Genomic DNA, 246,771 nt, shown 5'->3' on the forward strand with positions numbered 1-246,771 from the left:
CATACAAAAGTTCTTTCCTCACATTTTTCTTATATACAATGTGGAGGATATGTTAGGGAAATGAAAATCACAGGGATGGTGTCTTTTCTGTGTGGAAACAGTGGGAGAACAGCTTCAAAACTGAAGGAATAGCTGCAGGGTTAATAAACTGAGCTGTATCTTTGTGGCTTTACTCCAGCACATAATCAATACTCTTCAACTGATTTGGGGCTGGCTATTTCATCCATGGAAAAATCCTGTTATGGTCCCACCAGCCATGGGCATGGCTCCCTTGGCTTAAACTTCCAGACAAAGCTGGGTCAGAGATTTAAGCCGGAATCTTCTATGGAGAAGAATGACACTTATCCAACAGTGGAACTGAATTTATCCCTTTGCTTTCTTAATGTCAGTGACTCTATGCTGACTCACATTGCTTTTGGATATGGCTGTGTAATTTTTGAGAGGACATTGCTACAGGGATTCTTAGGCTCAGAGTAGACAAAGGTGGTGTTTATCAACTTATCCCAGAGTACTGCAACATTCAAGGGGCGCGTTTACCACGATTTCATGGACAGAGGTAAGGGCTGCGAGTGCTGGGACAGCTCAGATCCCCGAGGAGAAATGCTGTGATCCTTGTCAGTCAATGGCCACTGGTTAAAGATTACCTGTGCTGGTCACTCCGACTGCTGGGTAGAGAAAGATTAACTCAGAGCAGCAGAAAGTTGAGCAAAGGTCTTTAACCTGGAAGCCATGATCTCTTCTGATTTATGCTGGGGCTCAGTAAACGAAATTGATTTGAGTTTCCCAATCATCAAACTCATTACATCAGTTCTGGATTGCCCTGGCATTTCCTGTAACCATTCTCAGTGACAGAGAGAATCTGGGTTGGGGATTATCTTCAGATTAGGAGAGTAAAGTCTGGCTGACAATCCTCCATGACATTGCTGTTTCCCCAGCAAAATAGTTGTGGGCAGAATTTAAGCAATTTTGCTGTAAGTGGAAGGCTAGCACATAAAACTTTTATTTACCAGTCCCTCAGGGCAACTCCCCCCAGGAGACCTGCTGGCTCTGCAGACAGGTGTGCTGGGCACACCAGAATGTGAGGGATGCCCTGGGGTGGGTTTGAGGGAGCACTTCCAGCTCTGTTAGTGTCCCTTGAGCCACACCTGGACCATCAGACAGGGCACAGTGTGGGGCTCGGATGCACATGAGGATAAGCAACTGTATTGATTTTTTGGCTCTGTAAGTAAAAACCCTGCTTAAATCCACTTCTTGGAACTTGAAGAGACTTTGGAGACCTGAACTCTGTCAGTCCCTAGTGCAGTCTGTGCTCGGGGCTGAGGGTGGCTCTGCTGAGGGGCCCTGTGCCCTGTCCCTGTCCCTCCGTAAGCCCAGCCCCAGCACCAAGGCCTGCGGGAGGTCTGAGGCAGTTTGGGCGGGGTGGACAGGGTACTTGGTGCCCTTGGCCTGCTGCAGCCAGCTGTAATTAACAGTTACTTTTTTTAATTGCAGCGCTGCAGTGCAGCAGGGAGCAGTCCCAGCATGGCTCCCGTGCCTTGGGAGATGCCTGCCAGCATCTCACACAGGTGCTAGTTTTGCTCATTTGAGAAAAGAAAAAAATCAGTTTGGCCCCTTGAAAAATCGTGAAGACAAAGTTTTTATAGTGTTTTTATAACTGCATGCTGGTGTTCTACGTGCCCCGGCCCAGTGGTGACTGGAGGAGCTCCCCACAGCTAGCCTGGCCACCAGAAGGGCTTAAAGTCAGGGCCCAGAAGTAGCCAAGATAAGGCCAGTTAAACCCAGATTGGCACAGGCTGGACTTGGCTTTCCTCTTCTATATTCATCTGCTCCTAATTCCCCAATTACACAGAAAAACAGTGCAGCTGTGATGGCAATGTTCTGGAGACAGTGGTGACAAAGTAACAAAGAATGAGCCATCGAGTGTTTTATGTGACATTGCAGGCACTTTCCTTGCTAAACAGAAACTTCACACAGATTTCATATGTAGTCTAATCTGTTTTACCAACTTGTTTACCACCCTATGTAGCATGAAATTGCATTTCCCATGGCTATTCCAGTCTTGTTTGCCGTGGCTCTGCTGAACCAAAGCATTTTTCACGAAATCCTGATTTCAAGACCTCAGAGACAAAGAAGCTGATATTTTTTCCCAGTCTGTCATTGTGGGTAATGCAAACCAGGAGTTTTGGATGGGGCAGGCTGCGGCTTCTCAGGTGCAGCTGCTCTGTAATTACTTAGGTTGCTGCAGGTGCTGAGCATCAGGCATCGTTAGGCATTCAAAGATAGTTCTGAGTGAAAAGAAGGACTAAAGAGGGGAGGAAAGTGAGGCAGCAGCTTTTGTGAGAGTTGAAGTGCTCTCTTTCCACAAGGAAAGTTTATTTATAACATTGGTAACTAGAGAATGCTCCAGAAAGGATTTGCTTCCAGTGGGCAGAGGCTGGTTGTCAGTGGCAGCCTGAGCACTTGTTAACTGGCCAGGGATAACTGGGAAGTTTCTGTGTCAAAACTAGGGAATCCCAGAATGGTTTGGGTTGGAGGGGACCTTAAAGACCCTCTCATGCCACCCTCATGGGCAGGGATGCCTTCCACTCTCACAGGTTGCTCCAAGCTCTGTCCAACCTGGCCTTGGACACTACTAGGGATCCAGGGGCAGCCACAGCTTCTCTTGGCACCCAGTGCCAGGGCCTGCCCACCCTCACAGCTGAGAATTTCTTCTCAATATCCCATCTAAACCTGCCCTCTGGAATTGGAAGCTGTTTGCCTGTGTCCTGTGAGTCCAGGCCCTTGTCCCAAGTCCCTCCCTAGCCCTCCTGTGAGCCCCTTATGTGCTGCAAGGCTGCTGTGTTGCAGGGACCCTGCAAGCAGAAGCAGCAGGGGGCTGAAATATGGATCTTGAGCTCGAAATAAAGTGAGCATTGGCAATTCCTGACCTAGCGCTGGGAATTGCAACATTACATATCAAAAACATGGAAAAAAGAATTATTAATCAACTGTACAGGTTGTAGAAACAGGTGTGAGAGCTACACAGATGTTCAGGCATGCTGGAAGTTAATTAGTCTTAATTAAGATCAGGTGTGAGGGTGGCGCAGGGACCTTGTAACGGTTTTTTAGTCTAAAGTGATTCTCAGTGTGGTGAGGGGTTTGGAATTGGTTTTGTCAAGCTGGAGAAGCTTACCCGTTGCACTGGATATTAAATTTACTGGGTAACAATAGCTCTGGAGTTCCCGAGACTGCTCTTCTAAACTGACTCAGCTGGAGAAACTTAAAACTGACAAGTAAGTGGATTTCTAATTTGTGGTTGGAATAGGATGACTCTGAGGTTCCTGTACTTGGCAATTAAAATAGGTGGTGGTGTTCCTTGGCATGTATTAGATTTGGTGAACTTTATAGAATGATTATCTGTGGGAAATGTGCTTGATCAGAAAGAAATTGCCAGAAAACTTTTCCCTTGCCTGCCAGCATCTTTTTGCTCTCTGAGGATAGCTTAGAAACAGAAAAACAGAAATGAAAAAGGGAGTGGTTAGTGAATCAGAGATGGCCTCATGTTTCAGCCTCTGGATGATCAAGGGTGATGTTGTCTGGATCCCGGACACTTCTGCCTGTTTTGTGCTCCAGGGCTTTTTCAAGATCAGCTCTTGGAAATCAGTGGGTTTGCCCTGTACTCACTCAGCAGCGTGGCACAGAGCCCCCAAAAGTATTTAGCTGAAGTGTAATCCCAAGTACTGTGTTATGGACTAGGTTAAGGTATTCATGTCCCCACACTTCAGAACCCTCATGTGATGTTTGTACCAGCATCTACAGCTTCAGTGTATGAGAAACAGGACCAGTGTGGACACTGGAGTCCCAGTAACTGGGACAAGAGATCGCCTTCTCCCCGCTTCGGGAGTCCTTGGCAGGAGCTTTGTAACTGCAGGTTTGAAGGATGGCTGCAGAGTGCCAGGTGTCACCAGGCACCCACTCAGGGTGTGCTGTGAAGCTGAGGGAGGGCTGGGAGCCCTTGCAGGCCATGCTGTGTTTCCAGGTGGTTTCAGGGTGCTCAGGGGGCTGAGGCAGAGCAGCACGAGGGCAGGGCCCGTGTGGAACATTGTGCTGCCCTGGGGATTGTGGCACTTGCCTGGTTAATGGGGCCAGGGTGACCTCGCAGGCTGCTGGCTCTGTCCCCTGGGCAGTGAATGCTCCTGTGGGTAAAGGGCTGTCCATAAAGCTTCAGAGCATGCATTTGCTGGCTTTAGAGAATAAAGAACAGCCTCTCCTCTCCCTCGCTGTGAAAACAGACACAGTCACTAACCTGGTGTTCCGTGTCCGCCTTTGTCCCGCACACCGTGGAGATGTCACTGGGCAAACGGGGCTGGCCAGGGCTGAGCTGGGCTTAAAACGACACAGGTTCTTGTTGGGTGGGAGGGGAGGAGTGCCCAGCTCTGTAAGGAAACATCTGGCTGTCTTTAACCACTAGGAACTGCATGCACAACCTGCCTGTGTAATCACATACTAGTTCAGCTCACCAGAGCTTGAAATCTATTGCCATAACCTCATAAAGGTTTCCCAGTTACACAATGTTGTCCTCAGAATACAGTTAAAAGAAAAATTATTTTCAGAATTCCTTTTTTGTGTTTCATTTCTTACTGTCTCACAGTGTTAGTAGTATTAGTGTTTGAGAGAGGAGCTAGTTTGCTGGTTAAATGAATTTTCTTCTTTTTTCTTTTTTTTTTTAATGGAGAAATGAGACTCAACAGTGAAAAGTAACCTTTTTCTTTTTTTAATGAAACACAAAATGAGGGAGAAGGGAGGAAAATTCTGTTTGATATCCAACAAATGGCCACTTTAAATATCTATATATTGATATTCTTATTTGGAGATGAGATGTTTCTGTCTTTTTTTTTTTTTTGGACCAAAGATACCTGCTCTATCAGTCTATGTTAGTCCCTCCAGGGGTTGTATCTCACAGCCACTGTAGAGCCCTTCAATGCTGCATGGGACCTCCCTTTTGCTGAATCATTGGTATCAGCTTGCTGTATTTGGGAGTGTTTTATTTTAAAAGCTAAAACTTTCTACAGGCTCTAAAACAAAACACTTTCCAGCCTCTTGGAATTTTTCTGTTATATTGGAAAACAATTCAACATATGCAATTCTTGTTTTAGTGATCTCGGTGAATTAATTTTTATTTTTATTAAATAGGAGATAGGCTTGTGTCCATTTAAAGATGAAGAAACAGTTACTTAATCTCATGTCCAAATGAAGACCCTTAAACAATGCAATTTGCAGTCATTTCAACCTATTTGCTTCCAAGGCTTATTCAGGGATTCAGAGATTATTCTCTCTGCTTACCAAGAAAAAACCCCAACTTTTAATTAATGTTTGCAGGATTAATTCTGTATGAACTGAAGTTTAGAACTCACCTGCTGTTCCTAGAATACTCCTGAAAACTTGGTTTTCTTCCTCAGAAGTTTATTCTGACTGGGAAAAACAAAACACCACATACACAAATCTGAATCTTTATCCCCAGTGGAAAGTGAGTTATTTCCTCCAGATATCAGCTGGTGTTTCTCCAACTTACGTGAGAGCTTGCTCCCACTGCCCAGACCATGGAGCTGCCTTTGGTGTGGGATGGGGTGGCCCTGGTCCCTGGTGGAGCCTCCAGCTGCACATGTGGCTGCAGGGCTGAATGGACTGTTCCTGGAGCTGGGCTCTGGGAATGATCCCAGGAGACTGCCCCAGCTCTGGCCGTGCCGTGGGTGGTGTTCCCAGGGATGGCACCTGGGCTGTTCTGTGCCCTGGGATGGGCTGTCCCAGGTGGCACCGGGCAAGGCAGTGCCCTGGGATGGACCACCTGTGGCGGGTGCAGCGCCTGGCACAGGAGCATCCCGGAGCTGTTTGGGACACACGGATGAAGATCTTTGGGGCCTGGCTGAGAGGGGCTGTGACTGTGGGGTCTGACCACGGGCCAAGCCAGGCTGTGCTCGCTCCAGGGTGGCAGGGACACAGATGTGGGCAGGGCCATGTGTGGGTGTGGTGAAACATGCCTGCTGGTGGCACAGCTGGTGTGTTCCCAGTGTGTGTGGTGAATTAAGGTACCATCTGCCCATGGCTGGCATGTCGGAGGTATTTCACATTGGTGAGCTGTAGCATGTTAGACATTAATCATTCCTCTCAGGCCTCTATGGGTGTGGGCCAGGGCTCTGTTTTACCCAGGTCAATGAACAACACTCTGGGGCCACATTTGAAGTTAAGTGGTCAGTGTGGCAAGACTCCCCATGTTTCACAATTCTTAAGTGCTAGTAGAACATTCCTGAGTGCTAGTGGAACGTAAAGTCCAGTTTTAATTTAGGATCAGGAAGTAACTTAACCAGACATGAGTGGCATACTGCTGTGACAAGCAGTCTCAGAAATTCCTGAAGTTTGTTGAGGATAATTTCTCATCACAAGTGCTCAGCGAGCCAGCTAAGAAAGGTGCTCTGCCACGGATATAGAGGAATAGAGGACTCATGGCAGGAGTGATGGTCCTGCTCGGAGTGGTCATGAAATGGTTGGGTTTAAATTTTTTGGTGTTGTTACAAAAAGCAGAGTTGTCACCCTGGATTTCAAGAGAGCAAACTTTCAGCTTGCCAGGGAGCAGTTGGCCGTGTCCCCTGAGGAGCTGCCTCAGGGGGCCCCGAGTGCTGGTCAGGTTTTAATGATGCATGTGCAGGAGAGGCAATGCCATTCAGGCCGAAGCCAGGCAGGTGGGGTAGATTGCCACCTTGGCTGAACAGGGCACACTGCTGTTGGCTCTCTGGAAGCCAGGCCAGCTGTCACAGGAAGAGGAGAGCTGTGGTTTGCCAGCAGGGTGCTTGGGGCTCAATCCAAAGGCTCGTGCTGTTCAACACTGTTTTCCAGGATCTGGGTGCAGGAGTGGAATGCACCAGGAGTGAGTTTGATGAGAATGCTGAAGTGGGAGGTGCTGTGGGCTCAAGGGACGAGAGGCCTTGCAGAGGGATCTAGATAGGTAGAACATGGGGCAATCATCAGTGGCAGGAAATCTAACAGGAACAGCAGCACTGCTGGCAGGATAATTCCTGGTGGTTTCTACAGGGCCTGAATTTCACCCAGTATGTACTAATGCAGCAGTTATTTTATGAATTAAAGGATTTTACTGAAAAGCATTAAGATTAATGACTGTACCTGCTGGGAGCATGGGATGGAGTTCTCTTGAAGTCAGGCAGTGGCAGCCACAGGTTTGTGAAAACTGGCTGACTCACCTTTACCCCAAATAGGGAATTTTTCATCAAATGAAATTTTCCTGAAATGCATAATTTGACAAAATGTTTCAACTCAGCTGAAAATTTTGCGCCTAAAAAAGCTTCTCTTTATTTTGTAACCGCATTTTTATTTAACTCCTGAAGGCTGGCATGCGTATTGCAGTTTGAATTAACGTTGCTTTTTAAGTGTCATTTAAAGTTATGGTTTTATTTGCATGAAGTCTTGGGGGTTTTGTGGTTGGGGTTTTTTTTAAAGTCAGCTTTAGATAGTATGGTTCAAGCACAAGAACAGGAGGAAACTGAGTGAGGGTTACTATGTATTGCTCATGTGAGTTTGCTGATCCAGCACCTAGTAAAGTAATGGGTGCTGGATTAAGTCCTTCTTTTTTTTCCAGCACTTTCTGAAGGCACTGTTTTCTTTTCAGTACCAGATTAATCATTATTTTGGTGCTGTGCTATGTCTGAAACTATACTTTATTGACAGAAAAGTTTCCTCAGCCGTGCTAGTAAATTGAGAACATGTCCTGGCTTCTTTGGGGTAGCCCCCTCTGTGTATGAGGAGGTGTAGAAGGCCTCGCGTTGCCTTGTGCCTCTCCTATGCCGTTTCCCCAGCAGTCCCTTTCCCTGCTGATATGAGCAGACTCCATACTGCTGAGCTGAAATCAGTTCAGGAGTGGATGTGGCACTTTCTCAGTGCCTTTCTTTCTCTCGTGGTGCCAGGTGAAAGCTCTGAAAGGCAATATTAAGCAGACTTGGAAGGAATGTTTTGTCTGTATTGTCAGAGGCAGGCCTGGCTGCGCACTGCTCCAAGTGGCTGCCTGTGGAGGAAATAGGAGTTTATCATCAGAAAGAAAAATTCCAAACTGGGCACTTGTGCTGATGCTGATAGAAGACTCTGTTTGCCACGTGACAAATGATGACTTGGTAGTAAGAATAAGGTGAATTGAGATGATTTGTGTACTCCACAAATCTATATTTATTTACAATAAATTTCTCACTATATAGTGGGTATGTGTTACCCAAACCATGCTTCAGGTGAAAGCATCAGAGGCCAGCGATTCAGGAACTGGCTCTGAGCTGAGTTTCCTGGCTCCTGCATTCAAGCCCTGAAAGACACTAGACAGAAAAGCACAAAATCCTTAGGAAACGTGGTCTCCTAGGGAAGCAGGGGCAGTTTGGGTGTTTTTTTTTTTAATCTAAGTGAGAGATGAAGTAAAAACTTGCTTCCAGGAATGCACGTTGGTGGAGATTCAAATTGTAGTCCAAACTTGTGCTTAGAAGCAGCAATTCTGCCTCTGTCTAGTGTTTGTCTCTGCACTGAAGTCCTGATTAACTTCTCTGGGTTCTAAAAGCTGCTGAAGGAATGACAGTGCTGCTGACAGCTCACCATCAGAGGTGTCCTTGCCAAACAGGACATCAGCAGCTCTGTTGCTCTGTGAATTCAGAATCCAAAGCAATCTCAAGGTAGCTGCATTTTCTTACTGGACTGCTGTTCTTGCCAGTGCTTTCCTGTGCCAGGAGGCTGCCAAGCTGGAGCTGTTACCAGGACCCTTGCACTGCACACAAACTGCTGCGCTCTGGGTGCTCCTGGCACTGAGCTGCTGCCCACGTGTAGGGCAGGAGCATCTGTCACATCTGGGTTGTTCCTGAGGAACACTGATTTGTCTTGGGCTGCTTCCCTGGCATGTAACACCACCTCCCTTTGTCCTGGGGATTCGTACTCCCGGAATATTGGCTGATGTGCAAACTCTTGCGTTGGGCTCAGCGCTGTTGTTACAAACCGAAGGCAGAAAGGAGCAACAGGAAGATGTTTCCTGTCTCACTATCAAATAGCAAAGTCCTTTATAAAATGGGAAAAAAATTGAATTGTGTGCTCCTATTTTTTTTTTTTTTTTTTAGCCTATAGGTACAATCAGGAAATGCTGAGTCCAAAATGTCTGTGTCATGCCCAGCCATTGATATTACATGGAAGCACAATTTGTACTTACATTATTATTAGATAATTGGAGACTGTGAACCAGCAGCGTGCTTGGTGAGGAAGAGGAACTGTTTCAAACTTGACAATTTTCTTAAAAGCTGCTGTTCACAGAAGTAAAGCACTGGGGCAAAGGGAGTTACTGGGATGGTAGGGAAAATGCTGTCACTTGTGCGAAGGGATGGCCCTCAGTTCCCTGAACTCTAGGTGGGCTGCCGAGGAAGGAAATTACTAGACTTTTACACTATGTTACCCCACTTTGAAGCAGCTAGGGGTTTAATGGTTGTGTTCTGTAAAGAACCCCTTAAAACTACAGATCTGTGCTGCACCAGCACACTAAAACATGTAGAGGTACAGCAGAGAGATACCTGCCCATGGCATATGACTAATATTTGCCAAGTATTGATCTAGTGTGCATCTCTGTTATCTTTTAGACTTAGTTCAAGGTTCAAAGTTTACCTTTTGTTTAAAAACTGATTTCACAGAGAGGTCATGTCCTTTAACTAATCCAGCAGCAATAGAGGTCTGTAAAATGAAAACTGAGTTTACCACTACTTGGAGGAAAGCCTTGAAGCCCATACAGAAAGCCCCTATGGCATAGAGGTATATCCACATACATGGCAGTATGCAGAGAGCCTGGACAAGTGACAAAGTGGAGGAAGTAATTAGTCTGCTTTGGAATGTTGTAGTGTTGCCAGACGTAGCCTCAAACCAGGAGAAGATAAGCCCTATCCATTTGCTCCCAACCCAGGCACACCCACAGCCCTTCCCAGGATACTGGTCACTCATCCCCACCTTCATATTTTCATTGCAAAGAGTCGTCTGAAATGATTCCCAAATATCTGAAACCCCAAAGCACACTGAGAAAAGCAGGTTTACCACAAAATAAATGGCCACAGGAAAAAAATACTCAAATGTAACAGAGGGTGTTGGTTTTTACCTCCTGTTTTCTTAATAAAGTTATGTGTGTGTGCATATAACAATCTGTAAATAGGGGTGAAGAAAATCCCTCTCCCTAGAGGCAGAATTAAGTGATTATGCATCAAAAATTCACTCACAATTTTAAAACTTAAGCACAGAGTAGTTCCTGCCCACAGCAAATTTGGCACATTTCATTTCCATTTAAGTGACACTGGCCACTTTGGCCAGGGCTCTCTCTGTGTCTCAGGCGCTGGGGACTGTAGTGACCAGGGCACAGACAGCCTGAAACCAGAGCAGATCCCTCTAGATCAGCAACATGCTGGGGACAACTGGGGACAGGAATGAGCAGAAACCATCAGCCTCTGGGGCTGGGACTTCATTTTAATCACACAGATCGTGCCAAATGTAGGGATGCAGCTCCTCAGACCCTCTTACCACAAAAACCTGTTCTGATCTCACATCCTCCACAAAACCCACAGGAATTCGAATTTTGGGCTACTTTTACTAACTTCATCTCAGCTTTGCAAAAGCCAATCCCTGCAGGTCCCGTCTTTCCAGAGCACCAGTCCTTATTGATCTCCAGTTCCCTGGAAAACCTGCCTCAGCCCTAGTCTGTGCCAGCGACTGCTGCAGCCTTGCTGAGCACAGGTCTGGAGAGGTCAGAACCCTCACCTGGCCTGCTGCACTTGGAGATCCAGCTCTGGAAGCTCTGGAGCTCTGGAAACAGCCTCCAAAATGTTCTAGGATCATACCTTTAAAATGTTTTCCTGACAGCTCCAAAGGGCAACAGCTACAGCATGAGTCCTTGTCCCAGCCCTGGCTCACTGACACGCACACACACACAGGAAGCCAATGGTCACACAGGCCCTGCTTGCAGAATTCCTAATCCAAACCCTTGCCTTTCCTGCCCAGCACTGAGGGAAATCTGACAGAGGATTCATAAAGAGCCCTCGCTGAGAGCAGTCATCACCCAGGCCTTCAGGCTAGGCAAGATTCTGTAGTGAACGGACCCAAATTCAATTCCTAAATCTGAATCTCTGACAAGTCCTGTTAGAAAGATAGAGGACAGTCAATTAGAACATGGAATTAAAAGGCTGCACAAGGAATAACAGAAGCTTTTCCAGGAATAGCACAAGTTCTTTCTCTCCCTCACCGGTCCGGGACCATGAGACCGAACCTTTGGCCCCAGGAGACAGGAGAGCTGTTATCAACACCCGAACCTCCCAAGCGTTGTTATTGCTCAGAGAGCTGCGCCGGCACTGAGCTACTCCCATGCGCCTGCAGGGCTCTGGGGAGGGGCAAGACGACGTCCCACTCCTGCCTGGAGAAATTTCAACCCCGTAAAAAGTCATTTCCCTTCTCTCTCTCTGACCCATAGTGCCACAGGAAATCTTGCTGAAAACGAGGGGTTGGGGTCGGGATTGGGGTTGGGGTCAGGCAGCCGAATAGGTGCCTTTCTGAGGAGCAGGGCCTTCTGCCACTCCCTTTTTCATCCCAACCCAAAACACATGCCACCATCTTTGGAAGGACATGCTAATCTGGGTGCCGGAGCCGCCGTCTTTGGTGTGGAGTCTGGAACTTTTGCCTTTCTTGCCATCTTGGATTCTGACAGAAGCCACTTCTGGTCAAGCCACCATCTTTGGTGGGGTACTGCAAAGCCTCTTGGTGCATTCCCAGCTCTCCCCCAGGGGTGGGAGCTGGTGCAGGGCTGGGTGACAGCCTCTGGTCGGGCTCGGGGCAGGCCCTGGCCCCGGCACAGACACGCTGGGGTGCTTTGGGGACGCCTGGGGAGCCGTGGGAGGAGAATGAGGGATGGTGCTGGGCGGAGCGATCGGCCTGCGCTCGTGTCAGCGCAGCCGTGCAGGGCACTGGGATCTGGGTAAAACACCGGCTCTCCTGGTGTTCAGGGATGCAAGGTCTGAGGGACTGGATTTACCTGGGCCTTTCCAGGACAGCAGGAACAAGAGGAAATGTGGTGCCTGTGTCCCATCAGGTTGTGTTTCCCTCTGAGGACAGAGAGTCCATTCTTCTCTGGAGAAGAGAATGAAAAATGGGGAAAATGAGGCCATGAGTAGTGGACAAGTAGGGAAAATTGTGGGGATAAATCTTGAGAAAAGTTCCATGTTATTAAATAAATATTTTGAAGTAAAAATGAGGGAATTGGTGGTGGAAAAGTAGGGGAATTTTGGGGGATAAAACTTGAAAAAAATCTAAGAACTGAGAATAAGTAGTTTTGGGTAAAAATAAGGTAATAAATTGTGGACAGTAAGGAAAATTTGGGGTGTAAAACTGGAGATAATCTCAGAGTAGAGTATTGATATTGTCTTGTAAAAATGAGGAAATCAGAAGTGGACAGACAGGGAAAATTTGAGAGGGGGAAGTGAAATAATCCCCAGAGATTCAGGAATGAACATCCTGAGGTGAAGTCATCAGCTGGGGACATGGAGTGAAAATTTTGGGGGTAAAAATGGATGTTTTCTTCAGGATGGAGAATGAATATTTTGAGGGGAAGAATGGGATCACTGGTAGTGGACAGGTAGGGAAATTTTGGAGGTAAAGACTTAATCTACATGGAATAATAGGGAATGTTTTTGACGGAAACTGGGGCCAGAGGTGAAGGTCAATCCAAAGCCAACCCTGCTTCACCTCTAAATCCCAGGATAAATTCTACAAGCTGCCAGTTGAGGGACTAAAAATCAATAAAAATGGAGACAAGAGCATTAAGAAGGTTCCTAGGAATCCCATCCCAGTGTCGTCATGGAATTTTTAACAGATCTGACAATAGCAGTGCATTTCTCTGTTGGGATTATGGCCATGGACCAAGTGAACCCTCAGGACTTGTTTTGCTTATTTCTCCCTGGAAAACGACATTGCACCTTCCAAGCCATTGGGGAAATCCTGGAAAAGGCAGGAATTCAGGGTTATTGGAGGAGTTCTGTGCTGTCATATCAGGTGCCAGACAGTTCTGCCCTAGAACCATTCCAGAGGCTGGTGTGTTAAGCAGCATTAGCAAAAAAGGAGCAGCCGTTCCCATCCCAGCCCTTTCCCGTGATCCCAAAATTGGCTCAGGTGATGAGAATGCCAAGATTTTGAGTTCAGTCCCCAGATGGACCAATCACTTCTCATTATTTGATTTGATGATCCTCGGGGGTCTTTCGAACTCAGAATATCCTGTGCTCTGGAAATAAAGAGGAAACAGTTTTCCCTGGCGTTTTAAACTCAGAGGTTTTTCCGATGGAGAGCGCGAGCCGCAGAGAAAGGGAGGCAGAGGAAGGAGAGCGTCAGCCCTCATCCGGCAGGTGTCGGATGAGCGGCCCGAACAAGGCCCCGGTCCCAGCCCGGGCGCGTTCGGAGCAGGAGTGGCAGAGACGGAGCAGCTCCTCCCGCCCGCGCCGATGAACCCCCGCTCGTTCCGCAGCGTTCCCCAGGGGTGCGGCCACGGGCGCTGCTCTGCCGGGGGCTGCGGTGGCCTCGGAGGTGCCGAGGTTGGGGGTGCTCCGCATCCCCGCGGGCGGGGCCGGCACGGGGCAGCGCAGCGGGGGCTGCCGGGCCCGCCGCACGCTCGCGCCGCCCGTCCGTGTCCGCCAGGGGGCGCGCACCGGGGAGGGCGGCGCTGAGGGAGCGGCGGCGCCGGGGGTCCCGGGGCTGCCACGGGCGCTCCCCACGCCTCGCCCGCTTCCAGCCGCGATCCAGCGCCTGCTGCGGGGAACCTCCGGCTGCGACGGTCCCGCCGCATCCCGAGATAAGCATCCACCGCACAAAGCGGAGCGAGCGCGGATCCGGCGGGATTTCTGGGCTGGGCGGGGCGGGGCGGGGCCGGCACAGGTGTGACGGGCGGGACCTGCACAGGTGCGCGGGGCCCCAGAGCGGCTGCGCGGGGCGGGGCCGAGGGGATTTAAGCCCCGGGAATTGGCCCCCGGCGCCATTTGCCTCAGGGCGCTCGGTGGGGGCGGCTGCGGCAGGGCCGGGCCGGGCTTGAGATCTCTCTTCCTCGATATCCCTTTTCTTCTATACTTCTCTTCTTCTGTACGTCTTTTCTTCTGTACTTCTCTTCCGCTGTACCTCTCCTTTCTCCCCTTCCTTCCTCCTCTTCCGCACCCTCCTCCTGCAACCCCCCCCTCCCTTGCCCTCCTTCCCCCCCCGGCCTGGTGCCCCCTTGCCCCCTCTCCCTTCTCCCCTTCTCCCCCCGCCTATTTCCCCGCACCTGCCTTCAATCCTCCCCCTCCTCCTTCCACCCTTCCTTCCCCCCCACCCAACCTCTCCTTGCTTCCATTCTCACCCTGACCTTCTGCTCCATTTGCCCTTAATTCTCCCTCTCCACCTTTCCTGCCCCCTCTCCCTGCTCCCCTTCCCCGCCACCTTCCCCCTTTCCCCCCCCGTTCCCCCCCACTTGCCTTCAATCCTCCCCCTCCTTCCTTCACCCTTCCTTCCTCCCCCGCAACACTTCCACCTGCCCCCTCTCCCCTGCACACTCCGACCCGCCCCTCTGCCCCGCTATTCCCGTCCTCCATCCCCACTCTCCTTCTTTCCCCCGCAGCCGCGGGGCTTCGGGGCGCCGGAGAATAAAGCCCAGAGGGCCGGAGCGCGGCGCCCCCTCCCTGGATGCGTCCCCACGGGGCCGGACCCGCTCGGCGGGTCCCCCCATGCAGTTCACAAGCACCGCCCGACACCGCCGGGGCTCCGGCTTTCCCCACATCACACTGGGGGGTTCCCGGGGGAGGTCGGGGCTGGGCTGGAGGGGTTGGGGGTGGGTGGGTTAGGGAGGGCCCCCTCCGGAGGAGGGGGTCCCTGGGGGGGGGTCCGGGGCGGACCCTCTCCGGAGGAGGGGGTCCGGGGGAGGGGAGGGGTGGAGGGGGGACCTCCCCCCTCCAGTCCCCGCCCCCTCCTCCGGACCCCCTCCTCCGGAGAGGGTCCGCCCCGGCCCCCTCCCCGGGACCCCCTCCTCCGGACCGGGGCCCCCGGGGGGGGGGGGGGGGGGGGGGGGGGGGGGGGCGGGTGGGGTGGGAAGCAGAGGGGGTCACGTCACTCAGCAGCGCGAACACAGAAATGACCAAACGCACGTCCCCTCCCCCCCCCTCCCCCCCCCCGCGGGGGGCCCCGGTCCGGAGGAGGGGGTCCCGGGGAGGGGGCCGGGGGCGGACCCCGTCCGGAGGAGGGGGTCCGGAGGAGGGGGCAGGGACTGGAGGGGGGAGGTCCCCCCCCTCCACCCCTCCCCTCCCCCGGACCCCCCCCTCCGGAGAGGGTCCGCCCTGACCCCCCCCCCCCCAGGGACCCCCTCCTCCGGAGGGGGCCCTCCCTAACCCACCCCCCCCCCAACCCCCCCAGCCCAGCCCCGACCTCCCCCGGGAACCCCCCAGTGTGATGTGGGGAAAGCCGGAGCCCCGGCGGTGTCGGGCGGTGCTTGTGAACTGCATGGGGGGACCCGCCGAGCGGGTCCGGCCCCGTGGGGGCGCATCCAGGGAGGGGGCGCCGCGCTCCGGCCCTCTGGGCTTTATTCTCCGGCGCCCCGAAGCCCCGCGGCTGCGGGAGAAAGAAGGGGAGGGGAAGACGGGGAGAGAGAAGAGTTGGGGGGGGAAGGGGGGGAATGAGAAGGGGTAGGGAGGGGGGGTCGGAGTGCGGAGGGAAGCGGGAGGGGAAGGGAAGGCCGGGGGGGGGGTAGAGGGAGGGTGGACAGAGGAGGGGGAGAGGGGGAATAGAACGGGGTAGCGGGGTAGGGACAGGAGAGGAAGGAGTGTGGGGCGGTCGGGTTTGGGACAGGAGAGGAGAGGGGAAAGGGGGAGAAAGAAGGGGAATACGGGGCGGAGGAGGAAGGGGGGGGGGGGACGGGACAGGAGGGGAGGCCGAAGCCCCCGCGTCTCACCTGCGGAGCTCGCACAGCGAGCTCCTGCCCTCACCGTGCCCGGAGTGAGCAAATGGCCGGTGAGGCGCTTACCGGGGATTAAATCACCTCGGCCCCGCCCCGCGCAGCCGCCCTGGGGCCCCGCGCACCTGAGCCGGGCCCGCCCCGCGCACCTGAAGCCGGTCCCGGGCCCCGCCCCTGAAGCCGCGCCCCCGGCCCCTCCGGGCCGTCCCCGGTATCGGCCGGCCCCGCCCCCGGTATCGGCCGGGACCTGCCTCCTGGGACTCTCCGGGACCCGCCCCGGTACCGCTCAGGACCCGCCCCGGTACCAGCCGGGACCCCGCCCCGTGTAGCCCCGGGACCCGCCCCCGGGACCCTCCGGGACCCCGCCCCAGAGTCCCGGCCCCACCCCGACCCCCGCCCCGGGCGCGCAGAACCGAGGAGGGATGGGGACGGGGATGGGCCGAGCCCGGCGCTACCCCTCCTGCTCCGGCTGCGACGGTCCAGCCGCATCCCGAGATAAGCATCCACCGCACAAAGCGGAGCGAGCGCGGATCCGGCGGGATTTCTGGGCGGGGCGGGGCCGGCACAGGTGTGACGGGCGGGACCTGCACAGGTGCGCGGGGCCCCAGAGCGGCTGCGCGGGGCGGGGCCGAGGGGATTTAAGCCCCGGGAATTGGCCCCCGGTGCCATTTGCCCCAGGGCGCCCGGTGGGGGCGGCTGCGGCCGGGCCGGGCCGGGCCGGGCCGGGCCGGGCTTGAGATCTCTCTTCCTCGATATCCCTTTTCTTCTATACTTCTCTTCTTCTGTACGTCTTTTCTTCTGTACTTCTCTTCCGCTGTACCTCTCCTTTCTCCCCTTCCTTCCTCCTTTTCCGCACCCTCCTCCTGCAATCCCCCCTCCCTTGCCCTCCTTCCCCCCCCGGCCTGGTGCCCCCTTGCCCCCTCTCCCTTCTCCCCTTCTCCCCCCGCCTATTTCCCCGCACCTGCCTTCAATCCTCCCCCTCCTCCTTCCACCCTTCCTTCCCCCCCACCCAACCTCTCCCTGCTTCCATTCGCACCCTGACCTTCTGCTCCATTTGCCCTTAATTCTCCCTCTCCACCTTTCCTGCCCCCTCTCCCTGCTCCCCTTCCCCGCCACCTTCCCCCTTTTCCCCCCCGTTCCCCCCCACTTGCCTTCAATCCTCCCCCTCCTTCCTTCACCCTTCCTTCCTCCCCCGCAACACCTCCACCTGCCCCCTCTCCCCTGCACACTCCGACCCGCCCCTCTGCCCCGCTATTCCCGTCCTCCATCCCCACTCTCCTTCTTTCCCCCGCAGCCGCGGGGCTTCGGGGCGCCGGAGAATAAAGCCCAGAGGGCCGGAGCGCGGCGCCCCCTCCCTGGATGCGTCCCCACGGGGCCGGACCCGCTCGGCGGGTCCCCCCATGCAGTTCACAAGCACCGCCCGACACCGCCGGGGCTCCGGCTTTCCCCACATCACACTGGGGGGTTCCCGGGGGAGGTCGGGGCTGGGCTGGGGCGGTTCTCAGCCAGAACAGGCCCAGCAGTCCCTATGTTCTGATGAGTGGCATCAGACTTCACCAAAAATCCTCCCGGAGAAGATAAAACAAATTTTGGAGTATGACACTTCTCTCAAGGCATTCCATGTTAGAATCAGCTGTGCTTAGTGTACAGGTCAGTGGGAATACCTGGATTTATCTATTCTCTCCCCAGAGCCAAGCAGTCAGTCCAGCATTCCCTGTCTACTCTGATGCCAGCCACTGTCTTGCGTTGCAGCTTTCTCTTCAGATGGAAAAGGTCAGGCAGGAATGTCAGGAAACATATCTAATAGAAAAGGAATCTTGAACTGCATTGAAGTACTATCCTAATCTTCCTCAGACACCTGGGACCATAACTGCTGAATGTTACTGGCAGTAAGGCTTCTTCCCAGCTGGGTGTTCCTGTACCCAAGACTCTGCAGTATGGCTGGACACGGGCTGGACGCAAAGGTAAGGGCAGGGCTCAAAAACTGTTGGCAGTGAGATGCAAGTTTGTTTTGGCAAGTGCTGTCACTTTGTGTGGATGCTGGGGAACAGGCCAGGGCAGAGCTGCGGGTCAGTGGAACCAGCCCTGCTCCAGCAGTGCTGTCACCATGTCACTGCACTGGGGCAAGCACAAATCTGTCACCTTTAATCCGCCACAAAACAGACGCAACTCAGACATTATAGTTTAGGCATGCAACATGTCATAGGTAACAAAATGGATTAGATAGCAGTGTATTTTAAATAAATCTTTGTGAGCTAGTAAAAAAGAAATCACAGAAATAAATTGCTGAGGAACATGTCTGCAGGCTCAGGTCTAGAGCTGGTTGGGTTTTCTTTTACACAGCAGAAGCCAAATTCACCAGGGGACAGATCTTGCACCAGAAGGACATGTGCAGTGGGAAGGAGTAAAATCCCATTAATGTTTATGCTCAAACCAGGTCTACCTTCCTGGTGGTACAGAAAGCGCCTTTAGAGTTGGTGCAGTTAGAAATGAACAACCCCAGTGTTAATTAGGTTCATTAGCAAGTGCACACAAACAGGAGCCAGAACAGAGCTGTGTTCCAGAGTGCCAGATTTCATTCAGAACGCCTCCATTGCAAACAGGAATGAGGAAAGGATGGAAAACAAATCACTGTACAGAGAGAATGACAGGGTTCAGCATGTTCTCCTAAAAGGCTTAATGCCAGCCCCAGCCCAGATGCTTTGTAGCACATGTACAGCTTGGCAGTAATGAGGCAGTTTCGGTAGAACAGAGATCTGGACATGCTGTGTCAGGGCTCTCCTGTGCCTTGACATTCTTCTAGTACTTATACAAAAATGCAACATCCAGCCCATATTTCTGGATACAGAACAATAGTGATGTGCTTAATGAAGAGAGTTGCTTTTGAGAGACAGCTTGTGGAGAGAAAGCTTCCAACAGAGCTTTTTCCTACTCTCCTAATGGCTTAGGAAAACAAGGCTCAACGTGCTTTGAAAAAAAAGTCTGGTATTAAATTCAGAAAAATGCTCATTTTTCCAAGTATATGATATTTAATTGTAATGAAATAAAATCTGAAAATGTCTAAATCAATTAAGAAGTAAACATGAGTTGTAATACTACACCTGTAAAATGATTAATTCCATTCATTGTCATTAGAAATTGTGTAAAATATTTATTAAGGGTTTTGCCTAGAGGCACAACATAAATAGAGTAAGTCCTGCTGAAATGTGATCAGTTCTCAGCTGCTGTGGGAACATCAGCAAGGCCACCCCAGGTGACAGTCCTGGCCTCGGGGCTCCGCCTCTGCGCTGCCAGGGTCTGCTCCAGAGCCCAGCGCCGGGCAACTGCTCTGCCACAGTCCCTTGGAGTCCCTCAGGCAGGTGCCAAAGCCAGCAGAATGTGCTTGGAGAGGGAACGGGTGCCGCAAAGTTAATCCACCCCTTCAAACCCCTGGGCATTCTCCACGGCCATGAGGAGCTTCTCCCGCAGATCCTCGAAAGATTCATACAGAGGTAAGTCTAGGCGGTTAAAGCTAGAAAGGACAAGGAAAGAGTCACTTAATAATCCATGGAAAAACAGAGTTTTAAAGGACTAGAAAAGGTTAAATAATTGGGGTCTTGATTAAGAATGCAGCTTGTGGTCCACAGTGTTCCCCGCACACCTCACACCTGCCCAAGGTGAGCTCTCCAGTAACTGTGTTGCCTTCCTTTGCAAAGGTGGAAGCAGGAATTTGGTAAAAATCACTTAGGACAGGAAAAAAGCCAACAGAAAGCCCCTCACTGTGTTAGATGATGGAAAACAATCTTTGTCAAAAGACTGATTTCTTGAGGCTCAGCAAAGATATTCTGGATTTAGTGAACAGACGCTTTGCTCTCTGCGGGGAAAGAAGATTAAACATCCAAGAGAAAGTCTTCCAAAGGTAAAAGCTAGCAGAGAATTGGAACCCAAAGAGGATGGGTTGATTCTGGAGTGTGTTCAGGGTAGTGTTGTTGTGTTTGTGTTTGGTGGGGGGCTTTGTGCTTTTGTTTTCAGGTTTGGTTTTTTTATTAAAGCTCATTACTCTATAGAATGATTAGTTTCACAGAGAAAGATCACCAGTCTGTACTGATAGTCAACAAAATAGTTTTCCAACTCAGCACAGTTTTTCTTTAAAAAGCCACATTCCTGAAATGTAACAGAGCAAGACAGATTTGTACTGAATGCTTTCAATGTTTGCAAAAATCTATAATCCAGGGTTAAATTATCTTATAACCTTACATTTGATTTGAATTCTCCAATGATTTATGGGCTTTCTATGGCTGTTTGATGATGTCTGACTTGCTGTAGTTCATTACATCCACTTACTAGGATGTGGGGAATAAAACAATATCCTTCAGTTTCTCAGTTTGTGAAGGCACTGGGGACCTACAGGATCAAATGCTGTTTGATGCAGAGCTGAGCATGGTCAGCAGCATGGCCCTTCTGGCAGGAGTAGCTCTGGAATTTATGCCTTGGTGACTTACCAGGTGTGAGCTCGGGGCAGCTTATCAGGACTTCCCCACTGCTCTATTGTAAACAGCTGAGGACCATTTGAACCTGTGTGAAAATGAAAAGCGTATGAAACAGAAATTGCTGGACACTGCCTAAACATTATTTTTAACATGAAATGTTGGCATCAATTGTGGCTGGATTTTTCACCTGTTACAGATACATTAAAGCAACAGGAACATGGTTCTTTCTTTCCAAGCCCAGTGAGTTGGTTTCAGAGCTTGTGTAATGCCAAGGAAGTGAGCTCAGACATCAGCATTTAAAACTCAGTGCTACGTGGGGGTCAGAGGTTGGCTGGATTTCCCATTGTGCCACAGGCAGCTCACCATAAAGTTCAGCAAATCCGTTCATAGGCACACGTGACGTCCCGGTCACAAACTGCAGGAGCCGGATCCGTTTCTCAGCATCCATCAGCAGAACAGCCTGTTGGAAAACGGACACCATCAGCCTCATCCTCCTGCCCTGGCCTGGATGGGCAGGACTAAAGAGCAGCCCAAAGCCAACATGAATCACCTTTTGTATGAGCCAACCCTCAGGACACAATGGATTCTCTCTGCTCCAGGTCCCATTTGTGGGCTGCTCTGGCAGGAGCTACACCTGCCCTTGCCTGAGTGAGGTGGGAACAAGTCCTGCCCCCCAGCACAACCCCCCCCCATTCTTAGAAGTTTTCATGAAAAAAAATTATTGCAAAACAGGGCAACACCTCAGTCAGAGGTGGTGCCCAGTCTTACCTTCCAGAACCACTGGATAACAGGATGATTTGGGCAGTAACCATTTTTATAGATGGTGTGTTGTCTCCAATCATTGACATCGACGTCACCAAGGCCACACATCAGTAACTGCAGGGAAACAGAACAGCGAGATGTTAATGAGGGTGTGATTCCCTGCACTCTCAGGGTAACAAGGTGTCACTGCTCCTTAGGGCTCTGACCTTCAGTCATTTATGCACACACAGTGGAGAGTCGGAGCTTTCACAGGTACACCCCCAACCACCTCCCTGAGTAAGTGCAGTTCTTTGCATGTCATGAATAGATTTATTAATTAGGAAGAAACATCTAATTTCCAACTCTGAGCAAGGCAGCTCTGTCTGCACATTCTCTCAGGGAGAGGGATGGATGATTGAAGACCCCAGAACATGGCACATCTGTCAGGGAATTGTCAGCTTGGGGCACCAAATTGACTCACCTCCAGTTCATTTTCATCAAAAATTTTAATCAGATCAATAGGAAGCAGTTCTGTGAATCCCTGCAAAGAAGAACAGCAAGTTAAAACTCTCATCCCACATAAATCCTAATTAAAAACATCCATGACCAAATTACTTCAAGCTCAAATAATTAAACATGAAAGAGAATGACCTTATTCTCATAAGGGAAAGATGATACATTCTTACACAAGATAAAACTGTAAAATCATAAAACGTAAGTATTCCATTTGCATTCCCTGCCAAGCTCCCTGCTCCCTTCACACAGACATCAGTGGGTAAGAAACCTGTAGTAGAAAAAAAATCCCTATTTTTGTGAAAGAAAGAAGCTAAAGAGTCTCACCTCCAGAAAGGCATTCATTTGCTTCTGCACTCTGTTTACAAACCGCCACTGGATGACCAGGCTGCAAAGAGAAACAAAACCCCATCAGAAACACAAACTCATTAGCAGGTCTCAGCCAAGTGTTCTGAGGTTTCAGCAATCCCAGTGCTTTCAGTTTGTCATTTGCAACTTCAGCAAGTTCAGGAAACTGAGCAGCTTTTGCCAGTGTTCCAATTTATTGGCTGGTGACTGATGGAAATTTGAAGAAATAACCAAAAACCCCAGTGACTATGACCGAATCACAGTGGGAATATTTTCACTCCTGTAGGTACCTAAGTGACCAGACATTTTATTCTTCCCAGAACACTGAGTAATTAACAATTCCCAGAAAAGTCTACAAGCTCTGAGCAGAGCTGTCAGGACACAGCACCTCGTATCTAAATAAAGAAATAAACTGCAGCATCAAAGGGACACCTTGCTTTCAGTACCAGCCACCCACAGCACAAACACCTCACAGGTGCAGGCATAAAAAATCGAATTGGTCCAGGTCCAGGCATTGGAAATGAATTCTCAATTTACACGAATGTAGCAATTTTAATGCCTTTCATCTTGGAAAAGGCTCTGATGAAAAACGCCAGCAGGTATAATTGAATTATGCATTTTACATCCTGGTAGGCAGAAAAACTGAGAAAGCTGAAAATTAAGCCTAATTTCAGATTTGGCCAATTTTTGGTAGGAACACTGGCACTGGAATCCTGGCTCTGGTCTGTGACTGGCAGAGGAGGACAATGGGATGAAGGCCAGGCTGGAGAGCACCTTCTGGCTCATCTGAGCTTGAGCCATTTGTTGGAGAAGCACATTTCCATGGGGGGAATTTCAGGAAAATCAAGCATGTAATTTAATTTACTCTTTGTTCTTGTATCTGACTGGATATAAACAATGTTAACAGTAAGATTTTTTTTTCCAACGATCCCTGATGCTCTTGTGCAGTACACACTACAGGAATTGCAGCAGGGTCAATTGTAAGTACAACTGCTCTTCCTTACTCCCATGCATATTTCACAATGATACTTACTCAATGTATTCCCGCTTGTTTTCATTCGTTACCATGATTTCAGACCCATTGGGCTTCAGGTCCACTTGATATGTCTGTATTTTGGAAGACCAAAAAACCTGTTATTTGAGGACATCTTTCTCCCAGAACCCACTCTCCCTGAGCAGCGTTTTGCAAGCAGTATCAGAAAATCATTAGTAAATTGATTTACCCTTTTGAACAAAGTGGCACTGACAGAAGGGAAAACTGGCAGAGAGGCTGGCTATTTACTAATAATTTTATTATAATTATTATTTTTATATATGTTATATATTTATAAAAATATGTACATTATATATACAAAATTATAATAGTTATTATTTATAATAAGTTAAATCACATATTGAAATTGCCCAAAACCCAACCAGTGTATTACAAAACCTCTCCATCCTGTGGCTTCAATACTCTCCCTAGTTCTCCATGTAATCCATAAACCTTATGTTGCTTCAGGAAAAAGGCAGTAAGCACTGGAAAGTGGATCAGAATGTTTTTGACAGGACATTGAGTGCATGGTTTGAAACGTTTGAGTCAGTTTTTATGAAAGGCCCTGTAATCCCCAGGTCCAGTTGTACCTGGAGCCAGGATCTAGTAAACAAATCTCAGAAGTAAACAAAGGGAAAATGCTAAAAAAGACCATAAAAGCCTCTAAGCAAGTTAATTTAATTTAATGTCTACAACATTTTCAGTTGTAATGGAGAAAGATACCCATAGACTGTGACCCTTTTAAACCTGACCGCTTCCCCCTGTCGTACCAGCTGCCTCTGCGACAGGCACTGCAGAGAGCACCTCCCTGCAACCTCAGAAACCCAAACAGTCCCTGGGCTCTGACCATCTTCCAGCTGGACTGTGGGACACCTTTATTCCTCCTCATTGCAAGTATTTTACTCAGCTGCACATCCAGCTTGTCCCAGAGATGTCACAGCTCCCTGACAGCAATGTGACACCCCCAGTCCCAGCTGAAAACACAGAGAGGTGAAGGCTGATCAGTGACATTCACCACCACGAGACTGCTCAGTACTGAGGTATTTGTTGGCAACAAGCAGTCCTAAGATGTAAATAACCTTTACATACCTGTCCAAAGTTTTCCTCATCTATGCAAAACATGAGATCCAGCTCCGTAGGGTCGTTTTCCAGGATCCACTTCAAAGAGTTGTAGTATTCGCTATCCTAGGGTAGAGCACAATTAGGCAGTTTGAAAAGGGGCAATTAGTGCAGAGTTCTAGAAACCCAAGGGCCTGCAAGCACTGGCATGGGTTAAATGGGGTCTTACCACTGACTCCATGTCTTTGAGAGTTATGGGCTTCCCCAGCATCATCTTGTAGAAAGGTCTGATGAAGAAGCCTGTGAGGGAGAGGAAAACATTACCTGCCTTGCCCTGCACCTGCACAACTGCTCGAGGGCACCACCCCTGGCATTTCCTGTTAACTCCTGACTGTAACAGCCCTGCAACTGCAACAGCATCACAGCAGCTCAGGTTTATTTAGCTACAGAAAGTCCCATTTTTCACTTTCAACAGTTATCCACTAACTACCACATTCCACTGACCACCCTAACAATGGCAGAGAGAGCCAAAAGATGGGGAACTGAGCTCAGGACACTATCCCATTTCAAGAATCACCATTCAATTCCCAACAGGTCCAGTCCCAGACTGTCCCCAGAACCTGGGGCTCTAAAGCAGGTGCATTTCCCTCCCCAAAGCCCAGTGGCAGCAGCAGGGCAGGAGCAGGACTCACCGTCCAGCAGCTTCCCGTGGTACACAGCCAGGCCGGCCACCCGGCCAATGAACGTGAAGTACGACAGATGGTCTTCGTTACAGAGACCTGAATTAGGATTAATCTGAAGTGTATAGTTGTCCCTTTTTTGGGGAAAGAAAAAAAATAGCTAAAGAACCAAGTCTTTAAATAAGCAGATACTCAGATATGTTAGTAAGTAACTTGAGCTTTGGGGCATTTCCCTTCAATAGTGTCATGGGGCTGTGTCCAAGTTCTTTCCAGTCTGTCCCACACCCCCCAGAGGGGCCTAAGCCTGGTGCTCCCACCACAGAGCCACTGAGGGCTGACGCAGCAGGAAACCAAACCCACTGTGAGCAAGAGACACCCTCTTTCCCTTGCACTAACGGATTGCTCCAAGATTTTAAAGGTGGGCAGCCCCCAGTTTAAAGTTCTGGGAGGCCACTGCTAGGGAACTCCTGCAGTGTGAACAAGCAGCTGCATTCGAGCTTGCTCTACAGCAGCGCTGGAACTCTGGGCAGCAGAGGAAAGAGGCTTTTCTATGACACTGGTCCCTTCACCATTACTGACCTCAAAAACTGCAGTTTTGCTGCCCTGGATATTGTCTGAGCAATGGAAATGTTTTCTAGGCTCTCAAGGACCATTCCAAAGGCTCTCTGAAGGGCAGAAGGAACAGGGCAGTGGTGCTGCCCAGGGCACCCTGGGAAGGAGGAGCTACCTCTGCCCAGAGCAACTTTGCCTCTCATGCGAAATGTAATGTATATCCCTTGAGAATAGAAATATTTAATGGACACTTACGTTGCTGAGTATTCAAAGAGACCATAGTAAGGGTTAAACATCTCCTTGGACAAGAGAAAAAACCACTCTCTGGCCACACCTCCATAGTCAAGTCCTTTTTCTGACTCAAATTCAATCCAGAGCCTGGCTTTTAGTACATCAGGTCTCTTCACAGACATGATTCTTCTGTAGGACTCCTCAAAAATGTTATTTCTGTGTAATTTCATCTCAAATCTGTTGGGTATGTCAGCCTGTGTCAAAGAAGATTAGATTATCCTTGTTAGTCTCAAGAAATAAGTCTTTGGGCGAACTGCTGACTGGTAACAGCTCAATGACAGATCAGACACCTGGTGTTCCCGTTCCCCATGTTTTTATTTCCCAGAGCTCTCTCAGTCCACAGGTTGAGAGCATGGGGGGAACTGGGCCACTTCCAGAACAGTGCTGCAGACTTCCATGGTAAATATTTGATGAAAACAACAAGAAAAGTAACAAACAAACAAACAAAAAAAAAGGGATAAAGATTGAGTGTGCTCTGCTTTAAGGGCATTTGCATTCATCTAGAAAAATGTGAGTCTTAAAGACTTAGAAAAGCTTTTTGTTGAGAAATCCATCAAATTCAAACTTTGCTTTGTGTTTTTGGCTCCTTCTTGAGCCCTTCAGGAGCAGCACAATGGAGTAACCTGACAGGTGTGTCCTGCAGCCCCCCCGTGCTGGTTCTACTCACAGGTTTCTTTAACTTCTTGCGGAAATAGTCGTATTTCTGCTTGAACTCCCTGGAGTACGGCACTGCCTGTTGGGAGCAGCAGGAGAACACATCATTCCAGCTACTCAGCAGTTTGACACCCCACAGTATTTAAAAGGAACGTACAGCCCTGCTACCCACACGTTGTGCCATGGGCTCCCTTAAACCCACCCATGATGGAGAGCAGCCAGGAGAGATTTAAAAATCCCACAAAATGACATCATTTTACTCTGATGATAATATAACTTTACTACAGCCATTAAATAATCTTTTTACATGTTTCCTTTATTTAAACACAACATGAAATGCTATTTAAGTAATTCTGTTTGTCATGGCACCAGAAATATTATTATTGAAAGCATTCAGATGAATCCTTAGTGCTTCTGTGAAATGGATTAGCTCCTGCTTTCCCTTAAAAACCAACAAACAAACCACTGTCAGTCACTCAAGGGGACCATGACCATCTCATTTCCTTCAAACAAACTTTCTCAAATAGTCTCTCCCATTTATGCTCAGCATTTCTGGGGAGAGACCTATTAACACTTTGCACAGTGCCGTTTGTGAGGATCTCCAGTTTTAAATGCCTGACAAATGGGTAAATCCCTCCAAAAGCAACCATGGTCAAACAAGTGACTATTACTGATATTATTAATAAGCAATTGGAATTACACCGCGCAGCAGGCTCATCTGCTGTGTCCTGAAACTCTTAAAGGTCCCGAGGATTTACCCAGAATAAAAATATCCTCTTGGCACCAGGAAACATCTTGGGATTGGAAGTCTAATCAGTCAGAATACCATAAAATGGCATAAACGGGCATAACTCAGCACAAAACCAGCATTAGAATGTCAGAGTCACTCTTTGATGTTTTTAAAATCTGATACTGAAGTAAAATGGTGTGTATTTTTTTCTAAGGCTGATATTCTGAAATCTCTGTTTACCTGCAAGAAGTTTTACGTCTCTTAAACTGACAGATCCACTTTTTGTCTTTTTTTTTTTCACACTTTGAATCCACATAGGCCCACCTCTCTCCTCCCAAGTGGCAACAGCTTTTTATTGCCCAGAGATCCCAAAATGAATAGAACGATGTGTCAGCTCAGTAAAATCCTACTGTTAGTAATGACCCAGGTAGTGGGTAAATAGGAGCACTTCTCCATAGGCATCCCCAAACCCTTAACAATCTGGGAGGCTCCCCAGAACGTGGTGCAACATTCCCAACTTCTTCTGACTTAGGATGTGGACCAGCAGAGCTTCTGCTTCCCAGGCTGCCCATCCCTGATCCGGGGAGCAGGCAGGGCCTGCTGTGGTTCCAGCTGTACCCGAGTCAGGGCATTTAATGGAAAATGCCACAGCAGTACTTACTGGGCCCGTGATGGCTGGGTTCTGCAGCCTGGGGTCTTCCCACTGGGTAATTTTATTATCTGCAAATAACAAAAGAAATGATCCCATGGCTTGTCTGGTACCACACTATGAATTTCTGTTGGTTTTTTCTCCCTAGCACTGCACAGCTCTGTCAGGGTTAGCAAAGGCTTGTGTCCCCTCATCCTCCCCAGCCCCAACACACTGTTTAGTTGAAAACATTCACTCAAAAACACAGAACTATCCCAGAACCCAGGGAATTTGCACTGCTTTGATGGCAATGTCTGCAGGAGTGAGTGAACATGTTCATTTGAACATGGGCTGGGATTGGAGATACATGGCCTGGCAGGTAAAGGAACCCAAAACTTTGGCAATGACACTGTAAGTTACTGTTCGGAAATTTTGCACAGACTGCTAAAGTATCATACTTTTAAATTTGGAGGGAATAACATTTTTCCTATACTCTGATTTAATGAGAAGGTAAAGGGAGGCAGAACTGTCCTGTTTTAGCGCAAGAGATCACCCAGTTATGACCAACGGAGATGCTGGCAGTGGCGCAACACAGCCCAGTTCTTTCCATCTACAGCTTTGAAGAGCACCAGGAGGATGACAGGAAAGGTTCTACAGGACCATGGTGGGACTCCCCTTCCCTGCCTCCAGACAGCTGCTCCTCCCAAGATTCTGAACACGACGGAATCACAACAAAACAATGGTGTTGCAACAATAAGACAATGCTCCAAACCCCATCCCAGGTGCCACCTGCAATGGTGAGGTGCCATGGCCTGCCCTCTCTCTGTTTGTTACTGTTCTGGGTTAGGAACTGGGTATCAGGAGTCAAGATTGCATTTTTCCATGTTGCTAGAACTGGAAAAGCCCTGTAAGTTTTGAGCATCCCAACCTGGTTTAAGAGAGACTGGGATCTGAAAAGGGTCATTCAGCAAATGTTAACTGGAGAAAATTCTAAAGGATTGCAAGCACATTTCAAGACATTTGATCTATCAGTTAATTTAATAGTAAAATACTATTTTATTTATCTCCACACTTTAAGGCTATTTATCACTTACGGGAATGCTGGAGGGCTGCCAGCCTGAGCTCCAGAGACCCCAGAGATGCACAGAGCAGAGCTGCCGTCAAGGCAGGACACCCAGCCCAGCCCTTTCCATCTTCAACCCCTTCACTGGAATTCCCTTCTACAAAGTTCTCTGTTCACCTTTTTGACACCAACAGCCACACATCACAGTGCCAGTTTTCTGTGAAATCGGAGGTCAACTGGAAATGACTGACAGTGTGTCAGCTCTTTGCTCTCTGTACTTCAGAGTGTGCAATGCCACCAACGAATCTCAGTCTTTATTTTCAGAATCTTACAGGGACTTCATATTAAAAATGGTCCTCCAGGGCTACAAGGGTCTGGCATGAACCACTCCACCTGGAACGGTAGCTCAGGATTCTCTGTCTTATCCCGAGTGGACATGGATAACAAACTCAATCCTTCTGCAGAACATTTTCCAAAGTCTCTACATTTTCAAAAATTTCAAAAATTTGAGTCTTCCCATTAATACAATTCTCTGTCATAAATCAGGCTCTCAGGCCTTTGATGATTTCCTCTTTTCCCTTCCTTTCCAAGGGGCCCACTATTTCCCTGAAGTTTGGGACCCCCTGCCAGATATAGAACCCTCACAGCCAGACATTCCCAGTGCTGATGGCATCAGGAGGGTTACACCAGGTTGGACTTAGGCACTCCTGTCAATACATGACAGGGTGAGATAACTCATGACCAGGTGATGGTGTTTTTCATGCCCCTTTCAACCAAAATTCCACTAATTATTCCCATTCTGAGAAACACTTTGCAATTCTCGTCTTCCTGCAGCCTCTTCCTGCACACTGCAGTGGCCATTTGTTAGACTCACTCTGACTTCCCATCCCATTCCAATGAGCCCCTCCCCTCTCCTGCCCTGCTGCTTCCTGCTGAACTAAGGAGTGGGTCTCCTGAATTCCTTGTGTAAATCACTGATGCATATTGTGAGTATCACCATGTACTGGTGGATGTGGACAGACTTTGAGGGGAACCCATTCAGTGTATCCTTGTCCACGAATCACTGGTAACTGTTCAGAAAATGGTTGCAGAATGGTTGTTTTCCCTCCTGATCCCTTCCAACAGGTAGATAGTACGTGTCTGGGAGGCTCCCAGGGATGGCAGCAGTGTGTGCGTGCTGCAGGGAACAGGGAACACCAGTGTCTCCATGGAAGGTAAGGTGACTGGGGCAGCTGAGGGCCCAGAGAGCCAGGGAAAGGGGTTCACTGTCACACACAGCCTCTAGTACCAATAATCCCTGTGTGCTGCACCAGTACTCAGTGTTTCTGGTGCCAGTGTAACAGCAGAGGGGCTGTGCTGGCTGCAGGAGACTCTTGCAGTCTCTCCCAAGGATGAGAAAAACATTTCAAAAATAGGACAAACAGCATTGGAGAATTATGCAGCAGAGTTACAAAACGTAGCAGGGAAGCAGGACATGACCAGCAGCTGACTCTGTCAGACTTGTCCTGCTGGTTTTGTGTCCTGGCAGTGGCACTGTTCAGGAGCCCCCTGCCCTCCAGACCCCCCAGCCCACCCACCACAGCAGTGCTCGGGCACCAGGCTGGGACCAAAGGGACATTTGCTGGAAACAGGCAGCATTACCAAAAGCTTCCCTAAACTTTTGTGAAAACTGCTATATAAGAAGCTAAATCCACTCAGATCAAAAGACTAGAGGGAAAATTCAGATGCAAATAAATTTTGCTTCCTTACAGTTACAAATTCTTTGAGGAATTCTAATTAATGTATGACTTTAACATTCCATTTTAGGGACTAACACATGCTCAAATAGCTTTAGGAGACTGAAAAATTAAAGCTTTTTAAGAGAGGTTGGGAGGCTCAGCAGTTACACAGTTGTTTTAAATGGGACAGTTTTATCCTGTGACTCCTTAGTGGCAGCAGTTTAGAATCATTGACCATAGTTACATTTCCAGATCTCTGTTGGGAAAAACAACTACAGAAGGGATAAAGGATAGTAACTCTGTAGTGAAGTTTGGAAGAGGTTCATTGGGTGCTAGCTGAGTATTATTTCTAATGTTTAGTTAAAAGTATTTATACCATTTTAAAACTGGAATTACTTTAGAGGCAGTCTTTTAATAATGACTTAATACTGTCACCTCTGTGGACAAGCATGGGAGCCAGTGATACTGAGGGACAAACCTAATTCTGTCAAACATGGGTAAGTTAAAACCTAAACTCTGTGCACCCTCCTCTGATGGTTATGAGAGTTAGCTATGGCTGTGAAGAAATGTCTCATTATAAGTCTTAAAATCTTGAAAAAAAAAAACAACCAAAAAAAAGTAAGAAGACTCAGCCCAGCCTTTGTGGGCTGCTTTGTTTCCAAACACCAACAAAACTCACACAGCAGTTCTGAGATGCTCTAGGAAGACAAATCTACAATGAAACATCACTTACACTAGAACTCCACTAACAGAACTGGAGAATATTAATGGGCTGGTGCAGTTTCACATGCTCTAAATAGGAAATAAGATCAGAATCAGCACTGCCACAGACCTGAAAGCAAAGGAGAGTACTTCTCAGTGCTAACTGCTCCACTGCCTATATGTGGAGCTGTGGCTACACGATCTTTTCTCATCTTATTTTCTATTCCTAGTGTATATTTTAATTTATTAAGTGCAAGTAAGCCATGGGATCATCAACAACAACAACAACAAATCCAAAATATCAACAAGAACAAAAGAAACCACAGAGAGGAAATGTTAATGCTTCACAAGTCAGAGAGGGACAAAGCTTGATGAGCCAATTAAAGCAAGCTTCCAGTGAATGTACAGTACCGTAGGAGGGCACTAAGTCTCTGGTATCAATGTCTCCACATATCAACACCTGGCTTCCTAAATGAAGAGTAAAATCACAAAGCTTTCACTTCAATACTTAGTACCTCCCTTTGTCTATTTGCTCTAGTACCTGAGTGCTTACTTACTATGGTCTATATAAAACGTTCTTCCATCCAGATGTATTCTTTCCTCCCAGCCAGGCTGGAAATGGGAAATAAAAACAAACAAAAGAGAGAGTAAGTGAAATAGTACCAGTCTCACACAGCCTGAAGCAGTGCATTGCCCACACCTACTGGACTTGTCTCAAAAATGCTTACGAGGTAGGAAACCCCAAGCGACCAGATGCATAATGGCAACGTCAGAAATCCAGGCAAACTCAGACCTAGATCTTATATAGGTGACTGCATCCCGTGCAGGGAGTATTTTTAAAGCTTGGAAGTGGAAATCTCTTCCCTCAGGATTCCCACCCATTTCCTGCTGTGAGCAAATAATCACAGAGAACAGATGGTCCATCATGGCTTAGTTTTAAAGTTTCTGCTCCTACTTCTGAAAGCTATGTGGGTTATTTACTGTAAATGTGTAACCCAGGCTCCCTGTACAGTGGGACAAGAATGTTCTAACCTAGTCCTCAGTGCTTCCTTTCTCATCCATTCCTTTTTCTCATGTCCCAAGCGCCTGCAGTGCAGAAAGGAGAGAGGACGGCAGGCTGTAGGGACAGGCAATGCTGGCCAGCCTAGACTGCCAGAAGATACAGAGCAGAAATCATTTCACTTTAATCTTGTTGGAGAAACTTGTGTTAAATTCTGTAGTCAGCCCAACCTCACTCCAAACCAGGGGCTTTAACTGAGGTGAAATCTGTTACTAATGATCTGTTGCCAGTGACAAGTCAGGCTACCCTGGTTTCACTGCATGTCTCACCCCTCGCAGTTAAAAGAACAAATTCAGTGCCCCCAAGGTTAACACACGCCCCACGTACCTGGACAACTGCAAAAGCACAGCTGCTTCCTAAAGCAAAAGAGCATTCCTGCTGCTGTGACCAGGAATGTGTCAGCTTTCACACATTACTTTCTGCCTTTAAGGTCTGGGAGTATTTTAAAAACAAAGCAATGTTCTGCATTTGACATGTCTGTAAATCCCCATTATTCTTTGGTTACAAGTATGACAAAAACTTCTGACACGAAATTGATTATTTGCTCTGCAAAACATGGAGGTTTCATTGAAAAAATCAAAATTTATTCAGATTTCTAAATGCTAAAATATGCTGGTGTACTGATAAGAGCTTGCTTGCCACAATCTGCTCTGCTTTTCTTAAGCAGTAAATGATTATTTAAAAGCACAGTCAGAGACACAGCCCAGGTAAGTGTGTGCAAAGCTCAACACTTCATTAGCACAGACAAAGGCCAAGAGTTAGAGCCCGAGCAAGCCCCAGCTCACAGCAGGGCTCCAGAGCCTCTGGAGAAGGGCTGCAGCAGCCTGTGCCCAGGAACAGAGCAGAGCCCTGCGACAGCAAGTGTAGGTTAGAACACAGGCACAGCATCACTTACAGGAAGAGGGCCCAAGTCATTGGGGTTCAGTGATGCTTTGGATCTCAAATGCACTGGAAACTTCAGCCGTGGATCCTCCTGAAACACAGGTATGCAACTGTAAATCCAACAGATCAAGGTAGATCTACAAACTAAGTCAAGCACAGACTTATCTGGAAATCTTCCTATGTTACAGTTACTCTTTTATTTTCAGAAAATAAAACAAAACATGCCTTATTAGGATTCCTACAGGGCAATGAATTTTCCAGTGCTGAGTGAGTTAGGATGATGTAAGACCTGACTCCACTAAGTGTGCTATGTCCAGGGATATTCTTCAAAAACCACAGCCCTGTTCTTAGGATGCCTGCACTCCACAAGGGCTTTCAGAACCACATGCACATTTTTGGCTCTTAAGAACACAAAGTGCCATGCCAAAATGGGGGCATGCAGGCAGGAAGACAGAGATGGGACCATGGCCCCCGGTGCCTTGGCTAGAGTGCCCTTACCCAGGTGGTGGTCTTGGTGTTGTGGTCGATGAAGAAGGGGCGGCCGTTCGGGGCGATGCGCATCTCCCAGCCCGGGGGCAGGAAGCTCTGGGCCCCCTTGTGCTGGGGCTTGGGGGAGTTGTAGGGGGACGGCTGTGGGGACTGAGGGTTGGAGAGGGTGTCCTTCACCGCCCTGCGCACCGGAGAGTCCTTCATGCCCTGCGGAGCAGGAAACAGCACCATTGCTCACATGGTACTTGGGGCTGCAAAACCAATCCAACTCAGCTTCACAGCAAATAGCTTTTCATTCCAGATGTAATTAATACTAGAATTAAGTGCTGGGACTGATTTACTAGAACTTAATTAGCTCTATCTGTGCCTTCTAACACACCCAGTCTTTTGCTGTGAAGGACAAGGTGTTCTGTGCCTTCCTCTGCAATGACAGTGTCCCCAGTATTTACACCTGATTGTACCTTCCCCTGCACCTACCCTGGATGTGTCCATATTTCATTTTATAAGGAAAAGACAAAAGCAGTGTTTTGTGCTTCAGGGGCAATGTATCTCATTTACAAGAAAGCCTTTTAGTGCAAGGCTGTGTGAGCCACAGCTCTTCAAACTCTTAGGTGTAAAGAGGAAATCTGAAGAATTGGCTCTCTTCAGCACAGCCAGGAGTAGCTGAAGCAAGAGTTTGAATCACACCGTCAGAAGTCAAACACACAGAGGCTTTGATTATGTAAGGAGCCACTTCAGCTATTCTGTAGCCATGTCACAGTGAACATCAGTCCACAGCACTTGGAATTACTTAGAGAGAGACTTAAAAGAAATGCAGCCCCCATTTGAAGGACAAGGATTGAGGAGAGGCTGTCGGGAACAGTCGGGAACAGTCGGGAGGGGCTCACCTCGAGCGGTGCTGACAGGGTGACAGTGGGGGAGCTGAGGCTGCGGGGCCGCCGGATCTGCGGCTCGCTCAGGTGGTTGCTGCTGGTCGCGCCCGGCCCCACCATCCCGTCCTCGGCGAGCTGCGCCAGAGCAAAGCCAGGTCACAAACACCGCCCACACGTAGGACATGTTAAAACTGATGTCATTGTTATCATCACTACTATTCTTCTTAAACTTATTTCCCTAAAGGCCAAGTAATTAATGTAATTCCATTGGAAGGACCAAGAACATATGGTTCTATTAATGACTTGAGCCAACTTTCAAATTCAAGCCTAAGAACACATTTGCCTCCTTTTAAGAGTTCTTCTGAACCTCTGGAAATTCCTTCCCTTGCAGCAATCAGCTTAACCTGTGCCTTGACAGTTAAAATAAGTAACCAAAACTATCCCAAATTGTTGCAGCTTTTTATGATTCATCTGTATTGCTTAGGATTTTTCCTTTAAATTTCAGATTTCTGGAAGCTGCTTCAACTGAAATGACCCTCAGCCAAGCTAAGTGTTCGCTCCCTGGATGCAGCAGGGTACCTGCATGATGGGCCGTGTCCACGTTGTGGTCCGGTTGTTGTGGTTGACGTAGTAGGTCCGACCCTTGGCGTCCTTGCGCTCCTCCCAGCCCGAAGGTAAGCCAGGCGTGGTGTGCACATAGGCCACAGAAGGCTGCTCAGGCAAGAAATCACTGAATTCTTATTTTATAATAGCTAAAAAACATTTCAAACTGTTGTTTGTAAAAAAAAGCAACTTGTTAACTTACACTCTTCTTAATCACAAAAACCATACGGAAAAATCCAGTTTCTGATTTAATTTAATTCAAGCTCTTTGTCATGTGCCTTTGAATCAAATAACTTTTTTCTCCCAAGAAATCTTTTGGGTCAGTTTAACACAGATCCAGCAAACAAGCTTATACGCCCTCAAACATTCTATTTCGTTACACATAATGATAAAAATGAAGTCTATGTTTTAATGAGTTTTCCTTAGAAAGCTGGGGTTTGTTCCTTTCATCAGAATGGATAAGTAAGAGTTAAATAACCATGCAGTTCAGATCTCCCAAGTCCTGTTTTCTTCTTTACCCAAGGGTGTCTTGAATCAGTTGCCAGAAACTACTGTGGGTTTAGAAAGTTAATTTTAACCATTTTGCTCTGTCACAAATGCTGCACTCAGGGCTCCATGTCCCGACGACACGAGATAACCCCAAACTAGAGCCTTGACTTCAGCATGACAAGAACTTCTACTAAAAGCTCCACAAGTCAGACCCTGTTCTAAGAGAAGCATACAGGTAGCAGAGGAGTCACGTCCTATTGCCCACAGGAACTATGTTCCTGTGTGTGGCTGATGTTCTTTTGTGCCCTTCCTGTCCGCAAAATACCCAAGCACAAGTTCATACACACAAGCCAGGAACTGGAACCGAGTGGGATGAAGGACCTGCATAATTCAGAGGCTGATGCACTACAAGCTCTGGGGTTTTGCCATGAAACAGTAAAGGCCTCTGAAGGCTCCCACTGAAATCCAGAACACTCTCTTCCTATCCTCTATATTCCTTGCTCCAGCAAGATAATGAACTTAATTCTTGTTCTTGCTTCATCTCTGTGAAACCTTTCCCAAAGCTCCTGCCGAAGGCAGTGCAGGTGCTGTTTAAGAGCAGAACACAGTTGACACAAAGAACTGGAGAACTGCAGGGATAATCAAGAAAGGAAAGGAGAAAAGATAATGGATGGGTCAGAAAACTGACATACTCCAGCAGGGAATAGAAAACAGAGGGAAACAGATGAAGAATCCAAGTACAGACTATCAGACTCATTTCTTTCTCTCCTGAAAAGCCAAGGGCTATTTTCCCTATGGTTTTCACAGAGCTGGCAGGCAGTGAGGAGAGCACCTTGCCCAGGCTGTGCCAGCGGCTGCCAATCCATCAGTCAGGGGTCAGGAAGGCCACAGTAAGAGCTGCAATCACTCCACAGTGTCTCAGTTACAACTCAGATACTGGGAGAAGGATACTGCTTCTGGGCCTGAGCCTGTGGGTCCCATTCCAAGGAGGGGGTCTGTAGGGATTCTGAAAGCAAAACCAAGGTGACCAGAGACTTTTACTGCTGACAGGTTGTTCGTCTGCAAGCCTCAGGCGCCCAAAGACCCAAGAGTATGGAACCTCTGAAGACAAAGGATTTAGACCATGAATCCTGTGTAAGTCCCAATTCCTCCACAGATCTGGGATCTGGGTGTAAATGCTGAACAAAGACAAGAGGGGATTAGTGACTGCAGCATGGTGAGGTAAAACATCTTGGTACAGCTGCACTAATGATGAGTCACCGATATTTGAACTCAGCTTTTTGCAGGAAAATATTAATATTTTGCTCTAAAAAGTCTAACCAAGACAAGATGCTCTGCCAAGAGAGTACCACTGCACTGCAGGTTCATCTAGCACAATTAACTAACCACTAATGAGTCAGGTATTTTATTTAGACTTTGCTATTTGCAAGTGTGCTCCTCTGGTTCTAAAACTAAAAAAAACCAGTGAATATAGACAGTATTACAGAACAATGCATCAACACCCAAAGTAAGATTTATTTATTTCCCAGATGTAAACAGCAAACCTACCAAGTATAAATTAAATTTCTTTCTCTGAAACAAATTCTCTAGGAGGGCATAAATTAATAAAAGCCCTTTATGATAGGTTACTGTAAATGACTTCCATGAAATAACTCACTTCAGACTAACAGTTAATTAGGTTAAAGAATGGGATTTTTTGGACAAAGTTCAATATAGATTAAACCCCCTTTCCTTGCATTACACTTTCAGCAAAGCACGTCAAGAATTTTATTGTATGATCAAACTACAGTCTTGGACTGCTGAGGAACTGCTGGAAAATGAAACTGGCATTCAGTAAGACCATTAAGAGCTCTGTGGTATATCACTGTACCCCCACGGCTCTCAAATTAAGACCAACTTTAAGAATTAAAATTAATTAGTCTAATGGAGAGGAAGGAAAGACAGATGCAAGATGCAAACACAGCTACACGTACAATGATTTGATGTCTCTAATCCCTGCTGCTTCCAGTATTCCTTTTTAAAGAATTAGCTGTTGTAGCTTTCATTTTTCAGGAGCCCATAGCATCTCCCTAGTGCACAGCTTCGTCATAACTCAATGTTGCATCCATGTCCCTAAACCATGCCAGTATGTGAGTGCAAGCAGTGTTTTGAGAAATTTTGAGAAAATCTGGGACAAAAAAATGTAACATTCAATGGCTGTATTTCATTCAATACATGAATGCTTGCTTTGTGGAAAAAAAAAAACCCAAAACTTCCTCATTGTACAAGACCTAAATGTCCCCCCATTTTGTTTAGAGATAGTGCTTGATAAAGGGTTTTATTACCGTTGGCTCCTCTCCACCTGTGACAGTTGAAGAACGAGCTCTCCTAGAGGGACCACTCTGCTGTTGAATGATAATTAATGTTACACATATTTACTGAAGAACGTCACAAGTTACTGTCACATCTTTAGGAGCAAGGCATCAGACATATTTACTGAGAGAGCAGTTAGATGGATAATAGCAAATCTGAAAGTCATCAATCACTAGTAACCAAGCCAGAATCCCAGAGGAGCGCTGGATTAAGGAAGAACATGTACTTAGCTGCCAGAAGAGAAATGATCATTAGCTCAGGAAGGATGAAATGTGGTTAAGATCAGGTAAGATGATGTTTTAGAGCAATGCTCTCAGTGCTACTTATTTGAACATGTGCTCAGGAAATGAGTGTCCCTCAAGAAGCAGGAGAAAGGCCTCTCCCCAGCCCCACCTGCCAGCCCATGTACAGCCCCCGGCTCCAGCAGTGCTAAACACAGCAATAAAGCAGCACAGCAGCCCTTGTTCCCCCTACAGTCAGGCACAGAGAGCAATAGCTGAGGCACGACTGCACTGGGACCCATCCCACTGCTCACCCCCAGAGCCAGGGACATGCTTCAGCTACACTAAATAACTGCTACAGCACAGGAAAAATCCAGCCAAGAGAAAACCTCCATGGTTTCTGGAAGTGTTTGCCCAAGAGCAGCAGCAGAGAGAACAAGCAATGCACAGACAAGCAGCTTCAGTAACAAACTTCTTGGTATGCACAGGTTTTCTATTTGCAGATTCACATGGGACACATTCATAATAAAAAAAATGAAGACAAAACTCTTGATGAAGAAAAATATAATTTTTTAAAATATTCTTTTGCAATCTGACTAGTTTTACTCAAAAGCACACCTTGCACGCTCCTATTTTAAGTGGTCTCTGTACCTACTGCTGAGAGGTGGCAGAGAGAACAAACCTGCCACCTCTGCAACTCTTGCATGTGGGCTGTAGGACAGGCACCACTTTCTGTCAGCTGGAGCAGAGGTGTGCATGGTTCTGAAGGGAGAGAAGAGCTTTGTTGACAAAACATCTTTGTATTTTCTCCTGTTTGAACAATCTCCTTAAATAAACCTGCAGAAGTTGCTTCCCTAAGACCCTCAGATTAAAGAACTGCAATTCTACCCAGGTATGTCATACCAGACTATCACCAAAAGCCTCATTTTCACTACAACCAGGCAAAACACCAATCCTTTGGGATTTTAGACAGATTTATATATTGCAAGTAAAATCAACTTATGGGTCACAGGAATACACCTGCTGTGAGAGTCCTGCGGCTGCTCCAGTTCCAGGTAGAGCTGGTTCTCTTGCCCTCTCCTCCCCCAGCTGGGAACACCCCTTGGAGGAGTTTCTCTCTCCACTGACTGCACATAGGAGTGCGGTAACCTAAATTTCCATGTTCAACAACTGAGGAGAGTGGGACTTGCTCAGTCTCCAAATGTTTACTTCTCTCAGGAATGTCCTCCTTTTTTAGCTCACATGAATTTGGTCTCTGTTGCTGTTTGGGACAATCAGATGCCCACCCTGGTCACTGATCCGTGTCTGATTAGAGCTGACCCAAGGCAAGGTGTTATTCAGAATCAGAGAATGTCCACCCAAAAAGGAAGAAATAGAAGGGACCTCTGGCTTACCAGGGATAACTGGGACTGTTCAGCGACGGTGTCTGTTACACTGCAGGACCTCAGCCGTGAAGAAGGGTCTCTTTGCTGAAAAAAAAAAAAAAAAAAAAAAAAAAAAGTATCCAAGTTAGGGTGTCTTAAAACATGAAAACATGATGGTTATTCAGAAAATTCAGTAACTACAGGTACTAACCTCTTTGTAGCAAATCTCCTGTAAACAATTATCTACTTCTGCTTTACCACAGAGTGGTATATCCCATTTCTCTGCTTCCTATACACTACAAAAAAAAGGGCCCATTCATTTTTCTAAAGGAGAAATGTCAACATGAATAAACTCATGAATTATTGAAAAAATAAGGCATTAAGAAATAAATCCAAAATCAAATATTATGGATGAGAGCTCAAAGTCTTTTTTAAAAATTCATTTACTTAAAAATTCATGGTATTTAAAAAAAAAAAAAAATCAGTTTTGATTTTCCTCTTTGCCTTCTAACTTCTGAATTAGTTGTGTCTTTTCCCAAGACACATCCTTCATGACTGTGAACTAGAAATAACACCTCCCTCAAAAAGCAGATACGCATCATGTCTGATTGACACTACAATGTAGCTCCTCCCTGCCAGTCCAGCTGGGCACTCCAGGGCTGAGCAGTGTTCAGGAAAATACAGCACTGACTGCTGCAGTAAAACCAGTGGAGGGCTACTAAAATTGCAGTTCTCAACACAAGCCCAAGCGCCTCTGCATGCAGATCCAGCAGAGCATCAGAGCTGTCACTTGCTGACCAACCTCTAGGTGACATTCCCATCAGTCAGAGACCAACTGCACTGGCTCTTTGGGAAAAATGCACCTAATCGAGATTCTGTTTGATGAGAACAAGAGTAAATATGATTTCTTATCTCTTGAACTGCAGAGGTACCTTGATAGCATCATACTAAGAATATAAAATAAATAAATCAGAGCACGATGTTCTGTTTAATATTTACAATTATTTTTGTAATCAAAGAGACAGAAAACATTCCCCCACTTGTACATACATTATCCTGATTTTTTATGGTATCCCCATTCTGACTAATGGATAGTGCAGAGACCATTTTTCTGTTTTTCCCTTTCCTTTGAAAATTCCTAGGTCTACTCTCATATAGTTTGTTTCACTAAAGGTCTAAGAGTAGCAGAATCTGAAGTGAAACTCACACAGAGGAACACTTAAAATCTGAACTGAGGAATTCTGTTGTCCGAGGCAGTTTGCTCGATGGTGAAACTGTGATGCATTTCTTGGAAGGGAATTTTAACTGCATGCTCAGGTTTTCCTGAGACCAGCAATCGCTCCCCATGCATGAAGTGATTCAGGTTATGCCAAATAAGAGCACATTTCTGCACTAGAGGTTTACAGATTACACATTACGTACAATCAAAGAGCTGAGTTGTTCCCCATTGGAATCAGGAGTGACCTGGAGTCTTCTGCTCAGCTCCTCAGATAGCTCCTGAGGACTGGTCCGGGATACTGGAGATGCTGGAGGAGGTGGCAGTGACAAGCTTAAGGAATCCCCACTGGCACTTGCCTCCTCTGAAATGGTTTCCCAAGGCTAATGAAAGAGAAGAAACTAAGTTCAGGTTTTATACAGACTGAATCTTCTTTCCCTTTGCCTTCTGTGTGATCATCTCACTGTGCCCAACACAAACAACAGCTTCTCTTCCCCCTAAATCAAGGCACTACAGAAAACTGAAGCACAGGGCAGTTACAGCCAGTCCACTTCCCTTCTTTTTGTAAGTTACTACATTGTTGTTCAGAGCAGAATATGAAAGTGTTTCTATCAATGTACATATGACAAGCAATTTGGAATGATAAATGTTTCTCCCAGCATTTACTTAGGACTCAGCTTTGTCCACGGGCCGCCAGGCAGCTGCAGCTGCACAGGACCTTGGCAGAGTGGCTCTGGCTGTGCTGTCATTGTGCTGCTGGCATTTTCCCAATGTAATTTCCACAAATGCTGTGTAAAACCACGACTCTCTGTGTTGCACAGTAATTGGCTCACGTGTGAGAAACATGGCAGCTCGAAGTTTAGTCAGCTCCTTAGGCCCAAGGCTTGGGCATACCTCAGGAATGTCTCCGCTCTCCACAGGCTCTGGTTCCAAATCCTCACTGATGTGGCGCCGAGAGCGGAACCGCCTGTGAGCTGCCTCTTGGTTTATCTGTCTGATATTGTTATCTGACTCGGATCCCACGTCGCTGCAGAGGGGGGAACACAGCATGGGAAGGAGAAAAGAACAAGAAAATAACCCAAGTTAAGCTAAGCCCCCACTTTGTCCATTGCCTTCAAAACCTTGGTAATGCTTTTGATTATAAAAATCATTATTCATGCATATATCCAGCTTCATAATTAGGAGATTGTTTAATCCCTCAGTCGAAAGAAAGTAAAACTGGAAGCACTTCACAAATGTCACAGAACACCAGGTTGGGAAGGACCTCAGGGATCATCTGGTTCAACCTCTCATGGCAGGGAAACCATGGCCTAGACAAGATGGCCCAGCACTCTGTGGAGCCCAACCTTGAACGGGTCCAGTGCTGGGGAATCCAGCACTTCCTTGGACATGGTTTAGTGGTGGCCTTGGCAGTGCTGGGTTAAATACGTGATTTTAGTGTAACTCTTGACACTGTCAGTTATTCACACTCTGTAAAATGTAAGCTTGCCACAGCTTTCTAAATCTAATCTGGAGAATATATTCCCACGGCTTGCAGACTTCTCTGATAGCACATCCAGGGAATGAAGCCTATTCACAGAATAATAACCAGGATCTCCTCAAAGCTAATCTGTTCAACTTCATTAAAGCTTAATAGAATTGACTTTTTTCCTTACCTCTTCAACAGTCTCTATAAGCAAAGTAATTTATTCCTGTTAAATTACTTACTGAAAAATTCCTTATCTGTCTCCTAATATTCTAAGGTGCATTGTTAACGTACTGCCTTCCCTCCCATCTCAGACTTCCTGGAATTTCTCAGAGTACTCTGTGTCTCTGTGATTTGCTGGGGGCGAGGAAGTCTCTTTCAGGCATAAAGCGTGGTTTCCTTTCTGACTCGAGCTCCAGCCTGGTTCTCCATCCCACACAGCCCCCAGCCCACGGCCGCTTACACGAGGCTGGGTCGGTGCCACTGGGTGGTCCTGTTGTTGTGATTCACGTAGTAAGTCCGCCCCAGGTTGTCCACCTTCTCTTCCCACCCAGGAGGCAGCGGAGGAGGTGGCAACTCCTCCTGACGTTGAGATGCGGCATCGCTGGAATCCACCACATCCCAGCCATGCTTAGGAATGAAGGAGAAAGACCTCTGTGGTTACAGTGTGCACCTCATTGCAATGAGAAAAGAGCTAAATCCCCAGCAATCTGTTAAAGAGGGATTCCCAAAGGTGGCTGGGTATTCTCCTGGTGGCTGAGTGCCAAAGAGAACCAACTGCTAACTCTGTTTTCAGGGCTTTATCCTTCAAATACAGCTGACTCTACAATTTTTCTTGAATCCTTCCCTGAGGACCCAGCCTTACCTCAGAGTCATCCCTCTGATCGCTGTTTTCTTCCTCTTGGCCACCATTTTTAGGCATATACGCCATTTTCAGTCTCAAAAAACCCTTCACGCGAGATTTGTGGCTACAAGACAAGGAGGTACATTGCATTTAATAACTCATTTTTAAATAATTGCAAATCAAAAAATCATGAAGTAAGAAATGTTTGAAAGTCCTCAAATGTTTTAAAGGTCCTTCCCCTCACCTTCTTGGTCTGAGGAGGAAATCCTTAAATGTATACGGCCTCTCCATGGTTGGGTCTTCAGTCTGTAAGCAGTGGAGAAAATGGCAAATTAAAGGGCTTCCCCACAAGTCCAGCCACATAAAAAACATTCACACATCAGGCTGACAGATTATATCTCTGATGTCCACTGAATCCTAAGTTACCTAAAGCCTGGAACCTTGGAAACTTCCTATTCCATGAGAATTTCAGCTTTCTTACCAAGTAAGTCATATCCTTCACATGTGTGAACACACAGCTGCTGTAGGTACAGAAGTAGGAATTTCAGATGCCAAGGGAAAAAGATGATGAATCCATATGCACACTTCTGTTGATTGTCTGGGGAACTTTATTCTAAACTGGAAGCATGAACTATGTTATACGTGGCAGCCAAATCCCACACAGCCTCTCCTTTCCCGGCCTGAACTCTGCCCCTGCCAGTGTCCACTTTCTCTGGGAGAGACACGCTGCCCATTTTGCTCAGAGATGGCAGATTTTAACCAGCTCACCAGCACCAAGGCATGCATGATTCAGCACTGCTGTTTAGTGCCCAGCTGGAAGGGACGTGTTCCCAGTGAGGAGCTGTATGTTTTACCCAAATTCTGTCAATAGTAATTAGCTGGTATTGGAAAAAAAGGACTTTGACAAAACAAATCAGCAGAATTAGAAAGCTGATTATGAATTTGTTAATAAATACACCCCAATGGCTCCTATTAAGGTCCTGGAAGGATGACTGAAGATGTACAGCGTGCTTCCCTGAGCCGGTGTGCACACACATCTTCCCAACAGGTAACTCTCTCCCTGGAGCAGGGCAGGAGCAGGTGGAGAAGCACGTGGGAGGTCCCACAAGGCCACAGCTACTGAAGAAAGGACTGCTCCGAGACACAGCAGCTTCGGCAGGGAAAATATCTGAGGGGAAAATGACTCTTTCCACTGTTCCTATTATTTACTATCAGGGCTATTTAGGTCATGTCTGTGCATAAGGATACCAAATGGAGATATCCACACAAGCACAGACCAAGCAATCCTGCACAACACAGCTGGGATGACACAAGCTCCCATGAGAAGGGAACGATGCATTTGTAACCACAAGGTGCTCGTGATCCTTCCCTTGTAGCTTTCCACTGTTACAAGTTTATAACCCCACACACCATGTGCTGACTGGAGATCAACCATAAAAGATACTTCTAAACAAGCATCACTGTGCAAGTCATTACAAAGCCATTTTCCTCCCACAATAGCATACATCAATAGCAACAAGTCAAAACCAGACACAAAAAGCCAGTTATGCTTAACTGACACCTTATTTTGATGTAAACACTGCAATAACTTCACCCGTTCACACATAAAAAGCCCTGCAAGGTCACAGATGTTAAGATTAACGTGCACAACATTTAAAAAATATTAACTACATTCAGTCAATGTTAGTCATCCAAAACAGTATATAATAACAGAAATGTTTGTACCAAGGCTAAAGCAATCACTGCATATATGTACACGTTTGTTGATTCCTAGTTATAAATCTATAAATAGGAATTGCACTCAATTTAGCCTCTAATTTTGCAGTCCATGCAGAATCCTGGCTGCTGGGGGGAAACCAGACAACTGGAGCTTTACAGAGTTACAGAACCAGCTTTACGCTGAATTCCTCCATTAATTAAGAAACAGAAACAAACATTACCACCCTCAAACCAAACACCTCAACAGACAATAAAATGATTCAAACCCTGTGTTAATTACTTTCAATTGATTGCTATTGAACTCTTACTGCTGGCAAAGAATTCGATTTCAGCTAAAATAATGAACAGATGACATAGTTCTGGCAGCCTTTTGGTTCTCCATGCATTTGCTGAAGCAAATTTGCTATCCCAAAGCTTTTTTTGCACAGAAAGTGCATCCCTTCCATGCACAGCTGATGCATCTCCCTGTCCCTGTGCAGGTGAGGCTTGGTTGTCCATAACAGTTTCCTTTAAGCTCCGCTGGGAGCACTTGCTTTAGGAGAATGTAAGTGGAGTGTGCAATCAACTGTACATAGCCCCAGGGGTTTTCAGAGATCTGGTGCTTACCGGGAGGTGACTGAGTGGCACATCCACCTGGCCCAGGAAGTCGTCTCTGGTCTGTCATACAGAAAGTAAACTTACATCAGAAAAGCAAAAAATTATAAACATCAACCTAGTCACAATGGTTGAGTACCATTATTTTAGGAATCACCGGTTTCTACCCTCTTATTGTTGCCCATGACTTGTTGCTCTAATTCATTTATCTCAGCACATGATTTCCTGTGACACTCCAAACAGGCTCCTGAGCCCAAGGCACGTGTGGTGGTGCTGACACAATTCTGCCTGGGGGGAAATCACCCCAACCAACCCAGAACCCCTCCAAAGCACTGAGGAGCCCCAGGTGGTTTCCTGTTGAAGGGGGACAGATCCAAGCCACCCTTCATGGACTGACAGTCCTACACTTACCTGTTGTGGGAGCAGCTCACCCAAACAGGATGAATTCCAGCATTTGGGTCTAGCGAATGTTACTCACAACAGGCAAAGCATGGAAATGTTGGCAGCAGCTGAGGCCAAAGGACGCCAGTGGCAGATGGGTGTTTGCTGTGGGACCCGGGCCCTGTGCTTGAGGGACACTTGGGATTCACTCAGACAGGAATTTTCAAGATCAAGCAGTTGCACTCTTCCAAACCCAACCGTCTACCAGGGAACACAGTTTCTCCCAGATACTGTTTGCGACACCAGATACCAGCCCCAGTGATTCCCAAATAACCTGCTGCCTATTTATAACCATGCTATGCACGGAATTCCAGGAAGTACATGCTGCTGCTGCAGAGCCAAGTTTACATATTTCTCATAGCAGAGCATTAAGTTTAATATTAAAATTCACCTTTTATATGATAACATCATAAGAATTCTGTTTCTACTACAAAGATAGGATGACATTTCATGATCCCCACAGAATGGACACATTCTGCTGTGCTGGATGCTATGGAACAACACAGAAAGCACATCTGCACCAAGGAGACCGTAGTTCTTCCAATTTTAAGTAAAAACAGTGAGTAGATTTTTCATTACAGAACTTTGACTATTAATCTTCTTCCTAGCAAATACTACAAAAACCTGGTAGCATGCCCCGTTTTTAGGGAATTAACATATTTTCCCCTTAATACTGGCACCTGTACTTGCCAAGTATCACCCAAGTACCTGCCACCCCTGCTTCAATACAGTCACTCCAATAACTACTCTGAAGAAAATATACCTATTGCTACATCTCTTCTTGCAGCATTTAGCTCAAGAAAAACACAACTCATGGATACAGGAAATGTTCAGGTAGGTTAGAAACAGCCAAAGACGCTGAACCAACAAAATATGTTTGTAGCTTACAGTGGAACTGGAAACCCCTCAGTCCCAGCCATCTCTGTAAGTGGAATTACTTCCTCATCTACTTCTGCATCGATATGGTCACCCTTACCAGAACTAGGGCTCTTATAAAACTCACTCTTTATGTAACACTTGACTGTACATATACATCTGTAAGAAACGGGGGGGAGGCTAGTATATTAATATTAGTATTCAGTATTTTTGTTCTGTGAAAAGAATTTTCTCTTGCAAGCCTCCACTGCCCTAATATTTAGGCATTCTCATTTTGGGGCTTCCTGCTTCCAGCAAAGGCATCTCATGAGCCACAGGAACTTTTTCCATTGCCTTCTTTTTCCAATTTCTCATTATAACAATGTGTGTTTCGAGAACCTCTCTGTCACTAAAATCCAGAGAGCCACCCAAGGCACCAGCCTGCTCCGCTGTGTTTCACAGTATCACACCGCTAACTCCTGCTCCAGTCTGATCCCCCCTAGACAGTGAGTAATCCATTCTCCACAACAAAGGCACAGGATGCAGATGCTCACTGAGCTATAGCTTGAATTGGACTTTCCCAACCAGAATGAGTGACCCCTCAAATGCTATTGCTCCCTAAGTTTTGCTCCTGTGCCACCTGGAACGTGGCCTCTGTGTGGGTAGCAGGACAAGCACACGCAGGCAGGGGTAGGGCAGGGCTCGGATGCTTTGTTATAGTCTTGCTGCAAAGCCCAAGTATAATAAAAGCCATCCCAAAATTTCCTAATTAGCCTTTAACACTCCAGAGCAATTTTACAAAGTTTCAGCATCCCCTGTTGCACCTGTTGGGTTGGTTTCGTACATTTACTGTAGAAGAGGAGAAAGTCAGACACTGTCCTATTTCCCAAGGAGCTCTCTTGAAATGGAAGGTCATCACTTCAGTGTTTTTGCAGAGACATAAATACCCCCTGTCAGTTCAGGAAACCCAAATCTGTCCAACCACCTCGCTCATTCATGCACTGATCCTGTGGGAAAGCAGCATCAGGCTCACACACACCAGGCACGGCGGGTGTTCAGTGTGCTGAATTTTCCCGAGTGTGTGAGGGACCCCTCACACCTGCAGAGACACTGCAATGAAACATGGTCATCACTGAATCCCAAGAACAGCCGAGCACCTCAGCTGTCCAGTGAAAGACAATGGAAAAAAGGTGAGGTCCAGGGGACACATCCAACACAATACATGTATTTTATGCCATGTCCAACGTAAAGAAAAATAAAGTGAGACAGTCCAACTTGAATACTCAAATAAGTCAATCTTACATTAAAATATAATCTGATGTTTAAATGTTCCAGATCAATCTGTGAATGAAGCAGGTATCAGGATTAGGGACCATTCCTGGGAGCAGCAGGAGTGGCAGGGTTCAGGCACCTGACTTTCTTTCTAGATACACAGATAATACCGAAAAGCATCTGTGTGCCATGGAGGGAGATAAGGACAAGTAGCATAAGTAATAACTGCTGGAAGAAAAAAGATACTAGCTTAAAATAGATTTTGGACCAAGTAATACATGTTTAATATCCCTTTGTAGTAGAGTTTGTATGTATTTTACTGATGATCTCATTAAAGATCAAGATTAGAAGACAGCCATCACTAAGGGCAATGGGACAAGGAAACACTTCATTAAGTGTAATCAGTAGACAGCGACTGAAAAAGCTTTAAAATCCAACAGAACTACTTGGAAATTCTAACTTGTGCCAAACACCTCAGAATGTGAAATAACTGCTCAGCATAGGAGATTTAGGTGACAAGGTGACACTCCCAAGCCAAATCCATGTAAAAATTAGGCTGCAATTTGGCACCTATCCAAGCTGCAAGCCAGGAAGAAAAGTCTGGGATAAAGTTGCAGCACCCTAAAAGCCCTTAGTCTCCAAAACAGCAGAGAAAGGAAAAACATCCCTTGACACTTCGGTACAAAGCAGTACACTTAGCTGAGCCTCAGGATTGTATACATGCACCTCAGCTTTACTTGGGATGACACAAAATGGGAGTCACATTTAGAAGAAAAGTACGAATAAACTGTTGTATTGATGTTCATTTCAAACACTGAAGCTTGTTGTTTTCCAGAAGGGAAAGTGCCAATAGTTAACAGCTCATCTGTTAGTGGCTTGCTCATTTCAGCTCTGGAATAAAAGGTAAATATTACCTCAGATGCGCACCCTTTATTTAACCTGACCTCTAAGAGTGGTGAAATGTACTATTCACCATAAGGTAAAACAGACATTACAGTTAGGCAATAGCTGAGCACACGAGCAATTACAACAGGCAACTGAAGTCCACTTAGCTTTATTCCAGCCTGAATAGAAATCAGAAGTTAGAAAACAGCAGAGCTACAACAGGTCGGTCAGGACTTTGACTAAAAGGTCACACAAACAACGTGAAGGATCTGCAGGAGTGGGCAGGTCTCACCGAGATTAAAACATTTAGCTACGTGTAAAATACTATTAAGCCCCCCCAAACGTGTACACAAGCTGACACCTCCAACATATGCAGTTCTCCCAAGGAAAGGCTCTACTGCTGCCATGCAGTACCAGGCTAAGCTGCAATCCTGTGCTTGTCTGGTGGTTCCTAAGACCAACATCAGGACAGCTCTCCCAGCAGCCCTGGTCCTGGACTCTTCCTGCCTGTTTCCAAACCTGGACCAACACACCATGTTGTTACAACTGATCACCAACAGTGCAGAACAAACTCCTGAAAGTGCCTGAAAATTTCATAATGTCCAAACAGCAGTAAAAAAAAAAAGAATTTTCGCTGCAGCAACACTTGATAAATATACACTTAATTCTGCCAGCCGCACAACGGACTCTTGCGAATCTGAAGGCTGTTCTTCCATGCCAGTGGATTCACATCAGTGACACAGACTGGTAGAGGCACCAGCCAGGGTACTGTGAGTGCTTTAGGAGCTCTCCCCTGGCGTGCAGTACCTCCAGCACCAAGGGGCTGTTATGGGACTGGTGCAGGCAGGTGACTGTAGAACTGTGTGACTCAGGTGTTCACAAGAAACTGCAAATAGTGTATAAACAGCTGCATCCAGTCATTTACTGAGTAAACACAAGAAAATCATTTAGATACAGGCCTGACTGAGATGCCAGTTCCAGTCCATGCAAGGAAATCCCCATTTATATCACTGCAGTTAGCATGCAGTGACAGAAGCAGGATCATCCCTGATTCCTGATCCCAGGCCTTCTGCCGGTGTCCTCCCTGGCACCGCAGCACCTTGCACCTTCCCTCGCTCTTGCGTCACCTACACCAAGAAATGCAGCTGGGTTTGAATCCAGAACATTAACTGCCTGCTGTCCTCCAGACTGACTCCATGAACAGTGCCACTGGCATAACTGAGAAGGATGGTGGCACAGCACAGCAGCAGGAGCCAAAGCAGGAGTGGGAGGTTGGGAATGATCCCAAAGGGGCTCCCATGGAACGTCCCTGTGTGAAAACGTCATCACCTCGGCCTGGGAACCAGCAACACCTGCAAACCACAGAGCCATGGCCCATCCAAACTGAAGCACTGGACAGAGACAGGGACAAGAACTGAAAAGAAGAACAGGCTAAAAGGTCCCCCAGAACCTGTGTTGCTGCCAGCTGACACCCCAGGGATGTGGAGCTGAGTCCGGAGCACTGTGGGTACAGCGCTCTCAGAGGTGCTTTGATCCCCTGTCCAGATACCAGGCTGGTAATAACACTCCACCCACCTACAGTTCCCTTGGCATTTTGAGATGATCAGGATGTTCCCAGCTTCCTGACCTGAAAATTGTTGCGTACTATTTCTGGGCACTGTTTAAACAGATGTCGCATTCCAACCCAGATATTGCTTAATTTCAGAGCAGGCAGACATGATCCCTACAGTAAATCTAACTGGTTTTTTAATGCCTTAAAGTAAACCAGAGTTTGCACCTTTCTCAGACCACAACCACCCTGTGCCATGCTTCAGTACACAACTATGTGCCTAAATTATTATCCAGGTGGAAACAGCCTGCTGAGGTTCAGAGTCCATCTTCTCTTCACATTTATTCTAAATATATTACAGCCATGTTATTCCCAAACTTTTCAAATCACTGCAGTCCTGGTGGGTAACACTGAATGTGATGAGAGCAGCTGTGAAGGATGCTCATGGGTACACCACGTGGTATGTGTGCCAGCAGTGGTTTGGTGGGAGACAGGAGAGGGGGACAGGGAACCCAGCCAGCCCTTGGGGACATGGCAGCTGCCTTTAACCTGCTGATCCTGACAGCCAAAGGCCAACGGCACTGTGCAAAGTGGGATAAACCCACCTGGCAAAGCCAAATCCCAGGCTGTCAAGAGGGCATCCCCACCTCCACTGAGCACTCAGCAGCCACCCTGGTAGAATGAAAGTGAAAAATTAAGCACAAATTAAGCCAATTTTCCTGATATAGTACTTAAACCCTGCACTTGAGATGTGATGTGCCATCACTGCCAAGTCCTGGAAAACTGCTCCAGGAGCAGTCCAGACTGTCTGGCTCAGACAGCACCACGTTTCCCAGCACAAATACAACAGAGCTGCACACATCAACAGGAAAAATATAAGAGCAGAAAACACTGCTGCCTTCCCAGAGAGCTACAGGAAATCACACATCTCACCTGGAGAGAAAACTCTTCTGAACTGTACCTTTACCAAAGGCTTTAAAAGTGAAAAGGACCCCAAAAAACCAAAGAGGATTTCTGTTCACATAAGTATTGTTAATTATTTAAAAAAACCCCAAAAAACTAGCAGCAAAACACAGCTTTGTTAATTGAAACAAAGCAAATTTAACTGCTGTTGACTAAAATGTTAAAGTATTAATTAGCCATCACAGATATCTCTCTACATTTAAGGCTTATCAACTCCCAGATCTCATTCTCATGAATAAAGCTACAACAATACTTTTATGATATTCCTCTATCATTTGATGAAATGAATACTAAAATTTTTAGCTGGCAAGTTTCAGTAATTTTTCTTCTTACTAACTGAACTGCAATAAAACTCTTTTCATTTATATAAACTTTCAGAAATTCTGCCACTTGCCACTATCACTGCTTCCTTCTTAAGCAAAATATTTTCAGCAGCATTTCCCAAGCATAACTAAAATTCCATTTTTCATTTGCTAATAATGGCAACTTACTATACTTTTGCAGTGGATCTCTGCAACGCGGCTATGATATTTTTACTGATATTTTCTTAATCAAAAATACTGCACTGTAACCATGGAAAAAACCCTAACTGATGTGTGTGTAGGGGTGGTTTGCCTATTCCAAACCTCTAAGCGCAGGTAGAACAAACTACACAGGTGGGTTATTTCCTAAAAAACCATCTCCTGTTATTCCTTCCTACCGGAGTAAACAAACGCTGGCTTTTCCTCCAGGCAGCTTAATACAACAGTGTCAGATTACAGTTTCCCTGATGCCTTCCCTCTCAACTTTCATTTTACGACCCAATTACTGCCCACCGGGGTGTCAGTGCCACGCACTGAGCACAGGGAAGGACGAGGCACTGCAGGAGGCTCCCAGTGTCGCACACACCCCTGGCTCTCCAGCCTGGGACACCACAGAACCAGGGAACACGCAGGCAGCCCCGGGAGCCAAACCAGAACTGAGATTTATGAATTATGTCCTCAGCTGCAACTTCCCAGATGAGGCAGTGGTGCTCCAAAATCATCACAGCTGAGGGAGAAATGTCTCCTTCCTCGCACACATGGACAACCACAACTGGATCAGTTCTTAAACGGATTAAGCAAATTGCAAGACATAAGCATCAATTATTCAAATTCTGAATTATTTCTCTTGCATTGCCACTGCTTATTTAAACATAACGAAAACCACCCAGCACCTACGCCAAGATCTGATATACTCCTGAAACACAGTAACAGCCAAAAAAACTCTGGACAATGTCAGGGGAAAAGCAACCAGTTCAGCCTTATTCTGCTCACTACAGGAAAATGGCTTCCTACTGAGAGCTGCCCATTGTAATTGAAGGTGCGAGACACAGGAGGGCTGCAAATAGGAGGCTGCTCCTCGCTCTCAGTTATCAAAGCCTCCCTGTCTGTGACAGACAGAGCAAATATCTACTATTATTACCATTGCCACATTACCAACAGCCTCTGGAAAGATGGGAATCCATTCCTCCTTAGACACTGAACAGACCAAATACGGAAGAAGGAGTAGCCATGGCAGGAAGAAGGAGTTGATGCCCAAGATACTTAAGACAGACCTGAGCTGTGAGAGTATGTGGAAAATAGGAACAGACTCAATGTACAGAAGTGAAAGAACAGCTAGAAAGTGTAGAACAAAGTAAATGTGTTAGGACAGCTTCTATCCCATGTTCTGTAAGAAATTAAGGAGTTATTGAAAAAAACCTCTCAGAACAAAAATTAAACGATCTTCTTATGAAGTTTCATTGTAACTTCACAAGAAAGAATATTGAGGCACAATGGAATGGGCTCAGATTCCCAATACAATAGTCAGTAAGCACCACTAAGTTCTAAACATTCTGCACAATAATCTGCTTTGCGGAGTAACAGAAACCCCTGCCGTCTCCAATCCATGTAAGTGCAGCCTGTGATACCCACACAGCACCCCCATAACAGTCCCAGAGCTGCAGCACGGGCAGGAGCACAGACCTCAGGACACTGCTGACATGGCCAGAGAAGCTCATGTCTCTGAACCCACACGTAAACGTGTGGCAGTTCATGCGCAGAGCTCTGCAACAGCAGAGGCCAACCTTCCCCTGCCCACTCCATGCACTTTCTGTCACGGCAGGAGAAGGGCACCGCTCCAAGAACAGTTTTCCAAAGAACTCTGGCTGAGACTCTCTGCTCAGAGCCCTCGAGCCACCTTCCTTACCTGAGTTACAGAGACAGAACATAATGGAAGAAAGTAACAGACTCATATCAAGTTTGGGAAATGCTGCTCTTCAAAAGAGCGAAGAAACGTGTTTTATGAAGCAGCAGCAAAGTACATCGAGTACGTGCAGAGCTGCAGCACGTGGTGTGTAACACAAACACCTGCATACTTCTTGACAGCTGAGGAGTTAAAAGGTACAGAATTTCAAAAAACATGGCATTCCAAGATGAGAAACTGTAGATGTGAGGCCAGCTTGGTAAAGCCAGCAAGCAAAATGAAGGCAGGTTTACAGCAGGAGGATTGTTCCAAGGAAGGGGGGCTGGTGGCTCTCCAAAGCACAAACAGCTGCATTTTACTACTTGGAACCTGCACAGAGGTCCCCAAATTCTTCATTTGCTCAGCCTCATCCTTGGCATTGCTCCTGCCTGGGGGGGTGCCCAGAGCACACTGCAGCACTACGTGCTCCTGCAGAGCAAATGCGGCTGCCCCACAGCGCCCCTGAAACCCAAGGACTCCCAAAAAGCATTCCCAGAGGGAAGGGCACCTGGAGCTAGGACCTGCTCCTGCAGATCCTGGCAAGCAGGTGACAGAGGCTGGGGAAGCTCTGCTATGCTGTGCAGCACTGAGCAGAACAAAAGGAGTATAATTAGCTGGCAAATTGCCCATTAATGTTGTCTTGCTGCAGACACCACGAACTATTCAAACAGACCTCTTATTGTCTCCACTACCATTTCTTCCTCTCTCCTCTGCACTAATCTAATCCTACCTTTTCCTTCTGCTCGAAGAAATGCCCTACTTTCTCTGCTTCTTTTTCTCATCAACAGCAGTTCAGATTTTTGGATATATTCAGACTTTTGGATTCCACTATACATCTGTCATGACCACTTTTTCTGTGTAAGTGCTTTCTTGGCAGAAAGCAATTAATAAATACAACCCTCAGAAAAGCCAAGTACTGTAAGACTAGAAGTGCTCCAGTGTGCTAGGGGGATTTGTATTCCCCCTAAAGTTATTCCACTGCTTCTAATATATCCCAGAGAACTACAGCAACTGAGATCTGAAGGACTTGAGATGCAGAATATATGCAGCTCTTGCAAGTGTGCTGGAAGATGAGCAGCAGGATAGCTGGTTTTAACAGGAAGGTTAAAAATGGTCATCACCTTCTTTGGGAACACTTTCACCTCCTCTTGCTTCTTGAAGAAGGCAGCTGAGAAAGAAGAAAAATGTTCAGACTGCGACTTCTGTGGGAATTGAACAGAGACAAAACTGAAGAAATCCATAATTTCTCTCTTAAAATTAGTCAAAAATGGAACTGCTGTTTTTAATAAACAGCTTGAAAAATAGAGGGATCAGTGGTGCATCACTTCCAGAGGCATAACGTGTATAAATTCTGCACAGACACACTGAGTAAGCAAAACCATGCACTTTGGAAATTTTCTAAGTACTGATTCTTCTCTCTGCAGCTCTTCCATGATTCTAGTCAAATTTACTGGCATTCTTCATACAAATTAGAATAATTCTCATGTCAAGAACTCTGCAGAAAAGAACTGCTCCTGAAGAACAATGAAATTTTAGTCATCCATCACACCCATCACACTGACGTAACATCCTTTATTACTGAGCACTATTCCTGAATTTGCTCTCCTTGATATGTACACTGCTTATTGCACAGCAGCACTAAAATAATATAAAATGACTCATGGCAAAATAAAAGTCCTCAGTTTTCCATTCAGCAGAGACACTAATTTCTGCCATTCCACCCTCTCCTTATCCACACCACGCACTGGGGCATCAGCCACTCCCAACAGTTCAGAACAGCCTCAAACACCCGCAGTAATCCCCACTGTAACCTGAGCATGACACCCCAAGCTCACAGGACCAGGGACAGTTTGGAACCAAATGTTTATCTGGCCCCTCATGAACCCCCAATAAAACCCTTAGGGGCACACCAACAACAGCTCACATTTATACAAGCTGTGATTCCCATGCTGGTGTGGTGATTGTGTCCAGCTCACAAAGTGAGCTCCCTGTGTGCTGAGCTGAACACGTGTCTGGGGAAGCTGAGGGTGCACATCTTTATTAGCAACAGTCCAGAAAACTGCAGTTTAAGTCAACCTCAGTAATAATGTAGGACTAGGCCTTTGTTTAAAAATGACATCCTAAAACTGCAGCAGTGCTGTAAAAACTCTACTCCCCCAACAGCATGCAAGTGCCCTATAAATTGCCAGGGATGACCGGGAGCAGCAGCCCCAGCCAGCACCTTTGCCAAGTGTCCAGCTCTGTTACATCAGGAGCATCACCACACTTTTCTGGATCATGATGCAGTGCTTTAGGTATGTGGGCTGAGGTTAAACAACAGAGAAGTGGTGGTAGGGAAATCAAAGTCGTGAAAGGCTCTGCAGGCAGGGAAATGAGACTGCTGGAATGGAATCGGGGAAGGCATGCTGACATTTATTCAGCCTGAATTTTCTAAAGGTACTAAGTACGTTCTTTCAACTGGCTGATCCCAGCAGCACTTATACTCAAGAAGGCATTAGGCCTGGCAATATGTGACATCCTATTTTTGCTTTAATGATTTTCCTAATGTTATGGAAAAAAACAAGATCCACTCTAAGAATTCTAAAGGCCACTTCTGTGACACGAGACTGCGTTCTGCTGGGTAATAATCAGGATCTTGAGGGGAAACGTGGCTGTGCCCTGACCAGAACAGTAAGGTACTTCACGCTTAGGCCACCGACATGCTAATTAGTGGACATTAACTAGTCCTAATATCTGAAAATTAATCATCGTTTACACCTAAACATGTTCAAGCTCTTTTTCTTTGCTGAGACCAAGAACCCTCACACCTGCTCAATCTTCAAGGTTAGAAACAACACATTTGTTTGTAACAGAAAGGAGAGCCAAGATTACATTGACTATTTCATGTGGATCAGTCACTAATATTTGCTGCCAGATTTTTTATGGTGGGTAATTTAAATTGCAGTCATTTAAAAATCCAGTGGGTAACTGGTAATATAAACTCTCTGGGTGAAAAATAAAGAACACAGGAAAAAGTTTGAAAAGTTTGTTACACACATTTTTTTTTTTTTTTAAATCTGTTTGTATTCTGGAATTCTGCACAATGATTTGATTAGAGCCAAAACCAGAAAAGCCAGAACTCCAGGACTATCTGCTGCAAATGTCTGGTCAGAACTGCTAATCCCCATCAAATTCAGGAGCAGAACAAAAGGCAAGGAAGAGCTCTGTTCAGCTCCAAGCTCTCAGGAACCCTCTGCAGGAGCCTGCCTGTGCTGGGCAGGGAACACACGGTGCCAACTCCCACATCAGCTCCGTGGAGAATGGAGCCGGCGCTGACAACTGGCGGCTCCGCATTCTTTCCTCCCTCCTCTTCCCGCATCTGTTTTGGCTGCACCTGGCACAAGGAACCCAAGTGATGTCAGCTGCCCAATCTGGCCCTCTGGAACTGCTGGAGACACAAACACTGCCCAGCACAGCCAGCTCGGCACCTGGGGGCACGAGGAACCGTCCCACCTGCTTCGGCTGCCATCCCCTCCCAGGCCTTCTTGAGCAGTGGCAGGGAACTGTCAGGAAAAACAGGCATGACTGAGACATTTCAAAGAGATCAGGTCCTTCAGTGGGACAAAGATGCATCAATTCAATGGGAAATGAAAGTATCTTACATTTTTATGTATAGGCTGGCAAAAGTTGGGCAGTTGGTTAATTGCACTGAATTCTTAGGATTTACAAGCTTAGACGGGGGGGGGGGGGGGGGGGGCAACCAAAGCCCCTACAGAAACCCTTCTCCCCCTCCTCTTTTTAATTTAACCTTGGTTAAGGGACAACAAAACACCCAAACCCCAACACAATGCAACATTAATTCCCGAAGAAAAAACACTGCGAGGTTAACTGGGGGGATGGCAAGAGCAAGAGTAGACTGATTTCAGCTCTCTCACTAAATATTAAGCAGGTAAGGTTTGCTTCCTTTAAGACATTTGCATTAGGGCGCTGTTGCAAGGCCAAAAAGATATTAAAGAATGGTGACATCAGACCAAAACAAATCTATTAAAACCAGTTCCCACAGTGAAATGGTTCCTGGAAGGTTTTCCCTACTCAGCCACATTTGCAAACAACAAAAAAATTGTATTTCACTTGCTCCGTTAAGATCAGATATTTTTACACAGTAAATTAAAAACATGTAGTAGATCTCAAATAATGTCACTACAAATTAAGTGATTTCTGAAAACCTCTTTTGCGTTCTTCATGTGTTACTAAACCCTTTCAGAAATTGCTGGTATCCTTACATCAGAGACAAGGCAACCGCTCAAAAAGGGAGATATCATTTATTTCATTATGCAATTTTTATGCACAGAGCTGACTCACAAAAGTATATTTAGGCCCTGGATAACATCCAAGCTAATAATTAATTACGTTTTAACCTACTTGATGTGCAATTCCTAATATTTCTCATTTTACCTGTTCTTTTTTAATGCTGTAGCTGTGACTGCACATCACTGACTGGTGAGCAAAAACGGCAGAAACAAGGAGAGACACTGACTATTCGATGGACACACGGTAAGAGACAGAAGCAACCACAGAGTTGGCATCAGATTTGTTTTCTAAAATTCATGATCAGAAGATTAGTCTTTAAATAAAACATCTTCGAGGTGCTTGCTGAACAACAATCTCACAGTACTGTTCATCCTGGAATCAGGAGAAAATCTTCAACATACTTCCAAATGTAATTCAATAGAGTAAGCAAATATTCAGTACATAGCCAACTCACTGCCACAGAACCAGCAAAGCCTGTCTTTGCATAGGGGTATCAGCCCCAGGAACACCAAGAAAACGCAGATGGATTTGCAGGTTTTCCTTCCCTGATGGCTGCCATGCAAATAGAAGCAACCTTTTGGGAGCACAGACTGTTCTTCCAGATGCACAACCGTCCTGAGCACATTCCCTTCCTTTGGCAGCACTCCTGCACAACACTCTTTCCCACACAGGCATGGTCAAAGCTCAGTTTACAGCTCAGAGGGGTTTGGATCTTCCTTTCCCCTTTGTCCACAGGGATGAACGACAACACTCGAGACAAAGCTGACAGATACGTCAGGCCATGGACATCCAGAGCTGAAGCTCTCTCTTACTGAAGATAAAACTCTCACAACAAAGTTGTAAAAATTCTTCTCTAGAATCCATAAAATACAGCCTGGAAGTTGCTATTTCCAACCCAGGCTGAAAGGGAAGCTGCAGCTTTCCACCAGAGCACCGACAGCTCTGGACTCACACCACAGAACACGGTGCAGTTTTTATTTTATTTGAGCAACTCATCTCACTCCTTTGCCTTCAGCTCTGGAACTAGCTTCTTCCACACACACCCTTTTAATTTTATCATTCCTTTTGGAGACAAAAACCCTCCTGGTCATCATGCTGGTTTAATTAATTTATTTTTCTGTACATAACTGCTGACTTTTGGGAGCTCCCAGTGCCTTTCCGGTAGATGAAAAGATGGATAAAAGCATGGGACTTCAGATGAAGAGATGCAGTTAATAAATTTTACAATGAGATTTAATCTGGAAACTAACTACACAGGGTAGATTAAGCTTTGGAATAGATGCTGAAATAGAAACTTCGGTTCACGTGCACAACTTCTGTTCTGTTTATGTGTACAAAACATGCATATTCCCAAACTCATCATTACTTGACAGCTTTTCTCAAATAGAAAACCAGCTGAACAGCACAAAAAGCAATCAAGATTCTCTGTCTGGTTTCTTATCTGTAATTTTCTGTGGCTAGATCTGCACCAAGGCAGCTCTGGCTGGCACCTGCAGCGTTAAACCCGTGTCAGCATTTCCATTATAAATTCCCCACTTTAGAGATTGCTGGGTACCCAAACTCACATACAGTTTTTCCATGCAGGAGCAAAGAGTTTATTACTGCTATTTTAAAAAGTGATACTTTTTCCATCTCTGCTGCTCAAAGTTTCATCCTGGTTTCTTCACAGAGAAATATCAATAGATACAGTTTTCAGGGAGAAAAAGAAAAATGCTTGACACAAAATTCAGAACAGTTTTCCAGGGAGCTCTGGGAATGTGGAGGGATGAGGTAAAAAGACAGCACTGCAAATTCTTGACTCTCCGAAACCTTACTAAAATTACAGATGAGTTTCTTGATTCTGCAAGCTAATTTACACTACCTGCCATGAATTATTTGTCCTCTGCTCATAGGAGATGAAAAAAACCACCAAAATTTATTCAGGTCCTTGGTACTTCCCATCTTGAAAACCACCTCCTGCTCTGCCTGGGTTTGAGCATGCCCACCTGCCCCCTCCCCAACAGCCAGAATGGTTCAGAACAGATCTGCAAGTTGATGGACACTAGAATTAAGAAGAGGAGCATGTGATTCCTCATTGAGGAGAGAAGAACTGATTTTGTCCTTAACAGAAAAGCTAAAGAGACCCAAGGGATGGAATTCATCATCCTCTATCTGCAGCTGTCAACAAAGTCCTTATCCACAGAGAGCAGAGGCTCTCCAGATGGTGATCTGCCCTCCTTGCAGAGCAAGTGGAGAGCCAGGAAATTCACAGCACTATTCATTTAAACCATTTAAACCTCCAGCTAAGGCCACATGAATTATTTTCTAGAAATGCCTGTTAGAATCCAGGCACCAACCCTTGAAGTAGGACTGCAAGCTCAGATATGTGCAATCCAGAAGGAAAAGCCCTTGAGCTGCTTCAGTCCTGTGCAGCTCTGAGGAGAAAGCAGCCCCTGGATGGTGCCCAGCACCTGCCACACACCTGCCTCCCAAGAATGTCAGAGCGCAGGTGAGCTGTACCAATCCAGCTGGCCTGGAAGGGACACACTGACAGAAGGAAGACCTGGAGTACTGCATACAGATTAGGGTTCTCAGTGAAAGAAAGATGTGCACCTGTTGGAGTGGGTCCAGAGGAGGCCATGGAGATGCCCCAAGGGCTGGAGCCCCTCTGCTCTGGAGCCAGGCTGGGAGAGCTGGGGGTGCTCACCTGGAGAAGAGAAGGCTCCAGGGAGGCCTCAGAGCCCTTTCCAGTGCCTAAAGAGGGCCTACAAAAAGGTGGGAGAGCAACTTTTTACAGAGGCACACAGTGACAGGGCAAGGGGGGGGATCATTTTAAACTAAAAGGGGAGAGATTTAGATCAGATACTAGGCAGAAATTTTCTGCTCAAGTGGGTGGTGAGACTGGCACAGGGTGCCCAGAGAAGCTGTGGCTGCCCCTGGATCCCTGGAAGTGTGCAAGGCCAGGTTGGACAGGGCTTGGAGAAGCCTGGGACAGTGGAAGGTGTCCCTGCCTGTGGCAGGATGAACTTTAAAGTTCCTTCCAACCCAAACCACCCTGATTCTGAGCAAGTCTCCAAAGACCAGTTTGCTTTCACTCCGCATGTCAGATCCTAATGGAGTAACTGCTGCTTCCAGTATCATCCACAGGGAAACAGGCCAGGCAGATAAGCAGCTAGATACAAGTTCCTTAGGAATAGGATTTGTCCCATTTTTGTCTATTTATTCCTTGGACTTGGCAGACATTTAGATTTGGGGTTCAGGAACCGTACACGAACCCACACCAACTCAACTCCTAAAAGCATACCGGCAGGGGACCAGCGTCTCTGGACATCAGGAGATGAATGATTTAAATGAAGAGCTGAACACTGCTGGTGACTGACCACGGGAGTGGCACAGGCAAGAAGGGCAACACTAGAGGAGAAAACCAAGATCCCTCCCTAAACTGCATTAACCACCAAATAACAGTCACCACTGGTCATGGTGATTTGAAGGGGTGAAAATCCCTTTTTGTTTTATTGAATCAATGAAGATTCCCATCAGTTTTCCTTGTGCTGATCAGCAAAACACAAAGCATTTGGTGTCTTGTAACAACTCAGGAAAGAGCCAGAGCTTACTCTGAAACATAGACATTTATTTTTAATCACACTGTTCACTTTATGTACTAAAGTAGAAAAACAGAATATTAACCTGGAACTGAATTTCATACCAACCAAAATATCTCTCTTACTTTGCAAATGACACTGGTGAAAAACTTGATTTGTTGTTACTGCGCTGCCCTTTCAATTGTCCCCAGAGGCAGCGCTTTAAAAATGACGTCTGAGCACAGGGCCAGCACAGCCATGTGCTGCCTCATCACTCCAGCTGGATGAGCCATGGGGTGGAACTGCTTGCTACGGAATTCTTCTTTTCCAACCCACTGGATCCAAGAAAGACAAGAAATTGGAAACACATGGATAAGGACAGAGAATGCTGTCCCCAAGGCTTCCATATCATAAACTATGAATATCTGGGAGCATAGCACGTCAAAAGCTTTTGACCCAAATCAGGCTAACAGTAAACACCAATGTATAGGGTGAGTTATTAGGCATGTTTTCCCTTTCATTTGATAATATGTGATATAGTACATCACAATCACATCCCTTTCCTGACAGTTCCTCACTACATCCACAGCTGATGGGCCAGCTAGACAGCCTATTCTGCAGGAAGAATCTGTACGCACTCCTGAACAGAGCTCCCTGTAGAGCTGATGTCAACCACAGTCCAACCAAGGCAGAAATCCTGCAGGAAGCTTTCCCTGTGCAAGAAAGTCTACAGAAGTGCTGAGTTCTTTAGACATTTCTAATCCTGGACAGGGCAGAAACATGTCTATTTTAGATATTCATGACTTAACATTAGCTATACTATGTTCATAACATACTACACTGGACACCAGAAAACAGTCCCCAGCAGCTCCTCTAAGTCCATCAGCAAAACCCACTGACCTACTTTCTCTTAGGTCAAACTCACAAATAGACAAACCTCAATATGAATAAACTGATTCCACTCACAGGTCTCACAGTGAGATAGAAAAGAGGATGGTTCCAGGTTTTAAACTTGCCTTGTAGTAGTGATTTTCTGCATGAATTGCTATCTATTCTTTCCAACGTTTTGCCCTGGTAGAAGTCTTTTCCAAACCACAGGATGTCACATAGGCACAAAGAAGTTACCAGCAACCTTTTTGTGCTGAAGGGGTGTCATTGAAACCAACAAAAATGGGGAGTGGAATGAAAGGACTAAGAAAGCATCCATCCCCTCTAGAAAAATAAACTGTCAAAATCCACTGTGAACAGAATACATTATGATATGACTCTGAAAAAGAGTAAATGTTTTTCCTCATCTCCATTGCAGTCATGTAATTGTCAGAGAAGGACTCCAGCAAACACAGCTTTTCCCCTACACAGCTTTGTTAACAGCAGCTGGCTCTGCTCTGGGTGATAAAAATGACCTCTGACCACCACTGGCACATCTCAAGTCAAGCAAGGCTTGTCCAGGGATGTCACAGCCCTTGGGAGTGGCAGAGCCTGGGAGCAGCACATGCAGTACCTTAATTCCACTGAGTTCCACATTCTTCAAATGAATTTTTTAACCACTTCCATGGAGTCTGTATGAAAGCCATCATGTGCATGGCACATGTTCACCCAATCGTGCTTCCACTTTGATAGAAAGGAAGTGTTGCCAGAGCAGTGTTTTAGCCAGAGTTCAGGCAGTCAGTCTCTGGTTTGCCATGACAGCTGGGACGAGGCAGCCACCTTTGGTGTCCCCACGCCAGACCGCCAGGTACGCTGCAATGCGGCACTCTGGCCTTTGCGACTGCTGAGCTGCCTTTACAGGAGGATCCCAGGATGGGGTGGGTTGCAAGGGATCATCTTGTTCCAGCCCTCTGCCATGGGCAGGGATAGCTTCCACTAGAGGAAGGTTCCCATCCCCTTATCTGAGCTTGCTCTTTTTGGTTTATGCATCACAATCCCAGCTGGGATCTTTGGAGCATAAATAGATTCTCTGTACTTTCATAACAATATTTATTCTAAAATCATTTCTAAGAAAGGAGAGGAAGAGCTGAGCTGTGAGAAATGCAGGCTTGCAGAACGCAGAGGTGCTGCTTCTGTTTGTTTACTAAATATAATTCAGTCCTACTCCTGCAACACTTTGTTACGGCACGTTGTATTTTGCTCACAAAGATGCCTTTGTCAGCTCTCTCCAACAGTTGTCCAATACATTTTTGAAATGTTTCCCACAAATCCAGCTCTGCACTCACAGTCCCCAATGATAAACAACAGCAGTATGTGGGATATGCACAGTGCACAGACATTCTATTGCATGGAATATAAAAAATCAGAGCAGGCAAAAGAATTTGCAACAAGGCTTCCAAATAAAATTTTTCACAGTTTGACGTGAGCTCCGCCTTTACTTAATATTTTACTTTGCCTGGTAATGAAAGACATCCTGCCTGCCCCAAAGCACTTGTCTAAAAGAGCAGATATTTGAAAGGTCACAACCACTCGGAGCAGCAGGACTGCAGACGCCCGCTCAGATGTTTGCTCTGAGATAAATCAGGCTGCAGCAGCTGCTGCTCCCAGCCCTGGCCCAGGCCCTATATCAATCACATACACAAACTTCTTGCACTGGGACACACCACAATTATTTTTTTCATGCTATCAACTGTAAACCATGGCAACCTCTTCCCTCAGCTTAAGAAATCAGATATTTCAGGCACTCCTGATACTCACATCATAGATCTTCCAAACAAACTTCTGTGGGACAGATTAAAAATGGCACCTTAACACGGAATGTTCTGTGGTCAAAAAATACAACAAAACTTGCACCAAAATGCTTCTCTTCCCCACACTACCCATGACATCCTGCCCAGTCCGTCACCTCTACCCACAGTATTTCTGCATTTACTACAAAGATGAGAAACACCACAAAAAAGGTTTAAGTTTCAATTAGTTCTTTTCCTTTGAGAGCTTTTGCCCTGCAGGATACAGTGCCACGTGGGCTGAGTGCCTCTGTGCCTGCCATGCTGCACGGCTGCCTCAATCCATTCCTCACGGTCGCTCAAACCAAGAGCACGGAGGAACAAATTTCCTCATTCTCCTCTGGAAACACAGGAGCATGTCTTTGGTAAGGGAATTGTTACTACAGGGGGTTGAAAGCAGGGACTTTGCGGGGGAGATCCTCTAAGAAAATGAGAACTGCTGCACAGGCCCCAGGGCACATCTCTGCAAACCTCTGCTGCCTCTGTGCTAGGTCTGGCATCCCACAGCTACTTATAGAACTGGCTGTGGTGGGTCTCCATGAACAGCTGATCTTGGAGAGGAACAACGGATAATAAATAGAAAAGGGAAAATCAGGCACACTTTTATCTGCTCCCTGATGTGTCCTGAAACCAAACCTGTACCAGGCAAGGGATTTCTTTTTATTTTACTCTTTTGAAGAGCTCCAAAGAAGGTTATACCAGAAAAACATGGAGCTCATAAGCTTTTCCACGGGAAAGCTGCAGAGTCACCCCTGGCCTTGCTGCAGGGAGCAGCTGTCCCTGTGCTGCATTTCAGTGCCTGAGAGCACAGGAGCCATGGAGCCTGAAATCTCCTCGGTGACTGTACCACAGCTGGAGCCGGAGCTCGCTATGCTAAATACAGCATCTCTGAGCTGGGAACTCGAGTGGGCCGTGTTGGATTGCACGGCAAAGCAATTTAAGCAAATGACTAATCTAAACCCTTCAGTTTCGTTCCTACTTTGGGCTTTGAAAAAGTGGCTGGAAAACATCAACCATCAATCCTCACCCGCTGTAACAAAGCAAACACAGGAGATTAATTTTGCCATCCTAACACCGAATCAAGGCAAATCCAAACAAGACTGTTTACTGAGCTGTGCCAAGCCACTTGGACTTGGATCAGGACTTGTGGCATACAAAAAGTATGACATGTTCTTCACTTCCAGAAGGAGGACAAAAAGAAATTACTATAACAAAGATTTTTTTTTTTCCCCCCAGACTTCTTGGTACCTTAACTAAGCCAGTATTTTGATTGAAATTACCCTAAGATTCCCACAGTCTTAGCAACTATTTCATTACAATACAAATTTTTAAAGTGTGTAGAGGTACACGTGTGTTCATCACACTTAGAAAGTGCCAAAGTACTTGTTTTTAAAACCAAGACTGCATGAATAGTTCTTCATGCAGCAAGGTCTCAGCCAACTAAACTAACAGGAACACTTAATTTGCTATTTGAAGGCTCTGATTTTAAAAAATCTTTCCAGCTGACGTAACAGTGAATTAAGAAACATGTGACAGTAAGATCTGAAAATATTACACTGGATGTAATCATAACTGAGAGCAAAGTTACATTAGATTAGAAATAAAGATGATTCGTGGCTTGCTCCAGAGAAATGCAGAACATTCCAGCACTAACAATGGAAGTGCTGCAGTTGGCTCTAGTCTGGCAGCCTTTGTAAGGCAATCCGTGTTTTACCAGCACACGTACTTTACCAGCACAGCACACTCAGCATTGTACTTACTGCAGTGCCAGCTGCTGTAGGACCAGGGGTGCTGTGACCCTCTTTACCAACACCCTGACTTTGTTCTTCAGGCCCACGTGTGACAAGAATCCTGAAGTGCTGCTGCCTCGTGTTTTGATCGGGTCTGATTTTAAACAAGCATCCCTGCCCTTGAGGCATCCGCTCTACTGAATTGCTTCTAGGTATTTCTGCCCTGTTCCTGCCATTTCCAGGCAGTTCCGAATTCAGCCCATCAGCTATGGGGCTAATTGCTTCTGCTGGTGGCTGGACAGGGTAGGAAGTACTCCTTTCCAGCCGTATCCGAGGGTACCTGACCAATCTGTCCCCTTTTGTTCCAGTAAAGCCAAAGTTACATCCACCTCCTGAGCCTGTACCACTTGTCTGTGGCTGCTGTAACTGGAGAACAAAGAACTTTTTCCCTGAATTTGCTGACAGATCCGGCACATGCTGCAGGGACCAACGCCGGGGTTCAGGGGTGGGAGCGTTATTTGGAGCCTCAGGACCAAAGGGAAGTAGAGTAACTTGAGGCACATCCGCACTTGAGGCCCGATGCTGAATCCTCACACCACTTATGTTTAAACCTGAAGCCGCTTCACCTGCTTCTTCTGGTTGGGCAGCCAGCGAAGCCTCCTCGCTCTGGTTATTAGTAGGAATACTACGAAATACTCTACGGTTACAGGAAACAGTTCCATCTGTCTGTTGCCCCAACTCTTCCATCGGCCTGGGTGGAGAACTTTCAGGAGTCACCTGCGGACTGCTCGGAGAAGAGTGGTTTTCAACAGGGGATGCATAATGCTCCCTGAAGTCCGAGAATTTACAGGGAAGCGTCTCCTCTGGAGATTCCAGGGCTGTGCACTCGTCGGTGCAGCCGTTGGCAGCTTTGCGCTGGAGCGAGATCTGCATGGACGAGCTCCTGGTGGGGCGCGTGTCGATGCCGTTCAGCAGCTGCGGGATAAACATGGATGTGCTCCTTTTCAAGGAGCCCACTTCTTGCAAATCTCCGTCACCGCTGTAATCCGCTCCGTGCCGCGAGAACGCGTGAGGGCTGCTTCTCCTCGGCAAGGTGTGGAATGCCATGAAAAAGTCATCTTCTCTCTCCCGGGCAAGGATCTCCGATTCAGGGGCTGTGTTGCTTCTCCCAGAGCCAAAATGAAACCGCAGCCGATGGGCCATGGTTTTACAGAGAGGGGAAAAGGAGAGGGAGAACAGCAACAATTCAGGCACTGCCAGAAGTTAAAAACCAAAGACATAAACTCAAAGAAAAAGTGTCCCATCTGCCAAACGGTTAGCACTGCAGCCCTGGGAGCGACAGATAGCAGAAATAGCCCAAGTGGCAAGCAGCATTCCAGGCATGATTGGGCAGGAGCAGTCAGCGCTCCTACACACACGGTGACATAGGGTAGGATGGTGGGAGTCACGTGGCCTGGTTCCCCCTCTCCAATGTAAGCGTGTGGCGAGTTTGTTTTTTCCTTTTTTTTTTTTTTTTTTAATGCCAGCAAGAGCCTGAAACAGCACCTTCCCAGCTGCTCCTTTTCCATCAGGGAGGAGCAGCCCCAGCGGGACAGCTCTCGCAGCTGACTGAGGCAGCAAACACACTCAGCACTGCTATAAATCTAAACCACATCAGATTCACACAGCACACTTGGAGAAAGCATTCGCAGAAAAATGTAACTACAACAAAACCACTTCCATTTTGTGTTAAAAGTTTAAGTCAACACCACACGCAAACGAGGACAATTCTTTCAAGCATAACATTTTGGTGCGTTACAGCTCTGGGCTGTCATGGCAGAAGAGGAATAAATATAGCATGGTTATGCTTTCAATTTTAACCATGCTCATAACACAATTAAGCAACAACCTTTTTCCCTTTAAAAAGCCCCAGCAGCAATATAACCTGCACTGCTCTTTGAGTAACTACAAACAAAGCAACCATACCTATGGCAAAGATCTCTCACACAGTAAAACCAGCAGAAATGTGCAGGACAGCAGGACACAAAGCTCCTTTTCCAGATTTACCAGGCAGCACAGGTGAGGGAAAAGCAGAGCTAGGTGTTGCATGCCCATTTGTACTGATTTGTCTCAGACCCTGCACAGAACTGCCCGCTCCTGGCTGGCCTCCAGTGAGGGAGTCAGCAATGCCACCACATGTGGCACTGCCAGCACGGAGCACAGTTACGTTCTCTGAGAGCCAGAAGAGCTCAGGAGAAGGACAGGCAGACAGGATACACCAGAACATGAACCGGTCACCCTAAGTCGGCTCTGCTACAATGCAGATACTCAGTGCCCCGAGGGCACTCACACGTGAAGGGTGCGTGCACTTCTTAGCACATACCAGAAAAGAAAGTGGTTACCCATAAGCGCAGCTCCATCTCAGGGCCTGGACAGCTGTTCCCTGCAAGAACTGGAAAGCCTAAATCTTGTCAACAGCTCTGAAAATCTTTGTGGCGGGTCAGTCCTCTGCCTAGACAAATGAAATCCACTTGCAAGCAGCTTGCTTTCAAAAGCCAGAAAATTACCAATCCCAAGAGCAATGGCAGCTCAAACTGATCAAACTGCCAGCAGCCAGCACAATCCCCCATTTTTTTATGTGGATTATGAGCCACAACAAAAATGGGACTAGCTTCCACGCAGCAATGGTCCTGGAGATTGCCTTGCAGAAGCACAGGTGTTGGTATCATTTCATCTTATTTTTCAGCTAAAACATATTACTCAAGAACACGTTCTCTGCACCCAAAATGAAGCTGCATCACATTTACTCTGTTGAGATTGGGGAACAGAAAGGCAAGGACACCTGCAGAGATAGAGTGCACTTTGGTAATTTGGGAAGCGGGAACAAAGTCCTTCCAGTAAGAGCCATTTAAGTATTGACAATAAGTATGTCAGAGTAAAGCCAAAATAATCAGTTCAGTGTCTCCTCATTCTACAAACACAACCTGATGGAAGCCTGCTACTCCAGACTCCCCAAAGTAGTTGCCTTGCCATAGGCCTCCTGGAAGGAAAGCAATGGCTCCTAACCCCAGGTGCTGCCTTGGCCAGGAGGTTCCAAGCCCAAGGACAGACTGACTTTGGAGGTAGGACCAGAAGGAGAACACACACAAATTGGTTCAACAATAAAAAGTGCTGAAACTACCAGGGCAAGGCCAGTACTGCACACCCAAACTTGAAAACCCAAAGGAATATGCCTGAAATGGGTATCTCAAACCTGTCATTCCCCAGCTGTCACTGTATACAAATTTTTCCTCTAACCCATGTCCCCATTCCCATGGCACCTTTGCGTTCCAATGGCACATGGCAGTTTGAACAGTGCAAGTGGTCATTTATGATCATTATATACAAATAAATACACTCCCAGTCAGCCCACTGTAGAGGCACAGTGCCATTGGTTCACCAATTTACTTCCTCCTGAGGAAAGATCGAGTCATTCGGCTTCCAAGTCCTCTTTCTCCCCAGATTACAGCCTGTGTGGTTTCCTTTGCTCTTTATTTATCAGCAAGTCAGAAGGCAAGAACCTGTTTGTTGAAGACAGATGTTTTTACACTGGGTTTTTAAAAATGAAAGTATCCTTGCAACTCTGATCCTAATTTTCAGAAAGTGAACAAGTTTAGTAAAGGTTGTACCGCCCCCAGCCCAGAGAACATTAATTCCTGAGCTCATGAACAGAGAGATGGTGTTAAAGTGTTCAAAAGGCAAACCCCCAAGAGCCATCCACCAGTGTGCCACTGCACTGGCATGTTTAACCCCAGATGTACAGAGAACACTGTCACTTATCCCATGAATCATAACTACAACAAAAGCAAGCAGAAGTCAGAGGTGAAAAGCCTCCTCCAGAAGAGCTACTGTATCGGCCAAATGCAGGCAGACTAAACCCACTAACGTGAGCATTGTGAGGCAGAGAACTGAAACCCAACAGAGCATCATTCTGCCACGACCTCAAACCTTCACACGTGCCTCGTGAGCACAAGGTGCAGCTCTGGTAACCACCTCCCAAAGCAAGATGCAGAAGCATTAAAGGACTACAAAGGCACACTAAAATGGTCAGGGGCTGAAGGAGCTGCTTTATCAGCGACTAAAAAGGTCAGGACTTAATTGGTTTGCAGTGGAGAGGCCTACAGAAGGATAGAGTGAGGGTTTTGCAGTCAGAAGGCTGGGTGAGGAGGACTATTTTGGTCTGACCCAGCAGGGCACTACTTTAGTGCCCTTTTAGTCCCAAACCCAAATGGTTTTTATGCATCTATCCGCATTTCTTGGCACGCTCACTGAAACAACAGACTAAAGACACCTTTAAGCTGTGTTGTATTTCTATCAGCTGCAGCACACAGAGCCTTGTGATTGGTGTAACACAACCAAGACAAGCACTCACCAGTCGGTTTTCATCAAACACCTCGAACAGGAGCCGATGGTTGGTTGGGTTTACCTGGGAGAAAATCCAAATGTCACTGGAAGTTCAGTAGCTGGACAATAACAGTGTCTGCGTACTAGCTCAGGCAGCAATTAAACCAAGGCAACCAGGACAGGACTAACAGCTCTGATGTAAATCTTTACTTAAACTGGAGCACCAGAACCTTGCAGCAACTGGGAAGGGCCTGGCAGTTGACATGAAAGCTTTCATTTGCTGTGCTCAGTTACTGCATTTCCCTGGCAGAGGACCCCCAGTCCCAGGCTGGACAGATTATCAGGGCTCCTTCACTAAGTGATTGATTGATTTATGAGGAGCAGAGTTTTGCTGAATTTCCTTCAGAATTTCACATTCAGATAAGTTTCGGACTGTCCATCGCTCACCATTCTCTAGCCCATTTAGCATACATGGTCTTGGAACACTCAACAGAAGTCTCCCCAACACCTGAAAACAGCAAATATACCTCCAGAGACTTATTTGCATTTACTTAAATTGAAGCAGAAAGACTGCCAACATTTAAAAGGACAAAAACAAAAATAAAAAGAACTCTGTCAGGAAGACAAAACAGCTGCTATTCAACAACAAAACGTTTTATAGTGTTTGATCCAGTTGATATATTTTTTCAGAAAGCCTTTGCAAGCCAGGTTACTATGACCAGCACATTTAATTAAGAAAATTTAGAAATAATATACCACAATGCACTGATAATGCTATGGGCTGGCGATGGACTTGTCAGTTTTGAGAAAATCAGAGAACTGTGACACACAAAATAGGGTCTAAATTACTTGACAGGTCCCATTATTGCTTAGGACTGTCAAGATGTTTTAACAGAGCTTCTATGAACCATACCAGAGGTTTTGCAGCACTTTTGTGCATTCCCTTTCCCTGAGATTTTAGATTTGTATTACTTAGCTGCAAACCCCAGAAAAGCTGTTTGGTACATGTGTACAAATAAGCATTCCCCATGAAGCTGAGGCCCGTGCACTGAACATTCCACTGACGGCACTGCTCTCCCAGCTCCCCGTGTCCGGCACAACTCCCGCCCAGAACAATCTGCCACATCTGCCCTCGGGCAGCTGCTCAAGATTAATGCTTGAAACCCCCCAAAATTCTACCTGACCTGCTTTGGTGGAAGCTACAGCTACACTAAAATTCAACCATTCCTCTTTGGAAAAATATTGTCTGCAACTAAGCAGCGAAGTTACTGTCCTTCACATTTACATAATGGCAGGTTGTGAAACTGTTTCTAAGTAACCTGGTGCCAGCTCCTGCTGAGCATTCCATCCCTGCAGAAACACAACAGCAAGTACATCAGGGCAAGCAGGTCTTTTAAGTAAACACATGAACAACAAATATAAAATAAGATTAGCTGTGCATGTTCTGATAATGACCGCAAATAAAGAGACACTTACTCTAAAATAAAACTCTTCATTCCATTTTGGGTTCAGTGTCTGTAAAAGAAATAACAGTATTTACATACTAAAGTTTCTTTAGGTTTTCTGGTTTGCAATTATAAAAACATGCATGAAAATGACAGTTTTCTAGGGAAATAAAAGAGAAAAAAAAAGCATGTAATAAAAGAAACTGAAAAATATATTGCCATCTAGAAATTCTCTATTGAGTAAACCAAACATGGGATGATAAAATTTGAGTCAGATGATCCTAAAATAGATGTTAAATATAAATAGAGTTTGATGATTAAAAGAAAAATCACTGAGAACCTATAGAAATAAAACCTGAAGACATTTCATACTCAAGATTAATTTAAACCCAAATTTTTAAAAAAGTATTTTTTAAACACAAAGGTAACTTTAAGGCTACAAAAATATGCTCAGATTTTTACTGTGAAAGAAACAGAAAAATAAAAAAAGAACAAAAGAAAAGGTTATTCCTTGGAATAGGTACGATATTATTCCAACCTCTTCCCAGCCCGAGGTTTTTAATTTTAACAACCTGACTAAAATGCACAGAATAAATGTGCATATAGATTGCAAGCTGAAGTGAGCTCAAGCATGACATAATAAATTGATTAAAAAAAGAGATGAGAACTACAAACAGTAATTTGGACAATTCAAGCTTGGGTAAGTATAAAAACAATTGGACAATGTGTCCAATGTTTTTGTGCTCATGCCAAATCATTCCCTCATGCTCTCACACAGCAGAGATTTACGGGCAGAGCTGACAGGAAAAATTGGCTCTACACCCACGACAATTCTGTTCTAGCAGAGAAGGGGAATCTTGGCTGTTTATCTTACTCCTTGCTATAGATCCAATAGATTCCTCATGTGCAGGCCATGGGGGCTGACTATACTGCATCTCTCTGCAAACTGGGAATACAGGACCTCATGGCAGAGCAGGAAATACTTCAGTAAAGAAAAGATCACTGTAAAGGGCAGGTGAATGGATGAGGGGAAGGGTAAGGATGGGGGTTGTGGGCACAAAGAAACTTCCAGCTTTTTTTCCCTGAAGGAGCACAAATGTATTCAGAAAAATAGAAATTAAAATGAAGCAGTAAGAAAAACAATGCTACATTTTAAACACTTGTATTCCTCAAATGCTCCTGCTGTCAGCAAGAGAGGGTACATACAATTTACCAAAGCAAGGACTGCCTTAACACTGAATTTGAGGGCACTACTGCCCATTGATAACCCATTAATTCCTAATGATGCTTAACCACAAAGTTCAGGGAAATCTGATGGAAAGGCAGCAGTCTTTGGTAAATGCCTGGTAACTCACAGAAATTTCTTCCATCTTTACAGGTCCCACTCTTAGTGGGCCAACGCTGAAAGTGCAAAGACTTGAGTGCCACCAAAGGAGAAGGAATTGCAGCAATAGCTCCATACAGGACATGAGCAGGGCAACAATAACAGAAACTCAACCTCAAGAAGAGCTACATCCTAAAAAGGGCAAGTGCTGCACAAAGGACTGCCAGGAGCCAAGCTGAACTGGACCTTCCTCGGGTACTCCAGAAGGGTTTTCAACCCTACACAGAAAATGAGGACATGGAGATAAACGATGCTCCTGAGCACTGGAGCTCAATGGGGAGACTGAGCATTCTCAGAGACAGAAAACTATTTTTAATATTCCATATGGGAAAGGTAGAAGTCTTTGGAGCTCAGCGCAGTCAAGGTGAAGAAATTGAAGAAACTGGATAATTTTCATCCAAACTTTTAAATTCCAGCAGGAATTTAAAGCACACACTGACCATGTTACAGGATCAGAAGGCAGCAAACAGCAAATCCAGCTTTCCCTACTACAGAGACATCCTTTCCAGCAGGGCATTCCAAACACAGCTCCAAAAGGAAGTACAATGCATTAATCAAACCTTACAGCTGGATTAACAATGGAGGGAGATAAATCGAAACAAAAAGCCTCAGAAATTCAACCCAGGCAGGTCATGCCACATGAAGCTGACATTCTTCTGGTAACTTTATTTTTTCAGAGTAAGAAAACAATGTGCATTTAACCCCTTTGGCCGTAATGAAGCACTCTCAGAGGCACAGTCCAGCTGTGCAGTAGGATACAGATCAGACAACAGCACAGGTCATGGAAAAGGAGAACAAAAAAGGGACACTGCAGTTCCTTTTGCTTTCCCAAAGGCACTCCTGGCAAGGCAGTGCCACACAAAGTTACCCATTCAACTGAGGAACACAAAAACGAGGAGAAAAATGAGAAACTTGTGAAGGGTTAGACACAGTTACAGAGCTGAAGGAGGTAACTGCCAGTCAGTCATTCCTCAGATTGATTGTACTCAGTACATTTTTATTAATGATTTTAACTCAAAACCAAGATAAGATAATAGTGTTTGCTATTTACAAAATAGAGAGAGGACTGCAAATTGCACAGGAAGAACTCTGCCTTGAGATGGAATTTAACAATTCAAACCAGAAATTACCAACTACAACTTTCCAACATATGAGATAATACCAGTGTTACAGAAATGACTGAGAACATCCAGGCTTTAAGTGACTCAGTGAGACAAAACAGTGAAAAAAGGCAGATGCAGTCCAGGCAATGAAACAAGCACCAACGGCTAACCAGGACATCTTTGAAAAATTCCTTTTCCACATCAAATATGCCCTGGTTCCAGGACAAGTTCTGCTTGGATCTTACACACCTCCAGGATTTCACAGTGGTCTTCTCATGACACCTAATGTCCTGGGGTTTTAGAACCACATCATCCTGGTTTGTGTTTTCAACAACAAAATTCTCCTCACTATTCTGTTTTGCAGCAATGATTTCAACTGAAACCCTGTTGATTCTAAATACCTCCATAAAAAATGACAACTCATTATTTTCCCTTTTCATATAGCTTATGATTTTTTTTCTCTCTGCCACCAATATCAGCAAATTCGAAAAATATATATATCCTTACAAAATCTTAGGTCCTGATAATGACAAATATCCCCTGGTGGAATTTTGTTTGTGAGGATTGAAATTAAGAAATGAAATAAAACTCAATTTTGGTTCTACCTGAAAATGTAAGAATTCCCAGGCTTTTCTTACAGCATATGTTCTGTCATCTGGTTGTTTTAAATTCCCGTATTAAGAAAATAATTTTGAAAATGGAAATTCTGAACAGACATATTAAAGAATGATCATTTTTGCTAAAAGTCAGATAGATGATAATTAAAGCAGAATTTCTCAGTCCTTTATTTCAGCCATGTCTTTCAGTGAAATATGAATTTGATAAAAGAACCTGTGAATGGTGCAGTGGGATTTGATAAGCCAAGCTTTAGGGAACAATATGGAACATGTTAGGCGGTGTCTCCAGGCCAGACACAATGAGGTTGCAGGCACTCGTTCTCTCATTTCGGTTTGGAGAAAAACCACATTATGCAGTTGCTATACATGTACATAACGATTTTAATTAGTGCTGCATTGTGTTATACAATTGTGTGCCCGTGTTCTTAATCACTCCAAAGCCATGGAATTAAAAAGAGTATCTACATACCTTTTTGATAGTTTTTGTCTGCACAAGAGCAAGTTCTCTGTTCTCATCTGCTACATACAAGGAAAGTTTCACATATGGGTCACTGCAAAAGAAGACATAAGATTTAATGGCCTATAATTGTACAGCCAAAGAGCATTGCAGAAGGAATTTTTCAGTTAACTGGATGACAACAGCACCTCCAAACACTTCTAGTGGAATTGTCTTCAGTGAAACCTCGGAACTCTAGTAAGCTGCTCACACATTGAAAATAAGTGTTGGAATGTGATCAGTTAAACACTGCCCATGACAGCAGAGATCATTCCCTGCAGCTCTGTCCCTGCTGGGGGCAAGAACTGCCTGCTCCCACACAGCTCCTGCCCACGAGCACGCCCATGGTAGTCCATTAAAACCAGTCAGGGAAAAATAGGAGCCATGAGGTTTGGAAGGGACTGGCTGTAACTAACCCCTGGCGGCTGACTGGAAGTGCAACTGGAAGTATTTTGAAGCAGTGGTTATAATTGTTTTGAGCCATAAAACCAAGCTGCAGTGATTCAGACAGACAGGGCAGTGAGCAACCTGCTCTAGTGGAAGGTGTTCCTGCCCACGGCAGAGGGTGGAATTGGGATGGTCTTTAAGGCCCCTTCCAACACAAACCATTCCATGGTTCTGTGCTCTAAACTGGGAGAAACAGCATCCTGCAGGAACAGATGAACTTCACACGGGTACAATGTCAGGAAGTGGAACTGGAGCAGAGCCTCTGCTTGAAGGGAGGAAATGGGTGCCTGAGTAAAACCAGGACCCTGACCTGCTCTGGTGCTTCCCTCTCAAGGCTGCAGCACACTCAGCTTAATGCTGATCCAAGGTTTCTTGAAAGCATCAACAAGAGACACTCACAATACCACCAGACACTCAGATTACCAACCAAGCCATCAAAATATTCTCTGATAGTTTTTAAATTTAAGGAACTATTTTGTGACAGTATCACTACAGAACAATCAGTGCTTGCATGTTCATTATACTGAAAACTCCATGTACTTGGAATATAAAGTGCCACAAAGGTGGAAACAAGAATAAACAAGACATCATGTTGGATTGATTATTTCTATCAGTACATGCACATAAATGCACCTGCTTAAACTGCAATTAAGTTCAGCATTAAGCACCAAGGTTTAGAAGAAAGCAAAGCATCACTTTGATTATAAAGAAATGCTGATGCTGCTTTGAATTGCTTGATGTACCGTGCTAATATTTACAGGTATCCCCCCAGATTTAGGATATCAATCCATATTTGGGCAATGTTGTTTTCAGGAACCCTTAGACATACTACAATTTTTTAGTGCTAAGATTTTTTAGGATGAATCTTCTGCCTACAGAAAATGAAAACCATGGAAGTGGCACAGAAGATTTTTTTTCCCATCTATTTCTATTTTAAAAAAATAGAGAATAATTAAGTTTATTACAAATTTCAGTAAGGAAATTTTGCCTTTACTGAACAGACTACTGACATGTCTGCCTGCTCTAAAAGCAGGACAGAGTGCGTCAGACTGAGCTGTCTAGCCAAGCTCTCGGTCCTGAAGGTGAGGCTGGAGTTTACTCGAACAATTGGATATTTGAGACTGTTTACTTCCACACAGTTGTTTACTTAAAACAAACACGTAGCAGAACAGAGACTGGAGGCCAAGGAAAGCTGACACTGCCCCAGGTGGAGCAGTGCCACACAGCCCTGCACTGCGGCCACTTGCTCTGCCCCCCAGGTTGCCCACCCCCGGTGGCAGAACAGCTCTTCACAGAGCTTGCACGGGAACGCTGCAGAGGAGGGGTACCAGCTGAAGGCAATGGGCCATGAGGAATGCAGGGGTCCCTTCCCAGCCCCATCAGGCCATGGGGAACACAGAAGTCATCAGTACAAGTCAGACAGTTCTTCACGCTGCAGTTACAGGAGCTCTTAGTGACTAGAAAGCACCTGATCAATACTAAAATTCTCACGTGTAGAAGTCAGTAAATAAAAAACATCATAAAGCTTTTAAGAAACTTATTACTTAGAATCAGGCTCAGATTCTAACAACTAAATAAGCAGTCTAATTTGCAAGTGCCATTAACTGAGCAGCTTCAGGTGAAATCCAGGGGTCTGGACAGCCCCAGTTATTTGGATCCTGGTCTGCCATCTGCTCTGCAGGTAACACAAGCACTGCTCCCGGGATCCATACAGCTACCAGGAAAATAACACAGAGCAGCTGAGACTTCCTAGGGAGCAGACATTGTAACTGACAAACTGCTGAAGGAATCGGAGAATGGGCACAGAATGGAAGAAGGCAGAACCCCAATTAAGAACATAACTACAGCAGCAAAACAAAATGACTGGGATCCCAGAGAACAGACACTACATGTCAAAGCAGCAGCAGAAACACTGAGGGAACTTTACCATGGTTAATTGCACCCTGAAAACCCAACTAACAGCAAGTATTCCAGATAAACACGGCATCTTTGCAAGGGAAAATCAGTACTGACATGGAAGAGTTATTAGACAAAAACATGAACATCAGTAAAATTGAGGAAAACTTGCAAAACAAAGAAATAAAGCATCTGGTCTGTTAAAATTCAGTGGAAAACCTATCCACAAATTGGAATGAAAAAGACATGAAGACAAGCAGTAAAATACCAGATTCCTGTCTGACAGCAGTGTCTGCAGATGTGTAAAAGGAAGAAAATCCTGATGGTTCAGGTGTCAGAAGACACAATAATAAATAAGACCTGCTGAAAGCACAAAAAAACCCCAACAAACCAACAAGACGAGTTTGGACAATGCTCTCAGGCACATGGTGAGATTCTTGGGATGTCCTCTGCAGGGCCAGGAGCTGGGACTCGATGATCCTGATGGGTTCCTTCCAACTCAACATATTCTATGGTTCTATGATTCTAACTTTTGAGCACAGAAAGCAGACTTGAATCGGTCTGGAGTTGTACCTGCCAGATATTCTCACCCTGAAACTGACTGATTAAAAGCAGGGGAGACAGGGATTAAAATGAAACATTGCTTTCTTGACTTTCCTCCGGCAGACTCACTCACTCCTCAAGAAATCACTATAAACCCCCCCCTTATGGCACTCCTGAAAAGCACCATTCCAAGTGATGCATGAATACTTTCATTGTGCTCTAAATACAAGTGGAAAATAAAGCAGCTCATCCCACAGTTCCTTGTGAATGTCAGTCTCAGCCCTGAACTGCTGACTTGCATCAGGATTTAAAAGGGGATGCTGGAAAAACTTAGGAGTGTGACACTGGATGAGCAGAGTGAAGCCCTTCCACTCTTGTGGATGACATCATGTATATGACACATGGAACCAATCGTTCTGCACTTTGCTAGGGAAACTTGCTGCAGAGGTTGCTTTGAGGAAAAGTACTGGGTTTGCCTGGGGAAGAGGATAAAGAATTAAAGGTGGAAATGTTGCAAAACAGAAAACTACAAGTAGAAAACTACCTCTATATGAATTTTTACACTGGTACCAGTGTTAAAATGCCATCTTAATGAAACCTGCAGCACAACAAATTGACAGTCATGGACTGCTAGGAAGCTGTTAATGTAGGAAATATCCAGGTAGAATCTATGGGGTGTTCTGGTAGAACCCCTGCAATACCAGGAAATGGATACAGAAAATGAACCACAAGCCTGGAGCCTGGGGACACTACAGATGGCCAGCCCATACCCAGAGTTACACTGGCAGCACTCAAACAGTATTGCATCCACAGGGACACCAACACCAGGACATGACAGACTGACAGAGAGCCACCCAATGCAGCGAGGTCGCTGTGCCCAAGAGGTGACCCAACTGTAGTGCGGGACATCGTAAACCTACACTGAGGGCAACAAAGAGAACACCCTCTACCTGGGAGGGTATTCCTCAGTGAAAGAGAAGCTGGTTTTGCAGTGAAGGCTTACTGGGGAGGGGAAATACAGGTTTCTTTTACCCACTATAGGGCTCCTTCTATCCAGGTAATAAATCTTCGTAATAAAATGCAACAACAAAATACAAGGCAGGTAAAACCCGCTCCATGTGCAGTGAAGGCACAGCTATACTCAATCTCAAAGGTACAGTATTTAATGCTTTACACTTCTTACACCTGACAATGCCATCACATAGGAGAAGTCAGTGCATATATTCATATGTATTATCAGACATTCAAAGGACCAAGTAGTGTTTAAAAGAGAAACAAGCCCAGTCACCATCATACCAGTGACTGGAGATGAAGGGGAGTTGATTTGTGGAACACCTATCTAAAATGCTCCTCGCTATAAAATTGAAAATTATAAAAGCACTAAACGTCATCTATCCCAACATGATCGGCCAAAACCTAAAGAGAACATCGGTGCCTGCCAAGATCAGGAGAACCCTGAAGCTGATAACAGCTCTCTGAAGAATAAAAGGGAATCCTAAGAAAATGATGCTAATAATGAAAGTTATGTTAATCATAATCACAAGTTAGTACAAAGAGAGTTTGGCAGAACAACAGCCATCAAAACAATCTGAGGTCTTAAGAAATCCTTTTTCTGACCTCTGGAATCCCTCAGACATCCCGAACTAGCTATTTGCCACGTATTTGCCACCTTGCAGTGTATGGCATTTTCTTAAAGCTCAAGCAATTGTAGATACATAATTATCATCTTTCATGTGAATCTTTGCATGAAAAGGCAGCTTCCAGCTCTTCTTCTGGAAGACAACAAAAGCACTGATGACTTAAAAACTCCAGCAAAAAATCTTAAGGAACATCAGCCTCCTTTAAAAATCACATTACTTTGGAGCAGTGTGAAACTGGGGCCCATGAATAGTTTCGTATTTGTTCACTTGAGTCTGGAATCACATTTGCTCTATACTTTTGAAACAGTTTTGAAAGCAAGTCTCAAACTAGCTTCTGCCAGTGACATGATGTATTATTTACTTATTTTAAGCTCCAAAAGAAGGGGGTGGAGAGCACAGGCACACGTGAAAGAACAATGGAACTACTAAGGCCTACATGGCTCTATTTTTATTTTAAAAGCTGAAACCGCCTCCCCACATATAAAATTTAGTAACAGTTGTTATGCAAGTGCGTGAATGCCAGGCTTGTCATGTGCGGGCAAACTTTGCATTTCAAAATAGCCTGACTGGTTTCTGTGGAACAGTCTTGCACCAGATAATTTTGCTGCTGTAAGAAACACAAAACCATTCCCTTTGTGCTGCCCCTTTTCTGCCTCACATATGTGAAAGAACTAATCAACAGCTCCTGTAATTCTGGCTACAGAAATACCAGCACACTCCAACACAAAGGCAGAGAAGCCTCTTCCCTGAAGCCACATCCCAATCTGATTCTTTCCCTGGTCTTGAGGGGTCCTCTATTTGGCTGTCGGTTAATCTTCATCCATCCCCTTTTCCCACCCCCTCAACCCATCCAATCTACCTGCGTTCTCGTCAGTGCAGGTATACACAGAAAAACATCCTTACCGAGCCCTTAAGGCACGTGCCTCCCTGTACACCCGAGTCAGAGAAGTTGAATGTTTCAACATTCCCCAAAATGATCACCTTCAGATTTCTGTCAAGAACAGTGAAAGACCTCAGGCCACCTCTTTCCCATGGCACTGGGATGGCTGAGGGCTCTGGGTTTGCCTGGTTTGGGGGTCCCTCCACCTATGGGCAGGTACAGAGGCAGACGTGTCCAGGTGCCCACGGCAGCTCAGCACTGAAGGAGCCAACCTGCTCTGCACGGACACTCCGGTAAATCTGCAGACTGCAGCCTGTACTACTGGAAATGTGCTTTTACAGACAATATGCCTTCAAGACCACCATCTACAAATTCAGATCAGCAACATACACCACCTTCAAGAACATTCATCTCAAGGAATCTCCAGAAAATTATGGGAGCCCCATGGACAGCAGTTAATATCAGGGCTGAAAAGCAGGTTATGCTTGGCGAGAGGAAATTCTGTGAACCCGAAAATGTTTTTCAGAATAATTTAAACACACTTAGAGAAACTCTGTCTGTGCATGCACTTAGTGGAGCTTAAAAAGTTCCAAAGATTTTTTTAAATTCCAAGGTTTTGCTTAGTCACTTTCAGATTCAAAGAAATGAGGGAAACAAAGCCCAAAACATGCATCATTAAAAAAGATTAGAATTATAATGAGATACTTCTAACCAAGTTTTACAGAGAGCAGTAAAGACAAAGTTCTAAGGCAGAACCTCTTACAGTCACTATCATTTTATCCCAATAACCATTGCCCCAGTGACTTTCCCCACTCCTGCACTGTAAAAAGGGAGAAGTACAATAAGAGTACACAGCAATTAACTACAAGGAATGCTCCAGAGCATATCGGCTGTGTGTGCTCCCTGGTTTTATTTTAGCACGAGCCCTCTGGGTTTCATCTTTCTCCCTGTACTGAGTAACATCCATTAGGAGTTTTTCTCAAAGAGAAGGAAGATTTTGACCTCACTGTCATACAAGTCCCAGGTCCTGTGACTAAAGCAAAGTACGAAGTGTCTGATCATACAAGGATACAGGAACATCAGCTTCCGAAAAGAAAACAAAACCTTACCTTACCCTTCACCGCAAAGCCAAACTTGCAATCCATTGTGCCTAAGCATCCCAAAATCTCACTCCTCCATGCCAAATCCCAGAGTCATTTTACAGACCTCCCATTTCCCTTCTAGTGTTTTATTTCCCAAAGAAAGGCTCACACGTCATCTGATTCTACAAGAAATGTAGCAAGGTTTTACCAAAGAGCGCTAGAGATAATGACTCACATCATAGACAGCTGCGAAGAAGTGCCTGTGGGTGAAAAAAGGAGTTAAAAATTATACCTCAAACCCCACCTCCAGTGTCTCCACCTTCCTTTACCATGTTATGTTCTAATAAAGGGTAACGAGATGGATTCCTTTTGTATTCTTGCTCTCTTGGAAGACCCCCAGAGCATAAAGAATATTTTAATCTTCCAAAACAGATGGAAGTGTAAATATGGGGTTTCTTCCCTCCCTGAGGCCAGTTTTTTTCCAAAGGTTAAATAAATGCTCTAACAGAATATGCATACATCAGCCCCTGGAGCTGAGGGGCTGATGTATGCATAGATTTTCCTATGCCACTTCACACTCCCAAAATATCTTAACAAGTTCCAAAATCCAGCGGGGGTGGGGAAGGAGAGCGAAAACCCCATGACACCTGGCTTTTGGAACAGAAAAACTCAGCACAGGAATTCCAGGCAGCATCCCTGACCATGAATGCCACATGCATGGACTGTCCTTGGGAACAGGCTTAGCCAGCACAGCCTGTTACACAGAGGCCCCAGTTCCCAAGGCATTTTGAAGGACCTAAGTGAGCACTGCTGCTGGAGCTGACTCACCACCCACCCTGTCTCTGTCCCCATCCTGTCCCCTGCTCTGCCAGCAAGCACATACCTCGCACTGCAGAGATGAAACAGGCGGGGAAGTGAATGTGGATTAAACCTGGGTCAGCCTTCCCTCCTTCCTTCAGCCCGGGCTGCCCTAATCCCAGGCCAGGTCCTTATCTCAGTCACCGCAGCACCTCACAAGTGCTTCGTGTGGACCAAGGGCAGTCCTTGCACAGGGCACAACTGCAGAGCACTGTCAGCGACTTTTGCCAGGTTCTGCGCTCAGCAGAGGCAAGAGTGGTCTGAGCACAGCTCAGCAGCATGGATTTAGCAGGTGTAACTTGTCATCCCATTCCCAGAAAGCATGGCTCACACCGAGCTGTTCGCCCGCCCACGGATGCAGAACCGTGTCCTCAGCTGCTGCAGGCAAGCACAGCAACAGAATGGCATTTGACAACAGAAGAAGGCAGAAAGCAAAGGAAATCTGTAATTAGTCTGTGGAATTCACTGTGGTTAAGGAATTAGCCAGGTTCAAAAGGGACAAAACTGGCCATGTGCATAATAAGAGTAATGAGCTAATTACATCAAAACCTTTTGAATCCACTTGCCTGAAGTCTCATGTTATTCTTCAGCTACTGAGGTAAAACCAAACCCCTGAGAATCACATCACTGTGTTGCTAGTACAAGGCTGAATTAGGTGGTAGAGACCATGGTGAAGGACAGACTTCCAGCAGCCTCTGATTTAAAAAACCCTGAATCCGGGCTGAAAAGAAAAGCTAACTCAGGACAGTCTGCTAAACATGAGATTTTTGGTGCATAACAAGGAGCTGGCAATCTTTCATCTAAATATATTCACCGATCTTCATTGTGCAACATGCCACTAGGTAAGGAAATAATACCCTCACAGGCAGGGAGGAAGGTTATTTTTCCAGCTATTTTATCCCCTTCCCATAGGAAAGCTTTACCAAGAGCACACAGGTTTCACAGCGATTCCTCCACTTTTTCAGCCCCATTCAAACCTGTATCCTACAATGTCCCAAAGAGCAAAGTGTTGCTATGTGATTACTCCTGGAAAGACATTTCCCAGGTGCCACCCTGAAAGCAGCTCTAACCACAAGCTCCAGAGGTGTGCAGGCAGCTCAGCTATCTTCACCCCCAGGGCTGGCTCAGGCCTGAGAGACACACAGCATGCTGTGCTTCAGCTCACAGCCTGGCTAATGTTTTGCAGGACATACCTGGAGTGCTTTCAGATCACTGGGAACATCTATCCTAAAAGCAACAGAAACAAGTTAAGTTCTGCTAAAAGCGAAAAAGACAGAGGTCTGATAGATAGTGATGCAAAAGGGACTATCTTTTCAAACCTCTAAGTCTTATGGATGATAAAGTCACATGGAAAGGGCAAATGAAGACTCCTCACCTAATGAAATTTAGCCTTAGATCCCAAATAACTCTTAACTTCTAATGGGACAGCCTAGAATGCTAAGACTTCCAACTTGTCACTGAAAACCACTGAAAATCACTGAAAACGTCATGCCAAGTGCACCAGCAAATACCCTGCAGAAGCAGCTATGGTGTTTCTCATTGCGTCATCCTCAGTGTGCACAAAATGAACTGAACAAGTGCCAGCTGATGAACTCAGGTGAGCATCAATAAAACCAGTAATGTTACATCTATTTCCAGGCACTAAAAACCGGATCTCAGTTTCAGAAAACTCCCACATACTGATGGTCTCAGAATCCAGTGTCACTTTCTAACCAAAAAGGTGTATTTCAGCAGTAGCAACAGGAGAGATGCCTTGTTATAACCAGCCACAGAAGGTTTGTATACAATCAAGTCAAATGCCAAACAGGCAAAATAAAGAAACAAAATAAATATAAATAAATAAAGGAATAAAAGCACTATTCAGGAACTTAACACCAGCAGTGAACAGTCCCCTGCAGACCCTCTGTCCTGATCCATTGCTCTCACCTTCAACTCCAGCTGATGTACCAAATCTATTTTCACTTAAAGAAAGGAAACAAAGAACTGGAGGACAGCCTCAATTTAAAGATACACAGTGCTGAAACTGCTCATCTGACTGGACACACCATTCCTCAGTGTTAAATAACTCACGGTATTATTAATTCCACAGGAGCACAGTGTAAGCTGGATCATCAGCATGTGAAATCACATAAAGCATTCAGGACACTCAATGGAGACAAGCTACTGGTAGTAAGATTCGGGGTGATCCCAATGTAGCATATTGAATATAAGCACAAATGACACAAAAATACAGCAAAGAATGAAGAATTAATTATTTACGTCGTACAACACAAAAACATCTTTTAAATCTTGGCCTTCAACAGGCAGAGAGGACACAGATGGAGACATAAAGCAAAAGTTCAAACGGCAAAAGACACTTCTATTATGCTTAAATTTTAAGGAAAGCAGCAGAAGGAAAAGTTTCTTACTCTTCTGTGTACTTGGGGTAATAGCAAATTCTGCCTTGCACAAAAGCCCTGCCATTAAGAGACCTGAACCATTGACCTCTACCGCAGGAGGGGAACTTGGAACGAGGGCTGGGTTTAATGAATTAAATTCCCCAGCAGTTACCGTGCCAGCAACTGATGAAGAGTTATACAAACACCTTGCAGAAGACACCTGGCCTCCACTGTTTGAAGGAGCCACAGTCCCAGCAGCAGAGGTTGGGCAGCCTCATCCTTTGCTGGTACTTGCCAAGCCCAGCCACATCAACACCTAAATGCCCTGTGCCACAAGCCTTTAGCAGCTGTAGTCAGCAGAAGGCCCAAACTGTGACACAACACGAACATTTTTGTTTCCCCTGGCTGCCAGGTAAATGTCAAACTCTGCTTTTTCTCCTTGAAATATTTGATGCCACTACTTTCTTTCCTGAACCTGGCAAAGGCTGTGGTTTCCCAGGCTGGTGTGCTCTCTCAGCCACAACCCTTGGAGAGCCAGCCTTTAACTCACACTACTGAAGGAGCTGGCAACACCAGGACATCACAGGAGATGGGGTATCATGTGCTTGTGGCCAGAAACACCATTTCATTTGTTCCTCCTCAAGAATGCAGCATTCCTCTTTACCCAGCAGTCTGAGGAAAGGTTGAACTTCCGTTCAAAAGTATGCATCTCCTGCGTTTCTGAGAGAAAGCCCTGAGGAAGGGATGCTCAGAACTGATCCCTGACCTGAAAATTTTTATTTTTAATCTCTTGGTGCAGGCACAGCTATAGCTTCAAGACAACCCACATTTGCTACTATGTGATAGTTCCTGAGACTGCAGTTTAAATTTTCTTTCTACATCAAGAGCAGACAGGAACCATAAGCTGCCAGAAGTTCCCAAAACTCAGCATTTGTGGGTGCCACTGGAAGTCTGCTTAATTAAAAATAAGTTTTTTACTACTAAACGACTGCAAGTACAACACCAACTATCAGGCCAGTGCAAGTCAGTGTAACCCAGCCGAGGGACACCTGGGTTGGGATGGTCCTTCCCTCATCCCCACATCTCGGACCCACCTCACTTCCCTCAGCTGACAGCAGCTGACCCCCACCCCCTCTATGAAAAAGGCTGACATTAAACCCGCTGTTCTGCTCCCAAGGCCATTACAAAGGGCCTGGCTGCCCGTCCTCCTCAGGGCACAGTCACCTCCCACCTGCCTCCGTCCCCTCACACACAATGCCTGCCCAGTCTTCGCTTCATCCCAGTTCATTCTACACCGAGTCCAGTCCTGTTCTGAAGGCTGAATGATTAATCTCCTCACCAACTTTCCTGAGGCTCCCACTTCCAGGGTGCTGGACTATTCCGCAGCATCAATCCTGTCCCCCCACACCTGTGGAATCTGAGGGTCACCATTGCTCCCCGTCACCCTCAGCAACCACAGCACTGAAAGAAAAGGAAAAAACAGACCCCACCCCCAGACAGTGACTTTTGGTGCTGGTTCTCTTACCTGAATGTTCACAGGGCTGTATCTCCCACTTCTGCCCTCACTCCCTGCCTGTCCAGCTCCTTCCAGGAGCCCTTCCTGAGGTGCCCAGCTTGCCTTGCCCCCATCTGGCACTGATGCTCCAAACTGGTGAGAACCGTTCCCAAATTGGCAGGAACTGGCCCTGGGTGCCCCCAGTGCTCTCAGGGTCCCCACAGCACCATGGCAGCACCTTGGCATGGGCATTCAACACACCCATACACTGAAAACCCACTTTCTGGAGATTATTTAGTATTCCACAGCATTTTCCACCTGTACTAAGCTATTTTTGCAGTGAATATAAGTTCTGTGCTCCAAGCCACACTGACAGAAACTACAGTTTGTGTCAGCTCTGACACTTGTCAGACATCAACACAACTCTGCCAACTAAACTTAATAACAAGTGGTCTTCTCCCATATTTGCCACCCAAAAATCTCCTGGTTAAGGGAACTGAAGTGGTCCAGCAAGTGGGAGCAGCACAGGGCAGCGCATGGGAGGGCGACAGGGATGGTGGCTGCTCCCAAGGCAAAACCAAATCAAACCAAGAAAATTCTTCCTTAATTTAGAGATGATAGGAAATTTGCCATGAGTCAGCTCCTAAGAGTAAGCTCTTGGTTGCCAGGCTGGTGATTTGTCATCAGAATGTGCTCAGTGAGACGGATTTAAGCAAAGCTTCTGTGTGCAGGGGTCAGCGGCCGCCTGTCACAGCTCTGCAGCTCCTCCTGTGACACAAAAGGCTGCTGCCCTCAGATCATACAGGGAGGCTGCACTCAGGAATTACCAACAACAGCTCCAAGAACACTAATCAAACAGGCTGGGAGGGGGAGTTCAATTTTGTTCTGGTGTGCTATTACTCATACCTGCAATGAGGTTTTGATGAGATTAACCACACACCTTCCCCTTACCAGACTGCTCCTTCTGGCAAAGAAGGTACCAGGGACAATAGAGGCAGGGATGAGTGATTTCCCCACAGGACAGTTTCACATCAGCCCACAGTGTCCCACTCAGTAAACAGTTACACATCTCCTGGTGAAATTAAGAAGTCATCTTTCAAAATGCTTAGTTTTCCAACTCAGATCACATAGGCTGACATTATCTCTCAAATACAGGACTCCTGAATAAGCCTCATTCTTCATTTTATTTCTACTTTCTGTAGTTCTTTATAAAATTGTCATAAATTTATAAAACACACACATGCAGCACAGCATGTTAAAGTGACACAGCTTACTGTGTTAATAATGGGCACTGGTGAGGCCACACCTGGAGGACTGGTCCAGTGTTGGGCCCTCAGTGCAAGAGGGACAGAGACACACTGGAGAAAGTCAAAAAAAGGGCCACAAAGATGATTAAGGGACCCGCACATACTGGGACAGAGACATCTGGGTCTGCTCATCTGGAGAAGAGGATCCACTAACAATAGGATTACTCTGTACCATCAAATTAGAATCAACTCTTGAAAAACAGCCTTGGTCTTGGGTTTCCATTTCCAAATCCACATTAGGGGAAACAAACTTTTAAATTAAATCTAAACATTTTAAACCATAAGAAAATTCTTAAAATCCAGATATGCTGAAGTCATGCATTAAGGCTGTGCTCATTTCTCTGGTAAAGTATTCAAGCCAAAAAGGTATTACCTGTTACCAGAATAACAGCACCATCTGACAAACTGTAAACAACAGTGCAACACTTTAAAGCCAACACAGGCTTAAAATAACTTCTATGTTTGATAGCATTGCATTATTTATTGATCTGTTTCTGCATCAATTTGCTCACATTTACTTTCAATTAGAGTATTATATATTTATTCACAAAATAATAGTTCTAGAACACACTCCCATCTATCTGCTCCAGAGCTCTTTACAAAGGAGCCCAAAATTTCATTCCTCTTCATACTGCTTGCAAGAGCAGGGAAGAGAAAAGGAGAGCCAAACCTCTACCACCCACCCAGGGGCTTTTGCTACAAAGCTGAAAATTTGGCATTACATTTCCTGATCAGTGTCACTGAAGTATTTTCTAACTATTTCTTCTACGGGTAAAATAGTTCAGGGACATTATTTCTCAGAACAAGACACTGCCCTCAGCACCCCCAGCCTGCTCTGGGCAGTGACAGCAAGCAAGGGCTGGCCTGTGCACCCCAACACCATGGCTGCAGCCTGGGAGTCTTCTGAGACAGAAACAGCAATGAGTACTTACGGCATCCTGCTTAAATCTGCATCAAAACATTCACTTTAGAGGGGTAATCCACAATTTATTACCTCCTAAAACATCAACTCTGATTTTATTTATGTTGCAATTTTTACCCACTACTGAAGATCTGGACAACTGAAAGAGGGGCGAGTGAGTGCTTGGGACAAAAAGCAAAGCTGCCAGTCTGGGGGGACACAAGTGTCCCCCACACCACCTTCACCAGCCCTTGGGCTTGCTGCTGCCCCAGCTGTTCCCTCCTGGGTCATCCACTGCCTGTGCTGGGGCACCAGCACAGCTCCCACGGCTGCCCCGGGCTCCCTCACTTCTGCCACAGTCGCCTTCGGCTCCCAGCATTTGGATTAGTCTCATGACAAGTTTCCACGCCTTACTGTCACTCAAGGAGACACTCAAACCTCAACTATTTTTTTGTCTTCGCTTACATAAATCATTGGTTCAATTGTGATTTCTGTAAAAGAATAAAAAGATTGCCATGGTGTTTATTAAACATGCAAAAATTCCACATGCTGGACAGAGAACAGAAAGATGGTCCCTGGCGCTTAAGAGGGCACAACCCAAGTGTGAGAGGAGGTACAACAGATCAAGGCATGAGCAAAGGGCAGCATATGACAGGATGGGATGTGAGCTGGCACTGGTCCCTCTAGCCCAGGTGGGCATGTGCAGGCCTCCCTGACAACACAGCAGCTGAAGGACAGCAAGCAAAACCTCATTTTACAGGGTCATGGCTTATGGGAGTGCCAGCCCTCAGGCAGCACCTCAGGCAACCGAGCAGCAGGTTCAGAGGAAGGGTGACACAGTCAAAGCATCCATGGGATGACATGGTCCAGGTCAGGCAAACTGGTCCTTCTGCCACCAAGGAATCAATGCATCCTGGGAACTATCAGATATGGACAATCTTTCCATTACAAGATCACTAAGTCTAGGAGGAAAAATTAACAGATATAAATAGTAGAAGCTGCTGATTATTTCAATCCATTCCCCTTAATGATTTTATGTGACAGCAAAGAGGAATAAAGACAGAAGTTCTACCTTAAATATTTAAGACCAAAGGGTTTTCCTTAGATAATTTTATTGACGTGCCCCTTTTTTTTTTAAAGATACCAGATTCAGGTAAACTCACAGATCACAGTAGATAGTAGGCAGGTGGGAAGACTGAGGAGCTGAACAGAGGTACTTCTTTCTTCCAGGAACAAGAAACATTTTACATTTCTGTATTTGTACCAAGAAATTCTTCCACTGAGCAATTATCTGATGAGAATTATTTTTCACCATGACATTATAACTGTCAGGAATTATTACCAAGTCCTCATTACACAGCAAGACCACATCCTCGAATAAGCACCATTTCTCCATTTACAGCTCCTGAAATATATACCCAGTACATCCTAAAGAACATAAGACGTAGAAACGGGTAAAAATCTGTTAATTTTGGCGAAAAACCGGAGAGCCTGCTTTGCTCGGAAGCCGCCAGGCTCGCGGCGGGAGCTGTGGACACTCTCTGGCGCCCTCTGCTGCCAGGCACAGCGCAGAGCAGGCCGGGCTGCCGGCCCCGCCCGCGATCCAAGCCTGCGCCCTGCAATGGCCACACCGATACCCTGTGCCCACGCCTGCCGGCCCAATATTCATTTCACGCACCTGTATGAGCATCAACATTAAGGTTTCACAAATAAAACTATCGATTATCCAGCATATTTCTGATGAGAAGCCTTTCATCTCTTCCTATCCCAGCAGCCTCTCCTAGACCGGCCACACACTTCAGGCAAGTCCTCGTCTCGCTGTCCCGTCAAGGGCTTTCTTCGGGCAAGCCCAGAGCATTTTCCACGGGGGAAGCAGACAGTTCTGGCTCGTGCCATTCCTGGGACTGCCCGTCAAGTGCCCTGGGGTGCACTGCCACTGACAACAGCCGCTTTTGGAAAGCCACCGGCTCTGCCTTTGTGGGGACCCATTCCCCTCCTTCCCAGGCAGGGACACACCCCTGCTCTGCATCCAGCAGTGACTGAGCTCATCTCAACACCTGCCTGCACCCCACAGCTTTTATGGGAGCACGCTAATTCCACAGGGAAAGCACGAGCCACGTGTGCTTGCTGAGCAGTGCAGATGCCACTTTCGCATTCCAAAGTCCAGCTAGGGCTAGATCACAGGAAGCTCTCAGCTGGTTTCTTTCCCTTCCCACACTGTTAATAATGTGTTCATTTCCACTACACTGGAAAAACTTCCATTGCAAATCAGCTAGAAAAAGGAAGAAGTAACAACAGAATATGAACTCTCTCCTACTTGAGCAACTGCCCTCCAGTCAAGTGGCTCTGGGAATTCGGTCACAGCTCTGTTCCACCTCCGGGGCCTCTCTCGGCCGGGATGCACACAGCACTCTCCCTCCGGCACACATGCAAGTGCTGAAGAGGCAGGTCATTTGAAGAGGCATTCAGGAGCCAGATTATTTTTTTAAGTGGTTCGATTAATTTATGAAAGCAACTCCCTTCAATGGATTTGTCTCTGCTGATCAGAGGAGCCATCAGTACAAGAAGGGGAACAGGCTGTTACCTCAACCTGTGCTGGAGGGGATGGCTCCAGGGGTACAGCTATCACCACAGTTTTTTCAATAGTTAAAACCAGATATACCACAACTCAAAGCAGACTAGAAATAGTGATAGCGGACTTAAAAGAATAGCTATAACATCTGCTATCTTTGTCACCTGCAAAGCCACAGCCACATGTGCTCTCCTCCCACTGTGAACCAGTGACAGGACACACATGAATTAAAGAATTCAGCCACATTTCAAGCAGCCTTGCTCACAACAGGAGTATACAGCATGACTTACAATCCTAGCAGCAGCCTGGAGCCTGCCTTACCCAGCTCCATCATGGATCCTGGACACAGGAAATCAAACCAGAGAAAGGGCTTTTCAGAAAAGAGCAGGTAAAAGCAATAAAACCAGAGGCAACCCATAACAAACTTATGTCACTAGAGGCACAGCTCCCTGACAATGAAAAACATCCACATTTTTAACTGAGAAGCACTTTACTTTTTCAACTTCCAGACAGCCACAATTTTCCCTTAGTTCATGATTTAGAAGGCAAAATACAGCAACTAAGGCACCCCATCAGCTGTAGCTTTATGGGATACACACAATCTCTGATTCCAGCCAGTACTTGGATTCTTGTATGAAATTTATTAAGACACTTCAATTAAGAAGTTGGAAGGGAATTAAAAGGAAATAAATGTCAAACATTCACACATGCAAGCTGATATTAAATTCACAAAATCCCAGTCTGCAGTATCTGTTAGCCATCAGTACACATATCACAGACTTGTAATTTTACAGGGCAAAATATAAAGCAGGTCACAGACCCCCACTTACATCTACACCAACCAGCCTCTTACATCCACCTCCACTGCACCTATGCGGATGAAATTCCCCACATTTAACCATCACCTCAGGGTGCTCACAGTTATTATTCCACTCTACATTCTAGTTACTTTGTGTCATTGCGACCATAATTCCATAAATTCCTGAACTCTTAGGAGAATCATAGGAAGCTGTGAGGTTGGAAAAACCCTCTAAGATCGTTGAGTCCAGCACAAATCCATGTCCCCAAGTGCTACATCTAAACGGCTTTTAAATCCCTCCAGGGATAGGGAATCCACCATTGCCCTGGGCAGCTGTGCCAGCGCTGGACAGTGCTTTTCGGAAAGATATTTTCCCTAATACCCAGCGTGAACCTCCCCTGGCACAACCTGAGGCCCTTTCCTCTTGTTCCCTGGAAGCAGAGCCTGACCCCCACCTGGCAGCACTTTCCTGTCAGGATGTTGTGGAGAGCAAGGTGGTTTCCTCTGAGTGTCCTTAGATATCCTTACTTGCTAGGGAAATGATTTCCTAAGTCAAAAAGAACCCCCCCCCAAAAAAACACCCTCAAAAGCACTGAGATTTCTTTACCGTTACAATCTTCAGAAGAAAAGTACAAGTTTCTCCAGTGCTCTACACTGGTAAGAGACTTTCCTTAGATTTAATCAAGAAGGAAATGGCTTTCAGATTCTGCAAGCCCACAGGCAGTGTTTTATAATGGTAAAGTTGATTAAAAATGGTCAGGACAACCCACTGAGATGCAAAACACAATGTATGCCTTGTAGTTAATCTTTCACAGTTAGGAAGGAACACGGGAACTGTTCTGCCCCAGTTTGAAGCCCTGCACGGCTCCACCACGCTAAGGAACAGGAGCTGCTGGGGCCGCAACTCTGCAACACCAACGTGTTTTCAAATGACTGTAGATTAACTCATTTGAATGATTAAAACAGATTTAAAAATACATGTAGGGAATATGTTTTTAACTCTCCGCTTTTATGGAAATCCTACTGACTCAAGACCAATTTCCTTGAAATATTTTAAGGGCCACATCAACACGATTCAGTACAAATTACGCCTGGATTTAGCTTCATGCATTATGAAAGATAAAAGTTATGTTGCTTATGGTCAGCATCAAAAACTGTTTGTCAAAACAGCCCATTTGGAGAAAGAAAATAAAAAAGCTTTGGTTTACCATGTTCTGCACACAGCTACCAAAGGAACGCTTGTTGCAAATTTCACCCAAAATATCAAAGTTGATTAAACTTTAAATTGCTTCTTTCATGTAGTTTTAAGCAGATACACAAGTTAATGAACAATTTGTAAGCATCATTAAAGAAATACAGGAAAACCCACAGGGAGGCTCATTTATACATTAAGAAATTAGTCATTTCAATAAAAGCTAAAATTGGATACCACTAATTTCAAACTGATAAAACCCTTCTAAGTAGATTGGAACGTTTGCAGTAGAGCATTTCGTCATGCTTAGGCTTAATAGAGCAGGAACGTCAAGCCTGAATTAACCTTCAGAAAAAGAAAATTACTGGGCTTGGGTTCATTTCAGCTTCAGAATCTGCTTCTCCCCCGGCTATTACCTGGTTGGGTTCTGCAAGCCTGGGCTTTTAGCTGCTTCCTGTGCTCACAGAGCTGAGGCAAGGAGAGGGCAGGAGCAGCCAGAGCTGCATTAACAGTTGTGCTGATGCACACCCAGCATCTGCAGGGGCTGCAGCCCTCGCAGGGCCCTTGCCCCGCCAAGCTGATCATGTTCCAAGGATCACAGGCACTGCACAACACCCACCTGGCTCCAAAGATGTCTTTCTTCGCCAGATCAATGCCAGAAACCACCTTCACCCTGAGGACGCGAGACTCCTCCTGCGACAAAAAAAGAAAGTGGGTTTAATGGTTATTATTCAGGTCACTTTGAAGATCAACAGTTGGCAAGAGGCTAACAGATAGTGGGAGTCTCTCCTAGGGAGGATTTGGAAAAGAACCACCTCTTGGAAGGCTTATCTGAATCCAACCATGAGGAATATTCGACTCCAGTCAGAGCTGTTAAGAGTTCAACAAAGGCAGAGTAAGAGTAGATAACAGTAATAACATCACAGCAGTAACACTGTAACAATAACAGCAATAAAAGTAGAAGAGGATTTGCTGAACAGGGCCATTTCACATCCTAAGTGATCCGTATGCCACAAATTCATTCTGCATTGACACTAAAGGTCTTCAAACACAAGGGAAAATATTCATAACATTTTAGTTATGAGAGATGTCTGTGGTGTAAAAAACAAGGATGCACGGTTAAAATAAATCCTTAAAATGAGTTTTTTACGCCTGTCTCACCACCTTGGTGTATGTGGAGAGCTCAAAACCAGTGTTCAGTGACAGATGGCAAGGCCTGCAGATGCACATCACTGGAGCATCAGCCTGATGCTCAGTTTATCACTTCATTACATGAAGCGCCTGAGGAACATCAGTAAAAATGGCCTTTTTTTTACTTTATTTTTTCCCCCTGCTTGAGCGACACAAAGAGGTCACCAAAATGAAACCTGGAAAGTCTTCTACAGAAACAGGTTCTGCAGTCCCCCATATCAGCGATACCTTCTCTTCTTTGATAAGCCTCCCAGAGCTGCAAGATACCGGATTCAATTACAGTAACTTGAGACTCCGTTCCTTGAAGCTGGTTCAGAAAACAATCACACTTTCCCACAGGTTTCTCCTGGTCTGTTTGCTTTAGGCAGCTGAAAGCCAGACACAGCTTTGTCAGCTGTCTTGGCATGGATTTTTCCAACTGAGAGGAAGGTCAGGACCAGCTCCGAAGAAAAGCCATACCTGGGCAGCCAAACTCACCCCTCTGGAAGGAGGAACGGACAGGGGATCAGAAAACAACAGTCCCATTGAACCTGTCTGGAGGACAAGTTCCACCCTGGCACATGTCCTGCCTGAGGAACAGGGCTGCCGTAAAACAACACTTGAGACTGAAATCCTTCCTGTAAACCTGTGGTTTGGTATTCTCCCCAGCAGCACTTAACACTGCAAGGTAGTTTCTAATTAAGGGAACAGGATTTTTTTTTCCCCAAAAGAGCCCAAAGATTACCTGAGAGATGAACAAAACAGCATGTGAAAAAGAACAATTCAGTGGACTCACATTAGTGGATATTGAAGTTTTTTCCCATGTACCATGTGCCTGGTTTTCTAGAGGGCTTTTAATATACAAAAGGCAATGAACTTGCAAATTGTGATCAAGATAATTCATTCAATAAGAGAAGACAGTATAGAAAAACCCAAGCAGAAACCCAGACTGTTCGGACCTCACTGAGGTAGAACTAGAGGAGAAGTTGCCATAGCTGTTTCTAGATTAACAGTGCTACTCAGATTCCCTCTAACAAAGTCCAACACCGACTTTGCTAGAGTGGCATCTTCTTCCTGCACTGAGGGCACTTCTGCATATTAGCTGATTCAAAAGAAATCAAAGAAAAACAAAACCAAATGAACAAACAACCCCCCCCCCACCATCTTTAAAAGAGAAAACAAGGCAAGAGGAGGTCCCACTACTGGAGGATCCCTAAATCAGTTTTGCAAGATACAAAAGATGATGCTCCAGGTGATCTAAATAGATTCTCAAAAACACACCTGAAGGGTCGCATCCCACTTTAAGTAGCCCAGAAGCTATGATCCTGTTCCCTCCTGCGAGGAGGCGCTCAGCCTCTGCTCAGTATTCCAATTTAACAAGCAGAACAAGAGCTTTTGCAAATGTTTGTTCCAATTTTCATATGCATGAAATATGTATACATATATATGTAATGTTAAAAAAAAAATTTAAACCACCTCAATTAGTGATAAGGTCTACCATATGTACCATATGTATTAACTTTTGCTGGCTCCTTGTGTCCCCAATTTCTTCCTTTATCTCCAAGTGTGCTGTGTCTAGGTAAAAAAGGAGTTAAATTATTACAGCAACAGCGAGGTGATCTCACCTCATTGTCTACCAAAAAATCAGGTAAAGGATTGCTTGGCTGGGCACAGCCTGAGACTCACAGAGCACCAATTACCTGATGCAGGTTTCCACACAGCCCTCTCTGTACAAGAAAATTGGGATTTTTTTCATTTTTTTTGTACACCCAGGGCACAATGACAGAGAGTAGCCAAGACAAGATCACTAACCACAGAAAAATTCTGAGCAAGAAGACCCAGGATCCAAACCCCAAATAATAAAGTGATCCCCAGCACAAGCAGAGAATGGGATAAGGAGACAGATTTGGAGGATTAAGAAAAAGCAGGGAACTGACACAGGGCAGACAGTGAGGCTGAAGGATAACAAACATACAGCTGGAGTCCTAATTTGCAAGTAAACAAACGAGCAAGCAAAGCAGGGCAACAAGGCTGATCAGAGACACAGCACAGCTCTGCGGGACTCGTGTCAGGGAAGCAGCTACACACACCACAGGAGCAGCGCGCCGAGGGAAATGAGGGCCTCCTCCAGCACCTGTGGCAGCACCATGGAACGACCATGGGCACCCTGCCCCAAGCATCAGATGCAAAGTGAAAGTTGATGAGGGACGAGTCCCTGACTGGAGCAAGATGGTTCTCCTGTTGGACTCTAAAAAAGCATTTGCTTAATTAGCCCAGCCATATCTTAAAAAGGAAAGAGATTCCAGAAGCAATGGCGTAACCCTGAGTTCTCTCAGCTGAACAGCTTCAGGTCCCACATGAGCTGACACTGCTGAGCACACACTCAGCCTCAAACTGTCCAGACCATGACCTGATCCACACAAAAGCCGCAGAGCACAATTTACTGGCAGTTAAGTATCCTGACTGAAAGACTTCCATCAGTGATCAATCACCTAACATTCTTAAAATGCAATTTCCCAACACAAACTCCCATTTTCTGGCAACAGTATCCAATATCCCTTTGAGTCAGCAAGCAGCAGAGGCAACTGCACGCTCCAGGACACAATCTTGGGGTACTCCTTCCCCTTCTCCTGCACCCAAGAGACCAGCACCCACCCTCATCTGCTTATCATCCCACCCCATCCTTCCATAAGCAGCCAAATTTTCCTCCTTGCAACATCACAGAGGCAGGAAACGGCGAGCTGGGAACAGTTAATGGAAGACAAGGCTTCAGAAGTCACTTGCCACTTGAGATGCCATTTGTCAAGGAAGAATCTTTGGTTCTGCTCAGAGTTGAAATTATATAGCAGAAAGAAATACTTGTGGTGAGATTAAACTGTATTCACCTTCTGTGCAGGAAGTGAACACCTGACTCTGCAATTTTTGTATTCCTGAATTCCCTGTGTTTTGTAAAGCACATATCCTAAGCAGCTTTTTGAAGCACAGTTTGAAAGAGAAGTTCAGCTCACCCCACAGAGATATTTTTCTATCCTATTTCAACCTTGCCTGTAGCATTCTGAGCCTGGAAAGGGGCTCCAGGTGCTGCCATTCCCTACTCTGGGTGGCTCCTGCTTCCAGAGGCCAGGCTGTGCTCTGTGCAGCCCCAGAACTGATGCTGCAGTTCCATTCCTGCCTCGCTCGGGTTTGGCGCCTACAACGCAGAACACAACCAGGAATTCCAAGCAGTGCTGTCCCAAGCACTGCGATTCAATCCACTGGTGAGGCTGCTGGGAACGCGAGGCTGTGTTGCAGGTGGGGATGGCCATGGGGCTGTGAGCATTTCGGCAGCTCCACGTGCACATTCCAGCAGCTCTCCCTGCCCATGCTCCTGTCCTGCCCCCAAACACAGCCTCCCCAGGTGCTGCAGCAGCCTGCCCTGAAGGGCCTGGTTACCTATTAGTGCTGAGCTCCACTGCTCCCCACGTCCACGCTGACTTCTACTTTGTCCAATCATTAACGTGAAGTTTGCGTATTCTTGCCTTCCCAAAACATGTCAAAGGTTACAGAGTTCTCCTCTTTGCTGAAGGATAACCTCTACACAGGTTGTGTTCTCTTAGCTGCAGTTCCCAGTGCCGTTTCAGAGGACTTGGCTTACTTAGGTGGAACTAAGCTGTAGAACTGGAAGCCTATTATAGATCAAAACCCAGACTTCATCAACAGTGAACAAACCTCAATTCACCTCAGAAAATATGAAGGAACACAGATTCATTTCCAGATTTAGGAGACTTTTGTATGTATATTTATCTGTACAATTCACATTTTGTTAATTCTTTGTTAAACACACATCACATTCACTTTCTCCAGCTGCTCTGAAAAGCCAAGTAATTTCTAACACCCCTTAAAACACTCACAAAAAGAAAACTTACTAAGTCCTGCCCTTGGATCAGTATAATATCCTGGAGCTGGGGAGTTTAGAGAAGAGTTGTGACAGCAGAAGAGAAAGAACACAGGCCAAACACAGTGTCCCAAGCTGCCTTCTCCCCCACCGGCAGGGTCAAATGCTGCCCGTTCAAAGGGTGATCCAGGAGATGCAGCTCAGCCCACACCAGCTGAACCCACATGGAAGTGCTGTAAAACCAACCTGAACAAGCTTTGGAATACGCATCTGTATGTTCTAAATGCACACTGAAAGAAAGCCACAGCAATCCAGTCTGGTGTAAGAAGGAAAGCTGCAGATGTCAACTTCCAACAGGACAGACAATCCCATGACACATGTAGCGTACGCATTAAGAGAACAGCCTAAAATAACAATCGATGGGGGTATAAAATTAGAAGGTTGACTCGTTTCAATGAACGGACAAGTGTGAAAGGCACAACGGCTGGATCAATGCAAGCCGATATTTGAACAGCTGCCATTCAGACCAGGAAGATTAAACATTTAACGTGTTTTTCCAAAGCTATATAAAACTGCCTCCGAGTCAAGCACCCCAAGACGGGCAGATTTATTCTCCTATTTCCTGAGGCGCACGCAGCCGCAGCCAGCCCGTGTGGGATGCCAGGCTGTCACCTGGCAGCAGAGCACACCCCGCTGTCACGCCGCGGCCCTCACGAGCTGCACTTACCGCGGGACCCCCACGCCGAGAGCTCCGCCAGGCACCGCCGCTCGCCCGCCGCCTCCGCCCGCGCACGCGGAAGTTCAGCTGACAGAGGCAATAAATGACCATCACCAAGGCAACAAGGGGAAAGGCCAGCGAGCTTGGGTTTCACCTGGAGAGAACTTCGCCTGAGCCACAGTGGGGGAGTGTTGGTTGGGTTCAGTTTGGCTTTTTTTCCCCCTTCTCTCTGTGTAGAGACATTTTTGATTCCAACCCATGATAGGCTTCAGCAAGGTAAATTTCCACTGACTGTGAGGAGAGAAACCAGATCCCACTGGAATGTTACCTGCACGCAGACTCTGTGAATCTGGTTTTACCCACTGAGCACCTCATCTCTAGTTTTATTATATCTGAAAGTTTGCAAAACATAACATATTAAAAAAGATAACAGATCTTTAACTCAGTGTTTTGGTGGCAAAACAAATCCGAATGGAAAAGACAACAAACCTTTAGTTCAATGTTTTAACTGTGGCACTTCTGGTTCCCTGAATAAAAACCCACACACACGCAGTCACGCGAACATGCACTGCTCTTAATTCTCCACATTTGCAGGGGGAAAAAAATCAACCAGGATCTGTAGTTCCAAAGTAAAATAAAGTATGCATCATCTACTTAAGGGCCAGTGTTGGCCACAGCAAGCCTAAAAACCATGTGAGGCTTCTCCTAAATCTCCCAGCAACTGAAACCAAGTTCAATGGCAGAAAAGTTGAGCTGATTCTTACTTTGATTTGTTGGCAGATTAAACCAATCCACATACGGCTGAGTGAAAAAACTGTGCTCTAGGAAGCTATTCCACATCAACTTCCTGCACAGAGTATTCCCAAATTGGTTTACCTTGTTCTGACTGGGTCCTCCCTAACATCAAACCATGCTGGGCAGCCCAAGAGGGAGAACCCAAGTGGGGTGCTCTGTCTGGTGGGCTGTCACCATCACGCCCAGGGAAGGCAGCTGAGAGCACCCCAAGGAAACAGCTTGATCTCTGATGACATCACAGGGACTTTCTGAAGGCCATAGCAACACAATGTAGTAAGTCTCACTATAATTCTTGCAATATCTTACTAATCTTGAAATTGTCAGTGGCAATTTTGCCAACAGTGTTTGATAAAATCTCAGTTGTGCAATGCAAACAAAACCATGCACCAGGGCTATGACCCGCATCTCCACTCTCCTCTGCAAGTTCAGCAAAGGAAAACAAAGTTAAAAGGTCACTTGGTTACAACTTATCTGGCTCAAGCAGGGACATTAAAATCTCCTTTCAGACGCTTCACCACAAGCAGCCTGGAAACCCAGCTCAGAACTCTGTCCTTGCAAGTGCTCGCCACACTCCCCCTCCAAGAGTAAATCAAACTGTGCCTTTTCTTACCCACGGACTTCTCAACCCTTGCTGGAGGATGCAATGTGTTTGTAAAAAACCCATTATTTTCTCCACAGGAGACTGCAAAACTAGAGCAACTAAACCTAAAAGCTTTTGGAGGAAAGAAGGCTGTGCAGCTTGGATCAGAAAGACCCTCCTGGCTACAATGCATTGGTCAGTTCATGGAGCATACATGGTCCTCCAGAGTACTCCTGGCTGAGCAAGGATTCTCACGCAGCGGGAATCAAAAGATGAAGCAAACACCAGAAGGCATAAAAAGAACTGCAGAGTTTGGAGAACTACGGTATTCATAAGCTCATACAACAGAAAAATATTAAATGTTTTACAATAGTGATTTAGGTCCTATTTCTAGGACTTCAGACCTCTAAAGAAGGAGGACTGTATTCATGTTTTCCTTGGCTGGAATAACACAGTCAGCAGAAAAAAAAAACACTAGGCAGAATTTCATCACGACACAAGTTTATCTTAGAGGGACACTATCATGATGCTGCTCTCCCACGGGGACAAACCAGCAGAAAAGAGCACACAAAACTGGAATGAGCAAGTTAAAACACAGACATCAGGAGCGGTGGATGGGGATCAAAGGTACCTGCACATCAGTGACAGTGTGTGGGACCAGGACTCCAGATGCCCAGTCCAATGCTAAAAGCACACTATTAACAGGTTCAAACCACAGTACTGCCCTCAGGAAAATCTGCCTACAAGGTATTTTTACCGCATATTTTAAAAAACTAAGTGTTCCAAGTGAATTGTGATCTATTTTAATAGAAACCCACTGAACTCCACACAGTTAGATATACTTGAGCCATTTTAGAAAGCGTGTTGAACCAGGCCACCTGTGAGCTTTGGAAATACCTAAGAAGATGCAAAAGAACTTTAATTTAATGGACTTGCTGTACCACACAAGACTTTAGTCTCCTTATTTAACTTTTAGAGCTATTTATATCACTCATTAAAAGAATTCATGTAAGCAAAGCATTGTTTTCTGCACAACCTTGTTGACTGAGCTCTCCAGTGTCTCATGCAGGAATCACAGAATCATTACGCTTGGGTGAGACCTCCAAAATCACCAAGTTCAACCTTCAACCCAATATCACAATGCCCACTAACACCCTAGTTAGTGGCAGGAGGGTATATTTGCTGAATTATCTGTACATGCCTTGCATTTGGAGTCTAGGAAGTTCTCTTCCCAAAGGAAACCTTTATCTGCTTTCTTTTCTCTGGACAAGAGAAGTGTTTAATCTTTGGTGGGAGAAGAGAAATGGAAAAGCATTTCATACATGTTGCTATTAAAAACCTGAACAAAGCTTTGACTAGGAGTAAGTAGTGCACTTGCAGCAACCTGTGACCTGACAGTGACTCTCCTATATGAACTTAGCTTTAAAAATGAAAAAAAACCATGAAACCACCCCAAAAAACCACACTCAATCTTAATATTGCATGAGACACCAGCACCAAGACCATCTGCATCCAAACTGAACATTAACTGTGAATTTCAACAGAGAATTCCTGAAGAAAAATCTGACAGAACTCCATCTCCTTCCCTTTGGATATAGAGAAACCAAACTGATTAATTACAACCTCAAGGTTTTATTTAAACAAGTACCCCACTTTCTGACATGCACAAAGCACCATAAAACAAAGGAATGATGATTCTGTGTAAGATGACAACAGGACACTGGTCCTGACACTGGCAAAAGAACAAGGCAGGTTGGTTTAATTTCAAATCCTCATTATCCTCAGGTTAGGACCCACACTGATCCATTACTTTTCAGCAGTACTTCAAAACTTATTAGGCAAAAGAGAACCGCTAAAAATCCATGTTCCCCAGTGGATGTCTGACAACCACGTCCAGTAAAGAGAAAGGGTCTGAATTCCCAATTAGCAGCCTGCAGTAAGGACCCACAGAAGAACCAGACAGGAGGACTTGCTTTCAAAGCAGTTGCTCTAGCACAACACAAAAGTTTTTACCTTTCACTGAATCAACCTCTGTGGATACAATATTGCTGCTAGCAACAATTTTCTTGCTTGTTTCAAAGCCCGTGGGATACTTTTCTCTCTCAAGAAGAGATTAGCAGAAGTTCTATAAACTATGAACACTTGCAACCTTGTAGAACTATGTTTATGGTACAGTAGAAAAATATTTTGACAATGGATGTTTAGGATTTCTAGCCAATCCACCCAGGGGTGGCTGATCCTTTGTCCAATTAGACTATGAAGAAAAAAAGTCTATGAAAGAGTTTGCAAAATAATTAAATACATCGATCTTGCTGCACAATTCCTGCCTGTTGGATCTCTCCTCTCCTCCCCACGGCTGCAGGATACAGTAATAAACCTCTGATACACTTGTATTTTAATTATTTTTTTTTAAAAATCATTAAACATCTTGAACTGGTGTTTCTTGATCTCATGAAATGCACTAGGGCCCTAACATTCAAACTTCTTAAAAGTGAAAAATTACACCTTACACTTAATACAATCCTCTTCATTTTTCCTATGTGAAATGGCACACAAATCCAGTGTAACACTGTATTTTAGACTATCAGTTCCCACAAAAATCCACTGATTTATCCAAGAGCCTCCATCAGTACACAGCAGACATAACTTCAAAGAGCCTCCCAGAAAGAATGAGGTCAGATGAAGTTCTGGAGGATTCTATCACCTCTATCTCAGAGTGTGCTGCCAGACAGCAATTTAGACCAGGACACGAATGGGAAGGCAGTATTTGCAAATTTAAATAATAATAACACTACAAATGACAATGAGAAGACTTGAAAGCAGATAAAAGTGGAATTCCCAGAAAAATTACTTCAAAACAATTGTGGCTGGGAAACAGGCAGGTGGGAGAATATGAAGCTCAGGTTTCTCCTGAATGCAGTGATGTGCTCGGCTCCAAACAGATCCATGCCAGTGAAAGCTGCTCTGCCAAGGGCCAGCTCTGGCTGGTGCTAGGAGTGCCCACCTGTATCTGGGCTCTGCTACCCTCCTGCCTGGCAAAAGCATCACCCACAACAGCACCAAATTCCTACTAACTCCAGCTTTACTGGTATAAACTGAATTTGCAGATACTCCCATCATTGCATCACCGCTCAAAACCACACGGGAGGCTCACCAGGCTGGCAAGTCTGGGGCAATTTATTGACTGTGAACTGCACAGGGAAAGCCATGGAGCTGGAATAAGGTCTGGTTAACCCTTCACGTATACCACTGTGCTTATGTTCAGGGGAAAAAATAAGGAAGCTTAGCTGATGCTTCTGCACTTGGCTGTTACTCATTGGAATGACTGTCTCGGGCTGTGCCACAACAGCAACAACTCCAGGTACATCTCTGGACTGTTTAAAATAAGGCCAGAGAGCAAGTGTCACACATACTCTGCACTACCTGACCACGAGCCACCAGGGCCCAGGACAACCAGAACCAGTGTGATTTCAGCCCTGTGACTTTGCTTCCCATCTCCACACTGGCAGGCACAAGTTCCCCACTTGCCATCTGATGGTGGCGACTGGGCTGGAAGTTACAATGTCTGTGTGCATGGCCCAAGCAGCACCAGGCAGCAGGGCTCAAATTGTGTCACAATTTTGTTAGACACTTGGAGATGGACTTTGGTTTGGTTTGCAGAGTTTTGTGCTTGGTTTGTTCCTGATTGTGGGGTTTGTTTTTTTGTTAGATTCGCTGTGTCTGAAGATCAGGATCATACATTTCAATAAGTCATAGGAAGAGGTTTATCTATAGTTTTTCACAGTGGAAGGGCAGTATGAGAAGAGAATCTCTAAAGGATGCTCTTCCCTCTTGGAGGAAATAAACCCGCTTTTTGATGATCACTTGTTCCTTTTCTGGAAAAGGAGGAAGACGCTCAGCAGACAAACTTGAACTCACCTACATTCCTGTAGTGGCCACACAACCCTGATACAGCCAAAGCACACCCCCACCACCACGCCCGAATTCGGCAGCAATGTTACTCTGGTTAATAATATTCCCAACTCAAGGCCAGGCTGGGCGGGGCTTTAAGCAACCTGGTCTAGTGGAAGGAAGGCGTAGCAGAGCAAGCAAAGATCCTGTATCAAACAGCGGAGGTTTAGCTGCATTCACTCCAGTAGCCCAACTAGTTGCCAACAGATCATGCAAACATGTTTACGTAACCACAATCTATATTCTTGTTAGATATTTAATGATTCCAGACCATAAACAGTCAGTGGCTGCACTGTTTAATGACAAAACACACATTCAATAAAACTGTAATCCAACAATAAACTGTGATTGGAAGCTCATTTCTAACCCAGATAACTCCAGGGATTGATTCCACGGCACACACCCACAGCCCAGAGCTGCACCACTGCCTCTTTCACCTGGAGAAAGACAGGACAGGGAGCTGCTTCAACAGGCTTTGCTGGAAAAACCTTGACAGCAGGAAAACTACACCAACTGACAAGAAAATGCCAGTGTGACTCTTAAAACCTGAAATACCTCTGAACTTCTTCAGTCTCAGAAAGACACAAGGCTCGGGTACCCTGGGTGACGGACACTCAGCCAGCTGGGACGTGCCAGACTGGGAGAAGAGCTTGCCAGAGGGAAGAGCTGGTTACATTGCAATTACTTTGGGATACCAGAACCCACATGTCACCTCTCAACAGCCCACAGAGTGTCTGATGTGAGCCACTGCTCTTGTTACTGCTCTACAGACTGGGAAAAACAGATTTACTTGTGTGAGACTGCCTCAATGGGCAAAGGGTGCTGGGGGCAGAAGCAGAAAAAGCTGAGGGAGGTGGGTTTGCCCAGACTGGAGAAGGCAGTAACTCTTAATTCCTATGGATCACAGCCTGACATCTGCAGGGAAGTCAGCCTGTACTTTTCACTTTTTAGCTGCTGTAATAGCTTACCTGCAGTAGCTTAAGCTCAGAGCAGAAGTCAGGAATGTCAGTTTTCACAGAGACACTTCAATTTCTGACACAGTTTGTTTTGTTGCATGAATCATCCTATTATCCAACCATAAATTAAATTAGAACTTCCAGCTCTTGGCTGCAGTTAATAATTAATGTTACTGTATGAGTTTCCAACCTCCCCTGGTAAAGAAATTCTTCCAAACACATTAACATTTCAGTGAGTGGTGTTGTCAGTCGCTCCAGCAGTTCACTCCTTTGGCCTCTCTTCTTCATCTTGAGCAAGTTCCTTTTTTTAAAAGAATAACAAGTCACAGCCTCTAGCAGTACCTCTTCTCCATTAAGGCTTTGCTCCCCAAGCATTTCTTATTTGGGGGAAGAATCACTCCATTACAGCCTCTGCCCAGAACAGGGGAGAAAAAACAGCCACTCAAACCAGTGCAGAGGCCAAGTTAAGGGGGAAGGCATCTACTCTCACCAGAAACATCTCATGTCAGGCTTTTGGATCCTGGTTGTAGTCCTACTGTTTCCAACCTACTTACACTCCATGTTCTACCTCCTTCTCCCCCTTCCTTTCCTGCTGGCTTTACAAACACAGCAGCCCTTGACAAAGATTTGACTCTCTTTGTTCATTATGGGTATTTATTTGTCATCTAAATGGATAGCCTAGAGCTAGCAGGCTCTTTCTCCTGAGAACTATGGTGTCTCACAAAGAAAGAGAAAACCGTTCAGTTACTAATCCAGGCTTAAGGCTGACTAGATTTGGGCAATTCAGCAGGAACAAACACAGCCCCTCCTGGCTGGAAGGACAAATCCCACAGTGGACGTCTTCTTCACTCCTTCTCCAGTGCATCCACTGACATACAGGGATAGGTTATGAACAGTCAAAGATGAGAACAGAATTTAAGGTGGTATGAAAAATAACCGGAGGAAAAAAAAAAAAAATTAACAAGAATATGCCCAATGCAGGAGACTGAGTAATTCTGCTGCAGAAGTTCTCTCCTAAGCATACATGCATTGAAGGTGCTTTTCAGGAGGAAGAAAAGTAGGTACTATCTTAATTTAAAGGCTTTTTTTCTTTTAATGGAATATGCTTATCTTTTACACTCTGTAAAAGAACAGACTCTAAAGAAAAACAAATACTGTGATAGCGATACTGAGTGCTTTTTTGACTTGTATCAGTAATTTCTGTACATATATTGATGGTGGAAGGCCTGGAAAGGTTTTAGGGGGGGTTGGGGTGTTGTTTGCATCAGTTTTTGGATTTGGGGTGGCTGTTTGTTTTGGTTTTTAGTTGTATTAATTGCTTATGGGGAATTCCTTCAAAATTTGTGAAATTCTATCAATAAATGGATTGTTGCTGGACCAAGCTCAGAGGTTAGCTCAGTCACTTGTTCCCAGAATGGTACTTGACACTGACTAGACTAAGAAACACTCATTAAAATATTCGCCACTCATTATCTAAAACAAAGGCTGCACTTTGTGTCCTGCCAGGCATTCTGGATGCAAACTGGGGCTCAACGCCCCAAACAAAAGGCACATTCACAATCCATGTTTTGCAGAAGTGCTGCAATAGGGTCAGTCATTCAGCATCCCAAAGCAGGACCTTGTCCTGGGGAAGCACAGATGCATGTTCCTCAAAGAGGCAGAAAAGGAAGGGAGCAGAGGGCACAGCAATGCTGAATTCCTCAGGCAAGTTATAGGCAATGGATCAGCTTCCACAGCAATCAGTTGCATAAAGAAATTATTGCTTCTACCTGCTTATTCTTGACCCTGTACCACATTGCTACCGGCAGAGATGATGAGGTACACACAGGGCTGGTTGCTCCTGACACCACAAGGACTTCTAGAGAGCTCAGTCAACAACCTCGGGAACAAAGAACGCGATTTTTCTTCCAAGACCACAAATGCATATTACAGTGACTGAAGTACAGTAGTGAAGAGCTCTTGGGACCACACAAATTAACAAAAGTCTGAAGAACAAACTCGGTTTCCTCCAGGCAGGTTTAAGTGAAGTCACATCCCCTTCTAGAAGTAACAAGATGATCTACACAAAGTCCAGTTTTGCTTCTAAATGGTGACCATGCTGTACAAAGCAAAGGGAGAGAACCAGCTTGGAGCTGCAGAGCCCAAACTGCAATGGTACAGAACTGACTCCTTTAACAGGCTCCCAATGGAGCTCCACAGCAACATACAACGTTAGACATTCCGTGCCATGGTATTTGTCCTGTATGCAAGCTCATACTGCAGCTGCTTATACTGAATACAGCAAAACCTGCTCCAAAGATCAGGTAACAGCTCCAGAAAACACAAATGCTGGTAAGGAACTTGTGACACTAAGAAAAGTGCTGAAGTGGTCATCAAGAAGCAAAGTTGACAGACACAGCAATGCCCTGAGGGCAACTAAATCAAACCAAACCATCACACTGGGGTCAGCAGTTTGGTTTATGAAGACTTAAGTCTGTGTTAAAGCACAAGACCCAAAATATGAATGAGGGTGGCTGTGTTGAGATTTATTCAGCAAGCAGAAAGTTCAATGCAAAAAAGGGAAAAAACCCCAACCCTCCTGGAATTGCTGTGGCTTCCGGGTAACGTCACACAATTGCTATAGCATGCAGGTAACTCCCCATTCCCTGCTGAATGTCACCCAAAGAGCAGCATTCTCCCAGTTCAGAGAGTGTGTTGAGGGAGAGAACCAGCCCCACACACACAGACAGCACCACTGAGGCAAAGTCTGTTTTCCAAGTGTGCTAAGCTCCCCTCTCATCCCAAGCTCTGCAAAGAACATGAGTGAGCACAGAGTATGCTCTTGCAGGGCCTTGGCAGTGCCTCCTAACCCAAGGAATCAGCCTGGCATGCTGGACTAGCTAATATCTGCTGAATCCCAGCTTGCATTCCAACACAGGCTGCAGACACAACAGGAGTGGCTCCAGCCCTGGGCAAGGAAAAGGAAAAGGCAGCAACTTGCGTGGCACAAATCGCAGCCCGCTTTGTCAAGAAGCAGCCTGAAAGTAACTGGCCTTGAGAAACAGCCTGCCAAGGAACAACTGTATGGAACAGGTATCCTGCAGAGGGATTTATTCTCTCTTCCCAAGCATTTTCATAATGAGAAAAAAAAACCCACAAACGCCCAAAACTCCAATACCCAGACAAACAAAGGAACTCAGAGTGATGCTAGAGGAAAAGTACCAGTTCCTCCCATGTAACCAATAATCGCCGAGAGCTACCACTAAACCAGAGTAAGCTGGAATAATGAAAGATTCTCACAATTAGTCTTTCCCAACTCACTGCTTGAATGCAAAAGGGTAATTTGTATTTAATAATTAGAGTGCTGGCCAGCCCAGCAGACACCTTCACTGGCACATAAAGCCTACTATGTAATTTGGTACTATCTTCTGATAGGAATATCCAATCTTTCTGCATCCATAGCAGCAAAGTGCTCTCTCTTCCAACACTCCTAGCCCTCAAACAGTGATCTGGACATCTTCTTTCCTCATCCAGCCTTCCCTAAAAACTACAAGTAAGGTCACAAAACTGTAAAAAACAGTAAATCAATGTACTCCCTGTCCTATGCCATCATGTACCTCCTGCCTCTAAAGCACCTTTCAAGCACTGAAAGCATTTATGGAATATTAGGGAGGAGAGGGGGAAGGGGAGCTTCTCCATGAAAAAGCTTTTCAGAGGTGATCACACAGTGCAGGTTGTCCTCTGTCTCAATTACCTACAATCCTGTCTTTCCATCTGACTGGAAGACTCTAGATTTCTCAGAAAAAAAAATCTCCTTAGTGTCATTGAAACAGCAAGGATGTTCCAGTCTGAGAGGCATCACTCCAAGGACTGACAAGGCATTAATGGCAAGTTTGACAGTGTAGAAGGGCTTAAACCTCTCCTGAAAACTGCAGGGAGTACCACCTCTACCTAAGACAGGAAGAGCACAGACTGCAACCAGAGATCACAGATTAAATCCAAAGGTCAAGAATTTCCCCCATTGCTGGGCACAAGCCCCTCACAGCAAAGACCACCATGCTGGCCCTTCAGCCTCTGCTCACTCTTGAGTTTAACACTGAGCCCCAGGGACATGAGTGAGAAGACAATAGGCAGCAGAACCAAGACCACCAACCAAATCCACAGGAAGGAAAAACCAAGTGTCTCAGATGAATAAGCTGTTGCTAGGCAAACACAAGAGCCAGGTGAATGCCAGAGCAAGATGAATTCAGGAAGTCCCCTTAGATAAGATCTGTGAACAGCTTTTTCCATACAGCAGTCCCAGATTTTCAGACATACCACACTCACAGGGAACACACACAAAATGTGTGTTCCTCCTGACCAGCTCTCTTCCCCACACAACCTGTCTGGACCAAAGGCCACCTGTGGGAGGCAGGGAGCTCCTGCCAGCTCTGGCCTCCAGGACAGGGACAGGGACAGTGCCTTGGGGTGAGCCCATCCCCATGGCAGCCCCAGCCCCGGGGGCCAACACCCCAGAGATAAGCCAGCAGGAGATGCCTTGGGGAGCTGAGCCAGCCCCAGGACACAGCTGGAACCTGTCTGACCTCCTGACGGCAGCTACTCCAGGTCACACATCCAGCAACACTTGCGTGACGACCCTGGCATCTACCAGCCCTGGCGTGCGATTCCACGCTGGGGGGATCAGCTACAGCACCGTCTCACCGTCCCGATAAACATCAGGATGCCGAGTGCTAAACCACCGAAACCAGCCAGTTTCCACAGCAACAGTCAGCAATGACTGAGAGCTTCTGTAGCACATTCCAGCCTTATCAAATGCTATCTATTGGCATGTGTGCTCCAGCCTGCAGTGACACCGGGCTGGGGACTCCTGCGTGCTCCAGCCTGCAGTGACACCGGGCTGGGGACCCCTGCGCGCTCCAGCCTGCAGTGACACCGGGCTGGGGACCCCAACTTCACTTCCCAAATGCCACAGTCCTGGTGTCCAACACACAGAGGTGACCTAAAGTGGTGAGTGTTTAGTGATTTCCCTCACCAGGTACAGGCTGCAGCAGTCATTTCGGCACTCAACTCCAACCTTCCTCTCACACAGGCTTTACTTCCTGTCCAAGTTTTGGGAATTTGAAACAACAACTTCACTCTCTATAGGGCAGACACTCGAGAGCTGCAGCTGGAAGCCATGTGGCATGCACTGGCCTGGGGTACGGGTGTCTGCACTGAATTACAGCTGATCATCTCTCAGCGGAGTAAAATGAAGAAATACAAATGCAGGTACAAGTAGTTCAGAACTGAACTGACCAGACTCAAAATAAAATCAGGCTCCATGACAGCAGCACAAGGGATTAAAGGTAAATTCTCATGATGTCAGCAGGCTGAAGAAACCACTCAGGGTTTTGATAAATCAATTCAAGTAGTGTTAAGAGGCATTTCTTTAATAACAATGTCAATTAAAACAGTGACTAAAGCTTTGACTGAAATGTTTAAAAATATGCACTAGTTCCAAGCCAAAATTTGGACAACATTCTAAGGAAAAAAGTGACACAGGTAGGCACAAGATATGAGAAGGTCACCATAAGACTTGAAAACACATTAGCTACAAACGTCAGCATCTTAACTCTGCAGACTTTGAGGCCAGTCACTAACAGTTGTGAAGGGCCCGTGGTTTCAACAGCCTCCAAAGGGGCTCTATCAGCATCCTGCGTTAGGTGCATGCAGGAACACGGTGGCAAATGACCTGGCAGGTAACCCACACCCAGCCTGTAACCACTTAGCACAGTCTGGTTTACAATGTTTGACTTTCAAACTACAACAGAAACTAGTTAAGACAAAACCAAAACTTGACTGTGTGACTTGATTTGGCACAACCTCTGGTACAGCTGCAGGATGTCCCTACAAAACACTACTCTGACCTTGCTCCCAGCCTGGCCAGACCTGCCCAGCACAGCAACTGCATGACAGGGGGGGTCTGCTGGCCTCTGCTGCACCCACCTCTCCTGTTCTGGAGTTCCAGAGTGGCACGGCCACCACCCTTGGGATGCAGCTGGGGCTTAAATAGAGACAAGTGAAATCTCAGCTTCAACACAGGGGATGAAAATGCAACATGTTCTTTATTGTGCTAATTAGATCACAGAATGAGAAGGTAGCTCCTGGATATGAGAGCATCAGAAGCATCAGGATAATCCACTTTGTACAAAAAAGAAAATTTGGAAAAAAATATCCATAGTGCTACCTTAAAAGAAGAACGATCCATTCAGGTTCCCTGCCCATTATCTCTCCTAAAGGCCCACATCTAGCTCTGGTTTCCAGACCTTCAGCCAGCCTCGCTGGTGGCCAGGGGAAGCCTGTCCCTGTTCCTGCCCAGCTCTCAGGCTGCTGCGCCTCCAGTGAGCACTCAGCGGCACTGCTGGAGTCCTGACTTCGTGGCCACAACCAGAGAGCAGCTTATGAGGAAGGAAAACACACCTCTGGTACTCTCAGGCTACCAATAGCCTGGGAATAGCTGGTTTTTAATGAGAATGCTCTCACTTGTCTCCTACAAGCCTCTTAGCGAGCATGACTGGGAGGAGAGGATCAGCCCCAGAACTGTGGGCGAGAAGCAGCACTGCAGCCAACTGAGGCGAGGATGGCGCAGAAGCCAGCCCTCCTGCTGAGGTGCAGAGGCCAGGAGGCACTGCCGACGGGAGAAGGCACGAAGCAAGGTTCATCCCACTCACTGCGCTCCCCAACACGCCCCTGCTCCAACAGCAAGGACGGTGAGTCACCAGCACGGACACTGTCAGGACCCAGGTGTGTCACAGTACTGTTGGGACAAGCCTACCCCGCCACGAAAAACCACACAGCAAGGCTCCCTCCCACAGGGAATAGAAAGGAGAAGTGCCTCCTCAGGCCATGGCAGCAGGAGTGGTGTTATTCACACACAGTCCAGGCCAGGCATGCACAGGAATTTACCTGACCCTGAGGAGTGAATGTTTTTCTGTGGACACTGGAAATAAGGAATAAAATAGTACGTGACCAAACTTGACCAGATGGAACTGAAACAAACCAAATAGCCAGCAAGGATAAATACAGAGATCTTTCTGGCATCCACCCAAACATGTGCCTCCACCACTTATCCGAAACAAGCGCAGGCTGTGCAAGGAACATGCCCCTCACTGTGGCACACAGCACCTAAGCTGCCCAACTCACCACTCCTTGGATCAGGCAGTTCTCCACCTCAAGTGTCCACCCATCCACTGGGGTGGGTGTAAACTTTAGCTCTAAGACTGCTTTTTAAAATAAAAAGGGGGCGGGGGGAAGGAACATATGAAGTGAGGCAGGGAGGTGATCCAGCAGCCCTGAACTCTAAACAGTGATGCCATTCCCACAGCTATAAAATGGAGTTGCATGTACATCAGTGCCATATGCTCTCACTCAATTCACTAAAGCAAGACCTGTCCAGGGAAAGAATTTTCAAGTTCTTTCAGCTCAACAGTTACAAACAATGGCCAAGCCAATATTTTATAATACATCAAACATCATTGTACCAAGAGCAGAGGCTAAAGAAGCAAGTCCATTGCTCCTTGCTCTTCACTGAGCAGCAAAGCTGTTGCTTTTTTAATGAGGCTGAATCAGCACAAGCACAAAGCCCACACTCACAGTTTTGTCCACACACCACTTCTCCCTCTCACCACAAACAGCAGGAATGGTAAACTCAAGAAATCTTTAAAAAAAGGTTAAAAGCTCCACCTGTTTGTTAGGGAATTCATCCATTTAACATTCCTATATGACTACAGATGAGCTGCTTTTAGACAAACTTACCACAGACTTCATCAGGGTCAGGATTCTAGCCAAAGCTCTGGATTCACGAGACCCACACAGCCAACTCCACAGCTCACAGCCACCAAAGAGCAGGTGCCCTGCCCTCCCTCTACACACACCCTCCACCATCACCCCCAGCAGCTCCTGCCACATACCTCTGACTTTGATCACCTTTCCAGAAGTTACTGCAATTCAACAGCCCCACAAAGACATAGGAGGCTGTCTGCAGATTTGTACTGGGCCACGGGTGTTCCCAGGGTGTACAAGAGAAAGCAGCATCTCCCTTTCAGCAGTGCAAATCCACTGGATTTGTGTGGGCTGCTCCAGAAGCCATCAGCCCCAACTCCCTCTGCCCAAGTGGAGGGTGGAGTCGCAAGTGAACTGTCCTGGGATCGACCACTGAGACCAGCACCAGCTGAAGGTCCTCAGCACTCACCAAACACCAGCACCAGCTGAAGGTCCTCAGCACTCACCAAACACCAGCACCAGCTGAAGGTCCTCAGCATACCACACACCCACCTGTGCCACAAGGGCCCAGTGCTAAGGAAGCAGTCACAACAGGCAGCCCTGTAGTATACCCAACCCATAAATCCACATTTGGTTCATTTTAATAAACTGGGCTGACATACCTCTGATGGGAGCAACCAGTACAGCCTCATTTCCAGGCACCTGGGCTGTCTACATCACCGATGGTCTCAGCTTGGCCTCCTCTTTCCCACCCCAAAACCCAACACTTCTGTGGAGACTTCATTTTTGTCCACATGGCACAGAGCTTGTATGTTGGAGCCACCTGGTCACACCTCCCTCCACCAACTCCTCCCCACCAGCAGGAACTGACATGTCCACTTGACCATCATGTAGGACTGAAAGCTTTAGAAGTAATTTTGCCTTTAGTAGCACCTCTGAGCGATGCTGTGATTTACCAGACACACAGTGTCAGCCGAGATCCAAGATGACAAGGCCATATATAAACTAGTACACATATACCCCTGCCAAAGCTTTGAGGCTTCTGGACAGCTGGGCAGTGACAGCAGCTTCCCAGCAATCCCCCACCAAAGTACCAAGTGGGTCCAGCCCTGCTTTGGGGGTGCCAGCACCCAGGGAACCCATGTGCTCACCCAGCACATCCCACCGCAGCACCTGGTCCAGAGCAGACTCTTTCCCATTTCAGTTCTAGAGATGTATGTTACAAAAGTACACAATAAAATATGAAAAACCAGGACAAAAGAGACATCCTTTAACTCCCACGGGTAGTTACACCAGCCAACAGCACAACTGGGCCAGCAAATGGCTTCCAATAAGAACTACGAGCAAACACTAAAGAGAAGATACAAGCCAACACCTGCCAACATCACCATGGTATCACACCCAGACTTCGGGCTCAAGGACCTTTGAGAGGTGAATCCGTAACTCCAAATTCCAGCCCAAGGGAATGAGGCAATCTATTTGTAACAGCAAGTCAGCCATTGTTTCCTTTCAGATGTTTTGGTTAGTTTTTCTTTTGGACATAGAGTTGGGATCTGATGACTGCAGATTATGTTTACTCCCCACACTGGACAGAACACCTGATCACTACCTGGTCTATGGAGGGGTGCGCCAAAAGTTATAAAATCTACCAAGAAATTTTTGTCAAGTAAAAAAATGGTCATCTATCAAGCCTGTTTAATCAAACAGGCAAAAACATTTGAGTGAAATGTCTCAGCTTTCATTTAGCAGCAGCAATAAGCAAAGATTGCATAGACACACCAAAAGCTGGGAAGAAAAGCAGCCTGGTTGGTGTTCTGCAGAAAAAAAATCAAACCCTGAGAAGGTAAAGCAGTGTCTCTATTGTAATTTCTCAGTGATTAAAAAGTCCAATACGTCTGTTAATTTATGTAAAAAGTTGAAGACAGTTTATGTCAGTTACTCCCCGGCGTGAAGGAGACCTGACAGACCGTCTCTCATTGGAGTTGCTGGATAAACAGAGAGGGAGGATGGCAAGCAGAGCATGAGGCCAACAAAATTCCATTGGGCTCTCCTCCCTCCAACACGCCCCCAAACTGCTCTTCCTTGCTGTTAGTTCACCTTCCAGAGCACTTCACTCTTGGAAGAAAAAAGCTTCTTCATTCTCCAGAGAACTTACACACAACCATGACCTCCATGACCACCTTCACACGGACACTGGCCACAGCCTCCAGAGCAGCATGCTCCAAACCTCACGCCCAGTCCCACCAGGAAGAGGCCAAAAGCAGATTTTCCCCACCACACCAATGTCCGAACAGACCATCCATGAGGGAGTCCTCCCAGCACACCGCTCATCACTCCCATCTCTCCAAAATCCCACCATGAATTCAGTGTGATCATCTACATAACATAAAGATGCTTAAAGAGAGTCAGACTTTGAATTGCTTTCAATTAAAACCAACACAGATTACAGGAACATACTTCCACCCTCAAGCCAGCATTATTCAACACTAGGGTCTGCCAAAGCAGAGAGGATGGCACAGTTGCGCTCCCCATTCCAAATTGTTCTGCTCCTCTCCAGCAGATAAACTACATGGAAACAGGAAAACCTGACTTGAGCTGGCAGGACTCCAACACAGCCACACTGATCCATGCAGTGAGGCACAACAATAGAGCACTGTGGCTTCATGGCAAAGCCCAACTCATTCATGGAATGATTCCTCAGAATAGACAGTGTTCTCACAACCAGAGATACTTATTTTGATTACAGGTAATCAAAATTTGATTAAGGTTCCCAAATCCTAGAAATCAGGACTCTGGCAAACACCTACAGCCTTCCAGTGCACAGGAATTATGGTCAAATGGAGGGAGAAAAAAAAATGAACAATTAAAAATATACACACCAAGTCTGTTGCCCAGTCAAGACATCACCTGGCAGACATAATGCATCTCAATACATTCCACAATCCATCTCAGAAATCAAGTTTCTAGATTTGTTTTGTTGGGGCTTTGAGTTGTTTTTACAGATTGGTTTATTTTTAACTATTTTAACTGCAATTAGCTTCCAGGCCTGTGCAATTTAGCCACATCTCTCCTTCTAAAATTAATTACTAGTTCTCTGCAGAAAACAATCCCTTTCCTGAGGATTTGGTTTTCTTCCTTCTTTCTGGCAAGGGAGAGGAAAAGACTGTGGGAGCAGGGGAAGGGAACACTCCAGCACCAGTAACCGGGCAGTTTAAGAACCGCGTGCTGAAAAAGTTGGCATGATAGTGTGTTAAATACTTCTGAAAACCACAGTTCCAGTCCCAGGTAAACTCTGGCAGGTGTTAGTACTGACCTGGCAGCAGCTCCAGTCCTGAGCTGAGCATGCCAGCAGTAAAACCACATTCCTTCCGCCCAGGGCTCGAGGTAGGAGTCACCCAACCTGCGCCACATTCCTACCCAGCTTACCCAAAATAACAGCGTGCACAAGATTGCACTGCACTTCTTTCCGAAAGGGGACAGAGCTGCCCAGCAGCACTTCTTCTACTGCTACAGTAAAACCTTCCCATTCAACACAATGAAATATTTAAGAGAAAGTTGCAGTGAAAGCAAAAGATGGAGAAATTTATGGAAGTTAATGAGATTTCTCATTACCAACACCAAAATTTAATTGTAATTAAATCAAGCTACTTCTGCACATTGTTATCACATCTACGACTTTCTGTTGACTGAAGCTGTTGGATAATCCAGCCCTCACTGCTATTACAAGGCCTGGAGGTTTCCAGCTTGCCCAGAAAGTCCCAGTTTATATTGCACCGAGTTTAATTAAGCAAAGGTCTTAATCCAATCTTCTGGGACTGAGAGGTTGTCAATTCGGCACAATCCAGCAGAAATCAGTGAGCTGCCAACAGGCTGCACCCACAGCACCACCTCCAATGTGGCCTCCAGATCCTACAGCATCTGTGCAGGCAGCCCACCTCGCACCAGGAGCCGTGTTTGGTTCAGAAAGGATAAGTGTTACATCTCACAGAGCCTTTCACTGGCTGGAGACACAGCTCCAGCCTAGAAGCTGCAGGGCTGAATTCTTCCCACTACATCCTAAGATGTAACACCGATTCCCTTCTGACAGGTAAGCTCGTTCTGCATTCGTACCATGCCTGGTGATATTTCCAAAACAAAACGCAGCAAACCCCATCAGAGATGTGTTAACCGTAACTGCCAGCACAAGCTGTGCCCCGGGGGTGAGGTGCCTGCTCACCAGCGGGTGTGGGGCTCACAGTCCATGTTTGCTTCCCACGAAAATGGCCTCTGTGCAGGAGCAGAGAACCTCGAGTTCCCATTTCCCATTACACAGTGCCCTCCAACGGCCAGCCCTTCACACGGAACCCAAGGAATGCTTACCCCCCTTCCCAAAGGCAGCAGCGGAACCACTGGTTGCACTGCCTGCATACCACCCTCAGAGGACAGGACAGCAGCCAGGGGAGACAGAGCCTCTCTGAATGGAGGGATAGCTAAAACTAACACTCCTTCTCTCCCTCACACCCTCATGTTAATACAAGCCACCTTAAATGTCTTTACAGTCATTTTATAATAAAATTAGAATTTACTTAGTGTCAGTACTAGCGACCAAAACATGCCAATAACTCATTAAAATCAGGTTTAAAATGCAGGCTTTTATAAAAATCTATTGACCTCCTGAGAACCACAGCCTATTTTGTTATTCTGCCATACAAGTAGACACGCAAGCCCTGTCATTTATGAAATGTTTCCTTACCTGGACTTTTCAATCATCATTTAAGGTTTATGTGTTATCCCTGAAGCCAGTGCACTTAGTGTCTATAAAAACAATTCAGGGTCAATAAAAAAGTCACTATTCTGAATTGCTTATTGCTAAGACAGTGTCAGTGCTGTGACCAAGGGAGGCCCCTCTCACACTCAGAAAGCAGAGTGAGGCTTTATGTAACCAGAACATTCAGAGCAGAAACAACAGAGCTCTCATTTAAAGGGTCTGTGTTCAGTGGTGGTGACAAAAGGTGCATCTTCTCAAGGAACTCAAGGGTTTTTTCACTCTGGCTTCAGGTATGCAGTGGGCTGGGCTGGAGCTCCTGGGGCCAGGGGTGCACCCCTGGGCAGACTGGCCCCTCACACTGCCCCTTCCCACCTTGCAGCTGAGGAGCCACAGCTGCCCACAAGCTGCTTCTCTGGCACATCACTGCCCTGGTCCTTCATCCAGCGCTCTTGCAGTGCCACAGAACTCGATGCTCCAGTGCTGCTCCGGGAGCTGAGCTGGGAACCAGAACAATGAAGGGACACAGCTCTGGAGGCCCTCCCCAGCACCAGTGCTGGCAGGGGCTCCGTGGGGATGGCCTGGGCTCAGGAAACATCTCTGGCCATGCCAGCACAGTGCAGAAGCCAGGTGAGCAGCAAGGTACAGCCTCACCACCGAGGCAACACAACAGGAAATGGCACCTGAAATCTAACTGCAACCATCTACAACACTGACACTGCCCCAACAACTCAGCATCGTCATCACTTCCAAAGTTTACTGTTTGCTTCAAATGCAAAGTAGAGAAATCCAACACTGAACTCCCACATGTCACTGCTGTCACCAAGTCCAGGGAGGGAGGGAAAATCGCAGCCCTTTTCCTCCCCAATAAATCTTGTTGATCATGAGCAATAACATCTTCCTCTTGAGGCCCTGCAGCCCCATCTCATGGATCTGTTAACATGACACTCAACTACAGGGAAGGAGACACCCTCAAGGGAGATCATTCCAGAGCAACAAATCCGTCAGGAACATGTAAACACAAGGCACAAAAGCCAGCCTCCCATATGCCTCAGTCTGAAACAGTTTGCACACAGTTTATCCATCATGGCACAAGCTGCACTTCCCCACAGCACCACTGTGGCAAATCTTGGCTTATTCCTTACCCTGATGTTAGATCCAGTACAGGTGAGCCTGTGCTTCAGGAACTCATCCTGTCCACAGGAACCATTTCCATCACACTCAGAACTGGGTTTGTTTCCTTTTCCCCAAAGTGTGTCTCAGTAAAGCGAAGCACCACAGAGACTCCTGAGGTCCTGAAATCCTTCAGGATTCATTCCTCAGGCACAAGGCTTTGCCCAGCACAGCACACAAGAACTAAGATGAAAGGTTAGGCTGCAGTGACTACACCCAGAATTATTTGAGGCATATGGGATTGTATCTCACACATCAAGATATTTTCAGGAACATAAGATCCTTTTGACAATTTCTAAGGCATGACAAAATGTCATCTCAGTAGGAAGCTTCTAATTCCAATTGATTCAATCACAAGTCACAGAAGTTGAATAGAACTTGAAAAGAGAAGAACTGCAGAGAGCAGTTTCACATATGAACCTTTTCCCCCCTAATATTTTAAAATATAAAAAGACAATTTTTCTTCAAGGATCTTTTTTCTGAAGTTCCATTTTTTGTTCAAGCAAACAAGATCCAAGGAGCTGCAAGTTTTGCTTCCATCCAAGGACACTGAGAAAGCAAAATGTTTGTGGATTTGTGTGGGCAACATTTGACTCTCAAGAAACCCAAACTGAAACAAAGGAGAGGTACACTTAAATCACAAATATTTTCAGCTACAAAGGGCTGTAAGTTTTTATATATACTGATATTTAGGGATTGCCTGAAAGCACCTAAGCTTCCAAGGAGCCTGTGTAAATATTATTTCACAGAATTGCAAAGAGGCTGAGGTTGGGACGGGCCTCTGGAGGTCACTTGGCCCACCCCCTGCTTAAGCCAGAGCTGGCTGCCCAGGCCTGTGTCCTGATGGTCCCAAACAGCCCCAAGGATGGAGCTCCAACACCCTCTGGGCAGCCTGGCCCAGTGCTGAGGTCATCCCAACAGTTAAAAATTGTCAGGATATGAATCTGATTTACAACTAATTTTACCTAATTAATGTAAAACACTTTACAGTTCAGGTTTACAAAGAGGTTGATCTGTGAACACAACGTGGTCTGTCACGACAAACTAAAATGGTTGGCTCCTACCCTGTGAGTCAGTGATCCCCAGATCCCCAACCTGCCTAGCATCCCAACACCTATCAGAGTCCCTGGGCAAAACGGAACAATGTCCCCCTGGAAGGCAGCCCTGTGAACCACAGCTCCCCACAGGGATGAGCGCAGGCCCATACTCTGCAGACACGCCAGCACACACGCAGCCCGAGCCTGCTCCACGCCTACCACACACATCAGCTGTGCAAGCAGGAGGGAAGCCTGTGCCTCTGGTCTGTCGGAGAGATTGCTGGTTCTCTGGAGAGCCACTCAGCAAGTCCAGCTTGCATGCAAATCACTTCATTTTCCAATCAGCAAATGTGCCAGGAATGGAAGCACTGCACAAGGCCAACTCAAAGCCCTCCAAAACCCACATACAACAGATCTGCAAACAGCATTTCAAACCCAGGCAGGAACAAAGGAAATGAATAGGCTGAATACGTCCACATACACAATTCAGCCTCTCACAGCTCTCTCACAGCTAACAGAGCTCTGCCTTCCAAAAAATGATGAGCCAAGTCCAAGCCAATGCTAGCGGGAAGTCATTACCCACACAAGCCAGCATGCAGAGAACTGTCAGCACACCTTCCTCAGCCCTCTTTACTAGAGCTACCTTACAGCCACCTTCTTGAGAGAGATCATCCTCCCCTCCTCTGTGCTCTCCTCTATCCATTACTAGACACTCAAGAGCAGGTCAGGCTCTCAGGGTCATGAAACTACAGCCCAGCAGGCTGCATCACCTGCACCCTTCTCCATGCCACCCCTCCCTCAGTCCCTGTTCCCTCTTTCTCCCATCCTATTTCCATTTGTGGACTCCCACCGCAGTTTTAGATGGTCACTGCTCTTCCTGAGAAGTGTCCAGCATTAGCAGATGCACGGCAAAGCAGGAAACAAAGCACAGTCTCCTGTCCCTCAGGCAGTGTGGCTGTGGTCATCACTGCAGCTGTGACATGGGTCACTGCTGAGAGACCAGAGCCTTTCTTTTCCCAGCAGCTCCTTTTCCAACAGCTTGGTTTTACCTCAGGAGATGAGTGACAAACACATCTCCTTGCCCACTGCTCTACAGGCCAGGTCCCCAGCACCAGCTGAGGTTGAGTATCACGTCAGGAGCAGCCCCTGCTCTCCCGAGATCCTTCCACCTCCGAGCCAAGGTGAGAGAAGCCAGCAGATTTCTCCCTGTATCCGTTTCTCTTTAGCATTCTGTTCAAGTACCAGCATATGTCGAGGCAGGGACAAAAGACACAGTGAGCACACACACAACAGAGAAGGCAGCAGCCAAGCTCCAGCATGATGTTCTCAGCCACCTCCCTGGGACCTGGCAGGATGGCTCCAGGTTTCCCTTTTCCTCACAGATCACACTTGCTAATATAAGCACAAAAGCACCCCCAATCAAATGGTTTAGGGTGCCCATTTTGGGACAGCAAATCCCACTGCCTTTAACTGTTCCCTAAGCCTGTGCAGACCCCCCCCCACCAGCCCAAGAGCAGGCAGGATCACCACAGGCCCGCTGGCAGCAGGAGCAAGCAGGACCCTGCAGATGGCTCAGCAGTGGGCCCGGCTACCTGCAGGGTCGGGCAATGCACCGGAGCTGGCCCAAAGCTGCCTGGGGACTGGTGCCAGCCACCGCTGTGCTCACATGAAGGATTATGGAAACAGCTCAGCGAGGAGAAGGTTCTCCTCTGCTGTTGTGCTCACTATCTACAGCACCCAACGCTCCTGGAATGCCCTCTCCTCTCCCCTACCTTCACACACAGGCAGAGCATTTGCAATCAGCTTTATAATTTAACAACAACAGAATGACAGCCCCCCCCCCCCCCCCCCCCCCAAAACACCCACTCCTGCCCAGGAACCTCCTTCCCAATGAGAATTAAACGTTACAGTCAGTCATCCAGATTCGGTGCCCCTAAAATACACCAGGTAAGAAACATTGTCTGTGAGGTTCACAAGGCAGAAGATGTTTTTAACGTTAGTTTCTTCTACACCACAAACAGACTGACACATCATCCTTTGTGTTCAGCCCCACAAAACCGGAAGCAATGCTGTTGTAATTACTATTCACTCCTGTAAAAATAAAAGCAGTATGTGTGCTCCTAATAGCTGATACCCTGAAACCACAGCCCAGTAATGCAGCCTTGCCCATTGCTGATGCTCTATGACACTGGCTCCTAAGAAAAGGAGCAACCGACCAAGGCCAGGAAACAAAAAAAGGCATTAAATAGGATTTTTAACATTTACCTAAAGTAAACTGGACTGTTCTCATGCCTGTGACATTTTTGGTTCTGCAGAAGACATCGGCTGATAAAGCCGGCACACGGTGATTACTTATCGCGGGTCCTACCTCTCCTATCAGCTCCATCTGCACTGGGGCCAGGTTGTGTCTGACACAGTACCCGGCGCACCGGCCCGGCGGCTGCTACGCTCCGGCCCCGCGGCCGCTCCCGGGGGACACTGGCAGCGCTGGGGGGAGGAGGCGGAGAGGGGCGGCCGCCCCCGCCCTCGGCACCGCCGGCCGCAGCTCTTTGTTCGCTACCGGTCCGGCCGAGGCACCCGCGGGCTCCGGGCGGCCGCACCTGCCGAGGGTGCGGGCAGCGCACCCCGGGCCAGGCCGTCCCCGGGCAAGTGGCCGCTGCGGGAGGGGCGCAGAGCCCTGCGGGGCGGGCAACGCCTGCCCTCCCAGACCGACCCTCGACCTTCGCCCAGCTCTCGAACCTCCGCCGCGGCTCCCACCGACGGCGCTCCGGCAAACCCCGCACCCAGCCCGTCCGCGCCGACCCACCTCGTCCTCTGAGAGCCCGTACACCGGCTCCGCCGCCGCGGTCGCCATGGAGCCGCTCCCGGGCCCGCCGAGCCGCCCGCCGCCGCCTCCTGCTGCCGCCGCCGCTGCTACTGGCCCGCGGGCGGCGGAAGGCGTCGGGAGCCGAGCCCGGCGGAAAAGGGCCGGGGGCGGGGCCGCCCGGGGCCGCCCGCGCTGCCGCCGCCGCCGCGGGCCGGGGCTGAGCGCGGCCGCAGGGACGGAGAGCGCCGGCGGGGCGGGGAGAGCGCCGGGCCGGCCCAGCGGCGGCGGGCGGGGCGGGCGGGGAGAGGCACAAAGCGCGGGAGGGGCCGCACTCCGCGGCCGCACCGCCCTGAGGGACGGGCGTGGGAAAGGGGCGCGCGGGGTGCGCGAGGGATGTGCGCGAGGGGTGCGCGAGGGATGCGCGCGCTCGGGGTGGGCGCGTGGGCGCGCGAGGCGCTTCGCGCGGAGCTGGCGCGCGGGGGCAGCACGCGCGTGTGGCAGGCGCCCCCCAGTGGGCGGGAGCGGCGCCGCCGGGCCTGGACTGCGGGGCCGCGCCCCGTGCGGGCAGCGGGATCTGCGCCGGGATGTGTCCCGGGATGTGTCCAGGGATGTGTCCAGGGATGTGTCCCCGTGCGGGCAGCGGGATCTGCGCCGGGATGAGTCCCGGGATGTGTCCCGGGATGTGTCCAGGGATGTGTCCCCGTGCGGGCAGCGGGATCTGCGCCGGGATGTGTCCAGGGATGTGTCCCGGGATGTGTCCAGGGATGTGTCCCCGTGCGGGCAGCGGGATCTGCGCCGGGATGAGTCCCGGGATGTGTCCAGGGATGTGTCCCCGTGCGGGCAGCGGGATCTGCGCCGGGATGTGTCCCGGGATGTGTCCAGGGATGTGTCCCCGTGCGGGCAGCGGGATCTGCGCCGGGATGTGTCCCGGGATGTGTCCAGGGATGTGTCCCCGTGCGGGCAGCGGGATCTGCGCCGGGATGTGTCCCGGGATGTGTCCCGGGATGTGTCCCGGGATGTGTCCCCGTGCGGGCGGCGGGCCCTGCTCCGGTGTCCCGGTGCAGGCCCGGGATGAGCAGGAGCAAAGTCCCCGCTGCCCGCGGCTCTCTGGAGCAGTGGGAGATGGTCGCTCACCGTGGCATTTTTTCTCTCGCCACCGCGGATTTTAGGGAAACAAAACACAGTGGGCACTTGGAGCGAGGGCACTTCTGGGCAAAATCAAGTCTCGCTTTAGCTCTAAATGAGCTTTTGATTTGTTTTCCGCCCCTGAGCTGGCTCTGCCCCGGGCCATGCCCCTCCCTGTGCTAATCACCCATTTATGATCTCTCGGTATCTCCTGGCAGTGCGGTGGTGCTTAAGTGGAGGCTAATGAGGAAGTTCGATGGCAGCGGTGCCCAGACACATTTATGCTCTATTACATTTACTTGTAAGTGTACAGTGTGTTACCAAAGGCACGTGGGGCCACTGGCACGGGACAGATCTGTCACCACAGCCCAACACACTGTGCACTTCGTTCTGTGCGCTTCGGACAAGTGCCACTGGCTCTGTCTTCAGCAGCCCACCTCCGTGTGCTCAGGTGCTTTATACCTGTTTCTGTTTCACGGAGCTGAGCAGAACGGGAAAAAGGAGATCCCTTTTTCTGGAGAGATTCCACACCAGTCTGTAGGCCAGAAAGCGTTTTTTCCAGCCTTTCCAAAGCCCTTTCTGGGGCAGGAAGGATGTGACCTCTGCCCAGACAGCAGTGCCCTGGAGCTGAGCATGAACTGTTAAAGTCCAGCCTGGGGAGACATCAGCCTTTGTACTCCCACGGATCCCTCCTGGCCATAAACTACACGTGGTGCAGGCAGTGCCGGGCACGGCCGGGCCGGGGCTTCCCCAGCACCAGGGGCAAAATGCTCCTGTTTGCCTGGCCAAGGCGAGCCCTGGGATGGCTGGGTGCACAGGAGCACCTGGCACCAGGCTCATTGCACAGGTCTTACGCCAAGAGAGATTCAGTTTTATTCTTTGTTCCAAGCTCAGCAGATCATTCCCAACTCTGGATGTAGCTTTCCCCCCTGCTTTTCACTGACCTACTTCGTTGCCTTAACAGAAGCATCTCCTCCACCTCCCATCCCCGGGATACCACGGAAACACAGGATTTTAGTAGTCCTTTCATTCAGTTCCATAAACACATCCCAGTTCTTTGCCTCCCTTATCTTTCTGTGCTGACACCAAGAGTTGGATACCATCAGGAACCTGGCATGTTTCTATTCAAGAATGTTTCTATTTCTGAAGAGCAGTATGAAAAAGAAACAGTTGGGTGTAATTCAACAGCTGTAAGTGGACTGTAATCCCAGCACTGTAAAGGTGGCGGTACATGGAAATCTCAGAATCCAGATCTTTTCTGCAGCACATGTTCACATCCCTCTGGAATCACATCCATGGCTTTTTCCTTCCACCTCACAGCACCTGGGCTGCTGGTGGTGTACAGTCAGCCAGCATTCCCACCAACAGGTGCTCCCCAGGGAAAAATACGCCTGTACAGGAGCAAAATGAAAGGATCTCTGAGGCCAGAGCATGACAATTAGTGCCACTTACAACTCAATTGGATTGCAAGGCTTTAGTATCAAATCCAAGCTGAAGATTACTTGTTTGTTTGCCTGTGCATGTTACATGCATAATTCCTCTTTGGAATTGTGCTTACAATAATAGATGGCCCTGGAGAGATGTAATTCATGTGATAATGCTGACATCAGAAATCTCCAGGTGCAGCTCGGATGATTTATAACTGGCCTCTGTATAGAACCAAGCCCCATGAATTATTTACAATTTTCTGAGAAAAATAGATTTAGTATGTCTTATGGCTGGCAATTCTCCATGAGAGCTGACGCTCCATCCACCTGTGCAGGACGGGAAGCAGTGGAGAGTGGGAGCAGCCCCTGCGAGTGGTGCATTGAGGAGGAGCAGCTGCCCCACCCGCAGCATGGGGCTGGATGGCACCTGGGCATGGGGGCATAAGGACAACGTGAAGTAATGGCTTGCTGGGCCAGATCTCCAGTGACTGCTTCACCACTTCCCTAGAAATTCCAGGCATCCCTGATACAAAAATGTTACCTGGACATTGTGGTGTGTTTCACAAGGAATCTTCAGAAACTGCCAATAAAACACCTGGTGAAACACTGAAAGCACAGCTATCCCCCAGTCCTTGCAGCCTTTCTACACTGCCAAAGCTCAGCCATTTCCAGTATTTGTGGCTGTTCTTCGTTTCCCTGCTGGACTTAACTATACCAGCTGTTACCCAAATATTGGGAGATGCTACTTAGAAGGTCGCTGTAACATGCCAATAGAGAGACTTTACACTGTAAATCCCTCGTACTTTTAATAATCTACTGACAGCAGACACAAAGAAAATCCAAATAAACCATGATCTTCCCAAATACAGATGGTTTGGATTTTATAGAATTGGCTTGAACAGATTAATAGAGCCCTGACCTAAGCAGAAAATGCTCTTTAGGAAATGAGCTGGATGCCTCCAGCTCACCAAACAGCATTATGAGAGCAAACTGCTGCCAGAGGCTGCTCAGAATGACTTGCTTTTTGCTGTTCAGTTTATTATTTATTTATTCTCAACAGCTCTGGTGAAATACAAAATGAGAGTGCAGAGGTCCCCAGCCACTCAGGAGGTGAAAATCACCCAGACAAGGCTCCCTTTGGTTTGATGCGGCACCAGCTGCACATGGAGTTTTGTAATTCCTGTCTTTTAAATGATTATTGTACTTCAGTGACTGCCAAGGGGTATTTAAAATGTTCTATTCACACTGTATTACTCATTCCAGTGAACTTAACAAATCATAAAAGTAGTAGTGGCAAGGTACAGGTTTTATCTGATTGGCTCTTCCATCGTGATTTAAAACAGGGTTTCATGATTTCTGCAGAGGAAGAAATAAAATCTGCATCACACCGAGCCAAAAGGAGGCTGTGTACAGACACACCTCAGCATCGTTCAATATTTAATGGTGTTACTTAACAATCTTTTGCTGAAAAAAGGCTTTTCTCACTGCAAAGCTTCTCACTGGTGATTATTTTTCTCCTTCCTTCTGGAAAAAATTTCATAAGAAATGTTAATATTTTATCAGGTTGCTGTTGGACTAACATAATTGCCTCTGTGTTCTCAGTGTATACCTTCCTTAAAGCATTATTGAAATGGCTGGGGGCTGAGCATGGTTCAGAACACAGAAAATTAGTAAAAGAATAACTATTTAAAAACATGTCAGTATTTTATAATGCATTATTGAGAATGTCATAGAAAACTCATTAAAGCTATAAGCCAAGCCAAGTTGAATTGAGCTCCCACAAAACATAAATTGTTAATTGTTGCTCAGTTCCCAGTAACAGTATAACACTGCAGGCACGAGGAAGAAAAAAAAAGACTAACCCTGGAGAAGTCCAGAGAAGTCCTGTGTCTCTGTCAGTAAACGGTAGTTTACAGGAAAGGAAAAACCCAACATTTTGGGGCTATTTAAAGAGTAATAATAGAATTGCAGGTGTGGTGCCACAGCCTTTGGAAAGGGGCTGCTAATTGTTCTAAAAGGCCTTTGATATAGTCAGTGGCCCATTTTCCAGACAATTCCTTCCAGCTCACCATCTCCCACAGCATGGGAGTGTTCTGGATTGTGTGGGAGTGGGGGGGCCAGGTCCCCAGGCAGCAGTGCCACTGGCAGAGGCCAGCTGGGCAGTGCTGTCACAGGGCAGGAGCTTTCCTTCCAGGTCAGTACTTAACCTGAGGATGTTTTACCTTGCTTAGCCCATGAGCAATCCAAATACCATGAGATTTGTTCTGCAGACTGTTTCTTTCACTTGTATTTCACATTCTGTCTGTATTAATACACCTTGGGTTTGTTGGGATGTGTGTGGTACTGAGAATCACAGGAAGACATCCCTGAGGAGGACAGCAAAAGAGGAAAATAAAATGAAACCTGAAGCATTTATGGAAGTAAAGTTGCTCAGATTTGTACTGTGTCAGGGTCACTCAGCAGTGTGTGAGTCCCACCTGCGTGTGGCACTCACCTGTCTGGGCAGGTGGCAGGGAGGGAGAGCATCCAACAGGCCTGGAGTTGAGAGCTGGGGATAGAGTGAGACACAGGAGCTTTCCACAGCTTCCGTGGGAATACGGGTGTTCAGGTGAGTCACACGGGCCTGAGTCAAGCCCAGAGCCTCTAATCTCTGGGGCATCTCCCTAGCAATGCTGTCCCTCCTGTTCCACCACACCACGGGCCACTGCAGGGACAGGAGCTCTCCCTAATGCTCCCTGAGCTGCTCACCCCTTGAGGGAAGAAAAACCCCAGACCCAAAAGACTGGTGTAATTAACATTCAGACTCATCTTGCTTGGTCTCTTGTCTCTGGAACTGGCCAGAGTGGAAAATTACCTCCTTCTGTTAGCCTCTCTATAATTCTATGTAATTTGATTTCTCCTGGTTCTTATATTATGGTGCATAGGGAATAAGTATCAGCTGTCCATCTTCTCCAGAGATTTGTGCTCATACAGGCCCATACCCCCTCCTTCAGTCCCTTTCCTGCTGCAAACCTATAGCACAGCCAGTCCCTCTAAGCTCCCCAGCTTTCCTTAACCTGTGGGACCTTTCAAACAATCCATTTCAGTTCTAAGCAGTGCCTTTGCAATCCTCATCCTCTTTACCTCCCCTCCCAGCCCGTTACAGGGTGGCTCTTTGGGAGTAAGAGCCCTGACAAACACAACCCTGAGACAACAGACCTGCACCTTCCTGTAAAGCACTTTCTGGCTGCAGATTTGGTACTTGCAGCATTGGGCTACCCCACCAAATATGGCTTTTCTTAGTTCATGTCTTGCTAAAGCTGGTGTGCCACCCCAAGAGCTGTCAGCACACCACCCCAACACATGGCCATGGTGGGATACTCCATATGAGCTTGAAATGTTTTTACTGAGGGCACAATTCCTTGTCCAGGATCCTTCAAGGGTATTTTTGGCTGGCATAGCCCCAGTGAAAATCCTGCACCAATGCTTTCTGGAAGGAAGGGGGAAGGAAGGGAGAGGTCAGCTCAAGCTCTGGAGCCCTGCCCCTGGGAAGAGGGGCAAAGGAATTTGGGTCTCATGGAAGTTTCCGGATTGTTGCCTGCATTGCTCATTCTCTGCAGGATTATCAATAGGGAATTTGCACTAAAATCCCTCTCTGCTGACCTTTAAGGAGACATTGCCGTGTTCAAACTTGCAAGCTCTGGGAAGGAGCCCAGCTTTTGTAAATCCTCTATCATTCCTGCCCCAAACAGTAATCAGCACACTCACCCCACCCGTCCCATTGGAATTCCAAATCATGAATGCATATCTCGTTTCAGGGTGGAGATTTCTCCTGCACTTTGGGTTTCGTAACCCCACTGTTTGGGTTGCAGCTGACAATCATTTCTCCTGTGTCTGCTGGGCACGGAATGACTTCTTCCATTCCAAATGCCAAGTGCAGCACAGTCGCTTTGTGGAGGTTTATCCAGGTTAGGACAAGTCCTCCTCCTCCTCCTCCTGGCAGGTTTTGGATGCATGAGGACAGATTTTCTCACACTGCTGCAAGAGGAATCATTATCCTCAGTCTATCACACTTGCTAACATCTTCCACTTTATTGTCATTACTTTTCATCTCCAACTGGGATTATGGGATTAACTGGTCAGTGTGCACGGGGACTCTGCAGAACAGCAGGGAGGAGGGATACCAGTCCCACAAAAAATCAGATTGGAGATCTGATTTTCCAACCCAAACCATTCCACGATTCCATGATTCTAAGAGCAAATCAGGAAGGAGAGGGACTTTAGAACTACTCCAATATAAAAGCCAAGTGCAGTCAGTCAGGTACTCTTAATTGAGATCCTACTGACATAACGCAGGAGATTTAGATACATTTTAGTATCTTTTGTTTTGTTTGTTTGTTTGGTTGGTTTTTTTTAATCAAGTCAATTCAACTGGCTTTTCCAATCACTGAAATTCTTGATTTGAAAAGCTTTTTGAGCCTCTTGCTCCCAGGCAGTTGGTAAATGGCTCACACCAAGTGAGGGGCTGTGCTTGAACACTGTGCTCAGGAAGGCGGTGCCTGAAGCAGCACCCAGGTGTTGGGTAATTGCAGCTGCACATTTACAAGTGCCAGTAACTGTATTGTTCACTCCTGAAGCTTTGCTCTCACTCACAGTGAGCTCCACTAGTTCTATGAAAAGTCCAGGTTGGGTCACATGAATATTTAGGGAGTCAGATATCTCAATTTGTCTGATGGGATTTCTTACAGCTCGGGTGTACTCTGATCTGATTTTCCATCCTCTGTTGTAGCACTTACAGATTCAGAAATTAGAAATGTTACAGCCACTTGAATCCACTCCCATCTACTAAGGAACACAGAATATAGTGGTACTTTTGACAGAAATTTAGAGATTGATGGGGAAAATCATGGGGGTTGAAACCAGGAAAGTTAATTTGATGATCCAACCCTCCTCGCAGTGATGTCAGTTTCTGTTAATAATTGAGACATTATTAGGTCTAGCCCTACTTTTAATATCATCTTTCTAAAGGAGAACTCATTCACTTACCTCAAATCCAGACAACATCAGGATTTTGATTCTTGTGGAATTGAAGGCAGGTCAAACTCACAGTCCTACCTGACCATGTCTGAAGGAGAAACAGGAGTGATCCCCAAGACATGGCCTTTAGACCCTTTAAAGTGTGACAAACACACAATTAATAACAAACTACTTCAGTGAGGTTTGGCAAGAAATCTCAGCCCCTCCATCTTTGTTCCTGTCCAAAAGGGAGATTTTGGATCTCCCTCTCTCAAAAGCAGCAATGAGCTTTACCATTTCTGTGCCTTTGTTTCAGTTGTGTGAAGTCAGACAATACTGACAGGTGTTCCTGAAAGGAGGTGTAAGAAGCTTTCAACCATTTCTGCACAGGGCTATAAAGATTTGGGAGAAAAGTGACTTTTTGTGGTTTCCTTCAGGAGATGTCCCCATATCAAATCTTTTAGGAAATACCTGTTCTTGAATAAAACACGCTCATTAGAAGAAGGATAATATTAACCTGGAGACCCTGGAAGATCCTCGGGCACAGAAAGCAACAGCATCCCTCTGAAAGGGGTGAAAGATTCGGCTCCAACCCCACAAAGTGCTTGCCAGGATGTGGCACCAATCCCACCAGCTCACACTGAGGCATTTGGATAGTCCTGTTCAATGAGCTGTTTGGTTCCATTTGGGTTTGCACTGTTTTTAAAAATTTCTGTGCATTCAACCAAAGCAAACTGTCATGGCACAAGTTATTGACTGAACTTCCTGAGGAGCCTTAACCTAAAGGAATACTGCAGCAGTGGATACTGCAGCAATAAAATTGCAGAATGTTAATAAGTGTTTCACTAGGATTTCTGTGAGTGTGACTGCTGTAGGGAAATGAATCAGTTGTCTGTGCTTAGTGGAATTATCTTTATAAACAGTTCACTTGCAGGCTGAGGGGACTGTAGGGCATACCGTGAGAGCAACCATGTGCGAAACAGCCAGAATATTTTCCCTCTCTTCTCTTATGCTGTTTGTCTAACTTCAACTCAAGCTGCCCAACATTTCTCCAGAGCCTGGGCATGGTTTGGGAAATGCAGGGTCTCTCTTCAAAACACAGATTCAGAACAGTCTAATAATTAACAGTACAAGAGAGTACTGGTGTAGGATAAGGAATGCCAATTAAGAATACCCATATTCCAAAATACTCCTGGAAGTACTCAGTGTCTGTCTGTTGAGGAGCCCAGCAAGGCACTTCCCCCTTGGCTGTATGGCTCACATGGCACCCTTGGCCCAGCGTCCCCCAGCTGGACAGGCTGAGCACCACAGAGGAGGGAAGAAGAAGAGGGAACAAACAAAACAGAGCAGAGGGAAACAAGAGGGATTAGTTAGAGGAGAACTGGGAGGAGAGTAGTGAGCAAAAGGGTGAGTAGGAGGAAAATCAGTCTGAGGTGTGGGTGGGTAAGAGGTACATAAAGCCATGAAGATGGCACCAGATTAGAGTCGTGAGTCAAACATTGAAGCATAGAACAAGTCTACAAAGGGTATCCCAGATTGCTCTAATTCACACAAAAATGCGGGGAAAGAACCGCTCTGCCAGAGATCTGTTACACAAACCCAATATTCACCATGTGCAATAAGTAAAGCTCAAAGCTGAGTCAAGGGGCTGATGCACATATGTGGGGTCAAGTGGCAGCATAGGTTCTAAACGTGCCCAAAATACAAGGAAGGAGTAGAATGGGATTAAGAATTGTGCAAAAATGTAAAAACTGAGATTACTTTGAAAGGTCCCTCCCTGAAAAAGGAGGACTTTATATGGTTTATAGTTACCGAGCCATCTTAGGCTCTGAAGAGGAACCAGTTCAATCCACCCAGCCTCTGAATTGCACTCATGGACATTTTTCATCGATCAGCCACACAGGGAGTAGAGACACTTACCCTGGCAAACCAAAAATGGCCAGTGCCAGATGGTATGAAACCTGTGATGGTTTTTCTTGCCTTAAAACCTTATCCGCCTTACTACTTATTTCTGTAAGATTACACCTCTTTATAGCACCCTCTAACCTTCTTGGGGCCACGGATGAAATTCAATCCTGAACTGGCTGAACATCACATGGAGACTGTTCTTCTGGTGCTTCCATATTCATCTCCATCTGGTATGCTGGGAAGAAGAGCCAGAAGGATGCAGTGAGTGACACCTCCTCTTGCCAGAAGACCCTCAAGGCAGCAGCTCATGCCAATGGCAGAACATGCTCTCCAGGGAGGGGATCACATACCTCATGTACTCAAACCACCCTCAAAAGAACAAACTCCTTCTCTGACACAGAAAGATCCAGAGATAAATCTTCGTCAGCAAGGAAGATGTACAGATCTGTCGGAAACACCATCCGAGGCTACCTGAGGTTCAGCAGGTTGGCATTTCTGTGCCAGACAAACATGTTTTGCTTGTCTGTTCATAAATTCTGAACACAGTCATTTCTGCTGACACTCACAGGGATGGCAACACATGGCAGAGGGAAGCTGGGGACAGCACAGCTCCATCCATCCAAGTCAGGCTCCTTGGAGCTTCTCTGGCAAGACAACAATTTGCAGGAATTCTGAGAGCAAGAGTAGGAAATAGTAACCAACCAAAACCTGAATGTGTTGTTTATCTGAGGGTACAGGTTGAACACTGCAGGGAACCCGATTCCCAGCCTCCCCAAACAAGAGTCAGGAACAGTTCTCCAGAGATGTGTTAAATTATTCTGAAGTAAGGCTGATAGCGTGGCATCTGTGTGAGCCTGTGCAGCTACTTTTCTTGCTGAGTGGGAGGAGGATTAGTAGAGAGAGAAAAAAGACATCAGTGAAGGTATTCTGTGTTGTCAAAAGCTGCAGCACGTGTAACTCTGTGGGTGGCTGTACATCCTTACGGAGTCCCCACGGATTGCGGCGGGGCTCTGCCTCTTTTCTCATCAGCCAGAGCTGGATGCATCCTCCTGTGGGCACACACCTATAACAGGAATATATTATGGATTTGTTTTGGTCCAAATAGCAGCGCTTTTGAAGAAGTTGCACAAATTTAATGCAGATGTGCCTGCATCAAGATTGCTGACATTTCTATAGACCAACACACACAAAGCATAAATCACATTTACCAGCAATCCAGTGCTTAGGCATTTCCACTGTGCTTACTTCAGGAGTTTAATCAAATGAATGCTATCACCATCTAACATCATTAATCAGCCATTTTAAGCAGTAATGGGGGCTTAAAGTAGGATGAGCGAGTGAATTTCTAGTTAGCTCACACTTCTCTGCATATTAATTTTAAGTCTTGAATAGAATCATAAAATATCCTGAGTTGGAAGGGACCCACAGGGATCAGCAGAGTCCAACTCCCAGCTAGCCAGTACAACGCCTCCCTGCCCTCATTCTGTTTCAAATCAATCTTTGCCACAGCTCTACATGAGCTCTGCCCAGTGATTAATTTTCTGGAATACTTTCCCCTTAGTTTCAGGCTTGAAATCACATCTATAGGAAACAGCATTTTAACTTCCATAAGGCACCTTCCTTGGTACACAGAAGAGGACAAAGACCAAAAGAATTTATTTTTCATGTGTATATGGAGCCCGCAAAAGAGCCATGGAAGCTATAAACCCGGAAAAGAAGAAGGATGCTGTGACAAGTTATATATATATATATGTGGCCACTTTATTGTAATGCCTCTATAATATATATATACACATATATATCTATACATATACACGCGCACATACATACATGTATATATATATACAGCCATGGCTGTTGGTACAGGCCCACTCATGAACATGTTACATAAAATGACATTGCGAGGTGGCTAAAAGCAGCAACTTCCCTCAAAAACAAACAAACTGACTCACTTTCACATGTCTCTGGTAAAACAGAGGGATGGTGCTACGTGATGGATAAACCCTGTGGATCCTGGGGACAGCTGCCTTCCCAGTTCCAGCAGAACTACGTGGTCCCATGGCAGGACCTGGCTGCTCACAAGTGGTTCCTTACCTGTTCCCATGTGCAGGGAACCATTGCTGGAAATCTGTGCACAGAGCTGGCTGTCCTCCTTGCAAACTACTCCTGCAATAGAGAAAAATATAACAATCCACATAACCTATTGCTCCTTTTGTGTCTCAGACCTCTGCTTCCCTGCCCAGACAGGCTGCCCATGTGGTGAGAGAGCAATTGTAGGGCAGAATAATCCATTAGGAGCATCTGGATGCATACCCTGCAGCCACAATTTGTCCTTGGTGTTCTTACTTTCTTCTCCTTAATTGTATTCCCTGCCTGCTGGAGTGTGAGCAGCATTTCAGTCACTGGAATCACTTTACTAGGACATATCACTTGGAATTGCTTCAGAGATGATTTAATCTTTGTACAATGCTTTGAATTTGTAAGTAATATTATTGCTATGATACCTCGCTCTCTCCTGGAGGATTCCCCTGCTACTGCAAATTTTCATGGAATTATGGCTAGAATTGCCTGGCAGACTGGTTTCTCTCATCTTTTTTTTCAGGCCAGCCAGTCAGGAGAACAGCAATGTGCACTATCTGGGACAACATCCCAAAGTAAACACCCGCACAAAGGGCTCTGAGTAATGTTGTAGTAATTCCTGATCACAGAAGTGCCTTCAGGGAAACACGAGATGGATTCCCTTTTTAAACCACATAAAATAATAGCAGGGTTTTGTTGCTGCTTTAGTCAAGCCAACATACATCCCCTTCCCTCAGAAAGTAATAAAACAGCAAATTGCCCCAAATGGGCCCGGTTTTGTTCAGACAACAATGCAAGTCATCAAATCAATAATATCCCAAAACAATTGCCCAGAGCTGAACAATGGGATACACTGGGTGAAAGCTAAGCAGGAGTAATGCCCCCTTAAGGGAAGACTCATCACACATCACAGAAGACAGAATGCAGCAAGGAAGAGTGACAGCCAGAACAGCCTGAATTTTGATTTGTGGCAACACAGACTCATAGGGAGGAAAAAAAAAACCAAACCAAAACAACCTTCTACTGTAAAAAAACCCAAACAAAACTCCAAACAAAAAGACTACCACCACCACCACCACCACAACAACAAAAAAAACCAAACAAGAAAACCAAACAAACCCAAACAAACAAAAAAAAACCTCAATCAGAAAAAGAAGACTTTCTAAGTGTACTCTGATGGGAACCTTTCCATGTTCAAAAGGGTCCAGAGACCAATCTGTGAGCAAAACTCACCTTTCCACTGACATTCCAAGTGGGAACCTGAGAAGGAATGAAGTGCTTGAACACCTGCACAGCTCCAGGACTAAATGGGTTCAGCTCTTCTGGGGAAAGGAAATTCAGAAAGGAAATACAATGGAAACAGGCACAGAACTCAGGTCAGTGATTTTTAGTTCCTCAGTCTTATCCTTCATTTCCAAATATCCCTGCAAGACCATGTGTATATTCTACTCCTCTGAATGTATCATTGAACTCGGCAGCATTTGTCACTTCCCAGATCCCAGTAACTCCATTCCCTCCTGCTTCCTAAACTAATCCTGAGTGACAGCATGTAGATCTAATGCTTTGAAAGCATTATTTTAAAGCCAAATGTGCTCCGTCAGGAGCCGCAGCAAACCTGGAAGCAGCAGGTCAGTCCATGCTGTTCCGCAGAGCTCACGCCGGGAATTCAGCGGTGTGGTTCCCCATCTGTCGGCAGGAGCAAGGAGTAACACAGGAGCTCCTCTGGAAAACAGATTCGGATTCAGACGGAGTCAAGGGCCCTGTTCTGTTTTCCTTAGAAACGTCAACCCCTGATTTCACAACCTGGGGAAAAGAGCTGCCCTCCACGTGGGAAACGTCCCTGCCATGCTCGGTGGGGAGGTTTTAGAGGAACATGGACGTGTATAAAATCCATGAGTATAGATTTGATGGATCACAGCCAGGAAGGGGAATGCACAGGAAACAACACTTTGAATAGCTGGAGTGGGAAAAATCTCCACACCTCCACGTCCTTGCTGTGAAATTTGCGTTAGGATTTCTGTATGTCTGTAAGCACGAGAGGGTCCCTTATCCAGGGAATAACGGGGCACGATCCAAGTGCGGTTTAGCAGTCACTGCTCCATCGTTGTGGAATTCTCTGCTGAGCTGCACTAACCCCAGCTATGGTAATTAACGATTCACTTGGAAAGGAGCCTGATTTAAAGCTGAGCTCTCTCCAGCAAGTGCCAAACATGAGGCAGGAAAGTACCTGGGCAGAGAAAAGCTCCCTGGAGAAACCTGTACACAAACACGAGTCTCCTGCTAATCTGCTCTTAGAAGAAATTCTAAGGTTCTGGCACAAGGTGAAACCACTTCTTTTGTTGATTTAGTGAACAATATTCCATCTGAAATCACATCACTGTGTGAAGAGGTACAAAGGCACAGGTATCCCTCTGCCCTGAGGGTTATCTCTGGAGCTGTGGCTGCTATTGATTTGTTGGTTCCTTCTTAGATCTCGATGTTAGGAAATTGAAAGTTCCAAAAGATCTGGGCTCAGCCTTCTTGATACTGAAACAGGGCTTTAGCCTAGGAAGACCTCTAATCTATCAATTTTGTCTGAAAGTTTTTTATTTAAATGGGGGAGGAAAAAAGGAAAAAGAGGAAGAGAAGGAGCAGTGCAACAGAAAGGATTGTATTTTTGACTAGGACATGTTGCTATTTTGGGGCGAAGGGTCCTGAGTGAAAGATGAGACTGAGGAATAAAGGAGAGGACAGAGAAAAAAAGTCCTGAAGCAGAACTGGAAATACCTGCTGGGACTGACCAAGATCGGGGTCTGAGAGGGGCAACAGCGGATGCTCCTCCTCATGGCCCCAACGTATGGAACAGCTGCTGTTTCCCTCAGACATGGACCTGTACTACGTAAGTGTAAAACTAATATTTGGGCTGGGCCATTAATCACTGTTAAGGGGCCCTTTTATCTCCAGTAAACTCCTTCCTGACAGTGCGTCCCACAAACCAGGCTTTGCATGCAGCAGCCTTGTGAATACCGAAGTCAAAGCCAAATGTTCCACCCTGAATAGGAATTAACATCCTGCACAAAATGGGAATTGTCAAAGGCACAAGTAACCTCTGCTGCTTTGTTAACCCAAAATGTTCCTGATTTTAATTAACTTTGGTTTTATTCTGGTGTGAGGAATTTGAGGCAGCCAGTAAAACAGAAGAGTGCTGAAAGACACAGCTCTGGAACTCAGCATCACATTTTTGGTCTAGGAAAACCAAGTCTGTTTGAACAAGACTTTTCTGGCACAGGAAAATTGAGTATTGTTGCTGCTGAAAAAGAAACCAGGTGATCTCTCCAATACCTGCCAGTCCAAAACAAAGATCACTTTTAGTACAGAGCAGCAGCCCATCATCACTTTAAGAGACAGGGAGTATTTTCCATTTTTTTATATTTAATCAGATCAGTAACCGTATCTGTGTTTCACTTGCCCTTGCCCTAAATTGCATTATTTGTGAACAAATGTGCATATGGCAGAACAGCACTACTGCCATCCCTATATATGACCACTTTATCTCTTAATTATTTATCTGTTAATTAATGAGCAAAACCATCACTTAACAATATCACTCCTGAGCATCTCTCAAGTCTCCAGTCCTTCCTCAAAAGGATTTGGGAACCAGGAGTCCGTTCCATTCAACAGCTTTTAAAAGGCCAAATGGTTAAAATCCTGTAGCCCTTCCAAAGCTCTCTGTAATGCTGTACAGTCCAGTGAATAAGAAGGGAGAAAGCAATCCTGACACTTAGAACAACGCCAGGAGGGAGGTCCCAGCTATCACCAGAGCTTCGCCGCATCCTTCCCCCGGGCTGGCGCTGCAGCAGGGACCTCCGGAGCACCCAGGACCCTCACCTCGGCACCTCCCGCGGGTGCCAGAACCCCCGGCCCCGCACGGTGCCAACAGCCGCCGGAGGGTCCCGCCGGCCCCGAGCCCGAGCAGGGAGGCGGCGGCGGAGGCGAGAGCGGCCGCGCTGGGCCGGGGCCGGGCGCGGGGCCGGGCGCAGGGCCGATCCAGGCGGCCCCTCCCTGCTCCCCGCCCGGAGAAGCGGGGAAACCCGTCCGGCCGGTCTGGCGGCGGCTCCCAGGGAGCCGGGGCGGGCGCGGGGCCGGCGAGGCTCGGGAGGCGCTGACCGAGCGAGCGCGGACCCGCGGGCACAGGTGGGGCCGGGGGGCTCCCGCCCAGCGGCGGCTGCGGGGCGGGGGCTGCGGGCTGCGGGGTTTCGGGGCTGCGGGGTCCGGGGCCGGTGCCGCCCACAGCCGCGGGCCGGTGGCGCGGTGCATCCATCACCACCAGGTTCGCCCAGCGCCACCTCCGCAGGTGCCGCGCCCGGAGCGGGCCGGGGGTCGGGCAGGGCTGTGTGCCGGCCCGCCCCGCCGCACAGGACGGACCGGAGCTGACCCCGGGCGCACCCGGAACGCCTTCCCCTCCGTTCTCTCTCCTTCCCAGTCCCCCCCTGCTCGGAGCGGGGACCCCGACGCGTTGTTTTGGGAGGTTTAAAGCCCGGCGGGACAGCGCGTCCGGCAGCGCCGACCCGAACCCCGCGGGAATCAGCGTCCCCCTCGCTCCCACCCGCGGGATGTGCGGCCGGTGATCGTCGAACTCAGCGCAGAGTCTCTCCATTCTGGAAGTTTATAGGAAAGCGCAGGAGTTCGCTGGGAGTTGAGGTAAGGCACGGGGAGCCAGCGCAGCTCGGCTGCCTCCGGTCTCCCCGAGCCCCCCGGGCACTGACGCGCTCTCGTGGCCTTGGGCTGGTTGCCCTGCTCCCGGCTTTCCCCCCCATATCTATAAATGCTGAAAACAGCCTTCAGGGCTGCCGGGTGATTACTCATCAGTCTGTATTTATACAGCCATCAAAGCAGCAATAGGTTTCTGCATTAAGGAACACTAATTCTGAACAGGAAATAATGAAAAAGTTACTTGTGAGGTCAGTGGCTTTCTTGGAAAACAAAAACAAAACATAAAAATCGGTATCTTGATCCTGTTACCTCGTGCTTTCGTGCTTTGTGCCTATAGTTTAAATAGCATCCCTTCCTTGGAGTCGGGATGGAGCTGTGCTAAATGGAGCAGCTAATGGAGCATTTCACCGCTGGCTCGGGTGTCAGCAGCAGCGGTTTGAAACCGAAGAGGCCAAACTGCACAGGGAGCTCTGGCAGGGGATGGTGCTGGTAATGAGTAACAGTGCGGGGCGTTTGGTCTCCGGGTTGAGGGGTGTCTGGGCTCATGGCTGTGGAGAACCAGGGCCGCTGGGACTTGGGGTGGCCACCTGGCCCTTGAGCAGTCCCCATCTGTGTGGCTGCTGCTGGAGTCCCTGGATTTAACTCCCCGTAAGTGTCTGTGCTGGTTCAGGCTTGCTCACAGATTTCTGTTTGGGTGTGGGTTTTGGTTTGTCTTTCTCCTCAAAGCCTGGTTTAGAAGTCGAGTAGTATTTGGCCATTTTGAAGTTTTCCTTGCCAACTTCTGCACTGGTGCTCATCTTAGAGTGTGGTTGCTTTCGTAACTGTCCCAGGCCTGTGTTTGTCTCTGTGTTAACTTGTAGGTATCATAGAGATTATTTTCGGTAACTTCTAAACTGTTCTCACTTAATTCTGCCATATAAGACAGCGTGAATGTTCTGGACCTTTGCTTTGGAGTTTGGAATGGTGAATTCCAAAAACCACTTGCACTGAAGCTATTTTAAAATGAGCTGCAATTTATTTCCCTGCTCTGTTGTCGGTGTGGCTGTTGTTTGAGGGCCGAGTAATGACAGCAGCCTGAGCATGAAGCCTTGCCTGCTCTTAAACGTGGCAAGGGGGTCGGTTGGTGTCGTTTCAGATCTGAGGGGTTTTGATGCTCTTCCTCGGCGTGGGCTTTGTCAGGCTCTGTTAAATGAGATGCTTTGTGCAGCTGTAATTGAATGCAGGACGTTGGCCAGGAGCTTCTGAAACCCAACCCTGGCTCTGTCAGTGACTTACCCAATGGCCTTGGGCAAATCACTTAACCTCTCTGTTTCTGTGCTTGTCGGGGTGAAGGGCATGATTCTCATTCAAGACCGATTCTGAGCCCTGCTCAGCAGGTGCCGAGCTCTGTGATACCACTGCTTTTTGGCAAGTTTACAGAATCCCTCTGGAACGTGTGCTGGGTTTTCCCCGCGTGGTCTGATATACACTTGAAATATGTTTTTCATTTGACAATTTGACAGTTGATGGTGATAGGAAAGACGTGCTCTAATGCCTTTACAAACAGGGTATGGGTGTTAATGTATTTGAAATGTTTCCACCAACTTCAAGCCACAAGTTTGTCACAGAGCCTGGACAGTTTGACTTCTGAACCTTAGGGTAATAGGACAAATGGGCCCACACAAAGTCTATTGCAGAAGCCAGATAGGCTGAACTTCTGAACTTTGGGGTAAAATGACACGTTCAAGGGGTAATATGTGGTAGATGGTTCGGAAAGGCTGTACCTTCCTGGTACCTCAGCCGACGGGGAAAGGAAGAGGGCAATATGCAGCCGGGAGTCTGGGATAAAAGGAGGCTGCACCCTCCAAAACCGAGAGAGAGAAACCCCACAGGGGTGTGCCCCAGAGGACTCTCCCTTTATTTGAATAAAGTTGCAGGACTCCACTGTCTCCTTGGTGGACACTGGCTTTTCATAGTGATTCTTCCTCACAATGGACAATTTCAGCAAGTTCATGGGTGCTCTTGGGTACAGTGATGTGCAGGGAGATGTAGAACAAAGCAATAAAAGAAAAAAGGAGTGAGGAGAAGCAGTGTAAGGAAAACAGGAAACAAATCAAGGAAAGAACCATTTGCTGAAGTGACTTTGTCCCTGAGAGGAGGGAGGGGAGCAGCATGGGAAGGTCTGGAGAGCCAAGCAGAAATCTCTCTTTTTCTTCAGAAATTTTGCAAGGCAAATTAATTTCACGATTTTTCTAAAGAATATTTTTTTGTTATTGCATGCACACAAGGTGGAAGTCAGCCAAAAAAACATTTTCTACATTGCTTCATTGCAGATGGAGCCTGATTTCAAGCTGAACATGGGATTCTCTGTGAGAGGCTTGTGCCAGCATCTGTGATGCAGTCTGGGCTTCAGTCACACACTCCATTGGATAAAGGTCAGTTTAGGAAAATGGCTTCAGTGTCCATTGTAGATGCTGTCAGAAAAGGTGTATTCATGAATTCTTCAATCTTGGTGGCAGGAAGTAACCTTTGTTTTGTCCAGTTAAAAATATCTGCTGGTTTTGATGGTGAGGGTGATAGCTAGGAAAAAAACTCTCTATAAAGTTCCAAAAATCTTCTACTCCAAACAATGCAGTTTAAATGTGCACAAAAATAGTTCATTTTTTCCTCTACTAACCTCAAGATAGGCTGTTGTATAACATGGAACTTGAGAGCAAGGTAACACACTCTAAGGGGCAGGTTGAAACCCCTTCAGAGTGTGCTGGAACCTGCAGCTTGAGCAAAGGTTACCAACCCTCTTATCTTCTGCAAAGATAGCTTACCTTGCCTTGGACTTTAAATGATGGAACCCTGCAGATCTGTTAATGAGAAATCCTAGGGCAGATAACGGGGAAAATGATGATTTCGTTTCTCCAATGGCCCGTCTTCAACCATTTTTGCGTAGCCTCAGGCAGCTGGACCTGTAGATTGCGGATCTCTCTTTCTCGGGGTGATTTTCTGTTAAATTCTTGGTGTCTAGTTAATCTCTTCCTTGTGTCAAATCCTGTTGGCTCATCTGGATAAATTAATTATATTGTAATGTCCTTCATACTTATTTTCATACAAGTTTTAATAAATAGCTACACTGGGGAGTAAACAATAGCCTCTGCTTTTTTTTTTTTTTTTTTTTTTTTCCCCAAGATGGGACTTGAACATTTGTCAGCAGCACAAAACTGTACTCTCTCCTCTCTCCAGAGGGTTTCAGGGCCTTGGTGTCTCCACTTGCTTGAACGGGTCTGCAGTGTGTTCAGGGCAGGAACAGTCACCTCTCTGCAGCCAGGTTTGGCAAGAGCAGCTTTTTAAAGTAAGATTTTCAGAGCTTGGCAGTGCCAGGGTGTTATGGTTTTACCATGGTGTTTGCCTCCTGATGGTGCAGGTAATTGGGATCATTATGGCATCGGAGGAGGGACTGGGGTGGTTCCTTGCAAAGGAAAGATCTGTGGGTGTTGCAAGGTTGGCTGTGCACAATAGCAATTAAAAAGTCTCTTGGAGCTGGAATTAGTCCTTAATCCTCAGAGTTTGTACGGCCTCCAGAGCAGTTGTGGGTGCCTGTGTTAAGGTAGTATTGTCAGTCAAATAGAGACACTTTGTATTGAAAAATGGTGTGTGTAAAATGAGGGGCTGGGTGCATCGAAGCACTCGATGGTGCAGCCAGGCTGACTCACCTGGGACCTGTCACTTGCAGAACAGGATCCCCAAGGATTTCTCACGTTGCAGGGAGAGCTGGAATCTTTGGTGGTTCTGTTGTGTGGAGATCTCAGGTATGACATGTTGTGGTGTCCTGGGTTGTGTGAGTGCATGACTTGCCCTCGAGCATTTTATCTGCAGCCATACTGGAATCACTCCAATTTTAACCTTTTGGGGGTGATTCTGAGTCACCTCATGCTAGGCACGTGTTGGCAGGTTCCAGTGGGAACTGTTTCCAGGGTCACAGTGCAGGGAAGGTGTGTAGGGTCAGGAGCTGGGTTTGATTACCTTACGCTCTCGAGGCTCCGCTGGCTCAAAGTACGTACCTGAACTCCTGAGCTCGCCTTTCTCCGGGGTATTCCAGGAGCTGGGCTTTACCTTTCTTGGGGTGCATGTGACAGCCAGTGTGTTTCAGAACAAATGACTGAGGGAAATCATCCCCTTCAAGATATAATTTTTGGGTGTCCAATTACTGTAAAGTAGTCATTCAGGGACATGACTGGAGCTGTTGTGTGTGAAATAGCTCTACAAACTCATCAGCTTTAAGCGTGTAATTGGCATGGCAATCTACCTGAAGCTCAGTAGTGTTTGGAGCGAAGGTTGTTTCCTTGGCCCATTTGTGCTGATTCATGCTATTCTAATTGCTGTTTTCTTTTCCTCTCAAAATGTCATAAAGATTAGCTGGAAGGTTTGAGTTGTTCAGAAGCCCTTCTATCTGCCTGTCCAAGCACTTGTTACCTGTAACATTTCGTGTCTGCTTTGAGTAATCAGTGATCCAATCTCACCTATTGGAAGCAAATCCAGTTTATGATTTGCCTGTTTCTCTGCAGCAGCTCTGGTTCCAGGGAGATGAGTTCCTGAATACATTTTTAGTGAAGGCCAATACTCTGCAAAAGCCTTTGGCTGGGATCCCTGAGGGACAGCAGAAACACAATACCCTGCTGTTGAAGGCCTTGGCTTCCGACCGTGTTTTGGGGGAGTTAAAAATAACTGTAGGAACATTAACTGGTACCAGTTGGGTCATTATCAGGCTGGAGGGTGGATCATGACCCAAGAGTGGATCCTGGACTGTCTTTGCAATTCCAAACTTCAGGTTTCAAGTGCTGCTAGAGCCGTCCCTTAAACCTGTGCCCATGGATGAAGAATCATTCTGAAACCTCTCAGGGTATAAGCTGGGGTATGGACTCAAGCCCCTTGAATACAGGCCTCTGCTCCGGTGGAGCCATCCAAGTGCTCTGTGGGCTCTGATTTCTCCTTTGGGTGCTGGGGTTGCCGCCCTGAGAGCGTCTGCTCGGTTGTTGCTCCCTACAGGGCTTTGTCTGTGTTCCCATTTTGGCTCTGGCTCTCTGTTACTGGTCAGGTGAGCAGTGTGGGACAGCTGAAGATGGCAGAATAATTACTGATCTCTCTTAAGAAAAATGTAATTGGGGTGATCATGCATCTGCCAGAAGGTCCTTGTGGGAACCCCACCGCAGAGGTTGATGTTGGACGTGGCTTTCTAGCGCAGTTTTGGGAGTTTGTATTCAGCCCTCCCATAAGCAGGTTTTGTTTTGCAATGCTGGGTGCTTCTCCAGTAACATGTAATAAAGAAATAAATCTTATATGTCTAAGGATCAGGCTTTGCACTTAAGTACTTTTTTTAATGCCAAGTTAAATCAGTGAAACATCTTGCTGTAGCTTTTTTGTCCTATTTTACCTTGAGACCTGAAGCAATTCAGAAGGATCTCTCTGAGTTACTTTTTGTACTGTTTGAGTTTGCTTTATGATTCTTGCTTAAAATACTGATGTTGTGTTCTGAAAGAACAGTGCATGGCCAGGTTTGAGCAGCTGTTAAGCTTGGCACTGCCAGAGCGTGTGAGGTTGTGCAGAATATGGTGCCAAGGACAGGAACATGCAGGGTGTGAGCTGTGCACAGGCTGTGGTGGCCAGCAGGTGTGTAATGGTGAGGCTTGTGCATTTTAATCCTTTTGCTATACATGTCCCTTGTTCTATATGGATTTTTTAACTTTCAGGGCACTTTGAGTGATCTGATTTGCAGGAAATCACCCCAGATTCTTGCAGTGATGTCATGTGCAGTGACTCTCCAGAGAAGAATTTAGTGTAAGATTGACTTTGGTTATTTACTGCCTTGAAACAAATTCAGTAAATGGAGTTTTTACAAGGTTTAATTTATTCCAGATTATCTGGTGCTTGCCCTGAGGCAAGAGTAGACACAAAACCTGAGGGACTGAAGCACTGTGGAGTTTGTCCTTTGAGTAAATAAACTAGGTCAGGTATACTTAAACCTGTGCTTAATACTGTTTTGATCTCCTTTACCTCCCCACATATCCATACCGCTGTTGGATCAGCAGGATTTCCCAATTTAGGAGGCAGAGCTGGGAGCTGGGCACTGCTCCCCACCTGCCCCGGCAGTGTGAACTGATGCTTCCTCTAGACTGAAGTGGTTAATGTAAGGTTTTCTGATCTGAAACTGATCTGAAGCAGTGTGAAACCCCTGTTGTCAAGTCAGGAACTAGAAAATGAGGACCATGCAGCCAAGAACCAGCTTTTCAAAGTGTTCTTTGAGTATTTTATCAGTGTTTAACAACTGTGTTGTTCTATCTCAGGCCCTCCGTGAACTGTTTCCACAGTCCTCAGAATAGTGACCACATCAAAAATCAGTAGTGGGCTCCTCTCTTCTTGCCATGTTTGTTCCTCTTTAGTTTCTGCTGTGTGTGTCCTGCATCCAGGTGCTGCTGGGTGTGTGCTCCCGTCTTACCTGCTGCCTCAGGATTAGTTGGCATCTCTGCTGCTCCATGCTGTCAGTTCCTCCCATCTCCCCTTTCACATCATGATCGCTCCCCACCTTCCTCTGAACTTCTGACACGGCTCTGCCATCCCAGCCCTTTTCTTCTAGACTAGGTGTCAAGAAACTTAACTCTAAACCAATTTGTCAGGCTGTCACTGGAGGACTCCTTTGCCCTGGGTCCCACAGCAGTTCTCATCACTCTCCCGACTGTGGGAGCTTTTCTGCAGGCTCCCGGCCAGCCCCGGGCACCATTCCATTGCCTCCTGCAGAATGCTAATGGTGTGCCCGCAGCACAGAGCACTTGTGCTGCATGCAGGGTAACACTTAATGAGATCGCCTTTCTTAACGAGGTTTTCCAGTCGGCAGTTTAGTTCTTTGAGGAGGGAAAGTGACTACAGTTAATTTAACCTTACCCCAGCAGATCACTTCACTGGCATCCGTTCCCAGTGTGTTCCCAGTGTGTTCCCAGTCAGCATCACAGGCTGCTGCTGGTGGCATTGTAGGAATTGCCATGCAGCCACGCATCTGTAATGCAAAGCAAAAGCAGCATGTTTTTGATATCTCATCTAACCTTTCGCATGACTAATTAGTTCATTAATCATTAAGCAGTTAATCAGTAAAGATTAATAGACTGACAGCTGAATCTCTGTGTGCCAGGGATATGAGCTTGTTTTGGTTGCTGTAGAGTGAGAGCCAATCAAAGATCTGACGGCATTTTGTGTTCTAGGGACTGTGCATGTGAGGAACTTGTTTCCCTCAGCAGTCTCCATGAGAGGTGTTAGCAGGACAGAAAGAGCTAAAGAGCCAAAAAGAGGAGAAATAAACCAAAATATCACAGTGAGGTATTCAGGGGCCTGAGTTGGAGCTTGAGATGTATTCCCTAACTCCAAGGCTATTTAGGAAAACATGATCTGTCACAGAAGTCTCAGGTTCCACACCTCTGTTAGTGACCTGCTGTCATACTTCTGGCTAATTCCATCAGGGAGAAGCCTCCAACAGCTTGGGTGGGTCTTGGGAGAAGTTGTGTGGATTCCTGTAAACTCAGCCTGGTGAGTTTGGTGTATTTTGTGGGCTGTCAGTCTGTGCTGGGCGGGCCCTGCAGCGCTGTGGCTTGGGAGCATGGCCTGCCTTGGGCTCCTGCCAGCAGCCTGTCACCGGAGCAGCACAGTCAGTGCTCATGGAATATTCATCTCACTCTTATAGGAGATATTAGGGAGGGGAGACGATTCAGCTTTGCAAAACCAGAGGCTGCGGGGGATGTCAGCAGGTTTGGTGCTGGCCCTGCTGGTTGCTGAGTTTGTTAGCAAAGGCAACGCCACGGTGGTGAGGCAGGTCGAGGGGCAAGCTGGGGAGCTGATGTGTAGTTCAGGATTAGGATCACACCCAGTGATGGCTGGAGATGTCCAGAGTAGAGGCACAGCAGAAGGGCACACGGGCATGGCCACAGCTCAGCTGGAGACCATCCCTCCTCTGATACAGCTCAGGGCTGAGCCAAAATGTCTCCATGTTGTCCTCGGGTGTTCGGACACCCAAAGTGTGGGATCTTTCAGTGACAAACACTGATGTTCAGCCCATGGGAAGAGAGAGGAAGCGAGGCTGATTTGGGTGAGGCTGGGCAGGCTGGAATGAAGGACCAGCTGTGTGACCCGAACCCTGGATGTCTGACCTGGTGCTCGGTGCCCGGCTCTGTGTCCCAACTGTGGCCAAGCAGAGCTCCAGCTCCTGTGGCTCCTCAGGCCATGCTGTAATGGCCACTGGGAGGCACGTGTTTGTGGGCTCCCCAATTCCTATGTCCTGTATTGGGAGCACAGGGTGTTCCTGGGGCTGCAGCGTGTAATTACACGTAGCAGAACAGTAATGAAGGGCTGGCTAGAACAAGAACTGCCCTCTGACTCTGGTCTGTGCTGGAAAACCGAGCCTGTGCCCTGTGCTGTTCTGGGCAAACTGGTTTCACATGTGGGGTTTGGTGACCAGCACCAGCAGAGTAAAATTAGAGATGTGGTTTCCAGCACTTGCTACGTGAGCTCTTTTTCCTAACTTGTCCAAAATGCTGGCAGGGTGCTAGCAGCATGATCTTGGAAAGGGATTCAGAGACCACCTTCGAGGAGGATTCCCAGCCCAACGATGAGGTGGTGCCGTACAGTGATGATGAAACAGAGGATGAGTTGGATGGTCGGCAGCCTGGGGCTGAACCAGGACTGAACCAAACCAGCAGGGATGCCGAGGAGAGCCGAGATCCTGGGAAAAAAGGTAACATCATGAACTTGATTTGGTGTGTACATGATCCTGGATGCAGAGGCTAAGCCTCAGGGAGTGATTGGACTTCTGTGCTTATTTGTCAGGTAGGGTTTGGAATGGCCTATCTGACTCTGGAAGAGTAATTGATGGCAATTCAGTTTAACAAATGTCAGAACGAAACTCAGCTTCATTCCAACCTGCAGCCCAGTTCTGTGCCACTGCTCCTTGCATAATGAGCTCCATGGTGACCGCCTCTTAATTAAGGCAGGCCCTGGATGTACACGGCCTTTGGTCTGGGAACTGTTCAGACAGACCTTCAGGTACTTGTTTACCCAATCTTCTGGAAACAGGCTCCAGCGCAAGCATTTTGCTGTGCTCAGTCGGTGTTTTCCCTGGATTTCTGCTTGTGCAGAGCAGATTTCCACCTCACTGCACATTTTGTAGCCTCATGAGTTTCCTGAAAGGTAAAAAGTGAGTAGGAGGAGCTCAAAGGAACCGGCAGGTACAGGCTGTGGCTGCCGCCAGCGTAGCAACATCAGTGGGAGGAGCCTTTCTGGCATCCCTGTTCTGAACCTCTGCCCAAGAAACATCTGTAGCTCCCTTAAATTCCCTTTTCTCAGTGCTGCAACATGAGTATTTTCAATGTAACCAGAGCCTGTTTAATTTATACAGATTTCTTCCTGTTTGTGTGGGAACAGTTGATCACCTCTCGTTTCATAACCACCTGTTATGTGTTTTCATTTTACAAGCGCCTGTCACATGTTTAGTCTAAGGGGTTTTTTTTATAATGAAATCCTTTAAAGTTGATGAATTACCAAAGCAGCTTGCCAAATATTAGGTGCTAGCACTACAGTTTAAGGTAGTTTTGAGGCGCTTCCTTCCTGCAGGTTTTACCTCAGACCTAATTTGCCAGTTTTCCATCATTTTTATCAACACTGCAATGTTTATGGAATGTGGTAAAGAAATGTTTATTCAGACTTTATGTTTTCTTTCATGCCCTGTCGTTTTGACAAAATTTAGTAACTTTCTCAATTCATGCTTATAATCTTTTAACTTAAAACCTGGTTATTCAAGATAAATATTTCTCTATTTTCTTCTGGGCTTGTAACCAAGGTGCTGGAAATGAAAGTTGTGTAGTCACAGGAAAGGTCCAGATACGTCAGTCCAGAATTTACTCTGTGGTGGGTGGAAAATAAAAAGTCTTTGCACTTGAATTTGGGTTTTGAAGTGTTAGTCACAGCCGTGCCAGGCCCCACGCCTCTGCCGCTGGGAGTTTCACCCCATCCATGGGTGAAGAGGATGCCGTGAAACCAGGAAGAGCACCCATTAAGGACAATCACTGTGGGCTGGAGGAAAGGGGGAGATGCTTGGCCGATGAGTCAGGAAAGCTGCATTTCGAAATCCTGCCTGCTTCATCCTTCCCAGGCAGGCAGAGCTCCTGGGAGCCGGCTTCGAAACGTGGGGAATGAGATCCCTGGATGTGGGCAGGGCCCGAGTGTGGCTGTGAGTAGCAGGGTGTCTGTGCTGCAGGCTTGAGGGAATGGGAGCTGAAGGATCTGGGAGGGAAAGGAGTGGCCTGTGAAAGAGCGGGCACAGAAAATTACATGATGGATGCAATTCCTGTTCCTGGGTTTTCTCACAATCAAACAAAACTGGTGGCTGAATAAATAAAAGGAGCACTTCAGATTTGTACTTTTTTATGGGTGTGAATGAAAACCATGGCACAGCGTGGTTAAATCAAATAAAAAGGTGAACTGAGCTCTTCGTTTCCGGAAAGACAGACATCCGGGTTGGAGTGCTTAGCGCTTCGCTGGTGTCACAGAAGCAAACCAAAGGAGGGGAGAGAAGGGAATTCAGCGTGAATAAATGTTACTCTGCAGGCTTCCCACAGAACTTTCATATGTTAAGCAATGCTTCTTCCTACCTCTGAATATACTTGAGTTGCTAATAAAGACAAACAGCCCGGAAATGTCTTGAAAAGTTTTTCTTGGGGATATGTAAGCAGGTACCAGCCTTGGTTCAGTTGAAAGTACCTTTAAAAGATGGAATTGAGAGAAAACCTGAAAGTGGCAGATTTGTTCCCTCATGTTTATAACAGTTTTTGACCCCTTTTGTCCCTTCCAGACTGCAGCTGGCAAGTTAAAGCAAACGATCAGCGCTTCTATGACCAGCCGGGCTTCAAGAGAACAATCTTCCTGTGCTTCAAGAAAAGCAAATACGCGGTAAATTGTCTTATCCCAATGAGGTGCTAATTGTCGGGTGAATGTTTCCTTAATCCCCGTAAGATCTTTGGGACGGCTGGTGAGTGGTGTAAAAGCCACCGTTCACAATTCCTCAGTGTTTCCAGCAGAGGTGGGGGGGAGAATAACTGGGTTGGGGTTTTGGAATGGAAAATCAAGGTATCAAGAGACGTATTTAAGGTGAGATGGAGAATTAGGATCTTAAAAATATGCACTGTACATTTGTGTTGGAAGGAGAAGCTCTGCTGTGTGACTTACGTTTGGATTTCTCCCACAGGGAAATGCAATTAAGACATACAAGTACAACCCCATCACTTTTTTACCTCTGAATCTGTTTGAACAGTTTAAGAGAGCAGCCAACTTCTACTTCCTTGTTCTTCTCATATTGCAGGTAAGCAAGATGGAGAATACTCACTGTGAAGGGAATTTGAGCTCAATAATATTTATGACACAATTCAGTGCTGTCCTGTCAGGGAATTGAGGGGCACTGTCTGAACTGCTGCAGAGATCAAACCCATCATAACAGAAACCTGCAACAAATATGGATTAGCTGGGATGAGCTATGGCAGAGTTCTGGGATGAGCAAGTTGCACAGTATTAGAATGAACTCGTTGTAGAGCTCATGAATTTCATGAGGAAAAGATGTTTCTTGAGTTCATGTCATAAATCAGAAACACCAACGTAATATATGAGCCAGTGCAATTGTTAAAGGGAAGCTGATTCCAAGGTAGGGTAACAGCCAAACTCTTCCCACAGAATTTTGTTCATATTCACAACCTGACGTAAAATTCTCTCTGATATGTTGTTTTTTTTCTCTAGTCAGATCACTTTGAAATATCCCTGAATTAAGTTTGATTGATGATCCTGTACTGAACTGATTTTATTGGTCTTTTGTAGTCGATTCCCCAAATAACTACCTTGTCATGGTACACAACACTGGTGCCCTTGCTCTTGGTGCTGGGAATAACTGCAGTCAAAGACCTGGCAGATGACATTGTAAGAACCATGTTCTGTTACTATAAAAAGCAAAACCCACTCAGTGTAGCTCATTTCTCCTGACACAGAGCAGGGAATACATTCTTTGCTCTGGTTTCAGGCTCGTCACAGGATGGACAATGAGGTCAATAACAGGAAATGTGATGTCATCAAGGATGGAAGGTTTGTGTGTTCCCCCCTGAGCTCTGTAAGTGATGATCGTTGCCCTGTTGCTAAGCTTTGTCACAGCTCTGAAGCTGTAGATGATAGGAAAGGTTCAGCTCTGTTCTCCACTGCCTACCTGAAAATCTAACTGAAGCTGGAAGAGAATTGCTTAAAGGAGTAATTTAAAGTTACTTCTCTGGCACTAAATCCGTGCTAAGAGCAACTTCTTTGGAGAGAAGGACAGGAATTCATAACTAGGTGAAGTGGGAAGAGAAGAGGTAGGTTGACTCCTGAGCTGTACACCCTCAACTAAATTGCAGTTTCCCAAAAGCAAACCCACAGCATACCAAGAGGCCAGTTTTTTTCTCCTAAGGGGAGTTTGGTATTTTAAGGTTTATAGAGTGCACAGTGTTCTAGATTAAAGAGTAATAATTATTAAACTATCTTGATATTAGGTTCAAAACCACAAAATGGAAAGATATTAAAGTTGGTGATGTCATTCGTCTGAAGAAAAATACTTTCATTCCTGTAAGTGCTTCAGATATATTTGTTTTATGTTTCTGGAGACTTCTGTAGGAATCTTGACCTGGCTTTCTTTGATGTCTATTTATTTGTTTTCTAGGCTGATATTTTGCTGCTGTCCAGCTCAGAACCAAACAGTCTGTGCTACGTGGAGACAGCTGAACTGGATGGGTAAGGTTCTACTTAAGCATGTCTTGGAGTTAATTTGGGCTGACTAGGAAAAGAGCAAGGATTGTGTACGTCAGAGTCTGCTTGTTAAGCCACACCTGGGGAACTGTATTCAGCTCCTGATTCCCACAATTCAAGAATCATTAAAAATTGTCCACTGGAGTGCTACAGACACATCAAAACTGTTGGAGAATGTGACATAGGAAGAAAGGGGGAAGGACATGGATTTATTTTTACTTTAGTATAGGTTGTCCAGAGAAGTAGTGGTACCTTAGGTTAATTGTTTTTAAACTTCTCTCCTGTATCCATGGTTTTAATAAAATCACCTTTTTATCCTTTCTTCTTAGTGAGACTAACTTAAAATTCAAAATGGCCCTAGAGGTGACACACAGACACCTTCAGGAAGAAAGTGCCTTGGCAGACTTTGATGGTTGGTACAGTTCTACACCTAACGCTCTTAAAACATAGCTCAGATTGTTTGCAAGTCAATAAAAGTAAAGCTACTTCTATAGTGGGTACAAATCAATGCATTTGGATTTAACTTGTACATTAAACACATTCTCCTTTAAATTTTCTAGGTCTGGTTGAATGTGAAGAACCCAATAACCGGCTGGATAAGTTTACAGGAACATTATCTTGGAGAGACTCAAATTATTCCCTTGATGCTGACAAGATTTTGTTGCGTGGCTGTAAGATCAGGAATACGGACTTCTGCCATGGAATGGTCATATTTGCAGGTATGTAATATTTCTGCATTAAAAGCACACCTGTAGAGTGAAAAAGAATCTTCATCCTATAGACATCAACTGTATTTCATGTCCCACTTTGGTAAAACTGTAATACCGACGTGTTTGCTTATTCTATCTTTCCCTTTTTTAAATTTTTCACTCTTTATTTTTAGGTGCTGACACAAAAATAATGAAAAATAGTGGAAAGACAAGATTTAAAAGGACAAAAATTGACTCCCTTATGAACTACATGGTTTATACTGTAAGCCTTTTTGTTTAAAATTCACATTTTAAGTGAAGAGCGAATGAAAAGTTAGGCAGCTTCTTCCTGTGTGTGTGTAATAAATATGTTTCAACATGTTCTGGCCTGCTGAGCTGGGATGGAGTAGGAGGAAATCTAAAAGGTGCCTTTGTGGGAAAGGTTTGCTCCATTTCTCCTCACAAATACCTGTCATATTCCATTTGGAGCATGGGGATTGGGATTTAAGTCAAGCAAATGTTTCTGAAGTGTGAGAGGCCTCTCTGTGCCCTGTAGATCATCGTGGTCCTTATCCTTCTGTCGGCTGGGCTGGCCATCGGACACACCTACTGGGAGCAGCAGATTGGAAACTCCTCCTGGTACCTCTACGACGCACAGGACTTAAGCCCTGCCTACCGGGGCTTCCTCAACTTCTGGGGATACATCATTGTCCTCAACACCATGGTTCCCATTTCCCTCTATGTCAGGTAGGGCAATACCTGAGGAGGTGTCATTGTGTGGAACTGTGAGCTGCAGCTGGGAGTGAGAACATTCCTCCTCTTTCATTTAGTGTGGAAGTGATTCGCTTTGGCCAAAGCTATTTCATCAACTGGGACCTGCAGATGTACTACGCTGAGAAGGACACGGCTGCCAAGGCCAGGACCACCACGCTGAATGAGCAGCTGGGGCAGATCCAGTACATCTTCTCTGACAAGACTGGAACCCTTACACAGAACATCATGACCTTTAAAAAGTGTTGCATAAATGGGCAAAGATACGGTAAGTCTGTGCAAAGCCTGTGCAAAGAAGGAGGAGGAGAAATTTTAATGCCTGTCGGAGATCAGGTGCATACAAGTTCTCTTAGTTCCAACTGAACTTCCGCAATTCAGACCTGGCACATAGGGTTGAATTGTTGGGGTTTTCCCACTTACAAAGTGGAAATTGAGGAACTTTAGTGGGAACTTCCCAGTTTTCAGAAAAACTGAAAATCAGTAATTGGCACAATTTTTTGTGCAAATTATTTTATTATTTATTTATTTTTATTATTTATTTAATATTTTTTTATTATTATTTTTTACTTTCACTAGAAATGCTTTGGGGACAAAGTCTAGAAACAGACAAGGAGATTTTAGTAAGAGCAGCAGTTTGTCCTTTTCCTTTCCTTCCAGTCCTAGGGCCATACATGTTCTAGACATGTTTTACTTTGTGGTGAAAGCTTTGTTGTGCCTGGTCCCCCTGACTGTGGGTGCTTGCCTTGCAGGAGACTGCCGGGATGCAGCGGGGCAGCTCCAGAGCCACCCCGAGGTAAGTTCATCCGAGCCACCGCTGCATCCCGGTCTGTGGAATGGGAACATTCCCTTGCCAAGGTGCGGAGAGGTGCAAGTGGGAACAAAGCAATGGCACCATGGTAACTCAAACTCTCTCCCCCTGTTTTCTAAGCAGCAAGTAGATTTCAGCTGGAATGTGTATGCAGATGGAAAGTTCTTGTTCTATGATCACTATCTGATAGAGCAAATAAAGTCTGGAAAGGAGCCAGAAATCCAGAAGTTCTTTTTTCTGCTTGCTATTTGTCACACAGTCATGGCTGACACTTCTGATGGTGAGTATTGTTTTCCCTGTGTAGCAGGAAACAGTAATTCAAAACCAGTTCCACAAGGGAGAGATCCACAACTAATGCTGATCCCATAAGGGAGGAGTGTTAGGCCGCCCTTTTAAATGAAACAAAACTAAATGCAGAGGTAATCAGCTATTGAATTCATGGATATGAAACAGAGGGTTGGAAGATTCGATTAAAACACGGAATATTAATATTGCTTTACTCCCATCTTTGTAAAATCTCTGTGAAACCAACAGTGTCCTGTCCTTTCTTGCTCCTAATGTTTTTGGGGTTGTTTCCACTCATTGCATTGGTGTCTCTGGCCAAGGATTTGTCTTTTCGATCTTCTTTTGAAAATATTTAAATGACTGGACTAAGAAATTAAGATATTGAGGCAGAAAATGCGGAGTTTTTGCTTTAATCCGTGGAGGGAAGCAGGCTGAGGACTGGTCCCGTTTGGGAAGTACATGTAACAGAATGGGGGGGTCCACGGTCCCTGTTCTTTTGTGCACTGCTGTCGGGTGCTGCAGCAGTGTCCAGCTGTTTCCTCAGGTGTGTCCTGGCTGCAATCCTACAGGTCAGCTCAATTACCAGGCAGCTTCCCCGGACGAGGGGGCCCTGGTGACGGCCGCCCGGAACTTCGGGTACGTTTTCCTCTCCCGAACACAGAACACCATCACGATAAGTGAGATGGGGGTCAAGAGGACCTACGATGTCCTGGCCATACTGGATTTCAACAGCGACAGGAAGCGGATGTCTGTCATTGGTAAGCTGATTGCCACCAGCCTGCATGGAGAAAGTCACTTGTATTTCAGGGATGAAAAGGGACGTGCAAGGGAAGCTGGAGTCAAGAACTAACAGCTGTGTGACAGTCCTGGGACGCACTTGAGTCCACTGAAGAAGAAATGCCATCTTGTACTTTTGGTTCTTGGCAGTTGGCTGAAAAATCCAATCTGAAATTACTCCTTTATGTAAGTGTGCCACCTCTGCTGTTTCCCTCCACAGTAAGAGAATCTGGTGGCAATATCAGGCTGTATTGCAAAGGGGCTGATACGGTGATTTACGAGAGGCTGCACCCCAGGAATCCAAAGAGAGAAGCCACAGAAGAAGCACTCGATGTATGTTTGTATTTTGTATGCTGTTTTTAAAACAAAAATGGTTTATTTCTGACAATAGTGTTATTAATTTCCTTTTCCTAAGATATTAACACAAATGAAAACCTGCAGTTGGTTCTGAAAGTTGGACTTGTTCTGTCACACTTGTCAAATGCTCATGCTCTTACTCTCATGTTTGGATTGCAAATGAAGAGTTTTCTTTTGTGGGTATGTGTGGTTTTAATGATTTTTCAGGTCTTTGCAAATGAAACTCTCAGGACACTCTGCCTGTGCTATAGAGACATAAGCCAGGATGAATTTGAAGTGTGGAATAAAAAATTTGTGGAGGCCAGTTTAGCTACAAGTCACCGAGATGAAGCTCTGGACAAAGTGTATGAGGAAATAGAAAAAAACTTGATTGTAAGGAGCTGTACATTTTTAGTACATTTCAATTCTTATATTGAAAGAAACATATTTCAATGCTACTAACCACCTGTATTTCAAATCCCTTCCAGCTGCTTGGTGCAACGGCTATTGAAGACAAACTACAGGATGGAGTTCCAGAAACTATCTCCAGACTCTCCAAAGCAGACATTAAAATCTGGGTGCTTACTGGTGACAAAAAAGGTGGGGTTGCTTACAGCCAAAGAGCTAAAAACAGGATTTTTTTTCATGTTCGTCTACACTGTGGTATTGAAAGGGAATTCTCATACTGAAATGTAAATTGAAAATTACTTAAGAGCACTTGAGGTGCTTCTAGCTGCTCCCAACAATTACTTGTGACAGAACTTTCAGTAAATACTTTCTTCTCTTAATTTTTTTTGTAGAAACTGCTGAAAATATTGGATTTTCTTGTGAACTCTTAACAGAGGAAACAGCCATCTGCTATGGAGAAGAGACCAGGCAAGTGAAAACACAGAGGAGTTCATTTTCAGGATTTTCAGTCTGGGACTGACCTAGCTTAAAGTTTATCTTTGACTTTTCTGTAATAGTTTCCCCCTCTCTTCCAGTGCTCTCCTTCAAACGAGGCTGGAAAACCAGAGGAACAGGGCTGGATCCAGTCCACATTCCTCTCTCAGAATGAACGAGCCCTTCTTCCAGGGCAGCAGAGATCGGGCTCTAATCATCACTGGCTCCTGGCTGGTATGTACAAAGGCTGTTCTCCTGAGTGTTTGAGATTTTGGGGCACCACCAGGATACAGTGTCCCTCACTGAGGACTCTGTTCCATTGTCTGCACGAGCAGTTCATTAAAATGCCAGAAATGGATGCTGGGAGCATAATGACCTCAGGTGTGTTGTTAGGCAGTGCCTGGAGTAGGACTGGAAATGGTGCAGAAGGGAACATAGTAAGTTTTTTTTCCCCCACAGAATGAAATCCTACTGGAGAAGAAAAAGAAGAAAAAGAAACTTAAACTGAAATTCCCCAGAACAGCAGAAGAGAAGAAAAAGCAAACTGAGAAAAGGAGAAGGGCAGAGGCCTACAAGGAGCAGCAGCAGAAGAACTTTGTGGATCTGGCCTGTGAGTGCAGGGCTGTGATCTGCTGCCGCGTGACGCCCAAGCAGAAGGCCATGGTGGTGGAACTGGTGAAGAAGTACAAGAAGGCCATCACCCTGGCCATCGGGGACGGGGCCAATGACGTGAACATGATCAAAAGTAAGGCAGCTATGGAGCTCTCTCGCTAGGACAGATCTCCTCTGGCCTGCTCCTGCGGTCTCTACACTGTCCCTCTCTGTCAGAAGACTCTTCCATCTGCTTTGCTGCCATGGGGCTTTTAGCTTCTGTGCCTGTTTCCCTTTCTGAGGAAGAACTTTAGGAAATGGTTAGTGGTTTTTCTGATCTATTTTATTTTTTTCCGTAGACATTCCCTGAGCAGGGACTCAAATCCTGTCTGTTCTCATGCTGTGCGTTACAGAAGTGTAATATAAAGACCAAAGCAGTAGCTTGGCTGCCCCTTGCCTGGTGGCATTAGCCACCCTGGATGGTACCTGCTACTCTTTGAACAGCTTCCCAAGAGATCCCAGTGAGAAAAAAAACATCTGGGATAGGGTTTATGTCCTGAGGGTGTTTGTAAACTGCCTGGCCAGTTTGTTTAGGACTTTACTTACTCTGTCTCACTGCTTGGTTCTCCTTTGGTTGAATTTCCCAGGTGCATTCTGACAGAACAAGCACTGAGAGAATCCAGGTGACATAGAGATGTGGCCCCAGTCATGTTCCTGTCCCTTTGTCCAACCTAGTGTGTGGTGTTTGTCTCCTTCACCCAGCTGCCCACATTGGAGTTGGGATCAGTGGCCAGGAGGGGATGCAGGCTGTCATGTCCAGTGACTACTCCTTCGGACAGTTCCGCTACCTCCAGCGGCTGCTGCTGGTCCATGGGCGCTGGTCGTACATCAGGATGTGCAAGTTTCTGAGATACTTCTTCTACAAAAACTTTGCTTTCACACTAGTCCACATCTGGTACTCGTTCTTCAATGGCTTCTCTGCCCAGGTAGGAAGGTGTGCTTGTGTGGGATAACAACAAGCAGATGCTTTTGTCACTGTGGAACAGCAAAGGCTTAACCTGCAAAGTGTCAGGAACGTGAAGTTGTCACCAGTGATTTCTGCAGGAGGATGTGATGAGCACTGAGCGAGTTAGTTACAAGCAGTTGGGTTTGATTCCAGAGCACTAGAGTCAGGATTGTGGTTGTATGGGGAGGAAGGTTTGGAAGGAGTGGGGCAGCTTCTCACAGACTAAAGAGTTTCAGCAGAGCCTTGAGCCAAGGTGCTGCTGCCTTTGGGTGAACACCAAGACAGGGAACTTAGAGCTGTAGTAGAGCACATGTGAGTTTTCTCAGGAACTGGAGGGGAAGGATGTAATAAAATGAAATCACTAAGTCCTGCAATTCCCCCTCTGTTGCAGACAGCCTATGAGGACTGGTTCATCACGCTGTACAACGTGCTGTATTCCAGTCTCCCGGTCCTGCTTGTCGGCTTGCTCGACCAGGTATCCCCACGTTGTTAAAACAGATGAATCCAAAGGCATCTACCACCAGGTCTTTAAATTACACTGGTTGCCTTGTCCATGAAACAAGAGGGGCTTGGTTTTGTGGCTTTTAAGAATGCTTTCCTTTTGTGCTACTCTGTGCACATCAGTGCTATTGGAAAGAGAAAGGGATCTGTCATTCCCGTTGGGACACTGTATAGTTCAGCTTCTCACTCTTCAAAGCTCATGTTGAGAATAACAATTCACAACAACTTCCTTTTGCTTTTTCCTCTTTATTAAGGACGTGAGCGACAAACTGAGCCTTCGGTTCCCCAGACTTTATGTTTTGGGCCAGAGAGATTTGCTTTTCAACTACAAGAAGTTCTTTTTAAGTTTGCTCCATGGAGCTGTAACTTCACTGATCATCTTCTTCATCCCATACGGAGCCTACCTTAAATCTATGGGGCAAGATGGAGAAGCCCCTGCAGATTATCAGTCCTTTGCTGTCACAGCAGCATCCTCTCTGATATTTGTCGTCAATTTTCAGGCAAGTAAGCTTGGTTTCCTGAGCTATGGTGCTCTGAGAACGCTTTCTGCTCACTGTTCTAAATTTCTCTGCTATAAAGGTAACAACATGCAGAAAGTAGTTGACATTATTTGGAATTAATGAACTCATTTGGCATTTTTGTTTGCTTTTAGATTGGCCTGGATACATCTTACTGGACTTTCGTTAATGCTTTTTCAGTATTTGGGAGTATTGCACTTTACTTTGGGATCACATTTGACTTTCACAGTGCTGGAATCCACGTTCTCTTCCCTTCTGGCTTTCAGTTCACAGGTCAGTCCTGGTGGTTTGTGGTTCTCAGTCCTGCCTCATGTAGCTTTCTCATAAACTTTTATGTTTAAGACATATAACTTTTGCTCCTTTTATTCCCAGGAACTGCTCCGAATGCTCTGCGACAGCCATACCTTTGGCTTACCATGATTTTATCCATTGCTATTTGCTTACTGCCTGTAGTGGCACAGCGCTTCTTATCCATGACAATCTGGCCTTTGGAGAGCGATAAAGTGAGTGAAATCTGTGTCATTTGGATGAATGGGGCAGGTGCTTATTTACAGGGGCTGGTGTCAGTGCTAAGGTGTAGGCTAGTGGAAGGTATCCTTGCCCATGGCAGCGGTGGGATGAGATGGGCTTTAAGGTCCCCTCCAATCCAAGCCATTCTGGGATTTTATGATAATGTTAGAGACAAGTAAGTGATGGTGGGAGAGCGACACAAGCCTGGCTTGGGTCCTGTGGGCGGAGGAGTGGCGCAGGGCTGGCCAGAGCTCAGTGGGGACTGTTTCCTTGCGTGCCTGGCTGAGACCCAGTGACCCCACCGAGACCCCGTGAGGCTGCTGAGGGCCCCAGTCTGGGTTTAATTTAGGCTGGGCTGGAGGGCCAGGGTTACATGTCAGAGTGTAGGGGATAGGTTTGGCTGTTTCTGCTCTGCTTTAGCCAGCACGCAGCACACAGGTATGAAAACAGGTCAAGCTGTGGTGATGTTGTCCTAATGCATGACCCGATGTGTGATTGCGTGCGTGCAGATCCAGAGGAACCGTCGGAAGTACCTGCTGGAAGAGCTGCAGTGGAAGCGGCGGCAGAGCGCGTTCCGCCGCGGTGTCTCCGCCCGCCGCTCCGCCTACGCCTTCTCCCACCAGCGCGGCTACGCCGACCTGATCGCCTCGGGGCGCAGCATCCGCAAGCGGCGCGCCCCGCTGGACGCCGTGCTGGCCGGCAGCGGCACGGGCTCCGGGGACACGCGGGAGACAAGCTGATGGACTGCCTGGTGGGGAGGAGCTGTTCGTCCCAGCGATTGCACAAAACTGTTCTAAACAAACTCAGGATCAGGATCTTCTTTAACCACGTGGCATAAGGATGTGAAGATTTTTATGTTTTATCGCAGAAGTTTCTGGGTTAGGACATGGGAACACAGAAAGGCCAAGAAGTTCTCCGTGGAGCTACCGATCCTTGTGTGACTGCTCTGTGTGACAGTGAAGGATACATGTGCTGGGAATGGAAACCCAGCAGTGTCGCTTTTTAGTGATACCTGGAATTGCAGACTTTTCACTTTTTAATACTATGTTGGTATAAAACTGCATCTACATTTCATATTTGTCTCTGAAAGCAATTTCCCTTGTGTGCTCCATTTCATTAACTTCTCAGACAGGATGGCACATGGGGTGTTCAGCCCTGGAGAGGGCCCTGGATGCTCCCATCCGAGCTGTCACAGCTGAGCTGAGGAGATCTCTGGCAATAAACTCCAGCCAGTGTCAGATTATATTAGGAATCAGGATAGATCTGGGCTCTGGAAGCTGCCCCTGGAGCTGGCATAAGGTATTCATTTCAGTTCTGGGTAGAGTCAGTGATGGATAACTAGAAATCAGTCACTTTCATTGGAATGTATTTCACTTGCTGGTGCCTCAGTTCTTACAGTGTAAAAAGTGTTTTTATGAGTCTCCTTACATTTGCACATTCTTTACTCAAGTTGAGGTGTCTGAATGTTTCACTTTTATCTACTTCCCCCTCCCGAACTAAAGCTAATTATTGAAATGGTTTTATAGTAAAAATCATGACCTACAGCTCTCGTTCAATGGAATGTACATTTCAAAAGTGTAATGCTAATAAATATCCTAAAGTCTACGGCTTCCCTTGCAGTGAGTCCGGGGGTTAAACTCGACCGCGCCGGCGTGTCAGCACCTCCGGGGGAGGAATGGCCCGGCCTGCGCCCATGGGAAGGGAAGGGAAGGGAAGGGAAGGGAAGGGAAGGGAAGGGAAGGGAAGGGAAGGGAAGGGAAGGGAAGGGAAGGGAAGGGAAGGGAAGGGAAGGGAAGGGAAGGGAAGGGAAGGGAAGGGAAGGGAAGGGAAGGGAAGGGAAGGGAAGGGAAGGGAAGGCTGGCTGACGCAAGGCGGCGGCGGGTTGGCTCAGCGGGCCCGTGATGCAGTTCCGGCGCCGCGGCCATGGCGGGGGATGTGCTGGGCAGGATGGCGACGCTGGCCTTCGGTGAGAGCCCGGGCGGCCCCGGTCCCCGCACCCCGGCACCCCCGCGTCCCCCTCATCCCCGCATCCGCCGCGCCCCCCGCCTGTGCCGGTGCCCCGGGGGAGCCGTGCGGGGCCGGGCGGGCGGGGCCGGGCGCTGCGGCTGGCGGGGCGCACCGGGAGCGGCCGCAGCGCCGCCGGGCTCGCCGGGCCGGGCCTTTCCCGGGCACGGGCAGGGTCGCTGCGCTTCTCATTTCGGTTCCGGCCGTGGCCGAGCCGAGCGCTGCCCTGGCTGGTCCCCAGGCCCTCTCTCCCTGCTTCCCTGCACAAAGCTGTTCCCAGGAAGGGCTGCTCCTTCTGGTTCCCGATGTGCAGCCAGTGGATCCCGAGGGTTCGGTACCTCGGGAGCCCTTGAGCCTTTAGCGAACGCACTGCATGGATTGATTTTTTTAAAGTGAAAGATATTAAATAATTCTTATCCTGACTGACCAGATGGTGCCTTTGAAGGTTTATCACTGCTGATAACCATCAAGATTTGGTATAATAGAAAGGTTTGTGTCGGGTTGGAAGAGGCCTTTAAAGGTCATCTCATCCAGCCGCCTGCAGTGAGTAATTCTCAAAAATTTTTTTGAGTAATTGCTCTTATTTATCATGTATCCCAGAAGAGCTGTATGTGTCTGAACGAGAGGGCAGCGACTCCACCGGTGATGGGACGCAAAAGAAGCCATTCAAGACTGTGTTGAAGGTGAGTGTGGAAAACACCTGCTTTGTTTGGAAGTGTGGAATGTGCTTTGGGGCAAGTGACGGCCCTTGTATTTTTAAATGTGAATTCCATACCCATTTTTGCAACCTGAGCAGAAGCAGGATGCCTGCTTAGGCTCTGTAAGGATGACTTTGGCTCACTTTGATTATTTTCCCCCCCTTTTTAGGCATTGATGACAGCAGGAAAAGAGCCATTTCCTACAATTTATGTGGATTCCCAAAAAGAAAATGAGGTGCTGTGGCATTGAAGGGTTTCCTAGTGGGAATTATTTTAGTGTTTCTTGATGTGAAGTAACACAATGTAATCTGCTGTGCTTTGGTCTCTCCTTGAATTCTTTAGAGATGGGCCATCATTTCCAAATCACAGATGAAGAATGTCAAAAAGCTATGGCACAGGGAGCAGATGAAAAATGAAGCTAAGGAGAAGAAGGAGGTAGGCTGCAGAAGGAACAGAGCACCTTTGTTTTCTAAAAATATTATAGTGTTATCATCATTCTTGCCCCTCCAAAAAAGCCTCAGCTTGTTCCTCACTGGTGCTGTTGTTTCACTTGTTATTTACAACTGGCCTGGTCACAGCTACTTAATAAATTACTTTTTCAAACCAGGCAGAAGATCTTTTGAGAAGAGAGAAGAACCTGGAGGAAGCTAAGAAGGTTGTTATCAAGAATGATCCCAGTCTTCCAGAACCCAAGTGTGTGAGTATGATCCTGTGCCTTGGCACATGGCCTGTGCTAGGGCATCTGGTCAGCACAGAGACTGTGCTACTCTGGGATGGGGTCTGGATGAGCTCTGTGCCTAGGAGGTGGTGAACCATTCCCCTATTTGATGGCTTTTATTCCCTGCCTCACAGGTGAAGATCAGTGCTCTGGAGGCTTACAGAGGGCAGAGGGTGAAGATTTTTGGCTGGATCCATAGGTTACGGAGGCAAGGTAAAGCACGAGCACTGTTGAGCCTGTGCCGGGAGATAGAACAAGTACAGTGTCCTTCCAAATTTGGACACAGAATGAGTCTGACAGCACCTGGTCTCAAAATTTTAAACCATCGGTTAGGTGCCCTCTCTGGTTGATCTCCATGGTCACTGCAGCAGTGACAGGTACCCCTGATGTGTGGGCATACAGACATTTTTTAGTTCAAATCCTACAGGATTTTCAGTTTGGAGGCTAGTCCTGCGGAATTTCCTCAACTTGTTCTGTGTTTTAAGCTAATCCTGCCAAATGAGGAGCTAACCAGTACCTGCTCATAGTGAAACCAAATTCCTTCTCTTTTTAACTAGGGAAAAATCTGATGTTTATTGTCTTGAGAGATGGCACAGGGTTTCTTCAGTGTGTCCTTTCTGATGAGCTGGTAAGTTGTGATGATTCTGTTTTGTCATTAATTGAAGAGTTCATAACTTAACTGGTGTTCTCTTACATAGATGTTGTTAAGTTCTCCTCAACCTACTGACTCAGTTGTGTTACTGTTAACTTGTATGTCCTCCCAGTGCAGTTTGTCAATGTGAGAACTGTTTAGAAGTGACTGTGAGCTAATCTGTGACTCCAGCAGATGCGGTAGGAAAGTTAGGAATAAAAACTTACTCACCTGTGCCTTTGTGTGTCTCGCTGCAGTGCCAGTGCTACAACGGGCTGGTGCTGTCCACGGAGAGCAGCGTGGTGGTGTACGGCACGCTGAACCTCCTGCCCCAGGGCAAGCAGGTACAGGAGCTCATCTGGCTTCTCCTCTCTCACGGGTCATCGGTGTCCTGAGGGAAGCAGAGGTAGAAAGAATCATTGGATTATTTCAGATGGAATTAGGGCTAGAGAAAGAGCAAAGCTCCCAAAGCTGTGCTGTCACCCACCATTCGGTGTGAGACACTGCCTGAAACGATTTTCCACTGATAGACAATTCCTAGAGTATAATGTGCAGAACTATGTTAAATAAATGACATGGCTTCATTTTCCTTAGCAGGTTTATTCAGTTTTTATTTTGTGAGGCTGAGAATTTTTTCACGTCTCTTTTACTGAGATGTGTTCATAGGATTGACCCAAGGCTAGGTAATGTGAGCATGCACCATTACATTTTGGTAAAAATCTGTGGGTTAGCCTTTGAAAGAAATCCGCATTTCTACCCTGAAAATGCCCTGACTGAACTAAAAATGCCATTTGTCAGGGGCGGAAGGCAGCTGTGACCCACACGGGGGAGCTGGTGAGAGCAGAACTCAGTCACAGACTCTTTGGGTTCGAAGGACCTTATAGCTCATCCAGTCCCACCCCCTGCCATGGGCAGGGACCCCTTCCGCTGTCCCAGGCTGCTCCAAGCCCCGTCCAGCCTGGCCTTGCACATTTCGGGGGGTGAGGCAGCCACAGCTGCTCTGGGCAGCCTGTGCCAGGGCCTCCCCACCCTCACAGGGAAGAATTTCTTCCTAATACCCCATCTACCCTCCCCTCTGTCTGTGGGAAGCCATTCCCCCATGTCCCATCACTCCAGGCCCTTGTGAAAAGACATCCAAGGGGCAAGCAGTGGACTTTTTCCCCAGTGTTTCTCTCCCACTGGCAGGCTCCAGGAGGCCACGAGCTGAGCTGTGATTACTGGGAGCTCATTGGCCTGGCCCCGGCAGGAGGGGCTGACAATCTGCTCAATGAGGACTCAGAGGTTGATGTGCAGCTCAACAACAGGCACATGATGATTCGAGGCGAGAACATGTCCAAAATCTTCAAGGTGCGCTCCATGGTCGTGCAGGCCTTCAGGGATCACTTCTTTGCCAACGGATACTATGAAGTAAGTGTGTGTTCCCTGGTCAGCAGGTGACTGCTCTAGTGCCCTGAGTCTCATCCATGTCCTCAGTTCTTCACTCAAGCAGTGACAGCCCTGCTCTCCAACAGGTCACACCACCAACCTTAGTGCAGACGCAGGTGGAGGGAGGCTCCACCCTGTTCAAGCTGGATTACTTTGGTGAAGAGGCATACCTGACCCAGTCATCCCAGCTCTACCTGGAGACCTGCCTGCCAGCTCTGGGAGATGTCTTCTGTATTGCTCAGTCCTACAGAGCAGAGCAGTCCAGGACCCGCAGGCACTTGGCAGAGTATGGACAGTTGTCCTTGTTTTTTTTAAACAGCTTGATTTCCTTTACAGTGTGGGAGTAAAAGGGGGTCAAAAGTGTGTGTTTGGGTTGTGGGTTTTTTAAATGGGTTTGTTTCATAGCTAAAGACGTGTTGCTTGTATGTGACTTTGCGATGGTGTGGCTCTGTTTCAGGTACACTCACATTGAAGCGGAATGTCCTTTTATAAGTTTTGAGGACTTGTTGGACCGCCTGGAGAACTTGGTGTGTGATGTCGTAGACAGAATCCTGAAATCACCTGCAGCGAGCTTACTGTATGACCTCAACCCGGTAGGTAGCAATGGGAATAGCCAAGAAAATAGGATCTTAAACCTTTGCTACTCAGCACATTCCTTTGGGAGATGCAGGGCATGGCAGTGAGCTTAGTTACTATTTGTAATGATAAGAATATGAAACATAGTAAGAATGAAAAATCTGCAAGGCTGGTAATGATGAAAGCAGGGAACTGTGGGGGAAGATGTTCCTTGCTAGCACGCTCCAGGAGCCAACAGTGTGCCAGGATTTATGGAAGTGTGTGCTGTGCCAGTGGAATAAAAACCTCCACCCCAGAGATCGTGTATCGACCAGCTGGTGCTTGCTGATGGAGCATGAGGGAACAATGAAACAAGTGGGGTTTCAGTTCCTCCCTTGGAACATGGAGCCCTGAAGCTGCTCTCATGTGTAGGGCCCTTTTGTCTTCTGCCTTTGCAGAGAAGATTTGGCTTTGAAAGACACCTGATCTCCATTACGGAGCACGCAAACTCGCTCATCCCTGGGGTTTTGGCCTGTTTCCTGATAAACACTGTGGAATGTTCAGTTTTAGATTTGGACTGAGATGGGTCAGGAGGTGGGATGTAGCAGAAGCACACCTCACAGAGGAGGGTTCTAAAGCCATTCTTGAGCACCGGGAAGAGAAAATGTCCTGTTGTGGCTCTGCTCATGTAACCTTTGCTAGCAGCTCAGTTTGGAATACCTCCATGGGCAATGAATTCATACAGAACAGGAATCAGTTCTGGAAATACTTTCTCCCTTATCTTTCCTGCCAGCTGATCTGTGAGATTTATTGGGCTTGGAACAGTTGTGTTTGGTTCTAATGTTGTAGTACTGTAGTACTTTGATCATTTGATAATTTGATGATGTGCAAGCTGGGAAGGGTTGTGGACGTGCTGATCAGCTAGAAAAGTACCCCTTTTAAAATGGTGCTCCTCCACCTGTCTTTGCTCTTATCCACAGGGTTTCCAGCCCCCCAGACGTCCCTTCCGACGCATGAACTACGCTGAAGCCATCGAGTGGCTGAAGGAACATGATGTGAAGAAGGAAGATGGCACTTACTATGAGTTTGGGGAGGTAACGTCCTGCTGGGAGGTGGAGTAATGTCATCTAGGAATGCAGCTGTGGGCTGGGAATTGACCTGATGTCCTTAAACACTGGAATAAAAACCTGTGTTGTCACCTGTCATCAGTTCCCTGGCCACACTTCTCCAGCATGTGAGACAGTTGTTTGAAGGAGCTCAGGAGAACCTGACAGCATAGCCAGGATTTTTTTTCCCCTCAGTTTTCTGTCTCATATACTGGAGAGACTTAGATTTTAATTGAACAGATTTTTTTTCCCCCAGACATGTGTGTTTTTATATATAAATGTATTTCTTCTAAAATAAGTTTGTTTTAAGAATTTAGGTACATTAGGATGAAAGTGTGGACACGTGCAGTCTGAACCTGTCTTCCTTTTATGCCTGCTTCATGTGGGACTCAAGTATGGGAGTTGTTTTGGTGCTGCATATTAATAAAGCCTTCTCTAACTGTAGGATATTCCCGAGGCTCCTGAGAGACTGATGACAGACACCATTAATGAGCCCATCCTGCTGTGCCGGTTTCCTGCAGAGATCAAGTCTTTCTACATGCAGCGCTGCAGCGATGACTCGCGCCTCACCGAGTCTGTGAGTTGTTTTACCTGCGGGGGTAGCTTGGAGCACTGGGGGGATGCTGCTGGGCACGAGTGCTCCAGGAAACTCCTTGGAGAATCCTTGCCAGGTTTTGTTCGGGGTGCCTTGGCGTGGCTGGCTCGGGCTGTGTGTGCTCCCCTGCTGTGGCAGCGTTGCTGTAAGCGGATGTGCTGTGGTGCCTTGCAGGTGGATGTGCTGATGCCCAACGTGGGTGAGATCGTCGGGGGCTCCATGCGCACCTGGGACAGCGAGGAGCTGCTCGAGGGCTACAAGAGAGAGGGCATCGATCCCACACCGTACTACTGGTACACGGATCAGGTCAGTACAGCACACGTGCTGCTTGTCTGAGACTAGAGTTGGGGCTTTTCCCCTCTTGCAGGGCCTGGTTGGTTTGTTTCTGGTGGTATTAGTGCAACTATAAATGACAAGGAAACGTGTAATATCCCCTTCCTGAATTTCACAGAGAAAATACGGTACATGCCCTCATGGAGGATACGGTTTGGGATTGGAGCGGTTCCTGACCTGGATTCTGAACAGACACCATATCCGAGATGTCTGTCTCTATCCACGCTTTGTCCAGCGCTGCAAACCTTAGCCATCCTTGGGAAAAAGTCCTGGAAAACTGAGCATCTGATGCTTGGGAAAGAATGATACACACTGCTGTACTACAGCCTATCTGACAACAAGACTTCCTGCAACCTGTTGCTAATTCAAATACCAATTTAGGATGTGAAAAGGAAAAAAAAACTCTTTAAAAAAAATGCTAGCAATTAACTGGAAGAAGCCTTAGAAAAATTGTTTAGGTGCATTTATGCTCTTGAGTCATCACAAAACAAAGATCCTGGTAAGCTGTCATTTAAAAAACAAGATACACTTCTGCTTTTAATTTCTGTGACTTAAAATATGCTGGGAATTTGATCATTTTATTTTTAAATTTGCTTTAATTTTAATCTATTTTCTCTTGGGGTTTCTTGTTGGGGAAGTCAGGAGTTCAAGCTCTTGAAATCCCCTAAGACTGCCCTCTGAGAATGGTATGGAGAGACATGAGCAAAAGATAAAAATGGGAATAAGTATCTTGAGGGTTGCACGTTTTTATTTCCTGCTGATTTTAATGAGGGTTCCCTGAGTTGATTCAGTAGCAAGGTGTGTAGTGCAGCGCACAGAATTCCACTGCGAGAGAGGTGGGTTGGGTCTGGGGCTTTGGGGTTTTTTCCCAATTATTTATTGCTCAGCAGTGCTGAGGCTTCTGGCGAGGCAGGCTTTGCTCCCTTTCCCAAGAGCTGTGGATGAAGCGCTGCCGTGGGTCCATGCACACCCAGCTGGGCGTGTCTGATGGCTCCTGGGCATGGGGGGGTTGTGGTACCTTTTGCTCCGTGTTTGCAACCAGAAATGGCTGACTGAGACCCAGAGGAATGGTAACTGAAACACGCTGGATTTTCAGACTGTAGTCCCAGCAGTGCTTTCCCACGTCACGCTGAGGTGTGTTCATAGAGCAGCTCCCTGTTCCCTTGTGCTACTGCGGCTGAGCAGCTTCCCTGGCTGTAATCAACTTAGCGAATAGGGGTAGTGGAATACTTCATGTGTTGAGTCGTCTGTATGGTTTCTAGTCATAAAGCAACTCCTTTACCGAGAGAATAAAAGAGGTATGTGCATCATCTGGCACCTGCACTGAGACTTGGGCTGGATTTGCCATTCACTCCTGGAATTGTTGAGCTGTGGATATCCATATTTTTGTAATAAGTGATTGGTTTTCTTCATCTTGCATGTTATATAAACTGGTCTAAATCAGTAACCAATAAATTATGGCAACAGAAGCTGGTGTGCAAGACAGTACTTGACATTAATGCCTGTTCCTTTTACTGAGTCTTTGGAGCTTGTTGCTTGATACAGTGTGTACAAAAACCCAGGAAAAGGGAATTTTCAAGTGCAGTAAACATATCCCAAGAACTGCCATGAGTTTTTTTTCCTTTTTAAAGTAAATCCCCGTTAATTAACTTAAAAGTATGAATTTTTCTAATTTGGAGGGACCACCTCAGCTGCCCAGTGAAACATCCTGGAAAGAATAAATGAGAATAAATGTGTTGCTGAGTAAGAGGTTCCTGAGGCAGTAGTGCTGCGGGAAGCAGCCTGAACTTCTGGCACCAGGTAAAGAACTTTATAAAATACTTCCCTTCTAGTGCCTGAAGTGATGGGAAGGAAGTGTTGGGAATAGATGCTTTTGAAAAACATCACTTGTTTGGGATGAGTTTTCAGTCCTGAAACTTGACAGGGCTGAGCTGCTCTGAAAAGGTTAAAGATCTCCTTATCAGGGGAGCTACTAGAGGAAGGACTGAGGACTTAAGAAGTGCTCATGGAAGAGGCAGATCAGATAAGGAGCTTAAAAGGTGACTGGAATGAAAGATGCTGTGGAACTTACCAGAGACTGCTGTGCAATTCCCTTGGCAGCTGGTGGAGAGAGGTGGGGTGGGATCTGGGAAAGATGCTGCAACTGCTTGGAGCACAAGAGAACTTGGGGGTTTTTTTATTAGGAAGGAAAAACAAGCCTGCCAAAGAGAAGAAAATGTGCAATCAGAACTTGGATTTCTCATCTCACTTTCATTTTTCTTCACAGTGTCTCCACACAGTCAGATTGGTAATTGGATTGGGAACTGGTAAACTGGACTGCCAGCACTGGCTCCAGGACCTTTCATCCTTGTCCCTAGCAGCTTTGGGATGACTGTCCTGTAGCTTTGATTAGATTACCTCTCCTTACATGTACTATTTTATATTTATCTATGTTCAAGCTTACCTTGACCTGCTTTGTAAGGCACTTTTGGGGAGAACACATTGCTGCCAGCCTTCGGCACCAAGAGCTGGCTCTGCTGCTGTCCAAAACTGCTGCTGAAGAAGCTTGGGATGCAAACCACCCACATGTGCAGGATAACTGCTGTGGTGTTTGTTCCTTTGTGTTTAAATGATAGTATCATTATCATAGAATCATCAAGTGCAACCACCAACCTAGCGCTACCTCTGGAATTCCTAAACCACTTAACCACATCACACAGTGCCAGATCCATATGCCTCTTGAACACCTCCGGGGATGGTGACTCCACCAACTCCCTGGGCAACCTTTTCCAATGCCTGAATTCCAGTGCTGAGTCTCTACCGGGAATGGAGGTTACCAGGCAAGCTCTGTGCTCCTGCATCAATGTGTCTGATGGGACGCAGAAGTCGAACCCTCATCTCTCATGAGGCGCCCGCTGAGAAAGACCCCAGCATTTTTTACAAAAACATTTTAAATCTCTTTTAAAAGATTTTGCAGTTTTAAAACGTTTTGCAGTTTAGAGCGTCACTTCAAACCGGGAATCGCTCGCCCTTGCTCCGTGGGAGTCCACGGGGACTATGGAGGGGAGCCGGGGCAGGGCCACCTACGGGACACCCGCCTCGGGACCGCCGCCAGCCCTCCCCGGATCGCCCCCGCTGCCGTCGGGTGCCGGGGCGGTGCCGGGGCGGTGCCGGGGCGGTCCCGGGGCGGTGCCGGGGCGGTGTAACGCGAGGGGCGGTGGCGCGGCTGTCTGAGGGAATGCGGGCGGCCAAGATGGCCGCTGCTGCCGCGGCTGCCGGGCGTCACTGTGAGTGTGGGGGCGCCGCCGCGATGGCGGGAACGGGGGGCCGGGGGCGGCGGGCGGCCTGAGGGCTGCCCGGACACCGCGGGCGCTGCGCGGGCGGGAGCGCGGCGGCGCCGCCGGCAGCGCCGGCACCGCGTTACACAACGCCCGAGAGGCGCCTTTCGTAACGCTGACCCGCGTTTGGGCCGGCGGGGCTGCTGCGGCGGGCGCCCCGGGGGCCGTGCGGCCGGCTGGCTTACCGGGCAGGACGATGGCGGTCTCCCGCCCAGTGCGCCGCGGGGTCTCCTCAGCCGCGCGCGGGGTCTCCTCAGCCGCGGGCTGCGATGCTCAGGGTCTCTCCACCCGAGGCAGACGTGCCCCTTGCTCCTGTCGGGCTCAGCTTCTCGTTGATTTTCTGTATTGTTATATATTTTACCCTCTGTGGAATTCAGTTTGAAACGAGCCGCTCTCCCGTTTGAAAGCGTTTGTGTGGAAATGCTGCCTGTGTCGCAGTTCGCCGCAGGTGCGGTGGGAGGTGTGAGCCCTGGGCGCAGGGCAGGGTCACCGCTGTCCTCCCGCTGCTCACCCCTGCAGCGCTCACATCGTGTCCCTACCGAGAGGCACCTTACCCACCCCAGTTTTCGCTCTAGAGTTTAATATCGTAATGCCACTTCTAAAACATACGAAAGAACACTTACTAATGTTCCGTCGAGCTGGGATCATCCTCGTTGTACATCCCGTTCTGCACTATGTCCTTCATGATGCAGATGGAAACGTGCATAAACCTCACTTTAAATTATCAATTGCAGAATGTCCTAGGTTGGAAGGGACTCCTGGTCATTGATTCAGCTCCTGGCCCTGCACGGGACACCCCAACAATCCCACCCTGTGCCTGAGAGCGTTGTCCAAATGCTCCTGGAGCTCTGGCAGCCTTGGGGCTGTGCCTGTTCCCTGGGGAGCCTGGGCAGTGCCCCAGCCCCCTCTGGGGCAAGAACAAATGCGTTGTTACAGTGCAGAAGTATCAATGCAGCCATTGAAACTTCTGAACTTATTGTTTTCTATAATTAGCATATAGTGTCAGCCCTTCAGAAAGTAATAACCTAAGAACTGGAAGTAAAAAATAATATTTGAAAAGACTCTTTCAGGCATCAGTGATGCTTGAAGTTCTTTAGTTTGCAGCTTTTTGTATAAGTGCAGATGCAGGCATCCACATCTATGTACTCGTAATCCCGAGTAAGAGGCTGGATTTGCAGGATGTGTTTCGTTGCCATTGATTTCAGCAGGTTTTGAGTCTGTTCAGCATCCGTTCAGGAGGTTATTAGAGAACTGTGAGCTGTAAGATGCTCTTCCCAGAGGGTGGGTCGGCTGCTGAGGGACTCTGTGCTATTGTGTCTGGGGTGTGCCCAGGTGTGTCTGACCCACGAGGAGTTACACAGTCTGATGCTTATTCCTTAGTGTCAGCCCCTTGTTTCTGCTCTGTTGTCACCAGTTATTTTGGAGTTATGATTGGAACTCACAGATTAGCGAGGCTTTGGTTCGCTTTTTGGTTGCTGCCTGATATCTGCAGAGCTGTAAGTATAACAAGTGCTCAAAGGAAGGCAGAAGCTTGCGATTTCCTGACTTTCTTTGATTTCAGGACCTGGCGCTTGAGTGAGAAAATGCTGAGCTCGCGGTGCTGTGAGTGGGTTTGTGTGGCTGTGGAGGGATTAGCACTGTGCTGGCGAGGGGCCCCTCGGCCTGGCGCAGGTTATCAGAGCTGTTATCTCTCCGCAGTGCTGAGGAGCTGCAGCCAGCTGCGGGTGCCAGTGCGATGGAGAGGCCAGGCCACGGCCGCCGTGGTGACGGAGAGCACCAAGCCCCAGATCCAGCCCCAGGAGCGGTAGGTGTGCGCAGCAGGGCGGGGGCTCTGTGCCCGCTGCCTCTTCCTGATAGAAGCAGGGCAGCCACGGGGCTTGGTCTGCTTTGTGAGTGTGTGATTGTTTATCTGCCTGGCTGCACTCACCCAGCCCTGTGTTCTCCGTTCCACAGGGCAAGGACAGCCTTGTTCCTGCAGAGCTCCGTGAGCCCGGGGCCCATGTAAGGCCTGAGGCAGTGTAGGAGCAATGGAAGGACATTCATTATCATTATTATTCGAAGTTCTGGTTCTTGCTTCCTGGGTTTTATTCAGCAGCCTTCTGATAAACACTCCAGCAGAAAGGGACTAGAAGCTGAGGTCCTGAAACACTGGCGCAGGCCTGGGCTCCTCTCAGTGCCCTGTTGTGAGACTTTGGCTTTAATGAGAGGAGGGCAAAGCTCCCTGTGCAACCTAAACCATCTGCTTGGGAAGTGAGAGATCCTGGTCTGTGGGCTCCCTTGGGCAGGGGAAACAATTCCATGGGGAAATTGGGTGAGAGTTGTGATCAGCAGCCATTCTGTAAATGCTGATACCACCATCTGTGCTGCTGTGCCGTATGGGACGTCATCCTTACAATAGTGTGCCAGACCTGCACCTGGATAGAAAAGCCACTGTGGAAAAACCCAACCCAAACACAACTGGCCCTGCATGAATTTATGTGTAGAAAGGCTTCTTGCTGCTGTCACTGCTGCAGGAGATGAGATGTGTCCCCACAGTAATGAAGACAAAGACTTGTGCGACTGGCTCATCTGTTATCCAGGGAAGCTGCTGCTTGGTTTGGTAGGAATCCACAGCTGAGACCCTGTTTTATAACCTCCCTTAGAGCCTGCAGCTGCAAGACAGCTTTTTTAGCTCGTTTCCAGCTAAAGTCTGTTACAAAGCGGTTACTTTTTAAAAAAGCAAAGATCGTGTAGATACTTGTGTCTGTCTATTCCTGTTGGTAAACCAAGCGTTTACATAAGCAGGCGGAGCCTCTGAATAGGAGCTGCCTTTGCAAAAGGCAAATGCAGGGAGGATAAACTGGATGTTTTGTCATAATAATAAAAATAAAAGCAGTAGGTCCCTAGGATTTGAAACCTCTCTTGATTCCACAGGAAACCTAAAACCGGAATCTTGATGTTGAACATGGGAGGCCCGGAGCGGCTGGATGATGTCCACGATTTCTTACTGCGTCTCTTCCTGGACAGAGACCTAATGACCCTTCCGGCTCAAAAGTGAGGAGCACTGGGATCTCCCGTGGTACAGGCGGTGTTGGGTGTTGCTGTCTGAGCTGTAGGCTGTGATATTTACCTTCTGTAGAGAGCAGCATTCCCTAAGACTACTTCATCTTGGGAGCAGTCAGTGCAAGAGGCAGTGCTAGAACGCTCTGGAAGTATGTTTGCCACGGTTGTTCTCTTCTAATTGCAGATTGAGGTGTGGGCAGGGTGGTGGAATATAACATCAAACAAACCATGCTGCTTTGCTGTAATTTGCGGAGATTGCCGCAGAAAACCTGCTGCAGCAGAGCGCTGGGGAAGGGCTGGTGGTTTGGGTTGTGCTATTAACACGTCCCTCTTGAATGCTTCAGTCAATTAGCACCGCTCATTGCCAAGCGCCGCACCCCAAAAATCCAGGAGCAGTACAGCAGGATCGGCGGGGGCTCCCCGATCAAGAAGTGGACAGCGGTGCAGGGAGAGGGCATGGTGAAGCTGCTGGACAGCATGTCTCCTCGCACTGGTACTGCTCTGCTCAGCCTCCTACGGGCTGCCTTTGCTCTCTGTCTTGGAACTGTTTGCTTGCAAAGCAGCTTTGGCTTCTTGGTTTTCATTGTGGGGTGCTGTGGATCTCAGCCCTGCTGGGAGGTCATGGCAAAGACAGTGCAGGAGGGATTCCATTCACTGTAAGGTCGTTATTGAGGGCTGGGCTCAGGGAGTCACCTCTCTGTCTCTCCTGTGCTCATGGGAAGATGACTGTGATAGACAAAGTGTGTTATTTTCAGGTGTCCAAAGGCAGGTGCCAGGAGTCTCCCTTAGTGTGTGGCACTGCAAAGCCACACCTGCCCTGTAAGCCCTGCTTGAGCCTGAGGAAGCCTGCACTGAAGACAAGTGGTTGAGGCTTAGATGGGAAAAAAGGGGAATGTATTTCATGTGAACAACTAAGGCAGGTGTGGCAGGAGGGGTTCAGAGTGGCGTTCTCAGCAGCTGTTTCAGGGCTGAAAGGAGGACAGTTGGAGAAAAGACAAGGCTTTGTAGATGAGCACTGCAGGGCATGGCTGAGCGATAGCAGTGAGCCCCGCCCGGGGACACAGCAGGAGATAAGGCTGGACAGTTTGGCTGAGGTGGAAGGAGATGCTCTCTGCCAGTCCTTCATGATGAGAAAACTTCAGACATGAATACAGCCTCCCTCCCCTCTCTCTGGATCACAGAATCCCTCTAAACCTCACTCCCTCCCAGCAAGGAGTGCTGACTGGTATGGGGTAGCCTGTGCCACTCTGCCCAGTAGCCTGAGTGTGATGGGAAATGGGTGCAGATGCTTCTGGGAATGTCCTTCCACGCAGGGCTATTTTGTAGCTTTTTGTGGCACTTGCCTCAGGCTTGGCTAGAAAAGGGCTAGAGGAAAAGGACTACTACAAGGGTCTGGAAGGTGAAAAGCAACATTCTTGGAAGGCTAGAACTAAATTTATTTCATCCATTCAGAATGCAGTGTGTCACTGGTGCCTTCATTCAGGTGATGTTCAAACCTTTCTCCACAGATGTGACTCCCTAGCTTAGTTCGAGCTGTCCCTCGAAGTACAGTCCCTGCAAGTACAGTCAGAGCCTGAGGCCTGCTGTGTCACCCAAGGCAGGAGTGATCTTGGAGCAGGAGCCCCTGAAGGGTCAGGCTTGCAGGAGGTTCTGGAGATAAAACTTGGACGGTTTATCTGCTATTCCCAGTGTCCCACTCCCACTTGCTTTTGTTTGATGACCACTCTCTGTGCAGTCACACCCTTCTCTGGGCATCTCTCCCACCTGATAAGTCCTTTGGAGACTCCTTTTTTACTTGACAGCAGCTGCAGTTTAACAATAGAATGTGCTGAGCACTGCCAGCCACTTCCTTCATCATCCCAAGTGACCTTGCAGAGCACTGTGTTCCTTCCGAACAGCTTGGAACAGCTGGATGTGCTTCCAGACAGCATTTGGGAATGTGGTGTGCTCACAGGTAGCACTTTGGGAGTGCTGAGCCCTCTTAATGAGTAACTGGCAGGAGGTGCTGGTACCATGTGAAACGTGGCAAAAAAGAAATAATTTCAGGGTCATTTTGCCTTGATCTGGTCTGGGCAGCAACTGAAACCTCAGTGTGTCAGGAAAACTGCTCTCCTCCTAAATTCAGACACAGCACTGTACCAGCTCCTAGGAGGGGAACTAACTATCCAAGCCAAAATCAGGACAGGATGTCACTCTTATTTAAGTTGTCTGTATACAGACACCAGCATCTCCCTTTTGCTGCCCATGGTTCTGAATAAAACCTGACACTGTGAGGGTATTGCTTCCAGGTTGGCAATGTTTTGAATGTCCTTTCCCAGGTTAAACTCCTACAGTCCCTGCTGTGGTTAGTCAGACTTTTGTCTTCAATGCCATTCAAAGATGTTAATGAGGTTACTGGCTCAAGGGCTCCCGAAGTTGGGTCATTATTTGCTGCTGCTCCCAGCTGGGAGCTCTCATGCCTCCTGCAGAGAACTGGGGCTGTCTAAACCTGTTTTCTGAATCCTGCATAAATGTATGGAGTGGAGCCCAAGCACGGGACATCTGCTTCCTTCAGAAACCTGCTAAATGTTATTTCAGAGCCACTGACCCGGAAACCCTGAAAAAGAAACTTTGCTTTTGTTCTCCTAAGAACCTCTGTCCTCCACTTAAAAAAACAAAACAGCAAACCTCCCCTGCCTGCCCCCCGTCCCCTAACCAAGCCGTGCTCCCAAAGCTGACACCCAAAAGATTAGAGACAGAAAATGGAGAAACCTGAGATGTCCTCGGGGAGAATCATATTGCCTCCAAAATTAGGTGTTAAAGCCATGAAGCTTTTTATAAAACTCCTCCAAAGTTAGAATGGGAGAGCATTTATCCCTGATTCACTGCTCTGCTGCCCCAGACAATAGTGCTGGTCCTTGGGGTTTTGGTGCCCTGGGAGCAGGCGTGCTGGGCAGGGAAGGCAGCTGGAGCTGAGGACTGTGAGGACATTGGGGTGTTCATTTAGCTTTTTGTAGTGACACTTTTTTATCATTACATCATTAAAATTAGGACTTGCCCAGTGAGACATGAGGGCTCTGTCCAGGCTGGGACCCATGTGTCTGCTAAATGCAGGAGAAGCAGGCAAGTGATGTTCCTGCAGAAGCAAACCATGATATAAATCACTTTTAAATTCTAATTACAGCCAAGTGAGGTACCAGAAAATTGCTTGGCCAAAGAAAGGGTTTAGAAAAGTAGCCAGAAAATTATCGACAAGTTTACTTCAGCAGTTTCAGCCTGCCTGTTCTTGTCTATTTGAAATATTAATGATGTGTTACTGTGAGTTCTCACCTTTTCCTGCACTTTCTCTTCCTGTGCTTGGGCTGGCAGCGCCTCACAAGTACTACATCGGCTTCCGGTACGTGCATCCCCTGACAGAGGAGGCCATTGAGCAGATGGAGAAGGATGGCATTGAGAGGGCTGTTGCCTTCACCCAGTACCCCCAGTACAGCTGCTCCACCACAGGTGAGCCCCCGAGCAGAGCAGGGGTGCTGTAGGCACGTGGCTGTGAACGTGGATAAATCATCTGAACTTTGATCAGACTGGTGCATTGTATGAGCTTGGATATAATTGTTCCCATTGGAGACTCTCAGCTCTGATTTACAATTGCATTTTAATTATGTAGCATTTAAAATATGGTAATAGCTTGCTGCAAGGCTGTTTCAATCTGACAGGTTGCTGATGGCCTGGCTGAACTTGTGTTGTCAATTCTGTTTCAGGAAGCAGTTTAAATGCCATTTATCGCTACTATAACGAGAAAGGGGAGAAGCCAAAGATGAAGTGGAGCATAATTGACCGATGGCCCACACATCCCCTTCTTATTCAGGTGTGGATCTGAAGCCTTTGGGGTTTATATATTTTCTTTTAAAATATAGAAAAAAATACTGAGGAAGGATAACAGGAAGGCTTCAATCTGAGGGTGCATTTTAGTTGTGCGATGAAATGAGTCTTGTCTACCATGTCTGAAATTACAGGAGAAGGAGGGTTATTTCATGCCAGATGCTTTGGCAAGATAAGGTGTGAAAGTGACCACTGTGCACATCCTGTTTTAAAAGCTGAATGATGTTACCCTAATGGTGGTGGCTGGAAGGAACCTCTACAGGCCATTAGTCCAAATTTCTGCTCAGAGCACGTCTGTGATCAGCGCACACAGAGATCATGTTGGTTTGGCAATTCCCCTCCGGCAGCAAAGAGTAATTCCTGGCTGTGGCAGGAGCAATGAGGGAGAAGCCTTGCTGCTTTCTTTTCAGAGAAAATGGCCCTTTGGTCTTTATCAGGGAGCTTCTCCTTTTGTGTGGGTTTGCAGTTTCTCTGGTGTGCTGAGCAGATGAAAAAAACACTGAAGGCAGGCAAGGTGGAACTGCCTGTGCTGGGTGACATTCCCTGGACACACTGCCTGAGTGTTGTGCACACTGAAGGGAATTTGGGAGTTCTTAAGGCGACAAGAAACATGGGAGCTGCCTGTCTGGATCACTAAGAGCAGGAATGTCTCCCAGTGTTCCTGATTCAGGTCTTTGTTTCTGTTTCTCTGAGCAGTGCTTTGCTGATCACATCCAGAAGGAACTGAACCTGTTCCCACCAGACAAAAGGAAAGATGTGGTCATCCTCTTCTCGGCCCACTCACTGCCCATGTCTGTGAGTTACCTCAGGGAAGGGTGTGGGGACAGCTGTGGAAGTGCCAGGCAAATCTGGTCCTTCCCCAGAGTGTTCACTGGATGACAGAGGTGCGGTGTGTTCGTGGTGCAGGTGGTGAATCGCGGCGATCCGTATCCTCAAGAAGTGGGAGCTACTGTCCAGAGAGTCATGGAGAAGCTCAACTACTCCAACCCTTACAGGCTTGTGTGGCAGTCCAAGGTACGTGCTCAGGGAAGCTGAGCAGGTAAACCCTGTGCAGGGTTTTACTGAACTGAAAAAAATACTCCTTTATTTGCATTTTCAGTTATTTTAATCAGTCTAGTTCAGGCTGGCCCAGGTTCTGTTCCTTTGAGGTGTAATGGTGGGAAGTGTGTCTCCATTCATTAAACAATTAATGGAGAAAGTGAGAAGTACAACCAAAAGCAGGGAAATACAAATAGCTGTTTCCATCCCATCCATAATCTGGTCTCTGTCATCCTGCCTAAGGAAATGTGGGTGTTCTTTGTAAGAATGATTTAATGAGTGTTTTTCCTTTATTTCCCCTTTCTTCTTCCAGGTTGGACCAATGCCTTGGCTTGGTCCCCAGACAGATGAGACCATTAAAGGACTGTGCCAGCGAGGAAAGAAGAACATGTTGTTGGTCCCAATAGCATTTACGAGTGACCACATTGAAACACTGTATGAGCTGGATATCGAGTATGCCCAGGTTTTAGCCAACGAGGTGAATGCTCTGTGGGTTTGGTCTTGTTTGGGTAGTGCTGCTCTGAAATTATTTCTCCTGGGGTGCAATTTGGTTTGTAGTTGCTTCTTGCAATATGATTTGGGATGAGCTTTATTTTCCTGTAAATCAAAAATTAATCTGAACTGGCTTAACCACAACACAGGTGCAAGTTTGTCTTTCTGGTATAAAGACCATTACAATTATTGCTGAAAAAGAATGATTTTTGGCAGCAAAACAAAATGTTGCCCCATCGTAATTTTTGCTATACTAAAAACCATGATACTGCATTTAATCCTGTCATTTTGGGGCAACTTCTGAATGAAGTAGGAAGATTTTGAAGGCTACCCAGTGAAGGATCTAGCAGATTTAACAGATCTAACTTTTTCCTCCTTACTTTTGATTCAGTGTGGAGTAGAAAACATCAGAAGAGCAGAGTCTCTCAATGGAAATCCACTCTTCTCCAAGGTATCTGCTATGTTGCAGTGGCTGTAAAGGTTTGCAGTTGTGTTTCCTGCTGAGCATGGATGTTTTCAGGTCGTTTTAACGTATTTTGAGTTTAAGAGCAGAAATGGAGCCCCGCGTACCTCATCTGTCTAGCGCAGAGGGGTTTCCTGTACCGCAGTTGGGTGTGTTTTTGTCAGAAGGGGGCACAGGCTCAGCAGCCCCGTGCCGGGGCTAGGGCGGGGGGTTTGCACAGCTGGATTTGCTCCCTCTGACCTTTGCCACCTGCCCTGCAGGCCCTGGCAGACCTGGTGTGCTCCCACCTGCAGTCCAACGAGGTGTGCTCCCGCCAGCTGACCCTGTGCTGCCCGCTCTGCGTCAACCCCGTGTGCAGGGAGACCAAGGCGTTCTTCACCAGCCAGCCCCTGTGAGCCCGGGAGCCGCCTGCATCCCTCGGAGCCGCCTGCGGAGGGACACTGCCCCGGACCAGCCCTCCCGGCACACACCCACAGGCTGGTGCTCTCAGTGCTGTTATCGCCCACAACAGCACAGAGAACTTGACTTTGGTTTAATTTTTCTTATGTTTTCTTTGTTTGAGAAGAGTTGTAGGAAGTAGGGAAATGAGGGCGTTTACGCTGTCAGGCGTGAGGAGATCTCGTGTCATCCGACCCCGATCGGACTTGGCGTGAGCCTGGCAGTGCGCACTGAAAAACTTACACAGCTTTTTTACAATTAGCTTCTATTTCTATGCAGGGATTTATTTGTATGCAGGGTGGTCATGAGTGCATTAACTTGCCAAGTCAAAGGTACAATTATTTTGGTTTTGCTTAAGGTGCAGTCTGACCAGCACAGTCTGTTGTCTGTTCTGAGAGGGACTTTGCAGATGGCTTTGGAGACTTTGGAGATCAAGTGGCTTCTAATGCTTTTTAATAATGTGTGTATACATATATATATATATATATATATTTTTTTTTTTTTTTTTTTTTTTTTTTAGAACATAAAGATAAGGCTTTGTTTTGTTTTGGTTTTCTCCTGCCAGAAACTTCCAGTGAAAGCTTAGCTGGGATAGTAGAACGCACAAAACTTGTTTACATTTTTTAGAAAAAACATTTTCATTATCTGCAGGAAAGCATTTGAAGAGCATAAATTGAAAGGAATTAGCCTGCTTAGGTGATACTGGAGAATTTGATCCTTTGAAACTGTGTGTTTCAAGCCTAGCAGGAGCATGTGTGGAAACATGTTGGCTTATCTTAAGCAGAATGGCTTTTTAAATTATTATTATTTTTATTAAAAAGGGCTTTCTCTGTTTGGTGAAGTAAATTTAGGAAGTCAGGCTTGTTCTCCAGGAGGTCTATAGATCCACTCTGTGCTTTCTACTGTGCCACAGTACTGTGTTTTTGTGGGATACCTCTGGAGTGCCATAGGTAGGATTGATATGGCTTCATTGCTGTTATTTAAATGGAGATGATCAGCCAGGAGTAATTTACAGTTTTACATTGCAGATGCCTGAGAACAGGCTGCCCCGTGCTGGGGCTCTCCTGAAAGGCTGCCAGCCCACAGCAGAGCTGAGCTGGGCAGGGCCCTGGCACTGAGTGTCCCCCCGGGGAGGCACAGGGGCCCCTCCTGCCACCGGGGCGGGAGCAGAGCTGTGACCGTGTCCCGTGGCACTGAGCTGTCCGTGTGGTGGCCCAGCTGGCACCTCCTCGGGGGCACACGTTTACTTGATGTCTTTAGCACTGAAACGCCAGGACCTGGGCACTGCAGGCTGGTTCTTGGGAATTGCTGGTGTCTGGGAAGCAGATGCCACGCTTCTCAGCCATGTTGATCTGCTCAGGTAACCATGAGGCATGAGTAGTTTGGACCTCTGATCTTTTGAAAACAGGGTGTTTAAAGAGAGAAAAGGCCTCTTGTGGTATATCAGGGGTTTGTCTTGTTCTGTTTTGTTGGAAGAAGTAAAGGTGGGGTACCAAAGGAATGGATGGATGCTGTGTTGAGCACCTGTGGAGTGGTGTAAATCCCTAATACCTCTGGAGAGTTGCTTGCTCCACTGCCATACCTGCTTCCCAGGGTGAGACAGACTGAGATTCCTTCAGTGCCAGAACCTCCTGCAGCACCCTGTTCCTCGCAGAAAGAAGTCTTCCTTGACCCTTCATGCCTGTGCCTGTTTCAGTGGCAGGGAGCCAGAAGCTTCTCTTCTCCCTCTTCTCCCTCCCCTTGGTCTCTGCTCGCTGCCTTGGCAGCAGAAAGCACAGTATATCTGGGAACACTGGCCTTACGTCTCTTGTTGGACAAAGAACTTTCTCTGTTCCACTTCTCTGCGTGACACTTCGGGGTCAGTGGAAAACAATCTGGTCTGTCAAATCTTCCAACTCACTCCTGTATCCTCACAGCTGACCTTCAGGTGGTCCAGGCTGTGACCACCACATTGACAAAGTGTGGAAAGCAGAGGTTAATTTCCTATGAACTTTGTGGTATTATAAATACAGATGGCTTTTCATTTTCATACTGGAGAGAGTCCTAAAAATCCTAGCTGGCACTGATTCTGAGGCATTACGTTTGTCCCCAGTAATAAAAGGTACTTAAAATTCACTTTTGAGTGTTCTAACCACAAGTGGGATAATTACTCTGTTGCTGCTATTAGACCATAATGTAGAAATCACTTAATTTTCCAGCTTTTAGCAGATGGGGCCTGTCTCACGGAGCTGGTGGTACTGGTTGCTGTCAAAGGGTATTTTCATAGAGGTTTCTGAGGAGTTCCTCATCTCTCAAGCCAATGCCCAGCGGGTTGGGTGAGTGTCTGCCCCAAGGAGAGATGAATCCCATGGTGCATGTGCCTTCCTGAGCCCTCCTCAGTGCCATGTCCTGCTGAGTTTGCAGCTCCTCTGCCCCGTAGCTGTTCCGAGTGCCCCTCTGGTGGGCTGGAAACCTCTGGTGCTACCGGCTCTGGGCCTGGTGTGCCCGGATCTGGGAGGCTCTGGTCCCTGGACAGCAATCCAGCTGGGTTGTTCTTATCAGTGACACTCCTCTTGCAGCACTGCAGTCACAAGTGTTGCTCATGCACATATCCCTGACAAGAACAGGCAGTGGGAAGCCAGCCTGTGGGATGTGAGGCAGCGCTGCATCCCAAGGTTTCCTTGGTGAGAGCTGAGTCCTCAGGCTGGGCTGGAGCTGTGGGGGGCTTTGGGGATGGCAGGGGGTCACTGTCCTCCTGCCCCAGCTGGGGTGGCACCTAAGTGCAGGAGTGAGCTGGGCAGGGGATCTGCCCACCAGAGCTGCCAGCACTGTGGAGCTCTGGCCTCAGGATATCGACTGGAAATTGAGGAGTTAGGAACAGCCTGTGGTGTCCTGAGGGAAGAAATGGGAAGTAGTGGGGTAAGGTTGTTTTCCTGCTTTTACACTCTGCAGTTTGGCTTATTTTTTCATTACTGAGTGAATTTTTCTCTTTTGAATTTCTTTCTAACCTGTCCCTTGGTCCTAGCTGCATTTCAGAGAAGGTGGAAGCTTCCAAAAGGTGCTGTGGCACCAAAAGGTGTGTGGATGGTGTCGGAGCTGGCCTTCTGCCATCCCCTGGAGAGGAGGATGGCATAGCTGAGTTCAGTGGGGCTAGGGTTTCCCTAGGAATACCTAAAAGTTCAGTGAATTCTCCCTTTCCACCATGGACAGAGAGCTGGGGATCACCATGAAGTGTATGCTGCAAGAGAGAGCAGCTCCTTTGATTTTGTTAATGCCAGATGTGTACAGACCCTTGCTTTTAGCCCAACATATGCATTTCAGATTGACCAAGGACTTCCATTTGATGTAACACAGCGAATTTGGATAATCTTACTGTGTGTCATTTGCCATAAGGATGGAATTCCAATTAAAGGTTTTTTTAAGAAATAACGGAGCTGTGTGTCTTTGTAAGAGCCCTTTATGCTGGTGTTTGGGGTTCTCTGCACCTCTGGTGTCAGGCTGAGGTGAGTTACACCCCCTAAAAAGGCTGGAGAAGATGGTGAATCAGGTATTTGCCCTGGTTTGGGATCCCACCTGTGATGGATATTTTATTCTGTTCCCTGTTAGCGGTCTCTGGGCAGCTCCTTCCTGATCTTACTAATTAAGTGCTTGATTGATTATTTTCTAGAGCAGGGATTGGAGCTGTTGGATACTTAAGCTGATCCATTAGTGAGCTCTTGTGAGCTGGGTTGTGACAGGGGAGAGAGCAAGATGCAAAACCAACACAATGGAAGGTGGGATAAATGGAGGAGAGCAGTGATAATTCTTTTCCTGTGGAATCTCTGGCCAAGCTCTGCTGGTTTACTGTCGAGTGGGGATTTGGCTGTGTGAGTGTGGCAGAACTTCAGCAATGTCATATTTGAATCCAAAACCGTGTCTAACACTGTGGAAGCACTTTTCCTTCCTCCTTCTTTCCAAAGGGCTCACTCTCCACCTGCTTTCCTGCTTGGCAGTGTTTCTCTCATCCCATTTAGAAGTACTTGTCTCCAGCAGCACAACCTGGGGCAGCGCAAGGGATTTATTTGTAAATCAGCAATTTCAAGCCCTCAGGAGCAGGTTCTGCTCCTGCCTGTAGAGCATGGGGATTTGCAAATTTGGACCAGGTCTAAAACCTGCCTTCTATTTTCCTGCTGAATTTGTTCTCAGCAGTAATTGCCGGGAAAAGGTTATTTAATTTGAGTCCATTGGCCTGGCTGATGGGCATCCTTCCCATGACTGCACAGAGATGGATTGTCTGTCCAGAGAGGGATGAGCTCCGAGACGTGCGGCCTTTGATCCTCTGGGCTCAGAGGTTGCTCTAGGAGCGGCTGCCCGGTGACATCTGAGCTCCAAAGGCCAATAGAGCACAAGGCCACAAAGTGGGGAGGAAGTGCTCCTTCCCATCACTGGAGCTGTTCAGAACCAGGCTTGGAGCACTGGTCTAGTGGAAGGTGTCCCTGCCTTCCAACCTAAAGCAGTCTGGGATCCTGTGAGTCACTAGAGGTGTTGCCTGTGATCCCATTGCTCACGGGGCAGGGAAAGGGACCGTGGAACTGAAGCCTGGCAGTTCCCAGAATGATGGAGAGGGAGCTGTCACGGGGAATCCAGAGCACTCCATTCTTCTCCTGTCATTTTTAAGGATGATCCATAATGTGTGAACATCACCCGCAATCGAGGCCTAATTGTGTTTCTCCAGCGAGCAGGCAGCACTTCCAAGGAAGCTTAAACGAGCACTTAAGGGATAATGCTCGGAGCGGGTCCGGGGGGGCTCCGTGCCCTGGCCCGGCTCCTCACAGCCAAATCCCCCAGCGCTTTTATCCTGGAGTTATTGAGCCATTATGGGCTATGGTTGTCTTTTACAGCCTTGGATTTCTTGTGCTGTCAGGCGGGAGGGGAGGGATGTGTAACATGACCCAAAGTGGTCTTGTTTGTTTTAATCTGCTGGTTTAATATCTTATGGCTTCCTGCCATTATCCCTTTCGGAGCCGGACCCTGGAGTCGCTCCTGGAGGTTTGCTGTGTGCAGAGACTGAAGGCAGCTTCCAGTGGGTGCAGCTTGTGGCTGGCAGAGCTGGCCTTGGCTTGTTCTCTGTGTGTGGGGGCACTGGTGACAGCTGTTCCCACCTGATGATCCTGCTGTGGTGTCCTGCCACACTGCCTATCCCAAGGCTCTTTCCTCCTGGTTGTTCTCTTTCAGCACCTCCATCCCACATGTGCTGAAAATCAGTGGCATTGCAAAAGCTCCTGCTGTTTTCCTCCAAAAGAAACCCACCTCCCTCACCCTGACCTGCTGGTGGTGTGCAGCTTTCCCTGCAGGCTGCATCCCAGGCTGTTTCCTGAGGGAGTTCCCGCAGGGTTTCAAGTGGTGCGGAGTGTCTGGATCAGAAGAGCTGCCAGCACTTCATCTGCAGTCAGGAGGGACCCGCGCCGTGATCGCTGCGGGTCCCACACGGCACATCATTACTGTCAAGTTCATCCTGACGGATGCACTGCCGTTCCCAGCACTGCCGTTCCCAGCACTGCCCGAGGAGCAGGAGGAGGAGGATGGGAGTGTGGCGTCTGCTCCTTGGGGCTGGGCTGCTCTGAGGGTGAGTGCTCCCTCCGGGGAGCAGGGACACCATCCAGCCTGGCTGCCACGGGCTGTCCCTGCATCCCTGGGATGGAAGGGCTGTTTTGGTGCTTCATTTTTTATCATTGCTGACAAAACTGAGGGGGTTTTATAGCATTTTAACCTGGAATAATTGTGATTCTTGGCAGGGTTGGGAAACAGTGAGTTGAGTGGAATTCACAGGAGTGAGCTCCATGGGTATAGAGTTGGCCCTGGACCTGAGCGCAGGGGGCATGGCCTAGCATTGGGAAAAGCTGATGTTGATACAGCATCCCAGCCCAGCTGCAATCCTGCCACACACCCAGCTCATCCTTCAGCTTTTTCGGCAGCTTAATGAAATGGTCCCATTTCCTTCTTCCAGCTGTGCCCACTGCTAAGTGCCTGGAAAATGCATTCCTGGGGGAACAATCCTGCAAGTGAGATGGAAATGACCTGCCGCGGCTGCATTAGTCTTGGTGTCATCGCTTTTGCCTCTTTGCTGTTTGAGTGGTTTTTCCCTTTCCATGCTCAGCAGCCATCCTGGTGGCACTGGCTCCTGTGGTCCTCACCACCTCCCTGCATGGGAAGGGGGCTTAGGAAAACACTCCTCACCCAGCCTGTTTGCTCTGGCTCAGCCCCGCGCCCAGGGGCTGCTCAGGGGGCACGGAGGGCTCAGGGCCCCCCTCCTGTTCCCTGGGAGCACCTTGCACACCCCAGCCAGGGGAGAAGGAAAGGAGGCTGGAAGAGCCACGTTCTGGGCTCTGTGATACACAGTGCTGAGGAGGCAGCTCTGCCTTTATCTGCACCCGTGGCCACTCAGCAAAGTGAAATGAAGCAGCGTAAATTTAATTAATGGCAGAATCTGGCCCAGTGTCGAGAGAGGGACACGAAGAGAATGAGCATGAAAACAAATTTTTCAGTGAGCTTATTAACCCCAAGGTTAGGCACTGGTGCCAAGGTTAGATCCTAGACAATAAACCCCCAGTGCCTTGTTACTGTTCTGGGGCTGGGACATGGTGCTGCTTGGGGCTCTGAGGTCCTCCCGTGCCCTCCCCAAGCTGACCCTCCTCCAGCTGGGCAGAGAGGGATGGCAGCTGGAGAGAGGGCAGGAAAGGGCTGCTTTTGTTTGGTTTTTTAAGAGAGAAACACAGGAAAGTGTTTTTCTTGTGCACTTTGTTTTGTTTTTTTTCACAGAGACAAAACAAACAAGACTTGCCCACAGCTAGGGTAACTGACTAAATGAATGAATGAATGAAGGCAAACCTGCTACATCCTCCTTGCCATCGAATTTCAGCTCCAGGAACCTCCTGCCTCCTCCCGTAGAGCTGCTTCAGGGAATGAAAGTGCAATTAATTACAAAATTTTATAATTTTATGGTAATTACATTGCATCATGTAATTCTATAACTTACATAAATACAAAGTGATTTATCCTTTAATATCACAGCTACACGAGCTGTGCTCATGGGAGAAGGTGCCAGATCTTTTTCCAAGTACTTTTTGCTCACACTTGGCCAGGCCCTCAGTCCCAGGTAGCACTTTTGGGACATGGTCCTACACTGGGTCCTGCATTAGTCTGGCTGTGCTCAGCTCTCCTCACCCCTCCCTATCTCTGAGAGAGCTGTAGCAGCCCGAGCCCCTGTTTGGCTCCACTCCCCCCCTTGGTGTGGGATTGGGCCATGGTGGAAAAAACCCTGGGAAAAAACAGAAACTTTTGATTGCACAAGGAAGCAAAAGCATTGTTTTCCTCCTTTATTGAACTTTGGCAAATAATATGTGTGTGTGGGTTTTACATCAATAGCTATAAATAAAACTTTGAAAGCAATGTAATACTTGTCATTGAGATAAAGGACATCTATTGGCACAAATCAGTGAGTAAAAACCCTTTAATGATAAAATAACATTCACTCTTTAGCTACTTTATTTGTCTGAAAAACTCAGCTTACACTCAGTTCAACATATCACCTTCCACAAAGTTAAAAAATGACATAAAATGACATAATAAAATAGACCTTAAATTTCATAATACAAGTACCTTGGCAAATTCCAGCCAGCTGGAGCAGCTCGTGCCGGCCCCGCTGTGCCCTTGCCATGGCCTCACATACCCCTTGTTGCCTCTGGACTGAGGAATGCAGGTGTACTCAGCGCCTGGTTTTACAACAACTGCGTGTCGGTGAGGAGTGGTGGCATCTGCCAGCAGGGCTCTGCCGAAACATCCCGGCTCTGCTTATTGCGGAAGAACGTGGAAAGCTTTCTGGAAGATTAACCACTGTTACAATCATCAACTGTCTTACAAAAACCCCTATTTAAAGTTCTTGTATCTGTTACTGTCTTTGGCAGAGAAATCAGGAAAAAACCCCCCCGACTATATTACACAGCTTTCATTATTATCACAACCTACCGAGTAAGGCCAAATAAAAACGTCTCCTTGCACTAATGAAAGCACATCTCTAATATACCCTTAATGACAGACGATATCAACACTCTACCGACGGGACTCAGAGGCCTCCTCAGAAGACTGCGACTCCCCCCTCCCCAAGCCACCTCTTCCACGCAGAGTAAAGGGTACGGAGCAGTTGGTTTGGCTTTATGTCCAGTACGGCCCAGGATCTGGGGGACATCGGGGCTCCAAAGCTGGACCCGGAGAGAAAACACAACCCATTCTTAACTGGGGGAGCTGGGGCTCGAGCGTGAATCCGGCTTGTGACACGAGGGAGAAATCAAAGGGGGGATAAAGCACCTTAACAAACCTGGCGCCGGGACAGGGGGTGGGCAAGGGGCTGCCGGAGCCGGGGCTGCCCAACAGGCAGGAGCAGCACGGGACACAGCTGGACTGCTCAGATGGACACCCAGGCCAGCGACGGGACAGGTGACACGGCTGGGAGAGCGCTGCTGACCCCAGCTCGTGTGTCCTGCCCGTGCTGGCACAACAGCTGGGATGGCTGGGCCGGGCAGGAGCGCAGGTGAGGTGAGGGGTGGTCCCTGAGCACCCACCCCGGCCGGTCCCCTGCTGTGCCCAGGGCCTGCCATAAAGCCAAAGGAACTCCTGATCCCGGGAAAAAACGCACAGTTGGCTCCGTAGCGAGCAGGATGCGTATTGCCATGTGACGGAATGAATCAAATCGCTGGCAAGAAGCTGCCAGTTGGACAAACTTCTCCTCAAATGGCAATTTCATTGGAACTGAATTTGGGTCTGTTTAACACAGGGACAGACCAGAGCTGGCCTGGACACCTGCCCTGAGCAGTGCTGAGCTGCACGGGGCGAAACTGGGCGTGATTTCCCAGCGTAAATGCAAACACAACTGTGCCACAACTGCGAACAGCTAACAGGCTCCATGCATAAATAAATACCATCAACCCAAAGACCTCGTCCCAAACCCAAAGGAAGAAGTTGCCATTAAGAACCACGATGCATCACACTGCTAAGGGTTTGCCTCATGCATAAACATGGGAGCGCTGATTGGCAGTTGCTAATCATAATACTACACCGTCACACAGGACAATCAGCTCTTCAGACCAAGTAGCACAAATGTAGAAAATAATCTTTTTTTTTCTCTTTTTTTTTTCTTTCTTTTTTTTTTTTTTTTCCCAACAGAGCAAATGAACACAGATTGTTTCTTCAGCAAAATATGAAACTGTAAACTTTGGGCTCATTCTGCAACTTCTCCCCGATCCATAATGACAAAAAAAAACCCAACGGGAAGAAATACTGACATACATTTTTAAGCGCACCTTCTCCGTCTAGTACAAAAGCACAACCTAAAACGTATAAAGCTTCTTTTTTTTTTTCTCTTAAATCACAGTTACCAAAAAGAAACAGTGAATAATTTATTACATACGCTATAATAACATTACGCTAAACAGCTATTCTCTATGAGGTATATCTGAGAAAATTCTGTAAGGGATTGCACGGTCTGCGTTGCCAACATGCCCAGTTCGTAATAAAGCTTTGGAACCATGGAGAAAAGAGAGATAGGGGAGAGGGGGGAGGAGGAGGAGGAGGAGAAAGAGAGCCTTTGGTATTATCAGGAGTCTGTTCTTTGCAGGGCTGCATTGCAAAGCACCACAGTACAAAAGCCCACCAGGTACAATTCGGCGGCCCAGTTGAAGCTGAGGTATTCACAGGAAGAATAAAAAAAAGCACAGAGAGGTCTAGACTGGCAAAATCGTTGCTTTGGTTCAAGCAAGGCACTCGTCCCGTGGTAACGTCACTCTTTGCAAGTGAAGCAGGAGTCGGGGGGGCCGCGGGGACCCTGCCAGCTCTGGGGACTGTCTGTGTCCGAGGGCACAGGGACAATCGGCTCCCCCCGCCCAGAAGGCATCCTGAGAATTATTATAGCTTTGTATTGAAGGAACACAGAGAGAGAGAGAAAAGCACACTTGTCAAGTCCTACCGTTTCCAACGCAGACTTAAACCCCCAAAGAAATACAAAATAAAAGGCAACACTTAATTAAAGCGGAGCGTTTGTGTTGAGCTGTTGGTAACCTCTGTGAATCCAAGGGCATGGCTCAGGCAGATTCCTTAGGGAAAGGCCTGGGCCCTGCAGCAGCTGTCCCAGCCTGCGCTGGGGCTCAGGGGAGCTTGGGGGAGTGAGCAGTGCCCAGGGGTGGGTTCGGCTCCTCAGAGTGTTGCTTCAGTCCTATAAACAGCATAAAACAGGCTCAAAACCCAAGTGCCAGAGGGCACCACTAATTCCCCAACCAAACAACCAAACAACTTGGAAGTAATCACTCAGGAACGTGATGCTAATGGAGCTTAATGTAGCCTCGCTTCATTGCTAACTCGAGAAAAGTAATTAATTGATTTTTATCTGAAAACTGTAATTGTAAACAACAAGAAAAGGTGAGGAGGAGGGAGCAGCTCCTGGATCTGTGCAAGGCCGCCTGCGCAGGGGGCACGAGCAGGAGAACCCCACACCAGCCCCTGGGCTCTGCTCAAGCATGAGAATAATAATAATTAGCAATGCTAATTGCTGCTGCAAACACACCCGACACAGGCCCAGGCAGCACCTGCAGAGCCTTTCCCCAGGGAATGTGTGGATGGACAAACCCCAGAGTCACCTCCAGGTCCACACGACCGCTCCATCAGCGGGACCTGGAGTGGGAGTGGGCTCCACGTCTCCAGACGGTTTTGGCTGGGAGGAAGGAGTAAGGAACACAGAAAAGGGCGTCACCAGAACTGGCAGCTTCCAGGGAAGCGTTTCTTTGGGAATCTGGGCTCTGCTGGACATTTCTGGGTGTAGGAGAGAACGGTGGGAGTTATCAGAGAGCACAAGCAGAATGCAGACCGCACAGAGAAAGAAATCTTTGGTATCTTTGGTATCATCAACACGATTAAAATTACAAATGGAAAAGTCAGTGAGGTAGCCTCTTTGGTTCTCACTAGAAATAGAAAGTTTTTTTCTGTTTTTTTTCTTTTTTCCTGTTTTTTTTTCCTTTTTCTTTTTTTTCCACACACAGAAGTTCATTCTTGGAAGCAGCTAGTTTAAGGGTTTCTCTCTTTTTCTTGACATGGATTAATTTCCCTCCAGCTTAAGTTTTAAGAAGCCACAAAGTTCAGGCAAAGTATCCCAGTATCTTTTTTTCCCCCCTATTTTTCTGAACGCACAGTTTTAGGTTGAATATTCATTGCTTGTCCTCAAAGTTTGCTCTGCTGTTCTTAGAGGAAATCAGCTGTAGTGCTTTATAGATAATTCTAAATAAAAAATAAAAACTCTACAAGGGCATCCCTGGGTGATGATGAATAAGTTAAATAAATAAGTTATATTATGAAGGCTTAGTGTGCCATAATAAAGGTATGTTGCGTTTTCTAATCAGGAGGGAAGAAATTAACTTAAATAATTCAAACTTTGATATTTAAACAATCAAAATTAATTAAAAGAAGGAATTAAAACTAGACCTCTGTAATATGGAATGAGTTGTTCATCCCCTGTCTGACAGAACCTGGCTGCTCTACAAAGCAATACCAACTCTGAAGTGTATTTACTAACAGGCTTCGCATCCCTGATGCGCTACAAGAGTCCTATGGATAAATAAGCAAAATTACTCCCAAATTAATTCACAAAAGGCTGAATTAAATAGATACAAATAGGTACCATCAGAGCCTGACCCTGCTGCCTGCATTCAGGCAAAACTCCCACTAAATTCAAAAGCTAAACTGAAACATAATGGGATTCAGACTGAACAGAGATCTCAGGACCTGCCCTAAGACTAAATCAAATAAATTACATTATCAATAGATAATATATTGGGTTAAAACCCACAAGTGTCTGGAAAAAAATAAAACTATTTTAAGCTTTTCCTTCTTAAAAAATTTAAACAATAAAAATTTCCCATAATAAATAGGAAGGAGGCCAAGTAGAAAGTTTCCCCATATCTTAAAAATACTTAGGAATTGTGACAAGCAAGGGAAGCATTGGCCGTGTCCGAAGCCAGCACACTCTTTGCAATACCGTGTCGTTCCCGTGCCTTCCTTCAGGAGAGGAGATCCCCTTCCCTCCCGCGGGGCTGAGTGAGGTTTGCTGGTTGAGTCCTTCGCAGGTCTTTGGATTCAGCTGTAGGTAAGAGAAATCCACAATAAAGCTTTGCAACCGAAGTCAGCGAGCACATTCTTTGTTCCTGCATGGGAGATCCAGATATCCAAGGTTTCTTGAAAGTTGAATTCATCTTGGCTGTGCCCAAGGTTGTGACTCCAAGTTCCTGGTCGGGAAGATGCTGGGATACTCTCTGTACACACGAGTCTTTCGCAGCGCAATAAATAAAGCAACAAGTTACACTACACAGCTCTATAGATTCATCGATACACGGTATAGAGACGGAACACAGCTGCTTGGGTTTGGTGTGGTGTGGGCAGAGCACAGCACAGACTCTGCCACATGGACAAATATCTCCACCACAGTCTCTGGCTCCGACGCTCCTCGTCTGAGGGAGCTGCTACATAAAAGCCGACGAGAGTGGACAGTGAAATGGAAGACGTCACACAGGGCCATGAGAGATGCAGGGATAAAAATTGCAGCAGGATTTTTGGGTGAAAATGGCTTGTGACTGTTGATAGATTTGAGGCCCCAGCCCAGAGAAGCCTCATGTGTGTTGCTACTCGGCTGTAATGTTGCATAACAAACACTTCCACAGTTTGGAGAGAACTTCGCTGAGGAGAAATCTGTAAGTAATTCAGTACCTGATCTAAACTCCCTTTGTTGGGGCTATTGGATGAGCGCTGAGCAGGAGCAAAAAGCCCAGGTCTTTGCTCCCAGGCTTCACCAGAAGCTGTGGGCAGCTCCTCTCTGCCTCTGGGGAAGGTGGCTATCTGGATGTCCCTCAGATGAGTGCCTCTCAGGTGAGATGAGCTTCAGTGAGGTGTCCCACAGCCAAGCACATGCTCAGAGATGCCTGGGGCTCATTCCCTGTGGGATACAATGCAGTTCCTTGCCCCGTCACTGCAGGAAGGGGAGGTGAGGAATGAGCACTGGGGTTTTCACTGGTCCTGTGTCATCCCCTGCCACTGCAGATTGCAGGGGGACACTTCCAGCACAAGACACCTCCCCTGAGGGCAATGCCAAGTTCAAAATGCACCAGGGGCTGATTTGATGGACACTTGGATGGGAATGAAGGTGAAACTTCAATATGACCACACCACCTCAGCTGGGCCCTGCTCCACAGCCTGCTGGCTCCAAACTCCCCACTCAGATATCTGGTATTTGGGTGAGGAGCCCTCAGAACACATCAGTCCAGATTGGGACCATTTTTGGCAGCTTTATTCCATGTCTGACTACAAGGATTCTCCAAATCTCTTTGGGATCTGCCTGGAAATCTCTGCCGAAGGATGCTTTGATTCCCAGAGCTGGCACATGCTGTCAGTTCAGCTGTGAGGATCCTGAATTTGCTTTCCAGAAACTTTTCCTGTCCTGAGCAGACGAGGCTTCTTGGATTTTTTCCTATTTTAAGTGCAGTCATTGGAAAATGACTGCAGTGGTTCTGTGAAGCAGTTAAAATGAAGCCCTTGTTTAAAGGCAGAGAGGAGCAAGATGCGCTCTGGCTCTGAGAATAAATTTGGACATGTCATGATTTGGATCATCATGACCTGGATCAAAGAACATTACAAGGCTAATATGTCAGAAGCAACTCCTGAACTGCCCCACGGACTCCTGAATACTTGGGTTTGGTTCAGGTGGAGGTTTGGAGCCGGGCTGTGGTGCTGCTCAGCACTCACAGTGACAGGGATGGGAACACACATATTGCAAGTTTTATCCCTGGGGAAGGGAAAGAAGGGTGGAGGTCACTCGACCGATGTCATGCACAGGAGGGTGGCTGTTCACAGCTCCAGACACACAGGAGACCAACACACAAGTCACACCCAACCCACAAGTGTTTCCTGGAGGGAGGAGACGTACCAGCGTAGTATCCCAACATCTTGCACTTGGAGCCCATGCAGCTCTTGGAGAGATGCCGTGTGGGGCGGAAACAGGGAAAACATAAACAAACACACCCTTTTGGTTGCGCAAAGACTCACGAGTGGTTACCTGTCCAGAGACCAGTAGGGCTATGTGCATTAGTCGTGCAAGAGGAGAAACGAACTGAAACACAAGTAATGAGAATCCTCATCTTTGGTATTGTAGCTGTTGAGGTTTTGGTTGCTCTGTTCCTTGTTCTTTTGAAAAAACTGCATAGGCACAAATTAAAGACAATCTTCAACTTTAAGATGACTTGAGTTGTCAAATGAAGCAGCAATCGTACTGGCTTTGCTTTGTTCTCATTCTCATCAACCCTTTCTTTGAGATCTGCTTCCGAAAATGTCCAAGATGTCTGTAGAACACAGTGTGGTACTCGTTTGCTTCCTGACATGCTTCCTTGGTTTTTTTAAATTTTTATTTTATCTTTCAATGGAACAGTTTGTTGCAGAAGTAGGTGCAGAAAATGTTTCTTTGGTTTCGATTAAGTAGTACATAAAAAAAGTCTCAAGTGTCTCTAGCGGAGCACAGCCGCACCGGGCCGGTCACCAGCCAGCGGCCGTTCCGCCACCGCCGGGGAGGCTCCGCTGCACGGAGCTGGAGAGAGGGCTCGGAGCTTGCCAGGCTTCCCCAGCGCCAGCCAACCACCCGCACCAGCGATGACAAAGAGAAATGACAAGTTATAAACATCTTTGGCTTGCAGAAATCCTGTCTCTTTGGTGTGCTGTGTTCCTGCCAGCTCGGGGAGCTGGCAGGGAAAAGGAACTTAGGGATGCAATAGAGCTAAACGCGGCACATCTGAAACGGTCCATGGTATCTGAAGGGCTTGTTTCTGGTTCTTTTCCTGCTTGAAAGTACCATAAAATATTGAAAAAATGAACAAAAATACATTGAACACTAAAAAGGTTTCGGTAACACAGCTGTTGCCGAGGAGAAACTGGATTCCTGGAAACTAAAAAGGATGTAATAATGTAAATAAATCTGGATCTTCCAAAACATTGTGTTGCTCCATGAACTGTAGCAGTTCCATCGACCTCCTGAGTGTGCATTAGGTACAAACACAGAGCTTGTGAGGAACTGCCAGCTGTGCTTGAGGCTCGTGCCATCTCCGTGGTGTTCCCAGGATGTCAGGCTGCAGCTGGCACAGCTGCCCTGGGCAGCCCAGAGCCGGACCATGGCTGTAGCTACCGGCTTTGTGCTTGATACTTTGAGCTCAAGAAAACTGAATTTTTCTGATCCAAGAACAAGCTGATTCAATCAAACTAAAAAACCAACCAAAAAAACCCTAAATCTGATTTTTTTTCCCCCTAAAACACTTAACAAAACCATGCCTGAGTTTAAAAACAGGGTCTTGGGTTTTTAGTATCTGACTTTGTGCTCCGTTGCCATGTGGCCGCAGGGTGGTGTGGCCAGCACACGGCAGGCGCTGGGCACGGGAGGCTGCCGGGCTGGCAGCGGCTCCCGCCGGCCACGGAAACCTGGGGCTCAGGAGAAACCTGCCTCAAGAACGACTCCCCTACGTTTCAGACCTGCTTCGCCTGTCCTGAGCATAGTTTTGTGTGGAGAGAGGTTAAAGTGGAGCCTGCGCCTGCTAAGACTGACGAGAAGCTGTAGGAATGTCCTCGGGAACAGCTGGGCTGGGGTTGGTTGCAGGGGGATTGTGCTTTAAGTCACCAGCGAGGGACCCTGCTGCGAGGCCGCTCTCTCTGCGCTGTGCCGGCCGTGCCGCGCCCCTCACGCCTTGGTGCAGGTGCTGGGGGCTGAGGAGGAGCCCCCGGAGCTCAGGTCGTCCTGCCACTTCTCCAGGCTGCGCCGGCGGGCGTTCATGAAGAAGTTGCTGACGGTGGTGAGCTCCAGGCCCAGCTGCTGGGAGATGGTGATCTGCATTTCTTTGGAGGGACGCTTGTTCTCCTTGAAGATGGCGAAAAGCGTTCGGCGCTGGAGGTCCGTGAAAACCAGTCGGGATTTCTTCTGGGAGTTGTTCCGCTCTTTGTTGGGCTCTTGCTCTTTGCGTTTGCAGGCTGGGAAGGGGTGGCAGAGACAGAGAGAAAGTGTCAGGGTGGTGCCCACAGACCCGGACGGCCACCGCAGTGGCAGGCACTGACACACGGTGAGCGCAAGTGTCACCAGCTGAGCCAGCACCGCTCTGGCACATGGAACCTGAGGGCTCCCAGAGGAGTCCAGTGGGCTGCATTGCTTTTACATCCTCAATACCTCTCAATAGCTAGGAGTAACAGTTGAACATAAGTTTAATCCCTTTAAACAGCCCAAACCCCCATTAAAGCTCCAGTAGCAGCAACTTTGTGTGACCACCAAGGGGAAAAACCGCCATGGACTCGCTTGGCCTCCCAGCACAGAGGGTCAGGCACTGGCTCACCCTACTCGTCCCCTGCAGCCTGACTCCTGCAGTGCCACCACCCCAGGGCACTGCTCCCATTGCCAGTCCTCCTTCCTGGGGCATGTCCCAAGAGTGAAGCCAGGCAGAAGCTCCTGTCAGAGCTCAGGTCAGGCAGGGCAGCAGTGCTGGACCATCGCTGCACTGAGCGATGCTAATGGATCCTAAAACCCATCTGTATTAATAGCTGCTCTGTATTTATTAGCAGAGAGAGAACAGCAAGTGCTGAAACCAATACTGCTGCCGGAGCACACCCACACTTAAAAATAGCCTGCCCAGGCTGTCTGTGCTGGGCACAGGGAGAAAATCCATATGTTGACATGGTTAGGTAATGTGTCGGGACAAAATGAGCCCAGAGAATTGATAAGTGGGTGGGTTTTAAGCAGCCCTGTTAAATAATTCTGCAGGTCTGGAATGTGAAATGAAGCTGGCCCAAAAGTAAAAGTCGGACTGTGGCAATGCCTGTAATTAAACCAGTCACAGCTGTACCTGTGTGGAGCCTGGCTCAGCCACTGTGGCACCGACTGCCTCCTTCTGTGCAGGGCCAGGATCTCACAGCATTTCTGCAGGAAACTGGAGTATTTTGTTGGAGTGCCTGACCCTGACCCCTCTCAGCTGCCAAACTGCAGTGGCTGCAGCAGAGCTGCCTCTGGGAGGGAGGTCAAGGTCAGGCCTCAAAACATCCCAAAGTATAAGAGGAGGATGGTCCTGAGAGTCGGGTTGAGACCCAGACAGGGTTGTGTGGGTGAATGTTCCCAGCACAGCCCTCCCAGAGCAGTGACACCAGCACAGGGCTCCGGCTGGAGCCACGGCAGCAGGAAGCAGCATGGATGCTCCTGCCTGGACATGCCAGAGGCATCAGGGGGAGCTGGCACCTGTGTCCCAATGGCCAGGCTCGCCCTCTCCAAGGGCATTATCCCAGAGGCAGCAGGAGGGAAGAATTTGGGCTCTCTGACTGCACCTCTGACACCACACAGATAATATCCTACTGCCTGCCTGAGCTGAAAAAGCAGATTTTAAGCTGAGTTTACTTTGCCAAGTGTCCGGAATCCATGCCGTGATGTCCCCGGTGCTGGGGACATGATGAGCACAAGCATCTTTGCTGCAGCTTCTAATCGGTTCCGGGACACTGGGATGAGTGGAGTGTTTCCTACCATCACTAATTTATGTCCAGAGATACTCTGCGTTTTACAGTTATTGGTATCTGATAATAAATAATGCAGAGGTATGTGCTTTTTGATGCATTCAGTAAATACTTTCCTTGAACTGTTGAGTTTGCTCTTGAAAAGGCCCCACAAAGGCAAACGCTGCACCTGACGTGCATCTCTCAGCAGAGAAAAATGGGGTGAGCACTCTAATAAAATCAAGTGATTTTCCAGGAAGAAAGAGAAAGGTTTTAACAGCAGAGGGAAGGGAAGAGACCGTCTGGATTCTAAGCACAATTTGATTTATTAGCTGCGGTTAAACCTGAACATATCCTATGGAAGAAAACGGACAACTGGCACGTACTGAAAGCCATAACTGTGGGAAAAAAAAAAATACAAAAGCTTCCTTTTTCTTCTGCACTGGACTAAAGATGCTCTTCCACAGAAACAATATAGGAATTGCTCAGAAACGGGGTCAGTGCTGCATCCCTTAACATGGACCAAAGAGGAGGCCTACAACTTGAAGAGCATTAAGAGGGTGCAGGGACCTGACGCTGCGCTGTGACACACTGAGGATCATCCCACTGAATTCCCCTACTAATAGTTCATTTGTCTGATTTTCTACAACAATCACTCTGATTTTTCATTTTCTTCCCCACAAGAGAGGAACCTAGCCAGCCCAGGCATTCCAAAAGCCAGAAATCTTGAAAAATATCTAGGAGCTCTAGTGCTCAGCTCAATCCCACCCTCTGAGCCCTCAGGCATGGGGCAGGGATGTTCCATGGCCTCCCTCCTTCCTCAGCTCCTGCACTTCTCCAGGAGGGAGACAGAGATGAAGACACAAAAGTCACCAGCATCAGAAGGAGGAGGAGGCCAGGGAGGAGTCCCAGGGGCCGGAGCAGTGCCTGAGAAGCCCCAGGAGAAGCTGAGCCACTTGCCAGGATACTGGAAATACCAACAACACAGCTCCTGTGCCTCTCTGGTTCTGGATGTTTTTACCGATGGCAAAAGTGGCTCTGCACCCATGAAACAAAGTGCAGGCATTAAGGAGGAGCCAAGCAGAGACCAATATTCCCTTAATCCGGCAGTAAGTCCTCAGTCTCCATCGTTCCTAAGGACAAGCCGTGAATATTGATCCCACCTATGTGGTTTGTGTGGGTGCAAAGTCACCCAAACCCAGTTATCTGTCTGATGGAACTAAAACTGCTCCTCAATTCGATTTTGGAGAGGACTCAATGTGAGGGAAATGTAATTACTCTGGTAATACTGAACACAATGAAATGACCACCAAAGCGTTTTCTAAAGATTTAAAATGTTTTTCTTTTGCTGTGATTCACTTAAAGCAAGCCCTGGTATATCCCTGTTACTACAATCTCTTAAAAACTAGGCCTCAGAAATCAATTTGATTACCTCTCTGAATTAAGTATGCACGAATGAGAGCGATTGAGATCAATACAAATTAGGTTAAGTACTCCGCTGTGTACAAAATCATTATGGAACAAGGAGCAATCAGAATGAAGATGCAAATAATCACATTGTCGGGGTGGGCATCCAGTGCTGCTCATCCCAGCTGCTGCATACACACCAAACCCCTAATTTTTGAAACCCTAGGAATGCCCTTGATGGCATTTATCCAGATAAACAGATTGGATGCGTAGCACAAAGTTAATTCTGTTCTTCCAGAGAAATTCTTCTTGCTCATCCACTGTAGTGGTGAGGTGTTCCCTGTTTGGAGATCCAGGGATTCCTGCAATGCTCCAAAAAAGAAGCTCACAGCCCGGCTGTTTCCAGCCAGGAAGGTGTTTTCTTGGTACTCCACCTGATTTTTCCCTGTCAATCCTGCACAATCCCCACAGAATGCCACCCCTCTCCAAGCCCTGCATCCTGCAGCTCTCTGAGAAGAAAAGATGAATGGTTTTGGGGACATGGCTCCTTTATGTTTCTTCCTGGCACGCCACAGCTCTCAGGCTGTTTGTGTCCAGTCTCCTGTAAATCTGCTGGATGGCTGGAATTGGGCTGTAAATTCCGCTTCCTCCCTGCAGTGCTGCAGCACCCACCTCAGCACAGGATTTCTGACAGGAGCCTCTGGGTACCACTGGAACCTTCCAGCACAGTGCAACTCTGGATCCTTCTGGCTGCACTCTGAGAGTCCCACACGTCTAACACCTGGGAGATTTATGCTTCCTCTTGTTCTGGAGATTCTCCCTTTTGAATCCCCAAATAGTTTCCAGCTGAGTTATAACACTTGCCAGTGACAAGGATTTATATTCCCCTTGTCAGAGCACAGGGGTGAAGCCAGGCCTTCCCCGTGCTGAGTGCTCTGCCTGTTGGAGCAGCATCTCCAAGTGGTGCACCAGCACAACCCTGGAGGTACCCGAACACAGCTGTGACTGGAAGGACTTTGGGCACCTTTTCCAAGGAAGGGCTGGGGATTTAAAGCTGAGGTGGGTAAGCAAGAGCTGAGCAAGAGCCTGAAATCTTACTGCAAGGGGAAGGACAGATCTAGTGGAACCTTGCTGTGTGCTCCAGTTTTCAGGAATTCTGACCCATGGGAGAAAGTAGGACATAAGCATTTCCTTTTACTGCCTGTTATCGATAGGGTGGAATTAGGAAGAACAGGAGAGGAAAGGACAGGAGCAAAGCTCTGCCAGGTTCTCCAGGAAAGCCAGACCTGTGCTGCCCTCCAAGCTCTCCTTGCACTTCAGCTGAACACACAAAGCAAGAGCAGCCCTGTTTCTCCACACATTCAGGTTCCCATTTCCTTCTTCCCAGGGGCTTAGGAAAGCTCAGCTTCAGCAGGAGAGGGTTCCTCCTGGCAGGCTCCAGAGAGGTGGAGGTGAGGAAGAGAGGGGAGAGGGGCCATGGATCCCACCATGCCCACAGGAAGGAGTGGGCAGGACAAGCCCACGGGAGAAGGAACACGGAGAAGAAGGTGTGTGGGAAGCTTTCTGAGGAAGACTTCCTTCTGCCCTTCCTTCCCCTCCTGCAGCTGAGTGCTGCTTGCCAAAGCTTAATGCCTCAGCACAGGCCCCATGCTCCCATCCCATTATGAGGGGATGAGAACTGCTGGAAAATCACCACTGCTCATAAATATGTTCCCTGCTTACTGAGAGATATTTTGGTCTCGGAGACAATTTGCGTTTTGGGAACCTGCCAGCCTCTATCGCTTGTCTAATAATTCCTCTGTGCAGCATTTACCAGTGGTTTGAGTCCCTTTTTTCACAATGGAGCAGTTTGATTTAATAGCTCAAAAACCCCAAACAACCCCAAAACTCTCCAATTTATTTTTTGATTGCATTTCTCTCTGCCATCAGCGAGTTGTCTGGCTGATGTTATCACCAAACCCATTTGAGATTAGTCTGTTTGGTATCATTTCTGTGTGCAAAACCCTCTATAAATCAGAGAGCCTTTTATGCAAAAGTCTGCAAGATTGATAGAGCTGGATACAAAATCTTTTACCTTGGAAAAAGAGATGTATTATCTTTCCCGTTGGATATAGTTCTTTCCTTGCATATTCATGGCCCAGGTATGATGGGCTTTTTCCAGAGAAGACAGGAGACAAGATGGGAGACTTAAATATAAATAGATTGCTATCAGAAGGAAGGGAGTGTTCTTTTTTGCTGTGTCTAGTGGGGATAAGATGAGAAGCAAAGGATTTAAAAGACAAAAAGTGAGATTAAGGCCAGTCATTAAGGGTTTTTTTGTACCTGTAAGCCCTGGAAGAGATCACTTAGGTAAAAAATCCCCCTCTGGAGATTCCTGAAGAAAGGGGCAGACTGTCAGGACAAGTGATGTCTGCAGTCCCTTTCAGCCCTGCTTTCCCTCTGAGATCCATTCTCCGTACACCTGCGGAGCCCCGTTTCCACTCTGAAGGCAGCTCCAGGGGAGCTGCTCTGATGAGAGGAGTCTGCTGCCTTTAGTGCTCGGAGGCTCGGCACAGCTGTGTTGGGTACTGCAGGAAGCTTGTCATCTCCCAGTAATGGCTAATTGGAAGGGAAGGAAAAGCTCCTGCAGCTGCTGGATGGCAGCAACATCCAGGACAAGGTTTTGTGAATAATACCAGGGAGGAGCACCAGGGATGAGCACCCAGGGCCACAGTGCAGAGCCAAAACGCCCCTACAGTGTGGGAAGAACCAACACCAGTCACTGGGAAATAATCCTGTTGGCAAAAATGTTCTCTCCTTTATGCATTCCTCGCCACAAATAAATTGTGGCAATTTTCAGCTGCAGAGGAATACTTGAGTTTGGGCTATTCCAGTTCAAATAGTGATGGGCAAGAGATACACAGAAAGAGATGCTGGGGGAAAAATCTGATAAGGAAATAGTGAAGAACAGCTTCAGAATGAGTAACACATGATGACCAATTAATTGTTTCTTTTAAAAAGTAGGGGGAACAATATAGAAATACATTTAATCATAAATGTACTCAGAACTAACTTTACCAAATAATCAAGAAACTGATAAAACTCATCTGCTTCGCCAAAACAGATTTCTGTGTGGCAGAAACGCCTTCAGAAATGATGTGGAACAAAGAGCTGCGGCAGGGTATTATTTCGGAAAGTTGGTACATGAGAAATATAATTTATCAGCCGGCACCACAATTTACCGCATGGATTGTTCAAACACAACCACTAATCTATAGCTGAAGAGAGCACCAATATTTCAAGCCACTAAGCGCCTTTCAAAAAACCTTTATGTACCTGTATATTTAGTTCTACATTAAGAAATAGTTTTATAAATAGGCAATGTGCCTGATACAGATGTTATCATGCCTTAATTTTTAGCTGGAGATACAGACAACAACATAGACTCAAAATCCAGGGAAGAAGCATTTGGTAGGGCACAAAGAGGCAGGGGACAGGCAGACAACTGTCCACAGCCCATTCCTCACTGTGAGACCCCTCTCCTTGGCCTGGGGGACTTGGGGGTGCAGGGGCTCAGCCTGGGATGTGGCGCTGCCACCGCCCACTCCTGGTTCCGTCGCCCACGGCTCGCCGGCCCCGGGCGTCTCGTCTCGCTCCTGCTCCCGCTCTCCTCCTCCCTTCCCTCCTTCCCTGCTCTCATCCCTCTCCGCCGCTCTCCGTGGTACTGACGGGTCTGAGCACGGAGCGGGGGTCGGGCAGCTCTGCACGCATGAATCATTGATGGTGTTTTGGTACAAAAGTGTTAAATCATCAATAAGGCGATCCGGCACCGGAGAAGGTAAACAGGCGGCGGAGCGCTCTGCTGACCCCACAGAAATTTAGGGACTGTATGTCGGGGCCGCCGGGGCTTTCCGAGACCTTCCCGCGGCGGGGAGGGAGGGCAGGAAGGAGGGTTGGGAGCCCCGATCCCCCCGTCCCGAGGGCAGCCCCGCTCTCCCGGCGGGAAGCGGCGGGAGCGGGGGCACCAGCCCGCTTTGGGGGCGAGGTCCCGGGCTGATGCCGCCGCCGGGGGTGGTTTTGTGGGTAAAGCGTTTGTCCCACCCTCCCAAAGCCCCCGTCGTGCCCCGAGGGCAGCGCGGTGTCCCCGGGAGGGCACTCGCCGCTTCCCCGGCCCCAGCCGCAGCGAGACACGGTGACCCCAAAAGGGTGCTCTGCCCTCGGAGCTCCAGAGCACGCACGGAACTCCCCGTTCACAGCGGGTCCTGCCCGCACCCTCCCGCACAGAAACCCCCAGCACCGTCTCCTGACGGAGGAGTCTTAAAGACCCCCAAGAAGAGACAATAAGCAGAGAAATAATAGGATTAAATTAGATTAGGTTAGAATAGAATAGAATAGAATAGAACAGAAAAGAATAGAATAAACAGCACTATATATCTTCTGTAATAATAAGAAATACTAAGCACACCCACCCTGTTACTGCTCCCACAGGGAGAGGGGGATTTCCCTTCAAGGACAGTAGATTTTTGCCCCACTTGGGAAAAATTTCCAGGACTGTGGGGCAAATAGCTGGTGGGTTTGGTGGGTTTTTTTTCAAATAAACTTGAAATACTTGTGGCTTTTCCCCCATGCTCATAGGGATTTAAGCAAATGAGTAAAGGGGGAGAAGGAAGCACTGAGGCAATGGGGCCGCATATTCACACGTGGTAATAAAAGAAAATTAAAATAATCGATTTCCTGAAGGGAAAGGTAATTTGCAAAGGTCTTTCCCGCTCCATGGGGAATCCATGCCCACTCAGCACCTGAGCTCTCTCCAAACTTTACTCCTGGATGCAGAGGCATTCAGGGGGACTGGTAAAGCAGAGATCCAGAATTATACAGGCATAACTCTGCGTGCAGCTGTGATTCCTGATTTTCTGTTCTATATGTAGGGCTCCACGGGGAACCCCCACCCGGGACCAGTGCTGGGAAGGAAAAGCACCAGCCACGTTACTGGAAATGAGCCGGCTCAGGTTCCAGATCAATGAAAACTGGGTCCACGCGCTGATGCTCCTGTTGCCAGCATTAATGCTCTTTTAATCTTCTAAACATTATCTGCATCGATTTCCCTCTTGATACACGTTTGTGAAGGCGACACCACCGTGTGCTCGGCAAAAAACCCAAACCCCTTCTTGTCCCTCCAACGTCCCTGTCACAGACAGACCTCGGCACCTTCATTTGGCTGCAGAGAGGATGCCCGCGGGTGCTGGACGGGATGAGAGGAGTTTGCAGTTGCCGTTAGAGCCGAGGAGGGAATCAGCATCCCTCTCCCGACGGGCAGCACAGCCGGGACTGCCCCGCACCTCGGGAAAGCCCGAGCAGTCTCCGTGGGGATTTTGGAGACCCCAGGCCGTGGGTGTTTAACCCGCAGCAGCTCTGGTTAGGGGTCGGGCAGGGATTACGGCCATCAATCATCCATGGCTGCTCTTTGCCCTGCTCTGCCGCATCCCAGCCCCGCTCGGCAGCTGCTCCTCGTGCAAGGACTCTCTGTGCCCGTTTCCGTACCGCAGAGACCCCCGCGTCCCCTCAGCCCCCTCCGGGTGTGCCAGCAGAGCGGGCAGCCCTGGGGACAGCCTGCTGTGTCCCTGGCCACTGGGGACCAATCTGCCCGCGTCGGGATCAATTGAAATAAAAGAAGGACGGACTCGGTGGCACAAACATCCCCGGATTTTCGTCGCTGTCAGAGCGGAGCGGCCCGGTCCCTGGCCCCCGCCCCATGCCGCGGTCTGTCCCACGCGTTTCTGCCCGCGCCAGAGCCCCCCGTGTCCCTCTACACGCACGTCCACGGCCGTGCGGTTCCCGGGAAGCGGGGAGGCAGCCCCGGCCGTGCTCCGCGGCGGGGCCCTGCCCTCACTCCCGCGGGACCGACCGGCCGGCGACCCCCGGGCACCCACCGCGCCGCGGACGCACCCCGCACGGCCCCACGGCAGGGACAGCTCTCGCCGGGTGTGTCCCGCTCACCCCCGGTGCGGGCGCTGCTGGGGATCGCTACCGGGGGTCGGTACCGGGGGTCGGTACCGGGGTCGCTGCCCGCCGCCCCCCCCGCGGCCCCCGCAGAACAATGGGGGCTGCGGCGCCCCGTGACCGCGCCAGGGGGCGCCCGCGCGCCCTCCGCGGACAATGCGGCCGGGCCGGGGCTGCGGGGGCTGCGCGGGGTCCGGCCCCCGCCCGCTCCCACCGGCCCCGCCTGTCCCGGGACGCGGAGCCCCCTCCCGGCCCCCCCCCCCCCCCCGCTGCTCCCGGCAGCGCCAGGAGGGATGCTCGCGGAGAGCGCGGTGCGGTGCGGAGTGCGCACCTTCAGCACCCGGCCCTGGAGAGCAGCCCCGGCCCCGCCACCGGGCAGCGGTAGCGGCAGCGGAGCGCTCCCCTCCGCCGGCCCCGAGCCCCGCACAGCCCCGCCGGACGGAGCCGAACTGCGCGGTGCCGGCGCTGCGGGAGGTGGGAACCGGCCGGCCCCGCACAGCCCCGTGGCTCACGGCGGAGCGCGCAGCGGGGAAGCGGCCGGGCCGGGCCGGCGGAGGACGCACTGCGGGGCCGGCGGGGCAGCGCTGGGCTCCGGCGGTCGCGCTCCGCTCCCCGCAGGGCGCTGGCCCGCACCTACCTGCCAGCCGCAGGGCAGACATCCTCTGGAACTCCGGCTCCTGCAGCCACTTCCACATCCTGCGGAACGTCTCCCGGCCGGACTTCAGTTTACTCCAAGGCTTGGGGTTCCGCAGCAAGTCCGAGAGGGTCCCCTGGGAGCGGCACAGCACTCGTTGGGCGAAGATGGCCTGCGGGATGCTGTAGCGCTTCAGCTCCGCCGTGATCCTTTGTGCCACCTCCTTGGTGTTGATCTCCTCCAGCTGACCCGCGGCGCTCCCCTGCGGGCCGGCGGCGGGGGGCGGCCGCTCCCGGCCGGCGGGCAGCGCGGGGCCGTGCGGCGGCGGCGGCCCGGGGGGCGCGGAGTGGTGGGCGCCGTTCAGGGGCGGCAGCATGGCCGGGGGTGTCCCCAGCCCCCGGGGCAGGTGCTGCTCCCCACGCGCCAGCATCGCCGCGTGCGCCTCGAAGTTGGGGCTCAGCATCTTGTCGTGGCCGGGCGGCCCGTAGCTGTGGAGGCCCTGCTGGGCGCCGGGGAGCGGGCCCAGCCCGTTGCCCAGCGGCGAGAGGCTCTGCCCCACGGCCGGCACCTCCTTGTAGGGCCCGTAGAGGCTGTTGACGGCCGGCAGCCCGCGCTCGTCCCGCATGAGCGCGAAGCCACCGCCGGCGCTGCCCGGCAGGCGCTGGTGGTGGTGATGGTGGTGGTGGGCGTGCGGGTGGGCGTGCGGGTGGTGGAACTTGTCGGAGACGGCGGAGATCGGCGGCAGGGGCTGGAGCGGCGTCAGCGTGGTGTAGGTGCCGCTCATGCCCATGCCGGGGGGCGAGGCCTCGCAGGGCACGCTCATAGCGTGGTGCAGCGGGATGGAGAGCTCGGGCCGGTACTCGGCGGCGCCGTCCAGCAGCGAGGCCATGCTGGGCACCATGGCGGGCCGGGCGGCGGGGGGCAGCTCCTGGTGCGGCGGCGGCGGCGGCGGCGGCGGCGGTGGCGGCGGTGGGGGGGGGGGCGGCACCCGGAGCGGCCCCGCGCCGCGCCCGCCGTGGTGGGGGCTGGGGCTGCCCATCAGCTCCGGTTCGTGCCCCGCCGCCCCGTGCAGGCTGCCCAGCGGCTCCATCGCCAGCTCGGGGTTCATGGCGCAAGCACCCGGCTCCCCGCCCAGGCACCGCCGGCCGCCGCGCCCGCTCCTCATCCGCTCATCGGGGCGGCGGCCGCCGCGGCCCGGGGCCGCCCGCCCCGCGGGCAGCGGCGGCTCAGCCGGGCCCGCCGCGCCGGCCCCGCGCCATGTCCTCGCCTCGCCGCCGCCGCCGCCGTCTGCGGGCGGCGGGAGCTGTCCGGGGCCGCCCCGCCCCGGCCGCGCCCGCGGGGCCGGGCCTGCGCCGCGGGCGGGCGTGAGGGCGTGAGGGCGGCGGGGCAGCGCGGGAAAGGCGGAGCGCGCGGGGGCCGCCAATGGTCGCGCGCTGAGGGGCGGGGGGCGGGGCCTCCGTGAGGGGACCGCGGGGCCCTTAAAGCTGCCGCCGTCTTTGTAGCGTGAGGGGCGTACGGCGCCGCCGGGACCGGCCCCGAACCGGCCCCGGGAGCGGCCAGGGCTACTCCCGCACTGCCGCCACGGCGATCTGTTGCCCTGGCGGCGCGGCGGCCGCGCGGCTCTCCTCCCGGCAGGCGGCCCAGCAAGCCCCGGTCCGGCAGCGGGGCTCCGCAGCCGGCTGCTCCAGGGGCCCCGCTGCACACAGCCGGCGCTGCTGCAAACCACGGTACAGCGCCGATCTGTGCTATTGGTTATTGGTTATCAGTTGCCTTAAATGCGGCTGAATTAGGGCTCATTAACAAGGTGTGATGGATGCGCGTCAGCCGGGCGTGGAAGGTGCAGTGCCAGGAGCCCCGCGTCCCCGTGCCACTCCGCTGGCACACGGCTGTGGGGTCCCGCTCACCGGTGCGCACACGGACGGGCGTTCCCCCCTCTTCCCGAGGAAGGGCCGGTTCCCCAGGCCGCCCCTGAGTCCTCGCGACTGGCAGGGGCAGCGCACAGCTCCGCAGGGCTCATGGCGAGGGGCTGGCACCGCGGCTCTGTGGGCACCCTCAGGACGGATGGAAGCGGACAGGGACGGGGAGCCAGGAGAGCGGCCGAGGAGCAGCGGACAGGATCCCAGTGGGCTCAGGGCCCGAGGGGACAGCGTCCTCTGGCATGGAGCTGGCAAAGTGGGGACTTGCCTGCTATGGCACAGCCCATGCAGGGCACCCGTGCCAAGACACATCGGGTTGGGCTGTGCCCGTTGCTCCCAGCTGTGCAGTTCACTACTTCTGCCCACTCCTTTAATCAGTAGCACAGTAGCAGCAACAGCAGTCTCGTCCTTGCGTTTTGTGTCATCCATATCTTGGCCCTGATAACCGTCTCTGTATTTGTGAGGGTCCCACCTCCACTGGGTCTTTCCAGTAACTGAAAGGGGGGAAATGGGGAGAAATGTCACCTTTTGGACACTCCATCATCAGGCCACTCTCCAGAGCACCTGGAATCTCCTTGCAAACAGGTTGTGTATGACAGCATCCAGTTTCCCTACAGATTGGATCCCAAATGATAATTATCCGTTTCTCTCCATGCTGTCGTCTCGGCGTCTCTGGAACTCACAGTGTTTTCCGGGCTGCTTTTTGGCACTAATCAGGCCGGTATAAAGTGGAGCTCCCCCCGCCCCAGATACTCCTCCTGCTGTCAGCTTGTGGTGAAGAAGAAAAAAGAAAGAAAGACAAAAAAGAAAGCCCTGGCGTGAGGTGCCTTTGTTCAGGGCAAGTTATGTGTGAAATCTTTTTGTTCTTCCTAAAGGAAGGCAAAAGTTGCAGTTGATTTGGGGAAAAGAGAGGCAAGTGCAGCGCTCCAGAGACGAAGGTGCCGCTGTGGGCAGGCGGGAGGGGGGCGGGTGGGCAGATCCTGATGGGAATCTGGTGCAGCACTTGTGCTGGTGTCCATGTCCTCTCTTTTCCTCTTTTCCTCTTTTCCTCCCTTTTCCTCCCTTTTCCTCTCTTTTCCTCTCTTGTCCTCTCTTTTCCTCTCTTTTCCTCTTGCTTTGCCTTGCCTTCTTCTTCTCCAACAAATTCATCAAGCCTGACTTTGACTTTTTCTTTCCAAACCTGCACCTGATGGCCGTGTCCCCCGAGGATGTTTTGTTACACACTGTAGTGCCTAATTCTGGTGTCTTTCCAAATTAGTGTCAAAATTTTCCTGGGTATCAACCTGCCAAGGTGAAACCATCCATGCATGGCGCAGTTGTACCCAAAGCAGAGGGCACATCCTGATGGGGCTGTGCCTGCCCTCAGAGGCAGGAGGGTGCTGGGTGTCCTTTGTCACCCAGGCAGGACAAGGCCCAGCCGAGCTGGCAGCTGGGCATGGTGGCAGGAGCAGTGCTGGAAGCCGGGTGGCTGCTGCTGCTTCCAGCCCAGCGAGCTTCAGCTGCCCAGCGGGACAGCGTTCCCTGCCTGCATGGCTGCCTTTGCCAGAGGCTTTCCCTCTGCTCTTGGGGGAGGGAGGAGGGAGTCTCTTTGTTAGCTTTCCTCCTCCTGTCTGCCTGCAGCCAGGGCTCCCCGTGCTGCAGCCAGGTGCTCTCACTCCCCCCAAATAGGCAGCAGTGGAGTGTCCAGGGATGGTGGGGTGGGACAAACCTGGGGGTTGACCTGGCCTGGCTGAGCTTTCTTGCCCAGCATGCTTCTGGTTTGGGCTGTGGCTCCCCTGGGAATATGAAGTTTAATTTCTCTCCTCTTTTGTTCTCTGGGGTTCGTCTCTGTAGTTTCCTGCAGCACCCACACCTGGCACCTGACCCAAACCACACAGGAAAGGGTGACTCCAGGGTGACACCTCAGTGCAGGACACAGGTGCAGTGAGTTCTTCTCTAAAACAGCCGTCACCAGCTGGCCAGGGCCTGCACATGTCATTTTCACCTGCTTTTACACAAACATTGCAAGTGTTTTCTTTGGCATTTTGAAACGGCTGTCACAATTCTCTGCAGAGGGAGCAGCTCCAGCCCCTCAGGACACCTTCCCAGGGATGGAGGCACAGCTGGACACAGGGCTGGGGGCTTCAACCCACACTGGCCACTGGCACCCTCCAGCCCTGGCACCAGTTCCTCACATTTACCAGTGGGAGAGGAAAGAAAGGATTTTTCCTATCCCATCCCCATACCCAAACTGGGTTGTGGGACTACAAACCCTGCCTCTCTGCCAGGATGGTCTCAAGGACAAATAGATGAGCTGTAGGGGATATTAGTGGTGGGAAGCACACAGATAGCACAGAGAGGATCTGGCATGGCTCTGCTCCTGTGCCTGCCAGCCTGAGGGACTCTATCCTGGGAGTTCATGTGAACTCCTAAAAACACACGGCAGAATTCCTGCCGGGAGCCACTGAGGACGCTACGCAGTGCTGGAGCAGCAGCAGCTGGAACAAGTCACCTGGAACAAGTAACAGCAGTGGGCTGTAAGGTGTTCTTGGGAATGTAATTTACCTTAATGAGCCAATCAGTGCCCAGATTCCCACGCTTTTTATCTCCACGTATTCCACGGGAGTGCAGAATTTGATCCATCACACCAAGCTTGTTGCACTGCATAATGAAATACAGGGAGCATTAAGCAACACCATTGGCAACTCCTCTGGTGAAGTTTTCCAGTAAAACCCTATCAGTGGCCCAGAGCAGTTCGGGAAATAATAAGGAAGGAGTGGAGGCAGCAGAGTTTTACAGACTCCCAATGCACAAGAAACCATTTTATTTAAAAACAATGCATTCAATATCGGGTTATGGCACATGAGTCAATGCTGCAGGCACATCACACCGCGGGATCACACTGAGAGCTCCCGAGCTCCCGATGCTCACGATGAGAACGCGGCACGGTCATGAGGGGAGCCAGGGCATGATGTGCTGTGCAGCCACGCTCCAGCCCCGGGCTGGGGACACACACAGCCTGGTCCCAGCCCCCAGGCCCAGTCCCAAGGCTCTCCATGCTCGTGAGGCTGGAGCAGCTCCACTTGCAGCGTCCTTCCCACCACGGGCGGCTTTGCCGCTCACCTGAGACTTGCCCTGGCCCTTTATGAACATCAGCCATTGAAAAATAAACAATGCTTTTAAGTGTGGCCCTTAATAATGAAGCCTTTATTACAATTACGGCTTTTTTTTTTCCTTTTTTTTTAAAACGTTTATCTTTTCTTATTGAAAACAACTCCATCAGGCATTGAACTGTAGAGCCATTGGAATAAAGACACATTCTTTTACAGAAAACCTGCTTTTTCCTATTCGCCCTGTTTTTGCAGCCTCCATTCACAGTTAGTTCTGTTCCACAAACTCTTGCTTTTTGGTTTAGTTCACAAATAAACCCGGTAGCCAAATGCCTGTTTTCACATGCCTCGCTACCATTCACCAAGGAGATGCAAGCAACAAAAACACAGACCCAAGATGTATAAAAGAAGAAAGGAAACATGTATTCCCAATCCTATGTACACCCCCAGCACCTTGGTACCCATCCTGTTGGCAGAGGGGCTGGAGTGGGATGTGCCTGCCACTGGACACTGTCCTGGCTGCCCAGGGCTGAGCAGGGTCTCCAAATGGAGGGAGCTGCTCAAGAGGACTTCTCTAGATTTTGGAACCTCAAATGTTTTGTACTTAACAGTTATTGATCACGCTGCATTAGCTCTGTTGGCTTGTCTAGACATTCAGTCATGGGAGGGAAAATTCTCCCCGAGCCATCAGCAATTCATGCAGGAAGGTTTGGGACCAAAGAGAGGGAAGGAAGAGCCCAGCTGAGGTGATGCCGCATGCAGGGGCCACTGGCTGTCCTGAGCAGGGAGGGCAGTCCCCAGCACCTTCCAAATAACAAATAAATAATTAAGATATTTGCTTATTAATGCAAAGGCATTTCTGCCAGAGAGAGGCAGCCCCAGAGAGCCTCTCCTCCTCAGCCACTGCCTTCTCCATCCCCTGCTGCCCTCACCTCTCCCTCAGACCCCACCAGACAAAACAAAAGCTGCACACTTTGAGATGGTTTTCCACCTTGCACAAGCTCGGGCAAAAAAATATTGATACTAAGAAGCAATTTACTTTGGGCTGTGCTGTTTCATCGATCGTGGGGCAGAACTCCCCATCAAAATCAATGATTCTGAAATGTTCAGTGTGGGTCTGGAGCATCGATGGGGAGTTTTGCTTAAAAATCAATGATGTAATATGGCGCTCTGTCAATAATTTTTCTGTATTCCCGTTTCCAAATATTTGCAGTCAGTTTTGTGCTTCCTTCTCTGCGTTTGGTGCCCCTTTGTGCCTTTGGAAAGTTCTGGTGGTGATGCCAGGGCTGTCCCCAGGACTGACAGGGCCTTCTGTCCCTCTCCAGGACCAAGGGAGGTTCCAGGAGCTGCATGGAGCACCTTGCTCCCTGCTTTCATGCCAATATAATGATAATAGTTCTCATTTCTTTAATTTGCTGATGAGAAATAATGGGTCCCTACAGGAAACTGGTAAAATGCGTCTTGATAAAAATGTCTGGCATTAAGACAAGCCAACAAGGGTCACCCAGGGTTCAGAGTGACCCTTCTGCCCCGGTGGACTCTTTGCCATTAGGATTAGGGTTGCTGGGCACCTCTTTACCATGGACCCCAGTGACCAGAAATGACACCAGAAATGATTCAATCCTGCAATTCATTAACGAGCAGTACAGAGCTCTTCCTTCCCTGTGCAATTGCTGGTTTGGGGCTGAACAATCTGTGTGCTCCAGCACCTGGAGCAGTGTCCCTGCTGGCTTAGGCTGGGACCGGTGCTGCCCAGCCGCTGCCAGCCCCACAGCTCCCGGAGGCTGTGATCCCACAGCCCTTGCCGGCACTGGGGGGACTCAGTCCTTCCCTGGGGACACAGGCAGCAGGGAGGGACAGGGACAGCCTGTCCTTGTGCTCCGCGGGGTCTGTGCCCGGCACAGCCGATCTCCGCTGCTGGGGTCAGGCCCTCACGCACGATGACACCGATGAGAACATCGAGCACAGCTCCTGTGGCACCACACGGCACTGGCACATCACCACCACACCACGTGCAGCCCTGGGCAGGGGGCAGCGGGGGGGTGATCCCAGCCTCGCCACAGCCCTAAACAGCCTTTGGAAAAGCAAAGCTGGGAACTGTGGGATAATTCAAATGAAGGAGAAAGCCACCAGCTCTTTCTCCGTCCGGGGGCGTGGGGGAGAACTGTCCCAGCTGCGGGGGCCAGCAGAGCTGCGGTGCCACGGCGGGCACCAGGACATGCCCGGGCTGCTCAGGTTGGGTGTTGTGCTTGAGATCTCCTTCCTCATCTCCTATGTCGGCTTGTAGGTAAAGAAGCTGAGAAAAATTAACATGTGCCATTTTAAATATTGGATTTTGCATCTTTTTTCATTGTGGGGTCAGTTCTCACCCAGAATAGTAAAAAATGGTTGAATACCTGCCAGCATACTCACAAGAAACCCAGTTACTTCCCACGGTCCTTTATCCTGAGACAACTCTAAGTGACCCAATTGTTTGTCCTGTCCCCAAGCAGCCAAGGAAGCGTCTGCCCTGTCTGCCTTGGAGTGCTGTTGGTGACGGGAAAATGGGACCACTTCTCCAGCTGTCTGACTGGTGAGTTACAGACATACATGGGGAAATCTGGTAATGGCATTTCCTCTTCCCTGCACTCCAGCTCTGTTCACTTCCCTACAAAAACCAGTTTTAAAAATCCCAGCTCCTGGCTTCCATTTTTGCCCATCCTGCCAGTCCCTGCCCAAGCAGAGGGACAGGGTTTGGGGCTTTTCTCACCCAATATGCCTCCAGAGAAGCCTAATTCCATTTACCATGGTGGTTTAACTTTGAAACCAAATGACAGAACAGTATCAGATGGATGGGAATGAACATGCTTCAGCCTGTCTATCTGGACTAGGATCTGTCCCAAATGGAATTAAAACACTGAAGTATTCCAAGAGTGATATAAACACCTAGCTAAGGTACGAGCCACTTTGTGACCTTCTTCTTGTTATTCTTTAAAAAATGTAAAATTCAGTAAATACGAAAATACCCAAGCGGTGGAAATCAGGATCCACACTGAGGAACTCGTGTGTGACGCTGCACCGGAATCCCGAGTGGCTTCTTCCATCGGCCACGGCAACGCTGAGCTATTGAGAGCAACAGATACAAAAGAAGCAAAACCTTTTAAAAGTAGCATTTCTAGCTCTAATGGGAAGGAACAATAAAATGAAGAGATTTAGGGCGCTTAGTGGAACGCTAAAATATGAAGAGATATTAAAACATACTGAGTGGCTTATCTAGAAATGCAAAATGTTTCAACTTTGCAGCTGCACAAATCGCATCTACAGAATGTGATAAAAGCTTCTGCACTGCTAAATACGCTGAAACCCTTGGATGGGCAGCGGCTAAAAAGCATCTTTAAATTATGGAAAAGACTTTAGGGTGGGTTTGTTTCTTTTTTAGAATTCTATCTGAAGAATGTTTAATTTGGTTTTGGGCACTTTTTTAGACAATCATTTGGCACTTCAAGATTTAGGTTCTTAGGCACAATGCGACAAGGTGAGTTTGGCCAGTCCTTCACCGTGCATCCTGTAGAGCAGCTGGAACTCTGCAGGCAGCTGGTGGGACTCCTGCCACTTGGTCGTGAACTTGGTTCCCTTCTTGTCATAGTAGTGGTACGGGAGGTCCTCCCGTGTGTTGGGGTCGAAGCCGAAGGGCCAGAATCCATACAGGTGGATCTCATCACATATGGCCGAAGCCAGGGTGTACATGAGGATACCTGTGCTCAGCCGCTTCGGGGACAAGTGCTTGTTCCTCCAGTACCTGGGGAGACAAGCACGTGAGTCAGAACCAATCTGTTCAGAAATAACTGAAGAATGTTCTGAAGCAACAACAAAACTGCAGTGGCACTAAAAACAAGTGGTCCTGACTTGCCAGACTGTGCCTATCACGTCAGGCATGAGGGGAAAAATCAGTTAAGGGATGTATTTGTACAAAGAGATGTATTTGGCCAGTTAAATGCAAGGCACCCACCTGTTAACGTGCTGCATGATATTTCCTGGCCAAGCCAACTGGACCTTTAGCTGCCCTCTGTGCTCAACGAAGAAGTCAACCAGCGTTCTCGTGACTGTCGCTGACGTGTGGAAGAAAAAAGCAGGGATCCAAAGAATGGCCCCATCAAGCTTTTTCAAACTTAAAAAGAAGTTGTTGCGATCCTGAATGGTCAAGAGGTTGTTGTAATACTTCTCCAGGATGCTGGGGTTGAAGGTGGTAAGGTTGGTTTTCTTTCCAACATCTTTCTGGAAAGCCTCGGTTGGAGCAAAATTGCACCGAAAGACAAAATCTGATTTATCAATTTCCTGCCCGCACTGGCTCCCGGTCAGGATCCCACTGTTGCCGACCACGGCGCAGATGTTGTAGTGCTTGTTCAGGATGGGAGACACATCAGGGAGCAGAGACCTGAAGTTATTGCTGATGGAGAAAACGTACTTATGGCTGGAATAATCGTAGTGCATCAGCTGCCCGATCCGAACGCTGCTCTTGGTCAGAGAAAAGTTTTTGATGACGTCAACATGCTGAAGGATTTCTTGCCTAAAACAAGAGCAAAATAACAGAAAACATGGAGTTCTATTTCCCCTTTTTTTGCAGTGGATTTGTTTTCCACCTAGACTTATATTTTTCTTTTTTTAAATTGTACTAAAGTAGTTTCCTGAGCAATAGAGTGCAGTGGTTTTTAAATTAATATAAATAGATGGGAATGAGGGAGCTGGCTCCTCACCTAGAGCTCCACTTGGCTTTACCGGCTGGTCCCTACTGACACCAGCTAAGGCTGTGCCTGTGCCTCTTGGAATACTGTCAGCATGAAAATATGGGATTGGCTTCTTAGGACAAGGAGCGCAGCTCCCAGTACATCCCCCACAGTCACCCAGCTGTGGGGTGTGCACTGCACTGCCCTGTGCAGGCTGTGACATGGGGCCGAGGACGGGTTTCTGCTGGGGCTGTGTGTGCCTTTCATTCCTGGTGCAGCCACAAGGCAGCTGAAGCAAACCCAGGTTATCCAACTGAATTAAAAGGAGACAATTTATATATATATATGTACACATATATATATTTATATTCTCATTAACAAGCTTCCAATCACAAAACCAAGCAACAGTTGCTGTCTCCATCTATGCAAACATAGTTCCCTAATTCATATTTGGGCAAGCACAGCAGTACTTTTACAACAGTTATTAGGGATACTTACAAAGCAAACAAAACCAACCCTGCTTGGGAATTTCCCTTGCAGGGCATAAAATTAGAAACCCAATAGGACTTTATTTACTTATGTTTATGGAAAACAAACAACCATTCCTCCAGCTTGCATCCTCCAATGTCTGAGCATTAATGGAGTCCCACTGGGTGCCCTAATTATGGGTTCTGGCTGACGGACAAGTGCAAAGGCAGCTCCTGAGGCATCAGCTAAAATCATCAGAGGGATAGCACAGTGACAAGCTTATAGAGCTGCTGGTGCCACGGATGGAGAAACACTGAGGGTGGCCACTGTCACATAGCCTGGGAGGTCCTGGGAAAAAGATGGGACAAAGTGCCACCTCCTCTCTGTAGCCCACAGCTCCTGAGGGCAGCATGTAGCAGCACTGGAAGGGAATTACTTGTCCTGCTGTCCTTGGACAGTGGCCTGAAGGGAGGAGAAAAGCCCAAACCTTGCACTGAGAGGTGCAGCAGCTTCATCCTGCCTGGCCACAGAGCTGGGTTCCTGCTCCCCAGGTGGGACATGTGAGCAGAGCCATGAGCCAGTCCCTAAACCGGCAGGCATTTGTCAGAACAAAATTACAATCCAAGATAGCAGTAGCTGTCTTAAATGGCTACACAGTCTTATTTTCTTTTATAGAACTGTTTAATGTATGTAATCAGCCATTAGATGTATGTATAAAGAGTACAAAGCTCTGTGCCTGCCCCCGCAGCCAGAGCTGGAGGCAGGAGCAGCACTGCACTTGCTCGGAACTGCCGGCAGCTGGGAAGTTTCTCTGTGTGTGTTTTGGCCTCCATGAACACAGCATTTCATGGCTGTTAGAGCCCAAAGTGTTTCCAGTCTTAAACCACAGCTATTTATCCTGGAGTAATGACAATTCTACTTGCACACCAGGAAACTGGGTCACGTTCTGGTACAATAATGTGTGTTGCAGCCTGGTGTCCTGCTCTGAAATAATCAAGTCTTCCAGGGGAGCTGCAACTGTCTGGGGAAAAGCTCTGGTTCAGCCTTTGTCTCTTGCCGCTGGCAAATTCCTCGGAGCTCAGAGTACTTAGCGGAGTATTGCATTCCCTTAACTCCCGGTGGGAAGGGGAACAGCCTGGGCCGTGCACAGCTGCCTGCTCACCTCTGGTGGGCGAAGGCGCTCCGGTTGAAGGCCCACTTGGAGGGCTTGTCCTGCAGCTCCTGGCCCAGGGAGTTGGTGATGGGGACGAACGAGGGGTCCAGGAACTTCAGCGCAAACTGGGACCTGGAGATGGGCACAGACACTGAAACACGCACTCACATGGGGACACATGGGGATACAGAGACAGCCACGCACACACATGGGGACACCCACGCACACACATGGGGACACACGGAGACACAGAGACAGCCACGCACACACATGGAGACACATGGGGACACCCACACACACATGGGGACACCCACACGACACACAGAGACCCCCCCAGAGCACACATGCAGACACATAGAGACATGCATACAGCACACATGAGGACACCCACGCAGACAGAGAGACACCCACGCAAGCACACAACACACACGCACACCCCCCCCCCACTCAGACACACAGACACCCCACACACCCCACACACAGACCCGCAGCCCGTTACCGGCCGTGCCCGACCCGCCCCCGCGGCCGCCGCCATCAGCACCACGGAGAGCGGCCGGCGCTGCCGCGGGGGATGCGGCCGGCGCTGCGGTTGCCGCTCCGGGCGCGCTCCGGCCCCGCTGCCGCGTCCCCCGCGCTGCCCGGGCGGGCCGGGCCCGGGGCCGCCATGGCGGGCCGCGCCTCACCTGAATCCCGCGTGGAACATGTACATGCGGGGCCCGGCGGCGCCGGCGGCGCGGGGCGCCCCGAAGATGTTGTCCTTCTTGAGCGAGACGTAGCTGATGAGGGACAGGATGAGCAGCGCCACGCTGAGCATGACGAGCCCCAGCACGCTGGCCACCCGCACCATCTTGCAGCTCCGCATGCCGGAGGCGGCCCCGCGGCTGGGCGGGTGCGGGGCGGCCGCGCCGCTACATTGGGGGCGGCGGCGGGGCCGGGGCCGGGCCGGCTCCGCCGCGCTCGCAGGAAAATGGAGGGACGGGGCGGTGAAATGGCAGCCGGGAGCGCCCGCACGGCCCCGCACGGCTCCGCACGGCCCCCCCGCACCCGTGCCGGCCCCGGGTCTCCTCCCCAGCAGCCCGATGTGCCCACCCTGACATCCCCAGCATGCCCCCAGCAACCCTGAGGTGCCCAGACCGCCCTTCCCACTGCCTTGGGGTGCCCAAAAGCCTGGCGTGGCCCACCCTGGCAGCCAAAGGGAGCCCCCCGGAGCACCGGGTCTGCAGGGACCCCACGCAGCCCCTGGGATACCCGTCAGGGGGTCCCAGGCTGCTGGGGACCCTGTGCCTGTGCTGGGGGACCCGTGTCCAGGTGGGTGCACGGCACGGCATCCGCAGCTCCCATTTCCCTGTGACACCGTAGATCATGGGTGGCATGTATAGATAGAGCTGTGGGGGCCTGTGCTGGGCAGTGCAGACTATGCTGTCTCGGAAGACCCCTCGCTCTTTAAAAGCCTGGTGTTTGGAGCACGGGTCATTGAACTGCCCCCTAAACCACAGAGCAAATCCCATGCGAACTCCAAGAGAGCCTTCTGCCCTCCCAGGGATGTCTCTCATGAACACCATCCCTGTGTGCTGCATGGCTCTCAGTGTTTCTTCAAACTCCATTTTTCCCCTGACAAAGCCCCCCCCCAGCCCACTCTGCCTCCGAGCCCCGAGTTCACTGAAGTGCCTCATAAATAATAGATCCTGTCTTTGTAGCCCCGTCCTTGCTCTGGGCTATTTCCTACCCGCTCTCCATGCACGGAGCTCTCTTTGAAGAGCAGGAACATGAGGAGCTGGCAGGGTTGGGGTTTGAATCAGTGTGGTTCTTCAGCCTGCAGTGGCTGAAGCCTGTGGCTTTGGTGGAGAGAGAGAAAAGGCTGGGAATGCAGGAAATAGCAGTGGTTTGACACAGGACATAGGCATTTTACGTGACTGTCACCTGGTGTCTGTTATTGTCCACCCTGTGCATGGTGTCCCCAGCTTCAGCATGGATAGTGTTGTCCCAGTGAAATCCTAGGCTTCCCACGATAAAACAACCACAGACTTTTGCTTTAAATATTTTAGAAATCAGCTCTATAACATTTAATATTATCTCCTGTAGTTTCTGACCTTGAGTCCTGGGGCTGGGAATAAACCCCAGAGTGAGACTGTGCAGCCCTGGTCACTCTCCTGGCTCTTCTCTGGCAGGAGAGCTCCCAGCTGCTGGACTGGGAAAGACCATTCAGTTCCAAGACCCTGCCATGGACACGTTCCACTGGATCAGGTTGCTCCTAGCCCTGTCCAACCTGACCAGCAGGACAAGCAGCACTACTGCGGTGTCACTGCTCTGGGGGACAGCTCAGCTGGAGCAACCTGGAGCTGGAGCAAGGACATCAACGGCACTCTGGTCCTGTGTTTGGACCCATTTTTCCCCTAATTCTGCCCATGCAAAAGAGAGTTGGGAGGATCTTGGGAAGGTGTTCTGGTAAGAAATGTTTAAAGCCTGCCGTATGTCATAACCTCTTCCCTGACCCGCTGTGAGCCCCAGCCCCACCAACAAGTTGCAGTGGAAACAAAGGCAGTTCTTGCTTCAGATTCTTCAGAGATAGCAATATGTCAGGAGCCCCTGGAGAGGCCGAAAGTAAATGAATCAGTGCTAGAAAGTGAAGGATATCATCCGTGCTGAATGGTGAAAAGGAGTCCTGAACAGTATCTTCATTGATTTTCCTGTAATTGACACAGAGCTCGGCTCGCCGGAGGCTGCGGCAGGAGTGGGGAGGCCCAGGTACCACTCCCGCCTCAATTAGGCAGCTCGGGGCTGTGGGCAGCTCCAAAGGAGCAGCGGGCTGGGAGCCCATGTTTTTACTGGTCACAGGGTGCTCTGCAAGCTGCCTGGAGGACAAGGGGCAGCTCGGAAGGACGTGTCCCAGGCTGCCAGCAGCTTCCCACTGGCCCTGGGACAGCCCCGGGTGCACCGAGCCCTCAGCTGGTGAGAAACACTGGCCCTTAAGTCAGGAAAATCCAGCAGTGGCAGCCGCAGGAAAGGTGGTTAGCTGAGATCTGAGGCTCTCCAAGGAGGAACGTGCCCTCTTTGTGAAACCTCTCAGCTGGGCAGTGGGACACACCCTGCTCTCCGGGCACCCATGGACACCCTGTCCCGGGGCAGAGCCATCTGGGCAGCAGGCATGGCACTGCTGGCACAGCTTGGTGTAATGAGCCACAGAGCTCGTGGTGGGCATGGGGAGCAAGGCTGGGCCAGGGACCGGGTCTGGCTGTGACTGGAGTGGCGGTGGCATCATGGCCAGGGCAGGGGGAGTGTTCCAGAGGCCCTCACTGGCCAGCAGCGTGTTGCCAATAAGAAAATATCCATCAGATGAATCCAACAGGATTTTTGTGAGAAAAAGCTGAGGAAGGGAAGAAATATGTTTGAAACAGACAAGGATCTGAGCAGCTGCAGTGGTGGAGGGATGGGTCCCATCGAGAAGAAGCACAGCCACGCCACATAAAAGGAACCAGGAGCATCGATCCACTTTCCAGCCCAACAGAGGAACCACCTGTCAGGTTAGGTGTGCACTTAGGAAAGGTTCCCACTTTTTGACTTATTCATGGCAATGGGACATGGTCTTTATAACAGTACAGGAAACTTGTGCTTTGAGGATTTGCCCCCGCTGAAATCCACCTTTTCCAGGTTATCTTTGCCATTTCCCTCCCTCCTTTGAAGCTAGTGTTTGGGGTCTCCAAGCATAAGGGAGTCTCGGTCTGCCTCACAGCGCTCCAAGTGGTTTTAAAGTCTCTTTAAAACCAGGTGCTTGTCAGCCTGCTGGGGTGTGAAGATCCATGAATTTATTACCACGAGCACTCTCCCTCCTCAACCACGTTTAGCAGCCGAGGCTGTTGGATTGCAGCGGCTCCGCTTGGACTGCAAAGGCATTCCCGGGGGAAGGGTGTGAGGAGCGAGCTGCTGCGGCTCCTGGGACACCCTGCTGGGCTAAGCAACCCTCACATCCCGGCCCCTAACGCAGTGGGAGCAGCCACAGAGGCAGGGCCAGCGGCAAACAGGGGCACAGCGGAGACACTGCCGTGGGTGCTTGGGGCCAGACGGGACCCCAGTGGGACCAGCGAGGGCTGCGCAGGATTCAGGCTGGAACCAGGTGGGACCCCAACGGGACGCAAGGCAGGATCCCGGCGGGACCCAGGTGGAACCCCGGCCGTCCCCCGGCGGGACCTCGTCCGCCTGGGCCCCGCGGTTTCCCTGAGTCACTCCCTGCCCGGAGCCCCGCGTTCCTGCTGATGCAGCGCCGGGGTCACTAAATGCTTTGTTGAACGCCTGCCCGCGTGTGCCTAAGTGCTTTCAGCCTGGGTGGCTGCTGAATCGGGTTTCCTGGGACAATTATTTTGAACATAAGTACCCAAAGTCTGCTCGAGTCCTTTTCTAAGTGCTTACGTTATTTTGTTTTAAAAACCTGGCATTGCATCCTTATCCCTGCGGTCAGAGCGGTCCCAGAGATGTGCTTATTTTAATTATATTTGGAAAAACGCTTGCTGGGCACAACGGGCACGTCTCTCCTCCTGATGCTAAAACGTGCAGTGTTTTCTCCCAGCCTGTCAGCTCTCACCCTTCTGCCAGTGCCAGGAGCCCACTGAGCCCCAGGCACGGGGGCACATCCCATCAGGACTGTTTGGGAATTCAGTTCCAAGCCTCAGTGGGAAACAATGGGAAGAATCCTGGCGTTCCTGTGAGGAGGGATTGGTGTGTGTGTTGTTACCTCCTCCACTCACTGCTGCTCTTAGTGCAGGACCAGGGTTAGTTAAGCCAGGCTTGGCAAGGCCGGCAGCTGAAGGAGGTTCCTGGGGGCTCAGGAGATCACAGGGACAGCTGCCTCTGTAATGGGGAAATTGCCACTTCCCAGGTTATAATTCACTCTTCACATAGTTAAACCACCAGGAATTTACTAAAGGCTTCAGGATTTTAGCTCATCATTTCTTTTAATAGTTTATTACATTTTAAAACCATCCCACCAGCTGGTCTGTGGCGCTGCATTAATGCCTCCCATGCCAATTGCTTCTCCTCCTTCCCAAGGAAACTGGAGAGATCCCAGCATGAGTAGCCTACTCCAGAGGCTTCTCTCAGTAGTGGAGAAAGAGGTGATGAGCACAGCCATGTCCCCAGCCCTGCAGGGATGCAGGGAATGGCAGGGATATACGGCACCGCAGGAATATACGGCACCACAGGGGTGCACAGCACCACAGGGATACAGGGCACCACAGGGATTCAGGACACCACAGGGATACAGGGAACTGCAGGGATTCAGGACACCACAGGGATACAGGGAACTGCAGGGATACAGGGAACTGCAGGGATACAGGGAACCACAGGGATACAGGGAACTGCAGGGATGCAGGACACCACAGGGATACAGGGAACTGCAGGGATGCAGGACACCACAGGGATACAGGGAACTACGGGGATGCACGGCACCACAGGGATACAGGGAACTACAGGGATGCACGGCACCACAGGGATACAGGGAACTACAGGGATGCACGGCACCACAGGGATACAGGGAACTGCAGGGATGCACGGCACCACAGGGATACAGGGAACTACAGGGATGCACGGCACCACAGGGATACAGGGAACTGCAGGGATGCAGGACACCACAGGTTTGCAGGACCCCACAGGGATACAGGGAACTGCAGGGATACAGGGAACCACAGGGTTGCAGGACCCCACAGGGATGCACGGCACCACAGGGATGCATGGCACCACAGGGATTCATGGCACTGCCACTCGCCCAAGCTGCTGCCATGGCCCCTGTGGGCTGGCACACGGCCATATCCCTCGGGATCTGTCTGTCTGTCTGTGTTAGCCGATCTCAGCAAGGACAGCCAGCCCCACTGTGGAAAATCCTAATGAAAGGGCTAAAGCTGGGAAGAGTAGGGAGCGATTAGTGGTGTGCATGCAGCTGAGCTTCCTGCAGATTACTTGTCTTTAGACCTAATCCTCAGCGCTGGAAAAAATCCCAAATCTCTTCATTTTTTTTATGGAGTGATTATCATAGATTGCAGAATGATTGTGTAAAAATTAATCCTGGGGGATGAGATCAGGTTTGGAGCTGCAGTGTGGTGCTGGCCAGAAGCTGGTAAGCAAACCTTTCCCAGCGTGAGGGAATTAAGCTCCAGTGGCTCCCTTGCTCTCCCTGCTCAGAGGGGGCTTTATCCAGTGCTCCAGCTGGGTGCAGGAGCAGTGGATCACGGGGTGGCCAGGGATGCCCATGGGCACAGGTCCCAGAAGGCTTTCCAGGGTGGGAGGGGAACTGTGGAGCTGGCAGGGGGCTTTTACAGGACACATGGGGTCACGCCAGCAGTGGGACTGTGCCGGCACCCCCGGCTCCAGGCCGTCATCCACCCTCAGGGCTCGGGTTCAAGAAGGTGCTTAAGCCCAGCATTAGGAGTGCACGCCATCCCCATCCCACTGCCAAGTGTGATGGATCTGTAACTATTCTGAAGCCACCCATGAATATTGCATGTGGATCCACTTATTGGAGCCTCCCCTGCATGGCTGCCTGGGCCTGGTTTAATGTTGGGCTGTCAGGAAATGCAAGCCAGGGAGGAATAGTTGGGGATCAGCCCTTTTGGTGCCAGCAGCCAAGGGTGTGGGGGAGAGGCAGGGAGTGAGCTGAGGGGCACTGCCAGGGATGGGGCTCTGGGCTGATTTAAATCCTCTTCGTCCCCCAGCTGTTTGACCCCTGGAAGTGAACAGCACCCAGCTTTGGGGGAGCTGCCTGCTGGCAGAGCCCTGGCCAGGAGCACAGGGACAGAGACCCCCTGCTCAGCCCTGTCGGGAGCTGCAGGAGGGAGAGATGACAGGACTTGGAGTCCTGCTGCAAACTTCTGCAGTGTTTCTCATCCCCAAAAGCAGAGCCAGGGCACCCAGGCCCTGCTGCTGTGGCGGCAGAGCACTGCTGGTATGCACAGGGGACGAGCAAGGTCAGAACTGCCCGTGGAAAAGCCACCCTGAGATGGGGCTCTGCAGTGATTCACTCAGTCAGGAGTTGGAGATTAGGCCTGGGTTAATTTTATGCATTAATCAACAAGAGAGGGAATATTTTATTTTTACTGGATGGCTGGTGTCCCTCCCATTTACACCGCACGGCTCCATTGATTTCATTAGGATCTGCCAGGCAGGAATGAGAGCGGAACTTGGCCCCCTTAATTAAGACGACTGTTGCTAAAGGCAGAATGATGGAAAATAATTAACCCTGTAAAAAAACCACACGATGCTGAGAAGGAGAAATACATAATTTAGGAATCAGGAGGCCATTATGCAATATTAATTGCAGACAGCATGTCTGAACAGCACGACACACGGTGAGTCGTGCCGCTCCTCACAGAGCTGCTGCAGAGCCCAATCTGGCTCGATGTTCAACCAAGAGCCCCAAAGTTGCATCTCTGGAATAAATGTCCTCCACAGCAGGGTCTGGGTGCATTTGGGGGCCCGGGGTGTGCTCAGGAGAGTCGGTGGCACAGGGAGCTGCTGTCTCCACTCCCAGAGCTCCACAAATACGCTGCTTCTGCTGGTGGAGGCTCAACCAATTTCATTAATTAAAGTTCTAATTGTGCTAAGGGAGCTTTGACCTCCTAGGAAGACCCTTGCCCTTCTTTGCCAAGAAAATTGGATTATTCCTCCTAGTGCTGATTGTGAGAGCCTTCTCTGCTGCTAAAATATTCTCTCTACTTCCTAATCAAATGACTTAAAAAGGCCAAGCACGGAACTTTCAACAGCAATAACAAACACACCCATTTATTGAAACAGATGCAAGAAACAGCCACTCCATGGGCAGTTTCTGGGGAAGGCTGTAAATGGATGCAAAGGGAAGGTGCACTTGTCCCTGGAGATGCTTTAGGGGTTGGATGCCGGGTTTTTGACACAAAATCATTGTGAACCAGAGCAGTGCCCTGGAGATCGGGATGTTGGTCACCCCAGGGTGGGGATAGGGCAGGAACAGCTGGATCATTTCAGGATGAGGACATTGTCACAGCTGCATGGCTCTCGTACTTGTTTCACCACAGTGAAAGTTTTTTACCCCATTGGTCCCAATATTTTGCGCTCAGAGGCAACTCCATAATCATGGCAGGGAAAGATGGTGGTGAAAAATCAATTAATGCTCACTTCCTGTATCATTGTCATTAATGGCAAAGCTGATAAAAACCATCTTGTTTAACTGTTAGTAGGAGAAAAGGGTTTTCCAGGGATCTTGGCTCACAGTTGCCTCCTGCTCACAGGGAATGGTGGAGGCTGTGGGTAGTGCAGGGGTGTGCATAAACCAGGAAGAAAATCCTCTGTTGGGCTCCAGACCTCCCCCCAGTTTTGCTAACATACCAGAGGACATCTTATTCTTATTTATGTCTTATATTCTGATATATCACATTTTTAGTTCAACCTTAGGGTTCTCCTTCCAGCTCATCCTTCTTGGTCCCCATTGCAGAACAGGCCCAAAGCTGTCTGCACCCAGCAGCAGGAGGAACTGTGTGATACACTCACCAAACGGTGTCAGCAATTAGTCATGCCAATGAACTAACACTGTAATGAGATTGCTTCCAAGAAAACATAACGTAGAAATCTCCCCTCCAGGTCCTCCTGCTGCTGCTGCTCCCATCACGCCCCCAGATGTGTCAGGTCCACTGGGGTGGTACAGAGTGAGGGCAGGAGGAGGCCCAGCTTCCTCAGGGATGCACACCTGGACAGCAGAACAGCAGAGCTCAGTGCTCCCATCAGCAGCACATGCGGCCTCTGTCCTTTAGCCTCCTCTCCTTACACACTAAATCAAGGAATTATTTCCTAACTGACTGTAATTTTATTTTGTAGCCCTCGCTAATGAGCTCTTTGTGTAATGTATCATAAATTACTTACAGCAAGATTTTTCTTTTACTTAGAATGGGTAAAAAATCGGCATTGGCTCCAGCCTGCACCCACCATGCCCACACTGTACTGGATTTTTCCAGCAGAAGCTCAGCTACCCTCAAGCCCTAATTTTACAGATAAACAGCTTCTATTTCATTAAATGAGCTCTGCACAGAATGTTTGTCTTAGTTATTTCCAGAAAATTAATTCATAGGGCTTAATCTGTTTAGCATCTGATTAATGGGATTTTTAATCACCCATAATAATGATAATAAAGGGCTTAAAGTAATAACCGAGGCAAAGGTGTGTATTTGTCTTTGCTCTGCCCGTTGTCCTGACAGCCATCAGTGCTGCACAATAACTCCAGATATTTGGCATTGTTCCTTTCAGATCTATTGATCAGGTGGGAAAACCAGGCCTAGTTTGAATCCGTCTCATTTAACAATGTTTGTAAAAGCACCTGTTATCAGAGAGGGAGTTTGGGAAGCAGCACTGGCGGCTCCTGCAGCCAAGACGCATCCAAACTGCTCCCCCCCGGGACACAAATGCCATTAAGCCCTGACTCTGATAATTAAACACCTGCTGCATGACACCTAAAATCAGACTTGTTACCAGACGTGGCAAGGGGCACCACAGGGATGTGTCTGAGCGTGGCTTTAGTGGGACAGTGACCACGCTGTGGCAGAGATGTTTGGGTCTGCAATGTTTCACGGTAGGTGTCTGAATTCCATCTTTTATCTGAGTGCCAGAGACCCCACTGCCATCTCGGGGTCCCACCTGGCCATGGACAGCGGCTGAGACCAAACACAGCTCACTGCAGATGTGGGCAGGGCTCACCCTCCTCCTGTCGGGATTTATTCCCAACTCCCTTCTGTGCGCTGCAGTGACTGGGCTCACAGGCTGCTGTCCTGGCGGGGACAGCCTTTGCCTTTTTGAGGGGAGAAACTCCTCTTCTGCCTTGCAGGGACCCGGAGACGAGTGGTTTTGGCTCTGGCAGGTGAGCAGGAGGTCAGGGCACAGGCTGCAGCACTTCCCAGGGAGAGATCAATACCCAGCCAGCCATGCTCCTGCTCCGAACGGCGAGGAACGCGGACAGGCACGTGCTGGGGGAGGCAAAAGGCATCCTCTGCCTCTCCCCGGGCTCCTTCCCTCTCCCCAGCTGAAATTGGAAAGAAATGGATCGATCTTTGACTCTTTTCGGGGTGAGGGGAAATTGCAGAATGAAGATGACTTGAAAGAATGAGATGGATGGGAGTAACTGGAGCTCATCCTCCACGGGGGAGGAAAATGCAGCACAAATGATGATGTTAGCGATCCATCCGTCAGTCAGGGCTTTATTTCGAGGTCCATCATGGAAGGACTGGAGCAGGGCACCAGTGTGGGCTCTGCTGGTGCAGGAACCTGTGCACCCTTAATAACCCATTGCTCCCAGTGGCACAGCAGCTCCCCGCAGGTGCCGTGCCCTCCTGGGTGTCCCAGGGGTCCTGGGAAGCAGCAGACATCCACACCGAGCTGTGGTGAGCGGCTTAGAGCAGCCTGGGCTAGGGGAAGGTGTTCCTGCCCATGGCAGGGGGTGGCACTGGATGGCCTTTAAGACCCCTTCCAAATCAAACCATTCTGGGACTCCGTGGTTTCCCACACCTGGAAATCCTCCTCCACACCAGAGGCAAAGCCCCAGGGCATCACCGGGCCCAGGGGTGAGGCAAAACGTCCCTGCCTTTCCCCTGCTTTTTTCCATGAGAATTCCCTTCTGCCCTCCAGAGACAGGAGCGCATGTTCCGAACAGGCGCACTCCCGGCTGTGCCACGGACGGGTGTCCCATCACCACGTTCACTCTCCAGACTCGGAGCTCTGTGAGGCGGGGGCTGGGGCCGGGGGATTCCCTGTGGGGGCAAACACCCATTCCTAGGGGCAGGCCAGGAGCTCCTGTCACTGCTCCTGCGGCTCCTGCGGAAGGGAGGGATGAGCTCTCCCTGGCAGAGCAGTTATAAATTCCCAGCGTAGCAGGTTCCAGGCTGATTGCCTTTCCTGACGGAGTCGCTCTGTAAATGAGGCTTTTCACAGATGACAGATAGAGCTGCTCCTGCGGAGCATAAATCCTGGCAGCCCAAAGTGCCGCCACAGCCTGTTTAACAGCCCTGCTCCCACAGCCCCGAGCTCAGCTCTCGGGGATGACACAGCGCTCCGGTGGCAATTCCTCATCAATTAGCCCCGTCGGCACCGCTGGGCCCCCGCCGCCGCTCCGCTGAGCCGAGCACCGAGCCCGCTCCGGAAAGAACCTCCTCCGATGATGGGTTCTCTCCATCGCTGCGGGCTCAAAGGCCGTTGGCCCTTGTCTGCCAGCTTCTCCGGGACATCTTCCTCCCCCCCTGCCTCCCTCTCCTTGCAGGCTCTCCCATGTGCCATTTATCCCTGTTCCTGACCTCTGGAGCAGATGGCACTGCGGGGTCATGGAGCTGCCGGGGATGTCGGGGCTGAGCAATGAGTCTGTGCTGCGGGTCCCAACCAGGACACCCAGGGCAGGAGCACAGGGATGCCCCAGTGCAGGAACTGGCACAGGGATGCTCAGCACAGGGATGCCCTGGTGCAGGAACTGGCACAGGGATGCTCAGCACAGGGATGCCCCGGTGCAGGAACTGGCACAGGGATGCTCAGCACAGGGATGCCCCGGTGCAGGAACTGGCACAGGGATGCTCAGCACAGGGATGCCCCGGTGCAGGAACTGGCACAGGGATGCGCCGGTGCAGGAATGCTCTGTGCTGAGCCCTGTGCCAGACCTGCAGCAGGGAGCACCAGCAGCGCCAGGGAAGGACACAGGGCCCATCCACGGTGGTGTAAAGGTGTGTCACTTGCAGAGATGGACAGAGCCATGCTGATTTACACCCTGTGCCACTCAGGCTGGATCAGGAGGCAGCTCCCTGCAGCCTCTGCCCCTAACCACAAACTCCAGCCCAGCTGGAGCCCCTCGCACACTGATGCTGATCCAGTATGACACTGCTGAGGCATCCTGTGCAGGAATCCATTTTGCCAGCCACCCAGGGTACTTCCTGGAGAAACTCAAAGTTTCCAAAGGAAGACAAACATTTAGGAGATCCTGTCCCTTTTCCAAGGTGGCTGGTTCCCGCTGGCGAGCCATCGGCATTCCGGCCGAGGCGGGAGCCACAGCCCCGCGCTCATTACTCTGCTCCCAGATGAACAGTAAGTCTCTGGAACAGTACTTACAGCCTGTAATAATATTACTGCTCGCTCTGCTACATGGTCCCTCAGTCATTTTTTCAATTAAAAAAGGCCCAATGCTCTATTAACCTTTTGCCTGCTCCTCCATCCTTCATCTGCTGGCGGCCGGGATCGCAGCCGTGTGTTAAAGAAGGCATAGATTACTGTAAAGCAGCGCCGAGCCCTCTGTCATGGCCACGATGAAGTGTCATCTGTTCATTTAAAAATATGAGCCAGTTTATCAAATTCCCCACCTCTGAACCGCTGCTGGAATCTCTTTGTTACCCGGGCAGGAGGCAGGTGGAGCAAAGCCAGCCGGGATGCCGGGGCTGCGGAGCTGGGAGCCACGGCTGGCAGGGCTCCTGACATCCCTTCTGCCATGGACAGATGTGTTCTGCCCCCAAATCCTTCAGCACAACTGCTGGCAGCCCGAGTAAATACTATAAATAAATGCCTCTATTTCCATGGCCCCCGCACAGGGGTGGCAGGGAGCAGCTGCTGTTGCCGCCTCCCAGCCCTCCAGGCTGTCCCATGGCTGTGGCCTGTGTCCCACCCCACCTCACACCTCCGCGCCTGCAAAACTTCATTCTGCTCAGGTTCCAGGAGCTTTTCCTGGCAGGGTTCACATACAGACCCAGGGACGGTGCTGCCGCCCAAGGGTGCACCCAATGTCCCACTGCTACCAAACACACTGGGTTTCATTTCATTCCGATTTATTTCTGATTTGCTGCCTCTATTCCTCTCTCAAGGCACTGGCTGTAGCTACAGGGACTTGTTAGACAAGAGCCCAGATGCTCCAGTTTGATTTCCAGGATCCACAAATAACAGTGTACAACACATTATTTGCTAGAAATTACCTGAAGCTCAGCCCTTCAGAGCTCACTGTGCTGTGCAGAAAAGAGACCCTGTTACAATCAATATCCTTTCCACGGTCTCTGCCTGTCCACTGGCCATTATTTCACTGGGTTTCTTTTGCCTACAGTCCCAGCTGCATCAATATAAGAGCTCCGTGTGGTTTGGAGGTGGGTTTTGAGCTCTAACCCTCTCCCTGGCAAGCTTACAAGTCCTGGAAAAAGATGATATCCATAAAAACTGCTTCAGAAAGGTCCAGCAAAAATGCCCGTCTCTGTCCCAGCAGTGGAGAGAGCAAAAGAACAGAGAATTTGCGGCATCACCTCCAGTCTGGGCAGTGTCCGCATACACCCCGTTCCCAAGGTTGTGTGAAATGGCTTGGGTTAGCTGGGAGCCAAAGCAGTCAGGGAAAACAGGGACATAGCTCCTTAGGAATACTGCCATCAAGCTTTATCCTACAGTGCCACACTGAATCCACAGATTGCTCGTTTACCAAAGGCCTTGGAATCTCACTCATTAATCCTACTCGTGCCAAAGAGCTTGTGCCTGGGTCAGTGGGGAAGGGCTTCCACAGCTCTCCCCTGGCTCCAGTTTGGGGACTCTCCCCTTATGAAGCAACCTCCATAAGGAAGGTTAAAGGCACTTTGTTATTCCATCATTTTTCCCACAGAAGTTCCCATATCCTGTAATCAGGGCATTTTCCCCTTTTTCCTTGATGAGCTAAACACATCAGGCTCTTTCAGCCGTGCAGTGTCTTTTTGGCCGCAGGCAATTTTTATGGCTATTTTCTGTTCTCCCCCCAGTTTCCAGCATCCTTTTGAGCCCTGAGTACCACAACAGGCTGGAGCACCGCAATATCTGGCTACAAGTGCTCCATGCTGAGGCAGGAGCAGCTCCCCTCCGCCTCACCTGCACTTACCCAGGGCTTCCATTAGCCCATTTTCCCACAGCAGCTTTTTGGGTATCATGTTCCATTATTTATTTGAGGATAAACACCTAAAAGCTGGATGCTATTCAGAGCTGTTGCTCCCGGAGCGGTCTCCTCTGCGTTTCCCTCCCAGGACATCGCACGTGACCCTGGATCTCCAGCTGCAGGTTTTACTGGTGCCCTCCCAGCTCCTCCACTCTCCCCCTGCTCCTCCTCTTGCTGGTCCTGCTGGTCCTTGCACCCCTGGAAGTGTTCGGGATGGGGCTTGGAGCAACCTGTTCTAGTGGAAGGTGTCCCTGCCCATGGCAGGGGTGGGCCTGGATTGTCTTTAAGGTCCCTCCCAACCCAAACCAGCCCCCTCCCAGCCCTGGGATGCTCGGCTCCTATCCCAGGTTGTGTCCCATCTCCCTCGCAATCTCCCTCTGCCCGAGAGCTTATGTGGATTAGCAGGTCCCTTTGTATTATCCATAAAGCTCGCTGATCCCCAAACGACGGCTGTAATGGGATTGTGCCCACCTTTTCCAGGCTGGATGTACCTCCTGTCCCTGGGACAGGCTGGCAGAGCTGCTCTGTGTGCCCGTGGCCTCTCCGCTCTCCCCAGCCGTGCTGATCTCCCTCCTTCTCCTTCTTGCCCCCCAGATTTATTATTCTACAGTGATTGTGTTGAATTGCATTTGAAATCAATTAGCACAGGTACTCAGAGATGAATGTTCATGCTCTGAAAAAAGGTGATGAAAACATACCATTTAAATAGAAATCAATTTCCCTTTCATGTATTTCTTCCTAGCTGCTGCCCGAAATTAATAGTTTTTAGATATTTGTGCTCGGAGAGGAGAGGCTCCCCTCGTAAAGCACTTCCCTCTCCTCCTCCTCCTCCCGGCTCCCGGGCTCTCCCACGCCGCTTCCCTCTCCGGCTGTTTGCCTGGCAGAAACAGCTCGGCGAGGAGCGGCTGGAGCTGCCTCCTCCCTCCTCATCTTCTCGGTCCATCATTAGGCACTTCTCCACGGGAAACTCTTTAACGGGGGCTCTGACAAGCAGCGGGCCGCAGCACAGGGACCCCAGGCAGTGCCGGATCTCCATCGCAAGCCCCGCGTGCCAATTACCCTCGCAGGGACATCAAGCAGGGATTAAGGGATCGTCCCTCCGGAGCCCGGGCAGCGCCGTCCTCCTCCGGCATTCCCGAGCAGGGGGGAGCCCCCAGACCTGCAGCAGCCCCAGGCACCCCTAAACGGGGTGGGTTCCCACCTTGGGTCAGCTCTGGTGCCACTCGGGCTTCAAGTTTGGGAAAAGCCAGGAAAAGTGTCCAGAAAAAAAAGCACCTCTTTGTTCAGGGCAGCTCTGGGTGTGGAGCCTGGGGACACGGCTGAGCTGAGGGGGCTCCTGCCAGTGCAGCCTGGGCTTGGTGGCCCCACACACCCTTGCCCTTCCAGTTACTCTGGTAAGATGCCCCTGGAACTCTGTCCTGCTAAAATGCTGTGACTTTCCCGAAGCCCAAACAGTGCACAAGCCAGGTAAAAAGAATTAAAAGTGGCAATTTTTTTGCTAAACTTTCCTGGACAATTGTGACCAAAGAATCCTTGTCTCATGCTTCATGCATCCCGTGAAGAAGGAATTTCCCTGGGCTAAAGCAGCTCTCAGCAGTCAGGGGATGGCCTTTGATAGGGTGCCCTAAAACTGACCTGTCCCCTCATCTCTGGCTCTTAATGCCAAGGGTCTTCCCAACCTGCTTGTCCACAGGGACCAGCACTTTAATGCCATAATCATTTCATTTATTATCTTCTTTAGGCTACAAAATCTAATCCCCAAATTTAGGCAAGCATCTGTCCTCCTCATTTCCCACAAGGCACCAAATTATCGCTCAGCCCCTCTGCTATGCCCTGATCCCTTCGATCTGGTTTTCTATCAGTGTTATTATTAATCTCCTCCAATCATTTTTCCTCACCATCTGTTTTCCAGCGGGACTCCTGTGCTTAGGGGAAGACCCTGAACCCTTGGACTCCCTGGCTCTAATCCTGGCCTTGCCAGTGAGGCCGTGGCGATCCCAAACAAGCCTCTCCCTTGACCTCCTTGTCTCCCAGATGGAGCCGGTGTGGAAGTAGGACAGCAGGGAAACTGAGATGCTGCGCTGCTGCTGGGCTCTCACGGGGAAATGAAGAGCAAGGGCGAATTAGGTTAATATTTTTAGGACATGAAGGGAGTTTTCCTAATGGTGAAGGTGGTGAAGTGTCCTGGAGAGGCTGTGGGACCCCAGGCTGGAGGTCTGGGCCTGCCGTGGGAGTGGGGCTGGCCCAGGTGCTCAGGAGCAAGTCCTGTGCTGGGATTATTCTCCATGGGATGATGCATCTCCAGCTCAGAGCTCTGCCCTGCTCCTTCCATTCTCACCATGGATGAGCTGGAGCACAGATGTTTCCCATCCTCTCAGGATCCCCTGGACCCACAGATTGTGCCCCACCACCACCCTCAGGGCAGCAGCAGCAGCAGCAGCAGCAGCAGCAGCAGCAGCCAGTCACTGTGTCGGGACAGAGGCACATTCCCTGATGCCTGAACTGGGCTGTGCCCATGTGCTTGGGCAGAGATGCCCCAGGGTCCCTCTCCCCTGTGTCAGGACCTCCATACAGACTCTGGGAGCAGCTCAGGAGCACTAAAGGCACAGGGACACCCTGCAGTCAATGCCCTCATTTGCATGTTTCATTTTTAGACATTTTTTAACTATGCCTATGATTTCTCTAAGAGAAACCAGGTTTTCAGCTCAGCCCCTGCTTGCACAGGCCAGGAATAAAAACGGTTCACATCTTCTATGTTTCTGGTCTCCAGGTATTGATCGCCGTCTCCATTTTCCCCACTCTCACCTTGATTCCTGCCACTGCCTATTTTTGGTTTACGCTTCCTGCCAGCAGATCCTTCTGGAGCTTTTCTCAGGCTCCTGCTTTGCCTCCCACCGGCACTGCAGCATGATCAGCCCTCCCCAGGCCCTCCTGGCTGGGTCCCACGCGGCCCCAGCCCTGCTCCTGCACTGTGCCCATGGAGGGGCTTTAGGAGGTTGGGCTCGGGTTTGTAATTACAGGACATGTTCATATTTTAATCCAGAGATTTAATTCACCTCCTAACTAACCCCTCTGTGTTGCTAGGATCTGTATCCCCCTTTTATTTTTAGATCTAGATATTTGCTAAAAGTATAGATTTTCGCCTTTCTCTCAGACTGGCAATCACTCTTGTGTGGGTAGGACTGCAAAGCTGAGTTATCAAACCTTTACATACCCAGGACACCACGCTGAAGGCTTATTTGGGGTTCTGTTTGCTTACAGGGTGTAAATAGAGTCTGCGGTGCCCAAATCCCTGTCCTCCACACCACCCATTTGTTTTGCTGTGCCTGTGATCTCTTTGATTCCCTAATTTCTCCCTCCCTGTGTTATTTGTTACCCGCTCCAGCCGAGCGCAGGCTGGCAGGCTCAGAAATCAATTCAGCGCTGGAGTTTCAGTCTCAGAAGAGCTGTGTGGGGACGGCTGCCACCTTCCTGGGATGGCCGGTGACAGAAGATAAATCGCAGTGGATTTTTTGCCAACGTGCCATATTTCAAACTCATAATCAGTCCAGCATCACCCTCGGCTTCCTTCAGCATCTCCTTCCCACTGTGGGTGATTTATGGCCCCGGGTACCAACACCAATCGTACATTTCTAATCCTCTCTTGTATAATTTCTCTTTGCTGCATTTCCTTAATTACCCTCTTTCTGACCTTCCTTTTCCTTCCCTACCCCTGCTTCCAGCTTGCTCCTGGGCTTCCTTGCCCTTGCCTGACTCCTTTTAATTTATGGTGTGAAGGTGGTTTATGAACCCCCTCAGCGCTGGTGACACTGGGGTTTTGGGGTGGCATGTTCCTGAGGCTGGAGCAGAGGTGGGAGCAGCCCCCTGCCAGGCTGGATTCGGGCACACTGCTTGGAAAAGCTCCACAGCAAAGGACATGGACAACCTCTCATTTGGGCTGTTGAAACCACTCCAGCATCCCTTCCCTGTGTGTAAAGGACTCCTGGTCCCAGCACTGGGATTTGTCACCTCTGCTGTCAGTAATTCCAAACAATGAAAGCCTTGGAGACATCCTGGTTGTCCCCTGTGCAGAGCATCTGGGACAAAGCACCCACCTGGTCCCAGTGCTGCAGGGACAGATCCATGGCCAGGTGTCCGCTCTGGGATCCTGGAACAAGGAGGGCGTAGAAAAATTGTGGAATCTCTAAAGGCTGGAAAAACCCTCCAAGTTAATTGAGACCAATGTTCCCCCAGCACTGACAAGGCCACCACTAACCCCTGTCCCCAAGTGCCACATCCACATGGCTTTAAAACCCTCCAGGGATGGGGACTCTGCTCTGGGCAGTCCTTGCTGGGTTGGGGCCTGAGGGCAGAGGGAAAGCACAACAGTTAACTTTAAGGAATCACTGGAACATCTTCATAATTAATAAATGGGAGATGTTACTGCAGCTAATCAATAAAGTTGTTAGAGGGAATTGATCGCAGGGGGAACTCTTTTTGTGGGTACAATTTTTCACCTCTGCAGAACAAAGGGCTCCCCGGGGTGCTCTCATTGTGATCGGCCCTGGGAGCCTGACCCAAACAGCCAACGAGGGACAGACAATTAATTAATTAATTAATTAATACACTCTGAGAGAGCGACATCCCTGAGAGCCACTGGAGGGGCCAGAGCCCGGTGGCCGTGCATGTGTCCCTCCTGGGGTGACCCGGGACATGCCTGGTCTGTGCACAGCCTGCGCCACCACCGAGCACAGCAGTGCCCCTGGAATGCTCATGCCAGGATGTTTTCCCAGCGGGAGCCCTGCTCCCTCTTGGCTGGGTCAGCTTTTTCTTGACAAACCCCACTGCCTGGGCAGGAAACATCCCTCTAGCATGGAGTTTATAGGGTGATAATTAGCACCAAAAAACCCTGGGACTGAGGTTGACATTAAAGGATTTGCCTTGGGAGATGAAATTTCAAGAGCTTGTTTCGGGTTTTTTACTTGTTTGGGGTTTTTTAAGTGGTTTGTTTTCCACTTGGAAAAGCTGTTTGGCTCCTGACTTGTTTGGCTCCCAAACAAGTCAATTCCAACTCAGCGTTCCAGGCCTCAGTCCGTGCTGGCTGAGGGCAGAAGCTCCATGGCACAGACACAAACCAGCTCCTGTTCACACAGGCACCTCCATCCTCACACACCAGCGCAGGGCCGAGCCTGGGACAGGCACGGACAGCCCGGGAATGCCCCGGGGACAGAGCAGGGACACGAACACCGGCGAGCCCAGGGAGGCGGTGGCTGCCCCACGGCCGGGGGATGTGAAATGAGGCCGTTCCTCTGCTTCCCCTTTCTGCCTCCCTCTTCCAGTGAAGGGAGCACACCCGGGCCGTGCAGGCAGGCCTTGGCACAACGTCCCGCTCCCAGTGGGGCTCCCTTGTTCCCCTGCACGCTCTGGGTGCCCGGGGGCGAGATAATCCAATGCACAAAGATTTCTCCCGGTTGGGCCAATTTGCAGATCACGGATCCCAGGCGGCTTTGCGCTCCTCAGAGCCCACCCAGTGGGCAGGGACACCTTCCACAGCCCGCGTAGCTCCAATCTGACCTCTAACACTTCAGTGACAAGTGCCCTTCCATAGGGCATTGATTGAATCGAGCTGATTATTCTTGGCAACAACTGTTTGATCTGCCCCAGGTAGTTGATCCCAAACCACGGGGTGAACCAGACACAAACCAAGATGTCCCTGGAGCAGCAGCCGGGCTGCCCGGGCAGCGAGCGCAGCCAGTTATTGCTTGTAATTAACTCCAGCAAGCAAATCTCCTCTAAATCAATCACAGCTTGGCTAATAAATAAATCTTGGCTCAATCACTACCTGCAGAATGTGTGGAGAAGGGTGAGTGTCTCTGATTTGCCAGTTCCTTGTGCTGAACTGGGGAATCACGGATCGACGGCAGGAGGGACACCGGGATCCAAATGTGATGCATTATTTAAAACTTCAAGGATAATAAAATTCTGGAGGAGCCTGGCCCATTAGCTCAGCGTCCCCATTGACATTTCTCCCACTGTATTAGGCGCTGTGTTAATGATTTTATATTCCCTGCTGACTCCCCACTCATTTTTCTTTGTCTTTTTGTCATTTTAATGGGGCAGTGGGACATGTTCCACAGTGACATTCTAGCGGCTGGAGCCTCCGTGGCCCCTCAGAGGAGAGCACCCACCCCTGGTTTGACTCAGCTCCTCGGGACCCCTCAGGTCCCACCTCAGCATCACACGTGCCTTTGCTAATTCCAGGGCCATGTACCTTAATCTAATGACTGATTCCAGGAGTCTGTCACTCTGTAATGGGCTGTGCCCCCCCCGAATGGGCCAGGGAGGTTGTGCTGGGTCTGGTGCTGAGATGCAGAACAGGGAGGATCCTGTGGGGTCTCCGATGAGAGGGAAGCTGGCTAGAATTCCCTCATTAGCTCATTAATTCACTAATTGTGGGGTATTTGTAAAACTCAGAAAATTTCCTGGAAATGGAGGAAAAGGAGGGAGCAGCCCAGCCAGGAGCAGCAAGGTCCCACGACTCCATGGGAGGTGGCACCTGGTACCCAAACCCATGGATCTGCTCCTATCTTCACTGTCACTGACATGTGGAGGTGTTTCCTCAGGGGAAAGGAGCTGTGTGAACACGGCACGTGGTGAGAAACCCAGTGCAGCAATAGGAGAGAGCTCCTGGCTGAGCTGGGAATGCTGGAGGAATGCTGGCAGGGTCAAGTCCTTTGCGAGGGGATGGCGCTGCCGAGGTCTGAGCCCCCAAAGCAGCCGGGATTTCAGCAGAACAAGGTGCTAAAGCACGTCCATCACACGGAGCAGCAGGGATGCTCCCGGGCAGGGATGAGGGCAGTGCCACGTGGGTCTGCCTTTGGCTGCCATCCGCCGAATCACCCTGGCTGGGCAGCCCTGGGGCCACGTCCTGAGCGAGGGGTGCTCCCGGAGGGACACATCCCTACTTTTTCCCAGCCAGGGAATGCCATGGCTCGGGTGGCACAGGGTGGGAGAGCAGAGGAGGGGGCAGGAGCCGTTGGAAGGGACTGTGTCCCCTTCAAACAATGCAGCCTTGACTCATATATTTTTCATCCCAGTTGAGGGTACAGTGTCAGCCGATGACCTTTGTCACACCCCAGTGCTTTCTGGGATGGAAATTAGGGCCTTTTTTCCCCCCCATCTGGACAGATAAGACGGACTCTGACTCGCCCGTCTCGGAAGCCGATATTTATTGTGAGCCCACCGCTCCTCTCAGCAGGTGGACAAAGATAATACTGTCATTATGTGCTCAGAAAATGCTTTGTAAAATTTGGTAAAGTCCGCGAGATAACATCTGCCTCGAGGACCGCTCCGCTGTAAACAGGGCTTGGAAAAATAGCACCCACTGCTTCTCCCCGGGAATATCGATTTTTGGTGTTGGAAAGGGTCAAATTCAAATCGGCGGCACAAAGAGCGGCTGCAGCTCCTGCTTTTCACAAAGAACAAAGTGCTGCGGCGGCAGGAGCAGCAGAGGGCCGGGACCGGGGCCAGGGGCCGGCGCCTTTCCCACGGGAGCGGGCAGCTGCTGCCCGCGGGGACCGTCCTGCCCGAGCGTCCTGCCGGGAGCCGCGGGCAGCCCGGGCTCGGCGGGGCTGCGGAGGGGCTCAGCCCCCGCGGAACGCCGGAGCCACACCTGAGCCTCCGGCCGGACAGAGAACGCCTTGCAGGGGCCGCATCCCGCTGCCGAGCTGGGATGGGCGGGACGGGATGTGGAGGAAGATCTACCCTGGCTGCTCCCGCGTCCCACCTGCCAGCTGGTGACAGCGACATTTCGCTGCCTGGCGCCGGGGAGCGAAGGGCTTTCCCTGTCTTCCCAGGTCAGACGAGCGAGGAGTGTCGGCATCAGAGATTCTGGCTCAAAAGCCGGGAGAGAAACACTGGAGGACACCTCAGAGCGCTGTGGCGTGTCCCAGGTGTGTCCCACCCTCTGGCTCCTGGACTGGGCACCTGTGCTGTGCCCCAGCATCTCCCCAGCAGGGAACAGTTATCCCGGCCACCACCCCAGGCACGCTTTGGGCACCCAGGTGCAAATCCCAAATCCCTGCTTGCTGGGTGTCAACCAAGCGCCTGCATTGCAGCACCACCCCTCAGCAAAGGGTCCTGGAGCACTGACAGCATCGTGTCAGCTGTGGAAATTCACCATCCAAGTTCTTGTCCCACAGGAATGCCTTGGACATGGTTCCCGGTCTAACGGGAAGCAAAAGCCTCGGCAGCAGAAAAGAAAATGCAGGAGTGGCACAGGCGACGGCTGCTGTTTAAAGGAAAGGATTTTACCCAAAGAGCACGTGGCAGCTCCAAATCCCCTTCATCCACACGGCATTATTTATTCATATTCCCATTGTACAGACTGGGGGCTCGGACAAGACACAATCGATCGCTCCCGCTCAGAGAGCACAAAAAAGGGAACCTGTGATGTGGGGCCGGGCTGGGAAGGGAGGGGAAAACGGCAGCGGGATCTTGCAAGGCAGGCCCTGAAAGGGGGATGTGGGCATCCAGGGAGGAACATCCCGCTGGGCAGGGCAGGGCAGGGCAGGGCATCCCCCATGGCATCGCCGGCATGTGGGACAGCAGGGGAAGTGCCACGAGAGTGGCATCATGGCAGCCTCCCGGGAGCCCTCAGAGGCCGGGATATGCCACTGCCCTGGAGTGTCCCACCAGCCCCTCCACCCCCCTCAGCTCCAGAGGGCACAAGCAAAGGAGAAAAGGAGGTTCACGAGGGACCTTCTGTCTCTCCAAAACTCCTTGACAGGAGGGTGGAGCCTGGCGGGCGTCGGGCTCTGCTCCCAGGGAACAGGGACGGGATGAGAGCTGGAGCAGCATGTGCTGCTCCCCAAGGCAAGGACATGTCTTTGGATCATTTGGGCCTCCCCTCCCGGTGGGAAGCAGGCTGGTCCCGTGGCTCCCGCCCTGCCCGGAGGATGGGGAGATGATGCTCCTGTGATTACACATGGGAGGGAGCTGGCATCTTGTAAGGAAAAAATAAATGTGTTTCCCACTCAATTAAATGTAACTGAAGGCTTTGGAAAAGCCAGTGGGCTTCATTTATGGCTTTGGGATGACAGGAGGGCAAGGCTGTGATAACCAAATCGTGCTGGGAGCCCGTTTCGGGGAGAGCTGTTTGTTCAGCACATCAACTGCTTTTGTCGTGAGAGCAATTAACACACAGCACTCAAACCCCACATTTTCCAGAGCGCATTTTCCAGGGATGCAGGTGAGTGGATGCAGCAGAGGCACAAGGAAGGCAGGGTGACACTGAGGACATGCCGGGGTGTGCTCCATCCTGAGGGGATCTTGCACCTTTGGGACACCTGCACACAGGAACGTGTGACAGGGATGACTTCCCTCTCCCTATGCATGCACATGCGGGAAGCTGCTGCAGGGATACCTGCACCGCTGATCCCGAGAGCTGTCCTCCACAGCTCCATCCTCCCTCCCTGTGCCATGGGAAGGGTGGCCCTGGTTGTGTTGCTGCAGGCGTTGGATGCTCTGAGGCCCAGCCCATGCCTGGCTGCATCCCTCACTCCCTGCCCACATCCCTGGATGGATGTGGGAACAGCAGCATCCGGAGAAGGTCCATCTTTCACCTCCAAATCCCCAGCACTGCTGCCACAGAGCCTGGAGAGGGGGTTTAAGCTGTTTCAAAATCCATCTCCCAGCTCATTATTATGCCGGGCAATTTTTCATTCATCGGGAATCTACGGCAGCATTTTAATGCGAGAAGCTCCCTGCTCTGTTTCTCTTCCCCTGAAGAAAAATAGCTTAATTTCTGCAGTTTGATAGATTTTCCTGAGCCTTCAAAAGGTAGAGAAAGACTCTTGAAAATCGGTCGTTGAACTATCCACAGGCATTTTATAATGGCCGTAAATAGGCCTGGACTGAATAGCTCTCCAGGCATCAGCTTGAATGGTGTCCTTGACACTGTTATTATTATCCCCACGGAGAAAAAAAGGGAAAAAAGAAAGGGAAAGAAAGTCTGGGAGCCTCTCCACACTGCAGTTGGTGTGTCTCTAGGCTGGAAGAGCTAAATCCCCCCCCGCTGGATCTACACCCCCGGAGATGTGCCGCTTTTCACTTCCCAGAATTGTCATCAATTTCATGAAATTTCCTGCATAAAAAAAATCAATGAACTTGAGAAATTTTGCAAACTCCGGAGCAAATGAAGTACAAGAAGTTCGGGGGAATTTACTTTCTGCCTTTTTGCCCCTTTGCCCACCTAAATCCGTTGTTGCTTTCCACCAGGGAATTACTTTTGTAAGTTCTAAGCTGTCGTGTCCCACTGCTCTTTGCTACTCTGACCCCCGGTTTTGGGGGGATTATTTTTTCAGGGTAACCATTTACAGCACCCCAGCATATCACCATGGAGCAGCTCGAGAGGATTCCAGCTCCAAACCCCATTTGGACCCTTCACCACTGCATATTCCAACACCTCCACTAAACCTGTCCTTTTCACCTTAGATCCTGTGGGATTATGTCACTGCAGAAAAGCTCAAAGTTAATCAGCATAAACAATTTTCTCAGCTTAAATAAGGTGCTTTCATTTCTTGAAAGCCACTCTGATTTTTCCAGCCCCCTCACAAGGCAAAAATAGCATGTCCTAGAAATGTCACCAGTGTATGGATTTCTCCCTATGGAAAACGAGCACGGTGATCAGCCATGTCTCTCCTGGAGCAGCCTCAGAGCCCTCCCCATGTTCTGCCAGGGTGTGGGCTGTGCTGGAAGTCAGAGAATTCCAGGATGGGTTGGGCTGGGAAGGAACTTAGAGCCCATCCAGTGCCATGGGCAGGGACACCTTCCACTATCCCAGGCTGCTCCAAGCCTGCTCCAGCCTGGCCTTGGACACTTCCAGGGATCCAGAGGCTGCCAGTTTCTCTGGGCAGCCTGTGCCAGGGCCTCCCCACCCTCACAGCAAGGAATTTCTTCCCAATATCCCATCTAAATCCTCCCCAGGAGGGGTCTCAGCAGAGAGGAGCAGTGGGGGAGAATCCCCCTTCCTCATGCTGCTCCCACTGCTGGCGACAAGCTCAGGACACTCCTGACCTCTGGGAGCTGCTCCCCGTGGTCACAACAGCTGCCCTCTGGGAGGTCCCACGTGTGATCCCCAATTCCTGCAAAGCTGGGTATTCCTCCTGCTAGGAACTGTGAGCTGCCCTACATCCCACACCCTAAATTTAACCGTGGGGCAGATCCAGCGCGGCTCGATAGCCGAGCCCGGGGACTGCTCCTTATTCCCTCCCTTTCCTGTGCGGGCTAAACCAGAATAAATCTGCATTTTACCCCTTGGCCCGTGTTCAAAGACGAGAAACAGCTCAGCCCGGGGCTGAACCCGGTCCCCGCTGCGGGAAGAGGGAAGAGCACGGAGCACGGCACTGCCGGCTCTGCCAGCCACTGCTTCATCCCTCGCTGCATGCTCTGGGATGCGCCTGGGCCCGCAGCACGTCCCCAGCATTTTACTGAGGGGTGGTTCCCCCTCCCGACAAACGCAGGCACTTGGCAGCGCAGCCGCTCTTCCCGGCACCGCCGGCGCTAATTGCTCGGGTTCGTTAGCGAGCGACAGCCGCCCTCCCTCGGCCCCGCTCCCCGGGGCCTCCTCTGCTGCCTTTCCTGGAAGTGTTTCCTCCCCGGGCCCCTGCAGTTCCGCACCAATCCATAATTGATGCCAGGGTGGGATTTCTCGCCGCGCTGGTGGGACCGGCGCTGGGTTTGGGGCGGAACGCTGCACCACATCCTGTGGGATGCCACCCACGAGCTTCCCGCCGTGCTGGTTTTCGGGACGTGGGTGACACGGATGGGGCTAGTTCGGATGGAAACCTGCCCTCTGGGAGCTCGTTTTCAGGGATGAGCTTCCTCCCGAGGTGTGCGAGTGCCGCCCCAGCGCTGGAGCCTCCCTCCCCTTCCCAAATCCATCGGGACACGCGGCTGGCAGCCCCCGCTGTCCCCGGAAGGTGGCTTGGGACGGATTTTCAGCCCTGCCAATCCCCTGGCTTGCTGGGAAGCCTAAAATCCCCGACCCAAGCTCTATATTTAATGCCCCCAGCCCATCCAGTGGTTACATAATTCCCAGCTCCGGGCTCGGTGCAGCAACGAGCACTCGGAGTTTTTAAGCCCTCGGTTAATTGTCTCCCTCCTCCCCGGCAGTGCAGGAGAACAGACAGAGCCGGCACGAAATGAATCCCACAAAACCACAGCTGACAGGTTTAAAAATCTATTTTCCTGCAAGAAGCTACGGGAAGGACGGGTGATTAATGAAGACTATGAAGAAAAGGTTTTATCCAGCAGATTAATTTCAACGGGTGTTTAAATCCTTAGCGGGGTTGGACAAGATGCTCAGAGGAGAAGCTGGGGGGGCTCCCTGGGGCTGGCTGGGCACTCCCCCTTCCCAGCTCCATCGCCTTGCCTGGTTCCATCCCCGTGCCCGTCTCCCCGATTCTGCCTGGATCCATCGCCTTGCCCGGCTCCACCTCCCTGCCCGGCTCCGCTGCCCTTCCCAGCAGGGCACGGCAGTCCAAACCAGCCGTGCTCTGTATCCCAAGGCTCCAGGACTCCAGGATTCTATAACCTCCCCCCACAGCCAGTGCTCCAGGAGCAGGTGGATGGCTCTGGAAAACTGAAAACTACAGAAAATTGACATTGAAAGGAGCAATCACAGTGGCGGCGGCTGCAGCTCTTCCCATTTCCCATGGCAAACCTTCCCCCGGGACTGTGTAGGCCTGACCCTAAACCTTCCCCATTTTCCAAGCCAATGCACTTGATGGGAACTCATCTCTGCACTCCCCACGGCTTCCCTGCGGATCCCCGGGGTGGGACATGGCCGCTTTCGGCTTGGCTGAATCCCTGAATCCATTTCACAGATTGGATTTGGGCTCTGCTTTCATTTGCTCCCATTCCTTCCAGCTCAGCAGACACCCTCACCTATGGAATACACGCTGTTCTGTTATCCTCAGGAAGACAGGGATGTGTACACTGTTTTGTGTAAAAACAAACCCATTTTGGGGAATGGCTCAGGAATCAATGCCTGAACTCGGCTTTTTAGGGGTGTTTGCTCCTCCTTTTCCATGATCAGTAGAAATCCCTCAGCCCGTGTTCCCACCCGATGTCCCACCAGGCTGGTGGGATTGTGGGAAGGGCTGGTGCTGGGGCAGGACTGGTGCAGGAGGCACTGGGGGGAAGTTGGAGCATCTATGGAGGAATGATAAGGCTGTTCGGATGGAAGAGCTGGGAGAGACCCTGCTGCTGCTGCTCTGCCACAGGTGGATCCCACCCCAGGGAAGGGGTGGGGGATTTTCCACTCCCCCAAAGGAATTTCCCTCAGTCTCCCTGTGGAAAACAGACCTGTGCAGGACAAAGACCCCAGGAGGAGCAAGGAAACCCCTCTGGCACCCCGGGATCACCTCGGTCCCCATCCTGCTCCCTCCTGCCTCTGTCTCCTCCCACGGGGCCACCAGCAGCACGTTTGCTGTGTTTGCTCCTGGAATAAAGTGGAGTTTAACCCATTTTCTGCCTGAATCCATTGTTTTATAAAAAGCCAAATTAAGCCTTGCAAGTTGTGCAGATTCCAGCATCACTTCGGTGCTGGAACCACTGGTTTCCTTTCACTGTGTTGAAAACTGTGAGTAGCTCTGCAGGAGTGAGTAAATGCCTGTTTAAGGTTATTTACATCAATAAATAAATATTTACCCCTTTTCAAGCTACTCGAGTCCTTTGCAAACAGGTTTCCAATTTACAAAAATCAATTAAAATCTGGTATTAGAATGCACCAGCCCACAGTGATGTTCCCGGAGATGTCACTCAGCCTCCATTCCAAGCCCCACATCAGCATTCCAAAAGCTCTGCTGCTGAAAGAGCAGAAAGTTTCACCTTTTAATTTTTCATAGCGGATTAATTTTTAATTTTCAGACATCAGAGAGAGGGGGAAGTTCCCCAGGAGCCTCTCCTGCTTCAAAGCGCGCTCCAGGCAACCGCTGGATCGAGTGTCAATTTATCACACCGGAGGCTCTGATCCAGATTTTTCCTCTTTTTTTTTTTGTTCAGACAAAAGTATTAACGCTGGTGAAGTTTTCTAAAAGCTGGGAACAGCCTGGACAGAAGCAAAGCCTCTTTTCCTGCCTCCCCAGCTCCCTGGAAACCACGGTGAGCTCCCAGGTGGAGGAGCCAGGGAAGGGCCGTGGGCTGTTCTGTGTGGGACCCAGCTCTGCAGCTGGATATTCCATTATCCTGAACTGAGGCTGCAGCACTGGAACCAAACAATTGCTCTGTGCGTGGAAACACACGCAGGGCAAATCCAGTGGGATTAATGGCCCTGAGCACACGTGGAAAGCGGGAGGTGAATGGCTCCAGGTGTAACCTGGGCTTCCATGGGCTGTAATTCCTGTTACAGGAGATGGCGGCGAGCACCGAGTTCCCCCTTTGTGTCTCCCCCACCCCTGATGTTGTGGGACAGCAGCAGCACATCCTGGGTTGGGAATTCTCTGGGCTCTGCTCCGTGACCTTTGGTGTTTGGCTGTACCAAGGCTCCTTTGCCCAGACCCACCTTGAGGTGTCAGGTGTTAAAAATGACTCTGCCTCCCTCCCTCTCCTGCGCTGCCGGCGCATCCCAGCCTTGTCACAACACATCCTCCACTTAGAGCTTGGAAATATTTCCCTCCTGGCTCCTGAGTATTGATTTTCCAAGGCTCAGCTCTGCCCAGCAGCTAAAGGAGAGGAGAGGCTGCTCTGGGCGCTGCCTCTGCCCCATCCCTCTCTGGATCCCACCTGGCATCGCCTACCCAGCCTCCAGGGAATCGAGGCCAAACACATCCACACACTCCTAAAGGGAGAAAGTCACACAGTTCCTGCGGGCTTTGTGTTTGGAGACTGACCAGGTCATTCCTGACCTGCTCCAGAGCATCCCATGGCCCAGGGGCTTCCTCTGCAGGCAAATGGCTGCCAGTCCCTAAAAACAGGGGATATCAGAGATTCCAGCCCACAGACAGAGCAATACGGTCAGTTTATTTACTGCAATTAATTCCTTTGGGGAATTCACCTCTGCTCTGGAGCCAGGCTGGGAGAGATGGTGGTCTTCACCTGGAGAAGAGAATGCTCCAGGGAGACCTCAGAGACCCTTCCAGTGCCTAAAGGGGCTCCAGGAGAGCTGGTGAGGGACTTGAGACAAGGCATGGAACAAGATGATCCTTAATATCTTTCCAACCCCAACCATTCGAGGATTCCGCTCTCATTCCAAAGGAAAAGGGAGAAATTCATTAAAGAGTGACAGATTCCTGATGACTGGGCAAAGAATCAGCAGCAGGAAATCACTGACACCCATGAAAACCAACACATTTCAGTCCAGTTTTATTCCACAAGCATATTTACACCACGAATTTTAATCCATAGAGGGCAGGGAGCAGATTTGTGGAGAAGCCGACACCCGAACCATCACATGGTGACTTCGTCACCCCCCTCTCATCCAGGTGTCCCATCGTGTCACTCGGGAGCTGCCATGGAAGCCACGGACACCTCTACACTTACAGGGACGAGGCCACACACAGCGCCAAGGGTACGCACGGAAAGCTCACACTGAACAGCGGGATTGGGAATAGCCACTGGGAAAGACCAACTTCCCAGCTGCTTGTGTTCAACATTCCTAATGGTCTGAGTCTCCTGCTTTTGAACTGAATTGTAACAGCACATAGATATGGAGCTTCTGGGCTGCAAATCCCACCTGGGCACTACACAAATAACCCGAATTGGAATAAAA

At 48.5% G+C, this 246,771-nt stretch overlaps 6 protein-coding genes across 10 annotated transcripts; 3 read left to right on the forward strand and 3 right to left on the reverse strand.

The window, feature by feature from the left end:
- Positions 1 to 19,116: 19,116 nt before the first annotated feature.
- On the reverse strand, positions 19,117 to 122,900 carry LOC309584582 (E3 ubiquitin-protein ligase NEDD4-like). 5 transcript variants are annotated; one of them, XM_082300676.1, is made up of 31 exons: positions 122,787 to 122,900; positions 93,862 to 93,935; positions 75,226 to 75,307; positions 71,684 to 71,722; positions 70,236 to 70,289; positions 45,355 to 45,405; positions 43,274 to 43,335; positions 43,051 to 43,153; positions 42,649 to 42,815; positions 41,615 to 41,747; positions 40,927 to 41,103; positions 39,535 to 39,609; positions 35,055 to 35,186; positions 34,491 to 34,610; positions 33,613 to 33,810; positions 33,128 to 33,205; positions 31,730 to 31,784; positions 31,584 to 31,640; positions 27,723 to 27,781; positions 26,345 to 26,410; positions 25,642 to 25,871; positions 24,847 to 24,968; positions 24,384 to 24,454; positions 24,185 to 24,280; positions 23,096 to 23,169; positions 22,042 to 22,102; positions 21,683 to 21,742; positions 21,229 to 21,336; positions 20,824 to 20,920; positions 20,473 to 20,545; positions 19,117 to 19,502 (listed from the first exon to the last, which is right to left on the reverse strand). In XM_082300676.1, the coding sequence occupies exons 1-31, from the start codon at positions 122,832 to 122,834 to the stop codon at positions 19,400 to 19,402; spliced, it is 2,925 nt and encodes a 974-aa protein (XP_082156802.1). In that variant the 5' UTR covers positions 122,835 to 122,900; the 3' UTR covers positions 19,117 to 19,399. The 5 variants fall into 5 exon arrangements, with proteins under 5 accessions (XP_082156802.1, XP_082156803.1, XP_082156800.1 ...); XM_082300677.1 differs by lacking the exon at positions 31,584 to 31,640; XM_082300674.1 differs by lacking the exons at positions 70,236 to 70,289; positions 71,684 to 71,722; positions 75,226 to 75,307; positions 93,862 to 93,935; positions 122,787 to 122,900 and adding exons at positions 65,876 to 67,098; positions 67,811 to 69,358.
- Positions 122,901 to 147,574: 24,674 nt separating this feature from the next.
- Positions 147,575 to 160,245, forward strand: LOC309584587 (phospholipid-transporting ATPase IC-like; the record flags this gene model as incomplete). The annotated part of the gene is made up of 15 exons (XM_082300681.1): positions 147,575 to 147,755; positions 149,868 to 149,965; positions 150,261 to 150,374; positions 153,077 to 153,267; positions 153,351 to 153,559; positions 154,041 to 154,084; positions 154,223 to 154,379; positions 154,954 to 155,142; positions 155,382 to 155,494; positions 155,726 to 155,890; positions 156,839 to 157,124; positions 157,733 to 157,956; positions 158,368 to 158,451; positions 158,786 to 158,977; positions 160,015 to 160,245. 15 exons carry the CDS (start codon positions 147,575 to 147,577, stop codon positions 160,243 to 160,245), a joined length of 2,478 nt encoding a protein of 825 aa, XP_082156807.1.
- Positions 160,246 to 161,413: 1,168 nt separating this feature from the next.
- On the forward strand, positions 161,414 to 169,039 carry LOC309584565 (asparagine--tRNA ligase, cytoplasmic). The gene is made up of 15 exons (XM_082300647.1): positions 161,414 to 161,471; positions 162,110 to 162,192; positions 162,377 to 162,442; positions 162,550 to 162,642; positions 162,815 to 162,904; positions 163,060 to 163,138; positions 163,483 to 163,553; positions 163,814 to 163,900; positions 164,742 to 164,963; positions 165,068 to 165,267; positions 165,439 to 165,574; positions 166,517 to 166,630; positions 167,088 to 167,219; positions 167,412 to 167,543; positions 167,689 to 169,039. Exons 1-15 carry the CDS (start codon positions 161,429 to 161,431, stop codon positions 167,818 to 167,820), a joined length of 1,680 nt encoding a protein of 559 aa, XP_082156773.1. The 5' UTR covers positions 161,414 to 161,428; the 3' UTR covers positions 167,821 to 169,039.
- A 1,717-nt stretch (positions 169,040 to 170,756) lies between these two features.
- On the forward strand, positions 170,757 to 183,620 carry LOC309584571 (ferrochelatase, mitochondrial). Its single transcript, XM_082300657.1, has 11 exons — positions 170,757 to 170,836; positions 172,586 to 172,691; positions 173,801 to 173,920; positions 174,274 to 174,422; positions 177,278 to 177,412; positions 177,667 to 177,773; positions 178,484 to 178,582; positions 178,694 to 178,801; positions 179,139 to 179,303; positions 179,709 to 179,768; positions 180,041 to 183,620. The coding sequence occupies exons 1-11, from the start codon at positions 170,788 to 170,790 to the stop codon at positions 180,173 to 180,175; spliced, it is 1,233 nt and encodes a 410-aa protein (XP_082156783.1). The 5' UTR covers positions 170,757 to 170,787; the 3' UTR covers positions 180,176 to 183,620.
- A 12,361-nt stretch (positions 183,621 to 195,981) lies between these two features.
- On the reverse strand, positions 195,982 to 206,950 carry LOC309584652 (one cut domain family member 2-like; the record flags this gene model as incomplete). The annotated part of the gene is made up of 2 exons (XM_082300815.1): positions 195,982 to 196,268; positions 205,789 to 206,950. The coding sequence occupies 2 exons, from the start codon at positions 206,948 to 206,950 to the stop codon at positions 195,982 to 195,984; spliced, it is 1,449 nt and encodes a 482-aa protein (XP_082156941.1).
- Positions 206,951 to 214,285: 7,335 nt separating this feature from the next.
- Positions 214,286 to 217,976, reverse strand: LOC309584665 (alpha-N-acetylneuraminate alpha-2,8-sialyltransferase ST8SIA3; the record flags this gene model as incomplete). The annotated part of the gene is made up of 4 exons (XM_082300827.1): positions 214,286 to 214,568; positions 214,779 to 215,336; positions 217,124 to 217,246; positions 217,798 to 217,976. 4 exons carry the CDS (start codon positions 217,974 to 217,976, stop codon positions 214,286 to 214,288), a joined length of 1,143 nt encoding a protein of 380 aa, XP_082156953.1.
- Between the last annotated feature and the right edge of the window lie 28,795 nt (positions 217,977 to 246,771).

This window comes from Coloeus monedula, assembly GCF_965178545.1.
Source record: "Coloeus monedula genome assembly, chromosome: W".
Classification (NCBI taxonomy): domain Eukaryota; kingdom Metazoa; phylum Chordata; class Aves; order Passeriformes; family Corvidae; genus Coloeus; species Coloeus monedula.

Bases quoted from the DNA above. Each gene is read 5' to 3' on its own strand.
- LOC309584582 (XM_082300674.1), bottom strand. From the start codon at position 67,048: ATGGCCCATCGGCTGCGGTTTCATTTTGGCTCTGGGAGAAGCAACACA. The intron at 41,748-42,648 runs GTAAGCGGCCGT...CCCCCTCTGCAG, and splicing joins TGGCACCGACCCAGCCTCGT to CGACGTGGGATCCGAGTCAG. The intron at 21,743-22,041 runs GTGAGACTCTTT...TCTTCTTTGCAG, and splicing joins AAATGAATGCCTTTCTGGAG to GGATTCACAGAACTGCTTCC.
- LOC309584565 (XM_082300647.1), top strand. From the start codon at position 161,429: ATGGCGGGGGATGTGCTGGGCAGGATGGCGACGCTGGCCTTCG. The intron at 165,268-165,438 runs GTATGGACAGTT...GCTCTGTTTCAG, and splicing joins ACCCGCAGGCACTTGGCAGA to GTACACTCACATTGAAGCGG. The intron at 167,544-167,688 runs GTCAGTACAGCA...TGAATTTCACAG, and splicing joins ACTACTGGTACACGGATCAG to AGAAAATACGGTACATGCCC.
- LOC309584571 (XM_082300657.1), top strand. From the start codon at position 170,788: ATGCGGGCGGCCAAGATGGCCGCTGCTGCCGCGGCTGCCGGGCGTCAC. The intron at 172,692-173,800 runs GTAGGTGTGCGC...TTGATTCCACAG, and splicing joins CAGATCCAGCCCCAGGAGCG to GAAACCTAAAACCGGAATCT. The intron at 174,423-177,277 runs GTACTGCTCTGC...TTGGGCTGGCAG, and splicing joins CAGCATGTCTCCTCGCACTG to CGCCTCACAAGTACTACATC.